The 261,452-nt window shown below is 44.7% G+C and overlaps 2 protein-coding genes across 7 annotated transcripts in view; both read right to left on the minus strand.

Annotated features, from left to right (window-relative positions):
* Positions 1-43,835: 43,835 nt before the first annotated feature.
* NFATC1 (nuclear factor of activated T cells 1) lies at positions 43,836-204,110 on the minus strand. 5 transcript variants are annotated; one of them, XM_075052426.1, is made up of 10 exons: positions 203,923-204,110; positions 193,858-194,956; positions 184,617-184,776; positions 158,556-158,758; positions 155,284-155,456; positions 152,726-152,866; positions 137,637-137,692; positions 136,223-136,355; positions 122,307-122,686; positions 43,836-43,913 (listed from the first exon to the last, which is right to left on the minus strand). In XM_075052426.1, exons 1-10 carry the CDS (start codon positions 204,056-204,058, stop codon positions 43,851-43,853), a joined length of 2,544 nt encoding a protein of 847 aa, XP_074908527.1. In that variant the 5' UTR covers positions 204,059-204,110; the 3' UTR covers positions 43,836-43,850. The 5 variants fall into 5 exon arrangements, with proteins under 5 accessions (XP_074908527.1, XP_074908525.1, XP_074908529.1 ...); XM_075052424.1 differs by lacking the exon at positions 43,836-43,913 and adding an exon at positions 89,312-91,870 and having other exon boundaries at positions 122,000-122,686; XM_075052428.1 differs by lacking the exon at positions 43,836-43,913 and adding an exon at positions 89,312-91,870 and having other exon boundaries at positions 203,923-204,109.
* A 17,647-nt stretch (positions 204,111-221,757) lies between these two features.
* ATP9B (ATPase phospholipid transporting 9B (putative)) overlaps positions 221,758-261,452 on the minus strand; it is a 170,714-nt gene continuing 131,019 nt past the window's right edge. Inside the window, exons 14-30 of one of the 2 annotated variants that reach the window (XM_075052402.1) lie at positions 258,559-258,671; positions 254,599-254,847; positions 244,458-244,619; positions 242,869-242,961; positions 241,627-241,710; positions 240,897-241,067; positions 237,989-238,087; positions 235,352-235,441; positions 234,733-234,877; positions 234,341-234,405; positions 233,726-233,881; positions 233,505-233,569; positions 232,189-232,297; positions 229,543-229,600; positions 228,653-228,856; positions 226,120-226,152; positions 221,758-225,304 (exon numbers count right to left, since the gene is read on the minus strand). In XM_075052402.1, the coding sequence (XP_074908503.1) occupies positions 225,168-225,304; positions 226,120-226,152; positions 228,653-228,856; positions 229,543-229,600; positions 232,189-232,297; positions 233,505-233,569; positions 233,726-233,881; positions 234,341-234,405; positions 234,733-234,877; positions 235,352-235,441; positions 237,989-238,087; positions 240,897-241,067; positions 241,627-241,710; positions 242,869-242,961; positions 244,458-244,619; positions 254,599-254,847; positions 258,559-258,671 (2,033 nt within the window). In that variant the 3' untranslated portion in view covers positions 221,758-225,167. The remainder of the gene's footprint in view (positions 225,305-226,119; positions 226,153-228,652; positions 228,857-229,542; positions 229,601-232,188; positions 232,298-233,504; positions 233,570-233,725; positions 233,882-234,340; positions 234,406-234,732; positions 234,878-235,351; positions 235,442-237,988; positions 238,088-240,896; positions 241,068-241,626; positions 241,711-242,868; positions 242,962-244,457; positions 244,620-254,598; positions 254,848-258,558; positions 258,672-261,452) is intronic. The other variant, XM_075052403.1, reaches the window with a different exon arrangement.

A 261,452-nucleotide genomic window follows, 5' to 3' on the forward strand; every position in this document is an offset into this window, starting at 1 on the left:
CCAGGGGCAGGACTTGGCATTTCCTTTTCTTGGACTTCATGAGGTTCCTCTCTGCCCATTTCTCCAGGCTGCCAAAGTCCCTCTGGACGGCAGCACAACCATTTAGCCTGTCACCCACTCCTCCCAGCTTTGTATCTCCTGCAAACTTGCTGAACGTGCCCTCTGCCCCATCGTCAAGGTCATTAATGAAGATGTTAAACAGTATCGGCCCCTGGGCAAACCACTAGTGAGTGGGTAACTAGTGACAGGACACTCCTAGCGTAACACAAAGCACCAGGGACCAGCTTCATATTCATGCAATGTGTTTCTTTTCCATTTCTGCCCTAGGGAGTAACCTCTTCAAGGAAACCAGAAAAGCCTGCAAATTTTCTCCAGAGTCCTGGAGTGTAATCTTGCCCTGTGTTTGAAGATGAGGTCAGTTAAGCAAACTGTATTTGTTGGTACTGAACGTCCCCTTATTGTATATGGAGACGATGGTCTTGGCAGCAGAGCGGAACCATGTCATAAAAACAATGAGGCTTTGTTTGCACTACAAATATCTCAAACCGATGGTTACTCTGTTTTCCTTTTTGTTGCTAATCCCCCTCACCCAAAGACATACGTTTAAGATCATGCCGCTTTCTGAACACCTGCCGTTTTCTTGATAGCTGGCCTACCACACAGCTTTAGTATATTTCAACATCATATCTGTCCTACCAGACCTCCTTGGATGGATCAGGATAGACAATATTTGATCCGTCACCAGCAGGTTTGATGCATGTAAGAATTGGGTAAGCAAAGTCTGACACTGCACGGCCACAGAGGGCTAGAATTGGTGATGTTACAAGTAAGGGGGATGAAGTAAGAAGAGCTCGCCTCACCTTACCAACCCCAATACCTTAACTCTTATCTCTGGAACAAACCGAGGGTGTGCTGCAGCTTCTACAGTACTGCTGATCTCAGAAAGCCTCTGCAGCCCCTCCTTCCACAGAAACTCTTTTGTGATTTTCTCTGCACCTGTAATTGTGCAGATGAAAAGCTCAGCCGGGAGGATAACAACAGAAATCTACATAATAATTATTATTGTTTCTGGTTACTTTGATTGCACTGAGACAAAGCTTTACAAAATAATTGCACCGATCAATCCTAGGTAGGTGCAAGGGAAAACCCCTGAGATGGTGTGTGATGAGAACATTAGGGGAAGAATCTGTAATTCTCTAAGTAAGTATAATTCTAAGGAACACACTGCGTTAAAATGCTTGACTTCATGTCTGGTTATACCAGATGGCTTCCATCAAGAGGCAGATGTTTTCCCCAGCCTTCCCCTCAAAAAGGACATCAGAATTTAACCACGCCTTTGTATTTGAATACGTAGCATGAACAAAAGCATATGCTGTAGATATCAGCTTCATATAACTGTCGAGTGAAAGCACTGGGGTGGTAGATACAGCCTTGTGGGGAAGCGTTTCTTGAAAGTGATAGATTTTTAAAAATACATATATTCAGTATGGCTGACTTCCAAGAAGATAAAGGAGATAATCTGCAGTTTATTTACTTAAGGTTGAAACATGCTTAGCTAAAACTTCTTTTAAAATAAAATACACGTTACCCTGCTTTGGGTGTTCTAGCTTTAATGAAAATTCAAAATGCATTATACAATGCCTCTTAAAGGTGACTTGGCTGAGTAATTTCCTATTCAGACTGATGACTGATGCTGTAAGCCTGTCGCAGCATACTTAATCCACACTAATACCTGTTCCGTAGTGATTTTCGGGAGGCTGTAGAGCACAAGGTGGCCAGCCTCCCCAGATCGACAAGCAGCTTACAGAAACCTGCAAATGGGCGACGTGACAGCAGCTCACCAGCGATGCACGGACCCCGCTCCAGCCCAAAGCCTGGGCGTGCAGCTGCGGTGCTGGGTGGCTGGGCAAAGTCACTCTCAGCTTTCCCCTGTGGCTGGGGATTTGAATGAACCAGCCGTCCTGGTGCTAGACAGCCCCGTTGCCAATTACATGATGTAATGTTGTTGTGAGAGCTGTATCTGCACTGCTCAGAAGTGATGCAAAAGTTGTTCAAGAGTCACAGATTGGCCAGTCCCTATGGCAGGGAGTTTATAGCTATTTACATATAACTCCTTGGTGCAAGAAGTCTGCAAGGCAGTATCACATTTAAATATTACAACAAAATATGGAGACATTCAAAATCTCTCAGAGCTCTTCCATGCCCAGACACCTCATTGGATCCCCTGGGATAACCAGTGACAGATTTCACTTGGGAAAGTGAAAGAACCTCATCCCATTTTTTGAGCATTTCCAGTAAGAAGGGACGCTTTACCCTCTCCTCAAAAGCCAGCAGGACTTACCTTCAGAAACCAGACCAGCTTTTGCTGTACATGAGGGCCCTGTGTAAAAGAGGTTTGGGTAGTTTCCATTGTGGCAATCCTTTCCTGTTTCTAGACTCTTGACTTCTCAGCCAAGTACCTTCTGCCAGGGTTTCTGCTGGCTTTTACAGAAGCAACTCAGGGAATGACTTTAACACACAGAATACAATAAAACACATATCTGGGGCTTGATGCCACTTGCACTGAACTATCACCAATGTTGTCCATTGCCTTCAAAAGGAGACAATGCAAATTCTTAGCTTCACAATAATCAATTAGCAGGCAGTTTCGATTGTGCTGTTACCAACTTTTACACCACCTGGCTCTTTGTGTTTGAAAATGCTCTGTTAGCAGTGGATCTTTTTTTTTTTTTTTCCCCCAGCAAATATCTTTGGCAAAGCTCTGTGCTCCTCAGTGGAAACATAGCAGAGACTAATTTAGCTTCTCAATTTTTGTTTTTCTTGGGCAACCTGAAAGAAAAGGATATAAAAAAGAAATCATTTGTGAAAGTTAGTTACTTTTTCCCCACAGCTCCTTCTCTATGAGTGGGGTTAGTTTTGCACTGATGGATCTGCACAGGTGTATTTTCAGCAGTGAAAATACTTTTGCATGGACTTTTTTCTGTATACCAGTGTACAAACTGGCTCATGCCAGGTCAGCTGCACAAGAGATTACCACATGGACACCTTCATGCGTGTGGCTGGCTACCCATACGTACCCCAGCACAGACACATCCTTTTGGTCCTGCCCTTGAAAACCCTACAGGTAGTTGTCCTTATGCATAAAGTAAACCATTATTTACTTTGTTGGGGCTACTCCCACGGTGCCTTCACAGTCATGCTTCACATCTTGAAGCCCACGTAGTTTTGAAATGCATGACTCGGAAGCATGAATCAACACTTCTCCCTTTCCTTAACAGGGATGCATATGACTTAACATCCCTTCCCTCCTCTGCATTCGGAGAACATGTCTAAATATTTTCATTTCAGGAGAGAAGCTGATGACAGAGATTCCTGTGCCATCACAACCGAAGTTCTTTCAAGCTCTAGACCGGGCCATCAACCAGACAGGATGGGTGATTTTGATAGCCGAAGCTGTTTGCAACTGCAATACTTTAGAGTGGTGATTTCCAGCCTGTGGTCTGCAGGCTTTTGGGGCTAGCGAGTCTATGGATGGTGATTAAGACACTTTGCTGTCTAGTAATCTACAGATGGGAAACTCTTTTCCCCTCACCTCCACTGGAAAACATATAGAGATGAAAACCAGCAAACGGCCAAGAAGTCCTGCCACAATGAAACACGTGCTCTTCTTATTGGACTTGTGTGAAAAATTTCTTCAGACCAAAACTTTTTACCCTGCCCTTCCCTTTATGAAAGGTCAAAACTCTTTTTTTTTTTAAGTTTTTATCAGACCAAAACTTTTTGCCCTTCCCTTCCCTTTTACCCTTCCCCTTCTCACTGCCATGAGTCTCCAGCCCAAGTTAAAAAAGGGGGCATTAGACCCCACTTTGGCGACAGGCCAGCCGGCCGGGCAGTGCTGCAAGCCGGACCGCTCCCCCAGCCTGGGGGGACTTCCTTTTTTCTATAGTCTCCTTCAAGCAGAGTGCTGCGGAGCAGTCCGTAAAGAGAAATGATGTTGAAAATACTAAGTATGGCAACTCTTATTTAAATGGGGGAAAAAATAAGCTATTTAGAGCAATGGGGAAAAACCCACTCAACTGGGAAAAGAAAAGTGTGTTGTTTCATCTGCACAGGCACAGGTAAAATGTGACAGGTAAGATTCAAAGTTCAGAAGAGAATTTAAGGTAATACTTTCCTGCTCATGGTGGATCAAGAAAAGTTCAAAAAACCAAGCAGGAATGTAGGGAGGGAAAGGAAAAAGCTGTCGGCAGTGATTTTTAATCAAAGAGAAATTTCATAGTAATGCGAAGAAGATAAGCAGAATCAAAAGTGATCAGGAACAGAGCTGCTGATAGAAGTGACAACAAAAAAATCATTTGGTGTGGTGCCTTGCTGAGGAAAGATGTGCCTGGAGACAGAAGTCATTAGCAGGTGAGAACAGGGTGAGGCAAGCACCTTTTTTTTTTTTTTTTTTTTCAAAGCAGGGATGAAAACAAGTACATCTGAAGCGGAAGGGGGAAGATGGTACAACCACACGAACGATCAAAGAAGACATACCATATACTGCGTTAGCATAAGAGACAAGCATGCTAGCTTCATAAGCTGATCTTACAAACCATAAATTATGGCAGTAGCGTTAGTCGTGAGCGTCTGAACTGGTGAAAGTGGCGTTCCATACGCATTACTAAGAAACCCATAATCATACATTGAGACACGCAGAAACAATGTGGGTGTCTGCACAAACTGAGAGCTAGATCCTTTTCCCCCTTTATCTGAAAACTTGCTGTATGGATGGTGCTGAGATTTTTCTTCTTTATTTCAGGAATATTTTTGGGGAGAGATACTTTTGTATTCTGGTCTCATGAAGGCAGACTTTGGACTCACCTTGATCCTGCTGATGGGCAGTTCTAAAGCAAAGGAGAGGAGCTCTTAACAATGATCCATGAAGGAGCCTCAGTCAGCTTCCTTTCTGCTCCAGGTGCCGGCTTCTTATAGCTTTTGATGCGTCACACAGGTGGAGGGAGAGGCAGCTCTCAATTAGCACAGTCCTAGCATATGGAATCATTTACAAGAATAGTCCCCTGAAGGAGATATCATAAGAACTAAGAAGCCACTGTATACTGGGATGCTCCATCACTGGTTTTTGGACAAACGTATGTATTGTATGCATCTCAGTTTGACAAAAATGTTTCTGTCTTAGAAATACAAGTAAATAGGTTATGTGTCCAGGGGGCAACGTTCAGTATACTAAATACAAATTGTTATAGTAGCAAAATCATAGTCTAGTAGAAAAACAAGCTTCAGGTGTGATAGCACAAGTCAGAACCGTCCTCCTGCAGAATTCAATTACAATTGAGACTTTCTGGTAAACATTTTACTTTTCAGCTGCATATTTTGCACACTATTTGCATGACGTCTCCTTTTCTCTCTTTCCCTTGTTGGCTGACTTTGTGCCCTTTTGGCTTGTCCCTTTTTTTCTTTTTAAGCCTAGTGGTGATTCACTGGAAAAAAATCCATTTAGCCAGTGAGGAGGAATTTATGACCTATTTAGAAGTGAACTTCACTATACTTTTCCTAGGCCAAAGTCAACCCCCGAAGTACCCCCCAGACTGCCTTTAGAAACCGTGCCAAGTTCCCGGTGATTCCCGAGGACTCCCCTCCAGCCCATCTGTGCTTACCTCACCTGGCCTGCCCTGCCCTAGATGCTAGTCACTATTTGCTCACCCAGAATATTTTCTCTTAAAAGAACCTATATCCTTGAGGATGGACTGTGTGTCTTCCGCAAGGTCTCTAGGAGATACTGCATTGCAGGAGGAATAATGAGAAATAATGGCACTTGAGCTTCTACTCTCTGCTGCCTGGGGGGTAACTCTTGCTCCTTGAGCTGTTGCAAACTCTGCTGCAAAGCCTCCGCACTTCAGAGAGGATAAAACCCCGTCTCTATGAGCCGGACAACCTCCTGTTTTCCTAACATTCACCACAGGATGGCAGTGCAAGATTTTCATTTACAGCCTCTGTTTCTATTGTATGGGTACGTGCCTTGTGCGTGTGACAGCGTAGTTAGACACAAAATTAAAACCAGTAGTGCTTTTTTCCGTTTTGAAAACAAAGATATACTAGTTTCCTTTCGAATAGAGCTGGATTATGAAAACACGAAACCAATAAGAAAACGATGCTGCTGCTGCGCGGGAGGTGTTGCCATAAATGCCACATTTCAGAAATACACCTCAGCTGACTATGCATTTAATTAATTTAGTCCCGTCCCCCGTCCCCCGTCCCCAACTTATATTGCAAAGATCATTTAGATGATGTATTCCAAGTGGCTTTTGAATTCAGGGAGCTAGTGTCCTAAAACTGCATCTTTGGCCTGTGTGCTAAGGCATACTCCCGGCCAGTGTGGTCCCAAAACCACGTTCTGCCGAGAAAGCTGCGAGCAGTTGCCAGAAGGTTAGTTCAGCCTTCCTCCTCTGTCTCCAGCTCCGCATTCCCATTTTCTTTTTGCGAGGCAAGTCAGGGCATTTGGTTCATCTGAAAATGTACCCGACAAAACAAAACAGTTGTTTTTTAATCCCATTAGTTCCCCCGTCTGGCTTGCAGCTTGGGTGCCGGCACTGGCAAGAGGAGGCAGCAGGGAGCCTGGGATCATCCCTCCAGCTGCACCTCACGCCCAAGCTGGTTAATGTGATGGCAGAGCTGAAGAAAGCTTTCAGGCCTGGGCTCCGCTGGTTGTTGATTCAACTGGTTCGCCATCGCGGGTGCTATTTTTTGGTTTGGCGTTCAAAGTGGAATGCTGATGGCGTAGCTTGCTCCGCGATGCTTTTGTCAGGATGCAATATGGTAAAGTATCATCAGGGCTGTATTATTGCCAAGGGCAATGCAGGATTTAAACAACGCGTCCTGCTTTGAACTGCTGCTGAAACACACCCGTACACTCAACTTCTTACTGATACATGTGTCCGTGCTAGTGAATTGCACTGACTGCACAGCTAAATCTCTACAAAGAGACTATGCAGGTGAGCTCCAGAAGACTGAATGCCATATTGACAACTGTCATAATGTCACAGCTACTATGCTTATATGAGAACCTTGTTTGTCACTAAAAAACTTCACAGTTCAACAGAAGAGTTGAAAATATGAACTCTCTGGCTCAAAAACATCAAGGCACATTTAATTTGTAAATCCATCCTCTTTAGGGTAATGCTTTGAATGCTGGGGACCTGCTTTATGATTTTTAATCCTTGGGACTGGCAGCCCTGTCGTTTCTTCCCTTCCTCATCCTCCCAGTGGCTGAACGAGGGGGCTGTTAGGGTCTTGGTTTGAATGCTGGGCACTCTTAGCTCTGACCTCTGCCGCTCCTCTTCTCATCAAGCGAAAGCTCCGAGAGGCACAACTGGGGTCATGGGTAATGTTCACCCATTTGCTCAGGCTGCTGCTGGAAACAGACAGTTTGATAAACAAAAGCTAAAGAGTTCTTCAAGTGGCAGCTATCTGTCAGTGTTGCTACTTTTTTAAAGCTTATGTACATGTGTTTAGTAGTCCCAGTAGTCCACGGACAGATAAACAAAACATACAGTTCAGCAGTGCTGCTCGTGGGGTAATAAAGGCTCCACAAAAGCGCAGCAGAGCAGCACTTACTTCTGCTTTCTCCCTTTCCCAATAAAGGGCAGTTTTATGTTCCAGAAGGTTTCTGGGATGACTGATAGGATCTGATACAGAACCAGCCTGTATGTAGTGGGAGTCTACACTGGAAGACTTAATGGGGGAAAAATGCATTTCCCATACCTAGTAGCGCCCATACTACCTGAAGTCTTAGACTTCAGCCTGTATCAGTAACATTTCTGAAATCTGGTATTTTTTTCTTTGCAGGGTAACTTCAGGTAAATCTCCTTTCTGTCTAAAAAGAAGAATATATTTCTTCTTTTTCAGGACATACCTTTCTCTCCATCTCTTCTAATGGTGTAGTGATAACTGAAAAGTGGACAGAAACACCTATTTAGTATGAGATGTGGCTACATTCTACATTGTCTAAATAGAACCCAGAAAAAACATTTACCTGTTCACTCTAAACTATACAAAAGCTTTTCCCTTCTTTTCCAGACACGATATAATTTGGGTTTTCTTCTTTCATACATAGAAAACAGTAACACTTAGTCATAAACAGTACACGTGTGTATGCAACTGCAGTAACCCTTCGAAAACAAACCTTCAGTGCTACAGGTAACGTTCTCCTATGTTTCAAGATGCAGTATCCCAAACCAGACACACTGCAAGTTCACAACCGCACAGACCCCGAGCATGTCACACAGCCTGTAAGGAATTAAGCTTCACAAAACCCCCCATGGCACAAGGAAGTATTTTGATTCCTGATGGTGAAGATATATATTTCCATAGCAGCCAGCGGCGGGGCCAGCTGCAACCACAGTACGAGTGGGTGACCCACGGCATGAACACCCACCACCGTGGGCTGGTGTGGGGTACTGCATGGGGGAGTAGGGGCAGAAGGGGAATGGAACAGCCTCCTTGTAAATCACCATTAGGATGGGGGTCCCACGAGGCTTATTGTCCTACAAGCCCATGTAGAAGTAGTTTTTCTTCTTCTGGGGAGTTTGCAGTAGGAAAGAGAGCAGACCAGTAGCGCTGGGGGGATGCCACAGGGTAGTTATCAGGAGTAGAGATGAGCCAAGGGCACCGGCCCCCCAGGTGAGAAGGGTGCAGACACTGAGCGGTGGTGATGGTGGCAGACCACAACCACGGGCAAGCGCTACCTGTTGCCTCTGATGCCTTTAATTACTCGAGCCTGGAGCCCAGCTGTCCCCCTTTGGAGGGTCCCACCACTTTGCACATGCGTTCATCCACTTCACGGTGCCTCTCTCCAAACACTTTCCTTTGGCAGGGGCAGTTTGGGGCTGAAGAGGGCAGGGGAATGGATGGTCAAAACCAGAACCAAAAATGTGCAAAGGGAAGAGGAATATGGGAAGGAGGAAGAAAGAGAAGGGAGGAAGGCAGGGAACACAGAGGGCGCGGAGACTGTAGGTACTGGCTGAGGTCCTGCTGTGGTGGGAGGGGGGTCTCGAAGCGCAGCAATAATCAAAGAGCAACAGACCAAGTGGTATCGCCTGTACGCAAGCACATGCTCACACACATGTCAGAACTGACAGAAAAAGGGTATTGGGAGGAGGGAGGCGATCTCACGTAGAAGGAGGCAGGGTTAAGCCATCCATGGCTGTCCTGATTACAAGGCTGCCCCAAACGCCTCCTGCTCTGCACGGAGCTGAGCTGCTGCGGCAGCCCTGGGGCTCTGGAGGTGCCCACGGCCTCCCCCCAGAGCATCCCTCAGCTGCAGCGAGGGCGCCGAGCAGCGGGGTGGGCGGCCGTCGGGGAGGGTCTCCGTGGCCGCTGGCGAGCAGGAGGGTCGAGCCGTGCATCTGCGGGAGTCGGGCAGAGCCGAGAATAAACGCCAGCTTTCCTGCGCCTCGGCTCTATCCGCGAGGCCGCCGCTTCCCCACGCACTAATCTGACATTACAGAACGTATGGCGATGCAAAGCCACAAAGAAACTAAATTAAGAGAGTAGTGGGCGTATGACTTGCATGCAATGTTTCCCTTTCACTGCAAATTTCTCATTTACTGTTATTTTTGCATAGGCCCGTGTGACTGAATTCCCATAAAGTGGTCTCCCACACCTCAGGCAGTTATTAGAGCAAGAGGCAGTCGCTGGGCCGACCTGTGCCTGGAAATTAGAGAGAGACAGACACAGACCAGGCATCTAAGAAAGAGTCTGCAGCGCGGGAAGGGATATATGAACCACTCTGGCACAATTCAGTTGTTAGGCAAATGATTAAAGCTAAAAAGGAGGAAAAATGAACTGCTTCCCTGGCTGTATATATAAGCTGGACATTTGTGGAGAGTGAGGAAGTGGTGTGGTTATCAACAATAAAGGAGTAATAAAAAGATAAGATCTTTGCATTCCAATTAAAAGAAAAATCATTGCAACAGGATCAGATGTTTTCCCTGGCAAAGAGGCAAAGAATTTCTCTCCAGGCGAGAGACAAATACCTACCTCTTCCCTTTTATCAAGTATTAACCCATAGGCCTGTGAGAGTAAAAGGCAGAGAACCAGCGAAGGAATTTCTATTGCAGATGGGAAAACACTGTGGGTTTTTTTTTTCCTTTGCTCAAACCTGAAGAAAGATTGGACCAATGAATCAATGGGGTGGAGGGAAACCAAGCTATTAGGAGATTAACATCAGGGGAAACTTTAGAGCAAGATGGCTTTTCTGATGGAACCATGTAAGAAATTAAAGAAACAAATATCAGCTTTGCTTCCCCTTCCTGCCACCCCCACATTAGCCACATCTTTGCAAAACATACCGTGCAGCTTGTACTGATTCAATGGCAAGGCTTACTTCTGTGATAAAGATTTTTCTCACTGAGACTTTCAAAGCTCCAAACAATGAAAAACAAGTACCAGATGAAATGAACCAATGACAAATTTGCAATATTCAATGTCGAGGTGACATATGTACAAATACTTGAGTCAATGGAACAAAAGTAGGTTTGCCTTTTCTGTTCTGTTTTTTCAAGGTTGTTCCAAAGTAACTAGAGTGATGCCTAAGGGTTAAGCACACAATTTACTGAAGACCTTCAGAGGCCACGTTCTGGCTTGTCTTCTCTCTGTCAGTGCCAGGCAGGTAGAAAGGTAATCAGAGAGAAAGTCGGTTTCACTGCCTAACCTTAAGGATCCATCATGGAGATTGCTGCTTTTTACAAAGTCAAGAAGTGTCATTGATTCAACTCCTCAGGAAGCCTGCTAACTGCTTAACCAAAATTTCAGAAATAATTTGGAAAATGGAAGTGCTTCATAATTTACTATCAAATATAGTTTTTAAATCTGATTGTTGCTTGAAAATTTTCAAATCTGTTTTCAGTGGAAGATTGAGTTTTTTATTTTATGCATGTGCAGTGTAGACCTGAGTATCTGCTTACCATGTAAAATGTTGACTGTAACTGAATGCCTGAAAATATAAGGAAACATGCCCGAAAACATAAGGAAATGCAACATTTCAGCCAGCATATTCAAGCCAAAATGATTTCATTTGAATGTGGCATGGTGGTACCTCTTAGAAAATGTAATGCAGTGACTTGGTTTCCCTGTTCTCTTCTGGGAACAAGTTGCCCATCCTGGCTTGAGGTCCCATCACGCTGGAGGGGCCATGCTCATGGTGGGGACAGCCGTACTGTGCCATGGGAGGTGCGGGCTGGTGGGGACCCTTGCTCAAGCAGGTGGGACTTCTGGCCTATAATGAGATACTGCAGTCGCATTTATAGATCACTGTTTTGAAGTCATCGCTCCTCTGCTGAAAGATGTCAATTTTCCAGTGGGAAATCCGTTCTCCAAATTTTCTGACCAGAACTTATGTTTATCAGTTTCCTAATTCCAAAACCTCTTCTCCAGCACTTCCTTTCCTTTGACAATCCACTAATGGCTTCATTCCCTTCCCTATCATTGGCTCATCTTTCTTCTTATGTGCAAGCTTAGATCAGCTGAAACATGTATACCTCTTGTCTCCTTCCAATGGCAATCTGATTCTTTACATTAACCTTAAATTTCGAACATATTGAGGAGAAAGGTAAGAGGTTTTTGTACCTGTCATTTGTTACAGTACTGGGATGCAAACAGAAATTCATTACATTCCCCACTTTTACATTTTACACACATAATAAAAAATGTTTTAACAGCATTTGGCAGAAAACAATTAGCCAGTGAACAAACCTTCCTGATAAATATTCACAGGTTCAAATCTGCAAACAGTAGGCTGAATTATTGTCTACATCTATTGCATATATTAAGTATGATGTCTTGGAAGTACTCAAGCCAATTTATAGTTCTTAGTGGATGCTTATTCTGTAATCACTGGGGAAAAAATACACACACACACACACACACATATATATATATTAAAAAAAAATAAATCCAGCTGTTGTTCCAGACAAAGATTCCTCATGTAGGTACCCAAGTGGTGTCTTACACTCATTCCTTGTGGTCAATGAGTATGATGAATACATCCTTAGTAGCAAGATGACAGTTACTTCCTCATGCCAGGGGAATACCCAGAACAGCATTGATAGATGTCAGTTGCAGGAAAATTGTCTGACCCATCGAACCTTTATTTTTTTGCAGAGTAGGTAGTAGCTATTTATTTAAACACTTTTAACATTGCATATATTTCATGAGGTATGTGTTTTAAAAAGTGGATTTCTGGCACTGCACAAAGTATTTGGCTACGTAACCTTTTCCTAGTTATTAAAAGTTCAGGAAAACACCAAGACCCATCTTAAAATAGGCCAACAGCTGAGCTTCTCAAGGATACCTGCTAACCTAGGTATTCCTAATTTAGCCCTAACTTAGAGCCCTTACAACCTAACATAGTCTCCTAGCCTAGGTACCTGAATGTGAACCCTCCCTCCCACACAGTTTCATATCTTTGGTCTCAAACAGTTGAACTTGGTCTCTTGTATTCTAGGTGACTGCCTGAGTGACCAGGCTACTGGCTAATATGTGATAAATCGCTCTCATCCTCTCCTGTGAGGGGTGCTCCACTTAATATCAATAATTAAGTACTTATTTGAGAAGGTATTTGAACTCTGAACTCTGCTGTATTTCCCAGCTAATGGGCTAGAGAGTCAGGGTGTCTTCTCTCTCCCTGCTCTCTTCCCTCTGCTTCAATTTCTAGACCAGTGGTAGTTAATAATTTATATGAAATGGAACATTTCCAACAGTAAAGATGGAAAGAAACCAACCCCTTGGTACCTATATCATCCCAAGTTATGCCACTAAAGAGAGATTTGGGAGAAAGTGTTTGGATGCAAGAACTATCTTTAGACAGACAAGAGTTTGGATCCAACAAAAATTTTTCATTGAGTTGAACTTAATACTTTATGGGTTTAATCTTTATCCGCCAGTGCCCTTATTCCACCCTGACTCTTCCCCATATGGTGAATTTTGAGGAAAATGAGAGAGACTGAGCCGTAAGTAAACCTATGAAAAAATATTACCACAAAAATGCAATACTGAGATACATACTGCAACTCTGTTGACTTTACACTGTCTTTGAAAGATATTACTAAATCTGCTTCCTTTAGTTCATTTTAAATGTTATATTCCCCTGGTTATTTTTGTTAACTCTGTTTCCCTAATTTTGCTTTTAAAATATTGCTGTTAAATATTAAAAGGTTAAGGTTTCCTTTTTCTGCTTCCCTCCCCCCACCTTTTCTGGTCTAGCATAAATGCCAGCAGGAGAAAATGCACTCTCAGACTTATCCACTAGATCTAAATATTCTGTACTAAAGTAAGTACAGAAACAGATACCTGGTACTCTGGAAACAGGGCTTTAACCAACACAGTTGTGATAGCTCAAGAAACTGTGCACTGACAATCAGCAAGAGCTCTGTCCTGATGAGTAACGGGGGAGATTTGTCATTGTCTTTTCCCACTGAAGTATTTACAGATGAAGTCTACTTTCAGAACCGATTAGGCATCATACCCTTTTGCACACAGGCGCATTTTCCTGAAGAATATGGGAAGGACAAACTTTTGAATTAAAAAAAAAGAGAAGTTCAGATCAATCACGCTTATTTTCATCTTGCTTTAAACGTGCTGTTTCCTTTTTTTCTTTAAATAGTTTTCTATGTGGTTGCTGAAATGTCTTTGTAAGAGAAGCTACAATACTCAGACAAGGAAAGTCCCTGGTGGTTTTTAAACACCACTTTTATTGAGATTTTTTAATTAAAAAAAGAAAGATCTAATAAGCATATCAGTCATAGAAACCCCTTATCATCATGACTACTGTTTAACTTTTATGAAGAGTAACCAGAATGACATCTATGTCATGGGTTAGTCTACAGCGGTGTCTAAAGTGGTTTGGGAAGGTACATTCTAAAGGAAATTTTTATGAGCAGAAGAGTTAGGTCTGAAACTCTATTCATCAGACAAGGAGATCAGCCATGCAGATGATTATTTAGGTGTGTAATTTTACACAGTTTAATGTGCACAATAATCACAGGAAATGAAGATACAAACATAAGCCAGCAAATGCATTGATTATCTGCAAGAAACACAGGCCTTTCTTCCAAATGGTTTCCCCTAGTACATTAGTTTTCTCTAAATAACATTCTGATGACTAAGGCTGACAGCTCTGAGGACTGACTTTTTGTCTATGGCCAGTAAGGTAGGTACAACATGGATAACACTATTTGACGATCTCTCTGTATCACCATCTAATTTTCTCAATAATTTCTGGCAGACCCTTGAAAAGAACTTTGGAAGCACCAGGAAAGAGATTTTTCATAGGAAATGCATTCACAGTATTGCACCAAATCCTCCATACTACTGGAAAGGACCTCAAGATGTTAGGCATGGTAGGCAAATGCCCTGACCGTGCAGACACACACATTAAAGATCACAGTTATGCACCTTTACGATGTCTCTAGTGTTCAGAGCGCATTTTGGAAATTTAAATACAGGTTGCAGTGGGTGGATGAATTCTCAAACCATGTTTCCTTCAGACAGAACAGAAGGTCAGATTATCTAAACTATGCTGGTTGTCACTTTTTACTGTACAAATCACGACCAGGTTTGCAGGAGGTAACTATGGATTACTTTTGCAATCAGGAGGCAGAAGGTAAGTAATTCCAGAAGCATCTGGACAAAAGACAGTCTGTCTTGTGAGCTTCTTTGTTTTCAGACCACAGTCTGGCACAGACAAGCTAATAACTGGGATAACTTTGAGACCCAACTTTCAGTAAAGGTAATACCATATCTATTAGGTAGCTGTTGGTGACTACGAGATATTGATGACCTGACTGCATCAGTTAGCCAGGCTGGACGGGATTGATTCCTCTCTGTAGCGTTCTGCCACCGGCCCGAGACCCAGCAGTGGGGCTCAAGCAGTTGAAGTCAACCAGATGAATCTGAGGAATGGCTTAAGGAGGAGCATGTCTAAAGGCTGTCATCTGTATGATGGCATCCCTCCTGTTGCAACTGGTTCCATGCAAGTGGGTTTCCAGGGTTCAAAACAGTTGCCTTTGCCTTGTTTCCCCTACCTACCAATTAAATATGGGAACAAATTTCAGGTGTGGTCAGAAACTGCTTCTTTCAACTTGAAAATGTTGGAAGATACGGCCTTCACATCTCATCCCAGGAGGTGACATCTAGGATTATTGTGAAGTAGACTGCTGTAACGCGCTGCGCGCGGGGCTGCCACTGCAGCCCGCGGCTGGTGCGGAGCGTGGCTGGATGACGGCGTGCAGCACGCTGGCCATGGATCAGCAATGCCGGCACTGCTGGGAAAGCTGCGCTGACTAGTTGCCGCTAGTAATGTTGCCAGCAAACACGGTCCAGAACCATTTTAGCATGCAAAACTGAAAATAATATCGGGAAATCTGTGGTGTTGCCTGTTGACCTACCTCTTACTGTGGTGATTAAGATCAGCTGAGTTGAAAGACGAGCCAGCGCTGGCACGGTGTCACCCTGAGAAGACGGGAGTCCGAAGCTGTGCGGTTGACTTCCAGTGATTTTTAAGTGTGCTTTTTCCATGTACATGTACAAGCAGCCCAGATTCCTTTCTCCTTCCCTATGAACTGCTTGGAGCTAGAGACCAAGGGTATTTAAGTTTTGTAGGGTTACTAGGGTTTATTTTAAGCATATTCAGATACTCTGGAAAGGTTTTATCTATCTAGACAGACAGAATAAATTTATGATCATTCTGCTTACTGGACCAGGCTGCTTTTTTCCTTTAAACTCTTGTTTTTAATTATATTTGACCTAAGCCCTCAGAGGCCTTAAGGCATGAATCCCTTCTTTACTAGCAGTCATAATTAGCCCTGATTGTTCCTTTTTGTGTCTGTTACGAGCAGGAAGCACAGAAGCTCAGAACATGTATTGCTACGTGATGATTATGCAGCGTCTTTCCAACACCAAGGGAAAAGCACAGGCTCCTCATAGGACAGCTGATTCAAATATACAGTGTTATGCCACCAGAAGAAGTACTCATTTATTATTAAAAGGCAGCAACCAGGCTGTCTAGGTATTAATTTCATATTCCCCATAATTACCCAGTGCTCGCCTCTGCTCGCAAACAAGGTAGTGAGTCACCTTTCAAACCTTCCCCTTCCTGTCACCCAGGCCCGGTGCTACATCGCCCTCAGTTCAGCAAGAAAAAATCCACCAGGCAAAGCTAACTTTCAACAGTGACTTCGTAGGCTTCTTCTACAATGAGGCTGTGAAATGAAATCATAGCGTTTTGTTTTCTCGAGTTTTTCCCTCAGTCCATTCTCGGTGGCCTCCTTCGGTGTGCAAATTAAGTCTGGCTCTTGTGGTTCAGTCTCTTTTCAGCGTGGCTGTAGTTAGCAGTTGGCTGAACACCCAGCACTGTCACTTTGTTTCACAGCTTTGCCATCAGCAAATGACAATTATAAACCAGTTTCTTTAGCTTGTTCCCCAGGTGCCTGCCTGAGACTGGAAACCCAGTGTTTGAATCAGTAAGATTTTTTTTTTTCCCCTAAATTAGCATCCCTAAAAAAAACAACCGAACAACAAAACCACCGCCACAAAACACATAATTTCTGAGCCTGGCTGTCCCAGCTTGCATGCTCTGGTAAAGGGGAGCGCTCCGTTAGGACACAGGCAATTCAATAGATTGAGCTAAGCAATCAACATAAGGCAACAACAGGAGGTGCGTGTTGCTTCATGTGCATTAGACAGAGTCTTCATGACGAATCAGTCCCCCAAAGCACTTCTAGGGACTGAAAAATTTTACAGTTAGTAGATTTTTGAAGGGCAAATGGAACAAGTATCATCATCTCATGGTGCCTCTAAGCCACAGATTTCACCTACGCTCTGTGTTGGGCCCTGTCACTGAAGCTGAACTTGAGTGTTTGTTTAGACTGCTAGGACTTTGCCCGGTGCACAGAGATCACCGAGCATCAGCGGAGGAGCAGGTTGTGCTCCACAGCTGCCTCTGCCAGCTGTCCCCACCTCAGCATTAAAGCACAGTCCCAGACCTATGGGACTATCTCCCATGTGTAAGTAGTCCTTGAACCGGGACAGTGATTTCAACTGAGTGTATGCTAACCGTATGCTAACCGCACTTCCCATGGCACAGACCCCTTTTTTCATGCAGTGTAAGTGTATGGGCATCACCAACTAAGCTGGTGCAGTTTCAGTTAATCTCTTCTCCATGCTTCACCGGTTTGTTACTGCTCCTTATCTGAGTATCCTCACTGGCAATATGAGGACTCTGTGTCTGCTTCAGTGCAAAAGAAAAAAACCACCAAGGCTGAACAAAATCATACCATTAATAATTTCCAGACAGTGCTTTCCAGTGATGATACGTACACGACTCATCTGCTGGACCATCAAAGTTACCTGAAGAATAACTGAAAGAACAAAACAAAAACATGAGCAAGGCAGCATCAGCATTAGGGGATTTGTTAAATTATGGTTACTGAATTAATGAAAGCATTAATTCCCTGAACTGATGAGAGAAGGGACACACAACAGACTGCCTGTCTCTTCTACTCTACATAATCTCTTCTGCACAAGGGGGTCTTCCTCACACCATCTGTGATACCTGTGGGGGCTGGGAAGGGGAAATGTTCAACTTGCTCTTCCTTTAAGCCCTCCTAGAGGTAGATATAAGATGTTTTAAAGAAAAAAAAACCAATGCAAAGCCCGCAGCACATTTAAGCACTCCAACAATACTAGGAAATTGAGATGCCTTTTCTGGAGTGTTAACAACTCATATTTTCTCACCCTCCAGCTTCCACACGAAGCACGGGCGCACACGCCGTGCTCCTCCTGCCTTCTCTCTCCTGGAGGGGCCCTGTCCTCCTCTGACACAGGGCAACTCCAGGGCTTTTCTCCTGGGCCTGTCTGCACGGACTGACCTGCTGCCTCGCTCCTCTTCTATTTCTCTCGCCTTCACAGACAAATTGCCCTCTCGACTTCTTCTTCTTCCTGGTGTTTTTCCAATATTCTTGGTTTCGCTATTCCAGACAAGACTTAATACCGTGAAATCTCAGAGTGGATGAGGATAGCAGTTCTTTAATATGTCTTTCTGAGTGTCCTTGCCCTGAAAAAGTGAATCTCATTTGTGAGTGTTGGTGTAAGAAACATGAATGCAATTTCCTGGAGTTTTGCATGAGACGTGTGGGAGCAACAACGTACCTTTCATACCCTGCCAACTTGATTTCGTAAGGTCTTGGAGAATGTCGACCCTAGGGACAGTTGATAGCCAACTGGTTATTTTGTATAGCTAATATTTGTTATGTGACCTTTACATGAGCGGGTCTTACTGTATATTGGGATATGTATGTGCCTGTGCCTCTGCCCATGGCCTGCGTGTTAGATCCTTCATAAAGGCAAACTCACTATAGCACATCCTTGCTTTGGAGACAGTTGGTTTTGTAGCAGTTGTTCAGCAGAGTAAAAAGGCTAATTCTTAAATGAATTACTTCTCATTTAGAGGGCCTAATAAGTTTAACCAGGGCTCTTCCCCTCCACCCAGTATCAGAAAACAAAAATTACTGGGTGCTGGGCAGGATATGCTGATGTTAGCATACTTACAAGCAACGCCAAAGTTAGATGAAAAGTAATAAATTCTATTTAATGTCTGTCCCATCCTTCTGTCCCCAAATCCTCAATGCTTTACCATTAATAGAGTATAAATTCTTACTGCACCCTTTTTAGGCAGGTGGGTAGACAAACATTATTATCCTTATATTACAGAATGAATGAAGTGAGGCAGACTGGTCTCTGAGGCTATGTCTATACTAATCATCCTATTAGTATAGGCACAGAATTACTAGTATACAATAATTCTATATTAATAGATTATGATAATAAAATGGACCATTGCCCATTTCCTGACACCAAAATGACTGGCACAACATACTTTGTGTCCGTACAGATGGTGAAAGACTTCAGCTAAAACAGGGTGGCCGCTTGCAAATTACCTACTGGGAATGATTCCTAGTCTGTGTTTATACCCCAAAACATGCCTATGAATTGTCTAGGAGAGTGTTAGTTGGCTGAGGTCAAAATGTGCCACAGATAATTTCACAGTACACCTTGTCCCATAGTTTGTGAGTACAGGCATAACCAGAGGATCTTACCTAATGCCACACAACAGCTGTATTGCCGTACTTAATTTTGGCATCATCTTTTGCTTTTGTGAAAACTGACTTTTGCTTCTTCTGCCTCTGTTCCTCCCCTTCTCTTCCAGCCTGGCTAGGGTGTGTTGCCACTGGGGGGCAGGTCTCCAGAGCAAACAACTGTGTTTCTTTCCAATCAGCTGCTTCTAACAAGGCAAAGAGCCTTAGAAACAATTTGGCATTTTGCAGATTTTTCTACAAACATTTAAGTTATGATTAACTGGAGTTCCTGTTTAAGGACTAGATTCTGTCACCTATACAGTCTTGAAGTGACACCAGTGTGTAATGCTCTGTTGAAAGCAATAAGGCAAGATACTGCTCATCATTAGAAAGGACAGAAGATTCTGGCCATAAAGTGTTATGTTATAGAGGAAAATAAAACCATAGACAAAATTCAATACAAAGCAAAAGTGACACACCATACCTCTGCAACCATCTCTGCAAAAGGCTCAATTTTGAGCAAATGGAAACTGGTGCAGCCTGGTATTGAATGTGTAGGAATCCTACAATACTGTATTATAAGGGAGCTTAATATCCTTCGTTACACAAAGTATGTGTAATGTGGGCCAAATTAATCTCTGGCTCAGTTCTACCCAATGCATTAAAATCCCTTGGTTTATTAATTAGTCCCAGAGCTAAATATTTTTCCACTATTCTGTCTACCACTGTTGAAGCAGCAAGATTTTCATTAATTTTCATGCAATACAGCAAATTGCTTTCTAGAATTTAAATCCCCATTTATCTTGTAAAAGTCAGGGGCCTTTGATGAATGTGGGAGTTGAGCCAACATTAGTGGGACATTATATTCCAAAAAAGCTGCATGTAACATAAGATGCACATTTTTATACACAACTCATCTACTGCTGTGGGCAACATGCAAGTCTATTAGAGTGGACTTAATATATTATTTTCTGAGTGTCTATTCTAACTGGCTGGAACAATAGCAGCAATCTGCTTTTGAGACCCAAACACAATCTCTGTGCATCCATCTTGCAGACAGGAAAGATGAAACAGAACATTCACTAGCTGTCCGGGGCGGGAATCAAAATCCCTTTGACAGCGGGTCAAAAAGGAAAGGAAGGAAACTGTAGGTACGTACAGGCAGTCACAGCAAACTCATAGCAGTTGTGGAAAAATGAAATGCTACTTGTTTCATCCCCAGAATTTCTAACATCAGATCACTTCAGTGCACTGAACAGCCGTCACTCACACGTGCTGCAGTTCAAAAGGTGCGTACACATTTTAATTTCCATCCCACAATTTGTGATCCACCTGGAATAAAAAAAAAAAATTCCTTCTAAATGGAACTGGCTATGCTGCTTCAGTCTTGTCACCTCAAGATTAGCCTCCTGTAACATGCTTTGCTTTAGGCTATCGCTTGAGATCCTTCAGAGTCTGAAGCAAGTCAGGAATGCAGCAGTCACATATTAATCAGATCTTAAGTTGGCAGCACGTAACACCGGTGCTCTCTGAGCTGCGTGGGCTGCCAGCAGGATTCAAGGTATTGGTGCTGACCTTCAAAACGCTGGATGCAGGCTCTCTCCTCAAAGCATGCTACCAGGCGGCCATCGGCGGAGGCATTTGGGTGGGAGCTCAGCTGATAGCAAAGACCGCCAGCGGGGCACGGTTTGCCAAAGCCACCTTGGCTCAGCAATTCACTGCACCGAACTGCCAGACGTGCTGCTTGAGCTCGTATTTTTTTCTGAAGAATTTGGAGAAATATGATCTGAGGGATGAACTGGCTTTTCTCTTTTATGAGCTGATTCCAGAGCTTAGTATAGGCATACCTTGTTTCACCACACTTTATAAATAAACCTGCAATATCTGAAATAGATTAGAATACGCTTGCAGTTAGCACCTGAGATGCAGGCTTACTGTATTTGCAGGCTTGACATATCCATCTAAGCGGAACCTCTGTTTTACCTTACAAAGTACTAAAGAGCAAATCTAATTACTGTGCTTCAATGAGAAATGTCTGTATCAAGTCAACGGGACACAAGAGACAAGTGCTGAGTGCTTGTTCCAAACCTGGCCTGTGGAAAAACAGGACCTAAGCTAGTTAACGTAAAGTCCACTTATAACGCAGTGTTTTCTCTCGGGTGCTAGAAATGGCTGAACATTCAAGCATCTGTATGTTGGCAGTAAATGAATTGTGTAAGTGACCCCGGCTATAATACTAGATTTTACCATCCACAGTGCTAATAGAAAATGCACTGATGCATATTACTGAAGGAGAGTCCTGAATATGAAGTAGCAATAGAGTTAAAAACAATTCTCAGGCCATTCTACAAGGCAGGAACTGATAGTAATAATGGAGATTTCTACTCCCTAAAAGGGGCTTCTTTTCAGTGGCAAGCGAAGTGCAGTGGCAGTTGCATGCTGAAGCATGCGTGGGAACCTAGTTATGGTGATGCAGCTCTAACAAAATCCTATTTGTAGTGAAGCAGAATTGAAGTGTGAAATTATTTCATAAGATCTTTGGATGGTTTGGAGGAGATGGTTCCCATCATCTCAGGCTGTGTGCTGAGAAGGCTCAAGAAGTATGCAGCCCTTCTTCTGCCCTAAGCGACCATCATGTCTGTGAAAAAATAATCCTGGATTCTCTCGAAATGGGAACCACCGCTGTTCTCTGCAGTGCTCTGAGACTTCGTGAAGGTGCTATAATTTGAATAACTTTTGTGCTTCTTACACATTCACAGAAGCGTACATCGCTATGTTAAAGACACACTTTAGAACACTAGAATGTGTTAATAATTTTTAAAATTCCGGCTTAACAAATAGTTATGTATTCACATGCGAGCATGCATTCATAAAGCTATATTTTTCAGAGAGAGTGGATAAGCATGATCTTTGAAAATAAAGCCACACACAGGTAGTTTTACCAACAACTACCTACTATTAGAAGTTAAGTCACTCAAAACAAATTGCTGGCAGTGATACCGGTGCCCGGCAGATTTCCTTCTGCTTTACTATATTGATCTACTTAATATTTTTCCCTCTTATGTATACCCAGCCTTAAAGACTGCTTAGTTTGTAAATAGTCTCTCCATTACAGAAAATAATAAGCAAGTGTCACTGACTGCATCCCCTGGTCCTTAGCGTTTACCCGAATGGCTTTCCTGTTTACTGTTATCACTATGTCAAAAGTAAAAGATCCATTATTGTTATCTGGTTGCCCTATGGGATTATTCAGGTAGGTAAGGACTGCAGAAGCAAGTCCAAAATCTAGCCCTTTCTGATACAAGCCAAAAGAATAAAAAAGTGAAAAAATGCAAAAAAATGAGGTTCTGTGTGACCTCTCCTCCTCTTAACACCACTGGGAACTGAGAGCAATCTGCACCTTGCAGGATTAGGTCCTGTGATAGAGCGTGCTTCTGCAGTAACTTGCGTGAAAACTGCCCACCTACACATCTCAAATCTGATCAAGAGGAAACTGTGCCTTTCAAACAGTACAGTGTTTTACTGCAAGCAGAACAAGGGTCTCTATTTGCAGATTGAATCACTGCTTAACTATGGGCAAAATTGTGAAATTTCTCAGTTTTAGACTGCAGCCTAATTTTTTACAGAGATATTTCCCTATTTTTGTAGCTATGGAAACAGCCTTTTGTTTCTTTAGAAATAAGCCAAGAATTAGGGGCCAGGCCACAAAATACTTTGTTTTATTACAAAACCACCAAAACGTGATTTCTCACCAGTTCAACTGGCAGTGAGAATATTTCACACAGCAGTACCATGTACTGATGCTCTCCTGGGGAAGCTCAGCAACAGTAACTTTGGCTGAGAGTTAGGACTATTTTTGGAAGCTTCAAAAGTATCTAGGGAAAGTACTTTTCACTTTTATTCATATAAACAGTATCTCTATTTATTAAAAAAAGTGAGAAATGGCTTCTCTTCAACTTCAAATGGCTTTGACAATAAAATGCTGCTTATATCAAGGTCTTGGGAGACACATGAAGCCTTGTGACAAATGGGGTGTTTGGATGATGAAGAGATGACTTGAAGACTCAGGAAGAGATGCTTCAGACTCCCGCCCCTGGAGCACAGTGAAATAAAGGTGAGTTCACTTAGATCCTAGCTCTGTGTCGCCTACCCGTTTAATCTCTCACATGCCTGCACAGGGATGGGCTATGATGAACTATACAGTCCTTTCCATCTTAAATTACTACAAGGCTAAGTAAGTCATTCCTGCTCTGAAAAGAAGGAAAAGCCCTATCTAAATGTTTAGGTTCCTAAGTACAGGCTTAAATCTTATTGAAGTCCATAGAATTTAAAGTACATGCTTAAATGTTTTGCTGAATAGGGATACGTTGCTGAATCACGGCCAAGACTTCTTAAGTTGATGTACTGTTACCCATGAAATTACTAATATGCTCGATATCAATCCTGTACTTAAATGCGTTGTTAAGGGGGAATAGACTTTTTCAGGGCTTCTGGTTCATTCTCTGCATGAGCATCTGGCTGGATCAGGAATTCAGAATAAAGATGATGAGTAAAAATGTTAGAAAATAAAAAGCCTAACCAGAGCAGGAAATTGTGGGATAAGCCAGGGCAAGATGTTTCCAGACAACTTTAAGGTTCAGTACACTCTGCTGTGGGGTTACCCCTCATTCTGAAATTTGCTTTCTGGTGAACAGAAAACAAGATCAGGAATTTTAGTGGAAATGTATCATCTTCATTAGTATAAACTGTCTGATTTCCATCTCTTTGTGTCCATCGCCTAAGGATATGCCCAAATGTTTATATCGGCAGCAGGCTTAAGCTCATGGTATGAACAGGAAACAAAGTAGTTTAATAGTCTATCACTGCATAATAATTTCCAGTACCCTTTTCTAACTTTCTTTTTCTGTCTTCCACCACTTCTGCAAGAAACCCTCTGATCCACCAATGTGTCAAACCTGCAGTGTACTTTGATGCTTTTGCTGCAAACTGTGGATCAGCGTATCTGTTTGCAGTTGAACATATATGGGCTGACAGGATTTACTGGTTATGGCTGGAGAGATCAGCAGTGATGAGATTAAACCAAAATTTTTGAACAAAACATCAATGAGGCTTTAGACATCAAAGATGGTCTTAAGCCAACTGCCTCTAAACTTCAAGGAAGATCAGGTTTGGGTTCAAACATTGCATCCTATGGCTGTTCAAAAGCTGATCAAATGAAAATCCACAATGAGGTTTTGTGTCTGTCGTTCCTTATCAGGAACACCAGTCGCAACTGTGTGGCAGTACATTTTCCCATCCTGTTGGGCGCTGCATTATCCTTTGCCCTCAGTTTCTCTCCTTTTTGGCGTCGATGACTTTCAGACCTCATGAAAAAATTGTCAGGAGTTGATTTCTGAATGCGAGCTGTTCTTACGTGTGCAAGTAAGCAGAGAGCAAACCCATGCATTAAAGCATTAACTAAACAACATGCATTAGGAGTGCTGGGGGGCTGTCACTGCCGCCGGCTGCCCCGCTTGCCCCGTGGCCCGGAGCGGCCGCCGCATCCGCGCCCGGCTCCTTGCCGAGATGTGCTTTTGAAAAAAAGCAACGGGAAAAATGCCATACTTCAAATGACTTCAAGCCATTGTCCGCTGAGTGTAAACAAGAGGCTCCGTCCAATCCCTCTTTTCATTGCACCCTTCTCTGTGGTAGAGCACTTTCTGTTGCTCTTTCAGTAGCTTTCCTTTGCCAACAAATAACAGGCATTAAGGATAGAAAAACAATAAAATTACATGAGGAGAGAACAACAATCAGTACACAAAGATAAACATCAGCAATAAACACTTTCAGCTGCCAGCCCTACAACATATATAAATGACAGAGGGGTGTGTGTGAGGGAAGGGAACAGAAGCGGTGAGGGCAGATCCAGGGAAGGGATGGTGTAAAGGCTCCTGGCAGGAGCTTGGGAAAGCCCACGCAGTTCAGGAATGCTGGAGCCATAAACAGTTTAGGCAGGAGAGCCCACTGCACCCAAATGCCACATCACCATGTGTCCCTTTGGCTTCCCGGAGCTGAAAATTGAGCTGTAGGGTTAACGTGGCGTGTCAAGCATCCAGGAAGCAAAGGTGGCACACATGCCATAAAACTGACCCTCTGAGAGTGAAAGAGGAAAAAAAAAATTTTTTTCTCTTCATGGTATTGAAGTCTAGTCTACAAATGGAATAAAATGCTTTATGTTTATGGGGAAAGAGGAGCTTTGCTAGGTACTTGCTAGAGATATTTTTCACTGTCTACTATTCATTTCTAGATGACACGTCTTGGCTTTGTCATTCTTCTCCCAGTTTCAGTGCTGCCCAGCCCAAATCCCAAGCCACTATTATTTTGAGAAGGAAAATTTTGAATCTGGTTAAAAGAATGATACTTCTTGCAACAGAGTGGTTGGGGGAAAGAAGAGCTTGCTCTTTGATGCTGGTTTTATGTCTGAGATGTTAGAGGTGGTCCAGCAGAAGAGGAACATGATGGGCTGAGTGCAGGTGAAGTGGTGAGGAGCCCGTGCTAAATTCAGTTTACCCAAGCTGCTCTGTGGCTGCTGGCAGCTCACATGGCCCCTTCAGCCAGAAGCGGAGTCTCTGGGCCAGTTCTCTATTTTCCTTTTCTTTTTTTTCCCTTTTACCTGCTGACACTAACACACAGTTTCACAACTGTGGGCAATTTCAGCTTAACTTTATACACATAGGAAGTGGTGGCTGGCAACAGATATTCTCTGGGGTACAAAACCCCTACAAAAACTGCTGTCTGAAGTAAAAGGTTTAAAACACTGGTGTTTTAATTGCTTCCCTGTTATTAAAACTGATGGGCACTCAGTTCTCAGTACCACTCTCCCCTCCTTTGCTCCAAAATTACAGCGCAGGCACCACACTACCATTTTGCAACCAGCAAAGACCATTTTGGACTGATCAATTTATGAAAGGGATTAAGAGAGGTAGCTACTACAATGAGAAGCGATTCAACTTGGTATCCAAGGAGCTCCTTTCTGGGCAGATACAGGCCCGATGTCAATGGAGAGGCACTATCGCCGCACGGGTCAGGTGTGTTCAACCCTGAGGATCACTGCAGATGGTGTGGGGCAGACATGGAGATCCTATTGCCCTCAAACATGCCAAATAGGTAAATCCTATTTTTCCAGCATCTGTGAAACTCAAGAGGAAAAACTGAACCATCGTTCATATGACAGGGGATTTGTCATGTGCAGACTGTGGCTTTAGGTACAACTTTCATGGAACAACTGGAGTATTTCATCTGATTCAGGGAATCACGTGCTATGGAAAAGCATTATAGGTTGCCCAAGTCAGAGCAGTGCTTCCCCGGCTCAGACTCTTGCTTTGATAAAGAGAGATGGATACAAACCATGGAACAAAACCCCCCTACCATTTACTTTAAAGCAATACTATTACAAAATGGAAAAAATAACTCTTAATTAAATTCAAGAATTGTCATAATGAGAAAACATTTTCACCTTTGATCAAATAGAAATGCTTTTCAGTGCTTGAGACAGACACAACTAAGCTTGCACAGCAGCAAACTGGATGACAGTTTTAAAGTACTTCAACGAAATGATCATTGTTGTCTATAGAGCTCCTTTAAATGTGTTTCTATATGTCTGAAATGAGGCTTTTATCAATTCTTTTTTCAAGCAGATAGCTCAGAGAAGCGACTTGTTTAGGGTCACACAAAAGATTAGTGGCAGAGATGTAGAAAAACGATCCCAGTCCACTGATCTCCAGGCCTAAACTACCTCTCCTGTTCACTCTCTGTGGTATTACAGCCTCCCAGCTAGTGCATTTTGCCCATTTTTCTCCAGCATTATACTAACATTATGCTAAGCACTGAGGGACAAAACCAGAAGTTACTTCACATATTGATTTGTCTTTTTAAACTGGAAATTGTTTTAGTCAACTCTTCAGTGTCTATTTCTCTTTCTTAGCGTATTGACAAGATTTTTCATCTAATCCAGTGTCCCAGTTTTAGCAGAAGCCAGTGGCAAAAGCAATACCGATGTTAAATGGATCATTATAGACTGCAGGATGCAGTTCTATTCCTGCATGAAAACCTGCCAGTCACTTAACCTCTCTGTGGATGTCTGGTGTAGCACAGCAACACCTGAGCTAGCTTTAAATTAGCTAGGTGTGACAGCATTAGCACTTGAACTGCAGCAGCATGGGGCTCAGCACCGGCTGGGAAGTTTACGTTGGGTATTGAATGGAGCCCTCAATACTTGCGGTGAAAGAAAGATAAAAGTAGTATCTCCATGTTATAAAACACTGTCTTTAATATCTCGTTATACTTAGTACTGCTAGACAAAACTGATAGATGCATATGTCACATGCATTTCCTTTTTGAATCTGGAAATGGAGAAGTTAGTACAGTGAAAAACTGGCCATGAAACTGATAGTCTGATGCTTCAGAAAGCCAGCATGCACCACCTTACCCTTTCTTTCAAGCCATAATTAGTACAAGACTCTAGGACAAGCCATTGGTGAGTAATGCACACATGAGGATGCTGGAAATACTCAGCTCTGCCTCATCCTTTGCTCTGCACCCATGTTGAGTGTCCCTCAGCTTAACCATATAGAGCCCAGCCTGGAGTACTTTATTGCCAGGCATCAAGAATGAGCCACGCACAAGGAATCTCATTAAACTTTTCAAACATCAGATTAACATTCAGTTTGACACTCCCTTGGCTGTATTTTGCAGTTTGCTCTCTTCTTTAGAGAGAGGCAAGACGTCCATAAGCAGGCTTAGTCCACCTTCAAGAATCATGAGAAACCAACAGAAGGTTTATCAACCACCTCAAGAAGAAAGACCAACAGTATCCCATGTTTGATAGTCTCCGTGCACACTCTACTATGTCATCTATGGCATGTTAGGATGATTCATGAAATTTAAGCATGGCCGGCTGTCAATAGACCATTTGTAAACAAGTTACAATAGCTTCAATTTTCCCAAGTGAACTTTTAAATAAATGATTCCTCCTCCCAGTGAAATAAGTAAATAAACAAAGACCGCTGACAATAGACATCTTTTTGAAACAGAGAAAGCAAAGGGGGATTACATTTTTGTCAGATACACTCTTTGCCACTGGGAGAAAAGGCAGAATCTCTCTCTTTCTCTCTCTCTCTGCAAAAATGCCCTGTTTAAATGCTGCTGCGATGCATGATTTAACAAAGTTGTTTTATCCCCATCAGGGAAAACTCTTATCTGTACTGGAGGTCATAACAACTCCTTGAAAAGAAAAGAGACACGATGTTTTCAAACTGTGAGAAAGCACATCTAATAATTTTTTACTGGCTCATCAGGATAGTTTAATACTGAAGTGATAATGAAATGACCTCATAACTCTTTGCTCTTGGGTTATGACAGGCCAGTCTAGTAAATTAAATAGTTCTGCTATCACATGGGAAACAATTCCTGCTTTATACTAACTGGAAAGAAACACTATTATTAGTGTTCAAAATAGCTGCAGTTCTACAGCAAGCAGCGTAGCTCCAGCCATAATGCTTTCCAGCAGAAGACGCAGCCTTGGTGAGTCCCTCCCTCAGCCTTCTAGGTGGTCTTTCCTACAGATCTAATGATAGGTCTGTCAGAGTGATTTATGGCGTTTGTCCATGCCTCTGTGTTTTTTGCTTCTCAGCTTTGGGTCAGCTCTAGTCTCCAGTGCTCTGTGGTTGTTCTTAACACACATTCAGTAATCGCACAGACCAAGACTTTGTTTTTCTACATTTGTGTTTTCTTTCATTCTGCCTGTCTTAGAGTTTTCAAGAACACTCATCGCCACAGGATTCTGCTTCTATATTTCATCCGTCAGTAAAGCTTGAGCTAATTTGCTGCCACTAACAATCCTCACTGCTGGCTCCTATTTACACGCAAGCACACAAACACGAACTAAAAATGTATGATCACATTACTGCTAGTTCTGGATCCTTCTGCCTCCCATGCTTGATCCTCATCCCATCAAAATCAGTAAGATGTTTACCATAAATGTTAAAGGAATTTTAATAAGCCCACTTTATCTAATGTGGGGATGGACTGAATTGTCCCATATGGTGCAGAGAAGGAAATAATACAGCACAGAAAGCGCACTCCCACGCTTCTCCTTGCAGGTAGTCACACTAACGTGAAGTGCTGGTTCCCAGTTTGTGAGAGAAGAACACTGAGCAGTGCTGTGGCAGGAAGAAACTCCCTGCTCCACATTTCTGGGCCACTTTGGTCACCTTGTCATAGTGCAAGCAGAATGCCTCCGGGAGTTGGGGTTGCACACCCCTCCAGGACGTGGGAGCAGCAGCAAGTAAAACGTGTGACAGAGCCCAGAGCCTGAGACTCCTTGGGCCGACGATCTCCTCTTGTACTTGTCTCACTAATAATAAATTACACATCACTTGCTGCATAGATGCCAAACCAGGCACCACCCATTCTTTTTTATTTAGCAGCTGTTTACAGTGCTTCTTTACCTGATTATAGCTCTAACAACAAAAACATCTTTGAGATAGATACTTTTTAAACAATCAGTAAAATATTGGAGGTCTACCTAGGGCGGTCTAAAGTATTTCCGTTGAAAAATGTATAAAAACATGAATTCCAGTGAAGGAAGAGGCAGATAAAAGGAACTCAGACCACTGTGTAATTTTTAATTAAATGAGAGGAAGAAAGGGCTGTTTGTACATGTTTTGCACACAGAATAAAACCCTACAGCTTTTCTGCAGGTAAAAATTCATCTCAGGCCAAGGTGAGTTTTGCCCTAATTGCAGAATCAAGCCCTTATTTACATTTCTTTGCACACCTGAGCCTCTATTTTGTGATTAAATAAAGTTCCACTGAATATGAAGAATGGGAGCTCTGTCCAAGTAGGAAGCTTCCAGGCCTCAGTGGTGACCCAAATTGTCATTTCTCCTCATCATTTTAGAAGAATAATCATTTTGGAAAGCAGTAGCCATGAAAACAAGCAAACAAAAAAAATCAGAATAGATGAGAATGTAACTTCCATGGTGTTTTATCCAAGATGTTTCACCACCACCTGAGAGTCATGGTCTACAAGAAATGACATTGAAATAGCCAGTGGAGAACAAAGTGCAGCTCAGAGCAAATTATGAGCTAAAATTTCCAGGAAGCATCTGTGATGTGTTTCATATTTTAACTCGGGTTGTAGGAGAGACAGCAGGAAGTTTAGTTAATTTGCAACAGGAGAAAAATATTTTTATCATTAAAAAACCTAGGAGATACCGTATTTTCTAAGATTTCTGAGATGTCATGAGACAAGGGACAAACCGAGGTAAGCCACCTTAGGCAGTGGAAGCATGATAGGAGTAAATGTGGCTGGCTGAGGTAGCCTGATGTGAATAGTTGATCTGGGACCACAAAGCTGACAGGATTATTTCTCCTAGTCTTCACTTGGCTGACAATGGGCACCAAACCTTTTCACTGAGTGATCCCACCTCAGTTAGTGTCTTTTCCTTATTTAGTCCCATTCTTGCCCTAGAGAAGGGAAATGTCAATCCTTCCCTCCTACAAGGTCTAGCTGTCTCAGTGGCCCTGGATAGTCTTCCTACAGATGTGAAACAGAGACCGTTCCTCATCCCATCACTCTCCACATCTCATAATAAACATATCCTGGCTGGACCCAGGAAGGAAGATGACCAGAGAAGTAAGGGATTCCTCTGTGCAGGACTAGCCAAGTCTGAGCCTGATTGCTAACAGCTGGAGGAACATTATAAGGGACACTAAATTTTGTCGTAGACCTGCCATACTAAGCCCTAAGGCCTAACTCCAGTTTTCTTCCATCAGGGCTAAATTAGGGAGTGCAGCTGCTTTCAGGTAGGGGTAGCAGGCTGAAATATCAAGGACATTTATCTCAGAATTTCCATACAGTTTTCTCTGCAGGAGAGGCAACAGCTTTGGACGCTCCAAAGGGGTGACCTCGCTGAAATAAAGTGCTTGAGCATTACTGTGAACCTGTATTTACTAACCTTTGCGAGCATTTCGGAGCTGAGACTGTCTCTTGGCACTGGTGGAATTAAAGACTTCTGCAGGATGGTGGGAAGAAGCACAACAAGGAGGTAGCATCCTCTCCCTAGGAGGGATCATCAGGAACAGCATCATTTTGGTTTACAGAATTCTTCTGGAATATATGGGGTTCTTTTGTACCTGATGATGCCAGTCATGCAGCTCAGATGCTGATGTTGAACATCAGGAATGACAGTTCACTGCCTTCATCCTGCAATTGGGGCTTTGGCTCAGCTCCTTCTAAAAACAGCCCCAGAGAGACACAAACTGAATAATGCTACTGGACTGAGTAGTATTTACTGTGCTACCTAGAAGCCCTAAACTCTAAACAGTGATGGACTGCAGAGTAACATTACTTGACTTTAGCCTTTATGTCCCTGCCTTTTGGAAATCTACTTCACTTAAATAATAATACTTTGGTTGGGGGAGCTCGTGCGATTTAAAAAACTACCTAAATACAAGTGACATCAAGCTGTCACAAAAAGTGACAGAGCACAGTGGCAGAGTGCAGGATTTCCTCTAGCAAAATGTTAAAATGGCTGAAGCACCTGAGTGCCATCTATTTTGCTGCCAGTGAACTGGTGTGGGAAGTATTTGGTGGTCCCACAGCCTTAGCAATACACATAGCCAAACCTGCCAGCTGGGAGGGAGCAAAAGGGGCGTCAATGAAGAGAGGGCAAGCAAGCTGTGCTGGTCCCTTCCAGCAGTCATCGCGGTGGAAAAAACTGGCTCCAGGAAAGGTTTGGGAAGGTTAAAGTAAGAGGTGAGAACGGGAATGAAAAGCAGCCTACAAGAAAGACTAAGAGGCTTGGAGGGTGCAAAAGATCAGAGAGTGGTTTGGGAGAGGGTAGACTGAAAATGTACATGGGTGGTCCAGCTATATTTGTCCACAGAGAGGGATTCAATCACATCTCCCTAGTGACATTACTAAAACGATGCGTCCTTTTCCGCGCACCTCATTTTCAGACATCACAGTCCAGACAGGCACTTGGTGCTGGTTATTTCCTTTTAGCTGGCTGCTGTTTTGAGGGGTTATGCCGCATCAGTGAGACCCATGGTACTGAGCTTGAGGCTCTGTGCCGCGCTAGTGTTCGCATGTGTGAATTACACCAGCGTCGGAGGTATTCCATCCCTGCAGGCTGGACCCAGACAGAGCGTTGTTCAGGTGACATACCACTTCCAAACCCCAGTAATGTTGCTGGGCAGAGTGAAAGCAGAACAGGGTTTGCAAATGTGGGACCTACTCACTTTCCCTGTACATCAATGGCAACACTGCCATTACCTTTTGTATTTGTAGTATCTGAACCGTAACAGCCTGCTGAACTCTATATAATCAGCTTGTGGCAATGGAAGTCTTGCTCAGCACATCTGGAAAACACTGCACTGGAACAGTTTGGTAGCACTCCATAATCTCGTTGAGCCCTATTCCCTGCCTTTGCTCCTGTGGTCTGTTGGAAAACATCGAATGTGGGGAAAAAGGTACTTTTTTCTTTTCTTCCATCTAATACGCCATTGCATTAAACTTATCACCTTATTTTAAGGAGAACTGTGCTCCAGATGAGATTGACTCTTGAGACTATAAGTCCCCATTTAGTGGCTGAGGAGCTTCTTATAACTACCACGGAGGCTAAATTACCTGCTGTTCTCAGAGAAGCAGGTGCCTGCAAGCACTTCTCTATGCACAAGAGGGAGAGGTTACTGAGAGGACAACTAATAATAATGGAGCTACTTGTGGATTGCATCTGGCATGTGTAGTCATATGAGGTTTTTGTTCTACGCCTTTCTGATTTCCACGCAGCAGTAGCATTTTCTCCTCTCCAAGCAAATAATAGAAAAAAAATAAAAATTGAAAGTTTTCTGTAGAACAGAGATGTTACTTTTCTGCTTTTACAACAGACAGACCTCTGAATATGTGGAGCGTAGCAGGTCATGAGTAAACAAGCTGCACGAGCACACAGAAGTGCTGTCTATCACGGCCTGAGAGAAGGCTGCCAAGTGTTTATCTTCCTTCAAGTGACACTTCTCTCCAAGAAAAGACTGAAAAAAATACAACACTTAAGAGTGGAATGAGGGAAGAAAATGCATTTGCTGTTTGATGAAAGTGGTTTAGACTGGCTGTGAAAGGTGTCCAAATGAAAGGGAGCTTCCATAGCTTGTAACGAGTTATCAGATTTTCATTGAACTCATATGCTCTGAAAAAATGTTTGAGGATGCACAGAGCTATGGCTATGCAAGACATCCGCTTTGCAAGAATTTTAGTCCTTCTGGAATACCAAAATCTCACTGGGAACTAAAAGTCCCAGGGTCTGAGTTCCTTGCTGTGATGTCTGCTTTGGGCTGGGTAGTAGAGGATAATTTACAGTCCATTCCAAAACTGCTGAGTCTAGACCATGACTTCAGGAGACTGCGTGGAAACACTAGTCAGCCCTGGCTGTGTTCCTATTCAGGATGGAAGAAAGGAAAGCTGCACAAATCCAAGAGGCTGAATAAAGGTTTCCCTCTAATGTGCATTTTTGCAGTGTGTCAGGGGTCTAAGTGACTCATAGCATTCAGCATTTGCCATACCAGCAGATAAGCTGGGCTGTTCACACCAAGACCTTAAACATGAACTGCAGGGGTCCGAAACACTGTCTGTGTATCTTGTGTGAGCATTTCCATAGGTCAGAAAACACTGAACTTAGCCTGATCTCATTGAATACTGAATTGCTGCAACTGTAGACATGAGCAAGTCTATCCATTCTCTGAAGTTTCCTGGAATAAGTGGTGGTTGAGAAAGCAACTGTACTTTTAGAATTACTTTAGAAATAAGTCTTCTTTGTTATGCATTGCTTTTTATGACTTTGTTAATGGTCAGACGATCAATTAAATAAGATCAGAAATGTAAGTTTAAATAAGGATGTGAAAAGAAGGAGGCTCCAACCGAGGTGGGGAAGTATTGATTTTTGTGGCTTGTTGCAACGTGAGGATGGGTCACAACGAGTCACATCACTGTCTATGGACAATAATGAGTGCAAGAGGAAAACAACCCTGGGAGAATACCCCGGGAGGCAGTAAGACAAAAGAAGAGACATTAAGATCAAAAGCAAAGATGATTCTGAAGTAGAGATGGAGGGAATGGATGTGGAAACATTAGAAGTAAAGAAGAAAGGGGAAAAAAGAAGTGCAGAAGCTGTAAATTAAGGACAGGATTTTCAAAAGTGCCTCACTGGCCTAAAAAGTTGTAATTACTTTCCCATTGATGCTGGCAACAAAAAGGAGTAGAGGTGGCTGAGTCAGGCAAGCAATGAGCACTTAAAAAAAAATCTCACCTTAGAATTACATTGCTTTCTTACAACTTCTGCAACAACGTTGTCAAGCAACACTCATGGCTAGTAAATTACAGCCAGTGTCCACTTAGATGTTCTGGAAAACCTCAGATGTCTGTGGCATTAAGACACCCCGTGGCTATTACAACACAGGAGCTTTCTGAGGCCCTCGGAGGCTGGTTAGAAAATTCACTTGTTTTAAATAATGTAATAATATACATTATTGTGGAGCTTAGAAAAATCTGCTTCTCAGAATAATTAAAATGAAATCACTAAAAGTCTAACTGCATTTACAAACAGCTTAAGCTTCTATGTGCTTTTTCATTATTCTGGTTTCCTAAGCGCAGCCCTCGGGAGAAGTGCCAAGTTTATGTCTCCGCGGACTGGGCTTCTCCCTGTTTATCAGGGGCCGATCAGAGAAGAGGGAGCGGCATCGCGCGCTTCCCGGTGCTGCCCTGCCAGCCAGCCCCAGCCCTGACCTGGAGGGACCATCGCTGCGCGTGAGAAGGCAGCTCAGGCTCCACACCTCCGAAACCTTTGGCATCTTTGCTGAACCTCGTAAGAAAGAAGCCAGTGCTGCCGGTGATGTTTGTGATGTGGCCTCTTATCCACAGGAGGCTATCGCTGTTCATTTCATTTCACATCTTGCATAAATGGTTGAATAACTTGCTAACGGCAACTGTTTTGGTCGCTGCTACCTCGGGCCGGGTTCATCCCAGTGGTTTAGTATCTCACGTTTAATCCGTGAACTCAAATGTGCAGCAAGGGGTTTAGGGTCCTAAATTCATTTGCATTTCCACATGGATCAAATTTTAAGTCTAACAAATGAAATATTTACCACTCGGACGTGTTGGAAAGCTCAGATCCTTATGTTTATGAGTTCAGAGTGCAATAATTATTAGCTAGAGAGAAGCACAACTGCAATCAAAAAGAAAACTAAATAAAACCCACCTACACAGATTTCTCACACTGGGCTCCGAGCATGACTCACTGGTTATGTATTAGGCGTTGTGGGTGGGTACTCTAATTTGTATGTGTTCCATTGTTTAGATGTGTTTTGTACGCGCTAATTCTGACTTTCTGTTTTGGCAAAATCTTACCAAAAAAAAAAACCCCAACCAAACCCCACCACCCTCTTGGGTCACAGTCATGAAACAGCTGCATTACCTCACCTGCCTATCTTGGGATCAGGGTGGGCTCTGCAGGGAAAAGGGATCAGCTCTTGCTCAGGCTGCCAGGAGGGAGCATGCTGCCAGCAGCCACAGACACTACCTGGCCACGGACGAGCTTTTGCAACATCTTACCCACTGCACGGAGAATCATTTTGCATGCTTTTCAGGCCAGATTTTCAAGACCAGAAAAATATTTTTTGTGCTTTAAAGGATTCACAGGAGAAATAACTCAGCCTGTAGTTCGCAATGCATTTCTGAGCTCAGTCTAGTGTGCCAGCAGACAAGAATATATTAAATGTTAAATGGAGAGGAGTTTTAAGACTGAAGAAAAAGGGCATCCTTCCAAAATATTGTAATGCCGGTACATGCCTAAGCACAGAAAGAAAATGATTAGAGAAAGTCACAAGAAAATGATTAGAACTGAAAGTATTTTCTTAGCTTGGGACCATCAATAACCATCTTCATTTGTGGAGCATAAATTACAAATAGGAATTGAAATGCTAATTGTATAAATTATATAATATATGCATTACAAATATATAAATAGAATATATTTTTTCTATTAGTGTAAGATTGTTTACATAGCACTTGTCAACATGAAGTGAGAGCATGAAGAATGAAGTGTGATGACTAGAAAAATATTGTGATGTATCTGGGAAGCTGACTAGAGCTGCTGACCACTTTGATCGCTCAGGAAAAATGTGAGGCTGTCTCCCGCTTTCACCTTAATACGTGTCTCGGTGATAGCCTAATGCATGTCTTCAAATGTATTCTCAGGAAAACTCTTCTGGCTATGCTGCCAAGTTTGGCAGGTGCCCTCAGCTGTGTAAACTGCTGTGACCATCACCGTTGAGGAGTAAGCCTACAGTGGGTAAAATAGAGACTGTGTCACTGGGGTAGCTATCACACCATCACTGGATGACAGAGGAAGGGTCTGCTTTCTTCCAAGAGTTCACACACTTTCTACAGCCGGGCGGCCTATCAAAACATAAGCAAAGAGACCAGAGGATCAAAAAAACCTCCTGCAGAACAGAAAGAGCTGGCAAAAACACCCAAGTGCGAAGCGACGCCCTCACAGAACGTCTGAAGGCCCCAGCGACTCCGACCCACGCGCCCTTCGGCCGCGTCTCCGAGCTTCCCACGCCTCTGTAACCCGGCATCCCCCTGGATGCCTCAAACTTTCGGGACACACCACAGCCGCAGCTGACCTCGCTGGCATCCCTGACAATACCAATGCCCTACTTTGCAGGAGGCTAAATCAAAATCTTAAGCCTTAATATTCCACGGTCAATAAAAGGAGATACTCAACACACCAACATTCCTGCCTTCCCCTGTTTACTTCACTTGCAAAATATGCAACTTTCTTGACCTTAAGTACACTCCTTAGGAGTGTTCAGGCTGAAAGGGGCTCCACATCAGCCAAAAATAAGCATGGCTGACCTTAATAACTACTTTCCTTCAATCACAAGGGAAACACCAATGCTACACCATTGTGTGCATCACTTTTCCTTAACGCCTACGTTTGCAGTGAAAGAACTGTGCAATTTAACCCTTTTGCTGCTGTTGCCAGCAGGGTCCTTAACGGCCTTTTGGGTTTGTTTTCAAGGGGATACTTGCGGGATAATGCAAGTCACTCAAATTTTCCACTACATCACAAAACGACACTCATGCCTGTTCCCACTATTTGCTTAAATATAACCCAGCGCTCAACTTCCCAGCAGCAGCTTCCTGTTTAACGAGTATTTAAATGAATGGCTCGGTAGGTTTTACCGAGCACACTTGGCATCACTAGAGGTGCGCAGCTCGGTGTCTAAACAGCAAACAGCGCTCGTGGGTGCTGATGAGGCGAACAGCGGGTAGACGGGGCAGGGTGACGCTGCCGTCCCATGCGTGCTGCGGACGGGGCGTGCTGGCAGGTCGTCTGCAATAAAACAGAGGAAAGTGCAGAAGCGTAAGGGCCAGGGAGACTAGATGGGCCAAAATGAATCTAGGAGGGGAACAGCAGACTTCCTCCTCACTCTTTTTGAAACACACAGCTAAAGAAAGAAGCTGCCTCATTGCTCAGACGCCCTGAAGTAGCTGAGTGGGAATAAAATGCTGCCCTTTATCTTGCTGCTCCCTATTAACTGGGGGCATTGGCTTCCAAACTGGCCCCTGAACTGCACTAAATAGGAAGAGGGAGGTGGACCTTAAGCCAAAAGGGACGATAAATTTTGGCATGTCAGGGTGAGAGTTTTCCATGTTTCTCACTTTTATATCCAGTGTGATTTCTGTGAAATCTACGAAATTATGCCAGATTTAAAGAGGTGCAACTCACAGCAGAATTTCATCTTTACTATTTAATACTGATTCTTCTTAATTAATTCATTATGCCAGGACCAAAAGCATGCTAGGTGCCTATAACATTCTCATTTACTTCTCTGTTTCTTATAATTTTATTTCATACTGCAAAAACATTTCCTGTAATTGGACCTCTGGATACCTATTGACTTTCCATAAAACTGGCTGAAAACTACCACTCTGTTCTTCTTGTATTTTCACTGATATTTATTCAACTGTAGGTTCCTTAATGTTTTAATTGGTTTCAGCAGCGCATATATATGAACCACTCTCAGGCAGAAAACATTCTTCCAATGATATTTCATATCAAGGAGGTTACTGCACTGGGATGAGATCAGCAGCCTTGTTAGAGGTATATGGAATTCAATTAAATGCAAAATATATAGCACTGTACTAATTGTCTGTATTGCGGGGAGAGAGCACAGCATCCACTTGATGTAAATAATAGGAGTAGTAAAGTGGTAAAAGAAGACCAGTCCAAATTAAGATAAAGTGCCAGAATTTCTGAAACCAAAATGAGATGCAGGACAATACTAACACTAAATGCGTATGGTCAATTATTGCATTCGTCACTATAGAGTCTGCACAACTCACCACCTAAACGATGTACCATTCACCATTCCAGAAGGCAGAGCGAGATTTTTATTCCACATCACTATGATGAACTTAAGCTGCTGAGAAATAAAGGGCTATATTTGGGAAAGCAGCCATTGATTCTGGTTGTCTCTGGGTTGGTCTGATGCTTTTTTGGTCAGATATTAGCAGGTTTGGGTGCTAAGAGTTCCTCTTTAAGTTGCTGGAAGCAAACCACATGAGATACTAAAAACCAAATGAGACTCCAGAACTCTTGACCACATGGTTTGAACTTAGAGGATAGCAGAAACTATAAGTGGACTTGCCTTTAGCTCATTTTGCCGTCAGAGGGGACTGGGGACTGTTTAAAATCAAGCTGCGGTAAGTTCCTTACCACTAGTTGCACAGAGCTAGAAATAAAATTCTGATTGCCTACAGCCTTACCATGCCATTCAAAACTTTGTTGGGCTAAAATATCTGTGTAGCTGTCTGATTAAAATATATTAGAACATTTTGTGCAAGGGGAAAAAGCCCTAATCTTTAAAGTTGTATTTTTAAAATCACTCTTGCCCTGTTTTGAGTTTCCACGGGCTGTGGCACTGTTGCTCCTGGCCCAGCTTATTCTGGGAAGCTTCCCATGACAACTTGTAGCCTTGATGGTTCAGAAGATGGAAACTCTATATAACAGGGCACCAGAATTCACAGAAGTTTTCACTGGGAGATTGATTGACATATATGACTTCACTGTCTCATGCCTCTCAATCAAGCCGGACTTGCTTCCAACCCATAAAACAGAAATAAAGTGCTTGGTTGCCAGTGAAATTGTTTCATCGATTCATACGTGACAGGTAACTTGGGTTAGATTGCTCATTATGATTTGAAGGATGTATTGTGGTAGTACCTTTAAGCTTGCTGAATGGTTGATAAACCTTGAGGTTAAGAAGATCACTATTATCTCATGTGCTACAAGGGGGGAGAAAGTGCACTGATGGAGACCTGCTGGGCTCGTTACGGTGCCGGGGGTGATCCTGCCATCCCTGCGGTGCTGTCGGAGCTCGCTGGCCTGCGTTTGCCTCGCGCAGAGGTTGCGGCACGGCCACGATCCCCGGTGCCATGCGCGCTGCTGCTGGGGACGTGGAGGGCTGGCCCTGCACTGGGCTACAAGCTACTTCATCTGTCCAGCTGCAAAAGCGATGCTGGGGAGAGGAGAAAGGGGGTCAGGCTGCTGGGGAAAGTGGTCCGAAAGATTTGCTGTCTGTGGTTAAAAAAATAGCGGTAATGTTTGCTTTTGGAGCTCTGGCAATGAGTGCCGAGTTATACTCTCTTTTAGGTATTAAGTCTTAACCAATAAATGATGACAGATACCTAAAAGAGAGAGATGGAAACCACACATGACAATTTTGATAATGAACCCTTCTCTCTCTTGCACGCAGATCAGCTCTTTTGGAAACTGTGTTATGGAGTTTTTGGCTACCCGTTCAAACCCACCGTTTTTAACAAAACCATTTCCTCACACGAGGCACCAGCAGCTCATACCAGAAGCCGTTCGGCTAGTAACTTGAGGCTATGATTAAGAAAGCCTTGGTCACAGCTCCTGGGCTAACTGCAGCTCTTATCATTCCTGCCTTCCAGCTGCATCTGCTCTGACCTTAACCTACATCTGCTCCGAACTTAACCTACATCTGCTCCCTCGAGGTGGCATCAGGCAAGGCTGCCGCTTGTGCTCCTTTCTCATTACGTGCGAGTGCCTCAGTGCCCTGACTTACCAGGGTCTGCGGTTTTAGGTGCCATGACAATGGCAGTCAGGAAACCAAACTGACTTTCTAAACCAGAGTTATTCAAAGACAAAAACATGAGAGAAAAAAGTGATACATAACAACATACCAGTACAGTCTACATGCACATCTGCCTTTTCCTGGAGCTTTATCATTCCCTAGAGAGGACCTCAAATGTCTCTGCAAGTTGTCCCTCTAAAACTCATCAGCAGCTGTCTCTGCCTCCACCTCATAAAAGAGGTCTTCTAAGTATTCAGCAATCTTTCAAAATCTAGGTTTTCAACTAAGCAATGCATGTCATGCATTTTTACTAGAGCCAAAAAAACATGATGTAGCTCTCCAGCTTTCCTTACTACCCTTTAAAGCATAAATCAGTGTTTGCATCTTTGGAGACGATATGCTGGATCCCCAACTGCTCTTCCAGCAGCCCCTGTTCCATTCAATGGCACATAGGCATAAAACAAGCGCCCTGATAACCTCTACGATTGACTGAATCCAGTTCATGGATAAATTGCATAAATTATTATAGCACATAAAGTTGATTATTACAATCTGCTTCATATTTGCTGGAATACCCCTTTCGACAATAGATATAGGAGACCCTAAAAAGATGCTAAGATTATTAGCTAAAGCATTAAAGACCACATAGCATTACAGAGAGTAAAAGAAAATCAAGCAGGCAAAAGTATGTGGGTTTAGAGAAAGAAAAAGGGAAGAGGGAGAACCAGTGTAACTGGGAAAGTTACTCACATAGGGAATTTGAAGTTTAACTCTATCACTTGCGATGATGCTACCAGTGAAAACGTGTGGGCTTGCATATATAGAGACAGCAATTTTTCTATTGGTACGTCAGACCAATAAAATATTAGATTGTTTCATTTTTTTCCTCAAATAAATCAGAAGCTTGTGATTCACAACCAACAAACTTAAGCTATTTGTTTTTGCCTGCCATATGAAAGAGATCATCAGTCTTAATGAACTAAAAGCAATCCATATAAAATCTTGAAAATACCAACGGCCATAGCAGCACTGCGTCCTTGCACGGTGCGAAATGAATGAAGAAATCATCTACTTGAGCAGACAGATTGCAAATAAGCACATCTGATAGCTGTACATACAAGCCTTGGCTATCCGTGCACACTGTTGCTCTGGCAGACTCTGGGGGCTTCAGCATGGGACCCTGCTAGATGACCCCCAGCTATTTAGAGATCCTACCCAACAGAAGGGAAACATGAGAAGCAGTTTCTGAAATGACGCCTATGCCAAGTGCCTCTGGCCTTTCCCGTTTCTCTGTGTAGTCTACAGATTCACAACATTACAGCTTTTTACATGCTTTTCTCTCCTTTGCTGCATCAGAAATCAAAGCAACAGGGGGAACCCGGAGACCTGGCTGCAATAAAAGGGCCGAGAAGGAAAGGAAGCCGAAGGAAAATACACAAGTCTTTCCCTGTATCATTCGGTTTGGTAACACCAGCACCACAAGTAAAGCACACTCAGAAAGTAATGCCATTTGTGAGCTGACCGCTTCCCTTTACAGTTTTCACCTGCCATATTTCTAGTCTGGGTCAGAAGGCTTTTGTGAAATGTTTCTGTTTGTACAAAGGCTATTGTGTTTTGCTGGCTGGGCATATCCAGTACCTTCTGGCTTGCCTCACTCCTGGTAAACCCGCGCGTTTCCTTTGTGCGTGACAAAGGTAGGAAGGAGCCTGCCCAGGGACCAGGCTGTCCCGCTGACCTGCCGCTGCCACCAGCCACACAACCCCTTTTCCCAGCCAGCCGGCTTCCAGAGATCAGCTCCCTGCCAAGCCGTTCGCTTTGGCCACACGCTGCCGCTGGAGTTTAATTATACCCTTCATCACACAAAAGCAGCTAATTCATGCTATAAATCATATCCCGACATGCAAACTTCTGGCGTCTCATTTTGTTCGCGTGAAATTATTTAGTGCAACTGACTTTGAGGTGAGGAACTCTTTTATGTTGTTGATGTTTAGAGAAAGATTAATAGATTATTTGTTACTGGTTTAATAAATGCGCTCCACAAACTGCAATCAACTGTCTCCTATTCATTTCACAGCTCCTAATTGGCTCAGGATACAGGTTCTATTTCCAGTTTGAAGCGCCAAGCTTATGTTTATTAAAACATAATTACCTTAATGTAATTGTTTTGAATTATTACATCTCCATTAAGTAGGACATAGTTAAAACAAATAAAAACATTCCTTGATCAGAGCTGATTTTCTAACCAATTATGGAAATGACCACAGGAAAAAAAAAAACAACAACAAACCCCACAATTCAAATTAGGTTACTTTCCTCATGTGAATTAATCGCAGTCTTTGTACCCACATTAGGGCTGTACTTAAAAATGACTTTTTCACCTACAGTTTCTGCACCACTCCACAAACTTCAAAATATACAAAATTTGCTATTTTAGGGGCAGGAGTTCAGGGTCTGCCCGTTGTTCACAAGACTTTAATGGCAAAGACTGAACAAAGCGAAGGTCTTATGCTTTTGTGTCACCAAACTGCAGGCTTAGACCAACATCAGAAACCTCAAAGTTGTGAAGAGTATTCAGCAAGGAGACTTTAAGTATTTCAGTACATCAGGGTTTCCAAAAGCCAAAACTGGTTCCAAATGTGCATTTTGCAGTTTTGTCCTATCTTTAATAATGTACTTGCAGAGGCCAAATTTTTAATGGATTGGCAGGAAGGGGGAAGAAAAGAAGATGATCAACTAGGCTAGAGTTTGAACTGTTTAAAAATTGGCTCGCAGTGGTGCAGTTTGGACTAATTTCTAATTTCCAGGAAACTTGTCTGACCAAATTCAGTTGCTTTACATAAATTCCACCTTCCAATTAAGCTGTATTTGAAGGCCTGGATGAATTTTCACTTGCGCAAAACCTCAGGAGCATGATTCACAAGCCAGCCTGTCTTACTGCCGTGATGGATCCAGATCACTGAGACTTCCAGTGCTCTCAGTTTCTCTGGATGGAGACATCCATCCAAAGAGAGGGGGGACCTTCATTTTAAAACATTATTTTTTTACTGTCATTTTACTACAACCCTTGCTCTTCTCCACCCCCCAAAGCAACAGAAGCAAATTAATTTTACTTTTCCTACACCCCATTTGGAACAAGCTCTCCCAGAATCACACCAGTGTTCATGGCATTTTAGATATTAGATGGGTTCTTCACATTGCAGAGGCAATGAGTACTGGGACAGAAATGTAGACTTGTCAGAAAGAAATCTTCTCTGAACAGCATCGCAGGTTCAGGGCATCTGGGAGTAGTGTGACGTGGCTTGCACTCTTCAACAGAGACATGAAACAGAGGTCCCAATTCCAGTCTAGCTTTCTTTTCTCAGGTCCTCTGCTCACACTGAAAATGGCACTAAGTAGCACTGCTGTAGAGCTGGGGTGTGTGAAGCAATGTAAATTGTGATTTCAAGGTTGCCAGTGCTCCTGATTTAACTACAGATCTCCCAGTATTCAATTTTTTAATTAAAACTCCAGGTCCCGAATTTACATCTGCTTGCAGCCCTCATGGGTATGGAGAAGAGCTTTGAACACTGATCTGGGAGCCACCTAAAAGTATAAAAGTGAAATAAGTTTAAAAAAGAAACTCATGTTTGTTTTTATTAAATCTCACAATCATTAAGTGAGTCCCATGATTTTTCAAGACCTGATTGATGTGTTTTGAACATAAGGGTGTAACCAAAGAACAACTATGAATTAGGTCTCCCAGGTTGTGCAGTCCGCTGAGCTGTGTAACACGCTCAGCTGCACAGCCCCTGTGCACATCTGGGAAGCCGAGGGCTGACTCAGTATAACTTAAGACTGAGGCGTAAGAGTTATCTAGAGACCAGGAAAGGAAGGTCAGCAAAGGAGGGGTGAGGGCTTAGACCAAGTTGCAAAAGCCGTCTCTTTGGCAAGGGTTACGGCAGCAGGGTGCTCCCTGGATGGAGTCCTCTCAGCACGGCGCAGTCTTGGAAGGAGGTTCTTTGTGAAGTGAGTTTGCAAGACCGAAAGGGTAAAGGGTAGTGCTCTGTGCTCACCACCGCCGCGGCAGCAGCAGGGGATTTCCAGGGTGCCTCCTCGCCACCCCCCCAGGCATCCCAGAGACAGCGTGGTCAGGAGCTGCAGCTGCCCCACCAGACCCATAGCTCTTCCAATGCAAGAACCGATTTCCACATTTGTGCACCTCTCTTGAGTTATTACCACTGAGAAAGCAGAAAGACTAAAGCCTGATCTGATTTGTGAATTACAGTTTTGTTTTTCTAATCAACTGGTTTTTGTTTCTCCATTCTCTAATCCTTGCCTAATTGTTTGTCTGGTTTGGTCTCCCATTTTACCTTCTCAGTTGCTGATGGTTTAAGCCTTGTAGCTGAGAAACCGTCTTTCTTACTCAGCATGCGTTTGAGGACATCCCTCGTGTGAAGCTACTCAGCACTACCATAATGCCAACAAATTGTGGTACTCTCTGTTCTGTAAACTGCAGTGCAATTTTGCAGCTGCGAGAACCAATGTCTTATTTAATATACACGGGATTTATCCCATTGCTGTCACTTCACAGGAAAAAGAGCTCTAGCCTTAGATACTCAAGGGCAAGCCATACACCAGTGATGTCCACATGTCCTCTTGTGGCAAGTGATGCCCCTTATGACTGCAGTGTGGAGCTCTTTTCTGCACTGAATAAGCACAGGTCAGAAGGAATGCCTGTATAATGAGTTACATCACCGCAGAGGGGCTACGGTACCCTGGCAAAGGTGGCAGCTGGCAGTGAAAGACTTCCAAAACACTTTGTTAAGACTCTTTCCACTCTAATTTTGAGTGGTTGTGGGGAAAGAGATTGGCTCAGAGAAAGACATGGGCTCGGTGACCTGCCCTGGGTGATCTATGGAGGCTTGCTGGCCTGAGGTTTGACATCCCCGCCGCCCATTTTAGCACTCATATTTTCAGGAAGCTCTTCAAAGCTTGTAAGGAAGATTTAATGCACTGCCAGAAGGGAGTTTCTAATGCCATTATCTGTCTACTCATTCACACCCTCTTATTTTCCCTTTCTCCTTTGCCCACGGAGGCGGACAGACGCAGAGAGCAGCGTGCGGCCGGCTGGAAGGAGCGGTGGAGTTGTCCCTCGTGGGGAGAGGTGAACATCAAAGAGGGGTTGACGGGTTCAGGAAAGACCTGTCGGCTTCTTGCCGGCTCCAGCGCGAGGGCTGGGGTAGGGAAGCGGGAGGCGATGCAGCAGTGAAAGTGGCACCGGGAGCGGGTGAGTCAGGGTTGCTGCCTGCTAAAGGCAGGTGGCTTTGACCATGCGGCCACTGCAAAAAGCTATGGAAAAAGCTTTTATCTCCTGGATAAAAACGCCACGGCGCTATATTCTTATCAGTTACTAAATGGGCTGTAAAGCCCTGGGCTCAGCTGGAGCTTTCTGTGCGGTCATGGGTGATATCTGGAGCAACAATGAACTTGCACAGGTGCTTCATGAGGTACACGGATAGCTGTGCTTCAAAGGGTTTAAATATTGTAACTGCAGGACCCTTAGTACTTGCTGGGAAAGTGCTTAGCTCTCACTGACTCTACCTGACCAAACCAATCAACTGAACTGAAAGCAGAAACTTTGGTCACTCTGGCTTCAGACCGTGTGGCATCTGAGTGACCTGCTGCCAGCGGGGTGGTGAGGACTGCTCTGGAGACCTGCGGCTGCTAAACGACAAAACTAGCAAAATCTGGTGTAAATTTCACTTAGAATAAAAAGGACAAAAAATGTGACCCCAGACAAATTCCTCTGTTAGCTGCAAGGCTGGGTGACTCTCGGAGGGGAATACGTAGAGACACTGGCAGAAGAGAGGCTTGAAATAACGCTTCCTTCTCCTTGTAGTGAGGGGAACAGCAACAAAACCCAGGGAGCTGAAACAGCAGATTTTTTTATGTCAACGTAAGTAAAACATAACATGATGAAATGCAGAGAATCTTCTAGAGGATTTAGATGAAAAATAAAAGTTTCAGCCTTGTGGAGATATGACGACAGATCAGCAGGCCCCAGGGCAGCAATAAGAAGTCCCCTCTAAATGAGGGCAAAACAGTTACAGTTAGCTATCACTTTTCAGCACCTTTTGATTAAAAAAATCAGAAAGTAGCCCTAAATCAAAGGATGAAAGTGTTCAAAGGAACAGGAATGGTCCATATCCTCACATGTGCTGCCCAGAAACTCCATAGTGAGACAAAAAACACCATTTGGACTATCCAAACAACCTATGCATTTGCTCACTTGCAGGAAACAGAAGAAAGAAGAAAAACATGGGATATGCCAGCTAATCATCACGATATTTTCTTTTAACTGGAACAGCTTTAATTTGGTTTTCTGTAAATAAAAACAGAATTTCAGAAGAGGGGCAACTGAGGTTGAAATTTGCTTAGAGGTTTACATTGCCATTTGGTTATGTTACAGGCAACCATTTCAATAGCAGAGGTGGGGTACTTGACGTCGGTTTTATTTATTCGTTCAGAGAGAGGGAGCTTTGACAGTTTTGGTTGCACAGCTGCCGAGCGAGTGATTTCCAACTGTTTGGGACTGAGCACTCAGGTAATGCTCTTCTGTACAACTATGGCTCTACCCACCAGCTCCCGAACGGCCGCCGGCCAGCGGACGCAGTGCAGGGAGGCGAGAGATGAGAGGAATTGCTGCAGGGCAGGCTGAGGCTTTGCAGCCCTCCTGGTGGGGCTCTAGCCAACCCCTCTCACATGGAACCCCATCTTAATTAGGGGAAATCTATCCAGATTAGGCTACTCTGCCAGTTAAAGAAACGGCTTATCCCCTGTGTGCACCTCGTAGACAGCTTTCCAAATTATTTCTTCTATCTGTCCTAAACGCAGCAACAATGACTATTTTTCCAAAGAAGCTGTAAAATCGTACACTTCATAAAGACCCGTATCGCTCTTGAATGGGGATGGTAAAATCTTCGCCAAGGTATATACAAATAGCCTAGCACCTTTTCTGTCATCCATTATCCACACTGACCAGTCAGGGTAACCCCTCCAGAGGCAGGCCAACAATAACATAAGGAGGTTATTAAATATTATTCATTACCTTCAGTGGAACAAAATAGAAGCCTAATTCGCAGTCTTGGTTCCAAGAAAACATTTGATAGGATCCCGAGGGATTTTTTTGTTCTTTACTTTAGAAGTTTTTAATTTTGGCTCTGAGTTTAGATCATGGATAAAAATGTTTTTCCAGCAAAATATGCCTTGGTGATAACAACTTGAAATCCCTCCCACCTTACCTTTTGATTTAAGAGGAATGAGGCAAGAATGCCTCCTCTCCTCCTGCTATGTGTGCCATCCTAGTCACGCTCACCAGGTCATAAGTGAATAACTAGGAGGCAGCAATACCAGAACTTGTTCTTTCAGATTGTCTTTGAAAACTAACTCAGCTCTTCCCAAAGCATTTCCCACTTACCCGTGTCACAGCTAGGACTCAAACCCAATCTACCATAAATCAGTGGCCATTTCTATTGGCCCATTTTATTAAAAGTATATATAACCAGTGAATTCTTAGATGAAATGGGCTTGAAATATTTTAGTGTAAACAGTGTAGTAGAACTATGTCCTATTTTTCAAGAAAATATACCAGCTCTGTTAAAAAAAAAATCACCAAATGCAGACATCTGGCAAAAACTTTCTAACAACATTTGGCCTTATATCCTTCTCAAACCCAAGCACTTTTTTTAACCCTTGCTCTTTCACTCATTCAAAACCACAGATAAAACCATGAAACAAAGCAGAGAATTTCTGTGGAAAGCCAACCATCAGGATAAAGTATACTCAAAGGAACAACCTTTCCTACTTTCTCATTAAGTTAAAAAAAAAAAAAAACAAGAAGAAGAAGAAAGAAGAAATCAGCCAAGGCCATTTCTGGTGCTAAAACCCTGTCCTCCAAGTAATTTTTTGCACTTTCCATTACCAGTATTTTCCTCTTCTAAAATAAAATACCCCTGCTCACTTGTGAAAACCCGAGCAAAATGACTGGGAGATTGGTGAAGAGCTTGATCCTGCAAATGCAAATTAACAGCAGCAGCTTACACGAATGAAGCTCCTTAGAGCTGGGATGTGTGGCAGCACAGCCCTCACTGCACCTTACGCCTGGAAGCCACAGATCCAGCTGCATGCTGAAATGACCCTTGGCTTATACATTCCTTTTAAACAACAGCAAACCAAAAAATGTTAAGGCATAAGTGCTAATAGAGCCCGTCAGCTACAATCAGAAGAAAACAGAGGCTTTTCTCAGGTGACATTGTTCACCTCAGTGCTATTTTTAAGAACAATAGAGGAATGAATGTCCTTGAGACATGTTGCCTGATGTCTTGAGGACCTTTGCAGCATTATTTTTGGAGTCCAAGTGCCTCACAAGCCGTGCAATGGAGGCCTGGAGCTGTCAGACTTGCCAGCACCCTGCAAAGCAGCAGAGTTACAGGAAAGGATTGAAGACAGAAAGCTGTCTTGGAGACTGTGTGCCAACTATAAGACTAGCTCCATCCCAGCTGACCATACGTTTCCATTACTGGAAACAGGTACTAAGTTGGCACTTGAAGAAACTAGAGCCATCTCGTGCTGCTGCTTAATAAATTTGTATCATTTATGGAAATTCCAAATATGGGTGAGGTGAACGATCCAGACCATGGCTTCAGGCCTGAGTGGTCATGATTGAGGCAACATTTCATTACCTGCTAACTTGATTTTGATGATCCTGGAAAGTATTTATACATGAAATTATTGATATAATTGATTCTTTCTAAGGTTCACTAGTTAATGTATGTCGACATATTCCAACAGTGACAGAATAAATATGTACATGGAGAGATTTCAGTGCATGAAGAGACAGCAGCACTATCTTGTTAGCTCTTGGCTTGGTAATAAATATGGCTGGATGTAACACTTCCAATACTACAACACGGTTTAGTCTCCTAAGCCCGTTAAGCAAGAAATGTTCAAAATTGGTGCAGAATTCAGATTGTTTATTTTAACTGACTAAATATTAGGCACCATGTTTTAATTCATCAGTGTAGGCTGTGTCCTCATCCAATTACAGAGACATTCTTAAAGAGGATAAACTGCCCAGTATGATTCACTTCAGTTCCCGTAAAGTGGGGAGCCTGGAAGGACTACCTCAGTGCCTGAGCTGGGGGATCCCTGTCCTCTGCGGTCTGCAAGGCCATCCTTGGAGTCAGCGCCATGCCCAGCTGGCTTGGATCTGCCTAGTCTGGAGTCCAGCAGCAGGGAATTGATGGCAACAGGCAGCTCCCCATCGTCCGACTGACCAAGAGCGTGTGGCTGACAGCCCACATCCTTACAGCTACTGGGATATCCACTACTGGGATATCCACTACTCCAAAGACAACTTGTCCATGCACTTGTTTTTTTCACTGCACTGTAGTTATCTGTGATTATCCATTACACAGCCAATTTCCTTCTACCTTCTGGATACTAATCTACAACTTTGGTGGTGTGATGACTAGGAAAGATATACCAGGGTTTTGTTGAGCCTAATTACGAATGGGATTAACTGTTAAGTAGAAACCTTAATTGGCAAGATTTCAGATATGAAAGCAAGCAAACTTCTGCTCTACTGAAAGCAATAGTTAACTGCTCAGGATTTTTTTAATTACTGAAAGTAACATGACTCTAAAAGGGGATATCCCATCACAGTGTAAGAGACAAATTACCTTTGACAATTTGTAACAACTAAATCCAGCAAACCTCTAGTGCTCTCTGTAACTCCACTGATGGAACCGCTTTATGGAGAGAAAACTGTATAAAACTATGTTTCTACTGCACTGAGGTTATCTGCAGAAGCAACCTTTGAGCACACTACAGATACCTCAGCTCTATGGAAGTGTATCAGCAGAAGCAGCAGTCCAGATGACCTACATCTTAGCAGGACATTAATAGGAAGCAGATACTAAATCTGTATATGTGTCGGGGGACGGATGTATTATTGGCTTGAACAAAGTTTCAAAGACCAAAGTTTCACCTCACCAATCAGATGAAGGGAACGGGCAATTTCCCTTTGGAAACCTTCTGTGAAGTGATCTGTTTAGTGACTCGGTGTAGACAGCAGGCAGGCCCATTCAAAAGAGTGTTAGAGAGGAGAATGGAAAAAGGCAAAGTAGAGAAGGGGGAGAAAAACAGTAAGCATTTTTATTAAAGAACAGAATGTAAAAAACTTGGGAAGGGGGTGGGTTGGAGGACAGCCCGTGCATCATAGTAACTCGGTTAGATGTCTCATTCCAGTGCCTGTGTTAGTGGGAGATAATTAGGAGCTGAAGTCTCCTCCAGCCAATCGGCTTGCAATTTATGGTATATTTAGCCATTCCTCAGTGATGAGGAGTCCTGGGCAGACACTCTCAGAGAGTTACTGCCTTCTCTGCAGCTCTTACATCACCATCCAAACTCTGCAGTCATCATCTAGAAATTTATACCTCACAGCTAACTACTGTTTCAGTAGAGCAAACACTACACTATTTTTTACCAAGAAGACAGCTTGTGATGATATGCAGCTTTTAAAAGTCTTGTGAGATCCTGCATATATGATAATGCACTGTTGGCAGCTTGTCAGGGAGACAACTGCAAAAGCAATCGTGTTGTTTTGAGGAAGAGACAACGATTACAGTTTGGTTTCTGTGGCTTGATGAAGAACTGACAGACAGAGAAGAGAAAAATTATGAGGCCAAGTACATAGCTGATATTAAATTACCAACACTTCGTTTACTTATCCTCCAAACAACCACTCGAGATCTCTTACTTACTGAAACAGTTAAAAATAAAACCTCTAAGAACATTTAAAGCTGGCCACAGGCATTTCACGGAAGTTGGTGTTTCCCAGCTCCCCGTAAGCCATTAGGGCTTCCCTCCTACACCTTGACATGCTTGAGTTAGAAACAGCTGAAGGCACTAAGCTTTTAAACAAGAGTCTATTTACATGAAGCTTTTTTGGTCTACAACTTTTCCACTGGCGGTAGCGATGATGGGAGTCAGGGCAGGCAGGGCCCCAGGCAATTTAAGCATCTGTCCCTGCTGAGAGCACATCTGCATGGGATGGTGCTTGAAAGGCCAGTGGCTCAAGAAGCACCATCTGCATCCCCATCCTTCCCGTGGTGACCGCTTCTGCAGGCAGAGGTGCCGGCTGGGCCAGGGGTGTGGGGGGGAAATGAGCCTGAAGGCTCAGGCCATCAGTCCTGGGGAGCAGGCAAATCATCTGGTCATACTAGCTCTGCCCGTAAAACAGGCACCATTTGAGGTGCTTATGTTCCTTGAATGCTGTTTCTAATGCTGGTATAATCATTCTCTTGTACAGCAGTCACAAGATACTGTGCTGGATGCACCCTTCTGCATGGACTGACAACTAGGCATGCAGGCAGGCAATTGTACACATTTTGTTCTTAATATTTTTGAATCAGAGTGGGCAATTAAAAACACAAAGGCCCTCTCTGTGATTAATATTTTTCATTAAATAATATTTTTGTGGTATTGACTGGGCAGGATCTCAAAGTACACAGAAAGCCATCACCAAAGCCATGTTTAAACACAGGCAATTTTGTATTAGTTTATCATCTGCTTCACTGTATTAAATAACATTGCTGACCTTGCTGTTCTTCTACTTTAGCCACAGAAGTGACCTGATTTGAGGGTTGTTGCAAATATTTAATGGGTTACCCTGCCCTAGCTCATGCCCAAAACCTTTTTCTAAACCTCTAAGGAAAGTGGAGGTGAGCTCCAGCAAACAGGGTGAAAAGGCACGGACACTCTAGTTTCTGGATAACTCACCTTTTCATCCCTTATGACTACAGTGCACCTCTCCAGCAGATGTGGCAGCTGTGCCTTCTTCCATATGCTCAGACTAAGCAGCACATCGATGAAATATGGCTGAAAAACCACTGAATGCAGATGCTTCGCTTGGCCTGGCCAACTGCTGCTCATGCACTTGCTCTGAAACTCCCCAAACCTCCCGACACGATTGATCTGTTTCTGGCTGAGGAGACTGGGGCAAACCAGATAGAAAAGGAGGAATGTGGGAAAGAGACACAGAAGAAGAAGGATGGAGGTCATGAACAGAAACAAAGTGTGGGAGAGGCAAAAAGGCAGAGGGAAATAGGAGGAAAAAGTATTAATACAGTACAATATTCAACAAGAAGGAAAATTATGTGGAGGGAAAACAGACATTGGAAAAGACCCAAGAAAGGAGAAGAGAAAGAGGTGAGGACTTGGCAAAGGAGATAAGCAACATCAACAAAAGCAGTAGATTTCTTATTTTATCTTCTAGAAAACTGCTGCCAAAATAAGGTAGTACGTAACTATAGTTAAGATTATTAATGCATTTATGTGGACAATGTGAAGGTGAAGAGGAGATTACCAAAGAACATGGCTTTGGCGGGATGCCAGGCACCAGTGAAGCTTGCAGGAGGACGATCCAGCAGTTTTCCTAAAGGGAATGGAAACTCTCTAGGGCAACCTGCATGGAAAGTTTGGAGCAGAGGCAAAGCCCTTTGCCTCTGCTCACCTGCAGAGGAGGAAGGGCTGACTAGGTCATCAAAAGAGCCTGTTGCCTTTACCAGTCTCATGGCAGGTTCGAGTAAGGATGTCACGGTCAGATGGAACAGACCGTTCTCATGGCATATTTTCGGTCAGAGAACACAATTTCTTTTGTAGTTTGCATGCCAGTATTGGTGGTAATTCAACAGTGCTTTTGCATGAATTTCAGCTGAATCAGCATTCGTAGTCAATACGATCTTGTGGATGCAGCACTGCAGCAGCAAGATATTGGTGCTATTCCTAGCTGGTATACTGGGCAGCCTTGAGCATGTGAAATTCCCTGTCTGTTCCTCAGTTTCCCCATCCATAAATCAGGTAGTGGTACTCACTGGTTCGCTAAGGTACTTTGAGATCCACAAGAGAAAAGCACTAAATAAGAGCTGGGTGTGGCTAAAATTACCTTTCCCCCCTGTGTACACAGAATTAATCCTGTTCTTAATTTTCAAGCCTTTCACATGTTCTGCATTGCTTTTCTGTTCTGCTTAGTACCTAGATCACATCAATAGATTTATCTCCTCACTTGCTTTTCTACTTCATAAAAATACTGATATTTCATAGCCTAGTTTTAAAGAGTGAAAAATATGGAGTCGTATAGCAAAGTGATAGTAACATCACCCAAGACCCCAGAAAAATAAAACAACCCTTTCCTCTTAATCTAGGCGTAATCTGCTAATTTCCTTTACCCCACTTTAGAAATATATACTGCATTGCACTGTTCATTAGGGAGTACAGAGAGATCAGAAGTCATTCACAATACACAGTGCACACCCACATCCAGCTATCTTTATGAGTAGTGGAAAGCATCGTGAGCTGTGTGTAACTTGCCTAAATTTTAAATTTAATGATATATTTTGCTACAGATTATATTGCCCCAGCATTTTGAAGGTATTAGCTTGACAGGAAGCCCATTTTTAAAAACTAATTTAAAATATCCTCCCCACTATGCACAAGCATCTATCAAAACCTCCTTTCCCTGTACCCTGAGGCTTCTACATACTATCACAGCTCTAAAATACCCCACCTACTTGCCCCTTATATTTGTAAGCATTAGTGAAATATGTCCCCTCAATTTATCCTTTTCAAGTAACAGACAACCTTCCAGTTATATTCACCTATAAAAATAGGAATGTAGTTCACCCCAATAGCTGCTAAATTTAGGCTAGCCATCCCTAGGAGGACAATCAGGCTCCTCTTACATTGTAGTGGAAGAAACGATAAATGTCTACCTACCAAATGAAGACCAGTCCTGAAAGGAGGAGATGGGACTAAGCAAGTCAAAGAATAAAATTTGATAATATGTTTGTAATTAAAAAGTTACGAGTGACTTCCAGATATCAAAGAAGGAAAAAAAAGTCATTATTTATATTTGGCATGATTTTCAAAGTTGTCATTGTACTCACAGGTTCTCATTGAAGTCACTGTAAACTGTGGGTATGCAACACCTTTGAAAACCTTGCCAAAATTGCCTTTAGACTGTAAGCTCCTTAGGGCAGAGACCTGTTACTCATTTGGCAAATTGTATTGCAACGCTCCTTTGCCTAAACAGGGCTGTTTGCGTAATAGTAATAATAATAATAATAGATAACAGATTTGTGCTGGAATTCAGAAATATCTGATGTGGTTCTATAGCCTTCTTATTAGCACAGTATTTCAAAACATTAAATAAAAGCTCATTTTATAGGCAAATCACCAAAGAAGTATGACCAAAGGAAGCTGGCTGAAAACAATTTAGAACAAGAGAGATGTTTGCTTGGTCAAACCTGGAACTTCCCTTCCACTGTGCGTTTCAGTTTCACATTATTTGACTCATAGGCAGTCAGCTGGGAGCCTTGGTGAACAGGTAGGCCATGAAATATGCATTTGCCTGTGGCTATTTTAGAGCGTAGAATCTGATACATGTAAGTACGTACATCGGCGCACACACCCTCAGCCCCGGGGGTGTTGCTACACTCCCCAAATCCATGTGCAATCCCTCCGCCTGTGCCAGAGACAGCTACGAATGCATGTTGACTCACTTCGCCTGGGAAGAGCCGGAGCATTAGGTTTCAAATTCAAAGGGTATCAGCACAGCAGCTATTATTCTTTGCTCTTCGGAAATCTTGCTCGGTTCAGCAACTCGGCCTACGCCAGCTGTAACTCAGTACTGTATTTTGCAGTTTAATTTACAAAGTAAACTAATTACACACCTTCTCAACATATGCATGAAAAGGCAGCGGTGACAGAAACAGCACTCTCACCCGAAGAGTGTCAGGGAAGCTGCAAATAGTCTACACCTTCTCAAAACTGTCTGCTTATTTCTCTAAGCCCTGCTTTCCTCCAGCTGTTCCTCATCTGCAGAGTGGGGATAATGATACCCACTATTCTGAAGGGCTTGGAGGCTGGCGAGGAAGAGCACTGCCCGAGGAAGGTGCACAATATTCTCCAAGGAACGTCTGCTGAATTAGCACCGCCGAGGCTCCAGGTGCTGGCTATGTCAGCAGACAGCAATGCAAAACCCTTTCACAGTACTATTTATCCAGAAGATAATTAGGAGGAAAAGGAAAGAAAAGTGACCAGTCCTAATAAATACCAGCCCTTTCAGGAATGAATTTGAAAGCCAGTTTTCTAGGTATCAGATGATAGGAATCATAAAGTTAAAGCATGCGCTTACTTTAATGAAACTGGTCAAAAGCGCTGTCTGGAGTGTTTATTTATTCATTAATTTTTACTTGAGTAGACAAAGTAAATCTGCCCTTGGTTTTCATAAAATCTTTCTTGCTACATTCTATTTAGTTTAAATTGGCATCTATTTGATTCAACCTGGAAAGCCCAGCCAAATCCAATTAGTGTCACTGAAACTCCTGGAGTTCGCTTTTTCTCTTTCTTCCCCCCTCCCCCCCAGTTTAAGAGCCGAGAGGAAGAATTCCACTAACTCTGAAATTGTTCCCACTTTTCACTCGCACAAGGGATGGGAGGGAGTAAATAACAATAACATCACAGAAGTCAAAAACCTGGCTATGGAGCTTGACGTTGCCCAGCTAGCTGGTTTTGCTCTCTCGCTACCGTGCTTTGCTTTTTTTTTGCATTTTTTTTTGTTGAAACCTCTGAGAAGCCCAGCTCAATCCCTGCTGGACTCGCTCGCAGGTGGCAAGCCACGGTGCTGCTCCTTCCATCCCCGTCCCTCAGCGTGCCGCTTGCGAGCGGAGAACCTGAGGTACTACCTCCTTCTCCTGGGAACCCCCCCATCCCTCCCTGCTGGAAAAGGGCCGGCGAAGGGCGATGGATGGTGGTCTGGCAGCCGTAGGGAAGCGTGTGGTCCCTGTCTGCCGGCTCCTTCACCGACAGCGGCCCTCACGGCCCTCCCCGGGTCGGCGGCTGCCCGCCATGGCCCGGCCTTGGCCTTCCCTCCGGCCGGCCGAGGTGGCTCCCCTTCGCCTCCTCAAAGGGTGTAGCTGGGCAGGCGCCGGTAGAGAAACAAGTTAATTTTGCTCACAAAAGTTTCGGTAGCTAGTTACAGAAAAAGGAGCCTTCGAAAATGTTGCTAAAATATGAATGTTTTGCAGGGGTTGCCACAGAAACATGTAGAGCATATAATCCAAAATAGGATGTCTAGACAAACTCCTACTGTCTGACCTTTTATGTATTTCCTAATCCAGCCAATCTTGCCAAGCAAATTGGTGACTAAGCAGCAATTCACTTTACACGGTGTCGTAAAGGCCTGACAAGGCCCAGGTCACGGTTATAAATTTCAGTCTGGCTACTTCAGCAACTCTCAGCTTCCTTTACCAGCACAGCTCCCGTGTGGTTTCTGGGCTGTGATGTGTGCTCTGGATCATCGTGAAGTAATTTTGGGGCTGTAAAAATCCCAAAGCCACAGCTCCGCCGCGGAACAGAGAGCACTTTCATCCGGCAGAACCCCAGAGTTTAAATAAAGCCGTAAAAAAAAGGGAGGCTGGAGAGAGTCTCGGGTGAAAGCGAAATGAAAGGCGGTGGGCCTGCGGCACCCTCCTCCTTCTGGGGGCCGGGGGCCGGCGTCCCTCCTTCCCCTCACGTACGGGGTGCCGACCGCCCGGAGCTACTGGCACGGGCCAGTGCGAGCCATGGAGGTCTTTCTGCTCCGGGTTCCCCTTTCCTCCTCCCCGCAGGAGCCTCTTTTGTTTTCCAGAAGTAGCCCTGCACAGAAAAGTAGCCGGCTCCCATCCTCCCGTCACGGCAGAAAATTCACCAATTGCCCTTCAGCCATGTGTCATTTGTCAGCGTGGTCAGATTCCTAATGAATCTGAAAAATGGCTTTGGGAAGGAGGAAGGGGGCATTCACTCGGTACTCAGTAACCTTTAAAAAGCTCTGAGTATCTAGGCATATGCATCTATGTATGTATATATGCGTATACACATGTATGCATGCACACAGTCATATACATACAGACATAGCGATGCACAAGCTCATAAAGGTGAATAGATTTTACAGCAAAAAGAAACTGAAGTGGTAACTTTTTTTTTTTTTAAATACTTTTTTCCACATTACCCATTCCTCTCTCCCCCACAGAGTGAGATTTGGGGCCATGCTTAGGGTGAAGGTCGGCGGGCTGCCCTGGGCAGGGGTCTGAGGCAGAAAAATAGTATCGGTGCTTCGAAGTTGGCCCCAGGTACATGTTCTGGTAAGCTTAAGGAAATCTTGTATACACTGTAGGGACAGGGCTGTGTAACACGTCTGTTACTGCACAGAAAGCAAGCGAGAGAGAGAAAAGAGAGCTATTGTCAGAAAGAAATGGGAGAGAGGACCCAGAACAGGTAAGGAAAAAAAAGTGAAATTAATTACAGTTTGATCAGCACATTAAAGGGATCGTGTGCTGTACAGTATTATGTAGTGGTAATTACACAGTGTGTATTAAACAGTGGTAAGAATTAACGACTTAATATCTGGCCACTCTGTATAGCTTGTTATAGAGAGGTGTTGGATTTTATATATATTTTCTGTGAAGTTTAATTTTCCATGTGGTGTTTGGTCAGGAAATGGAGAGCCCCTCAGGTGGAGTGCCAGGAGAAACCCTTCCGAGGAGGACGTGTGCTGCAACGTGCAGGGGGAAGATCCCAGGGGCGAACATTTCATCTTCTCAGCCGCTGGCTTTGTTTTATGCCACAGAGGTTTCATTCTTAAAAAAGATTCCACACAAAAGGTGAAAAAAAAAAGATTTCCGCAATGCACGGACATCAATCCATACAAGTGCAAAAGAAATTAACGGCTTGTGATTAATTAGAGATTAATAGGAGGCATGTGAGGAAAAGCACTGCACTGAATCCACGTCCTGCGTTGCTGGTAGACAGCTGCTCCTTTCATCTGGAGGTTCAGAAGTTTCTTCTTCAAAAGGCCACGGCCCGCCGGGTAGAGCCCTGGCATCAGGAGAGCAGCTCTTAATCTTCGCACTGTGCTGGGGCGATGTGCCTGCGGGACGATTTCTTTACTGCTCTGTGTCATTTCTTCCTGCGCCGGGCCTGTCTCTGCCTGATTTCCTCGGCTTTTTGGGACGGGCACCTCATCTTACTCTGCGTTTGTGCAGTGCCTAGCACAGCGAGGCCCTAATGCAGAGGCTGTGAGGTGCTACCGCAAACAAATGACTAAGCCACCACAGCAGTTAAAATCTGACAAATTTCCCGGATCCTGAAAAATTTGTCTCCTGATGGGAAGAATTAGGCGCCACATGCTTTGTATGTAGAGCAGGCAGCTCTTCTTCGGGTATAAATGTAAAAGAACAAAACAGCACTCATGCTGCCTGGGCCGCATGGTCCAGGTTAAAAATAGAGGGGGCAATAACAGGGATGACGAGGAGATCGCAGAGGTCTAGAAGGGAGAAATAAATTAGCATTTAAAGAATTCCAGTAGTGCAAAAATACATAAGATAGTGCAGAAACATTACCGGTCCTATGTGAAAGCAAATGTTGGAGTCTCTAACCCCAACCTTAACAATCATGACCATAACACTAACCCCAACTCTAACAATAAACATAACCCCAACCTTAATAACTATAACCCTAACCCTAACTGCTAACCCTAACACTGACCCCTAACTGTAACCCAAACCTTAATGACTATAACACTAAGCTCTAACCTGGACCCTAACCCTAAAGCTAACCCTAATCCAAAACCCTAAACCTAACCCTAAGCCTAACACCAACACTAACCCTAACCTTAAACCTAACACTAAGCACTAAATCTAATTATCCATAGCCTAAACCCTAAAGCTAATCCTAAACCTTAAACCCAGACCCTAACCCTAACCAAAATGAAAGCAAACCTAGATGGATCTAATCCCAACCCAAACCCTAAACCTAACCTTAAAACTAACACTAAGCACTAAATCTAATTATCCATAGCCTAAACTCTAAACCCAAGCCCTAACCCTACCCAAAATGAAAGCAAACCTAGAAGTCTCTAATCCTAACCCAAACTCTAAGCCTAAAACCTGTCCCTAATGCTAATCCTAACCATAAACCTAATAGCCCTAACCCTAACCTTAATGACTAAAACCCTGAACCTAACCCTAAACCCTAACATGAACCATAACTCTAACCTTAAATCCTGAAACTAACCCGAATCCTAACCCTACTAATGCTAACCCTAACCCCTAAATGTAACCTTAATGACTATAACACTAAGCCTAACCCTAACTCCTAAACCTAATGACCTTAACTCTAATAATCCTAACCCTAACACTAAACCCTAACCTTAACCTTAACTCTAACCCTAAACACTGACCCTCAGCCTAACCCAAACCTCTAACCCTAACTCCTAACCCTAAGCCTAATGTCCCTAACTCTAACCCTAATCCTAAGGGTAACACTAACCCTAAGCCCTAACCTTAACCCTAATTACCCTAACCCCTAACCTTAATCCTATGTGAAAGCAAATCTAGAAGTGTTTAACCCTAATCCCAACCCTAACTGCTGTAAGACCGGATCAAACTTCTCACATTGGAAATCATACTTTTCAGCTTTTTTCATAGCAATTCCCTGAGGCTATTTTGCTGGCCAGATTGTGTTATGGTTCCTCCTTTTTGCTTGAGTGAAAAAGATGAGCGTGTGGCGTGGTCCTCTGCTTCAGAGACACTCTAGCCTGGGGGAAAAGAGAGTTGTGCTCTTCGAGCTACACGTACCTGGGTTCGTCCTCGCTGTTGGTGGAGCTGGCAGTCCCTGCGATGTACCCAGGGAAGGGATTTTAGCTGTTGGCTGCACAGAGCTGCCTGCCTGGGGCACAGTGCTGCTGGCCTTCCTCAGAAGCTCCTGTCTCATCCCATCCCTCTTGCCCACTCCCTGCTCTCATTAGAATCAGGACCTACTTTTTTTTTTTTTTTTAAAAAAAAGACTTCTGTTTGCTGCAAATGTAAGGAAAACTATATTCTGACGTATGGTTAGATTTCACTGAGAAAATGGCAGTCTGATCTCTTTCTCTGCCTCACTCCCCTCACACACACACAAAATTATATTATATGTACTTGTGTATATGTTCTGCCATTTTCTGTCATGCAACTGTTGGCTGCACCACTATCCCACCCTTGAAAAATGGATTATTTAGTCTGATGTTTGCTTTAAAGTCTGAGCAGGGGTGTTGTGTGTTGCTGTACTACTGGTTCTGGCAGGCTTTCGTCCAAGCACAGCGCTCCTCACTGTTTTCTCTGTTCCTTATTAATGGTCACAAGATGGTCCAGTCAAGAGATAGCACTCCTCTGGAAAATATTTATAAGGGAAAGGCAAGGCAATGTGCTAGACATTTGTTAAGCACAAAATTAGCAGGCTTATAGTGCTCAAGGATCTATGACTTCTCCATTTTCTCAGATTCATTTTCTTGTAACTAAACAGAAAATGCACTTGTGTAAAATACCATGGTATGCTTTGTTACAGAAAGCATAAAATGTACCCTGATGTATAAAAGGAATGCACCTTCATCTTTTCAACATAACAGTGAAGCAGGTGGCCAGCAGGAACTACTGACACCATCAATCTTTTTCCTCTTTTTATATCTTAGAGAAACAAACCTAACACGTACTGCAAAGTTACAAATTTTACACACGGTCTATATAGCTCTGTTTCCTGTCACTGCTAGCCTCATCATTTCTCTTCCACTCCCTCTACTCATTTATCACACCGACTTGTTGCATCATGTAATAATTTTGATTTTCAGCTCCAGAGGAGATAGCTGTCGCTTGGTATATATTCATAGGATGGTGCCTTGCTATAATGAGAACGCCAGATGCACAAGTATTAGAGAACAGCAAAAGACAGCACGAACACCAAGCAGACCCAAACAGAAACATCCTGGCTTCATTTTTTTTTTTTTTTATGGGGCAAGTAACGTTTTTGTCTTGTTTGAAAAATTAATTTTCCCAATGCAGGCAAAGGCAGCTCATAGCTCAGATTTTGTGGGCTACACAATGGTCAGCAGAGCAGTAGGATTAAGTAATATTAATGTTGCTTTGGGCTAACATTTAATTCTACAATGAAATTGTCCAACCAACCAATGCTGACTCCATCCCAAACATAAATGCAAACTCCAGGCTGACTGGAACTTGGAAATCTTACGAAGACACTAGCGTTAACTGCTCCCCCGGAACGCCTCAACGCTGCCTGCACACTCAGCTGGTCTCACTTTATGCGTTCCCCCTGTCTGAGCAACAGCTAGCTGAAGGCAATCGAGTCGGCAAAAGGGAAGCAAGCGCTGAAGCGAAAGCACACAGACGCAGCCCAGCACTTGCCGTTAGTTTGTTCAATGGTTATAGTCACTGCCACCTTCCTAACGCTGTCAGAAGTTAAGTTTCTTTTGTCTGAAAGTAGCTCTTACCCTGCGAGGCAGGGCAGAGCCTCATTTAGATTGTATGTCACCCAGCTGAATTGTTCCACTGCTTTCTGGCTGGTACCAAGTATTTATTTCACACACCTTTCACCCCATTAGCATGAGAAGGACTAAACCCCGGGGCCACAGTGACAAGGCAACAACCTTCTTGTCTTTGAAAGGCTCACCATCTTACATGTGTCTTTCAAAATCTCTCAATGCAGTCCATGTCATCGTTGCCTGCAGTCCGTAACTCCTGTGTTACCATACAAACAACAGGATCATTGTGTTTTACGGGACAATTCCCTGGTGAGGAAATCTATTTGCTCTTTGACCTTTTTCTGTGTACAATTTCAGGATGTTTATCATCACTTCACAAGGTACGGCAATGACACTATTTCTTAAGCAAATATCGCTGTCCATAACCATGGCTGATGTTGCCAAGGGTCTGCTAGCTGAATCTTTTAAATAAAAATAAGAAAATGAAAGTTAAAAACTGGGACACTGTGGCTCAGAGATTTTCAGAACAGCTTTGATCTGAAAAAAGAAAATGGAAACAGCAACTCTTCATTTATGAACAAATTAGTCCTTTTGATCTTTGATAACCATACGTAACTCATCAAAAGGGTGATTGGCATTGTTTTTCTTATGCGGCAACTAACTACCGTTAGCACTGTTTCTTGCAGAGGAGCATCAGGAGGTCTCAAGCTGGCACCCCACTACATGAAGCACTGTCCAGACGTAAGCAAGGATTGGCCAAGCTGTCTTGACGGTTGTGAATTATTTCTTCAAAGCAACTTATCACTAAAACACATTTACTATCAAACCCCATTTTTTAACAATTAACTTTTAGAAACCCAAGCAAATGGGAGAGCATTATTTCAAATACATTCAAGTCTTTGCCATACAGTTTTTGCTATATTGTTTTCCAAGGCACGAAGAAAGTTTTTATGAAGGGAATTCAGATGTCCTCCATACCAATGTAGGTACTTGTAAGAAAAGCTTATCAATAAGAGCTTGCTGCATTAGTCAAGGACAGAAAACTATTCCATACAGCAAAAATGGGAAAAGCAATGGTGCTAACAAACACATAAAAAAAGAATATCCACTGGGACTCACAACCTTGCTTTTGGTCAAAATGTCCCAGTCCTTATCCAAGCGGGTTTCCTCTGGCACATGTTCAGCACAGAAAATGGCCACGGGGCTGCTTGCCAAGCTCTGTGTGAAGGGAAAGAGCCAGGAGTAAGGGTAAATAAAGAAGTGGCACATTGTAGGAAACACCTCAGCAGGTAGGACTGCAGAGAGCCCAGACGCCATGGTTAGCTGGACGACTGCCACCGCTTACAGAGGGTATCCGAGTGCTTGCCTACGCGGCAAAAAGAAGGCGCGATCGCAGCGTGGGTAGACATATCTGTGACAGTTTTAGTCTGGCAGTCGTACATAACAGCAGCAGTTAAGACATGCTGGCAAAGGCTTGAGCACCTTCCTCCGGCACAGCACCTTCCTCAGGACCATGAGGCCCCAGACCTTGATTTTTTGATTGCTGGGTTGTGGGGTAGTCTTCATCGCTCGTACTGCCCAGGCTAACTAGATTCAGTCTCGGACAGATGTCAGGCCTTCTGCACCCTGTCCCCAGGCAATCAGAAAGCACAAGACTGGAAAAAACACCCATAGCCACATACATCTTATTCTGGGTTTTCATTTTAATCTAGGAGAGAGAATCTAGAAAGAGCTGCTTGCATTTAAATGATAAGCGCCAAAAATCAGTGCCCACCTTTGTATTTTGGGTAATACTGAGCACACTGCCAGTGCCACGCAAAAGGCTTTGTGAGATGTGAACATGTGTGAGAACTATATAGGTCTTATTCTGATCCTGCCACTTTTACACTGTGATTGCGCTGAATTTCTCAGGGTAACAGAGCAAAGTCAGGCACTGCACTCAAATCACAGTATTGTGCTGAGCAAAGCAAAGTCATTCAATTTTCCCTTTCCACTTCCTTATTTCTAATTTTGAATAAGGAAGCTGCCCTGGAGCATCTTCATCCCCTGTTTCTTAGTGTCATAATACATGTTCCTCTTTGATGGATGAGTAGTTTTCTCAGACTGATGATTTTTCTGGTATCTCCCCAAAATGTTATTTCAGAGCTGTCCAAAAAAGCCACATCCAAACAAACTAGAACAATGTGGAACTTGCTTAATTTCAGGATGCTACAAATTCAACATGCAGATCCTAACCATTTAAAAATTTTATGACTTCAAGTTTATTCAAATCTGGAACTCAAGTCAATGCAAAGGAATGCAGAAAGAGGGGGGAGGCCAATCATACAGAGACACCCCCCCTCCCATATTTGCATGAATCGCCTTATGCTAAAATAATAGAGTTCTGTGTAGACCCAGCTGTTTCTTCTATTAAGTTCTCTAAAAAAATACGGCTTTATAACATGCAATTTTGCATAGAATTGTGGCTCTATTCCACTATAAAAGTTCATTACCTTATTTACTAACCTGTAAAAACAGGCCTTTCAAGGTTATTCTTTTTCTCTCTGATCTCCCTGAATCCAGCCTACAGGACAGTTCCACCAGCCCATAGCATCCATAGGGGAGGAAAGCGCAGGACTGGAGGCATGCCAGGGGCTTAGAGACAAGGAGCTGCCATTACTTCTTCCCAGCCCAAGAAGAGATACCAAACTGGTTTTGGATGTGCTCTGCTAATGCAGTTGAAATAGCCTGATCTGCTTGAAACAGTATTTTTCCTCAGTTAGTCTCATCTGCTTTTTCACGTCCTTTCAACTTCGCTAAGGCTGGGACAGTTGTTTCTGTCCCCCTCTATGTGAACATCACCCAAACACAACTCTACCAGCTCCAGCAGCCCTCCCTGCCAGAACCCCAAAGCAGAGTACGGAGCACAGGGTATGACCTATACAGAGTATAGGCAAGAGAGGATTTAGACCCGAGGCTGCAAAGAAGTGCTCAAAAGACTCCAGAAACACTACATGCATTTTGCAAGCCAGGTGAGAGAAGGCATAAAGCAGCAGGGCGATCACCCAAGATAAGCCAGAGTTCAAGAGGGGCTGGCTAGTCTTTGCTGGGGCAAGGTGCCACTGCCGGCTGTTTGCTGGTACTTTTACAGCACTTCCCCTGTACTTCTTTGTTCTGTCCTTTCTGTTTGCAGAAAGACATCAGAAAAATTTCCCCTAAATAACCACTGTATTATTTTATAGATTTAACCTTGTAACTCTTTCCTCTTATTTCCCTCTAAGTCACACGTTATCTCTTTCGCTGCTAAATATTTCCTGTCTGTTCATTCATCGGCTTATTTTAGCTTCTTCCTTCCTCTTTGTTGGCTGCCTGCCCCCTATACGTCTGCCCTACATGTTTATACTCTTACCCATTGTTGCCTGTTTTCTTGGCCAGTATATTGGTTCCCATTCTTTGCCATTGTGAAACTCCCAAAGAATAACCGACTTACTTCACATTCTCTTTGTGTGAATCATGACCCTCGCAGCCTCCACCACAGCAGCCGTCTTGACCTGTGGCAGCTCCTTGGAGACCAGTTCCATAGTGGGAGTAGGCTCAGTCTGGTCCGTAGCCCTTAATACTTCACTTGCATTTAACAGGTAGCTTCAAGTCTCACCTAGGTTTTCTTTAAAGTCTCTGATTTCCTTTCTCTCTTGAAAGCAAACAGAAACTAACCTTCCCTCTGTTTATAAAATTCATACTGGGTCCCCAAGGGGACAAAGTTAACTTAAACTTTGGAAAGCTTTACTCCTGCTACTTCCTAGCAACCCGTTGAAAGGAAGCAAGAATTCCCAGATAGCCTCAACCACTCTCCCTGTGTCCATTAAAGACACAAATAAATAGATAATGTGTGACATTTTTTTAACCCCATGAAGTTCTGTGCAATAGCATACAACTTTATGATGCCAAGAGCCTCTTCTCTTGATTCATGCTGATCTAAGAGACACAAGGATCACATCCCAAACTAGGGTTTTTCAGAAAAAGGCATTTTCTTTTTCTATGCCTGTTCCAGTGCAATGTTCTCTCCCAGCACTTACCCCCTGCCATTACTTAGGTGCTCCTTTGTTGTTGTTTACATTAGAGATGCTAGAAAGAAAAAGCAGCAAAAGAATGAGTGGGAGCTCTTATGACTCAGATTTGTTTGATTAGCAAAAAGCACCCACTCAGCTCCTGAGAGCACAACTCAGGAACGGGTGGGATAATCCAGGATTAGGTTTCTCTACTACTTTTTGCCCCCCCCCCCCTTTTTTTTTAAATGAAGATCGTTGCTGTGAGTCAAAAGTTCATTAAAATATTGAAACTGGAAAGAAAAAATATGTTGAATATGGCTGATACACAGATCACTAAGAGGGAGGTCCATCTCGCAGCCTTGCATATATAACCCACACTGTTAGAGACAAGGAACGTGCACCCTAGATGACCTGTGCTGTGCACCTGCAGGGGCCACAGCATTCAGCCCCATTACAAAGTAATTCTGATTGTGAATGCAGACTTTGCTGGATTTTACTGTGCAGTAACAATAAAAAACGGCAACTCAAAGTGTCATGTATATTTACTTTAAAAGAAAATCAGTCTGATGGGTTTTGATTAGTATTTCATCTTGTATCAGCTTTGTATTAAAGCTGCAGACTGGCTTTGTATTTGCCTGAGTACAAAATAGTTATAAAAAGGGGAGGAAAACATTCTTCTTACTCCACAGCACCCTTATGCAGACTATTAAAATAAGTAACTGTAGGGGACAATCATCCTTAGATGCATATACAATTTCTGTCAATTTTTAACAGCTGCATTTCTCCCTTTTTCCAGGTATACTCCCCAGAAGAAAAAAATTGATATTTGATGGTTTCCAAGGCAGACCTTCCATATACAAAAAGATTTGTTGCCAAGGTATAGACACACATACACACACATATATATGTTCATATATACACCTTGTCAAACAAGTGTGTAAGTACTGCTGGTTTTGGAGAGCTTTCTATTTCCTTCTCTTTCTCTGTCTCAGCATGGCTTCAGCATTTACTTGTGGCTTTTCTCCCAGTCACTGGATTTCAGTGGTGAAGTTTTTCAGTTTCTCACACGTATGGTGTTCTTAAATCAGATCACCAGAGCCAAGTACTCCATGATTAGTTAGTGAATCTAAAATCTCAGGTTCACTAACCACTTCATGAGAGATCCTGAGAAGCCAACACAAGGCTACATATTTGGTAAGTACCTGCCCATCTCAAAAAATACATTCAGTGGGAATCTCAGCTATAAACCAGCTTGTCATATGGTGTACACGCGCTGGAAAGCTTGCATCTTTAGCATTTGCAAACTGGAGAGAAAGTTCCTCCTTAAAAGAGATACTATCATGACTGAGCAGCAGTCTCTCCTTCCATGCCGATCAGTTTTCATTACAGGAGTGCTCTATATCACTCTGTAAGTAAATAGTTATTAATAGATACAACGTCAGGAGAGAGACACCAGCAATTGGTCTCTATCCTAGACAGCTCCGCAGTTTTGCAGAATTAATAAAACACATTACTGTGCACTGCAATCGGCTTTCCTCTGGCTACCCTTTTTATCAGTTCTTGGGCTCTCATAGTAGCCCATACTTGCTGAATTCCCACATTCTTATGGTGCTTATGGCACTGCTAGGGCAGACCTCAGCTCCAGCTCATGGCAATTCCCCACCGCGCCACCCCACCCACCCGCGTGGATTCTTGCGTTAGTCCCTGCACGCAGCTCAGCAATCCCCTAAGTGCACAGAGATGAAGGGTTAGCTCAGCATCATGCTATTCAAACTGCTTTTGAACAAGTTGTGTTCCAAGTATTGTGGGTTTCCCTGTGCATTACCTCTACTTGATTATTGTGGCCTTCCCTGATTGCTTAGATAAAGGCTTCCTGAAGTTAATGGGGAACATTGCAACTCACAAAAGGGGAACCTACCTCATTGACACTGGTATAGCTCTCAAAGGGAAGCTAATTCACTGTACTGGTAGCATTGACTCTCCTGCTCCGGGTAAGCTTGTAACTCATCATCTTTCACCGCTAGCCCATAGCGAAAGCCAGGTTTAGTTACTGGAGGAGGGCTGGTCCAAGAGGCCTGCCTTCACCTAAGAGGTACCATAGTTTATTGGTATTATTATCTGTACAAGTCTATTTCTATGACTCCAGTACTAGCCTAGACCTACCGCTTCCACAACACTCAAGCTTATAACATCACCGATTTCTATTTTACTGAGACTTCCTGGCACAATCAGGTTATCTGCCCTAGGTATCCACCTCAGAGGTGGGGATGCCACATTCAGATGTCTACTGCCCTCTCTTCAACATCTTGTGCTGAGAAGTTAGACAACAACCTTCAGAATCACAGCCTTTAACATATTTCATGCAATTGCCTTCTGATGGGCAGAAACAGTGCAGAGAGAGTAATCAAACTGCCAGAGATTCCCCAGAGCAGGAAACCAACTTGAAGTCTTCTAGGTGTTGGGCTAGCATCAAATGTAATGCCCATACTCCTTCTGACCATGTCAATACGCGGATGGGCTGGTATATAAAGATGGTCATACCTCCAAATGAAAGCAAGATTGGACACCTTTCCCAGAAAAATGCTACCAAAAAACCCTCTTAGAGACTGAAAGTTTAATTCAGACTCTGCTTACTGATCCTCACGCTCTAAAGACTCATACGGTCTCCCTAAGCACATCTGTTGTACACTCCAGCCATGATGAACAGACCCATTCAGCACATCATTTACCACTTTCATTAAAACCAAACATGTTCTGAGGAAGAAAACACCCCCCTTCAAAAATGCTATGTATTTAATATCTATGAAACGTGGATAGAGTATTAAAGAAAGAGGAAAGATGAGCAGCTATTACCCATTACAGACAAGATGCTGTGCTATACAGTCATACGTAGAGTCACACATTCAGACTACTACTCCTACCATTTCCTCCACACATCTAATTTGGGTGCCATGCAGAACCACGGTTAGAAGCCCAGGTTTACGGTGAAGGGAAAAAGAAAGACGTTTTCGGACAACAGCTCAGAGCATAGATGCATACCTAAAAGGACACTTGGTCTATAGTCAAACTGCAGTATTCATCTCAGCTTGGATCTGTCTTGATTTTCACAGTCTATATATGGGATCTGATAATTTACAACTCAGGTGGATCTGTTCAATCCAGTCCTCAACACAGGCAGTTAGACAGAGAGCTGCCTTGAATCCAAGCTGCTGCTTGTACAAAATATGCAAGTCTCCCATGATTGAGAAAGTTAATTTATCCAGGTTTCTAAGTGTGCCAAGACTAACTTGGTATTTGACTTTTACAGATTCGTAACAAAATTCTTGTTTGGTTGCAAAAACATGTAAGTAATAACAATCCAACACACTTAATGTTACCATTGCAAAGGCTGAGCACAGGCACAAGAGCTAAAGCAGATCTTCCAATGGCACCTACAGTGCTGAAAATATTGCTTTGTAGGGTAACAAAAGACATCCCTTTGCTCTGGAGCTTTGTTCTCCCATGCTCAGTGGGAAAAATTCCTGAAATTGATGCTGAACTAATTGCTGTCCCCAAAGGCTTAAACACACACCTCCTTTTCTCCAAAGGCAATGAACCAACAACCCCTCTAGATAGCCAGCGTGGAGGATCACAAGACCCTCCTCAGGTACTTAGACTGCCAAAGTTGTGAGTGACTTCTATAAGCAATGGTCTCACCCAGCTGGCAATCACCTGGACAGTGAAAAACATAAAAATGATCTTCAGTCATCATGTCAGCTTTTTTCCATCTGACGCCTGGTTTCAAACAACTCACAGCTCTGACCACGTGGAGCAACTCCTGTAACTGAGAGCTATTCAACCCTGGAAGCTTAAAAATACCAGCTACAATTGCTTGAATTCATGGAGAGAAAAATTAGAATCAGCTGTTTAGCATAGCCTAAGAGTCTTCATGTTATGGGAGCTTACTGCACCTAAACTGAGAGAAATAAATGTGGGGATTCCACAAGCCAAGAAGGAATATATTTTGTCATGGCTCTTCACAACAGCAGTGGTAAAAGTCACTTTGCATCCATGACTTACTGTTGCTTTAAAAGAACCTCACTTGCTGTCTAGGTATTGTACAGGTGGAAATGGGCGTGATTCGGGAAAGCAGATTGTCCATTCACTTTCTAAGTTATGTTTTCCTATCTGAACCGGACATTTCCATGGGCTGTTGCCACTTCTTACTAAAAGCACCGTTTCCGAAATACCTATGGCAGCAACACTGAATAGCTACTTTTCTGCCAAGTGACTTAGAAAACAAGTTGCACAGGGCAAGTATAACTTCAGAGCGAACGAAGCGTCCTGCATGACCCTTGCCAACCCCTCCCTGCTATTCTGGTAGGCAGGGACGTGAAGCGGCTTCACGGCCGAGCAGCTTTCCCTCCTTAGACTCTGTGGCACTTATCATTGGGGTGAAATCAATGTTTGTTTACTTTCTCTGAGTAAACTAGGGGCGTGGAAAGAGGAGGAGTCCCAAACCTCAGAAACCAAAATGAAAAATTCAAGGGAATTTGAAAATTGTACCAGCCCATTTCCGACAGATGAGAGAAGAGAGGAATTTTAACTTGGAGAGAAGGTGGGGTGACTCTCCTGTCACTGCTTCCACCTTTGCCCTTGACTTCTGCAGCGCTGTTCCCAGCTGCCAGCGTGGAGGAGGGCAGTCCGCTCCTTTGTGCACACTTACAATAGTGAGTGCTGTGTCCTGGGATCGCTTAAATCCTCTGCATTCTTAAAAAAAATGTCTTTTCAATCTTTGACATTTTAAGTAAGTCAGAAATAAAAGCAGCCAAGCACATTATTAAATTCGGCCTCGGTTTCAAGAAAGGGATGGGTGTGGGTGTGTCTGACCATGACTACACTGAGGAGATAACTGTTTCTAGAAGAGTGTCAACTTTTATTTTTGGGACAGCAGAGTTGGCAGATGCTCTTGGCTTCCACCACACAATTCATGTGAAATGAAAAAAAGAAGAAAAAAAAAAAAAAAAGGAAAAGAAATTTAACTGGCGCTGCCCAAGAAAACCAGACAGACACACATGAAAAAGGAATGATGTACCATATAAAGCATTAAGTACACACACACGCACACAGAGGCAGGACTCTGCTTTATAGGATTTGAACCATATGCGCATATACACATACACACGCACTAACTCACACCCGTAAATCATTTAGCCAGACTATCTGTCTGGTGTGTGGAACAGAAACACACTTATGAAATCTATTTTCTTATTTTAGCAGCAGGCTAATAATTGATAAAGAGCCAGACTGGGGGCTCTGAGTTTTATATGACAGCTATACAAGGCTGCAGTTCTCCTCGCGTGCGCTTTGCCCGTTTTCTCAACTGCAGCAACTCCAGCCCGAGAGCAAGCAGAACCCCTCGCCGGCTGGCACGGACCAGGCTCCTCAGCAGCTGCCAAGCAGCCCTGCGAGGGCAGGGCAGATCGCCCGATTTAGCTAAAGCAACACGCAAAAAGTGGCCAGCGGGGTGACTCAACAGGCGGCAGGAGCCAGCTGTGCGTACGGACCCGCTCGGGCGGCTGCGGCCGCCGGCCCAGAATTTCGGATAAGGTCTGGACACAGGGATGCTCTGGCAGCACGGTCCCCATCCTGCCTCAGCAGCATCCCGGCAGACGGCGGCGTCGCGGGGGTGGTTGCGCGGTCTTGCCATAATGAGACAGTGGGCAAAGCGGCAGAAGCAAAAAAATGCCCTCGTGGCCCTTCCAAAGGCACCGCGGTGATGCCCGGAGGCGGGGGAGCACGGGCAGTACCGGTGAAAATAATGGGCTACTCCGAGGGCCAGGGCTTTCCTCCCTCCTCCGCGTGTCGCCTGAATTACGGTGCCAGCCCCAGACGCTGTATCAATGAGATATTGTCTGCAGTTTATTTTTCTAGGGTTTTTTTTGCCTCTGTCTCTTTTCTGCGTGGCTGTTTCCCACCCTTCCCAAGCAGACTCTAAGGCAAAGCTCAGCGTGTCAATGCGATAACCCGTTTGGGGGTGCGGCAGCGCTGGGGTGACTGCTCCGGTCCGATGGCTTTGGGCAGCTGCTGGCAAAGGGGCAAGTGGGGCAGAGGAGAGCCAGTCTGGATCCGGGCCAGCTGGAGGAGAGATGCAATGCTGTGGGACCACCCATCCCAGCCCGTGGTCTGTCCCCGGAATAACTTCCACGGCTGTCCCAGTCTCCGTGACGTTCTTTGCAGGGATGTGCTCCCAGTAGAACGGCTTAATGGTGTGAAGACAGGACAAAGAGCCGGCAGCTGCCGGGTGTGGGCCCTGCGTTCCCACTGGGATGGACCATCTCAAGCAAGACACCTGGGTTTTAAGTGCTTCTGTTTACTCATGCATTAAAAGGGAGAGGAGGCAGCAACAAGTAGAAGGTAAAATGGTACGTGCGTGGTGCTAACATTTACCATCAGCTGGGTTTAGCACAAAAAGAAGACCTGGTTACCAGAAGCCAGCCAAGGATGTTGCTGGCTGCAAAAGCCTTCCATGCTCTTACTTCTGCTTGAAGGAAGGGCACCGATGGGAGCTTCCATCGCCACCTCAGCCGCGGCCATGGCCATGGCCATGAGTGAGGGGAGAGGGAGCACAGCTCGCCGCTGGCTGGTCTCGGTGCGGGTGAGCAACTCCCCTTCCCTTGCGGTACCCAAAACCTGGTAGGCTAAACCAAATCCTCTTAACACACAGTGTGCCAGCCCCTGGAAAAGCCAGGAAGGAAAGAGTAGGTCCCCATGGCACGCTGGTGGGTTGATCTTGTATTGCCGTGGGTTATCCCCCCATGAAGCAGCTTTGTGACAGGTAGCCTGCCTCTGCTCTGGGCTCAGGGTAGCCTAAAAAAGTGGCGTAAGCTCCATCTCGGCTGACCCATGTGAGAGCAGGAGGTTGGGCTAGAGACCTCCCGAGGTCCCTTCCAGGCCGAAAGATCCTGTGATCCCTCTGGGTACCACTGAGCGGCCAGCTCGACCTGGCTGCTTCTCCCAGGCTTTTTGCATCCTGCCTTCTGCTCCCCACTCTCCCTCTTTACGCCGTACTGACTCTCCGCTCTTTTATCGTACAGGGAGATTGTGAAAAAAATTAAATGTAAAACAAACCCCAGACTTAAAATATAGTGAGATTATTAAAAAAAAAAAAAAAGTGAAACACAACCCACTCTGAAATTACTTCCATATTGCTTGGCATAACCAAGGGGCAACTCTTTTTCAGGCAGTTCCATTTTTTTGGCCACTTCATTCCCTCACATTAAAGGGCCACAACCGGCTCCTCAGACTCTCTTGAGAGGCATGACAGGGATAAGCCCCACTTCGGTGAATCTCACAAAACAGAGAGCGCGTTTGCTTCAGTGCCTGGAGCCTGCCAAGTAAGCCTGCCAACAGGAGGTGTTGCTGGCACAGAAAGAGCATTTACCAGGCTTCCTGCTAACAGAAATACCTGGTGCTTGTAGTGATCTTCCTTCTGTTAGGCTGTAAGGAGTCCAAGGCTCAGGGGAGGCTGCTTTGTTTGTGCTGAGCCCTGCACGAACACAGCCACAGAGAGAAGCCGCACTGCAGTTTCTGATTTTCACTAATTGCATCTGCCTTGATTTTTCTCCCCCGCATCATTCCTGTGTAAAAGGACCGGAGCTGCCTCAAGGATATGCCTCTTTTTTCGACTCTACAACAGCTGGAGCGCAGTGTTCAACTTCAGGAACGCAGGCGTGCCATGCACACCCTGTTGAGTAAAGGGAAACAAGGTCTCCGAGTGTCTTCAGAAAACCGGCTTCTGCCCTTCCCTCTGAGGCACAAAACCCACCAGCGAAGCAAAAAGCAATGAAACTTCACCTTTGGGATCTACAAGCTGGTTTAGCTCTCCCGTTCTCAGAGAAACCATTGGGATTTAAAATATAAAAGACATTTAGGATAACAATCACTTCAGATGCTGCTTCCTTACAATGGCATCGAAGTGCTTGCCCGAATCCCGGTAGCATTTGTATGGATGTCACTGAAAGCAAGTCTGAATCGCATTTGCTCTGGGCGACTTTGCTTCCAGGGCCAGCCCCACACAACCAAACTCCCCGCGGAGTTACACGTGCAGCTACCAATTCTGCTAGGTCTGCTCAGACAGTTCTGTTTCAGGTTAGCTTAGCTTTTAAACCACATCGCTGGTGAAAAGATGACTATGCAGCACACTTGCACCAAACAGGGCTCTCCAATATACCAGAAAACAGTTTAGTTTGTAATATCGTAGCATGTTTGCACTCATTTGGTATGAGAGGCTTATACCATGCCGGGGCTGTGGGAAGATGCCAGCAGTGTATAGCTACCACACACTGGGACTGGGGAGAAAGAGAATTCCTTGCACCTCGGTGCTGACATTTTAATATTAAATCATTGCAAATTACGATGATTGCTATTCTGCGGAGTACAGACCTCGGCATCTGCTTATAGCCAGAGAGGAAAGGGTAGAGGAGCAAAGCTCTGCCTTTAACTGCTGTCCTCTGGGCTGGAGTTTTTCTACTCAGTTCTTGACTGCCATCAGCAGAGACGTTGCGCTGAATTCCCATAGTCGGTGCAACGCATACCGCTTTCAGCTGACTTCAAATCAAGTAACCCTGTTTACATCTTCAAACAGTTTGATCCAGGAATTTCACGGGAGCTTTACCTTCTAACTCCAAGCTACGTTTGGTTGAGTTTGGCCCTGCATGTGGGAAAAACCCATTGGAGAAGCACAGTAGTTACTGTACAGACACAGCTGCTGTTTTTCCAAATGAAACACAGTATTTCATCTGTTTCAATGCTGTTTTAAGTCAAATCAATTTGGCCCATGACTCGCTCTGTATTTCTTTTGCCAGATTTTATTTTTGTGTTTGGAGTTTGGGCTGGTAAGTAATAATGACAACAACGTGTCTAAAACAAGAAAATATTAACTCTATTTATACCGGCGCAAGCAGAATTGTGAAAGGCTCTCAGTGCCAAATTTCAAGCAGGCTTTGGTATGCATGGAATACATTCACGAGATGGGATTTTGGCGACAGAGAAATACCAGGGAGCTGGGACGAAGGTCGGTTGGAAAGAAGAGCCAGGTTCTTGCTGTGGTGGGGAGATTCGATGAAACAAGCCATGTCATAGAGGACTAGGTTCGGTCTAGGTGCCTGGACCAGTGACGAACGCCTGCTTGGTGCAAACCCCGCTGTGTAGCACACCTTCTGTGACACACAGGCTAGACTGCGACTACTTACTCCAAAAAATGAAACGGTTAAGACAGCTACGGAGCTGCCATGTACAGATCAGTGAAGTATGTGACATCTTACCAGCTGAAATATTTGAGGCCAAACATTAAGTTGTTACTCATTGGGAGCTCTGCCATTAAGCTCCCTCTCCCCCGATATTTATGATTAACACTTTAAAACATCTGCATTGCCTTTTTGACTCAGAAGAATTCCAGTTAAAGGCAACCACTTCTCTGTAGCAAAGTTTCTGACTATTACAAAAGAGGAGACTTCTAGTTCAGCTATCTCTGTCCTTCACCCTCCCCAAAGCAGAAAATCGCCTTTGGGAAGGAGATGTCCCCCGGTGCCCCAGCTGACGGTTCCCTCCCCAGAGAGCTCCCCCAGGCATTCAGGCTGCAGCGCCCATGAGCCCCTCCGCACCTCGCCAAGCGCTAACGAGCCCCAGCCCCTCTCCGGCTCCCAGGCTACTGGAGACAGATGTGAAGGAGCATTGGCCCTATGCGTATGACCCCCCCAGCCCTTTGTAGCACTAGAATTAGGATGCCTGGCCAGGCTGATGGGCTCTCCCTCAGATAAGCTAGGATGGAGGCACCTCCCGAACTGAGGTTTTGGTCACAGCTCCCAAGAAAGGCAAAGCAAAGTTTGTATGAAGGTGAAATAGAGACACACGGGTGCAGAAGCGCATAAAACATAAAGAGTGAATGGGTTTTCTTTCTACAAACTCTTCCCAATTAAAACAGGGAGAAAGCAGAAAGTACTTGAAAATAGGTCCTATGGTTGCAGAACCAGATTTCTGAAATACAGATCTCAAGTAGCAACCTACATTGCAGAATGACTAATTGTGGGGTGACTAATCCCTGTCTCCCCTCTAAAACTATTACTTCACAGTGGCCAAGAAAACATACCATAAAGATGTTGTTATTGCATCACTCACATTTACTTGCATTGAGAAAGGCTGAGACTTTTACGGTACTTGTCTGATTACCAAGAGATATGCTTCTTCCATGTAAGAAAAGAAAGGACTACTTAGTCTTCATAGTTCATCCTGGACAGTTGTGAAGGTGTTTGGTTAAATGCCTAGGGACTGGGGAGCTGGCTTTCAAGCAAAGAAAAAAAAATTATTTTGGTGGGGAGGGGGCAGGGGGATGGCAGAAGCAGATGGATATTCAGGTTGACAGAAAATGAAAACCTGCCTTCGTCTTGCTTTCATTAGTCTTCATTATATGACCACGACAGCTTTAATTGCTGCCCTGCATACATAAGTAATAAAAATGTAAAATGTTTAAATGAACTGTGGCTCCCAAAAGCCATTATAAAAGATTAATGATGAGTACTCTTTGCTAACTTAAACGTCTTCAAGAAACACATCTGAGCAGCCCTTGTGGTTAAGATGATATTAGAACAATATTTGCCGGACCACTTGTCTCAAACCATTATGCACCAAGCCTTGATGGTTTTGATTACTCTGTCTTTAGCTAGTCTGAATTCTAGACATATTTGATTCCAATTTACTCATTCCTGACAAGTTATCCCACTCCTGCAATCCAAAGAGAGAGTCTTCAGGTACTCATAGTTATATTCTGTCTTCAAGAATTGCTGATGCTTGCTTCGATGGATTTTACTGCCAAAGTCATTGAACGCATAGTTTATTAGTAGCACTCCAGAAGTTATTGTGTTAATTAATACAATATCCAGCTGAAGGCGAAAATACACAATCTTTTCTATTTAAATTGGAAGCAGTACCGAGACCCATCTTTGAACTGCCACTTTCCCTTGAGGGGCACAGATTTGACTCCGTTTGAATTCAGATGTGAGAACTGAGTTTTATTTCTAAAAGGGCATCAAAGCAAAGCCAAGCTTTGGCATAGTTTCGACCACCCATCTGTCATTTAACTTAGAAACCCATCTTTAAGGTAAAGCAAATGCTTAAGCAGAGGTGAAGGTACCAACTCTTGCCTTCTCACTGCTACCACTCAGTCTTTCTTTTGTGTTTTATCAACATATTTACCACTCCGTCTACTTGGCACAATGGAGTGCCATGCAAAGAACTGTAAGTTAGCATCAGCCCATTGGCTCATGCATCCGCGCCCTGCACACGCAGCACCACAGGTTTCAAAAGCAATATAGCCCTGGTCCACTATGCCCACCGGAATAAGTCACACCTCTTGGCAAAACTCAGCTTTGGGATGAGCCCAGTTAGTGGCTTTTCACTGTGCTCCGTCTCTGGATGGAGCAAAGGGTCAGACCGTGCCTGAACCTTGCACACATGGCCAACAGAGCAGGGGCAGGATGACAGAGCTAAGGCGACCTTCTGTTCTCCTCTCCCTGTTGCCTACAGGCAACAACCAAACCTCTTAAATGGGCACTAACAGCTTTTCCGTGGATAAGAACCTCCCTTGCAAAGCCAGCTAGATTCTCTTGACAGCTACACATCTATGGGAATGAAGAGATCTGCACAGGCAAGCCGAACTTTTTCTGTGTGGTGTACTCTGATGTTTGGCTTTCAATCCAATTTTCAGTTAATACTAACAGATTTGAGAAGACTTATAAAACTTGATATTCTGCGGCATAAACCACTTTCTTGCTGTTTAGGATTGAACCAGGATTTTCACAAATGGCAGGAATTTGCTGGCTGCAAAGCTTCTGTATGCCATCCTTTCCAGTGTCAGTTGTGGAGGCCAAAAACTAGACTGGGGGACCACCAAATGATATATTTCTATGTTCCTTTCTGCTTTAGTGCTCCTCTTGCTATATTCCACTCAATGTTGACTTTCATAATACAGTCTCCTCTGCCAGGAGTGGATTATATTGGCTACTTAAGGTCTTCCAGGCCTTCACCAGGTCTCCCGCACAATGATGTCCAAATTTTCCCATTTCCCGTTCCACCCTCATTAGCTCTCTGGGCTCATTTCTGTACATACGGTCCCGTTTCTATTTCCTGACCACCGTTTGGAAGCTGCCTCCCTCTGGCTCCTGGGCTCTCTCGTCTCTTCCTGCACAGTCTTCTGGGCTGGTCCCATTCCAACCTGTAGACCAGAAACTTTTCCAAGACAACTATCCTCTTCGGCGCTGCAAAAAAATCCCCCAACAACCAGCAAAACCATTCTGCGTTCGGCGTCGCAGAATAGACTGATACAATTAGGACCACAGGGTTAATTATATTAGGGACGGCAGGGTAAGATTGCTGTTCCCGAGGAGAAAAGCAAGTTGCTGGAGAAAGAGGAGAATGGCTTAGTGTTGCTATTTCACAGCTGGCTGAATGAGAACTTGGCTCTACTCTTCCCAGCCTAAGAAGTAGGGGCAGGAGCCCCAAGGCACAGGGACTGGCTTGCCAGGTCTTTTAAATCAGTGTCAGGAGGAGCAGGAGGAGCTCCTTCCCCTCTCTGCCTCCTTCTACTGTCGGGGAAACTCCTCGGGGTGGTGCTCGGTCTCCTGCAACTCTTCTTCTGCTGCTGCAGCTGCCCTGGAAGCCCCCAGACATTCCCAGCAGAGTCTGGACGGCTGCTTTGGTGACAACCTGGGCTCAATTTAATGAGAATGTTCACGTTCACTTGCTATGCTGGCGGGCCGCCAGCATATTTTCTTGAGGCACATAAGAGAGAGAAGGGAAATGGTGATTTTTAACAGTTTTTTTTTTTTCTTTTTTTTTTTTTCATCCAGCCAAACCTGACTGGAATTTCATGGATGAAAGAAAAGGCACTTCTCTAGCCCAGGGGCTTTGTCCCTGCCAAATTATAAGGGCCTGCTGCAAACAATGGAGGTGTTAGAGCTTCTAAAAAAATAAAAATGTTGAAAGAATCTTTTATAACGGAAAATATTAGGCAACCTAAATCTCGGGCCAGCTGGTAGCGGGCAGTATAATATAAGCTTTTTGGAGGAGAGCTGTGCAAATAATGGATTTTCAGAATTTCTCTTCTCCCACTCCCCCCTCCAAGTTTGAACTATTTTAGCTATTTTCTCCAGCTGAAATTATTTGCCAAATTCAGCCAGTTGCTAAATTCTCCTCAAATTTTTCTTTTCTCCGTCAACAGGTTTCTTGTAAAAACAAACCCATTCTCCCACCTCCGGCTTGGAATTACGGCGTTCACCGGTGACACAGTTAGGAAGAAATCTGCCTGTGGTCAGCTCTTTCTTTTTTCGCTCCGTTCTTGTCGGAGCTCACACGTTACAGTCACCAAGCTGGCCTGATAGCTGCTCCTGGCAGCGGGCAGGGGAGGTTTTCCATTAGTCTCCACCATCCCCGGATCAGCCGGCGCTGGGCTGGGAGCCTTTGCACAGCGTGGGGCTGGAGGTTCATTAGGTTGCGGTTTTCAGGCTGAGTCTTCGCTGGACCGGTTCGTCACGAGGATGTTTCTGGTGTCAACTGCAGACCAGATGTTGCACCTCGGTGCCGTGCCGCCGGAGGGGAGAGCTTTGAGGCGACGCGGGAGGCTCGAAGTCATCGATCCCGCAGCGTTCCTTGTATCCCTGCAGGTGTTAGCCGTGGTGTCCTGGCCAAATCCCATTCTGGCACATCACCAGCTCTGGCAGTTTACCTACTTAAAAGCACCCCTGTGCTTCTAATGGCGGGAGTTGTTCCTCGCTTCCCTTCTTGAGCAACAGATTGGCGCGTTAACGGCCGGCGGATGCCTGCTGCATCCCTACCCTGCTGCTCCGGGGGAGGGCGAAGCCATCCTTGCGCGTACGGTCTCCGGCATCCCTTGGGATAAGCAGCAGCCCCATGCACGGGGCTGGAAGGGAGCTGCCCCGCAGGGCCAGACAGAAATGACAGAGACCCAAGGTGAGGCTGCAGCAGGCTTGCCTGTGGCAGTGGGGCACTATGAACATATTTAAACAAGCTGCCTGAGCCCTAAAACGTGGTTCCAAAGTAATGAAATGCGGTTGTTTGGCAGTGGCAGACACTGCCTTGCTTTCAGAGGCTGCTTTATGACTGTTAGTGTAACATAGCCCTTCCAAAGCCTCCCCTGCCTCTTTCTTTTCTTTTCTTTTTTTTTTTTTTTTAATTATTAAATCTATCCTTAGAGAGGCTGAGCCAAATTTTCAAACAGAATATTCAGGTCTTCTGTTTAGGGCTTTAAGTGAACAGTGAAGTGTGAGTGCATTATTATAGAGCCCATAAACTGCAGGACCAGACAGATAATGTAGCTAACCACATTTGAAAACAGAATACTGAAAATTTTGCCAAGAAAGACCTATTAAAAGAAATGAATCTCTGGTGAGGATTTAAAGCGAAGCAAAACTCCTAGCGTGAATGTAATCTCTTTTTGTTGGTGGTGGCATCGCGTCTTGGTCGGAGGCTGCTGCTCCGAGGCGAGCCGCAGCCAGCGAGGCTTTTGTTCATCTCTGGTGCAGCATAAACTGAGCTGGGCAAACTCTGGCTTCGGTTATGGCCCCGCAGCCGCCGGGATTTCCATCAGGGCAGGCTTGGATCCACCGCGCTTAATCGTGTCGGCAGAGCAAGGAGGACTCGAGACCACCGGGAACAAAGTCGCTGCTTGGAGCTTCAGAAATGTCTGTAAAGTTCAGCCAGCAAAGGAGGGTGAAACCAAAACCTCACTTTATTTGATTTGGCAGTAAACTTTGTACACAACGAAGGCTGAAATACTAGTTTTTCCATTGTCCTCACTACGTAGCCACTTGAAACATTGCCCCCATTTTCTTTTAAATCTGGGAACCAGGGTGTATGCCCTCTCCGAAGCTCTGGACAGAAAACTCCTTCTGAAGCTTCCTTTTGCCATTCAAAATCACAATGGAAACTATACAGAGGCAGGATTGTGCTGTAGCTATGGGCCTTCTAAAATAATTGCTTCATGCATAAATATTGATAGCGCTGACTTCTATTTTTACACAGCATAACTAAAAAATATACATATAAAAATTAACAAAGAATATCTTCCTAAAATAAAGAGCAAAACCAACCTCAAGTATAAACAGCAATGACAAGAAAAAAAACCCAAAACAATAATTACTTTGGGGCATGTTCCTTTCTATTTTTTCAATCTTTTCTCTTTATTCTATCTGTGAGTAAAGCCTGGACAAGGCTTACTTTGGGAATCTTTGAGGCTCTGTAAATACAAATCGTTGCTAGGTTGTGAAGCATCCCAGCTCCACGCAACACAAGCCACACACGTTAGCAGAGTAGGAATAAAGCTGGGGAAGGCCACAGGATCAGTCTGCGTGGAGGCTGTCTCTCCATCGCAGCGATCTTGATGGCTGGAGAAGGCAGCAGCCAGTGATGTCCCAGTTCCTCCTGGCAGGAGATGCACCCCCGAGGAGGTGCACCCCTCTGTGTGCAGGAGCAAGCGGCAGGGACCCCTGCTTTGGGTGGTATCTGATCTAGGAACTTGCAATACTGTAAGACTAGAGACAGAAGCATTTATAATAAATACCTTTGCTCAAATCTTTCTTTCCAAACATGATCGTTGCCCCTGCACTGAGGCTTCCTCTTCACCCCATTCAGTCCCCTCCAAGGTTGCAGTCTGGGATACCGCAACCACACAAGGACAGGATTTGGCCTCATCAGTTTGGTCCATTTGGGCAGCAGAGAGCCTTCTTGAGTCTAGCGAGCTTCACTGGCTGGAGAAAGTCCCCCACAGCCTGGTGACAGTCTGTACAGTAAGGTCTCCCTGACCCCGTGCCTGCCGAGTGACTCACTGGTCATCAGCTGTTGCCCATCTGGCAGCGCCTGTTGGAGCCTTTCACCGGGTCCTTCTGGTTTCCCCACTTGCATACATCCCTCGGCGCTTTGCACCACCCGAAACGAGACCCCTCCGAGAGCCGGCGCGCAGACAGCCTGTTTCTCTCTCCAGATTTGTCTCTCCAGGATTCAAACCAGCAGAAAGAATTATGGGCTTGCCACGGGAACGTATTGGGAGGCCAGCAGGACCAGGCATCACCTCAGACCCACAACTCCAGCCAAACGTCCCAGGTCAGGACGGGTGGCTGATGGCCCTTGCAACGCCAATAATCGGCAGCTACGGGCCCAAGTACGCGGCCAGACGGAGCCTGGAAATCAGCTGGGATGAGAGTGATGCAACTTCACCATCTCTAAAGAGCCAGGATGGGGCGGGGGGGGGTGTGAGCTTTTTTTCCTTCTGCAAGGCAGCCAAAGTGCAGTGCGTGTAGCGCAGCTACTGCACTAACCCTTTTTTTGACTGCAATAAGCTGGTTGTCCTCTATTCCCTTGACCCCCTCAGTGTTTCTTGCACAACGTAACTTCGATCATAAAGCTCTGGAGAAGCAGGATTTCGAGCCCAATTCCGATCTCACTTATTCTGGCATAATTCGGGACTAACTACAGCTATACAAGTAGAAGATCAAAATCAGTCCAGTTCTTTTTAACTGGGCAAAATTTGTGCTATGCAGAAAGAAGAAAATAATCAAAGATGTGAATAAGGCCAGCTGAAGAAGGAGATATTTTTTTTTGTTCTCCTCCAAACTTCAATACTTTTTTGGCTAGCTCTTTAACTAATTGAAAAAATAGTTTTGTGGGGGGAAAAGAATCCCAAGGTACCTAAACATTTGGCATTATGATGCAAAATTTTGTAGAAGAAAACAAAAATTGGAAAATCCCCATCAGCTGAAAATAGTACTGAAACTGTCTCCAATGGCAACTTGTATTATAAGACAGAATATGGCAATGCTGGGATGTGTGGTTTCACTTACTAAAGAGCACTGACTGAACTCCATTGAGTAATGTCGAGCGGATACTCAGAAAACAGAGCTGAAAAACACTGCTCTTTCCCCATCCTGATGTGGAAGGTCAGTGCTGAGGAACGGCATCCAACAGGCAAGATTTCTGTACGCAAGCCTGCACCTCTAACGCTCCCGTGCTCAGCAAGCTCCAAAGCAACCGGGAGCTCAAAAAACCCTCCAAGGGTCCGCGTCGCGCTGTGACTGCCATCCTTGCGGGTCCGATTCCAATGCCCGCGGCACCTAGGACCCCCTGAAGTACGAACATTCCTCTGCTTTTCGTGGTTGCCCGTGGGGTGGCTGGACCCTCAGCAGCTCGCCGGGATGCAGGCAAAGCCCGCGGCGTGCTGACAGCACGGCCAGTGAACTGGGGAAGCTGTCGACGCGGTGCTTTGCCAACGCGCGTCGGCGTGCCAAGCTACAGGCAGCCGCGGCGGGAGAAGACGGAGGAGAGAGGAACCCCAGGCACTGACTGGGTTTATCTTCCAGCCGAGTATCAGTCCAGATTAACTGCATGTGTGACCACAGAGGCTTAAAGTCGTTCCTCGTCTTGGTTACGAAGCATGGCTGTGAAGCACGAAAAATCCTAGAAACAAAGATATTTAGAGCCTTCACATAGTACAGCCCAGCGCTCTGTCGCGTGACTCGCTGGGTTTGGTAAACGAGCGGCTTTACGTGCAGTCGGCCCGTCCAAGCACATTAAGGAAAGGCCCAAAGACACTAAAATCTTGATTTCTTGGATCAAAAAATCCCAAGGGGTTTTGACCGAGTACCGTGCCAGCTGTCGGGACCACGCCGGTTCTGCAGCAGCCCTCGGCGTCGCGTCCGTGGGATCCAGCGGCCGGAGAGCTGCCCTGCCCTGGGAGGCAAACGCGGGTACCCTCCTGCTCTACTGGGAAGTGCCCTCAAACTGGGGACGCCCGACCGAGGTAGCCACAAGAGTCCGGGTAAAGCACTAGCGTGTAAAACCACAAACCCCAGGGCCAGGCTGCCTCAGCGCCTTTCCTTTCAACCCCAGCGGTTCAGACACATTAAGCTGATAAAGATCTGCCTAGAAAGAAAAGGCCTTTCTGTGTTTTCCATCACCCAGCTGAGCCGGCGGGAGCGATGCTCGTGAAGACCGTGCTGTAATCTGCATCGGGACTGAAGTGCGTCAGCAGACGGCATATGGTGTGTTTGTTATCCTGCACTTCACAACCCTGGCTGTGGGGAAAGGAAATGTTGGGGTTTTTAGGTCAACCGCTGGACCGGTATGTAGCAGTGATAAGCGATGCGCCGTCGCTGCGCTTGACCACTGCTTTAGAGCTCAGATAGAGTACTTGAGTCACCAGAAATGTGCATATTTCAGCCACAAAAATGTTTTAGGGACACATTGTGTTACATAAGAAGTTATTTAATGTTATTAGTCAAACACTCTGTCTAACTCTTTAGGCCTAAAAAGCTCATACAGGCCATGCACACGTGAACCACAAATGTTAACAATCATTTTCCATTATTATTTTTAGCAACGAGTTTTACTTCTCTACTTATCTTTCGGTACACCCACGTATTTTAGAAGGGGTTGGATAGACCAAATTTTTTTCTACTGCATCTAAGCTCTTACGATGCTCTTTAGTACGTGGTGACCTGCCCCACCGATACACCCAGCTAACGCAGTCGTTCTGGCCCTCTTGGTCGCTGGCAGCAATACGGAGGGGTTAATCTGCTAAAGGCAGCATCCCTCCCGGCAAGCTGGGATGACGGCCAGAGTTGCCCTGGCACCCCGTGAGCATTGCCAGAGGGTCTCCGGTGCCTGCTATGTTACATCAAAGCAAGTCGATCGTTGCTATTGAATGACCACATGGATGTTCAAGTGATCATCCGCAAGGAAGGTGGCCCTGGGTACTTCACCGCTGTGGTTCAGCGGCCACGTAGCGCTGCGAGAACGGCTCCCGTCCCGTCCCGTCTCGCACCCGCGCGCTCACTCACGCTCTACGGGTTAAACCTTGAAACTACTGACTTTCTAAATTGTGAGCGAGAGTTTTCTGATCTTGTTCGCCACTCTCGAAATCGACTTTCTAAAGCGTAGACGGCAACGTGCGCTGCAGGGAAAACCGAACCAGAACTCCTACGCCAGCCTACATCTTCATGTAGACGCTCGGGTTGTCATTTGCATGGCTGAGGTCAGTGGGAATCATGTGAGCGGCTGCACCAGAGCACCCCGAAAACAGCCGGTGCCTCCTGCTCCCAGGGGCCCTTCCCTGCTGAAAAGGCAATTTTGCTCCCGAAAACGAGGAGGGACAGGGAACTGGTGCTTGGGTTCCCCCCCCCACGGCTTCTCCGCCCAGACCACGCTGCTCGGTTGGAAAGTTAAAGAGAAAAGAAGATGAGATTTCATACACCCACCTGCACAGACTCATCCCAGGAGTCAGGCAGAGTTTGCTCCCTCCCACGCACCACCGCTGCTGCGAAGCCTTGGCCCTGGAACCCCTTCACCCCTGCCCTCCCTGTGCTGCTGGATGGAGAAATCACCATAAATCCAGTTTAATTGCTCTGACCGGCACCAGCCAGAAGGAGGGTGACGGGCGGTCTGCCAGGGGCACGTCCCAGGGGCACGCTGGCACTGAGTTTGTTTCCACAGGTGCACTGAAGTGTGGCTGTTCTTAGCCCACGCCCGGCCCGGCCCACACTTGCCCCTGGCTGGGGCAGCGTGGCCGGGGCCCCGTGGGCTGTGCTGCGGTGGGTCTCCCCTCCCTGCCCGGCCCGTGATATCTCCGGGAGGGAAAGGCTCACGGCTCCTGCTGCCTTGCCAGCGAGCCGGTTAGTGCCATGCGGTGCTTCGCCTCCTCCCTCCGCCTCTCCTGCTCTTCACCCCCAAACACGGTACCGCCACTAAATTATGGAGCTACCAAGGATTTGTCACGAGGCATGGCAGGGGACAGAGCCTTGTGGAGGGCAGAATGGTCAGAGCAAAAGGCTCAGCACCCCTTCCCCAGCACTGCCCGTCCGGCAGCGGGAGCAGGGAGCGCTTTTGGCTGGCGAGGTCCTTCCTGAGGTCCCTTGTGATAAAGCCCCTGTATCCCCAGCGATGAACTCCGTCCCCTCTGCGTGCTCAGCCAGCGTCTCAGCCTCTTGCCGTGGGGAATTTTGCAAGGAGCTCGCCGCAGTGACGGGAATCATCCCGGTGTTCCGGGCTTAAAACCCAAAGGAGTGGCTGCCTGCGCATGGGGTAGGTGGAAAACAGGGGAGTAACTCATTCAATACGCCAAAAGGTGCGTGCTCAATTTAGTGTCATCATCTGACTAGGGCCAATCTGTTTTATAGGATAAAATATACAAGAAGCTTACCATAAAAAAAAAAAAAAAAAAAAAATAAGAGATTGCCAGGGGGATGAGAGCAGTGGGCTGGATCAGCTCGGCCCAGGCAGGAGCCCTGGAAGGGGGCCAGGGAGGCTGGAAAGATCCATGAGGAGTTTCCTGCAAAGAAACCATTCAAGAAATTGGGCAGAGGCAGTGTGCATGTGACGCCTCTGCAGCTCTGCTTGGGTGGAGGGGGAGCCATCCTCTGGGAAAGCAGCCCAGCCCAGAGATTTGGAGGGGGTAAGGGGGAAAGAAGGTGCAGTTTGCATCAACCTGACCCAAAATAATATGTGGCTTGTATTTTTTAAGCAGAAAAAAAAAAAAAGTAGAGCAAAAGATTTCATGTTGGAGGAAACATCATTTTTCCTCTTAAAAAACAAAACAAACCAGACCAGAAAAACCCCAAACCTTGCAGTTAACAAATTCCTGCCAAACACTGAAATATTTTCCGGTGAGGCCCAGAGGTCTCTGCCCCCCCCAGTACCATGAAACCGGTGTCACTGGACTGTCCCCCAGCTGGATGGGAACAACACCGCATTGAATTTTGCCTCCCCCCCCAGGTGTTTTTGGGAGATTTCGCACCCCAGAATTGGGTTTGTAAATATCACCAGTGCAGGGCCTAAAAATGCATCTGAAAATGCAGAGTCTGTTCTGGGACCCTCTGGCCCGGCAGAGAAACAACCTCCCACGGGAGCAGCTACAGACTGGTGAAGTCAAGTCCGTGAACTGGCCATTGGGCTAGAGTAAGCCCTGGGCTAGGGCAGCTCTGCCACAGACACCCGGTGTTTGCTCTGTGTTATTTTCGACCCCAAAACCCTCCATCAGCAGCGCTGGAAACAGGCTGGGTACAGGAGCTGCAGGTGCGAAACTAATTCAGAAGAGGTGCTGGAAACTGATGCTGACGGCATTTTTGGAAACTCTTTCCCCAAGCTGAAAAAAAAAAAAAAAAAAGGGATTTCCTAAAATGACTGAAAATGAATTTGCCACATCTGCAAAGAGTGGCTTGTGGGTTGCCTGTCCCTGAAAGCAGCTAAGGAAGTGCTACGGTCAGCAACTTTACAGTTTAAATGACAAAAGCTAATGTGCCCATGGGTGACAGCAAGTGCTAGGTATACTACCAGTCGCTTTAAATCCTGAAAACGCAACCATTTGAATTGTTAAAGCTCCACGAGTTTGCACAGTCCAAAAATACAGTCTCTTCAGCCAAAAAAAAGCTGGTTTTGGAATCAAGAATGGCTTGTAATTAAAGCCAACAGTATGAGAATCTGTAACTGATCTGCTCTGAACAAATTATTTGGCTACCTGAAAAGAAGAGAATCAAAACCTTTTTATTTTTTTGGAAAGACGCTCAAAGAAGAAAAACATTAACTTGCTGAGAAAGAGGAAACAATAAGGGCAAAATAAAACAGGCAAATGCGTGACCTCCATATTGGGCAAGCATGTGCAAAGGTGGAGAAGATGGGACTCGCTTTAGTTTGATGAGCAGTCCAATCACTGCTTCTGACATAAAATTAGATCAGTTGTTTAAAAAAGAGCTACGGAAACCAAAAAGATCTTATGCCATTGACCTTAACACTCCTCTGTAATATACTTGATGAGAGGGATTTTTGTTTTATTTTTACTGAGACAAATTCAATAGATTTACAGTGATGAATGCAATAAAATTACACACATGCTGAAGAAAAGCTTAGCTTCAAGGCAGTACAGCTCTGTCCAAGAAACTTAACTCCTTGAAATTTGCCATTTTCAGCTGGAAAGGAAAAATCTCAAAGGCATGACTCCAGCAAGGCTATTTAGTCAAACAGTACCAGATGGATGTGTGGGATTCACCTTCGGCTTTGGTTATGAATGAAAGTAGTCAGCTAGGAGTTTGCTAAAGGCTATTTTTGCCTAAAGAAGTCTGGTCAAGATGTAGTTAATGTAGCTGTGCTCGGGTCTGCTGTGCTTTGAGGAGGGGATGTGTGGAAATGAGCGGAAAAGAAGCTTGGAGGAGGCCAGGCAGCACAATGACCGAAGGATGTTGCTTGGATGAATTCAGTTTGTGACCAGGCATTTTGATTTGGTACAAAATGATGCCACAGTCTCCAGGAGACATAGGGAATATCTGACTGAGTTTTCAGTATTTTTCTTTTTCCAGGAACCTTACCAACAATACGGCTCATGCTGTCCACACGAGGAGTAACCATCACTATTTCCACCCTCCAGACAGGGAAGCAGAGAAAGAGCGTTTGGACTGACCTCTAAAGAGCTGGGCTGCATCTGGGTTTTAATGGGCTTGGAGCATCTGCCTCTCCTTAAATTGCGAGGGATTCCGTAGCAGCCCCAGGGAAACCAGGTGTGACAGAGCGAGCAGGGTATCTCACCCCGTACTCACAGAAAGACAAACCCAAGGCAGAGAAAGATCTTCATTCAACAAAGGCTTAAATGCGTATTTGTGTCTTCTTCTTCTCGAGGAATTTTTGAAATGCTTACCCAAATTTGGACGGCTGTGGTAGGCACACTGTTGTGCTTACATACTTCGTAAGTTGCCTTTGGTCTAGAAAAATCAAAGCAGCTCAGGTTTTTCCAGCATTTCTGTACGATTTGGCCCATCCATCAGCTGCCACATGTTGGTACGTACAAATGCACCACCTGATGAGGTGAATAGAAACCCCGACCTGCGTTCAGCCCAGCATGGACTAAGCTGACACCCCTCCTCCTCCGGGGCAGAGCCGCGGGGCGATTCAGGGAGTAGGACCCGTCCTACAGATCAGATCCATCCTACAGATCAGATCTGTCCTACAGATCAGATCCATCCTACAGATGATCAGATCCGTCCTGCAGCTCCATCGCACACAGGCAGCTGACGGCAAGCCATCCCCTTCTGCCAGCCGGTGGGCAGCCTCCCCCTCGCAGGGCTCCGAAAGCCTCCAGCCTAACAAAAACATCTCTTGTACCTACCGCACCGAAGGCCACAGATCCAAAGCCTACCCTTCCCAGCCCACGCGTTTCAGAAATAGTTCCAGGGAGAGCAAAAGAAACCGTTGTCCGAGCAATATATACAGATGCAAGTGCTTTGTGGCATGGTTAGTAAGGTAGTTTGTTTCACCACTTAAAATTCATCCGGAGGGCTCTTTTCTTAATAGTCAGAATCATCCCTGACAAAAGACTTTTTGAACATACCTATAAGGACTACGCTCGAAGTTCAGAGCGTTGTGGCTTTTTGGTTTTACTTTGTTTTCCAAAAGGGTTGATGAAAACCATGTTCATAAACTGACAGCAACAATCACAACACACGTACAAAAACAAGATAGCAGTCTCATACGGGAAATATTTCTGCTTTCATTTTTATTTTATGAATACATATACAAGAGATGCATAATCTTCCATTATCCAGGCTTAAAAGTAACAGGTTGGGTTCTTTTTTTTTTCCCAAAATAGCTTAAAGAGGAAAACAAGGATGAAGGAGGTGCAACATATCCAAACCATACAGTTGAAAACCTTGCTAAAATTACTGCTGAAATGTGAACATGTGGAGGGTGTGTCTGTGTGTGTGTATTGTCCTGTATCATAAAAGCCTCACCCAAGGTATTTATGTATATGTAAAAAAATGCTTTGGCATAACCAGAGATTCCTCCATGCAGACTTTGTTGACATTTCTGAAATACTGAGAGAATAAAAGCTGAGAATTATATCATATATCATTTTCTCTCCTTGGCAGCAACGTCTTTAAATGCAGGGGGGAAATGAAGAAGAGTCTGTTGACAAGAGACTTTACTTCCATACTAAGATGGTTATATTAGCAGGATGCAGCAGGATGCAAACAGCTTCAAATAGAAGAGATGGAGATATATATTTTTATATATGTATATAATGTAAAAATGCTTATTTTATATAAGAAAGGAAGATTTGTCAAGATAACATAAAATGAACCACTCTAAGACTAGCTTCCAGCAAAACATTTTGCTTTATTGGATCTATTTTCTAGCTACAAGTCAAGCTGACATCTGTCAAGCTTTTTAACTTTTCATATGGCAGTCTATAAGAAATGTTTCATGCAATGTCTACAATGCTAAATACAGGGTAAATAACTGGGATTAAACAGGTGTGGAATAACAGACTATTATAAGGACCAATAACAGCATATTATGTACATATAGCCATATTATATTCTCATGTCTTCACAGTAATGTGCAAATGTGACAAATATGGCTTTCATTTTTTTCTAAAGAAAGTAAGACATAATTATACAGAATAATGTTTTAAAACGCTTAGGAGGATTTCACCTTTTTGTGAAACCTGTTTCAATCTTCATTGCATTAGGGTTAAGGGGCCACCCCAGCACGGAGGTGTAGTTCAGGTGTATTTCCAGAAGGGGGCACAGATTCCTAAGGCACAATATTAATGTTAAACATTTTTAATTTAAGTCATGCTAGTTTATTTTAGTTGTTTTTTTTTTTTTTTGGTTATATGAAATAATAGGTTGTTGCTAGTTATATAATAAGCGTTTGATTGTAAAAAATACAATGTTAAAGGCTACACTACATGCCTACCTGTAGCTCCAGAAACATTAGCTAATCTGAAAACACACTATACAGCGCTGCATATTAAACCTTTGTGGTTTTTTGGTAATATTCTTTTTCATACATGTAGCAGAGAGTTATAAGGCTTCTGCGGAATAATAACATTATAACTGAACAAATATTTTACACTCTTCCATAATGGTATTTACAGTTACTATAACTCATATTTTGTCATTTGGTAAATAACATGTATCTTGTATGCATCCTTCTTGCCTATCTAAAGTGCTTGCTTAACTGCATGAGGAAAGAAAATGCATACCTGCTTTAGGTGCAACAAACCCTCAAAAGAAGTAGCTGAAATATTTGTTGTGGATCTGAAATGCATTCTCAGAAATTGAAATTATTGCTAAATTCAGTGCCCTCACTAGGCAATCATCTATATTATTTGTCATATATAAATATATGCATATAGACTAGTATGTATGTACATGCATACACATTCATCTATCATGTAAAAGATAGATTTCAATTTTTTGTCCATCAACCTTTTTTATTTTGTGCTATTCAACTCACTTGTGCTATGACTGAAGCCAGATTAAAATCAAAATCTTAACATGCTACTACTAACAATCCTATGATTCATTAGCACATAATAAAGACAATACGCAAAAGAAAGCTGAGATGATGACAAATCAGGAGGCTTTTGAAATGCACTGAGAATAAGGCAATAGGCTGTACATTACAGCAGAGGAAAAGCTGAAGAAATTCTGGAATTCATAAACACTTCTTACTGGAGTAGGGATTGCTCTCCCTACTTTGCTGCAGAGTCCTATGCTTTTTTCCAATAACACTCTCCAGAATGCAAGCTCTATAGTTTCTGCACCTACCAACTCTTTTAATGGTAGCAAATTCAAAGCTTATTAAAAATGCCCTGATGCCACAACCTGGTAAAATAAGGCACTTCCAGGGCTGTATGCCAGCGGTGCCATGCCAAAAAGATCAGCACTGGGAAGAAGCACTCAGATTTTGCTGAGTTTCCTAGTTTTGTCCCGTGAAATGCGCCGTCTCGGAGCGTACTCCCTCCTCTTTCTTTTGAGATGATTTTCTTTAAAGAAGCTGTTTCATTCATCAGTTGAAGTTGAGGAGCTACTTCTTTGTAAGCAAGAGGTAAATCTTCAGTTCCTGACATTCAGTAAGGTGGAAGATCAGAGTGGTACCAGGCAACGTCTTCAGTTTATTCGGTATCTCTCTACTTGAGCTGACACGCCAGCTAAGTCAAAAGTGTGTGTGGATTTCATACTAGGCCCGTATTGCAAGCTACGAATGGACATTGGTACTGGAAAGGTCATTCCTTATAATTTCATTTACTGCAAAGAAAGAAGACAAGAGAAAAGGAATCCATTAGCATCCCACTGCTGCAGGAGGGTCTCTTCAGTACACAGCCCCCCCGAACTTGCATCCATTCCTTGACAGCTTCAGTACAGCTCTGAACCGTAAGCGTAACATCACGAGATAGCTTGTACAGGCTGATCACAAATCAGCAGGATTAACCAAGGTTATTAACATGCTAAATACCATGTAAAACCAGGCATCACAAGAACAGCAGCATCCTGGATCCTTGATTGCATCAAACATATTTAACATTTCAAATCAGTTACAGATAAAACATTTCATTTGCTCTAGAACTGGCTCGGACATGTAAAGCAAAGAGAACCACAGGAAATCTTGGAATAATCTACACCTTCCACAGAAAGAGCCGTTTGGAAAGTATGTTAGCCATGGTAGGTACTGGGGGCAGAAAGCTGCCAGCCACTGAACCTGGGTATGTGCAGCTGCAATGCCTAGATAGAATACGACTTCATGTGCTGATTTTTTCCACTGTGGGACAGTATTAGGAAACAATAAAAGAAGAGAAGAAACTGTTGTGTGCTTGCCCATTCCCTGGGGCTGGTAACACAAGTAAATATATACCCTCCTTTCGTGGTGACCAACACACGTGGACATGCAGTCTTCGCTCTGTCTGCACAGACAGATGGGAGGGATGAGCAAGTTAAAACCCTTGGCAAGAGTCAGAGGAAAGAATAAACAAGGTCTGCTATCTCAGCATCGGCCAGTCAGACTGCATCTCCACTGATAAAGTGTTGTTTTCTTTATTCACGAGTCGTCTTTCATTCTTTTCCCCCTCCCCTGCAGATCATCAAGCAATACAGTTTCCCACACTCCACTTATGTCCATTTATCAGCTTGTGATTTTTGGCAGATGGACGGGAAATGACTGAACCTGGCAAAGGCCATCTACAGTGGACTACACAACATCCCTTTTATTTCCACCCCACCCCCCTGCAGCGACTGCCACCACCTGATTTACATGAAGATAGACAAAATGCCATCAGTAGGGCTATCACCGCTTCTGAGTTTCCCTAACATTGCTGGGAGTGGGAAACACATGCCCACGTCATGGAAGCACCACGGAAAAGCCTGCATTTTCCTTTCCTCGTGGGCTGTTGTTCACCACCATCCAGATAACTTCATGTGTTTACTGAAGAAGACCAAGCCTGTCTAAAACCAACTTCCTGAAGCAATTAGTTGGGGGTTGTTTTTTTGGGTTTTTTCTTTTTTTTTTTTTTTCCTGCAGACTTATTGCCCATTTAGTAACTGCAGCACATGAATCAGTCAGGATTTGTGTCACAGGTCCTGGCCACCGAAACCACTTCTACCAATGGATACGCACACCATGCTTCAGAAAGGAAATATCGGTTGTATTTGTAACTACCTATTTATGGCAGCAAACTGAGAGCGGTATGGAAATGAGATGTGAAGACAAAGCAGTTCTTTCTCTCAAGAGTGCTGTGGGGTTCATCTTTAATTATTACCCAACAGTGGAAACAAATTTGAGCAGCAAGCCCTGCTCTGTGGCAAAGACTGCCCCGCATGCATCCGAACACAGCAAGAAGTGCTACCCCATTTACATGCTGCAAGAGTCCGGACAGCTTTTGGGACCGAGTCTCTGCCTTGAATGCAAACAGCACACTTCTGTGGGATGATTTTTCCATGATGCTTTTGTAAAGACAGTTTCTTTAATAAACTTCTCAAAGCGACATTGGGTGTGCAGCAAAAACACACTGTGGTATCTTGGTGTTGAGTGTGACAATGAAAAAAATCCTCATATGGGCCAGACAGTGTCACAGTTTTGCTAACTTTCCCTCAAAGTTTCTGTTACAGCAAATAAAATTAAGATACTACTCAAGGCAATCCTTGGTCTTTGTACAGTTACTTAGTGCTTAGAAACATTAAATAATGAATCTTCACAGCGCTTCTGTACAGTGTGAAAACATAAATATCACCAGTATTTCACAGATGGGGACAGGGAGGTGGAAGAGCGAAGGAGCTCCCCGTCCCAGTCAGGATTAGCCCTCGGGTATCTTGAATCTCAAACTAATGCTATAGCACACGCTGAGATACTCTTGCTTGATTCATTCAGTAAGACTTTCAAAAGTAACATGCCCCAGCCTGCCAGCCTACGCTTTCCCCTATTAAAGCATTTAGTAAAAGTATTTCGGAAGCAACTTGATGACATGCCAGTCTAAGAGCCAAAGGTCCATCTCCAAAATCGGCTTAGGCACTCAGAGGCTGCCCTTTCCAGCCACGCTCGGTACCCTCAGCTGAATCCTCTGTCACTCAAGCGCTGTAGGACACATGGCTTACCCTAGAGATGACGTGACTTTTCCTTTCAGCTGGGAGCCCGCTTGCCTCGGCTCAGCCCATGAAACCACCACGGTCCTTCGGTCACGCTCTCTCCAGCCAAACCAATCTGTCCCCAGCTGCAATCACTCGTCATTCTGTTATCAGCTCCAACAGGATACAGATTAGACCTTTGGCTTTATTGCTGACTTTTGTTGGATGTTATTTTCTTAACAGAGGTAGACTTCTGCTACCTTGATGAGCAGCGGTCGAGGCTGGTGTCCTCGGGTAACAACATCGGACAGTTCAACAGCAGTCACTAGGCAATGGCAGCGTGGACTCGGGAGACAACTGAACCTCAACCAAAGCACACCCGTTGCCACTGGATCTCACAACCAAACGGGGCCAAAACCACCAAGAGGACGTTCAACATCCCTCTCATCCATGGCGGCCCATGGACAGCGTGGCTCAGACACCGGCCTCTTTATTTCACTGTCGCTTGTTCCCCTTTACCCACCGCAGTGTCGGAAATGCAAAAATTCCCAATAACACAGTGGAAAAAACCTACAGAGGGACACCGGTGCATGCAGAAGGCCCAGGTGGGGCAATTCGTGATCTGGCAAAGCAGGCGATCGATCTGGTAGAGGCAGGCGGCTAGCAGGGAGCACTAAACACGAGAGCTGAAAGGGGAAGTGTGCTGAGAGCGGGCTTTCCCGTGCTGCCCGCCGAGGCACCTGAGGCTGGAAGGAAAACCCTCTGGCGGGTGGGAACGGGGGGAATCCAGGTGGCAAGAGCACACGAAACGCTCTGGGTGACGCTTGCTGGGTTTGGCTAGAAGGCTGCTCCCCGCCATCTCCAGCTGCAGGGTCTAGCACTGCCATGAAGACACTCCTCTCTCCCTCCAGGTCCGAGAAACGGACGTAGAGGGAAAACTTGTTGGGGGCGGGAAATGCAGTTTTGGGTCAGTCAAAATGACATGAAAACACGGATTACATTTCTCAAATAGTTTCAAATGTCTTTCTTTAGCATCAACATTTTTTATTGCAAATTTCTGGAGAGTTTGCTTCTTTTAATACTCCATATTAACACTTCTGGTGCATGTTAGGAAATGTTTTATTTTTGATCAAATGGAGTGTTTTGGAGTGTTTTGCTTGACCCAAAACTGATTTTTGTTTCTCTTGGCAAGAAAACATCAAATATTCTTGTTGTAGGCTGACCCAAGATTGCCCTTCCCAACAACAAATCAAAAATTCTGTTACTGAAGTATGGCTCTGCTGAAGTGTCCTGTACATCCGTCTGTACCAGTGTCGCATCTACCACAACAGCCAGTAGCCAATTCTTTGGGAAAGAGCATAGGAACCAGGCACACCTCCAGCAATGCTTTCTCTAGCACACCTTTATGCTGCCGGAGGGCTTCATGAGCAAGAGGAGGTCTGCATCTTTCTTTCTAGTGAACTTTGTTGAACCTTCTTCCATTAAGTTTTCTAATAACCTTCTGAACTTGTTTTGGCCTTCACGGTTTCCTGCAGCAACGGGTTCCACAGTTTAAGGATGTGCTGGGGGAAGAAGTACTTTTTTTTGTTTGTTTTAAATTTGTTTCTTGAGAATTTCATTCATGTGTTGTGTGAACGAGCTGATTGTTCCATGTTCACCATCTCCTTTGCCATCCTTCACACTCCTTCCCCTTGGTATCCTCAGGGCTCCAGTCAGTCCTGTAGGACCACTGCAGAACTCCCCAGAGAGGTAAGATATACTGCTTGTGCAGAGAAAATAATTGGTATTTTTCTCTTAGTTCCCACCTTTCTAACAAAATATTTATTATATACTTGAGGAGAGTCAGCTGGTTGCTGTCTTGAATGCTCAAGTTTTGGCTTACAAGCCTGTTACTACAAGAGGATTGTGTGTGCTCCACAGAACAGCAGTATTCAGTGCAAGCAGTATTTTGGCCTGGGTTTGAGTTTCATTCCAAAAGCAAATGCCAGTCTTTGATTCTGCTGCTGCTTGGATACGCATCCATTCACGTCTGTAGTACCATTCCAGGAGCAGTTGTGTTTTGCATGAGCGCAACATTTTTCAAAGAAAGGTTGCAAAGGCTTCGCTCTCATTTTTAAAACAACATAACCCGAGTACTCGAAAGGACCCATTTTACAGACAGGACAGATGAGACCTAAAGAATTACCTGGCTTGCTGGAGGCCCTACATACAGTTTAGCAGCAGATCTGGAATAGCATGCAAGATGTTTAATTTTCAATGCCCAGATTAGCACAACACTTCCCTTAAAGCAACAGGTTGATCCCTATCAGGACAAACAGCTGAGTACAATGATTTACAGCACCTTTGTCATCAGATTTTTTTCACTGTTTTTCTGCTGGCTTTGGGGAGGGGGGTCACCATCGCTTTTATAGCTAACACCTACAGTTCCCCACAATGCCTCCCCTCAACTGCTATTTTCCATTGTCACGTTCAGCTTTTCCACTGACAGAAAGTCAAAAAAATAATAGTGCTGAGAAATGCAGGTAACACGTGACCTCTCTACCTGTCAAGGCGTCTGAAAGAGGAACCTTTCCTTTGCTAAACAGCAGATGCCACAGTAGCAGGATGTGGTGAGCTGTTACACCACATTTTAGTTTAATAAGGAGTTTTTTCTTGTATTTAATTTTGCTTTAAAATGCCCTTGCAATGGAAATTTTTGCTTTACTAATTAGCAAAATCAGTGTCTTACTGATGCAACAGTTTGGGTTCCTGCACGGAACAGGACAACCAGACATATCTGAACAAATGTGGGTTCCATATATAGATGTGAACTTCATAGGAAATGGAGTATTTTTAACATTTGGTGGCTGTACATGGATTCCATCAACTGGCAAAACTTTAAATTTCTGCAGATTTCTGTTTTCCTTGTATCTGACTACTAATATAGATAACATTGGGGCCTTTTGTTTTAATAAAATACCTGTTCTTCTGAGACAAAGTTCTGCCTCCCAGCTCAGATACTGATCCCACTCAGATCACAGAAGTTGAGAGGTCAGCGGTGCAGGGAGTGGGGAGAAGGCACATGCAGGGGGTTTCCACAACTGGGGAGCTCTCTGGGGCTACAAATAGGAGAGCTTGGAAGACTCCATACTCCTAAAGGCCAATGCTCCCAAGAGTCCAAAAAAATGGAAGGTAAACGGAGAGCCATGGTCAAACCCACAATTAGGAAGAGCTGAGTCTACAGTTTTGGCAGGGAACGATGGCACTTTGAAAACATATCCCACCTCCGTTCACTTCGCTAGGAGTAACGTTAAGGCTCCAGTTTCTGGCTGGGTTAAGCCGCTGCCTTTTCACACATTGCACCCCGAAGGCTGTGGAAGTCAACGACTGTCTTTCCATCAACTTCAGTTCACTTCAGCAGCGGCCCAGAACGGCTCGAACAAGGAGACTGAGCAGCAGAGCTGCGGGTTGCATTCACTGTTGCACCCCTTTCCGACTGCACACTTCTCTTTCACAAGCAAGTTTTTGCGGCTTTCCGCTCCACTCTTTTTTAAGGGGTGTGATAGAGTTGAAGTAAAAGGGCACGGAGAGGTTGTGTACGCGTCCCTGTTTCTGCATAAATAGCGACGGCATCAGCTCTGTTCCTTCAGGATGGTTTTTGGTTTCCTTATCAATAGGAAGAGCCACACAGCATGTCCCAAGACATCTAGGCCTTCAGGGTCACATCAAGCTTTTTTCCACAGCTGACTAACCAACCTTTGCTTGTTACTTCATGTCCACCTGTGACCGCTGGGGACCATCGTCTCTACCACGGAGCAGAACTGAAGCAGGAGGTTCAGATGCCGTAATGCTCTCTCGCCGAAAAGGAACAAAAGCAACCTGCTCTGACTGGTGCACGTGTCATGGAAAATACAAGTAACACCAGCTGCATCTTTCAAGCCACACGTGTGAAAAGCCTGTGTGAAATTACGCCCGGATTCTGCCGTGTCCAGACAATAACGCTTCGTCTTTCAGATGGGTGTAACCACCCAAGCAACGCGATGCCATGTTTGGATACCACGCTTGGACCGTGTTTGACGCTGGTCATACTGCACAGCTAGGTGTCACATTTGAGCAATCTCCAGAAAAGTGTAGCAGTCCTGAAAGCAAAACTGCCTCACTTTGGCTCATCGTTTTTGCCTTCCAGCAGAATTCACTAGCTCAGGTCGAGCCCTGCGCCGGTACAACTACAGCAACACCCAGGTCAGGGATCTCTCCACATGCCTCATTACACAGTGCAAACGTACCCCTAAGTGCTCTGAATTTCTGCTGTTGGCAACAGCTCGCTGCTCACGAGCATTGTGGAGTGGGGACTGTGTTTTCCTCCCCACTGGGTACAGCTCTGAGCACGCTGTCGCCATTCAGCATATGAATAAGGACAGGGCAACATAACTCTGGAGTGAGTCTACAAGTTTGACGCTGACACGACACTACCTGTAGTAATGTTTCATAGTATGACGTTCACTTTACTGTCTGTAATTACTGCCCTTGGATTTTCCACCAGCGATGCCACATCATGCTCCATCAGGCTCCTGTGCTCTCATATGCCCTTCATTTCAGATCAAATGCCACATTATTAGCATCACTGAAGAGGAATTCAAAGTCGCAAATGAATGCAGAGGAAGCAGAAATACAGGAGGAAAAAATGTTTTCCCTTATTGCCATGCACTGATTTTATTAAAGAGAAAAATGGCTAAATATAGACACATACACAGTGAGTAAAGAAATGAAGCTCCTGGTATAAACTCCATCACATGAGTAAAATTCTACAGTTTTTATCACGGTACCTACTTCCTCACTAATAAGAAGCAATCCTTTCTGACATACGAAAGCTGCAACAAACAACATAGAATTATTACTTAAATCACTAAGAAAAATAGGGCTGTCAGAGAAATTCTTTTTTCAAAGCTAGTAAGTATTGTCCTGTGAATAAGAAAAAAAATCAGAAAACAGTGATACAAATTCCTGAGGTGCCAGCCTGTAATGCGAAACTATAGATCACATTAAAGCTTACTGAATTAAAAACCAAACAAAACAAGTCTTGTGAAGCAATGGAAAATATAACTTCACACGTTCCATAAAGAAGCCAGATCTTGTATTACCTCAGGTGTCCTGGATGTGTTTAAACCTTAAACTTATTTTTATCTGTTTAATCATAATAAGCCACCACCACAGGGCATGCTATTTTTGGAGACAGCGAATAGGACAGTGGAGCAAGTGAGTGACAACAAGTAGCAGGTTTTAATAAAACATGATCCTCCCATACGAACGTCGGCTTGGCACGGTGGATGGTATTGTTGTGCACGACAGACATTAACAAGGAATCATTTTCCTACCTGCTCTACCCTCTGCCTTACTTAGCTCAACAGCTCCAAATAATGCAAAATCTCCCACAGTGGCTGCGCTGCGGAGGGCTAATGGGAAAGGTTCCTCGCTGGAGCGCGATGACAGCACCGTGTGGCAGTAATTTAACTGGGGCTCTTGACTAGGTGCCCAGACTAAATGAGTCCCATCCTATCACACCAAAACTCCTGGGTTTGGATTTTTTTCATCCCTCCCATATGCAACCCTGGGAACGCCCTGCGTCTCTTGCTCTGCAAACACTTAGGGATGAATTCCCCGGCTGCTGGGAATTAGCGCAGGAATCAGCACAGCCGCAGTGATTCCCAGCACACGGGGGTCTAAACTTTAGCTCGTTTTTACTCTCAGTCTGAGGGTGGCTGCGCTCAACCTGGCTTAGCTTTTATACCAAAGAATCAGAGAGCCAACAGGAATTTTCAGTAGCCCTCACTGAGGCCAACCTTGCCTGGAGCGGCTGGGGTTTGGGCTGCGCAGAGGCTTCAGGTTCTGCCCTGGTATGATGCAAGCCACGTTTGACACACACATACACACATGTGTGAGGGTAGGGCTGGGCAACAGACAAATAAACCACATTTTAACCAAAATTATGTGTTTACGTTCCTAAGAGCATCTGTAAGGGAAACAAAACAGACATATTTTACGTTTTACACAAAATTTCCACATGACAGAAGAACTACGCAAATGCTACCTAAGGCAGCCAAAACCCAAGGTCGGTACTGCTGGAAGCTTTGTGGGTACCAGTCAGGAAGGAGTAAGGAAGAGCATGCACCGCTTTGCTAGAGACAACAGAAATTTGCCCCTGCCATAAGAAATACAGTAATACAAACTGATTCTGGTGATCAGTTTTACTTTCCAGTTTAGCACCCAGCAGTGAAATAGTGCTGTCAGACCCCAGCGTTCAAAACTCATGAATCATGCCCTGAAGCATGACAAGAGTGGATTCGAAATCAAAACAAATTTAAAGCAATTCTGCATTTGCCTGTTTTTTAGCCTCCAGATGTCTCCGGCAGTGTTTATTAAACCCCGAACGTAACAGAAATGAAACTTCCTTTTTTCCTTTTCCCTTTCCTATTTCCGAACCCATCCCACAAGGTTTGCTGTCCGTCACAACTTGCAGTCAACCGCGGCACGGGCAACACTCGAGACACGAGGCTCTCAAAGAAGAGCAAGGTTGAAGCCCACCTGACGGCCCCAAGGGCTGGCAGCTCCCCAAGCCCACAGGCAGTGAATGGGAGAGGGGGAGGGGGTCTGGACCATGCTGCAAAGCTCTGAGCCCAACGCTGGACGCTGCTACTCGGGGACCTCCTGCCCCGCCAAAGGAGCATCCCATGAGTACGCATCCAGCCCAGCACCGGCGATTTCTGCCGGCAGCTGGCACCAGCCTTTTGGACCTCACACGGCAATCCGTATCAGGCCAGACCGCTTCACATTACTCGAGAAGGGGTTTCTTCACATGCTGGAAAAGTGACAGATTACCTTTAGGAAAAGAAAAAAAATATCTGGGGGTACAGGAGGGAAAAGGGGAGGAAGAGAGGATCCATAATCTCCATGACTTAACTGACTTCAGAGTTTAAAAAAAAACAAGACTGAATTTCTCTATCGATTATACAATTATTAATCTTTTTAGAAGCTTTTCCAACATTGCACATAATGAGCAATTCATCAAAGCATATTAGGTGCCACGGAAGTTGCATTCAATATAAAGGGGTCATTAAGTTTCTTGTAATTGCACATTACTGAAGCTTTTGTTAGTTCTAAATCAAATCAATGGGATGTGCACGTATGCTCTTTAATTGACTTTATGTAATAATAATGTGGCCCCTAGTGATCATCTTGGAATCCTCCAAAATGAGCCACCTTGCGCTGCTGTTCGTAAAAAACCAGCTCATGTGCAGCTGGGCATATCAAATGAAGCAAAGAAATAATGAATGGAAGAAAGAAAGAAGCACCTTGGGTCACGCAGGAGTATTTGCTGAGTGCCCTTTGCTTTTCGCGGCAGAGAACAGCCAAGAAACTCAGCTCTTCCTCCACTCAACCAGCCTCAAAGCCTGATGGACTTCAGCAGGAGTAACGTTGGGCCTCAACACTAGAAGTGTCCTGGAGATAGGCTCAAACAGGGTCTGTCTGATCTTTTTCTGAGCAAAGAGGGTTTTTTGGTTTTTTTTAAATGCACCCTACTTGCCCCGTTATCATCACCATCACCCACACCTCTTGCCTTTATAGCCCTTTTTATCGGCAAACCTCAAAGCGTGCGCTAAACCGAAAAGATGAATGCATTATTCACGTTATCTAGCACAGAGGGCACCGAGGCAGGGGCAACACTAGGATGCTGCTGCGTACACAATACACGATATTTGTGCTGCTTGGGGGGGCGACCACTGTTGGGCCACATTCCCACCCAGGCTGTGGTGAAGGCTGAACTTTGTTTGCGAACCCCTAACTCACAGGAGTTTTGCTCAGGCAGATAAAACGATGGCCATGAGATGACCCAGTCAGTGGCTGGCCACACGCTGCTCAAGGGAAGAGAAATGCTGGGTGGGGCTAATAAAATTTTTAATGTGTTTGATAAGGGAAAAGAAATCCACCTGTGAGCCTGCTGGGGGCTAGGCTGGGAAAGGTCGCGCTGGCTGGGGGAAATCCTTAGGTGATGGAACATGGCTGCTAATCTTCAGCAGTTGGCACAGAAGTAGGGCTAGCTCTGGGAATCTGCACTGGTGGCTGCAAACAGCCTGCAGAAAAAATGATGCAGGCAAATCGTCAGGTGATAGATTCGCTTGTGGCATGATGACCTGGCCACCACCGTAACGCGAGCTGTACGTAATGCCACAGGACTTTATTTTAACCACGGCAGCGTCTGTTGCTGAAGAACGCTGCAGTTCAAAGAGGAATGCACGTCCTCTCCGCCGTGGCTCCCTGGAGAAGAGCGCTGGTGGTGGTTAATGATACTCTTGCGTTGGTTTTGCACTACACTAACTACACTAGCTAAAGACCTTTTCATGACACAACTCCCATCCAGTTTGGGTGGGAAGGTTCGATACAAAGCAGGTTGATTTCGTGGAGAGACACTGAAGACATATCAATGCAAGCTGGGCCATGATGGGGAAAGCACCAGCTGGGCGTTATTAGGTTATTAGAAGACGTAGCTGTGAAAACCACCGTGTCCAGACAGTTGCTGGACTCCAGTACCCCTTGGATGCTAAAACTGCCTATAGCAAGCGTCTCAAATTAGAGCAGCTGGAAGAATACTCTTATTTGTATATGGTCCCAGTGCGACAGAGCTGCAAACATGGCAAAATGTCTTTTCCTCTTTTCCCCTCTCCCCCATGCTGTGTTAAGCTGCAGAATGGCTCCTTAGGCTGGACTGACAGAGCAATGTCAACAGAAAAAACACCAGATATGGCTGCAAAAATTCAGTAAGAATCACAGCCGGGCTCCCAGGGAAGAAGAAACCTTCCCCCTTGCAGCTCAATGCTTGACACAGGAACTGTGCTGAAGCTCAGCACTCTCCACTAGAGAGGAAATTTATTCTGCCCCAAGAATGAAGCACGGCAAACCTGTGGCCAGCACTAGAGAACTAGGAAAAAGGCACTCGACAAACACAGGCGTACAACACTCATCTCTGAAGCACACTTAAGGACCTGAAATTTTATTCAGAACATTTGCGTTACACTTCCCAAACAACCATTCGCAATGTGCGACAGACTTATTTTCTGCCTCTTTTTGAGTACTTGGACTCCAAAACCCCTCGCTTCTCGATAGCTGAGAAATGACAGGGTGCTTCCACGGCCCAGGCTGTGATCTGGCAACGCATCCAAACTCCAGCAGGAATTTGGCCTGCACTTTGAGAGGTGCTCCAGGCAACCAAATGAGTGGAAGAACTTTAACAGCAATTCAAGAGTAGCTTTAAAAAACTTATTAATGCTACAATGAAGAAAACCGGCTGCTTACGTGAGAGTCAGTCAGGTAAGTCAGCCAATTCAGATCAAGAGGTGAACGCACAGAGCCTAACGCAGCCGTTTCGGAAAATCCACACAACTACACATTGCTCAGAGGGACCAGCGCTCCCCGGGGAGGTTCAGCCAGAACATGCAGACCCCGGGACCTAGCTGTGGGCATGCAGATGTGCAACATCTGGCTCAATCTTCAGCAGCATCCTTGTGAGAGGAGCAACCCAGCAAGAGTCAGCTCCTGCTGAAGACCTGAAGACCCTGGGCACGCAAGGGGCCTTAGGGACATAAAGGACATTTTTCTGATGTGATGAAAGAAAACAAGTTAGGTCCCACAAAGGTTTTGGTGAAAGGCTGCGCAAGCCGACTGCTGTTTGCTCCACGCAACAGCCCTTCTTGTGCACCACACCTTTTGTAAAACAGAGTGACATGAAACAAATTATTATCTCCAGTAGCTTCCGTCTACACACATTTCTGAAATACTTTCATTCCAAACTGTTTTGAGAGGAAACATTATAAAGAATGGAAACCTGGCAATTAATCGGATGGAAACCACTGTTTCCATTTTACAGAATAGGCAAAAAAAAAAAGAGAATTATAAAAAGAATACCCAACATTAACTGCTAAGTAGGGAGATGAAAGATAAGCAGAGGCCAGTGACTGGGAGCACTCGTGCGCTGCATGCATTTACCTGCATTTGGATGTGGTTCTGAAGGGTGGGTCAGACCCGTAACCCGTATTTGCTGTTCTCGTTCAAAACCACATAAACACCTAGTTAGGAACTGGGTTTTAACAGATGAAAATTCTCTTTTCTTAAAAACTCACAAAATTAATACCTTGACATTTTTTTTCAAAGTATGGACGAACGGCTCTTCTGGTCAAGACACAGAGCAAATATTTACAGGTGCTGGGGAGACACCATTTCCTCCCTTTAGGCTTCAACCTAGTGTCTGCCACATAATTTTATCCATTCAATGAATTTTTTTTTTCCAGACATCTGCCAAGAGGAAATAACTTTGCTGTATTGGGAGTCTGGGAATCCTAGAAAACAATCTTAAATCCATAAAATAATTGAAGTGCAGTTTTACTGAGCTGTTCAGTTCGATTCTGATTTTTATTACAATGTCAACAAGAGTTTAATTTGTTTTAAAGTTTAGGTTCTTAAATCTGAGTGATATACGGTAGTTTACAGCTTGCTGGCAACAGCTACTGTGGAAAAAAAAATGGAAAGTGCATATAAAGGCGGTTCTAAGTTTGACATTGTGAAAGCAGGGAGCAGTGCCAAGAGCAGCAAACAGCATGGCTTTCCCAATCCTGGCTGGCTTTAGGGACTGCTTGCTATTGACATCAGTCGCTATGGGATACATTTCCCTGCTCTAACAAATCTCATCTGGAGCCTGTAATTAAAAAATAAATGTCTCAAAGTATAATTTCTTTCCCTAAAACATTTACAGATGTTAACTAGATCGCTAATGGTGTGAGATGTCTGTGGGCGGACATCTTCCTCCTTATCTGCTGTGTCAAAGAGGAAGACTTCTTTATTAAAACCAGTTCTAAAGGTAGTATCTTTTCCGTGTATGTCTTTGTGTATGGGGGTGGTGGTGTCTTTTTTTCTAAACCGCTTGCTGAACTGAAAGGTTTGGAGGTGTTTTTCTTTATCGTTTCTTCTTTTTTTCTTTTTTTTTTAGAAGTCATCTCCAGAGTCAGCCTGATTTAAAAGGTATTCAAAGCGGCTAAAAAGGTCTTTGCTTAGCAGATTAAGAAGTATCCCGTCTGAGCTGTAAAATTATAATAATAATAGCGGTAGTAATAATAATAATAGTAGTAGTGATGTAAGTTTCTTGCTCTAGTGACTTTCCACCAGTGCCTTTGGCTGGTGCCCTTTGCCAAGTGCTGCTAAAAGCATTTATGGGAGCCTGCCGGACGACCGGGTAAGCTGATCCGCTTTAGGCGCACACCGGACACGAGAGGGGAGAGCGTAAAAAAACGGGATGAGCTTTTAGAAACGCACGTCCCTGGGGAGGTGAGAAGGGGTTTTCTCGGCCGGCGAGGGAGGGTGCCGGCGGCAGCGCCTGGAACGTCGCTCCAGCCGAGCGCTCCTCGGCTCGCAGGGCTGTGTCGAGCATCTCCCCGGTACCCCGGGGAGGTGACGGCTGAAGCTCTCCTTCCCGACACGCGCAGCCCAGACACCGTTGTCTGCTTGGGTCTTTCCCCCTGCCAACAGCCCCCCTTCTCCCTCTCCCTTTTCTTTTTTTTTTTTTTTTTGCAACCGGCTTTGATTGGAGCCAGAGCCTGGGGTAAATCAGAGGAATTTCTAGATTTTTCTGAGCGCTGCGAGCTCTCGCTGTTTTCCGGTACCTACTTCCTGCCATATCTAAAATAACACCAGCTGCAGGGGCCTGATAGAGAAGAGCTCCAGGGGACAAATTCTCACAAATGGGGTGGGAAAGAAGAAAAAAAAAAAAAAAAAAAAAAGACAGTTATTAGGGAGCCGATAACACACAGAGCCAGCATCAGATTCATTGTTGGAGTCGATAGCACCGTAGGCTGTGGATGTTGTTGTCAGAAGAAAACAAATCCTGTAAAATGGCCATGGGAATGATAAGTCTCCACGCTCACTGGGATAACAGAGGTAGCTTTACAGCACTTGTCCTATTGTATGGAGTATCGTGCCTCGATTAGCTAATGTCTCCGAGGGCCAGATAAGCGAGGATGAATGTTCTGCCCTAGAAGCTTTCATGCTTTCTCTTTGTCATGGCTATCTATGGAGAGCTGCAACAGAAAGCTTTGCACACATAAAGCAAGCCTCCTGCTTCAGAGAAAAACATTACAGAAAATGGAAAATTGTTGAAATTACCCCGTTTTCCATGGAGGACGCATGGTGCAGTGTTGTCATTGTCTTGTTACAGACCACACGAAAGAGTACAGCAACTCAAGAGACCTCCACAATGGCACAAAGGGACCTTACATACCTGTACGACAGCTATGCCAGGAGAGAAATTTCTCTTTTCTACTGACATAAAGGGGGACAGAAATAGGCACGGTGTGTTTACCCAATATATACTTATCCACTAGGCAATGTGTAAGAATGTAGGGCTCCTTGAGATCCCTTTGGCCTAGGCCTTGTAACCAACACAAACATTGCTTTAAATATCAGCACACCCAAACAACCAAAGTGAGGGTCCTTAAAACCCTGCAAGTCAGTCACACTACATATACAATAGGGACAGTATTTCAGATTACTGTATGTGCCATTAACCTTTACATATTAATGTAATATAATCTTTTACTGTGACTTTGGGAACTGTAACTTGTGTCTGCATCAACTTTTGGGCCCTTAAATTTTCACCCAGTACTAGAGGTTTTCATGCATTACTTTTTTAAAGAGCATTAAGTGATAGGTTCTCGTGATTGTAAGTTGAACCCTGATCCAAAGAGCAAAGAAGACAACAGAAGGACTCCTATTCACTTCAATGGGCTTTGCATCAAGTCCTTATTAAACACAGGCAGGTATGTAAAGGTGGTCTATAAATGCACAAGGTACAGGTCTGATGGATCGGCAGGAAAGAATCGGTCACTGCATTGTAAACACCCTGTTTTGCTCGTTATTCCCTAAAGATTATTTGAAATGTTTTAATGTTGACATGCAAAAAAGGCAAGTAGATCTCTTATTTTGCCTGAACTTTGAAGCATACACAACTTCTCTGATGTCAGCAGACTTACTTCTGATTCCTACCACTCAAAGAGGACAACCACATCACTGTGTTTACTTCAGTGTGTGGGCTTTCACGCATATGCGTGCGGGTACAGCGTGGTCCTAGAGCCCTACCTGCTTTCTAAGGAATACTGGAAAACCCATACAAAGGGTTTTAGTAGCATGTGGTTTTTCTTTTCTAGATTCTACCATTTCTCTAGACCTAAAAATCCTTGCTTTACTTCAGTACACAGCTCAGCTGCCAATTTTTAATTGTTAAAACCAGATTATGTTAAGCTACTTGATTCTTCCCCTCCCCAAAAGAGGCTCCTTTAAACAAGAATCATCTTTGGTTCATGTTCAGGTAACAACAACTAGAATTATGACAAGTTTAGACAGACTAGACAATATTCTAGCCTAAACTTATAAGACCTAAACCAGTTAAAATAATTTTTTTACAAAAAAATCACCCTTGACAATATAAATAAAGTGAATTTGTATTTCTGCAAAAGTAGAAGTAGTTAGAAAATGAGGTATTGCCTAATCCTGTTTAAGCACTGTTATGGCTGTGCTTTATTACATATGCTTATAGGATAGTACATTTATGTAAACTGGTTAAGGAATTCAGGAGTAGGATTAACGAACTTTCCTTTCACACTAGACTAGATCAGATCACAGAAGGAGATCAATCTGTCGCAATTCCCAACTTTTGCTCAAGAAAGGCAAGCATAGCGAAGGTCAGAGACAGACTAAAGAGCAGCACTGCAATTATTTACTGACATGAGACTGGAAAGAATATCACATAGCTACATGGAGCACAACTTGGACTTTAGACACATAGGAAAGAATGGTTCATTTTATGCCACTAATCGTAGCCAAGGATTAAGATATTTTGGAAAAGCCCTATTATTTCTCATTCTGCAAACCAGGATTTCATTACGGGTAAATCATTAAATTTATGAAGTCCATTCATACAAATTAATTTCCTTTCCTGATTTCCATTGGCATGTGAGATACAGATACATAATATAAATAAAGGTCTGTAAAGGAAAAGAAGAAGATACACAGAAATGTCTGTTTGTACTTAAAAGTGGGGTAATCTCAAGTAAGAGTGTAGCTAGAAGAACTTTTCCCTGCAACTAGTGCATTCATTCTTAAATAAATGGGGTTAGGGTCTGAACAGGTAGAAATCAGTGCAGCTGCACTACATCTAGATGGATCTATGCTGACTTACTCTAGCTGTCTCTATCAAGAATAACCAAAGCTAAGTTCTCCCACTCTAAGATTTTAATTTTGTAGCAGCAGTGTAAAATCTAGATGACTTTTCCATGTTAGGAGAAATGTTCCTCCTCAGACATCTCAAAGAAGAATTCTTGCAATCATTTCAGTGTGTCAAGGTGTGGGGTTTTCCCCCTGCAGTGGTGCTTCCCCTCAATGAAATGAATTCATATCAAATTTAAATCTGTCTTCAGACAGTTTTCTGAACACCAACATTTTTCAGAAAATAGGCACAGGGAGGTAGTGGCCCGCATTGCTCAGGGGACCATGCACCACAGAAAGCATGATACAGCCTCGTTTGGCATCACAAGCATCTGCCAGCTCCTCCCCGAAACAAGGTCTTAACCGACAGCAGAGAAATTACGTTCGTCGTTGCAGAAATCTAGATTTCATCATCAGAGGAACCATAAATATAGGCACTGAAACATCAGGTATATGGCTGGCTGATCTCTAGCTGGCTGACCAAACGTTTCACAACTCACACGATCAGACATAGGCAGTCCTGTCTCCTAGTACCTTCCTGACTAAAGTGAAAAAAGACAGTAAGTTTGCTTTAAATTTCAAAAGCAGATTTTTTTTCTCTGAATATTCACCTAACAACCAAAGAAATGGTCCATCCACTTGTAGGTTTCTTGGCATCTCTACCAAAAGTCAGCTCACTTTTCATACTCTCCTCTGTGCTGAGTGCTTGAATCTGAAATATTCTTCATAATAATAATAATAAAGTCTATCCCACTGTTAGCTAATTGCACTGTTATACAAGGGCAGGCCCTGTTCCAGCAAACTAGTTTCTTGGGGCAGAAGGTGCAGCTTGAGTGCAGCAGCCAGCAGGGCAGAGACTCTGGTACTAGATCGTAACGATCAACAAAAAAACCTGGACCATACAAAACATTTGCATTTTGTTGCTTCTCTGCTTTAAGACGGTGATATTCCCCATAACAAAATTCCTCAGTAGGGAAGGGTTTAGAGAGGAGTTTTCTCTTTTAGTTGAGCAGATGATTTTTTTTTTAAAAGTATCCAAGTGATTTTGGTCTGGAAACACTTACAAATTTTTGATGAGACACCATTCAGTCCAGGTGCTTTTCCCAAGTTAATATTAAATATAGCTTTGGAAACTTCAGCAGATGTTCTGATTTTTTCTAGTTCAAAATTTTTTTTGCTACTGCTCTGCCTTTATTTAAATAGCTGACTCTAATTGATTCTTTAATACAGTGATTCATAACGTGTTGTGAATCTTCTGTTAATTTACTTGCGAGACTGTTATTATTTCCCCTGATTTAACACATCCTGTTTTAGAACATCCATCGAAGTTGATGGAAAAATTTTTCATGGCATTTGGATCATATCCTAAATGTAATTTGAATGCCATCTTTCAAAAAATTGCAAAGTAAGGGGATTTCCTGTTTTATTCTTCAATCGTATAACCTTGAAAATGAACTTTTACAAATCCCCCTCTGCCTTGTCAAAGGCTGATCACTTCTACTCCTTCTAGCGGTGTTTTTTCTGGGTAATTTCTAATTGGGGAAGAGGCAATGGATAATATTTTCTGATTTTTCTCATTTTTACTGAACGTCCTGTTACACTGCAAGAGAAGTGTTGAAACTGAGATGAAAATTTCTCACTAAGTTCAGGTGATGTGACTGTATTTACTCAAAGACACACACACACACACACACACATACACACCCTTCTTTTCTACCATATTTCTGAGGTTTTTGGGGGCTCCTTACAGGAGCTCTCTCCACCCAGCGGTAACACCGAAGCCCTTTCCTCGCTCCTTAGAGAACTTGGCAATAGAGCATGGAACTAACTCCCAAGGTGATTTGAGGGTCCTGCCCCGATGGAGCTGGGCCCCCAAAACCTCCGACCTCCACACAGCGCAGCCATTTCCCTGCAGATCAACACAGACAAACGGACTGACTTGAGCTTACTGGTCAGATACACTCTCCTCAAGTTTAATGAGCACATTGCTCATTTCATCATCTCCTCCCATTTTTCTCTGTACTTTAATTATTTTGGGGCAAAGTGAGGTATTCTTTAGATACACTCTTCTATGGCGGTCAAATCCTGGGCTATTAGTACTCATTTGTACCATTTCGGTTTTAAACAAACTCCTCTCTCTCACACCCACACTCACCCTTTCCCCTCTTCTTCCAAAATTCATCTTTGCTCATCTTTTTTTTATGCGGATGTTATATTTAACCTTCCTCTCATTTCTCTTTTTCTCAAGCCTTCTTTCACTCTAATTACGCCACCAGCTTAGTTTCACAGCCATACTCTAAGTCTGAAACTTTAAAATGCTTGCTAACCCTGCTACAGCATCATGAGAAAGCTTCTTTTTTTTTATTCTTTTTTTTTCAGTATGTTTCCCAAATAGAATAAATGCATATACACACAGGCACTTGCTTGTACTTGTCACGAAGGGCCCTGATCGCCCAACTGCGCTGAATCCTTGCCGGGGAGCAGCCCCACGCAGATCCTGGGGGTCCGGAGTCCTGTCACACCGATCTGACCCTGCCACCAAGTACGCACCAACTCAGCTGAGGGTAGCAGCTATCTCTGGACTTGTAAACTAGCTACTAAAATAGCGCAAGAAGATGCTTTCACATTAGCACGTCCTTCCGGCAAACCTTTCCTTGACTTCAGCACTGCTGGCTCCTCTTTACGACTTTAGTTTACCATTGAAATAGTGTGAAATATCTGGGATATTGGATTGCAAAAAGGTAAGTCTAAACCCTCTGCAAAGGAGATGGTCACCTTTATCTTGACAATGCTGGCTGTATGCCCAATAGGGCAGAAACCAGCAGTTTGTCTGGCAAAAATGGAGGTTTGCAGGTTCCTACCGAGAGGTGATCCAACACAGTATGTCCAATTGTGAGTCTTTGGTTTGAACAGACGATAGTGGTGCTTGTCTGGCCTGTAAAGGTCCAGCCCGGGTTTCTGGAAACAGTGGGAAAATTCCTGGAAAGTTCTCTGAAGCAGCCACGGCTGCCGTGTTTGTCCGCTGATGCAAAAAAGCGTAGTCTCCCTGTGGTTGATGGCACTTTCTGCCCTGGAACCAGTTTTGCTTCTTTTTCTTTTGCAATGAGGTGTTTCCTCATCCCAACCTACTCTCTATGTGGAAGAAAAAATAAACAAAAATCCCTGAGAACTCTTTCAAAGTGGACCGGAGTAGAGCAGCCATCTCCATCGCTCCCTTTCAAAGAGACCTCGTGCAGTGCCTGGGTGAGGTCCGTCTAGCCAGAGCTTGGACTCATTATAACTTTCTGCAAAACCTGAATTTGCATTGCATCAATTCTAGCAGTTTCAGGAAGTTCTAGCCTTTGACTGCTGCGGCCCAAGGGACAGCTCTGTATCATTTTGCACAACGGTTAACAGTTGATGAATTGGGGAAAATTCTCAGAAAAAAGAAAACAAACAAGAGTGTGCATAATTGAAAAAATCAGAACCAGTTCTCTGCTAACCTCTTTCTGTATGACAGTTTCACACATAAGCATTTTAGATCGAGAAGAACATTTGAACCTCCCAGTACTACTGACCCAGAGACATATTACTATAAGGAGAAGATGCCTGGAGAAGTTGTTAATGGCTCATGCAGATGCTCCGAGGTGAAAGCCCTCAAGTGAATAGCTGAGTCCAAGCGCAGCCTGGAACTTGGTGGAAGGCAGAGTTATCACAGGGGAAAAAAAGCCAACTAACAGTGAAGGGATCATCTTTACCAGTTGCTTCAGTCTTCCAAAAGAATAGCTGGATAGCAAAAGCTCAGATGGCTGAGAAACATTCAGCAGCAGCGACAACTGCAGCTCAGAGGCATGCAGCAGTGTGGAGACAGATTTCAGAGCTGCAACGGGGATTTCAGTTCAGAAACGAACTGTGCACAACAGAAGGTCCACAGGATGGACTTCTCCACCTGACCTCACTTTTCTAAAAGGTTTTACTCAACAGGCACTTGCAGGATTTTCAGAGAAGTCAGTCATGAGTAGAAGAGACTTACATCACTCTTGCCCACCACAACTTCAAAGAAGCAAAAGAATTAGTATACCAAGTCTTACAGCTCATTACACTTAAGTCTGTGTATTTGCCCACACATATATATGCACGCACATACTTTATGTGTGTATGGGTTTGCATATACCGGATAGAAATAAAAGTTAAATATTCTTCAGTTTTGCATTTTTGGAGGCTTGTGAGCCAAAATAGCATTTTTTTCTACTTCTTAAGTAATTTGCAGAAGATTTTGCTTATGAGCTGGCAATGAAACACGTATTTTCCCTGAAGCACTAGAAAAAGAACTGACTGCTGCTCCCAGGGAATCAAAATTGATTCGCAGTATCTACTGCAATACGTATTCTGTAACCCCAAAGATATCACAGGAGTTATGAAATGGAACAAATCTTCAGCCCTAGCTCCCGCAGAAATCTAACATCAAGAGCAATCTGGACAGCACAGACATGAAGAGTCAAATCTTGTCTTCTGCACTCTCATATGGCTGCAGAAGGGCCAAAATTAAGTAGAAAAATCATGCTTTAGTTGTGCAAAGACAAGGCAAGTGAGGAATGTTCTGCACACATGATGCTTGGATAACATAAGCTATAACTATCTAAGGACCGAAGAATTTAATCCACTAATTATGGACTTTGATAGCACGTAGCATTGCTTTTCAAGACTGTTCAAGTGCTCATATTGCAATTCATGTGCTCAGGGACTGTACAGCTCGGGAATTTTGACACCCTTGCAGCACCACCTCACTTCGCTTTCTGGTGTTTGTCTTGCAGCAGGCTTCAAAGTGTGCAAAATGTAGAAGACCCACTGACAAAGCGAAGCCTATAAAGCAGGCAGAGGGCTGGTCCAGCTCCCTGGATCGCAGACAAACCCAGCCAGGCTGGCCAACGAGGAACAGGACCACGGTTTTCCTACTGCGTTTCTTACTCGCCGATCGTTTCCAGGTATTTTCAACGCCCAGAATTTGCAGGCTTCCTCAGTGACAGAGGAGGAGGGGAACATTTTGAGGGTCTGCTTTTTTTCACAGGCTTCCTCCCAGCCCGGAGATAAGCCTGTTGCGGAAAGCCTGTGCCCCCTTTGGTTGCAATCAGCGTTAGCTCCTCGGAGAGGAGGAAAGACCAGGAGCCAGGTTATCAGGCAGCCCGCTCTCGACGGCGATGGTCAAGCTGCTATCAGACCCATGACCGAGCCCCACGGTTGTCCGGCAGACGCAGACGAAACGATCAACTAAAGCTGCGCCGAAATCTGCTAGAAACGACTCCTTCTCTCTCCCTGTCTATCAGCGACCAGATTTCAATGAATGCAGCTATTATGCGTTTTAACTACCAGCCATACGCTTGGTCCCGTTCCCAACGAACCCAAAGGGAACGGTGTTATTGACTTAAGTGGGAGCAGAGGCAGGCCCTTCGCCGCTCTGTGATCTCGCAACACTACAGCTCGCTAGCGCTTGGCCGAGAGCACCGTACGTGAAGCCGTGGAGTTTACTCATGAGAGCTCTTCCTCTGACACGTATGTGTTTGCTGGGCTGAGCCGGCGGCTTGCTTCAGCCCAGCTCTGCCGAGACGCAGCAGGGGTCTGCGTGCGATACTCCGCTCCCGGGAGAAGAGGGGTTTTCTACAACTTCCCCGGTAGCGTTTTGCCAGAACGGGTTCAGGACACGAGAGCGCAGAGGCCGTACACGAGCCACGAGGCCACACCTGACCAGCTAACGCCGCGCGGCTCGGCAGAAACGTCTCAAATAAACAGCGTATTCCTAAAGTGAATTGCATCGGAACAAAGCTTTCTCATGAAGCTTGTGCTTCTGCAAGCCACATATTTTCCTTGGCGCTCCTCCAGGCTTAAAAGCAGATGTAAATGTTACCAAGGCTCAGATACAGCAACTTCTTCTCCCCCGATCGCCAAGGAAAACTTAAGAGAAAATAACCCACAAAACCTTTACCATTTGAAACAGCAATGCCATTACTATGGAAATAGGAGAGCAAATCAGGCATGGGAGCGAGAAGCAACTTCTTCCCCAGCTAATGGCACAGCCGCTGAGCAGGGCTGCAGCGCGAAGCTGGCTCTTAGCTGAAACGAGGGGGAGCAGCGCGGCTTCAGCTGAACGCTTAACGACTCAAAATATTTAACGCCAAGGTGCGTGCACAGATGCACATTAAGCAAACGCTGGGTTTTCAACGCTAAAAATACTCTTGAGTATCAAAACATTGCAAAGCACTGCCTGCTGCTTTCTGCAAGCTTTCCCATCGCTTGGCCGGCCTCCTGCTCCCTCCTGCCATCACCCAACGAGGGTGGAGGCACTCAGGACTTCTCTGAAGGGACCGGACTCTGCCGTGAAAGCCCGAGAGTCGAGGAGCTCCCTGGAAATCTAAGTGCTGGAGTGAGAAGAAAGCACAGTTCGCTGCTAGGTTTCACAGCTAAGAGGTAGGCAGGTCTGCTCCGTGGGCGACCGCATGGCCGGGACCGGAGAAAACCAGGAGGGACACCTAGTCTGGTCAGCTGCTCTCCTGGGGGCTTTCCTCTGGTGGGCCTCCAGGGAGACCCGATTCAGCAAACCCACTAGAAACAGCAAAACCCGATCCCGTGGGTGTGCGGTTTCGTGTAACAGGATCTCCCTCAAACCCAGACGTGCGAGTCCACCGAAGGTCTGACTCGAACGCATTACTTCAGCCCTCCCTTACTCATCGCGTACGACCCGAGCCCCAAATGTTAACGACTCAGCATGTTTTATCACAGTAGCGTGTACACTTTCAATCATCATTAGAGACGAGGAGGGTCTAGGCTCAGGCACCTCGCCAGATTAAGTAAAACTTTCCATGAGGAAAGCTATTTGTTTTCTCCCCGAGCTGCGAGGCTTGGCCAAGAGGGAGGGAGAGAAAAGCTCGCCCAAGCCAGACCGAAGTGTAGACAGTGTTACTGGACTTTGCAGACTACCTGCGTGTTGTTCTAATGACATCTGGACTACTGGAAATCACCGAGTGCACTCAGGAGTTTTCAAAGGCATAATTGTGGCAGCAGCAGACTAAACTTAATGCCTCGAGAGCCAATCGCTTTAATCATGAAGCTGAGATGTATGAAAAAGGATACATTTCAGCAAAAGAATAATTCTGTCTGCTATGGTTCCTGTTCAAATAAACTATATCACCAAACCACGTGCACTTGAAGAATATGGAGGAGTGAAAAAAAGAACATATGGTTTAGAGGCAAAAAACTTTCATATATACTGTATAGGAGATATATGGACTTGTCAGACATCTAACAGTTCAACACTGTAAGCAATTCATGGGAATGACATTAGCAATAGCTCATATTACATCCAGGAGTTACAGCTTTTACTGCAAAAGTTATTTTTAAAAGAGCCATGTTTAAAATGAAATGGCTGGCAGGGCTGCAGCTTTCAGTAACACTTTACCTGTGGTTTTGCCACTTTTACATACTTATTGGGGGCTTAATGCTCCCAATTTACCTTTTCAGAGTAAAATAAAAGTTGCAATGAGTGCATTCATTGGCACGGTGCTATAAAACTCACAGCTGTGCAAAGACAATCACAAGAACAAAAGCCTCCTTGTTTTAAAAAAGATGATGATGTGGTTCTGATACTTTCTGTTAGCCACATATCTAAACATCAGATACCTTCATTTATGGCCAATGTATTTTCATCTTACTACACAAAGATTTATAGACCCGATCAAGTCAAGATCAGGATAGAGACCTTTATGAAAGCGTCCGTGTGGAGAGGAGGAGGCTGAATTAATATACAAAACTTCAGACAAGAGATCTGCCTTTCAGATACTGTTATTTCAGTTCTGGCTCCTACAGAGGACTCGGGGTGTTCTGGAAAACAGTTTTTTCAACAGCGGGTGGAACCCTGGCCCCGCTGCCAGCAATGGGTGCATGCCGCCGATTTTAATGTGGCTGGGACTGCATCTCAAAAGTTGAGATTAGAACCCAGGCAAAGCTCAAAGAAGCCAAGATCTTCTTCAGCGTCAGTACTCAAGCCTTAAAGAATCCTCCAGGATGCTGCTTTGCTTTCAATTAAAACCTGCTTTTGTAAAGGTCTGTGCATTAATATAACAAATGGGATCACAGCGTGTACAATCCACCTTGAAATCTGCCGAGACCATGTCATACATTTTTTCCTGTTGGTACCAATGTGTTTCCCCCTTGCTTTTTCGAAATAGCTTCATTTTCTTCTGTAATGAAAACTACTTTCTTTGATGTTTCTAACAGCAGGAAATAATTTCACAACTGAGTGTCATTCTCCTGCAGGTAAAAAATGTAATAGCTTGTGGGAGTGCCAGTTACAACCTGAAAAATGTTTCTTGGCATTAGCATGCCTAATTGAACTCTCTCCAGCCTGGCGAAATAAAAGATTTGGAGCTCAGTTCTGTGTTCCACCCAGGCTACACTAGGTCCAGGAAAGGGAAATGGGGATAAGGAAGGTGATTTCAAGTCACCTTTAGCATCTCCTGTTGTGAGCCTGGCCAGTTCCCAGCTGCCTCAACATCCTGAAAGCTGTGTGAACTTACACTCCTCTGGCTTGGGGTTTCTTCTACCACTAAGAAAAGCAGTTACAATTTGGCAAAATTACCTGAGCTGCCCTGGTCAACAGAAAAGAAGCAGGATTAGCAGCTTTTGACCCAAGTCCTAGTTAGAGGGCTGGAGAGAGGAGCACATTCAAAAGTGAGATACTAATTAGGTACATTTTCACATCCCCTTGAGAGAACGACTGGTTCAAGGGACCAGGAAAAGTTCTCATCAGCTTGTAGCCTCCCCAAACCAGCCATTTCTTCAGGCAATGCTAATTCCACTTCACGCCTCAAAGGGCTGTACAGCCCATTAGACTCATCTATCCCAGAATAAAATGTTTTCTCTTAAAATCAATTACTGCATGGACTCGTACTGAAGAGGTCCCTCAAGCCTGCCTGTCTAAGGACGTTCCATGAGCTCCAGCACCCCAGCACCCCAAACTGCTCCCACGTTAGATGTGGAAGGGGAATGACACGTCACCTTGGCTGCCCCGGGCAGACACAGGCGGGTGGAAGCAGCGTTAGCCCTGGTGTGGTCTGCCAGGGTGCCCCAGCACCCTCCAGGTTGCTGCAAGAGCTTCTGGTGGGGAGGACAGGAGACAACGCTTCTCCCGCTGCCAAGGACCACGGGCTCCCGCAGAGGACCAAAACCAGCTATAAGTGTCACAGTTCAACTGCTTTTCATCAAATCTTGCTGTGAAAGCAGCAAAGGGAGTCAGCCATAATCTTTGTTAGGAGGCTAAACTCAGAATTACTTGAAACGAGTGCTGGTATACAAGCCAGATACCTTTCAATATCAAGAGCATAGCCATAATGTATCAGGTATCACTTTACGGGGCGAGTTTTAAATACGTTCTACATGTTGAATCATATATTCACATACTGAAATGGACAGCATGTTTAATGAGTAGCCCAGGTGGCTACTGTAGATTTTGATTTAAAACAAGATTGCCAAGACCAAAACTTATTTGCCAAAATGGAAGTCTCTTCGGGTGCTCCCTTTATACCACTTCAGCTGCCCACCATTACCGAAGCAGAAAAATGTCATATACAGGATATATATTTATATAAACTCACTGACTGTTTTTTTCCATCTATATTCTGCAGTATAGATGGTCTATATTTGGAGATACTCCAGACCAAAAGGAATGAATATTGCTTTGATCCCTTAAGCTGAAACCAAAAAATTTCTGTTTATAGCTGGTCCAAGATTGCTATACGTATATTAGATACATAAATCAAACCTCCCCAAAGTGGTAAACAAGCAACCAAAATTTTATGAAATATAACCTGGCATAACCAGTTAGATACTTTATTTGTCTGGTAGCCCCATAAGTATGTTAGATGTCTACACCTCACACTTCATAAGTACTTTCAGGTAAAACTGGAGGTATTAAATAGCTACAAGACACTGTGAAGATACACTTTTTTAATGGAGTGATGCTTTGAGACTTTAATTTTTAATGTCATTAAAATATTTCATTACTTCTAAATTACTTCAGGGATGAGGGAAAGAGTTGGTATACTGAAGAGTAGCAGGCAAGGAAAGCAGTCAAGTACATCTGACCTCTCTGGCTTTCATATTGTTCACAGGCGCAAAGATTGAAAAAATACTGAAAAAAGTATAAATCATGCTGCATGAAGGGATCTGAACTGAATTAGTGACACAACAAATTATAAAGAGGTAGAGCAGCAATCTATTTAAAAAAAAGAGTAACTGTCCTTACTCACAGGTGCGATTTGATATTCTGGTTTTCAGAATATGGTCATAAAGCACAGCTCTCCCACCCACAACAAGGAAAACACTTAAAGATGGATATGATACTATCAAGAAACAACGGCGATGGCTTAAAAGCTCCTATTCCACAAAAAAATTCAAGCACGTGAAAAATGAGTTGCTCCTGTTCGGCAGGAGCCACTCTGCAAACCCCATTCTCCCTTATTCCACAGTTATGGCCAGAGGTCTGAATGAATCGGCACCAGGCACAAAGGCATTGCCTACGTGGAGCGCTTTGCCTTTTCGGTGCCGGCCTAGGTGAAGAGCACCTAGTGGGACACCAGGAGCAATTGCTGGTGATTTCCAGGCAGTCACCGCAGTGGCCAAACTGCCCTTTGAGACTGCAAGGCAGCCCAGATGTCATCCTTCCGTAACTAATAGGTGAGCGCAAGCAGGGGATTTTTTTTACTGAGACAGGACGAGTTGATTAGATAGTTGCTGGGGAGGATAAGATGACATCAGATGTGGCTTCAAGTCCCACTTACTCTGTCCTATGGGTGGGCTGCTGCCACCCAGAGCGATCCCGCTGCACTCCCTGACCCACAGCAACAGGATTCCTGCCCCTCGCGTGGGCTGGACTCGGCTACTGGACCTGGGGAATGTGGTTCTGTGAGCTGTCCCAGTGGAAAACTACGTGGGTTTTGCTATTTTTGGCAGGTTATTTTTCCATTGGCCTGCTCTGCCGCTCCATAATCAATCGATATGACTCAAAGGAAGCAGCAAGAGCATGTGGCTAAGGGCAAGACGGATCAAGGCCACCCTTTCCATGGGAGCCTGCAGCTACATCAGATTAAATGTCATGTGAAACCAGTCTCTGCGCCGGTGGTGGTAAGGTTGCCTCCACAAAATGCATATAGCAGAGACCTAAAGAGGCTTCCAGCCTGACTCACAGCTTCGTGCTCCTGTGCTGTGTGTTTTGAGGCACGCCGGTTGAACGGTTTGAACAGAGGGTCTTGGCCAGCACCCGTCCCACAAGACGTGCTTTCTTGAGCCCTTCTGCTGCATACTCTCTCGACTGCCCAAATACTGAGACATATACGAAGACAGTAGTAGTCCACTCCTGATTTCTACAAGGGCTTCATTTTGTCAGCACAGAACATAGAGCAGATGACCTTTTCTTCAGGCAGTGAGCTAAGGCAGAGATAGGAAAGGGCAGCTCACGCGGGCTACGCTCCATCAGCGTGACCCCTCAGACAAACCTAAGTATCGGTGTAGACACAGAAAAGGGACTTCTTCTGGTTACCATTTCTGATTACCACCCTTAGAGGGAACTGGTGGTGGTTAATTTTTTGGAACTGCGTAAGGTAATTTTTTTACTATTATATATTGTTACCATGACTGTTACGTCTATGAATTCTTTCTTGGTCTATAGTTCTTGTGGTCAGCCACAGAAGGATTCTGATAGCCTGCTGGATGCCAAAGGGAAGTATATCTGGGTCTGGCTGGCTGAGGAGATCTTCAAAGTCAACTTTAAGTATCAGCGCAGATGTACATGGTGGCTTCTACAATTACTTCTGATTATCTGTCAGAGGACTGGTGTGTGTCTGTGTCCAGAACAGGGGACGGAAGAGAGACAGGGGTAAAGACTAAACCACTAATGCTTTGTCAGGGAGAATGAGCATTGCTGAAAAACCTAAAATCTCTCTCTCAGACCACATGGTTCCTCTGTTCCTCCAGGAGAAACCTGAAGTAGATAAGGCTGAGGAGCTTCACCCTTCACCCCTGAGCCACAGTCCCATCTCTCCAGCAGAGACCAGCCAAAGGCAGGTTTCAAAGTGCTGTCAGAGAAGTCGTTGCTGGATTTTGGAGAGGTAAGGCAGAGAGGTAAGCCAGAAAGATTGCCTGTCTCTTATGCTTTTCTAGTAAGACAGCTATAGACTAGGTTTAGATTTTATCTGTATTCTCCTCCTTCCGTAGATAACTACTGGCTTCTCTCAAAACCCAAATTTGGGCATGGCTTTTTGTTTTGGTTTGTGTATGCTTCTGGGTTGGTTTGTTGAAATTTTGCTCCTTACAGCATAGATATGTGGTAAAAATGCACGCTATATGAAGAAAACCTTGTCACAAAAGATGTGTTGTGCACAACTTTAGTGAACTGAACTAATTAGGAAAAATTCCTTAGACCTGTCTATCATGTAACCAATAATAACTTCTGTTAAGAAAAATCATTTTCCTGGGGTTGAAAAGCAAAAGGCTGCTACTCAAGCTCCAAAACATTCATTTGTAAGCCTAATTCAGTGAGTATCATGCTGTTTAAAATAGAATGACTAAATGTCCTTTTTTTAAAAACAGTGCAGTGAATTGTCTTTAAATTCTCCCTGAAAGACAATCACATTCAGATGTTCCTTGGCACCAATTAGTTTCAATGCAGCCATTTCAAAGGCATTTTTTCTTCAAATAGCATGGTATGTTATATAAAGTTATGTGGCTATTGGAAAGGAACTCACGTACTGCATTAAGGTGAGGGTCCAGAATACTACTGGGATACTTAGCAGCCAGTGCTAAATCACAGTTCAGTGAGGTCACATAATCAAATTCCAGATTATCCCTTTTATTACATTCAACTAATAAATCTTTGGAAACTAGAGTCTGACAAGTTCATCACAGCATTTTAACTTTTCAGTGGTGCGTGTAGAATACATATACATATAGAATCTTACAAAAGCAAAAAAAAAAAAAACCAAACCCAAACCGGCAGCAAGTCCGCAATAAGAAAGGAAGAAAAATTAGTTTTAATGTCAGATGCCACCAGACTGAAAAGTTATGCTGAAAGATGTGCCTCCATTTTTAATTTGAACCTTCTCAACTGAAGTAGAGCAGTTTATCATTTAGTTCCAGCAAAGAGATTTGCACATCAGACGCTTCACTGCATTATGGATGGGGCAATGTTAAATATGTTTTCACTGCAGTTCCACAGGTCACTGGCATGGGCATAAGCCAAGACCATACGGTTAAGATTATTGCAACATAGCTATCGGTCATGCAGCTAGCTCTACGGTAACTATCAGCATTTAACGCTTAGGTAATACGGTTTCATTATTGCAAACGAAATTAAAGAGCCCTTTCCTGTATAGAGACAATCCAAGCAACAGTCCGCACCATTCCACCAGGCTGTTAATTGAACTTCTTTCCACCAGGATTCAAAAGGAGGAGAGGGTTAAGGGAACTCACTGATATAGCAACATGGTTGAACGCAAACCTACGCTGCGGAAGACTTACCATCATCCAGGTACATCTGGTCCAATTCCTCAGGTTCTCGCTTGATCGTTACAGGAATAGGGGCCAAATTATGATTACTTTCCTCATGCAACTCTGGCAATGACAGTGGTTGGGTTGTTGGAGACTCATTTCTGTGAACCTTCGGCAGTTGCTGCTGCTGTTGACCCATTATGGATGAGTGAGTTGGACTGCAGGACTGCAAATAGGTTGGCTCTTGGGTAACAGATGGAACTGGAGAAGAGGGACTGTTGGGATAGAGTGTTTGTTGATAACCAAGGGGACAGCTACTGCTCAGATGTTGACTCACCTGCGGCTGCAGCATGATGTGAGATGATTGCTCGGGGGAGCTTGGGTGCACAACTATAGACCTTGGCACTTCTTGTATGGTGGGGACACCTCCAGCGGGCTGCTGAAGTCCGAGGTGACTGTGGCCCGGGTTGGGGATGCACTTGTAAGGAGAGGACGAAAGGTCGTGCAGCTTGGGGCTTGCATTGGGAGAGGGTGACATCACGGCGTTTCTCTGCTGACAGGAGGCAAAGCCAGCCACGAGGCACGAACCAGGATCAGGGGGCATCATGATCTGCTGGCTGTAGTACGGTTTAGAGAGAGGGCTTAAGCCTTGGTTCATTGGTCCACAGGTTTGAGCAGGCTCATAGTCATCTGTGGGTTCTGTTTTTATAATTGGAACTGTTAAAAGAAAAAAGTTTTAAATAAACATGAGTTGCGTATTGGTATGATCAAGTTGGCTTGTGGCTAGGATACCCTTTGCAAAACAAACAACGGCTTGAATAAGACTCTGTGTGTCTTTTGCCTAGTTCTCCCACCCTATAAAAAAAAAATGAATGAGTCATCAGCACAAGAAAGTCACAGCTGGTTCTAATATTGAAAAGGACTATTTTCTTTGGACTCTCCTCCAGCACTAATGTGCTATAAAAATCTATTTGCAAATAGCTGTGTTTCAGTGGAAGCTTTGGACCCAAGGGCTCCATGGATTTGTAGTAATCAAAGCAAGAATTTTAACTTGGATATACTACTGCATTTCTACGGCTACCGATGGCCCATTTGATAAATGTCTGCACATTCGGTAAACTGGAGCATAATAAGGTGGAGATGGGGCTCTCAGAGTTCAGTGAAAGTAAAATTGCGAAGATACATGACAAACTACTATGTACAAGAAGTTTTCAATTACGAGGGTATTTTTGAAAGAGTAGGATTTGATTTATTTAGTTTTTACATTATTGCGTTTAATCTTACTAACCAGCCAATGGGTGTAAAATATTCAATAAGCTGCATCCAACTCTCGGTGATTCCAAGTTGGATCCAAACTGCTAAAGCCAGCTCCGAACAAATGTTAACTCAGCCTCTGGCTACCAAGAAAAACTGACTCCCATTCTAGACCTCTGCTTGCCCTACCCATTGTCCCGAAAGAAGGTCTAATTGAGCTGTCAAGCCATGTCTCCAAATCCCACCAGCACGTGGACAGAATGACTGTCTATGAGCATCAACTCAGTCATGACAAATGTAGAGCTGCTTTCTCAAATCAGAGAAGAAATCCTTCCTCAAATCACAGCGTCTTCTTCACATCGGCTTTCCCTCTCAAATCAGAGAGAGGTGCCTTTGCTGCTTCTCCTACAACATATGCAGTGCATAGGTAAAAGACACCCACTTTCTCTTTCAGGAAAATTATAAATAATAGGGCCAAGCTAGTCTGCAGATGTATTTTTTCTAGCCAGATGCAACTCTAATGCATACAACAATTGAGTATGGATGCAGAGTGGCATTTATCTTCTTTCCCAAAAAGAAATCCACAGGAGCAGCCATTGCTTAAAGGTGCTGTTGGAAATTTACAGTGACACCAGAGAGTATCTTTCAGAATATTAGAATAACTGACCCATTGTGGCACTAAGTTATTAATGAAACATCTTTGCACAACTCAGCTCAGAGCACATGCATGTTGTGTGAGTGTCTCTGACTGTATTTTTATTTGCATGTGTTTTACAAACACCCTTACACATTCTCCAGCCATTTACTATGTTCGTGTATGAGTCTTTTGAACCCCTAAAAATGCACGTGTGTGCATGTGTACATATAAAATCTCTTTTAACACTCACAAATTTCGCTGCTGGTGAATGCACTTCACTACCCTTGTTTTACAGTCCCCTAGCCTCTTGTTAACTTTGCTCCTTTTATGTTCTTTTACATATAGATGCTTGCAACACTTGTTTCAAGATTTCTAGCACCCCTAGTAAAAACATGCCTATATATGTAACAGATGCACAGGTGCTGCTCAAGATGAATGTGCTAAGGATAATGGACTGTCATTGGATTCCTCATAATCTTATTTTCACCTGCTCGTGTGCTGCACACTGGCTAGCAGGGCTACTAATGCACTTGGTTGCAGAGAAGCAGATTCCAGGTTCAGTGACAGCTTTATAAAACCAATATCACACCCTTTATGAAAATGCAAGACCAAAGAAATGCACCTAGATAAACATAGCAGCTCAGATATTGTAAGAAAATACCTTTAACAAGTTCCTGAGCTAGCAAATATTCTCACATGTTTTATATTAGGTTCACTGTACTAGCACTAACCACAGCACAGCTGGAAATATGATGGTTGTTGAACACTGAATTTTCCCAATATATCACTGTTATAGAAACACCTGTGCTAAATAATTCCAACCTCAACCACTTGCAATTCAACTCCAATAAACCTTGGAGTTGTCTGACTTGTTACAACCTAGGGAAAGGTTATAGCCCTGGTGGCAGGCAGGCTGGAGACTTTAAAGGCGGCAGGTTCCTGAAGTCAGGCTGGTTTTAAATTGTAGCTCTTCTATGGCACATCTTTGCTACTTGGTTTACCAGGCACATTTTTGTTACTTCACTTTGAATTTTTTCTTTATAAAAGCAATGCTGGGGGTCTATTTGCAGGTCTGATTAGGAGCTATGAACATTGGGAATCTGGTTTCTCACATGTTGCTACACTGAGATACACCTGCCGCAACCAACAGAGGATAACCCGTAAAGTCGTACTCTGCACTGGGCGAAGGACTGATGGGTGGAAGGGACTCTATTCCAGACCTGTTAGTCCAAAAACTCTCTTGGAGATGGTGACAGTCACCAAGGACACTCCTGGCTGCCCAGAAATTCAGAGTTCAGAGGGAAAATAGAGACTGGTGTTAATTACATGACCAGCCAGGGTAAGTCAAGGTAGCTTGTTTGCTGATGGCAGGTTGGTAGCCAGACAGGGAAACAAGAAGGATGGATATGAAATTAAGTGGGACCTCCGTTTTATTTGACATCTGTTTACATTGTCCCCTTGTGCTGATTTGAACCGATACTCCTGAGCATCTGTTATTTCATGTAATGGGAAACAAATTGTCTTTAAATGCACAGGTACTACCTGCGCCTAGGCTTAGGGGTGTCAGAACTTGTTCAAGTGAATTGTCCTCATGACCTTTTTTAATGTGTTCTTTCAACACAGTAAAAAAGTCTCCCCTTGCTAAGTATCGTATATTTTGTTTGTATGCTAATCTCATCACTAGAATAGATATCACACTGAAAGACAGAAAAAGTACTAATGCTGAAATGATGAAGGGATTTGTATCTGACTTTTCAGTGCTTTGCCATTTGTATAGACATTTAACACTGTGCAGAGTGAACGTAAGGATCTTACCAAGCTGGGATGGCAGCCACTCTCTCCCCTTTAAAAAAGTGTAAATGTCTTTACAGGGTACCACTTTGGACAAGGAAGCTCTGTAGGATTTTTTTTTAATTTTTTTTTTTTCCTGGAGAAACCATTACTAATGACCCAGATGATCTGGAATCAGACCTGCAAAGCTAAGCATGTCAGCAGAAACTTAAGACATTAACACTTCCCTTTCTGGCTAGACCTCAACTTTTGTATTTTGCATGAAAAACAATATTACTTGACTTGTGGACTATAGATATACCACAAATTGCTACATTACATCAGTTAACAGTTTGTTTATGACACTCTATCCTGTATCCGCTTCTCCCCAGACTACATAACTTCACCAAATGGAGTAACAAAGGCCAAAAATCTTTGCTGATGTTTGTATTTCCAAACTGAACTGAAACGAGCTATGGGTCTGACCTGATCGTTCTGAAAATACTTTGATTGTGTCAAAAGTTGGTGTAAATCCCCTTATATTCCTTCTTTAAAAGGGCAACCATTTACTTCCACTTTGCAAAAGGCCGCAGAGGGCCCAAGGCAGGAGCTGGGGGTCTTTCAAGGCACACCTTCCAAAACCAATTACCTGTCCTCACTGGCTACCCACTTACCATCACGGTGCCTACGGCGTTACTCGAATGAGTTAAAATACCTGCACGCAATAAGGCTACCAGTTCCTAACACACGCTTCCCACTGCCTTACTGGCTTTTGGGGAGCTGAGACCCTCAGCTGGGGCGAGCAGCTCCAGGTGACTTCTTAGAGCAGCCGAGGACACAAACCTTCTGTGCCCACCTTCACCATCTTCTCCCAGGCAGGACCCCAGTGGGTTCCTCCAGAGCAGCCAGGGCTGATCACCGGCCAGCCGGGGACTAGAGTTACCGCTTACCTAGTGACTCATGCTTGATTAACTGCAAATCTTTACAGACCCGAGCTAGAAAAAAGGGTTTCATTCTCAAATACATCCCTGTGGAGGCACGGTAAGCTAGCTGTCATGACACATAGGCATTTCCACCATCACTCACTTGCACAAGTGACTAGTTCACACAGGAAGATGAGACGTGATTCAGAGAGTACAGTTAATTTTCACAGGATTAATATTTAACAGAGAACAGTATTAGCTTGACTAACTTGTAGCTCAAATATTTCAAATCTTAAATGACTTGGTAAAAACCTGCCAGCTGAAAGAGACGCTCCTAGCCACACAGCAGTTAACTGGAAAGCCCTACAGCTGTTCAGAATTTTAGCAGAAACCCGACTATTTCTTAAATTCAGCAGAGCCATATCAAATGGCAACAAGCATTCTGTCTCAAAGCTGCTCCGTGGTGCTGAGATAACACCCAGTCTTGCAGACTCTTAGCTGGCTAGAATGAAAAATTGTGACTGAATTTGCCATACACTGAGATTTGCCAGTAATAAATTGCAGCAACGAAGCCAGAATTTGTGAAATTGTAAACAGAAAAGATGATGCAGTTTTACACGCGCTCAGACTCAAAAGTAATGCTACGTGTTTAAGAGACCCTACCCTGCTGAAGGATCAGGCCCGTGCCATAAAAAGGAAAAAATAAATGCAAGTTTAGTTCGTATGGTGAATTTTTAAATGCTTGTTACTTCACAATGCATTAGGTTGGCCAACAGACACTTTTAAATAGTCCTCTATTTTTAATATTAAAATTTGACAGAGCTCACAGTTCTAAATTAGTCTGATAAGCAACTTAATCTGTGCTAATTGGTTTTCAATGGTTTGGTGAGGCCTTCTTAGACTCTGGACTCACGTCATTATGTCATCTAATTTAATACGAAGTTCTGAGAACTGTGCGTTGGCAGCAGCCCTGGCTATAAATCAAAGCTTCCTACTCAGAGAGAGCAGGGTTATGACATCATACCGAGGCACTGGGCGAAAGACAATGGTCCTTCTGTGTGGGTCTGAATCTGGGAGAAATATTTCAGCCAGTTCTGCAAGCCCACGTTTAAATGAAAGGCCTTTCTAGCAGGTAAAAAGTTAATATATCAAACCTTGAAGAAAAATAATAAATCATGCGCATTCAGTAAAGGGAGTCAGAAAGTGCTTAAATATAAATTACATGTATTTTTTGACAATTCTAACAAGTCTGTTTGCTTTTACACTTTAGCAATCCAGATGGGTTTTTAAACTTTTTTTGGGGGGTGCTATTAAAATATGTGAACTGAGAAAATATAATCATATAAATTAAACAGATGTTTATCCTGATTAACATTAAACTAACAAATTCCCATTTCCACGTAGTATTATCAATGCAGACATTTATGGCACTATAATATATTTATTTTACCCTTAAGTTTGATTGAACCTATCAAACAAAATAGCCACCTTTCATGGTGCAGACTATGATGTAGTTCCCTGGCACCGGCACGCAGGTTTTGGTAAGCATATGAAAATCAAAACACTACTTTTTTTTCATCATGTGCACACACACATTTCTTCAACTTCTGGACTAAACATCTCCTAATTGGTAAGACTTCGGGATGAGACTTTCAAAGAGGGTTGAGGACTTAGGTGGCTAAATCCCCATTACTGAGCTGAGCTCTGAAATGCCGTTTGTGCCTTCGAAATCCTCGCCTGTCAGTCAGTTTTGAGCCAGGCAGCACACCCTCCGCACCACAAAGCAGACCTTCTTTCAGAGGACGCTGGCGCAGGTCATCCCAACTGCTGCCGCCGCTCTGCCGCTGGCTGACCGGAGACACGGTTAGGGATGTGGACGCATCTCCACGTACAGCTTAGCCACTCCGGATTCACGCAAAGACAAAATCCTGGCCGCCGCGGCAGCATCGTCTGCATCCAGCAGGCTTGAGCGGAGCGAGGAGCTCATGGAGTCAGTCTGGTGTTGGGGAGAGGCAACGGGCTGGCTGCCCTCAGGAATTATAATCCCCCTGTTTTGTAACACCAGGGCAGCAGTGGCTGAGCAAAACTTTCTCAAACGTCCTGCCAACGTATCTGCAGCAGTGGCAATCCCAGTGACAAGGGACAGGCACTCAAACCCAGGGATCTTGTGAGACAGTCACGACAGGGGTCTTTGCAGATGCCGTCTGCGAACTGGGTATTTTTCCCTAGGCACCAACTCAAGCAAAACATTTTGTAAAGGTCAAGCTACTATCAAGCCTTTGCTTTTTAGTTAATAAAACCAGAGCACGGTGACTCAGAAACAAAGGGAGCCTCACGCGATCAAGAAGCTGTAGGCAGCACACGTGTGACTGGAGCTTTTATCTACGCAAGTATCTGAACTCACTCACGCACTCTTGCTAGTACGCTCCTACTGGTACTGCTCATCCGAAGGGCTACCTCTAACACATGCCTGCCTGCTCTCTTTGGGTTTATGTGTATATATTTTTATGGGATCAGATGCATATGTACAGTTTTATACAAGAATAGCCTCCAGGTAGATGGAAGCCTTGCGCATACATCTCAGCCTGTAATCTCGGACAGTGCCATTATCTGATTAGAAAGTGCTTTCCAGCTAACTAATTTACTAAATGCTTTTCAACAGCTGTTAAACTATTAGGTTATTCAATGCATATTTATGAGACAGAAGATTATATATGGTAGCTTGGTGCATACGCTGTTAAACCAGGTGGGGAGGAGTGCAAGGTAGGTGGAGGGCATTTGGGTTGTGTTAGTACAGCAGATAAGCATTAGCTTTCTTTCAAAAGAAAAGGGGAAGATTCTTAGAAGGCACAATTCATTTTCCATCGTAACACCTTATTAAATCCTACAAAGTTGAAAAGGACAAATCAAGACCTGTGGTATGCCCGCTCGGGCTGCTCTACTGCTGCTCCCACGGCGCGACACCCAGCTCCACCGCTGCCTTGAGCTGGAGGTTAATAACTGCGCCCAACGCCCGGGCTGCACCGGCCAAGGCTTTCTACGTCATTTCTGTCAGACACGGTAAAATTCACTGGGGTGAGGGTCTTTTCTGACGATGCGGCATAACATGACACCGCCAGCACCGACCTTACTCCTGCTCTCTCGACGAGCGGAGAATAGGAAAGCGGGGGCTGCGGGCAGAGGTCCCGCAAGGCAGCAGCGTGGGGGGCAGCCCCACGCTCCTCATCCCCGGCAGTCCTGTGGGCACGGGCTGGCAGGAGGGCATCCTCACCGCCCGGATCTGCCATCTCCAGAGAGGGCTTTGGAGCCAGCCGACCTCGGCCATCTCGGCTCTGACGTGTTTTTTCGTCTTTAGAGATGGATGCCGTCCCTCCCCCAGCCAGCAAAACACATCCTCACCCGTGCGTTCCACCTCCAGCAGCCACCGCCGCATCCCCTTTAGGATCAATCACTGGGCTAGGTTAATTATGGTGATCAGCCACTTGAGGAGAACAAAAATAAGCATCTCCTGTAATCCAGCCCATGTAATTCTAAACCCCGTTCTCTCTCATGCAAGTTCTACCTTTTGGCTTTTAAGCTAATTGGAAGATCCTGAAGCCCCACGCTTGCTAACATATGCATGTGAAATCACTGGCGAGTAAGGAAAGGAGTCCTCAAAATGCTCATGCAGAGGGGTTCAGTGACCGAAACCACAGGCTGGGTTTTGTCATCCGAAGGGGAATATTTGAAAAGGGAGGTACGGCCAAAAGACAACTTTACGTGCTGGAAGTTAACGATTATGGGTGATTATTGCTGCTGCGACGGAGCCTGCTGGTCAGACACAGTCAGGGGCTTCTATATAGCGCTTGTCCACTCCTGCCTGTCGCAGGGACATCCCACAGGTGATGTTCCTTCTTGGCCTTCCAGATGAAGATGGAGCACCGCACAGTGAGGCAGTTTTGCCTCTAAAGATCAAAACGACTGCATCTGCAGGTCCGATGCGGCTGGCCAGGTTTCGGCCGACAGCCGAAACGGGATGTCACCTGGACGAAGCGTGGGCAGCTCCAGTGGGGACCCAGCAACTGGGAGCAAAAGCACCCGAGGGTGTAACACTGATGAGTGTAATGTGTGGCTCCTCTGCAGACCTCACGTGGCTGCTGGAAGGGAGCGGAGGGGCTGATGCGCCCGGCGATGATGAATTTTGTGATCCTCTTAAATGGAAACAGGGCTCCAACAAAATCTCGCCTGCTTTTTGTTACTCCGTTAAATGTCGAAAGTTAACAACCAGCCACCTAGCAGCCAAAATTATATAAAATGTGACAGCGCATAGTGTAAAAATGAGCAATCACGATCCGTATTTTCACCTAAAATAAAAAAAAATACCTTGGGGCCAACCTTCCCCCCATCCCCGTCCCTCCTGTTGCCCTGCCCTGATCTGCGCAGGCTTTTTGGCAGCCCGGCTGCTCCCTGGGCTGGATGGAAACACTTCCAGCAGGTCCGAGGCTTCAGGCTTGGCTCGGCCAGGCTCGGTCCCCTCGCACACGGCCCCGGGAACGTGGCACTGACCTAAGGCTGGCCTGGGCGTTAAGGCATTCCTACTGACCTCCATGACCCTTCCTCCGGCTCCCCAGGCTGGCCGCAAGGCTCTGCCATGGCACTGCCGCGGTCACGTTGCACGGTTAGGATCCTTTCACAACCCAGGCACTGAATTTGGCCCCGCTTCCCCCAACCGCCCCCAAATTACCACTGTTTTGCAGGCATGGCTAGGCTAATAGTTTTTGCCAGCCTCGAGCGTGAAAATTCAACAAATGCTCGAGAGGTGATCGGCAAAAGCCGTGCTCTGTGTCACATCGGAGCGGCAACGCTTTGCATCCTCATTTTACTGCTTTCTGCTAAGGCGGCCGGTGTCATCTTTTAACTTAGAAAGTGAGCTGTGGGCGGAGGAGCCGAGGTGAAAGAGAGGCACGGCTGCTCAACGCAATCACTAGAAAACTGCTGATTGTACTCATCTGTAGGAGATAATTTTAGAGCAGAGGCAGGAAGTTAGGAGGACGCTGAAAGCGATGCGCAGTGGGCACCGCTCGCCCTTTTCAGCAGCACACCAAGAGCTTCACTTTCACGCCGCTGGGCTGAAAACAACAATACTGAGGCACGTCTAGTCACCGCAGGCACGCTCTCAGCGCAGCTCCGTACCCGCAGATTCAAAGGGCCTCCGTCCCCGGCAAGTCACTTGCCTACGTGGCCGGGTTTTCAGAGGAGCTCAGCACCCCGGGGGCTTGTGCAGGTGCCTGGAGGGAGGCAAAGAGACTGCAGAAAAGCTGGCTCTGCGAGCGAAGGCTGTGCACTTGGAAATCCGGCCCTACGGGTGGTGAAACGCGTCTCAAAAGAAAAGCTGCCCGGCGTATCGACACCATTTTAATAAATACTAGAAGTAGTGAAACGATTTTTTAATAATGCTTTGACAATTAAGAAGCCTGACAGAAACAGAAACCGGAAATACTTCATCATCAACTCTTTGCAAAAGCGTATTTTTCATTCCAGTAAAAGAAACAACTCAACTTTCCTTTTTCCATCTTATTAAATATTTCCTAGACAAACTAGCCTGCTTTTGCTTAGTCAAATATCACTACTTGTCTAAATAAAGTTCAAAGAAAAACTTTTCTGTTCACCATTCTTGATATCAATATTCATTAGATAACAGAAATCATAGAGAGCGTTCGCTCCTATCTGCGAAAAATAAGTTCTTGAACACGTTTCCTCTATTTTGATGTACCTACATAAAAGAAATCTGAATAAACAGAGATCTAACCCTTATCATTCAGTGAGTTGTTTAAAGTCTTCTGAGCTGGAGAACTCCTTCAGCTTTCTTAGCAGATGAAAGCACAGGATTTGGAACCACAGCATACATGTCTGGTTGCTTGTGTGCTTCTTCAGCCTCTCCAGATTAGTTTACACCTCAAATGCTACCGCTTACACCTAGTGATTTCAGAAGACTATTCATCCTGTTTGAAATGCATATTTGGGCCAATGGTATAATAAATTCATCGAAGCAAAATGATACGCGGTCATAAACAGAAATGAAAACCAAGCGTTTTTCTAGAGGGTAGGGTTCACAAATGCGGGGTCCACCAACGTTTTCCGAAATGTTCTGCTGCACATAACGGAGCCGCAGAGCATGCCTGCACAGAGCTACGGCAGTGGAGGGACTTTAAAAGCCAAATATCCAAGCACCTGCTGACTGTGCTGCGCTCAGACTCCTGACCGCAGCGTCCGGTCCTGCGCCTTCCTCCTCACATTCTGATGGGATGTGGCAATGCAAAATGTATTAGTACTTACCACATGAGCTGCGGGAATTCACCTGTGCCAGAATGGTATGGAAACTACTTATATTTCTGCGCCAGGCATGTCTGGGGAGGAGTCTCAAGAGCCTACAGACTGCAGGCTCCGGGAAAAAACTGATATGCAATTGCTCAGCGATGCGTAATATTGAAGCAATACTAAAAAAAAATGACATTACAGTCATTTCTTTACAATATAGGCTAACACAGGATTCGGGGATTGCTCAAATTCAGCAGAACAGTAAATCAAAATTTCAATTAAAAGTGGATTATGAGTACTTAGGTTTATGGTCTGTCCCAAGCCAAAGACTTAAGCAAGCCCATTTTCCAGACCTTGGCTCTCATTTGTGAAGCCTCTACTTTCTGTTTTGTTTTGTTATTTAAACTTTTCATTTACAGAGCAGTAAGATTTTAATTTTTACAGCATTTTTTTTCTTGCTGAGGCAGGAACTCATCTTCACCAAGTAAGTCCCTGCTCTGCAAAACACTTGAGCTAACACAGAGGAAAAGTACAATCCTGCCATATCTCCGCAGCATGGGAGAAGCCTTACGGCGGTGAAACCGTAACACTCTGCTGGAGAGGGCAGCTTGTGCTGGCTGCATGTCACAGAGCTGTACTCCATGGAGACGCTATAGGACCATCCACGGGAGATGGGATGAGTGAGGCCACGTGTCCCTGGATCCACTGGCTGTTTTCCCCTAGGGAATGAGGAGAAATAGGAGCTACAGGAAAAAAAACCCCTATTGCTCTGTGGTCAGGGTGGGAACCGCAGAGCAAGCCCATGGCTCTCCCACTGGTTGCACTGTCTGCACGTGCCCACACCCACCCCATGAGCACGGCCAGTGGGATCACACAATATTTAGGCTTTAATCCATATACGGTATTTTGCTTTGGCACAGTCCACTTGGGCTGTAAAATATATGTCTAATGTGCGTTATGCAGCTTTTAAAAGATCCCGCATGCAGAAATACCTGCAAAATTATGGTAGGCACTGAAATGTTAGCATTTTGACTAGTCCTAAAGCACAGCAGGAGAAGAAGCTTACAGGATACCATCTGATTTGTGTAAAACCACATCTTACACTCTGACATTTGCTTGTCAAAAACCTACACCTTCTATGTTCAGGAGATTTGTTTAAACAAGAGACAAAGTGCTACCTGGACCAAAATAGTGCTTATCTCCTTTACATTTTTTTACACTGATCACACAGTGCTTGTTGACTCAAATTTTTTTTCTTCATAAGCCATACTTTGGTTTTCTGCCATGTCTTGAAACATTAAAAGAATGTTGTGACTGAAATCAAATAAAGTAGAACATCCTAAAATGACTCCTAGAAATACAGCAGCATAAACGACTGATTCAGTCTTTGTGCATGGTTTCTGAATACGTAGTCAAGGTGATCGTATATCTTTGAAAGGCACGATGGAAACAGCCACCAGCAACGTAAGGGCAAAACCTTACAGCTAAAACACAGGCATAATAAAAACATACTATCCTATTAATTCTGATGATTGCAGAAGCACATTCACTCTTACCACTGTTATGAGAGTTTGCAAAGAAGGTAAGATGTTTTTCAATTACCTATATGCACATACACATACATATATTAAGAGAATGTGAGTGGAGAACCAAACAGGAATGGGGGGAAGGCATATTTACTATGAATACCTGCTTCCCTTTACCCTACTCTGGTATTACATTTTTTCTTTCAGGTTTCCCTACATTGAAACGAAAAGATTTCACATGAATTTAAATCAGTACAGCAGACTAAACAAGATTCCCAATGTTTTCAACAATTACCATAATTAAAGATGTCTTTGCAGAATAAAGCCTAGGCTGGTTCTCTGTTGCCTGTCACTAGGTGAATATTCCCATCTCTTCACATCAAATGAAACATCAAATGTTTCAACCTCAGAACGGTGGTAGCATAAACCTACTTTGCAGCAGTGAATACTATTCCCATGGTTTAGAATAAAATGGTAAAAAATGGCCTATGTAAAGGCTGGAGAGAAAAGATGCTGCTTAATAAACAGCAGTTAACAACAGGCATGTATTTGAAATACTTATGAGGGTAACTTGGGTGGCGAGGCAATACTTGTTGGCCTCTACAACAGAGTTTTGTTGCTGAAAAGTGTTGTGCAAGACAATAACAACTCTTTTTCTTTCCAATTAAAGAGATGAACAGTCTTTAAATATACATAGACATACCCACTACGGATGAAGTTTGCATAAGTAGGCTGATTCAGTGAAGCATAGCTACACAGCACATACGCAATAAGCGTTCAGTTGCCCATGTCAGGTTTCCTGTACTTTTACTTTAAATTAAAGTCCTGATAGAAGTCTGGAGTGCATGCAAGCTAACTGGGTGAAATTCCAAATGTGTATTTTATGGGATTTCACCTGCAAAAAGTTGGCAGGTCTCTTCAAGTCATGTGACATGACTCAAGTATTGCTTTGTGGGAATTTCCCTCAGAAGGACTATATTCACTTGGAAAGTCTATGCAAAAGCATTAACCTCATCATTTTTCTAATCCCTCTTCCTTCCAAAACAACAACAAGAAAACAACCACCCTTTTTTCCTACTTTCCCCAAAAAAGTGTTCTCCGAAAAAGAGACATTTCAAATAATAATAATAAAAAAATAATCTAAATTTACCTGCTATTAAAATCTTCAAACAAGCCTGCTTGGAATTCATCTAGCATGAGTGACTTTATTGTCACTTCACAGCCACCAATATAAGCTTCCAAAAAAGCTGGAACACGTGTTTGTGAACATTTCCTATACATGAAGCATTTTTTACGGAGCACTCTGATCTCCGTCCACATTGTGCTTTTCATCGCTACCCAAGAGCAGCATCACCCTGGAGCGCTATTTTCACCCCGTGTGAGACGGCAAGGTGCACGATGACTGGAAGGAGAATCCCCACACCACCTCCAGCTCAGAGCCCAGCACGCTTGCAATGCTGCGGTGCGAATTCAGAAGTATTACTCAAATGCAATGTACCCTCTGGGGCTGCAAAATCAGACCGAGGGTTGACAGCAACTTAGCAGAGAGCTCAGAGCGTTCACAATTTGTGGCTACACGTGAGTTTGTGCTCCCAAAGGCAGAAAAAATCCTTGTTCCAACAAGTCTCTGCCACCAGTATAAAAGAAAATAACCTGCAAAGAAAATCTCTTGTGTGGGCAGCAGAAAGGCAGCTCTTATGGTTTGATTCTCACTCTCATTTTATAGTGCCAGGTATACCTCCAAATTAGTCAGGTTACTAAAGAATTATCAGAGCCATGTATCCTTCTAAGTAATCATCATTATCTCTCATTTTTACTAGCAGAGATAAGGAATATATTTTGTTACCATTAGCAGGAAGATAGGTGAAAAGCTGGTACTGGCTTCTCTTTCTCTTTCCGTTGCAGACATAGAAGTTGACCTGAACAGGGCTGGTAATTCTCTGATTGCGGAAAGGTGGTATCTCAACCACCAACGAATTCTGCAAAAGCAACAAATCAGAAAGTCAAGGCATGACAAAGGCAGTTGATTTGTACAATGGCATTCACATGTTAACCCCGAGGAGGAGGCACCTGGGCTCACAAGGAGGGACATGTTCTCTGCAGGGGAACTGGTGGGCTTCATGAGCAGGCATGGCCTCTGGCCACCCCCAGTGTCCGTGCCAAGGACTCCAGAAGTAGGGAAATAAGATTTTAGCACGGCTCAGGTCTTTACACAATCACTAGCCTTCACCTCTTCCCTTTGGACAGCAAATACGATACCACAAGGCTCTATCCCTCCTGCCTCTGACAAGAATCTTGGGACCACAATCAAATCGTAGTCTCTAACTCAGCAGGAGAAAGCACAACCGCCTGGCTGGCAGGTCATCCCCGGTATACCTCACCCTAACACAACTTCCTTTGAAAGGAGAATTAGGACAGGCATATGATTATTCAAATACGTCAGTTTTCCAGAGTGAAATGTTTTTCACTCAGGAGGGTTTAAGCATGCTAATTTCTGTGGATGGGAGATGTTGCAAGAACATCTAGTGCTACAGGAAGAAGGGCTGGAGAGCATGTAGATGATCTTCCACTGTCAGAAACCAAATGCTCCAGCACGGGGCTACGGAACGACTTAGCTGCTAGGGCATCAGCTTACACAAACGCACAGTGCAATCTGCTATGACCATCAAAACCTCCCTTGGCACTTTTTGAAAGAATAAAAGGGAATGCTCGTCTTAGCATTTGGCCTGCATTCAGCTGAGGTCTTTAAATTGTTTGCCTGCATGTCTCCAGCAGGTTTGCAGCTAACAAACTGTTGCATATTCCTGCAGAGGTGGAATAGTGGCCATATTTGCTGCTTATAGTCATGGCTGAGGGAGCCACGCTTCTCCGACCCTGGGGCTGATCTCCTGTGAGGGGACTCACATTTCTTCTGCTGAAGGTAGACGAAAGCCAAGGAAAATGATCAGAAATTGCTTTGGGAGCAGAGGGAAGAACTGACCCAGCAAGACAGAAGATGAGCAGACAGGGCTGGCCCATCCTGGACAATGAAAAAATATTTTCCAAATGGTCTCTCCTACTTTCGGGATAGCTTCCAACGAAGGCTTTTTACCCCATGCTCCCATTAAAGGAAGATTTCCAGGAGGGGAGGCCTAAGTACTTGTTCTGTTTCAGTGGGGAGACACGGTGCCAAAGCCTTGGAAATCCCTCTTTAGTAACAGTGCTGGAGAAGGCAATATATATTTTTCATCTTGATGTTAAAATATTTAAGGCAGACTTACTGGCTTGCACATTTCTTTGTCGGTTTTGGCTTCCATTTCCCACACATGGTGACCATCTAAAAGACAAAAGAAAAAGACATCTAGTTCCGTCCTTTTTTCCTCTCCCAAGCCTACAAAAGAATGACTTTTGCAAAAAAATCTCTTTGAAGGGGCACTGCATATATGAAAACCAGCTCTCAAAACGCGTTGCCCAAGCGTTGCCCAACCAGGAGGCCACGCGGGTAACCCGTGGCGGGGGTCCACTTAGCTTTTTTGAAGGGTGAACCACAATCCAGAGCGCATGATACTGCGATGGGGGAAAGCCACCGGGAGTTTATTCCGCCACTAGCTTGGACAAAATATGCAACTGTTCTACACCTTAGCTTCCCAAACTTTCAGACAAAAATACTGCTACCTGTGAGGCCTTTTGATCACTACCTATGCAGTTAAGTCATATTCAACATTAATATTAAACAAAACAAACCAAGCAGTATTAAGGAAGCTTTTCAGCCATGCAGTATTTCATTTTAGTATACTCCTAGTCTGGCTTGTCATAATTCTGCTGCTTGGATCAAAAGGCAAGGCCATAGGCTGGGAAACACAGCTTTTGACTCCATTTTAAAGTTGGTTTAGCTCAGCTACAGTGGTCCTACCTACAGTTTTGTGGAGCTGCTTCTAGTGGTGTGTTGGGTCCTCCTAATTTACTGTATTTCTGTTTTCAAGCAAACATAGATTTAAGCCACTGCTATCACTTTTTCTGGGGACCTGTCTTTTGGAAGAAATTGGTTTTGTCAGGTCATTTTTCCTGCGCCTCACTGATACAGAAGTCACTGGTCAATAACAGGGTTTTTTTTTTTCTTCCTTGTGGCTTCAAAACTCAACAGCAAAGATATTAGAAAAATAATACAAAACGTAAGGTTTCCATTCTGCAGGCCTAGAAAAACACAAATGTGTACGGAAGGCCACAAGCAGACTGCTGTCTAAGCTGGGCAGCGGGGACGCATGCAGCTTCATGAGTCCCACCATTGTCAGATGTCACTGGAGTGAAAGGGAAAATGAGACTTTATGTCATCTCTTTTGTATATTTATTGCAGCATCGGGACATGCAAATGCAAATATTAGTTATTTTGAACTTCATCACATAGACGTGGGCCTGCCTTAGAAAAACAGCTCTCGGCAAGGTAAAAGAGTGAATGCACTTTTTCTTCTCTCTTCGCTTTCATGGCCAGGATGGAGGTGACGCATTTAGAACGGCCTGATTTATTACAAATGTCTGTAAATAATATTTTTGTGTACAGCTGTCCTACTGTGAAAGGAATGCTGCTGAGGGACTAGCCCTGGCGATTGTTTTAACGTCCAAAACCCCTTTCTTTTTAACGTATGGGAAGAAGTGCAACCTGAAAGCTGCAGCATAAATAGCAGAGTGGATTTGGCACGTCTTTCTGTAGGAAACAATTAGCAGATCTACCCTCAGTTTCTTCCTACATTTTAAATTGTGATGCTGGAAAAGGAATCCCTTTAATTGGTACTGCCACGTTTGGCTGGGGGGAGAGAAGGAGCAGCCAGACCGTGCTCAAGTCTCCTTAACGATGCCTTTTGAGAGTGCCAGAATTGAAGCAGACTTCTCTGGAGGACTGGCGATCACTTCACAATTTATCCAACAGATGCTTCCCCTGAGCTGTCAGTAGAAAAAACCTGACCAAAATTCAGCAAGCCAGGACACATCCCTCGTCTGGGATCAGCCTCCTTTATCTCCCACCCCCTCCCCATAGAGCCCCCGTAGCCTTTCGTGTCCCCCCCAATTAACTCAATCAGTTGTTAAAGTAATACAACACCGACACTATCACACATTTTGCAAAGTCTAGGAACTTCTGCTTTGTAAGGGGTTTGTTGGCGTTTGTTTTTTTTTTTAAAATCTACAGACATCCAGACTAGTAGTTAACATGTGTTCAATTTGCCTTTGTAAATGGATTACCAGAAGTTCAGGTTTTTTGCTATGTTTAATTTCTGCTTTGCAAGACGAATGATCTGATTCAGGTTTCTGTTTTTTATTTCCTGCCGATACTTCAGTAAAATTCAAAACGACTCCATCTCTAGCTAATCTTTCAATTACTTCACGCGGCACTGCCTTTATGCGCTTTTGAAATTTTTATGATGACAAAGAGAGTTTGTTCAGAAATATTTTAAATGCTGTAATCTAAACTATTAGGAAAATAAAAATCCAGAGCCGTGGCTCGTCTTTGGAAGCTAATAAGAACAATACGGGTTTCGCTCCAAGAAATTCCCTTGAGACTGTCCAGACCATTGCTGCTCAGCGACTGAGGGGAAAGGGAAGAGAGGGAAAAAGTAGGGAATAGACAACTCATTAACAGCTAGTGACATTTCGTTTAACAAAAACACAGGGAGGAAAAGTTGTTATGAAGCAAGAGACTGAAAAAAAAAAAAAAAAAAGACAATTCCTCATATTACGTCTGGTGAACCAAGAGGGAAATCTCAACGCCCACGGACTGGGACCAGCTCCAGGAGGGAAACCTTAGACCACTACGTCAACCTCTTACAGTAAACATGTTTTGCAGGTTTATACAGTTCAGCTGAAACTAAAAAAAAGAAAAGAGAGAGAGAAAGAGAGAGAGAGAAAGGAATAATGTCTGCGGAACAGTTTGTGGGAGCCCGAAGCATCAAGACAATCTGCCTACGCCGGAGAAAACGGTTTTGCCCCCAGTGCCCGTACGCCGGGGACCTTGGCGAGCAGGCGGGATGCCGCCTCCCGTCAGCGTGTGCTGGAGGAGCGAGGGCTGCTCGACCACAAAAGTTTCCATTGTACGCCTGCCACATCTGCAGCAGCCCGCCTGGTTCGGGGCCCGAGGCAACTCCCTCCTGGCCGCCGGCCAACCAAAGTACACCAGAGCAATTTATACCTTTCCAAAATGCAAATAATTCAAATTACAGACATAACACAAAGCTGAAGCAGACACATTTCAGGCATTCCCGTTAAAGTTTACTCTCTGGAATTACCGTACCCAAATGGGCAGTTGTTATACGGGGACGGGGGGAGACAGAGGCAGAAGAGGAAGGAGAGGAGGAGGCAGGGAGGAAAAGGGAGAAAAAGGCTTTTCCAAAGGTCTTATTTCATTCCCTTTCATTTCGCTATTTACTTTTACCAAGTAATAAGAAGTGTCTTCTCCAAACCAAATGCCTGGCTTTGTTTTGGCGTTTTTAAGATTTATAGCGCAATATTTCGAACAGAAAGACATCTCTTTATATAGCTAAAAAGTTGTGTCAAGGTATTATATTGGGTTTGTTTTATTTTGCGTTTGGTTGGTTTGGGTTTTTTTTAACAAAAGGGAAATAAAAACAAAACATCCGCACACGGAACCGCAGGCAAAAGCCCTGCGGAGTCCCTGGCGGAGCGCCCCGCTCCCCCGGTGCCAGCAGCAGCAGTTGACCCGTCAAAGCCAAGGCTTCACCTGGGGACCCATGCCAAGGGCTGGAAGAAGGACCCTCGAATCCCTCCTCCTCCTCCTCCTCCAAAGAGGCAACGCGGGAGCCCGGCAGTGCCGGGGGAGCGAGAAACCCCCCGTTTGGCGCAGGCTCCCTGGGCTCGGCGCTTGCACTGACAGGTGGCCATCAGCGCCGTCGCCAGCTGAAGACACCGGGTTTTGTCAGGAAGCCTGACATTTACAGACCGGTCGCTGTTATTTATAACCACCCCTGCTTCGGGTGGACTTCGCCACCAGCCGCTTCAGCCTTTTTTTTTGTTTTTGTTTTTGTTTTGTTTTGTTTCGGCGCTGTGACACTTGGAGCACCTGGGATTGCTAATGATGAAAATACTGCGAACCTACCAGGGTGATGCGGGGTGGATTTTCAGCTTTGCAAAGCATAAACACCCCGTTTTAACAGGCAGCGGCTGAAGGGTGAATGGGCCTTTGTAGTCTGCTCTTATCAGCCGCTCGCTGCAGCGTTAAAGGAAACTGCGCACAAGTCCAGAAGTAAAAATACTCTAATTCATCAGGGAATTCCCTGCAGTATGAGTCACTGAACGGCTTCCCCACCACACCCAGCTACAAGATTTCCACATAAAAAGGCACTGTAGAGGCCTGTTTTAACACAGAAGCAGCGCTAAAAAGTAGCTGTGTAAATCTAGCAGCATTACTTATTCACACATAAAGCCGAGCAGACCACGACATATGGATTTTCTTCGTGGAAGAGTAACACAAAGAGCTGTGAAGACTTTCCAAAGAAATTTTTCTACCGTCTTCCCCACCTTGCTGCCCGTCAGGACAGATCTCCCAGGGTTTCCAGGGCTGGGTTTACCTTCGTACCCCAGGGAACTGCAAGTGTAGTGCCAGGGATTTGGAAGCTCACAACAGTCAAACCACCAGCGCAACTTTCATTACAGACCAATGGATGGCAGAAAGGGGAAAGAATATACAGTACCAAAAAAACCCCAAGCCTGGAAACTCAGGAGGGTATAACATCTGGCAACCACTTAAACCTTGCCTCTATGAAACGGGCATAATGGGAGCGTTCAGATATATTTAAGTGATTTCACTTTACTACAGGAGGTTAAAACAGTCTATATTCTTTAGTAGTCCTGTGTTCACTTGAGATACGAGAAGAATAGACGTTATCTAGGATTTCACTGCCTGTACACCGTGTACATTTTACACTCTTCCAGCCTGCGGCTCAACAGAGTTTGACTCCACTGGCTGGGCTGTAAATCTCTATTTACATTCATATATTGCGAGTAAGATGGTGAGACTAGCTCTACCCTCTCAAAGGAATCCACTACTTGATTAATGTATTGTGGGATTACCCTAAACAATAATGCCTATATTACATCCCAGATTACTTTAACATGTCGACAACAGGCAGTGCACAGATGCAACGCAGAATGATTATACAGCGTAATTTTGAGGTGCTCTGCAAAGGTCGTCTACCTTCCTATTCAGTCCTGTTTATGCATATTCAAATCCCTTAGGAGTGAAGGATTTGCAAGTTTTCAATTTGCACCCCAACCCCTTTTCCCCGGGACGTACACTCATGGTGCTGAGAAGACTGATCTGTGAACACATCCGGAACGAAAGGATGGGTTTCCAGCCAGAGAAGAGGATGAAGACTGAGGCAAAGTCTTGTCATTCAGACTTCAAGAGTCACCCAGTTTTGTGCAGAGATGCTATCAGCTTCCAGGCAAAGGGCAGGCTGGGCCACGTCTGTGCCTGGGCTGGCAACGAGGCGGCTCTGTGGCTTGGAGAACACTCACCACGCCAGTCCTGGGCACGACCCACTGGCACTGTCTCACCTGCCACTGGATGTGCATTGGCATGGGTGTACCAGTGCCAGATTTTGCTCCAGAGGCAGCAGCCTTGCAGATCTGGGGATGCCACAAGGAGCCGGGGCACTTTTCTAGGCTGGTCTTGCAGGTGTCTTGCTGTCAACAGCATCTCCCCAGCTGGACACCAGCAAGCTCAGTAACCTGTGGGTGGGTGGGAGTCTATCCTTCTGTTTGCACACCGGTGTACGTTTTAAAGACATTTACAAGAGACAGGCTCTAAGGATGAACCAACACCAGCCAAGCAGGCTGCCATGGGATGGACACGGAAGATGGGGCAGGAGGACAGCAAGAAACCATTCAGAAATACAGAGGGAGCAGAGAATAACTATCCACAACGTAAGTGGCCAGGACCTTTCTTTCGACCGCCCCGTCTGCCTCTCCAGCCACCTTGATCTCCCCTTTGCTCTTCCACTACTTTTGCTATGAGACCACACCGCTGGTCTGATTTTCACCTACTTCATTTCCCTCTTCCTTGCCAGGAAGACCCCCAGCTGTTCTTCTGCCCCCCTCGCAGCCTACCGTCCCACTACAGAGACTTCCCCCATAGCTTTGTTCCCCGTCCCTGGCATGTCTTCTGGCATGCATCAGTCCATGCGCAGCAGGGTTCACGCATAACTGACCTACTTGTATTTCCACATCAAAGCTGCTATATTTGTTTGTGTGTCCTCATAAGCATTTTTGCAGCATAGGGATTTTGTCCATTCCTTCAGCTATACATTTTTGCAGTATTGAGCTGAATATTACATAGACTAAGGTGTGTCTGTCATGCATACGATGCTCTCAAGTTACTTTTCCCCTCTTTTTTACCTTAAATTAACAATATAAAAGCCAGGCAGCCACCAGGTGATAAAATCCAGTACAAACTGTATCTTACAGTACTTTGGCATCTGTGCCAGACATGCGCTTCCTCTCTGGTTGCTCAGCTGGGCAAGCCAAAAGCTGAGGGACTCACTTTGCGTAAACGGTGAGCCGTTTTAGCTGCTTTTACCACAGTATGTCTAAGAGACTTAATTATTCTGAGTTCAAGTGTTTGCAAATGAACTGTAATTTTAGTCCAGGTAATTAAAAGGAGGCACTGTGCTGACAACTGACTGATCAGGGTTCATTTTTAGCCAAAACCATTGGAATGACCTGCTAGATCCTATTTTCGGCAGAATGGAAGCTGGTTATGCAATTTGTGCTCTCTGGCACCTCCCCCTATGCAAATTACTGTTGGTCTGAGGGTTTTATTTAATAACTCAGTAATTCTAGGTCTAAGACACTCAACTTCCAAGTAAAGCTGGAGCTTGACATCCCTGCAAAATCTCTCTAGAGCAGGCGGGTCAAACCAAGCACACCCAGCACAGCCACCCACCAACAGTCATGACAATACTTCACTCTGTCTTTGGTTACATTCGTGTCATCTCCTTGTCTTCACAATTTTACTCTCCTCTGGGAAACTCTAGTAGGCTAAACCTGTGACTTCGCAGCTGAAACTGAGTAAAATATTCCTGGTCCATCTTCTTCAGTCTAATCTGTCTCATATTTTCTCAGAGACTATTGGAGTAACAAACCTCACAGTCTGTTTAAACCAAGTTCCAAATTTTCCTTCCATGAATAATTCTTTTCCTCTACTTCTGTGCTTGATGCCAACACCACCACCTGTACTAGAGCTACTCCTGCTTCTTTCTCATCTTAAGATGTAAGTTGGATTCAAATGCTTTCAATTCTTCCTTCTTGATTATTTTTTTAGACACAAACTTTTCATTCTATCTATATGGCCACAACTTCTCATCTTCCAGAGACATCCCATTATGGTAACTCCTCATGACTTTTTAGCAGAGTATAAACAGTAAGCTTTTGAATGGCATTTTTATTTTTTCCATCTCATTGTCCCTCGCCATGTCCCTTTTCTTGTTTCTCTTGTCCAAGAAGGTCGGGCTCAATCTTAGAGGTCTGTCTTCCTCGCCTCTGATTATCTGCCTTGACATCAGCTTCCCTGCAACAAGGTACACCTTGAAAATGTCTTCTCTCTCTGTTCCTCTCTTAAATGTCATTGTACTCTCTTCCATATTGCTCTGGAAGGTGTCATCTTCCTCCCTCAACAGACCTGAAAGGAACATGCTCCTCTTCCCTCAGGTCTCCCCACTTTTCCTGTGATGCCCACCTGAGACATGAACCAACTCTTCATGATGTCAGGGAAGTAACAGATGACGATGAGTTGTGCTTTTGCAAAAGATGTAGATGATCCCACCAAAACCCAAGTACTTTGGAGGTATCCCCTTGTATTGGTTTATGTGGCAAGGTTTTGGTAGTGATGGGGCAGTTATGGACTGACTGCAGCCCCCATTCCCCATCCCCCTGTGCCACTCGGGGGGAGGAGGCAGAAGTCAGGAATGAAGGACTGAAGTTGAGCTTGGGAAGGGATGAGGGGGTAAACGTGGTTTTTAGTTTTGCCTTTGTTTCTCACTACCCTACTCTATTTTTAACTGGTAATAAATTATTTTGCCCAAGCAGAATCTGTTTTGCCTCTGATGGTAACTGGTAAGCAGTCTCCCTGTCTTCATCTTGACCCATGAGCTTTTTCTTCTTATTTTCTCCTCGCTGTCCTGTTGAGGAGGAGGAGTGAGAGAGCGGCTTGGTGGGTACCTGGCAGCCAGCCCAGGTCAGCCCACCACACTTCTTCCCTCTACTGTCTTTAGGCACTGATTGCTTCAATAGACTCTCAGCTTTCTGGTAAGGGCTGTGAATTTCTGTGTGTTTGGACAGAGGGTCCTACTGGAACAGCAACAGTAAAAACTATCTGAAATCTTGTGCTAGTTACAAAAGTTCAGAGACAAAGCCTTGATTGCACAGATACAGCTGCTTGAAGCCACTTAGTCTGGCAAAGACATGAAAGAATAAACTTCAAGCATGCAGTCACAGTTTCTATAATTAAAAATTTACAGGATTACTCAGGCAAGTGACTTTTAACTAGACACCATATGGTTATTCCTTATTTCTCTGTTGTCCACAGTAAGTATCTGTGATTGATTGAACTCGTTCTTCACTGTGAGAGCAACACCCTGGATGAGGCTTCTTGCTGCTGACACCATCTCATGTGTATGGCTGCTGTCCCACTCCGTCTTTGCCATTCCCTAGACTAAACAGCCAGGAAAAACTGAAACGTGCTGACATTTCCTACAAGCTACATCACTGCTCCTGCGTGCATGTGAAAGGGTTCCACCATCAAATGACTCCGCCATTTGATGACACTATTTGCCCAAGGATATTTATTTCTGGGCAGCGGCCAGAAACCCCTTCAGCTATCAATACATCTCTAGGAAATAGGTTCAAGTGACCTTCACATGAACTCTGTGCTCCCAACTTGTATGCCTTTGAAGTTTCCAGTTTATCTAGTTTCCAGAATTTTTAACCTCACTGCGCATGAGTCAGCGTGCAACCACTCACTGCCAATTGGAACGTGTGTCCTGAACTTGGATAAACAGACAGATAAAGACAAAATTATGTAGTATCTGTCCGTCTGACTAGAGGGGGAAAGGGAGTTTTGTCACTTGCTTATTTATTATGTGAGCTACAGTATGATTACCGGTGTGAAACTTGACCCCTTTTTGGCTAGTTGCCCCCCAAACTGTGACTGCTACTGGCAATGGAAAGAGCAATGGAAAGATCTCTGAGAATGTAAGATCTCTTACCAAATGGAGCTCTGCCAAGACTCAGGTCACCCGTCTCCCCATCACATCATATCACATCATCACATCACATCACGTCAAAACAGACTCCAAACCCTGAGCTCCAAAGTGGAGCTGAGTCAAATCAAAAAGCCCACGTGCTTCCCCAATGCATCCGTTCCATCCACATGCCACTCAAATGTTTCCCCAACATATCATCTTCCAGAACTTTTAGTAAGTCCTCCTGAAGCTAAAATACTGCACTTGAGTTACCTGCCATACAACAAGGTAACTTTTGCTTACACAACATAAGGGAAACAGAACTGAATTTCTTAGACTGACATACCTTAAAGCAGCAACTGATTTGATTCTAATCTTGGCCAGAGATAGTGAAATCTGAGACAAAAAAAAACCCTGTGAAATGCTTGAGTGGACACTTAAATTCATCCAGCTTCTTTCTTTTCCATATTGCATTTACTTTATGCAGACACTCGGCTGACCAACCTTGACCACATGTCTAACAGGAGGCATACTGTAAGTTTTCCCATCTGAAGTACTTACAGTAAAGTGTGATTTCCTTTGGCATATACACCAAACATAAATTTGGTGATTTCACCCAGCTATCTTTCATCTGCTCTAGTACAACTATTACCATGCCATGTCAGCATCTTCATGTTCTAAGGGCAAAACCTGTTCCAGCAGGGAAGAGGAAGAGTTTTGACAGAAAAATCCATTTCATAAAATAAAAACAACAGCAGAATGAACAGTTTGAAGCAGTAACTAAATCTGAAATTGTTTGAAAATATTCAAAAAGAGAAAAATCCCTGCAGGAAATGTTGCTTAGGTGCTGTTTATTTCTCCGTCTTTCAGGAACTTGAGTTTCAAAGGCTTTGGATACAATAGCTGAGGATATTATGCAATTAGGTTACAGAGTGTGTAGGTGCTAGGATCACTGTTGATGTGAAGGCTGAGTAATTAACAACATGTTCAAAACCACTGAAGTCAGTAAGCCTGCAGTTACTCAGAGATACAGCGTTACAAATTGTGAAGTCTATTAACATCCATCAAAGAGAGTGATGCATCTTCAGGGAGGGGCATTTGTCACCAGGAAGCTCAAACACGGGCCTTTGACCAGGACAAAATGGCCCTCAACATTAACAGCCCAGAATCAGAATTTCAAAGTCAGTGTTATTTGAGAAACTAATCCTGTAGTGAAGTTGGGTGTTACATTTCTGCCTTTTTGCTCTTTAAAACTCTTCCCTTGAGCTCTGGTCACTAAGCACAAAACCAAAGAAATGGGTTTGGAGCTCTAACTTAACTAGTGGAAACTCAACTGAATGATAATTAATAATAATACACCAAATATGCATTTCTTCCCATAGATCACAACTTGCTAATAATGAAGATTTCAGTCAGTTTAACCTGATCTCTTAGGTATGTCTAGACTTGGCCAAATCCATGAAGTCCAGAAATACTTGAGCTAGTTCCAGTGCCAAAACGATTCTATCTACAGGAGCAAGGAGCAACTTTTGAGCAAGGAGTGATTTTTGGGGTAGATTAACTCTTTCAGATCTCAGTGCGAGACTCCTTCTAAATCCTGAAATATCCCGGGCAACTCTACAATGTCCTAAAGCCTACCAGGAAGACATACCCACAACTCTCCTGTGCTTTGGTGCCTGGAATATCAGCTTTGTGTCTCATCTGTGAGCTTTCACTCATCGGTTACAGGAAACATTTTGTGAGCTGAGTGAAGAGAAACTTGGATTTTTCCACTGCACTCAGTTTTATAGATCACTAATCATAATCTGATACACTAGGAGCCAGTAGTCTGGTCATTTCTGTGAGGCTTTTGTGCTGCTTTGTGTTCAGTAACTCACGTTACCTTCAAAAAACTAGCTTTCAAAACAAATACACAGTGTTTGCAGAAGCCGTTAGCAAAAAAAGGTAGCTGACAGATATATAGTCCTCAAAACATACTCTCCAAACACATCTGCATTTTCTGAACTTCCTTCAAGATTTTTGTTGCCTGCTACCTTTATAATCTAGAAATGAAATAAAAAGTTTTAAAAAGATAAGTAAATAAATCAGTGCCTTTTATTATAATTCCAGATCACAATCCCTGCTCTTGCAGATGTGTGTGTTAGGAAACATTTTGACCCTTCTAGCCAAACACCAACTCCCACAGCTAACAGACACCAACTTCATTTAATCTACTTTTGTAACTAAAACACACACCTTGCCTCCACAGCAAATACCAGCATACAGACATCAAGAGCCCTTGCCAGTAAGAAGCTGCCGATTTTTTAATATTTTAGAAAGTACTAATTCTTCTGATGAAAAACAGACTGTTATCGGACATCCTAAACGTAGCACCCAACAACCATGACACGCAGACTCACAAGACCCTTTTGAAACTCAGGAAGAGAAAAGCATGACTACAAAGAAAGACAGAAAGTGAAAGAAGATAAGAAAAACAATTATTAGTGTAATTTGTAACAGACAAAGTCATTGTGGGACTCCCCAGTCTAAGGAAATTCTGAATTTAAAAGAGTGAACCTCTCAAAGCACATTCAACATTCACATTTTTACTACCGCTAGCTTTCTTGGACGGTCGTTTTATACCATCGTTCATCACTGGAAAATATGGTCTGATGTGCAAGCAATAAAACATTGACCAAAATCCTGTAAAATAAGGACTCATTTCAACACATGAGAACTTTTTTATGGTACTGTAAAAGGCTTGAGCAACTTTTAGTCCACTTCTGAACAGACTTATTATTTAGCCAAAGGAGTGCCTTCTGCCTAAGTGCTGGACCACACCGTGAGGGGGTCTCCTTTCAGAGGAGGTCCTCCCAGTGCTCCTCCCACGCTCCTTCAGCCCTCAGCTACCTCATTCCTCCTCTGTGACATGCAGAGTCGCAGGGCTGCAAAGTATGTTTTGCTCTGTTTCGTCTGCTCTCCGGCTGAAAAGCAGCCAGTAAGGGGTTAAGCTCAAAGCACCAAGCGGCTGCCTCCCCAGCTGAAGGATTGATTTGATCATTCTTCAGGGATTCCCTCTTGTATGAGTCACTGCTCAGACAGACTCCCCACGCAAGGAGGCCAGGATAATGCCATTCCTCCAGAGACTACAACAGCTGAGGGCTAGCCCTGAAGACGGAGAGCTTGGGACTCATGCTTGGAAAAACATTCAGTGGACCACAATGCACTCGGCAGACTTAAAGAAATTATTCAGACAGAAGGGGGAAAAAAAAAAAAGGGCAAACAAAAAGTGTTCTCAAACTCCTTGCATTAACCAATTAAGTATGCAGACTAGCATGAATTAGATGAGCTCCTGGAGACTGCCTCCCGGCTTGGGGACTCTGCCCAAGTGAGGACTGAAGACATGAACTCATGTAGTATAGTATTTAAATTTTATATAAAAGATACGTTCTCTTTATAAGTGCAATGATTCCTGTGATCTATTGCTTTGTAATAGCTGTGTTTGGCTGCTACCCACTAGGAACGTGATTAACATTTCGAATTCAAAAACAAAAGCGGTAACAGCAGCAAAACTAATGAATGTCTCCAGCTAATCACAAAAGTTCATAACCAGCTTGCTAAGAGAAAGAGAAACTATGCTGGTGTTCCCTCTCTTGACCTACTTTCACAGACGTGCAAGAGCTGAAAGGGAAAGAAACACCGCGTGCTGATTTACAAAAGTGAAGGCTGGTAACGCTTGTTCATTTGACATTAAATACAGCGACTGCTCAAAAATTGAGCCGGAGCAGTCTGCCGCTAAGACAACGATGCATCGCGCTTGTTTGTTTCCAACGCATCGAGCTGTGTTAGGCAACGTAGCGCACGACTTGTGACAGAAGCCCGAGAAATTGCTCAGCCCAGATCAGCCGGCAACTTTGCTTTTTGGGCGCCTTTCGTAGTGACACGACTGCAGCTCCCGGAGGTGCCGAACCCTCTCGACCTTAAAGGCTCGGCCCCTGCAGTGTACCTCCACCAGGCAGTACTGCCCTGCAGGCACGACAAATCTACCGTGAGACTACTAAAACCAGGCAGGACAGTTTCAGATCAGGTCCTTCAATACTGACTTAATGATCTTGATTACTCTTCAACGCTAGCAGCTCACTGACTGGCTCCTGCAGCGTTGCCCTGACTCCATGCCCGGGGGAAGAGTGCAGGGGGATCTCCGGGGGTGCTTTCACGTAGAAGAGACACCCCTGCACTGCTCCATCCTGCCAACCCATGCGCCCAAGGAGGTCACCCCAAGAGCTTTTCAGGGTGACAGGCAAGGCCTTTGGATCATTTTCCTCCTCATCAGCACATCCAGTGTGCAGCAGTACACTCCTTCATCTCCCACAATGGTTGAAAAAATGTTGCTCATATAAATTATTTTCTATTATATGCTGTCTTTGTGCAGCCTCAAATTCCTTTTGCTCGAGGGAGGTATCTGTCTGGTTAAGAAATACAAGGCTGGCCCCAGTTTACATTTCTGCAATTTAAGGCTATACAATGAACATCTTGCTTTTGGTGTACTTTATGATAAGGGAGACAGTGTCCAAATCCACACTGTGGTACCTGCTGGTTGGTGAGTAGCGTCACCATCATAATCCCTTGGGATGTGATACTTCAAAATTTGTCCAACTCAGTGAAGGAAGAGTAGAGAAAATAAGTATGAAGGAAAGCACCCTTTAACATGGTTTCCTTGCTGTAATGAGACAGATCGAGGACTTTGCTCCTGACATGTCACACTAACCCACTTCTGTGCAGCAAAGGAAGTTTAAAGTAGACAGTCATGTTCTTCCCTCCCCTCATGCTACACAAAGAGCAGAGTTCAGGTTTTTTTAATTGCAATACCACTTTCTTAGGAAACAGAAAGGGTGTTCTGCTCATCTCACAGCCACAGCCCGACAGCAACGTGGGGGGTCACAGGAACGGCACAGAGCGGCTCTCGCCGAGGAGCTGGGGCGTTACCTCCACCCCACGCACGCTTTTGGTGACTTAAACCTCACCAACCCACAACTCTGCCAGGGAACTTCAGGGAACTCTTCTGCTCTTTCCCTGGGTCAGCTGAGCTCAAAGACTCAGCTCTTTCCCTCCAGAGCCTCCCCTGCTCGCCTCACCATCCCCTCCCGTGGCCTGGCTTCCCACGCCGCCCGCATGGGCCACGGGCAGGAGAATGGCGCGGGAACTCCGTGGACATGGAGGGTTAAACGTGTGCAGTGTCAAAACCGGCGCTGGCAGCCTGAGGAGCGCCCAAGACTGTTTAAAGTTCAGGGAGGGGGGTTTTCAGCCGGCAGCTGAGGAATCCAAGGCTTGTGCCAGCGCCACGGAAACCCTTTCCAAAACAAGGCTCAAAACTAGCCTTCACGATCTCGTTTCAGAGCCTGACTTTGACTCACAGCTCCGCTCCCTCCGCCTTTTCCCGCGGGGGCATTCACGCATGTTGTGCGTTGTCACCCTGTGACCCACCGCTCCCGCAGACACCTCCTGCTCCGGCCTCGGCTCCCACCCCACGCTGCTTGCCCTGCTTCAGCCTGGCTCAGGACCCTTCCCCAGGAGGACCAGTCCCACCACTAATGCACTGCAGAAGCAGCACCAGGTGAGGGGGCCAGTCGTGTTCAGTTCTCCCCCAGCCCTCAAGGTAAACCAGAAACACGTCCTTCAAATGAACGCTGCAAGTCCTCCTCAGCCAGCAGCTTGTAAGTGCCACCGGTCTCGACTGCCCCAGAAGGAGACACAGGTGCACACACATACCACCAGCAGCACTGCTCCCTCTTCCACAAACTACAGAAAGGTTTTAACGAGATGCACCGTCTTGCAGGTTTTACAGGGACATGCCATTGGAGGCTTCGAACACCTTTCACAGGTCCGACCCGGTACAGCCATGGTTTGCTACAAATGCCAAACGCTGACCTTCAATATCTATTGTCTACCTGTAACGACACCTGCCACAGTGCGAAACCTCAGCATTAGGCATGGCTCAGATCACTTTCACAGCTTTGCGCAGTGACACGGAAAACATATTACGTGCAGAAGAAAATGTCATTACCGTATTTATGCTTTCATCATTTGGCAGAGATTTTGAAACAGGGGAAAAAAGGCAGACCGGAGTCTAGATTGAAAAGACATACCTGGTGCTTTCTCCACAAAGATGACTTTGGAGTCTTGCAGAAAGTTATGGCCAGTCAGTATCATTTTTTTCCCTCCAATAACAGGAAAGCTGTCAGTACTTTGCTTCTCCACCAGAGGCAGTTCTTGGGCAGATCTCTGAGCTGGAGAGTTATAAAGATAAAAAAAAAAAAAAAGCAACCACAAACACACACATACACACAAAAATAAGTAAATACCACATTAGTAAGTAACTTAATGCTTACCCTCGTAAGATAAGCTGAGTTTGATACAGAAACAAAGAAAGGTCAGAAGGTTTGCAGGAAACACGGCTGGTTTTCAAGCGCCTTGATCGTAAACAATAGGGTTATCAAACATTGCAGAACAGATTCAAAAGGTTCACAGAGAACAAGCTGTTTTAAAAGTCAGCTTGATCTGTACTGTATCACAAAGTATATTTTTATTGAAATTTCGTTTATGTTAAATAATTCTCTCTCATGCTATCTATAACATATATGCCGTGTGTTTAGAAGGCACACATGACGACACGACCATCCATGCCCAAAATGTGTTTCAGTCACTATACACTGTACTGCCAATTCTGCAAACTGTCCTGCAGCAGCAGCCACAGGCCTCACAATCCAGCAGAAGCTCACAGTTTAGAGAGCGTATTTCACCAGCACCTGAGTGCCAAAGCACACGTGGATCCATGCAAATGGAATCCGGTACTCTCGTGGCACATATTTTATTCCCCCCAACTGGGACACGGAGCAAGCATGGCTGTGCTTCAAGGGATGACGTGACATTCTATCCAGGTTACACGGTTCCTCCTGGTGTCACATGCACTAAGAGATGCAGGAAGCTTCTGGCACCAGCTTATTCCACATTCTGCACTGGAAATAACACTAGCACTTATTTTTTCTCCTGTTTTCCGCTCCTTTCAGGAGGCACATACCATGCTTTTGCTCATTACACAACTCTCAAAACTGCAGTTCACTGATACAAATCCAATTGGCTTCATATTTAGTGCCTTCCTGAGCCTGGCATTTTTGCTCAGACCAGTTCAGGATGTATTCAAATTGTGCCTTATCCTGCTATATAGCAACTGAAAAGCTCTCATCAGCTTCAAGAGAAGCAGGATGAAACCACGACTCCTCACATTTTTTGCTTTGCGCGTTAGCCTAGAACTTGCCCTTGAATAAGAAACAAAGGCAAAATTATTCATCTCATACATATCCTGGACAGAAGACAGGGCTTTATGCCAGTCTATCTGCTATAGGTAAGAAGGCTCTGCTATTCTTCATAAATAACATAGGCTTATCTTAATGTAACTCCCTTCCCACTGCCAACGCTCATTTGTTTATTTAAATGAATGACAGTGGAGGAGAGAAGCTATGACTGTCGGTCTAACAGCACTACCCTTTCCTACAACTTCTGCCTCTCCTGCAGGCTCGGACTACCAGAGCGGCAGTGGTACTACCCTAGGCGAAAGGATGGAGTGCTGGCACTGGTCTGAAAGTCTGTCACCAACGCCACTGCTTTTGCAAAAGGAATGCAGGGATGCTCTTTGCTGCAGCCTCTCTGTTAACGGTCCCTGAAAAAGCACCATGCTTCCAAGAGATCAAATGCTGACAGGCTCCAGGACCTGCCAGACATGTTGTGTGGGATTCCAGCCCGGCAAAGATGCAGGCACAAGCACAAACAAGACCCTCCAGCATGCGTGGAGCTAGGAATGGTCAAGCCATCCTCCCCATCCCCTCTGCTCCCCACCCCCAGAGCTCACCCCCCACATCCCCGCCAGATGTTAAGTTACTCCCTACCCTGTCTGCATCAGAAAGATCCACTTTGTGGAATCCACCAAAACCTTAAAAAACTGTTTCACTCCATCCAGACGACCAAATTAGCATTGGGAGTTAGACTGAAATTCAATTTCCACCACTTACGCTGCGGTCTTAAAGCTACGCAAAGCAAGCAGGTTTTGTTTTGTGTGTGGGAGGATGACAAGGCTTACAGAGCAAGGATGATATAGATGTCTTTGGAGGGTGTCCCAGTGTATCTGATAAAAAGCAGTCTCTTCAATCAAAGAGACCCCAGTGCGGAAACCTGGTTTCTGGAGGTTTTCTGAAGCCGCAGGCAGCTTGTGCCAGTGTGTCAGTTCTAGTATACTGCTAGCTCCTCATCAAAGGGGTTGGGGTTTTGTTTGCTGGTTTTTGCTTTATGATGGGGAGGCAGAGAGTGAACAGGACATGGTAGCTGTTTTCCAAAACTCCTACAGCAGTTACCTGTATGATAGGGAGTCACCAAAAAAAGAAGTCTTGTCCCTTCCAGGTCAGCTGTTAGTTTAAGTGCACTCTTGTTTTAAGTGTGTTCTTTCCTATTGAAATCAATGCACAAAGCTACACATTTTTTTCTAAGATGCGGGTATTTTGTCTTCAATATAAACCACGTGCTTTTAGAAAGCAGATTAAGGTTCACCAAGCGGACAGGTAAAGCAAAACCAACGTACAGCACGACGGTGGACAAAGACTGCGTGTGGGGCGGCACAATACCCCGCAAGAGAAGGATGTTTGCTCCTACTTACAGCACTCGATGGGGTTGGAGGCTACTTGCAAGGAGAGGGTCCTGCCATTGGCCTGTGGGATATGAACCCTGAACACCAGCCGCACACGCGTGTTCTTCCGACCGATGTCCGTCTCCCCCTTGCGCAGCTCGATGTCAGAGTTTCGGAGCTTTAATATCCCAGCACAGTCGATGCTATCCAAAAGAGAACACAGAGCAATGCAATTCATTTCAAGCAGACTTCAGGAAGACAGGAGCATGCGATATCTCTCCTCTTTCCTGTACATCCTTCTTAAAAATCTGAGTCAGGCATGACCCAATGACCAGGCTGAACACAGCAGACTTTGTTAAGCCTAGTACTGGCATCCACAAGTAGCTAAGTTGGGGCTATCTGTAGTAACAGACAGTAGCTGCTGTTGAGCATACAAGTATAGGATGTTACTTCAGTTCCCAGAGGAAGAAAGTCTAAAAGACTTTCTAAAAGGATGGTGGTTACAGATTAACCAAAGCCCCCCCAAAATAGCGAGACCAGGAAAGTCAATGGGATGAGATGGTAATGCACAAAGTGTTACTAACCTAGAATGCAGCGTTACTTACAATTTCACTTGTTACAGCTAATTTGGAGAAAAATCTGACATGATTTTTATTCTAGGGCAAAGTCCTGAAAATGCTTATTAATGACTACAGCTCTCCCTGGGGTCAGTTCTACTGTCAAGGTGTTTGTATTTGAATGAGTTGGAAATACTCCCAAACTGAGTGTCGAGCTGAAGCTCTGCATGAAAAAAACTAAACTCAGAGTCCTCCCTCCACATTAGGGAAAAACATGCTTTTCATCAGATAGAACTATTACTGTTTCTGACCTCTCTCTCCTTTTTTTAACTTTGCTTTTCTCCTGGATGAGTTTACAAGTCAGAATTTTTGTCAAAGCAAATTTCAACAGAGGAAGTTCCCAGAACAAAAGATATATAAACATATGCACTCAGAAACCCACTGCAAAAATACCTCCGCTTTGGCCACAACTACAAAGCCTACATGGCAATTTCTTCTGGGTACTGGTCTCTGGCACGCATTTTATTACACTGAATATGCATAGTTTAATTTTATTTTGCATTCAAAGAGTTTAATTCCCCCTCCAGACCTTTGAAGCTCTGTTCTGAAGCAAACTGCAAACAAGAACTATGGCAGCACAGTTTTGATCTGCATTTTTTCTAAAGTATGGATTTCAGAATAACAAAAAGGCCCTTGCTGGTATGATCAAAGAAACTAATGAAAGTATTAAAGCTTCTCAACAACACGCATTAGCAGGTGAAGCCATAAGAATTATGAAATATTTGTCCCCACATCAACATTCTACGCAAAGATCCGTAACATACGGAAGAAACAGCGTGCTTCTCAATATTGTCTCTCCTATAGCAACACTTGTAAAATAAATAAAAATTATTTAATGACAATTAGTTCAGAGCCAGTAAAGTTCAGAGGAGACAAAGCATTGAAATTCAGGCTTGTAAAGTCTGGGACATTAAAATCTGAAGTCAATAGGAGTAGCTAAATGTGCAAAAGTTTAAATGCGCAGATGAGCTTCAGTGTTTCACTGAATTAAGGCCTGAATACACAAAGTATGTGTGAGAAAAGTCCTTGGCTCCAAATTTCAATTCATTGTTAGCGCTACATGAGGTTTTAGACTACTGACGTGTAAGGCTTATATATGCCAAAGCATTGTTTGTGGTTCTTGAGAGAGCTCTACTACGATCTGGCATGAATGTCACAAAAATATTCAGCTTGGCTCCCAAACTCTGTAACCACCTTTATTCTAGGGAGAAAGATGATTGAAATGGTAATCATGTTCCTAGATGGCCAAAAATGTGATTCCAACTGGATAAATAAAGGGCCAAATAAATATGGCGTGGGTACAAATTGGTGAAATTTCAATAACCTCAGTGGAGTTGTGCCAGCTTACAACGACAGCAAAAGGGGCCAATAATTTTGCAGGCTTGTCGTGACTTTTAACACAATGCACTGACAGAAGTCCTCAGGTCTTGAGTGATCACCCTAAGCCCAGCTGGCAATGCAGCTAAACACATTCTAGCTCTTCTATTTACATGAGGCACCCCGGGGCATGTTGTACATGACACTGCAAACCAGCTTCTAATAACCACTACATGTGGAAGGACTTCAGGTGCCTGATACCATTTTTCACTTTATTAAGGCACGGCAAACTGTCTGAATGACAAGGAGTGAAACTGTGATTTTAGTGAGCTCCCTGAGATTTTCCCATGGTATTTGGTTTGGTGGGGCCACGATTTCTTCCTTGCTTTCTGTCTATCTACTTACTTATCTTTCTGTCTCCCCATACATACACACGAAGGTGCACGCATCTATATATAAACATGAATACATTCACATTTATACACACACCAAGAGCTGTACATGCACACAAGCACACACAAATTCCTCCCAAGGCAGATGCCTCCTGCAAGGGCTAGGATCATTTGAACGAGGTGGGCAGAGCGGATGGGATTAAATAATGTGGAGGGTCTCATGTATGTCACATACACAGAGGGATATTTGAACCTTTATATACAATCCTATAATGAAATTTAACTGTGTGTAATGGACCTATGGGGCACTTAATTATCACTCAGACTCCTATTAATTCAAAGATCCTAAGACATCCATGCCTGCTTTTCTGTGTAGGACTAAACTTACCCCAGTTTAATAACTCCAATCTGTAAGCTATCACCTTTACTTCTTAGTTCTACAAGCTTTGCTTCTAAACAAATGCCATGAAAAATGCTGATTTTTATTACGTAAGAAATAAGAGTGGTTTTATTCATCTCAGAAAACTACTAGGGTACTTGGAAATGCTCTCTACGAGTTTCCTTTGACATCCAAAGATAAATTTTAATAGGCCCTGTTCCTTGTGCTAGTGCGTATAGGAGCAAGAGGTGTCATATTTAGAAACTAAATGCAGGAGCTGAGGTAGGAGATATTTACAGCTTGGTAACCGAGATACTTATTTTAAATGGCAAATAAGCACATTGGCTGAAACTCTAGAATGAAAGCAATCGGTTGTCATAAATATTTGTGAAGTTCATTTTGTTGTTAAGCTGATTAGGGGCAATTTGTCCTGGCAAAGTTGTGAAAACCTACTATTACAGAGAATACTTAAAAACCCCAAAAGATAGGAGAAGGAAAAGTGTGTACAAAAATAAAACCAAAACCCAATGCAGAAGAAACGAAATGAGGCAACCAAGAGGAAACTGCTAGGAGTCAGATACGGTGCCTGGGTCTTACATTGCTCTCATGTTGTTCTCTGGAAGAAGTGGAATTTCCAGGACTTTGGTGTTGGAAAGTATTGTTTCGTGGCTGGTGGTGGAAACGGTCTTCCCGGTGATTCGATGAACCTGGTAGAAAGCATGGGGTCGCAGCAGGCGGTCGTCTGCAGTCCCAATGAACAGCTGTAGCGTGAGCGGCTCGCTTTCTAAGTAACCATGTAGCTGGCAAGAGAACAGAAAACGCCCACTGAGCACCATGCACATAAACTGCTAGGAATCAATTAAATTTTTATAAGCAGGAGAGCCTAATTCAAGGAGAGAACTTGTGACAGGTGCTATGTGTTAAGTTCCCCCCTTCCATTTTTCCTGTAATGTAATATTGGTACAATAAAAAGGTGCACTCAGAAAATGTCTCATTATCCTAAAGGACCCGAGGCACTTTAGACGGGGCGAGCTTTTGAGGGCTCCTGCTACGTCCACAGAAAACTTTGCATAAATTCTGCCGTGGTGTTTGGCAAAAACCACAATGAAGTCAACGTTCCCTCCCAGTACTGAGCGTGGCAAAACCGACGGGGTTTGTGAGTGGAAAGGACACAGCTCATCCATCCCCCAGCTTCCTGGGTCATCCCTCGTGCAGCAGCAGGCTGCTGCTCGTGACACATCCCCTCATTAACTGATTTTTATGCTGGTAAATACCTCCTGGGCCAGCGTGGAGACAGATCACATATACACAACTAGGAGCTCACCATGTGTGTCAAATTCTTGTTATAATCGCACAAAAATCTCATTGAAGCTACTGGGCCTGACTTGAACCTCATCCATGTTACAGTGACCGCTCTGATGACAACACAAGTTATTTCTGCCACTGGCTGGGGACGGAGCAGGAGCAGAGCCTGACCTCATCCCCACCATCTCCTGAAGAAGCTCCTCTGGGTACATGCTGGTGTGAAGGAGACCACGGGTGCTGGCCCCAGAGGAGCTCCAATCTCCGCTTTACGCTGCCATCCAACCCTGGGAAATGGGTCTCACAGAAGTAGTTCTTTTGCAGTAGTCAGCTGTGAAGCCTCGTCCCACGGGAAGGGAGGATGCAGCAACTATAAGAGAGAGGAGCGTGGGCAAAGTGGGCTGTCCCACGAGATGCACTGTCACAGAGCAAACCTGCTCACTTTGTTGTAGGTTTGGTTTCCTCTGCGAATGGTTCAGGTGGGTTTGGGCACGAGTTATCCATCGTCACTAAATGCGATAGATCAAAATTAGACCACTGATTGTGATTTTGAGAGGAGCAAGAATTTAATTTATGGCGCTTGCGAGCTCGAAGCTAAATAAAGCTGAAAGCAAGCGGTGAAACCTGTATCAAATGTTGTCGATATTTGTGTTTCGCTTGCTTGCTTTCACTCTCCTTAAATCTTAAAAAGTAATTTGTGGCTTCATAATAATATAAGACCTATCTCTCCAGGGTATTTTACCTTCTGACAGCAGGAATGCTATTAAGAACAAAGATCTTGAGTCACTTTTGCTCCCTGAGCACTGCAAAATTCTGGTGAGTGCAAACACAGGCACGAAGCCTTCCCACTGCTATCAAACACGCTGATGGCAACAGGAATGCAAAACGGCAACGTTTCAGGTACCACGGTGACCAATGCATGAGCAAGGAAGGACCTTGTGCCTAGACACATCTTCCATCACTAATTGGGTGTACTACAGATTTTTCACCCCACACTCTGGTCAGAAGAGCCAAGAGGAAAACAGAAGCGCTTTAATTTGTTTGATGGAGCATAGTGATTTTTACATCCTTACCTAAAGTGCATGGATACTGGGAGGATGCAGGGACAGGACGAGGAGGCTCATTCCCAGTGCTACGGTATTTTATCAGCTCCACATGGCTGAGACACCACGCGAAGGCAGCTCAGAGCCAAGGGGGTTGTGATATGATATGGGGGGGGGGGGGTTCGCTATCCGCGTTGTCAATTTGAAAACACATTAGCGGCAGTTTGAAAACCTGCGGTATCGGCGAAACGACAGAGAGAGGAAAGCAGAGCCAAGCCTGCACGTTGCCTTCAGCAGGGTGCCGCGGGCCGCGCGTCTCGGTTCAGCCCCACGCAGAACACCCGCAACCCGTGACACCGACGTTAGTGCTATGCTGCAAAAAGAGGGCTTTCTGGCTTTAACCCCCTCAGGTGGACGCGTAGCCCGAGCTGCCTGGCTCCCTGGCACAGCCGGCAGCCACGGGGAAGCCACCGTCCTCCTCGTCACCACCCCGTCCCCCCCCGCCTCGCAGCCCGGGACGGTCACTACCGGCACCGGCACGCACGAGCGGGGCTGGTGGAGTGACCTGGATTCGGCCCGGGCTGATCTCACCCTGCTTCGGCATCTCCAGAGCCTCAGCGGCAAAGCCGAGGTGACAGAGGAGACGCAAGGTATCGCGGGGTATTTTTGATGGAGAGCGGCACGCAAGTTTGCAGGGGGGGGAAAGTAAGACAGTGTGACACACCGGCCGATTAAATTTCTAAGCGTTACCAGCGGTCACTTCTCCAACTCGTCATGGACGGTGCTTTTTATGGGGAGTGTAAAATTAAAACAAACACATATAGAATTACAAGGCTGCTTAAAACGTAAAAATAGACTAGCGAGTAACTCAAACCTCAATTCAGCAAAAGCAAAATCGCACACCGAGGTACCCATATGTTTTACTGAATCCGGGCAAAAGGGTGAAAAAACGTTGGTCTTGCATTGGGTTCTGCTATTTCAGACTTTATCTTTAAATCTGAACTCGGCTGCTGCCATATCTCGTAACCTACTCCTGAGTCTCAGCTTGTGCTTTTCCCACAGGCTTCCTACTAGGAGGCAATCAAACACCCAAAGTTCTCAGCTTTGCGCACCTGCCCTTCCCCAAAAAGCATTCACGTGCTGGAAAATAAATAAGATCTCAGATGCACGTTCTGCATTGTTTTTTAAGGTCTGTGACCTTTAAACTAGATTTATGTTTGTTTTTTTTAAAGGCCCTGTTGTACAGCCATGCTGGGCTTTGCTTTGGATCCATTACCCACAGTTACTTACTCCCTGACTGCTGCACCTGAAGACAAGTAGTGGTTACAGCACTGAACGAACACGAGTTTTCAACAGCTGGGAAGTGTCAAAAACATCCAGAAAGACTAATGTAATCACTACACAGTTGATTTTGCCGCCCTCAAAACAGGCAAAATCCGCACTCACGTCACTGTAAGTTTTATGTCATATTCTGCGGTAGAAGGCATCTGATCTCCAATACGTATTTCCCTTTCAGTTTTACCCATTGCATCACATTATTTACTTTTATATTATGTCACATAATTGTGTATGCCAACAGAAGCAATAAAAGAACGATGCAAGGATTAACATTTAAAGGGGCACATACTGTGGATGACTCATTTTAGATTATGCACCCAGCACACGATTTCTGTGACGGACAGCGTTGAGCTTTGGGAGTTTTCACCACGCTGCAGATGTCTGGAGAACGGGCAAGATTTTGCTTACTCTCAGCTGGGCGCAGCGAGACTATTCTGTGGCTTCCTCAAGATATAGAAGAGTGGTATTACCGTCCCATCGTTCAGCAAGGCGATGAAGGGAGTAGTGGCAGCGAAGGCAGAGCTGCGGTACTCTAGGGTGTTAGATTTGTCAACAGGTAAAGGGAATATCAAACAAGACAGATCTAAAATGGGACGGGGGAAAAGGGGGAATGAGTATTTTTCTTGGTGAAGAAAGATCTCGCGTGTTCACATCCATGCATATTTTCCACGCATGCTCTGGAATACTGTACTCGGTGGTATAATGATTCTGTTTCCTGGCGTGCGACATGGGATGCATGCGTCAGACACCCTATTTTTATCTTTTTCTCTGTGTAACACAGTCCGAAGCTCTTCTCTTAATAACTCAGCGGCTGAGTATGGGTGACAAAGGCTGCTCTCGGCTATGGCATTCATAATAAAGGACGTGCCTTTCCTACCGAGCATGCTTTACTTGGCAATACGTAGATCCAAGTGGAAAGAGCTGTACTTTCCCCTGCTGTGAAAGTGTAAAAGGACTTAGCTGCAAATAAGGATCAGGTGCACAATGTTTTTCAATGAGTTTTCCTTCCCAAATAAAGGTGACGATACAGCAGTCTCCTGGTTTAGTACAAAGGCAAGATGCAGGCAAAACTTAAGTAGGCAGATAAGACCTCTGTGGTCAGTGGTTTTGGTTTTGAAAGGAAAGTGGGTCATGTTCTCTTGTTCTGACAGACCACTGACTACTCTGCTCTTTTTTTTTTTTTGAGCAACACTGTTAAAAATATTTGAACTGGTCTCAAATGATATTTGCATTTATATTGTCTGAAGTTGCTAAGATCAGAATCAGACTTAATTGTGGGCCTGTTTCACACTCCTCTAATTCTATCAAAAGCGATGCAGTCACTGGTAATTAACACCAGAACAGGACCGATCACAGTTAAGCTCTTTGTCACCTTACATCATCTTACGCAAGAGCGAGGGAAAGGCTGCACCGGTTGGGCGACTGCTCCACCGCACCAAGCTTTCCCTTGGGATTCCTACACCTCTCCGTCATCGCTTTCGCAATGCCCTCTTCCCACCAACACGTCTTGATTCTCACCAGTGGATTGCTGCTCATCTCGGTGCAGGGTGCCAAAGCAAATCCCAGCCTTTCCCTGGGGAGACGTGCTCTGCACCGTGCATCAGGGCTGAATGTTTTCCACGCGTCCAGGCACTGCAGTGCTGAACACCAGGCGTCTTCCTCCGGCGGCCAGAAAAGCAGGAGGGAAACAGTTCTCTTTCACCCCTTGCAGCCAACATCTGACTGCAAGGTACTAGCTGATTCAGTCCTACAGCAATGATAACCTCAGGTTTATCACAGACGTGAGCATATCCAGCCTGCCTGGATTCCAACCGCACGCCTGGTGCCTATCTATGAAATCTGGTGATCAGAATTAAACAGACTTGAAAAACAATGAGCAGGAGGAGGTGAGGTGCTTTTAATAGGAGCATTAGAAAAAAAAAGCAAAATCTCCCCGAACCTCGCTATAGTTACTGGATTTTGAGGAATTTTTGCAAACATCACGTCCAACAACTCAAACGCTATTTCAGCATCGGTGGTTATTCTAGAGTCTGTGAGGAAAACTTCTATTACTTAAGCCACGACATTTATTTTAAGAAACGCGGTTGAAATATTCTGCGTGCTCCCTTCCAAGTGCTTTATGCTTTTGGCATGCCAAAGCATCTGTTGAAATGCTCAGAAAGCTACCTGTCATAACAAAGAGTCCTCTGTGCCTGGAGAGGCTCCTGGAGGCCACCAAAAGAAGGTCCCGTTCCGAGGGGACACACCAGCCAGGTACACCCTCTGCACCCACCCACGCTGCCAGGAAAAAAGGGAGCTACACTACACAATAGCTTTTAAGTGTACTTATTGGAAGTTCTGGGAAAAGACTGCAAAAACCCTACAGCGGTGCATTCCTCCAGACTCTGACTCTGTAAATATGTTAAATGACCATAGTGGCAGATTTAGGGCTTAGCCAGCCCCAATGCATTCAGGGCAGAGCTCCCACTCTAATAACAAAGTGGGGCACAACCAGGGACTTAGTATTCACTCTCCAAACTAGTCAGCAGCTTCTGCCTGAGACTCTCCAGGCTAATAGGGGCTGCATCCTTAATTATAATGATGTGCCAAAGCAATCCATAGGTAACGCCCATATCAATGATGGGTCTACAGATGTGTGTGCCTGTCCTTTGTACGTTTGGTACATAACAAAGACAACAAGTAAATACACCCATTTGTGCCTGTAAAAATAGTAAGAACAATATCTACATTTTCTTATCTGACCATGTAACCGATGGCCACGCTGCTTGCAGCAGGAACTGCAGAGCTTACCAGCAATGTCTTACACGTCCATCTGTCCCACTTCCATTCCCAGAACTGTTCAAGGAATACCCTGAGTCAGTCTGTAGAGAATCATTAGTGAGACTAAACAGCCAGTCTGGGGAAAGGGGGCATCTTCCCCTTTTTTTCTAATCAATGTTTTGGAACATCATTCCAATGCTTTCAAAAAGGTCAAACAGGATAAAATCTATAAAATAGTGACATTTTTAGAGTAATTGCTGCTTGTCTCTTTAAGCCAGAGCTTTGGGAGCTGCACACCAAATAGTTTTATTACTAACTTTCTCAAGCAGTAGGCCTTTTTTTTGTTACAGTAACTGCACATGATGAATGAAAAAATGAAACAAATTGCCATGTTTTAAAAGTGTACCTAATATACAGCCTCAAAAAAATAACATCAGGGAGCCCCCAGTGTCCCGATTTTTTAAAACCAAATTGAAGGTCAGACTGTTTAAACGACAAAGAAAGTGCGCAAATATTTTGGGTATTGATTTTAGCTGTGAGCACCAAGCATGCATAAAAAGAGGGTCATCAATTTGATTTTTAAGAAAAAGAATTTACTTTTAGCTACCCTGTAGAAGCACTGGAAGACGTAAGCTGTTGCATCATGGGTTTCAACAGGAAGAGGGAAATGTTGGTCTTGCAGGCAATGACTGTCATGTGAAGCAAAGGCACTGAGGGCAAGGTCAGGAGACCGGGGCATCTATTCTTGTGTGCACTGCAGAGATCCTGCCCGACCTTTGCCTGGGCAGCCGCCGAACCGCCCTGCCTCCGTGCCCCTGGGCTGAAAATGCCTGCGGACCTGCTGCTGAAGGCTCAGGGAGCCAGCAACCTACGGCTCTGGGGAAAAAAAAAAAGACCTGAAAAGACTGCCCTCCTCATCACAAAATACCCCCCACCTATTTCGCCCCGTTTTGGCTCCGAATTCCTTTGCTAGGGGAGGCTTGAAGAAAAAACACACCTCAGGTGCCCTGAGGCAGGGGACTGTAGAGACTCTCCACTCGGCCTTGTCTCCAAAACCAAAGGGCTTAACACCAAGTGCCAAAGAATCATAGAATGGTTTGGGTTGGAAGGGACCTGAAAGATCACCTAGTTCCAACCCCCCTGCCATGAGCAGGGACACCTTCCACTAGACCAGGTTGCTCCAAGCCCCATCCAACCTGGCCTTGAACACTGCCAGGGATGGGGCAGCCACAACCTCTCTGGGCAACCTGCTCCAGCACCTCACCACCCTCACAGGGAAGGACTTCTTCCTTCCATCTAATCTAAACCCACCCATGGGAGATGGCTTATTGACTAAGCAGGACTCAAACCACCCCAGACTTCTCTGCTCAAGAAGGAAGCCAGGCATCCCTCCTGTAGATCAGGGGGTGCACCGGGCACCCCAAGGCAGCGGCAGGGAACCAGCAGGCAGCTGTACTCTGTGCTCGAAAGCGGGCTCTGGGCAAGGGCTGGCAGCCCCCAGCTGCGAGACGCAGGACCCCGCGGGGTGAGGACCAGCCCTGGCAGTGCCGATTCGGCACCAATAAACCACCGCGGCGCTCGACTCACTGCGGGCTCTCGCGGCATCCCTGCCTCTTTCCGGCTGTTTCTCTCCGCCTTCAGCATCACGCTCTGCAGGCGTACGTGTTTCAGGCACTGCCGTACCACCCGTGTGCCCTTCGTGTTTTTTAGGTCTCTGGCCCAGAAGGACGTGGGCTGCTGCAGCCCACAGCGTGCCTAGGACGCAGACAGGCACATCATGCTGACCAGGTACCTCTTCCCTTTGCCAGCAACCAGGCACTCAATAGCGGGTGCCAGTTTTTGGATGAGGTGCAAAGCTCAGCTCCAGACCACTTGTCAGTGTGGATTCAAAATAGAGGTGCTAAACTTGGGCCACTCGGATGCTCCTGTATACTCTGTTCTCTGGCGAGAGCACGAGCCAAAAAAAGAGGAACGTCTCATTCAAAACAGCAGAGCAGACAGACTTCAGAATAAAGAAAAAAAAGAAAATAAAACACCTCCTTAGGAGCTGAGGTGACCCTCTGGCTGTGATAGCTTCTGCTGAATTTTATCTGACACAGTTAACCAAACAAAGTGTATCATTTATGCCCTGTGTGACTTAACATACATGCCACTACCCCTTAGCCCCTCACTTCAAATAAAAATGTAACAGGAATTCCTACAGTTTTTTCTGCTACTTTCAAGATTTATTTTTCCTTTCTAAAACTAATTTTCCTTCGATTCACTCAGACTCTGTTTTAAGATCCAAATACAGTCAGAGCTGGTCCACAAATAAAAATAAGATGGCTTGCTCCCGCAAAGGGCTAAGCCTGGGCAGCGGGTGAGAGCTGGACAGGAGAAGGAGTGAATGGAAAACAGCAGGAGTGTGTTTTATGTGGCACTTTCTAGCGCTGCCACTTGGACTTTAATTCAACAGTGCAGCAAAAGAGCAGCTGTTCACATCATGATGAATAAAGATCTATATAAAACTTCCAGCTGCAAATACGCTGTGAGGAATTATTAATCTTAATGCAATAGAGATGCTGCACACTCAGTCACTGGCTCACAAGTAATTTCGGTCTCTATCCAGGGAAAAACAGCCTTCGTGGCTGCTGGCTCTCAGCACAGCCATGAAACCTCCTTGTCTAAACAGCCGCAAGACGCTGCTCCCTATTTCTAGGAAGGATTTTACTCCTCAAAAATACACGTACCTAGAAACCAACCCAAGTCACACGCCTCCTACAACTGTTAGACTCACAAGAGGGATGCCCATCAGGAATGGAGTTACTAACAGAACAAAATTTGTAGGTCCTGGGCACCTTATTCACTGGGACACCGGGCAATCGTTACTGCTGTCACGCCATCTTCTACCAGGAGACCACAGAGATGTCCTCCCCCAAATCCTTGTCCCCTCATCACACTCCCCAGCCCCGCTTCCAGGCGACCGGAGGCAGCCAGCCCTCTCCGCGCCCCGGCCCGTCTCTACGAGGGCGCCCACGGGAGCTTCCAAAACCTCCTCGTAGGACTGGGCCGGGGAGAGTCGTTCCCCCCGTGGAGGGACGGAGGTGGCCCCCACGCCAGGCAGTCCGCTTCGAGGAGGAAATTTCCTCTTCGTAAACAGCCCCGTGCTTCCCCGAGGGGCTCTGCCGCCGGCCCTCAGGCGGGAGGACAACCTTCCCCTCAGCCAGCTTGTCCTGCAGCATGGCCGCCACGTGCGGCCTTCGGGGGCTCGCCGCCCTCGCGGCCTGCGGGAGGTTGCGTCTGAGTGGGATCCTCAGCACCACGAAGCCGAAGCGCGGGCCGCTTTCCAATCGCAATTAAGCAAATGCACGCTGACAACAAGAGCGAAGGGCTCTGGAAACCGCGGATTAAAAATCCAGGTCTGGGGCGGGGAAGTCCAAGGCAGCAGTGCCCTCCCTGAACCTCCCCAACCGCTCAGTCTGCGCGGTTCCCACTCAAACATTGGCCCCCGGCTTCCTTCACGGCTCTCCATTTGGACAGTCGCACCCGTGGCCATGTAAGAGTTAAAAAATAAAACAAAAAAAACCCAAAATCACCGTGACAGGAATTTATTACATATTCTTAGGCAGATACCCCGGGCAAGCTCATACTCGCCAAGCTGCCTTTTGTCATGCCGCTGAAGCATCGCTCGCATCCAGCGAGCTCCCGTTCGCGGGCGAGAGCGCAGGCTGGCCCGGCGTCCCGCGGTGCGCGTCAGGTGCCGTCGGCACAAGCGGGACGGGCACGATGCCCATCCCAGCCACGGCACCGTGCCACTGCCGATATCCATCGGCGACTTCTCCCAACCTGGGACAACCGCCCCCCCCGCGCTCCGAATGCCGCGTTATCGCTCGGTGGCTCGCTGGCAGTAACTGCGTGCCTTTGAATAGGACAAGAGGAAACGGCCTCAAGTTGAGGCAAGGGAGATTTAGGTTAGATATTTGGAAAAATTTTTTTACTGAGAGGGTTGTCAAACATTGGAATGGGCTGCCCAGGGAAGTGGTTGAGTCACCATCCCTGGAGGTATTCAAAAAGCGAGTGGACGGGGTACTTCAGGACATGGTTCAGTGGGCATGGTTGATGGTTGGACTCGATGATCTCGAAGGTCTTTTCCAACCTAAATGACTCTATGATTCTGTTCTATGAATTCCCACCCCTGCAAATTCATGGGGGGCCCAGCTACCCCCAGGGGTTCTCTGCTTAAGGGTCCATGCTTCTGAGGTGCTTTTCCTGCACATCAAGATGAACACTGGCTCCCACGGGACAGGGGCAACACAGTTCCAGGCAAAATAGCTCTAGGGTTCACAGACACCAGTGAGACAGTATTAGACCAGAAATGGTTGCTTTCCCCCTAAATTTTAACTCCTATCCAAATGACATTTATTTAAACTGCTGCTGAAGACAGAAAGCTGGGGCTATGTTTAAAGGCTTTATCTCTGTAAATATTTGGAGAGCTATAAATACTGAGCCATATTCATAATATGAATACTGGACTTACTGTTCTGTTGCCATGAAAATTACTATAAATACGCTTCCAATTCTTAATTTCTCTGATTTGCCAAGAACTCCTTTAAAAAGACAAAAAAATTCTTATGTAAGACATCTTTCTATTTAATTAGCCATCGGAGTCAAAGGCCACAGCGCAGAGCAGGAACTGAAAACTCAATGATAGAGGCAGACAAAGCACGTAGTGCACTAGCACGCTATATAGCTGTATGTCCCAAGTGGGACTTATTATAATCAGACAGTCCATGAGTCAAGCCCTGACTGCTTTCTGTGTTTGGGGAAAGGAGGGAGTGGGAAGGGAGCCTGTCTGAAGGTCTGAAATAAACCTCCTCGCTTCTTCTGCAAGTCACATGAATACCGATAGCTTCCAAATTTCCCAGTACCTCTGTCCATTTTTTTTTTTTTTAATGTAGAAGTGAATTAAAAGAAGGAAAGCATTTCAAGGCATTTTATAAAAGCACAGAGCAAGGATGGCTTTGTGGCTGAAGGAGCAGCGAGCTGGGCATAGGGTGATCGAGTTCCTGTCTCTAGCTCTGCCAGATAGTTTTTGCTTCATCACAGATACATGACTCGATTAGAGCAGAGAAAATTTCATAACAAGTTTTTACATATTTCCAGCCTGCTCTATGTTTAATCAATTTGTGCTTCAGCCTTCTTATAAAATAAAAGCCAGTAACTCTGCCATGTGGCCGGGTAACCCCTTCTTCACTACAGAAAATGCAGCGCTTCCCAGCCCTCTGTTTCAAATCCTCGTGCGATTTACACCCACATTCCTCAGGGAATAAAGCAGATTAATGCAACCCCCTTGCTTTTCGGAGTCAGAAAAGTGCTGTCTGCACGTGTACGTTCCTCAAGACAGGTTCCGCTTCCGTTGTTTCAACCCCCAAAAAGTGCTGTCATCACTTGCACGAGATTCATAAGCATGCTATTTGTGACTCCTGTCTCAGAGCAGAAAAGGGCAGTGTGTTTTGCCAGGTCACTACACACTTCTGGTCCTACTCTCCTTCCACAAGCCACCTTTGATCCACCTGGTCCTACAGCTCCGATTACGCTGCAGTTTTATCTGAGAGCATGCCTTCCACGGAAAGCATCTTAATGCAGGAATAAAAATAGGTCAGGTCTATCTTATAGCTCGGCTTCAAGGTTTTGACCTCCAAGACAGTCTGATTAAACTGTGAAAAATCCAGAGAGACTGGATTCCACACTGTGAGTTGTTTGAGAGCAACGATGATGCCGTTGGTTGCTATCACTTGTTTTACCAAAAAAAAATAACGGATGCAACAGACCAGACTCTGACCAACAAGCATAACATGAGCAGCTCTGCCCAACAGGCCACAAAGGCTAAAATGAACTGAAAGGCCTGTGATCTCCAACAGCAAGTATATAAAATCAGCATGAAAGACTCTTAAATAAGCTTTCTCAACATATATGGACTATTTTCAATCGATGGTTCTAAATATTGTCATGTTGAGTAACATTATTTAGCAACAGCTGTTGCACTAGAATTTCATCCAAATACCGACAAGCTAATACCACAACCCCGTTTAAAGCTAGTAAGACAGCCAAATGAGATGTTGCAAATATTAATGGCAGAACTTGCCAATAAAAGCTTTACAGAGTTGCTTATCTGCTGCTGCAAATGGACGACACCTTGCTGCAGTCGGTGTAGCAGGGTGTCAGTGCACGACTGGGATGTGAGGAGGACACTGAGGGTAACGCTTTCTCCTTTGAAGGGAGGTACGATGTGTACTGGTGACCAGGATCTGTGTTTTTTACACCCAAAGCAAGACAGCATCTATACCGACCTGTTGATTTCAAACACCAGGCTCTGGCATGGGCCAAGACCCAAGCCAGAGATAGGAACGCCGAAATCTTAAAAGGCACGCTCAAGCCTTACTTGGGTATCCAACCCAAGAAACAAACCACGGTCCTGGCGAACTGGTAAGAGCTTAAAGCCTGCTGGGCCCGGTTACATATAATTATACACGACGCATCAAGTCAAAAAGAAACAGGGAAAAGCCGGGTGATTCACGTCACCTACCTTTAACACACACGGGCTGGAAAACAACAGGGTCTAGTCACCTTGGCCGCCTTCACAGCCAGCAAAACGAGACACGCACTCTGAAGGTGTGACTTACCTGAGCTGCTTCAGACGTTCACACCAGAGTAAAATTAATAGCTCCCTAAGCTCTACACCGACAAGCCTTCCCCTGATTACAGAGGGAAACTAAGGCAATTAGCTCAGCTGCAGACATCTACGGTTAGCCAAATAAACCCAAAGCGTAGAGTCGCCCCTGCAACCCGCCCGGGACGTGCTTCAAAGCACGCGTGTCCCGCGAACCCAGGGCAGCGCCGCAAGTAAGGCGCACCGCGCTTCGCCCCACGAGACGTGGAGCAGGGCTGCCATGAGAAGACCCCCGCAGCAGCGGCGGGGCCCACTGCGGGCACGAGGCTTCGCCCCTCACCGTCCCGCGTTTCGGGCGGTCGCCCGCAGCTTTTCACGGCAGGGGTACGAGCCCATCGACCCGAACGGTGGGACTGTGCAGCCCTTTGCAATCCCAGAAGGAAAGGTCAAAGTCAGCTCCACCACAGCTTAACTTCGGCTTCTCCACCCTGATTTTTGGGGGGGTGATGTACCCCAGACCTAAGAGTCAGCCGTAACGCAGGGCGGGCAGCGGGTGGTCGCGGACTAATAAGCCCTCCCTCCCTCAGCGGAGAGACGCAGCGAGGAGCAACACATTCGCCTGCAAAGACCGCAGCAACCCTCCACTCCCCGGTCCCAGCAGTGCTCCCGACCTCAGCTCTGGGGCACACGGGAAATTCTGGAGCAGCATCAGGTACATTTTGGGTGGCCTTGCTGTTGCTGTTGTTTCAAAACTGGAGTGCGTGTTAAAATCGTAATAAAACAGTCCCGAGCGCTATTCCCGGTGATGTTCATTTATATCTTGAATTCAAACATGTATTACATACCTTTCTAATACAAAAAGGGAAAAGAGAATTCACTAATAATCGGAGATACAGGAGGCTAAAGGCCAAATTTCATCATATTTTTCTTTATTTACGTTATTTTCCTCTAGACTGGAGCAACAGAACTTTTACTCATCAGACAATTTTCCTAAAAACATCTGCTATTACGGCCAGGCTTCTAGGTTAACGCTGGCCTGCGATTAGAGCAACTACTTGTGCAAAATCTATTTGGGCTGAGAGTTTCAGGGGCTTCGTTTACACTAGGAAAACTGCAGAGCCATAGCCCAGCGCTAGCATTGCCCCTGCATCGTCTTGCTCTTTGCAAAACCTCTCCGACCTGCCTCCATTTCAACTAGGGCTCTTGCAGCCAGCAGTGGGGCTATGTCAGTTCACATATTTTAAGGTTTTCCTCACAACCGGGAGGGATTAGAAAATGAGGCTTTGATGTGTTCAGGACATGTGCTTGAGATTACTTGTGTACCTAGATGCTAGCACATGTGTCTGCAAGTTGCGGTCTAAATTTGTTTGTCCCTGGCAGCTCATGTTTGCAGCTATGGGTGGAGTTCATGTAAATTCTGTAACTGTCTGCCATTTTGTAGTCAATAATACTCTATAACCTATATTCAGTAACAATATTTGAGTCTATATTGAGGAATATTGTATTACTGCAGAATAAGAGCTACGACACATAAGGCCCACATAATGAAAACAACATCATTGCAAGAGAAGTCGTTGAAAATTAATTTGAAAGCCATTTGGAAAATCATTGCAGGATTATTAAGGATTATTGATGAATAAATGCCACCTCTATTTTTTTTTAAAAGCTGCACATGCCAAGCCATTTTATGAATTCCTGCATATATGGGGAGAGGTTTACATATTTTATGTAGCTTTTTTTTATTCTGAGATGACAAGCACTAAATACGTCTGCTGCATTGTGTTTCCACCAGACCAAATACTCTCCGTAGCACAGGAGGTGTTAAAAAAACCTTAATGCAGAGTTCTGCAAAGTGCAGCAGGATTTTTTTTATTTTCCCCTTTTTTTCAAGAAGTGTTACCTTCTGTGGACTTCTCCAAGACGAAAAACCAAACTGACCCATACCAGTTACACTTCTTCAGCACTTCCCAACTTTCAGACGTGCTATTCCTCTTCAAGTCAATGAGAGTTTTATGGCTAAATCTAACCCTGCATGCTTTGCCAATTTTCTCTGGTGTTTTTCTCCTAGAAATGCAGGCACTTAGTACACATATAGCAGTGAGACCGTATTAAAAGCCACAGCAGGTGGAAAATAATACAGCCCAGGGAAGTTTTTGGTTTTGACTCTCCTCACAATCAAAGCTATGCACAAAGCACAATGAGGCACAGTAAATAAAGACATTTCACACAGACAAGCACGAAAATCTTCCAAAACAAAGAAAATTAAATTATCTTTCAACTACAGAACACACTGCAGTGAAAGACTAAATGAGCGATTCTAATTAAAACCATGCTGCGAATCTCCTACTTTCCACCCCGAAAAAAATCAGCCAGTGTTTATGCATGTACAGCCACCCTCTAAAACCAGTCAAGCAGCTTTCCGGCCAAACAACGCAAGACGCAGCATCTCAGAACTACAAAACACATTGAAATTATTTCCATAGCGATCATAACAACAACGCGCCGGGCCAAGATCTGCAGGGAACGAAGGGGAGGGATGGCAGCAGGAGCTCGGCCCCCCGCCGCCGGCCCCGGTGCTGCCCGCCGTGCCAGGGGCGCCGCCGGCAGCACCCACGCAGCGCCCGTTCCCCTCGCCCCGCGGTCGCATCCAGCGCCCCGCCGGCGCGCGCCAACCCGCTCGCCGGCGCTGGCTTTCGGCAACGGTCGGTCTCTCCTCTGAAACGGGCTCTTCGCGTTCCCTCCTCCGCCCCGCTCGAGCTTCTTGATCCCGACACGTCGCGACCGTCTCGGGGGTCTCTCTCCTTGCGGCGCTAAACCAAGCGCCGGCCTCGGGTGAAGAAGACCGAAGAGGGGGATGAAAACTCGGGGCTGACCCTTTGCGCCGGAGCTGCGCCCGGGCTTCACGCATGGCTCGGCTCCGAGCAGCTCTCCAGCGACGAAACGTGATCTCCCGTCCGACCCGCTCCCTTCACGCTATTTATCTATTTGCACAGCCACGATACGCTGCGGGCTTCCCGAACGCTAGCCGCTGTCCTTTCACGGGCAGAGAGCCGAGGGGATGGGAACGCGCGGCTTACTACGTACGGCGAGTATGGGCATCCGTGTCCTGCGCGGAACACGCATGGTACGCCGATACTGCTATTTTGATGCAGGCACAGGAATCAGCTAAATATAGCAGACTTCGGTGACCGGTCTAAATTACAGACTGAAATGACATGAAGAAAGGTGCAGTTTGCCCAAAGACAAAGGAAAGTAATGAGAAGATTTTGGACGGTGATGGGAAGCTTGGCTCTAGCATCATTATGCCTGACTTGCTGCCAAGACACCCAGTAAAAGCTTCAGAAACACAGGGACTTCACCCCCATTAGATGTGGGCAGGCATAACGGTGGCAGAACAAGAAGAAGATGCAATCATCCTAAAGGATCCCAAAACCAAAGCGACTGAAGGCAGAGGAAAAGGAGGTTCCAGTTAATAGCATTCACTTGAAGACCATCAGAAGGAAGCAGCAACACAGGGGGAACCTGCAACCGATGCCCAAAGTGCACCAGATTTTTAAGAGAGAAAACTTAATGGATCTCCTGAGAAGCAGCAAAGAGGTCTGCAAGAACTGAGCAGAGATGCTGCAACTTGCTCCCCTTTCTCATGCTATTTTCGGGCAGTTGGCAGCCCCACATGCTCACACGTGACACCCAATCTCTTGTAACACCCACCCGTGCAAGGCAGTGAAAGTGTCTTAATCCAGATTTTGCAGCTGAGTAACCTGAGCGGCAATAAGTGACACAATTAATTACCAGTTGATCAATGTATCCTTGCTTAAGAAGACTTAAGCACTTGTTCAACATTTACACCCACTTTATGAAAATTTAAGGATGTACTTAAGTGCTCTGTTGCGCTGTAATAGAAAGATCACTTTGCTCGATCTCTTTTACATTTTTTCCCTTACGTTGCACAGAACTGGACCAGCAATGTTTTTACAGGAATAGGATTGCGAGTGGCAAGGGAGGAGCTCCCTTCCTGGTGAGGACGATGGGTTTTCGCCAGGATTCACGTTTGGTAGTAACACCGTGTCATCAGTGCCCCGAAGAGCCAAACTCATCGAGGGGGACTTCAGCGTCTGTAACTGAAGTGCCGAGGAACTCCCCAAAACGTACCCACCCTGTGCCTGCAAGTGTTGTTTACTGCTCTGAACAGGGCTGCATCTGAAACCTAGGCAGTAGACTTTTCAATCCTAATGTACATAATGTCTGCATGCAAACCAAAAGCAGGAGTTCCTCCGCTTTATTGGGTACTGAAACATTAAAAACAGGTGTTTAAAAACTGTATTACAAATCTGTCTGCAACCTGTATTATTTTTACCATGTGCAAGTAAATTGATCACTAGCGTGTTTCAACTGTTTCAGTGAAAATATGCAACTCCTGCTAAATTATTTCTTAAACATGTGGAGGGAGGAGAAAGTTTATTTGATTTCCCTGCACTGACAGCATGCAACGTATTTTACTTATGTGTATGTATATAGCAGATGCTGAAATGGATCATCTCCCTTTCACGGCACGCATCAAAGAAGATCTCGAGCTATTCTACACAAGGAAAGAAATGATAAACCCCTGCTCATAATGAAAGCTGCAACGTACTTCGAGAGAGCAACTGAGTAATTTGACACCATATTTTCCACTGATTCAGCCTGTTAGTTGGAACGATGACTGATTAAAATGGAAAATCTATATTATAACCACATATACTGACATTCCAGATTACAAGGTATGTTACGGATGTGATTTTTTTACTCTTCTTACACATAAAAATTAGAAAGTATAAAACCAGAAATTATTCCAATGGAGTTACACTGGTGTGAAAGTGATCTGAAATACTGGCCCCCAGTGTATCTTCATACAGAATGCACACAATATAATTTTCATGATATGTATGTTTTATGTAATTTGGAGTACCAAGAGAAAAAAAAATTCGTTTGCCCTGAGATATTACTTTTAGGAATAGAGGACAGATGTCTAGTTGCCAAAGCAGACTTGTAAAAAATTAATCACCTGCCTCATGCAGGTTAGCAGTATTTGGCAGGTAGGTTAGCTCAGCTCATAATGAAGCATCTGGCTTTTGGTAAAGCTGCATTTTAATTTCAACCGTGTTTCATTTCAGCTTTTGGGCACATGTCAATGTGCAATAATCTGACAAGTCTGGAGCAGATTTGCTGATTGGTAACTTTGGTGTAGGTCTTCTCAACTGCAACCAAAACTAAGTCAAGTAACAACTGTGGTTCACGCCCAGACCACAGCCTCACATATCATCTGAACCTCCCTGTAAAGCCATTTTAAGCCCAGTCCTCAGCATCTTACCTCTTATTTTCTCAAAAACAGCTAAACTAAGGGTCAGCAAACTCCTAACCACGCGCTTGAATTAAACAGACTAAGCTGATTGACTTCAGGAGCTGCTTTGAATGTGGTCTGGTAATTTGAGGCAAGCAAAAGGTCTACCCATGTTGTATTTTTCTTTAGAAAAGCAGATACCCATTTGTAGCAACACTGGTAGCCTCTTTTGGCTAACCAAAAGCATCTGCAGCTCCTTCTCGGATGCTGGAAGGGCAGAAGAAGAGCTGCTGAAGCTCAGAGAGGTCTGCAAAACTGCAGCCTTCTGATTCTGTGCCTCTCCTCACTTCTAGGAGTTCCCCACAAATTTACTGGGAAAAAACCCCACTGCCACCGCCACCAATTGTCCTTGTGAGAGAGCAACCACTATGCAGATGCAGGGGCCATTTTTTAACATGAATAGTTCAGGCATTCGAATAATGTTCCCAAAAGACAAAGATCTATTAGAGCATGAATTAAGCAATTGCCAATTTTTGTTTTTACATTATGACCATTTTTTAAGCTTTCAAATGTGCCAAAACCCTCAGGAATCTCACTGGCTGTTGTTTTTCGCTTCTTGTATCACTTAAGCTGAACCATTTCTTTCTAATACTTTTTAAAAAAAGAAATACAAGAGCAAACAGATCACACTACGGGCTCCTGAGCTCTAGCAGATCTTTACAGAGAGTAAAAAGGAAGGAACTGGGAACATTTAGCTTTGTAAGCACATTTGCAGCAGCCTCACTAGCAGCACCACAAACGTCTTTGCGGGGTTGCTGCAGCTCGTGCAGGTATTTTCCTAACACACCGCTGCAAAGAAATCACCTATTTCAACTCCTGATTATATTAATTTTTTTGTTTCCATCTTCACTGAACACCACCCACTGACAGATACTCCCCAGACCCACAGACACACTTGCACTTTATTTAGTTATGTAGAAAAAACAAAGCAAGGGGGATTTTTCTTATCTTGCTTGAGACTTGACCGCTTGCAGTAAAGGGGAATGACAACTTCTAGAAAGAAAATTTGGAGACAGAGCAAGAGACGTGGCGTCTGCGACTTTTAGCAGGAGTGATGCAGTATTAAGCAGGGGGCAAAAGGGGTGGAAAGGACAAAAAAAAGCATAGCACTCAAACAGTCAAGGATGAGTCCTGATTCCTCCCTGGAGAGCCGTAATACACGTTTTTGAGGTACGCTTCCAAAATAATGATGAATCGCCCTTTCAGGCGATGTGCAGAGAAAACTCTGTCCACACTGCAAACAATTCACTGACTGAAAGGATGCAGCGCGAGACCTGAGGACAAAGTAAATAAAGAGTAAAAGAAAGCCTACTACATTTATGTTCTGTCTTTCTCGGTCTTGCAGAGACTTCGGTCCCGTTGCTTCTAGACACTCGGGGTGCGCGCGCTGCTGGTCAGCAAAACCAGCCCAACAAGGGACGCAGAAAGGACGGCTCCGTGAGCAGCGGTGGAGATAACGATGATTCCTCTGCTTCCTTCCCAGGTCTAATCTAGAAGGTCTTTGCCTTATCAGTCACCACCAGCAGACAGCTAGAAGATACCCAATGCAGTGAGAGCAATGCCACCAACTCCCTTGTCACAAAGGACGAGGCAGAAGAGAAACAGGGAAAGGCCAAGGAAGAGGAAAGCCGGGAGCTGATATCATCATCCCGTTTCCCGAGGGAATGGAGACAGCAACGGCGGAGGAGCGGGAACACTTTCCATCCCCTCCTCCCTCAAGGCCACCACTAACTTCTGCTCTGCCGGCAGCCAGCGAGTCCAAACTGACAACAAACCTAGGATGTTGGGCTAAATCCTCCGGGCTGGAAAGCCAGATTGAATATCTCGGCATCCTAACAGCCGGGATGTGTACAGCGGCGTCCGTCAGGCCGAGCGTGGGCGAGGTATCATTTTTAAAGGAGAGCAGAGCGCATCCCCCGAGCGCTGGCTGGTGGAAATTTCGTTTTTCTTTTGGAAAGTGCTGTTGCACCGAACAGCAGAGGCCTGTCCCCAGGACTGCTCGTAAATCAGAGCTGAAGTTACATTCTCAGGGTCATGAAATCTTCACCGGCTGACAGCAGCACACTTTCCAGAACGGCTCCCTTCTGGACTTGGCCCTTCTCAGGGAGGCCGTAAGCTACTTATACGGCTGCGGTTGTGGACCTACCCTGTGGGACCAACTTCATCTGAAATACCAAAAAAAGAGAAACTCCCCCATTCCCAAAATATGATCTTCTAATGATGAAAAACTGCGATAAAAAGCTTTCAATGGGCTTTCTTCCATTTGTTGGATTTATAGAAGCAATAGCAGCCTTAAAACACCTGCCAAATCATTCTACTTTTCAGTTTTGATTATCTGTCTGCTAGTTTGAGGTTAGCTTTAACTATACAGATGCAAGAAGTGAGAAAGCCATTCAGCTTAGATTTATTCTTAAGAAGTACCGGCTGTCTAAAACAAGGCTATAAAGTGTAGGCTCCCTGTCTGGTTTGTTGTATGGTTGCGTGGCTTCGTGCTATTAATTGCAACCTGGCTAACAGGTGCTTGCCAATGTCTTTATATCTTCACCATAAGAAAGGATTATATTTCCATCTGGATAAAAGGGTGACGCTGTCTTCTAAAAAGAATTTAAGAGCAGCACAGAGAGGAAGTCCACCGTCGCATGACAAGTTGAATCACTGCTTGCTAACGAGAATATGCCCTCTTCTCTTCCCTGACAGACCCAGAGAGGGAAGGGGAAAGCAGCTAACACCATTTTTTCCACATCCACTCCTCTTGGTCAGGTGTCAGATGGCCATGAGCTGGACCCACCAGGGACTGTTTTCCTTCCAATTCCCTTGACTCACCCAGCAATGGTGGCAGCCGTGTTGTTTAAAACAAACTCGCAGCACTGGGGGACCCCCACCAAGAAAAGCACTTACGTACGCGCTGCAGGTGTGTGTGTGAGAAGTCCCATACTATGTGCTTAAAAATTAACCGTGGGCTCACGCTTGCCGTGCAGCATCAGAGCGTTGCTGCGAAGGACCTGCCCCGTTCTGTCTGGAAGAGCCCTCCTCTCAGCTTCCTTATCCCTTCATCTCCCTCCTGTCACCAATGGTGAACACCTCTTTCCAGTCTTTTCCTTTAGCTCTTCATGCCTCTTTTCTTCCCATCTCGCCTTCTGTGTAACTGCACAACCCTATCACCTCACGCCATTAACTATTTGTGAAGCCGGGTGCATGAGAAGTGCTGTCCAAGACTGTGATGTTAAAACACCAAGCCCCAACCTGAAATGCATTTGCAGCTCCCTGGACTGCCTGCTGCCCCCTGAAGTTACAGCGGTTTGATCGACAAGGCTTCCTCTTCCCCGAGGGGGTTGCAAAAGGTATTCATAGCTCTTGGATGGGGAAGATGAAAGGACTCCGACAGATACCTGTGGTGGCCAGCACCTGGACCCGGACTACTTGAGCTCGTTATCCAAAAGCAACAAAACCAACTGATCCATGCGAAGCAAACGCTAACATGCTCCGTGTGTTACTAGGGTGCACAAATAGCTCAGAGGTGTCTTGGTGCCTAATTATGGTGACGTACAAAAATACCGAGGCAGCAACTGCTTTAGAGAAGAGTTTGACACTTGTTAGTCATAAGGGGATTTAAAAATCCCAACATATGCCTCAAGGCCTTTGAAAATCAGACCCAAAGTGCCTACTTGAGATCTTGTTGGGAAGCGACACAGCCAGCTCCTGTGAGCAAGTCTCCTGGCACAGACAACATTGTGACTATGTAAATCAGCAGACAAATCATTGTGTTTTGCCTGTAAAATGAGGGAGTTCAGACTATTCATCTGTTCACAGGCTCAGGTGAAATTCTGTATTGGAGCGCCCAAGCCATACACAACCTCCATCATCTCACTGCAAAGCGATACAGTGAAAAGCAAGGCAGCATTCACTGTATTGTCAATATTAACTTAATTTTCCAAGTGGAAAACAAATTCTGGCTAGTACCGGTTACCTAGATAAAAAAGGAAAACCCCTCCAACTCCTTTTCTTCCCTTTTCCTAACCGATTTATCTACCTCACGTCAAGAGTGATGTTGAAGAAAATTCCTGGCATATTTTGTGTCAAAAAACTGAATAATAGTCATGACTTTTGAAAGTGCTTACTAGGCTATTCTGTGCATGTGAATATTTTCTTTCACCATTTGGTCCAGTCTTCTATGGGAGTACATCACACACTTTAATTAAACATTCTTGAGTATTTGGATTTTATCTCACAGATACACCGCACCCTGCTTGTAAAAATTCCATCGCAGGCAGCCAAAGTGCTTGACTTATTCCAAAGATGAGTTATTAATTAGAATATCTATAGACCCTATATATATATAATCTGGTGCCATCCCTCCCCAGGGCGCCCAAACTTTTATCTGCCAGATTACTTACCTGCAGCTGAAACAGAGCCATCGCTGGCTGGAATGTAACCCCCATCTTGTGCAACTCCTCACCACCACTCTCAAAATGAAGAAAGGGAGACAGGTCCAAATGGAGGACATTTTTAAGATGTTCTGGATGTAAACCCCTTGAATTAAGTTCACCTCACTTAAAATATGGCTGCAGCTAGCTAACTCTGTGGGTTTCCTAAAGTCCCCATTCACTTCATCTTGCTTCATTCAGAGAAATCCTCACCCGAGTCGTGAACTCCTGCAAAAGCGGAGGTGCCAGCAGGATGCTCACGGGCGTGATTTCGCTCCCCAAAGTGGTCCCAGGTTTCACCCTCACCTGGCACGGCGTGCGGCTCCCTAACACACGATGCCAGCTGCGGCACCGGCCCCGTTCTGACTCAGAGGGGGGAGTACCCCGCTCTGAAATCACCGAAGGCGACGACAACTTGCAAAATACTTCCCTGAGCCAAGGGGGAAAAGCCGGTGCCAGCCGTGAGCTCACCGGCACCACTCCCCGGCACCCCTCGCTTGCCAATCTTCTGCAGCATTTTTAGCTTGCTTAGGTGCGCCGGCTCATCCCACTCTCAAAACGTTTAGCAATTGAGAACAGCGATAGCTCGGGGCTGCCACGGCAGCCAAACACCCGAACAGGCAAAGGCGAAATGTGAGAGAGAGGAATATTGCGTTACCGGGCTCGTTAGCCTGGTGCAACTTGAAGCACTCAAAACCGTATTGTTCCTAAGTGCAGAAGGGAGGGTGCAGCCATCCCACAGAAGGAAATCCATAGGAAATCCTGCTGGCACGAAATACGCCTGGGAGACAGCCCGCAGGAGCCTCCAGTGAGCAAGCCCCACGCAGGTGATGGAGACATGATAAGGAGCGAGTGGCACCTTCCAGCACCGGGTCGGGGCAAGACCCTGCCGCTGCGGGCAGCCGCCAGCACCCACCAGGGTCGCCCCTTCCACAGGTCAGCATAAACCCTGCCGGCAGCCTGCCACGCTCAGCACTGCCTGCCTTTTCCCAGGCTCAGGTTTGGGAGAGGAGAGGAATCTCATACGCCGGCAGGCACTCAGCACGCTGGCCGGTCCCCGCGCAAAGCTCTTCAGCTTTACATGTGGTCCTCTCCAGTTGCGGAGAAAAGTCACCAGCCTGGAGGAGCCACTAGAGCTGAGGAAAAATTTGGTTTCCAACCCTGGACTTCATATCACACCCACGAGAGACTCCTGCCCTCCTACACCACCGCCCTCCTCATCCAGCACGCTCGTCTCAGAAACCTTTGATTCTCAGACCTTCCACCTCCTACAAGAAGAGATGGAGCATCAGCGAGGAAGCTAATGTTGCCTGGAAAAAAAAGATAAACACGCTCCGGCTGCAGAGAAAGCAACCTCTCGGCAATTTTGCTGAGGAACCGTGCCATGAGCAGCGGATGCTTTTTGGATTTACTTCTCCTCTGCCTTAGTGTGCCCTGCAGATATGTGGAGGTATTAGCATGAGAAAATCTCCTGGATTGGGAAGCAGGATGCCCACAAAAGGGTAGTGCAAGAGGTCAGAGCAGTTTTATGAGGAGTTTCCCTGAGTCAACACAACTGAAAACTCTGGGAAATATTAGAGGGAAAAGTTTGATTCAAAATCTCTCACCTGAAGACACTCAGATACTGTTTGAGCTTACACCTGGGTGTGAACTTTGAAGCTTGGGCTCCTTTCTGTATAACACAGTGGACTGAATCAAACCTAACTCAAAACACCTGCAGTATCTGGAAATATGCTGATTCAGAGATGCGTTTTACAGCTTTTGTCAGTCACTGAATTATCAGAAGTTACTTCATAGATTTCCTCCTCCTCCTTTCATTTATTTATAAGTACTTTTGTTTTTTAAATACTTCTTTATTTGTAAGTACTTACTATTTCTCTTATAAAATGTATTTATAAGTACTTTCTTTCTTTTTGGAAGTACTTTTCATCCATCCATCCAACCCTGGTCTAAGTCAGAAGACTTTAAGTCTTTCCTCCAACAGGTAACTCTGGCCGGGATGGCAATGTCAGCATGGAGAAGCTTTCTCTGGCCCTCTTTATGTTTCTGTTCTTTTTGGAGAAAAGATGTTCGGGTTGTAATAAAAGGACTGAAAAATACATTAATCCTTATTAAACCGGTAGAGCCAATTGACAGGGTTAGGACTGGCTGCTTCCTCCCCTCTCCCTTCATGCCCTTCCGCAGTTTCCTCTCCTCTCCTCTTTTCTGACACTTGTTTGTGTTTGGAAGCAGCACGCTCACTCCCAACAGACCGGGACAGGGGATGAGAGGGGAAATGTCTGGACGCATTTAGTCCAATTAAATGTTGGCATCACATTCAGTCTTTCCAAAAAGCACGTAGGAAACTTTAAACGCCAGGCTGGCCGCTGCGAATCAGTGCCTCGCCATTTACATTTCCTTGCACCGGGCCACAAACAGAGTAGGTATTAATTGTCATCAAGCGTGTCTGCCACAAAGCCCTCTTTAGTATCACTCACAAACATTCTGCTAAAACCTTTCGTCTTTCAGCAGATGACTTCCATAATCCCATGTCACTGATGAGTTTTGGCAGAGCTAAAGAGCGAACTGTGTTTGCTGCTGACAACTCCCCTCACTTTCCTTTTTCAGCTGCCACAGCAGCATGCTAATTCCGCAGCGGCATTCCCTGCCCAGCGTCGTCTCGGGCTTGCGTCGTTCCTTCGAACGACGTGTTTGCTAACAGGGCTTTATGGCAAATAAACAAAACGCGCGCGAGCCCTGCACGTGTGGTCCGTACATCATCTTGAGCCGCCCCGTCTCTCGACAAGCCGCTGCTCCTACACAAAAAGCTGTGGCGTAAACCCAAACCGCGCGAGCGCGGCAGCGGTGCCTGCCTGCCTCCCTCCCGCAGCCGGTGCCCTGACACCCGTGGGTCCCACGGCACCCCGGTGGTGATAAAACCTGGGCTCTGCCGCACAGGGGGTCACAACCCCAATAGAAGGCGCTGGAAGTTTAACTTCTGGGTGAGAAAGAAGCAGCTGAGGAGGGACAGGCACAGCTGGCTCTCTCCCGCTACTTTTTCTTTTTTTCGTTTTAAACTGCTAAATCTGGTTCTTCCCACTCCTGAGAAAAGTCCTTTAAAAATGAATGAGGCTAGTCATATAAATGAATTAAGGGTCAGTTTACAGTGTTATTGAATTAAATGCTTTATGTACAGTAACTGAAGAGTTTGGTAGAATTCATTAAACTAGATTCAGACCTCAGATGCTTTCCAGAGCGGCTGGAAGGGTTTAAGGAACTAAACAGAAGAAACTCAAAAAAGCCTCGCTTTGCTCAGCATTCACTGCAGCATCCAAACCAGCAACATACTTCCACATTACTGCTACAGCTCTGCCCTCCAACATGTGTTCACAGCTCTGATTAGATCCAACCGCAAGTTAAGGACTAAATGTACTGAGGCACGTCCCCAGCTGATTTCAGTATAAACTGCATGTCTGGAATCTGACTGCACAGATAGGTCCACGGTCACCGCCTGCCAGCTGAACACTTGCTAAGTCGGACACGGACAGAGTAGCAACCACTTGTGCCATATTCACGTTGCTAAGAGCAAGTGGATGCTCTTGCCTTGTTTTTAACAAAGGCTCGGTCCGTCCGGTTTAAAATACGCTCAAAGGCGCGCTGACCCACAGTAATCCTTGAGGACAGGGAGAATCTCCCGTCACTTTTTGGTTTTGGAGAGGAAAGGGTGCTCACCACAGAGCGCCCAGATAAACAACCTGTGCTGCTCGTTACACGTTTTGGTACCTGCACAATAGGGTGGCCCCCCGCAGATGCCTTCACAGCCCCTCGACTGCCTTCCGTCTCGTAATGAGCTCGGTGGTGGGATTTCGGCTGCACTTCAATACGCAGTTCATAAGGTCCTGAGTGAGATGGCAGCTGCCAATCAAGGGCTGGCAGGGATGGGCTATAATGGAAAGGAAAACGTATTAAAAATTAACATCAAGTACACTATCACAAACCACAAGCATCCAGCACTGTTACTTTAGAGACCATGTTTCGCAGTTCATCCTTCACCATCTTACATTTAAAATTTCATCAATATGGATAATGCTGTGACATAAGTAATTCAAAAGGTAATGGTTATTTTATGAAGATTTATGGGTCGAGCATATCTGATGGCCCAGATGCTATCCGATTTGTAAACAAAATGGAAAAATGTTAAGACACAGCTTACAAATATCTTAATATATTGATTCTTGAACCAAAAGGGGAAAGGTAGGCAGAAAGACGCAGAGGAATTGAAGGAAAAGGATTTCTGCTGTGAAAGTGAATGCCAAACCAGCTCCGGAGGAGTTCTGCATTTAATGGATCTAATGGATTTCAACAAATCTACTCAGTTTACAGGGAGTGGGAAGAAGAAAAAAAGCCCTTTCCCGGCTTCCTTCCCAACACAAAACACGTCAGAGAGCCTCAAAGTGAAGCCGATCCCTTTCTGGTTCATGCACTGCAAGGGAGCAAGCTCTGAAGTCAGAACTCGCTTACAAATCCTACTAACGATGACGCGCAAGCCCAAAGAAAATCCAGCTCATTCTTCCGGCCCTGTATTGACTCTGCAATTAACTAAAATATTAAGGACTCATTACCATCACGCAAGCAAACAGGCCCGACAGCATGCGATGGTGGGGAAACGTCATTCTTAGAAACCCACTTCCAGTGTAAAACCACACTGAAAATAGTCAAGAGAGCTTGGCTGTAAGAAATGCCAAGTTGATGCTTTGGGTTGAAAAGAATGAAAAAGAAACAAACAAGCACTGTAGAAACAGTAGGCCTGAGACAAACGTATGGATCTTAAAATCGAAGCAAAAAGCTTCACGATGAAAACACTAATTTTATGTCTAGCGTATATTCCTTCCTTGGGTGAATTCTCCTCGCCGGGTGTCCTTCCCTTTACAAGCAGTTAAATGGCACAACCGCAACACGCTACCCTGCCCTCATACATCAAACTTTATTATCTCTCCCATCACCCTCGACAAGACGACCAGCAAGAAGAAAATCACGGTCCTCGACTCTTTGTTGTCACCACGGACCGGGGCTACCTGCCACGGTGAGAGGGCTCGTCCCGCCGTGGCACGCAGGCGAGGAAGCTGAAGGGCTAGTGAGCCCTCGTCCCGGCCGGCGAGGAGGTGGCCGCTTTGGATTTACTGGTTGCCCACCTCGCTGCTAGAGCCCTGGTGCAAGGAAGAGTCTGAGCAGCCTGAACCACGGCTGAGATGAGCTGGCTTGGGGGGGGAAAGGATACAGAAGAGCTTCCACACGGGATATTACAAGCACGTATCCAGCCGGAGACTGAATACTCCGTTTTACCGTCCCAGCGATCCACACACTAACCCAGCGCGCTTGTGGCTCCTCAGGCATTGCAGCTCTCACATCCCCCAAAGCATCCCTGCTGTCTCCCACTGCAGGACAGAGACCTTAACCACTTGCACCGGCTTTTTTTGGTTTGTTTTGCCTTTTCTTTTTTTAATTTAAAGAGCTTATCCAGCCCTTCATCGCCAGCATATTTAACTCTTATCTGCTAGTGCACGTGTGCATATACACCGATGGGACTTCAGATGGTGCCAAGTTTCCCCTGCGTTATCTTTCTTCACTGCTTATGAATTTGAGCCGCGTGATTGGAATGCCTACAGACACGCGTTACAGGGGTCAGCTGGAGCCACCAAGTCCCAGCCCTGGGTGAGGACCAGGACCATCCTGACCGCCCCGGGCACCCCCTGCTACCCCAGCACGGCTTGCTGGCGAGTCGCAGGCTCCAAACTTCCAGCTGCTCCGCTCTCCAGCCCTCGGGACGTGGAGCATCCTCAAAACTAACAGAGGGGGAAGAGAAGAAAGTAGCCACACAGCTCCCAGCTGAGCCCAAATGGGAGCTCAGCCAAAATAAAGATGTTGCCTCTGTGAGTGAGGGCTCCCAGCTCCCGAGAACATCTGGATCCAGCAGAAGCCAGCGGGGCACTCTCCGCAGAGGCAAGACAGGGACAAATCCTGAATTTGGCTACCTCCCCCCCAAGCACGGGAGCCCCAGCCTTGGCTAGAGGCAGGATGCTACGTCTTCTGAGCTCCCGTGCAAGCCTTTCCCCCAAAATGGCCAGGGCCCACCTTGGGGGCGAGAAGAAGCTCTTCTGCTACTAGACACTCGTACAAAGAGCGAAGAGATGGCAAAAAATTACAGGCCATTGTATATAGCCACTATTCTTGGCCTAGCATGTTAGGTACACATCCTTCAGTGTGAAAAAGTCTCAAAAAAAAAAAAAAATCTGGATGAACCATATTTGACTAATGATAGATGACAAAGAGCAGAGCAAAACAGCTGTCTCTCTCCTGGTGATGATCAGCACACATTTTTAAACAGATGTTTCTGGTTTTAAGTAAATTCTCACTTGATCCATCTTTTTTTTTTCTGAGGACACAACATCTATCAGATTAGAAATTTTTAACAATTAAAAAGGACAACTCTGACCAGCAGCACGTAGCCCTCAAGTGAAGAGGGATTTATTTTTTTTTTAAGATACGTGGAAGTAAGTAATAGTTCCATAGCTAATTACATCTCTTTAAAAAACAGAGAAAAAACCCACCAAACCCCCTTTCAAATCAGCACCTGAAAATGTCAGTATAATTAAGTTGTAAAATTCATGTTCTTAAATAAAGCCTGAAAATAAAAATACAGTTTGCTGTTAGCCCACAATCTATCATCAAAATTCCAAAATACCACCTGCCCAATTATAAATTGACAATTAATGGCAGTTTTCCTGATAAAGGAAGCAGAGTGATGCATTTAACAGTGTCACAGGCTGGGGCTGTCAGAGCTATTTCCTATGTTAGGTTATCTTCATCATGCACTTAATTTCCTCTGGCTAAACGTGGTTAAAGGAAAAAGTCACCAGGCAAATGGTCTAGTGGTAAAATCAAATCTGGTTGCTGCAAAGAAACCTTATCAATTTGAAAAGGCCCAAACTACCTCATCTAGCCAGCATCACGCGGAGGGGAGAACAGCCCCTCCACGGGGGTCAAGAAGAGAAATAAAAGATCTTCACGCAGTCTTCCTTCTACATCAGTGTATTTCCCTCAAGATTGAATTTTCCACCCACTGAAAACCTGTCCCATTCCTTTCTACGCCATAATAAATCTAACTGTAGTCGTCCTAAATGCTGTAATGAGGGATGGTTGTCTCAAGGCGGGTTCACAAAACCTGGTGTTAGGCTGTAGAAAACTCGATCAATGTAACTCCGTCCTACATAAATCAGATTACAAAACAGATGAATAGTGATTTATTTTGCATACACCAGATACACAATATGATTAAATCAAAAACAGATTATCCAGCCTGGCTGACTTCTGCCTTTAGCAGAAAGATTTATCAAGTTACCAAAAAAAAAAAAAGATACTAAGCAGCACACTGGAATATAGACGGGGGGGAAACAAAGCCAAAAACTTCGACTCAACTTCGCAAAGGTGTTTAAGCCTGATCTTCACAACGGCTACGCATTTGGGAATTAAACTACCATTACACTTTCTGAGCTACTAGATGCCCAAGGCCCCTCAAAAAAGAGATTTGCAAACCTTTTTGTCCTTAACTAGGCTGCTGTGCAAAAGGTGTCAGAATAACTGTCAGTCTCACAGGGGGACTAACCCTGCGCGTTGGTCAAATACCACAGGATGGAGTCATCTGCCCCAGAGAGCTGCCCAAGCAACTCACTTAGAAGGAGCGTGGCTGAGACGGGGTGCCCTGCACTACACTGATTTTTTCCTAACAGCGAGTGCTCCTTTAGAAACAAAACCATAAACTAGAGAAACCACAGGGCTGCTGAAACTTTTACCAGGCTGCTAGCTTGCCCCTGCTCCAACTGTGCACCAAATGCAAATATGGTTACAATTTATTATTTATTACCCATGTCGCACATCGAAGCGGATGCCTGTTAAAGATTCTTGTGTTATTTTTTGGAGGACTAAGAAAACAACGGTGATGCCTGTATGTCCACCAACTGGACTGTGGTCAGAAAAATATACCTGCTGTATATTTCACCTGAGTTAACGTGGGTAGATTTTGCTTTCTTTTTTCTTTTCTTTTTTTTTTTTTTTAATTTCCTGTCTGACAATTGAGCAATCTGGCTGTGAGCTGTTAAAATAGATGCTGCGTCCCACCCCAGACTTGGCTGTGTTTTGCTGGCACGCGGAGCAAGGAGCTCCTCCGTGGAGTGCATGCAGCGCGCTGGAATTCCTCACGCTGAAGTCTGAAAACGCGAGTCGTCGTCATCCTCCCAGATAACGCTTAATGCTACTGTCCTCAAACTTCACATTCAGAGATTGATTTGCATGGGAAATGTTGCATTTGGTGGCTTAGAGAAAGAACAAGAAACTATTGCTGTGGGAAGGGAGATAATGAGTGGCTGGCATCGCATCTCTGCTCGTTCTGAATTTAGAATCACGCCGTGCTAAAATGAGCTGGTGAGGGAAGGCCGTGAATAAGACGCTCACAGGGGCGTTTGAATGAACTGAAAAACAGTCAGGAGAAAGCGTGGGGAGGATTAAATCAAACATACAAACAACAAAAAAAAATCAGTTTACTGAGACAGGCTTGCAAGCGGTCTTCGGCTTTATGGTACAGCGACCTAACGTAGTCAAAAGCCGCTGCTATGCGGTGGCAAACCGAACTTGTTGAAGCATCTGAACATCCCCATCCAGCATGAATACAGCAGGAAAGAGAGAAAGGTTAGAGACATTGCGGGCTCTTCCCTGTCCGCTCCCCCCGCCCCTCAATTAACACTAACGAGTCCCAGGAGATGGTCACGGCCACAAGTCCCCATTTCCCTGGGTCTTGCCCAGACAGCCCTGCCTTTGCTTTGTCTGAGGAACTTCCTCTCGTTTGCCATAAAAGCACAAGTTTGCCATAAACACACAAGTTTGCCATAAAAGCACAAGTTTGCCATGAACGCACAAGTTTGCCACGAACGTGCCGGTGAGCAAATCCGGAGCTGCTGCGCCAGTGACTAGCTCATCTTAAGATAGCTCGTGCCCTTTTCCACCTTCAGAAAACCCCAGTTTCTTGAGAAACTCAACTTCTGCCAAGTAAGGTTGCCCTCTACCTCACGATCTGGACCAAAAGATATATTTAAAAAAACACACAAAAAAACAAACAAAAAAAGCCCATCAAGAGCATCTGAAAGGTCCACAAATCAAAAGAAGGGAGGAAAAAATACGCAACATTTTAAAATCATGATTTTTAAGGAAATCATATGGTTTGGGGCCTCAATGAATGATTTTTGCGTGCTTGAGTTTAATACTGCCACAGTCACAAAAGTCAAATCCAAGAAATCCACAAAAAATAAACAAGCCCACTGATGGAGATAAAAGCCAAATTTGCTTTTGCAACTGGTAGACAGGTACCCAGCCATACATTCTCTGGGTGCAAACTACAGCCTCCACATGTACAACTACATGACCCCGTGTCTGTGAGGTCAAGAACGTACATGGATATTTTTGAGGCTGAAAAAAGAGACTGCAGCTGAAGAAAAATGTGGCTTTCAACGGTTAAAAAAAATAAACTGTGCAAGAAAATACAGTAGGGAGCTTTTATAAGCCACCTGGAAATGGGTGTCTATTCCTGGAAGCTCCTTTTGGTGTGGTAGACCTCATACGCGCCATACGCCCAACCAACAAACCCAACCATTTCTCTTCCCCCTTCCCCCAAAAAACACTACATTTAATGAAAACTCAAGTGTTACAGGCCAACACACTTCTTGGATTAAACTGATGACGCTTGAAATAACTACAATGCATTACTTCTTGATGAGTAAGAAACTGTCTCTAGGAAATTTCAGGTTGTGTTTAGTCAAATACAGCAGCTGAAGAGGAAGTCATTAAAAATGTGTAAGATACTCAGAAATCCGGCACTTTCATGAGCGCCTGTACTTTTTGTTGTAACGCAGGATGATTTGGGACATGTCAATGAGCGGGTAAAAAATACAAATGGGATTTTAGTTTTGGAAATGGTCACTAACATTGCCCCAATACCCGAGGGCAGAAGTCCAGTCCTGTATTTCCATTTTGGCTTTGACATTTTTCCCCGTGGGAGGTTCTGCACTACACAGCACTGAGGAGCGATGGAGAAATGTCCCAGAAAGGAACACAACTGCAACAGCAAGGGCTTGAGAAACACAGAGCATCACCTGCTCATACAGCAACTGCCTGGTAGAGTGCTTCTCTTTAAGCTATTTGCTATATTAACTGTAGAAGAGGGACTACAGACAGAAACTTCTTGCATTTGAGCGAGACAGCGCAATGCATAAATACTGACATAAAAAAAGACCTCAGAGCTAAAGCCTGAAGCAGAATTTCACAAAGACCATCTCTTGACTCTCCACGAAACGATTTACCTCCAGTGGGTTTTGAGGCAGGTCGGTACATTCAGGTTACCCATTTTGGTCTGCAAAAGGTAACGACTCCCATCGCTACCTTAGGGTTTGTGCCAAAGCTTCCCCTGGAAAAAACCCTCTGCTCGGTCTCTAAATATTTCCTACGTCCAAAGGAACGTTCACAGCCCTTGAGCGGGACACGTCAGCCCAAACCCATTCCAAAGAGCCCACAGCCCGGGGACCGGGCTGAGCCTCCGAGCTCACGGTCCTCATCAGCACGGGGTGCAGAAAGACCGTGCTTCTGCTAAGGCAGGCATTGTTATTACTCTTATAATATACTCTCATTATTCCCTTGCTCCAGGACTCAGAAAGCGTAAAGCAGATTGAGCTTTAGTGACAACGAATGAAAACCATCATCAATTTTGGAAAGGACACAAAAAAGCAGCTTCCCTTTTAGGCTGATGCCCGCTATAAAACCCCGGGAAAGCAGACAGCACCCGGCCGATGGTCTGCCGGAGCCCGCTCCCTCCTGCCCCCAAAAGCGACGGGAATGCAGGAGAGGGAGGGAAAGGCGTCAGTGATTTTCCAAGGCTTTTGATGAAAACTGTACCGCGTATTCAGGAAGAGACAGAGGAGGTAATCAAATCTGGTTATCTCGAAATCATTATGACCGGGTAGATTTTGGAGCCCGAGTTGTTTGTTGGAACCCACCCCTCCAGCCCTCGCGTTTGAAATAGAACAGATGTGTAACATAACAGGAAAAAAATCCAGCTCTGTTGTGACAAATTCTTAACCAATTTTTTTGGAAAGATTTAAAATAACATAGTTTCTGTTGCGTAGGCTGTGATCCTGTTGACGTCCGTGCTCAGTTGCCCAGCGCTTTCATATACATAAAACGAGAGGTATTTTTGGTGGAAGGAAGCACGGTCAGTGTATCTGATTGGTAAAATAACTTAAAATCACATTTCGACAGTAACTTCCAACTGCCCTAGAGCACGAGTTAATGAGATCACATGGAAACATATTGCGAACCAGGAAACATATTTTACCGAAGACCAAAACAGTGGAAAAAAATGTTAAATACACAACATAGCGGGGCTCCGTTTTGTACGCTTCACCTTTCTTGTTTGCGTTAGCGCACAGGCATGCCGGGTGCCTCCTGACGGGCTGCAGCAAAGCAGCAAAACAGAAAGATAAAAGCCTGTTTGGTCAAACTGTCCCATTATTGCCCTTGAAGCCTTCGGCAAGAAGCAGCCCCCCGACACAGAAGCCAACAGCCGGGCTCTCTGACGACCGCGGGCTACTTGGCACGTCAGTGGGAGAACGTAAAATGCTTTTTTTAAGAGCGCGGGAAGGTTCTGAAGGCTTTGCTTGGTGTTAAAAAGTCTCTATCCCGGCTCCAAAAGGCAGCGAGTCCCTACCTCTGGATGGCTCGGCCAGACCCAAAGGGGTTGCTGCATTTCCCAGCACTGAATTGAGGCAGGGTCCTGAAAGGAGCCCGGGCAACGCAGAGAGGAGGAGAAGGAGGAGGAGGAGAACGATGTGGAAGGGGACCACGGCACTACATGCTGTTACACAAAGGGCCACGGACCGCTCAGTCTCAGTTTTGGGAGACAGCGCGTGGCAGAGAGGTGCTGGCTGGAGAAAAGCGAGACCGGCAAGGTTGAGAGCCGGGGAAAGTATCGCTAATTAAAACGTTTCAGCTACGTGCCTGCTTCTTTCCTTTTTGAGAAAGACGGCTTTGCTGTCAAAAGCAAGAAGCCAGGTGCGCTTGGGGAGGAAGAGGAGGGGGGTTGGCCGTCGCAGCCAGGGACTGGGAACAGCCTGCAAACTTTTGGAAAGCCAAACTCTTTGCCCGCACCACGTGCTTCTGTGTATACAGCCTTCAGAAGCAAAACGAAGACCGTAACAGACCGAAAGAGAAAGCAATGGATGTAACTCAAATTCTGGCTATTCTGTGGTGCTTCCTACCCGGAATCCCCTTGTGATAAATAAACATGACCAGTATATTATCAGCTGACAAATAAGGTTTTCTTCCTGAAACCTAAAAATGGTGAGGAAGGGGGAAATAATCACTGTCCAACACAGACAGAAAAAGAAGATCGTTAAGCAGCTTTCAGATGAAGTGAAGTAAAAGCTGAAATGATGCGCAAAAGAACGCTATTCCTATTCTGTTTGTATTCACTGTCTATGAAGCGTAAATGTAAAAGGCCCTGTAACAGCCACAATAATGAGACCATCTCATTGTCCTGCAATAAAAACATACTGAGACATGATGAACCATTTAAGTAAAGCCACAGGTCTGATGGCACCAAATTGTCCTGCTGCTTGACGAGCTTCTGAATACCCCACTTCCAGACAGCCCGGGCTGGGGCTCGTCCCGCAGGAACCAGATAACCAGTTACAACCCACCCATGGCCAGCTCCTCCAACAGCCTCTTTAACCCTTCAAGGCTTTGCTCGCGGTCACGCCACGCCAACAACAGAGGCAGTGCATCAAGAGATACAGCTAAGTGGAATGAGTGGATGGGCAGATTCAGCAGGAAGCAGAGACAGGAAGGGGAAGGAGGAAAAAAAAAAAAACAAAAACCACGCAGTAAAGATATTATGGGGATGGCCCTCTAAGTCAGGGTCCCTTACCTCATGTAGGATGTCGGAGACAGAGACTTTGGTTTGGCCCACTGGTAGGGATGCTGTGGCACGGACAGGTACTGCTCGCAGAAGTTTCCTTTCCTGATGTGCTGAAAGCTGGAGAAGTCTTCTGGTGACAAATCGGCAGTGGGCGATATGGTCCCGTGATCCTCGCCAGCCGGTTCCGTTTTGAGAGTCATGGACGGGGTGTGGTCGATGGCGGTCTTCCTCGACTTGATGGGAATCCCGTCGTTCATATCTATGGTGCTGTCGGTGGTGAGGGCGTTGATGGCGGCGACGATGGCGGAGCTGGTGTACTGGTTGGTGTTCCCCAGCCACGTCTCATCCGTGACGCTCACCCGCGGCGAGTTTTGCGGAGAAGGCGTGGGGGAGTGGTGCGGGGAGTAGGAGGTCTGCCGGCCGTTGAGGCTGTACTTTCTCTTGTTGCAGGGAGACGGAGGCCTGGAGTTGCGAGCCCCCAGCCAGTTCTCCTCCGTGATGCTCGTCCGGGGAGACGTCGACGGAGAGTGCCTCGGGGAACTGAGCAAGGTGCAGGCCACCATGCTGCGCTGGTAGCCCTCCTCAGTGTCGGTGGTCTTCGGAGAGACGCACGGGGACTGCCACGGAGAGGTCTGGGGGGAAGTGTACGGATACGAGTAGTTGGACTCGTAGGAAGACGCTTCCGAGTTGCAGCTTCTGGAAGACAAGCTACTCGCTGGGCTCAGGCAGGACGGGTCTCTGTACGCCTCGATGTTCGGTAAGTTCAAAGTGGCAGTGGAAGGCGAGCGCTTGGCGTTTGGGATGGCCTCCTCAACCTCATCGTGGAAAAACTGGTTGTTGTTATGATGAAGTCCCATGTAAGAGGTGATCTCAATTCTAGGGCTCTCCAGCGCTGGAGCTCCATTAGGTCTGATGTTTGGCGGCAGGTAATACTCGGAGGCCCCACCATCGATGTGTCCTCCGTATCCAGAAGGATGGTTTGTCGATGGGACAACTGAAATGACGGGATTTGATGTCTGAAGGCCATGACATGGAGTTGACAATGAGGAATGCGCCACATTTAGAGGCAAGCCAGCATTTACGTTTGAAGATGTGTAATTATAGTGTTCTGGAAAAAACAAACAAACAAACAAGAATGATATGAGGTGCCGCACAGATATACTCACTTCGTAACATACCCAGCCGGAGTGGAGGGACATGGCACAACACACAAAAGCACAGCTCTCCTTAACAACCCAGCCCACAGGCGTGCCACGCCAGGGAAGAAGCTGCGGACTGGCATCCTTGAAAATGCCGCTAATTGAACAGCACAAGACAAGCTGTCTTGGGAGGGGGATGTACACGGACTGAGTTTGTCTCGAGGACACTCTTCTTATGTGAACCTTCAGAGCAAAAAACCCAGTCTTCAAACAACGTTGCTTCAGCATTCAGAGATTGCAGTGCTGCTCAAGAGATGTGCTTTTATGTAAGCAAGCCTGATTCCCTCCCTGGAAAGTCAGAACACACAAAAAACACAGGACAAAAAACACAAGTGGAGGCAGACTAAAGGGAAGAACACGATCAACTGCATTCTGTTAAAAAAATTATACACAACTGAAATTTCCATTACAGCAAGTTTCCAACTGGTTCCAGTTAACTAGGATTTTGGAACAAGAGGGATCTATTGACCTGCTCTGGTTTCTGGGACCACTTATCCTCCAGCCCAACTGGCAGAGGCCAGGTGAAGGATAAACATGGATGTCTCACTACTCTGCGACAGCTGAAATTCCACTGAAATTGCTGGTTATTGTGCACGCCACGTCGAGCGCTGCCAGCAGCGCGCTCTTGGCCGACGGTCTAACCGTTCAACAGCTCCGGGTGTACAAAAGCAAGAGCGGAGTCGCGCAGTCGGCGTGGAAAACCTGGAAGGTGATGGATCGCATCACAGACTTACACCGACCGGGTCCCTCACCCAGCGCAGGGGAACAACCCGCCCTTCGTGTGCCTCCATCCCTGCTACGCTACGGGGACCAGCATCCCGCAGCTGGTCCGCAGGAGACCATCCCTGCCTGCTGAAGGGACTCCTTCAGCTCTGCTCCCCCATCCCGGGGCTGCATACATGTCTCTCTTAGCACCCCCAAGACACCGGTGGGGAGACGGGCAGCCCTCAGCCGAGGGCAACGTGCCCCTGGTGCTCTGAGCAGCGGTGGGATGGGGAATCATCCACCCCGTGCTGTCTGATACAGGGAGCTCCGCATCACCAGCACACATGGACCAGAGCCCCTAATACCAGTACCTCTTGCCTCACTGGGAAAAGACAGCAAAACCGTTCTATCAGGGACAACGGCCGCTCAACTTTGAGTCTGGTAACGCCGTTCCGCAGGTTCCTCTCAGCAGGCTGGGAATGCACCCAGCTCCAGCTCCAGCCCAAGCTGCGCTTGCAGCGCATCAGCCTTCCCTGAGGTTTATTACGGCAGCGGCACTTTCCCGCAGGACGGAGGGAAACTCTGCGTTCCCCCACCCCCAGCCGCAGCCGGTCCACACCAGGACCTTGTCCCCTGCCCTCCCAGGAGGCCAGCACCCTTGGCGGTCACCCTTGCCTACTTTCCCTAGGGAGATACGGAAAAGCTGCGTTAATTACTGCAGCTGTTATTCCCAACGCCGCCTGGGAGTGCTGCAGATGCAAAGGAGCCTCCGAGCCGTAACGCCAGCCAGCGCGGCCGGGTCTCCTCTTTCTTTTGTTTATCAGCTCAGCCCTCTCTGGTGTCGTCCTCCGGCGATCCCGCGCTCGCCTTTCTCGCTGGCAATGGCTCCAAGGCGAACGGTACTTAGGAAAAATTAATGTGCTGTGGCAGTTTCACAGCAACTCTGCGATGTTCCAACTGATGGATGTCACGTCAGGTAACAGTCGGGAACGATGAGCAGCAACACCTTTTGAACTCGCTCTCTAGTCTGCCTTCAGAGACCGGCCATTTACTGAGTAAGGGTCATTAAATTACACCGGAGCGTGACACAAATAAAACTGGATTATTCAAAACACGCTGCAGCTTCACACTCTCTTCAAACAACAAGGCAGGCAGGAATTACGGAGAAAGAGGTGATACTTTGACAAGGATAATCCGACTGCAGTGGTCCTGGCGAGGCACAGATCTGCCTGGGGGATCAGAGTCCCCTCCTTCCAAAATTAGTCCCCTTGTGTTGCTGCCCGGCCACACGGCCGGGCTGCTCAGTGTCACCACAACTGCCACCGCTTCCCTCTCATTCTTCCCGGAAAAAAACAAAAAAACAACGCAGAGTGGTCCAACAGTGGTAAGACCTTCTCTGTTTCAGATATTAGCTCGGAGAAGGGGTCTCAGCAGCGCCTTCGAGGCAGCTCCAACCCCGTCACCGCCTCCTCCAGCTCCAGAGGAAGGTGATGTCCCCACCGCCGGGACACCGGCTGGGCTCGTCTTCCACGTACGCCCCACGGACCCTTCCACTGCCTCCTGGCCTGGCGTGTCGGCGGTCGGCACTGGTGACACGGCACAGCCGGGCGCCGTCTCCAGCCGGTCCCCACCGCGCAGCCGGACGCGCCGGGCAGGGGACCGCTGGCTGCCCCGGCTCTGCACCCACCGGGTGGGCTTTACAGACGGGGTGCAACACCAGCATCCGCTGACTGCGGAGTCAGCACCCTTAGGTCTTTTATTAAAAATAAACAGCTAAACGAACAAAACGGCAGGGATAATTATTACCTGCGTGAAAAGTACTGTGAACCCAGCAGTTCTCTTAAAATCTAATGCGTGACTAGGGTGAAATTCAAACGCTGAAGTCTGCTGGAGAGCTGCAGCCCTGGACGAACAGGCAATATAAAGGCTCAGACCAGCCTTTGGAAGCCGAAGGTTTTTTTAAAAAAAACCAAAACGTTAAAAGACAGCCTCACGTGCTCCAAGCAACAAGTTCCCCTAATGCACGTGGAAAGGAATAGCCTCTTTTAGAGCTACTATGCATATTTTTAAAAAGTCAACTTTTAAAGGGCCAAGGAAAACAACATGTCATACAACTTCTCACACAATAGTACTCAAAACTGAAAGAAGCAAGATCCAAAGCCTTCCAAATATATCTAGGTATCTTAAATTTTCAGGCAGCGTGTAGAAAGTGTGCCCATCAAATATAAAAGCCCCAAAGCCACAACTAGGAACAGGACCGAGTCCTTGGTTTGTGAGCTAAAAACCACCAGCTACAATTTCTGAAAAAGCCCATTCTTCTCCACAACTTCCGTATTTACAAAATTCATCAAATGCACATACGGAGTCAGCACTCGTCACATGCTGATGTATTCCTCACCAGGGTGAATTAGGCATGTAGAAATAAAATGCCAGCCTTGAGGGATGGACGATGGAGGTGGCTACAAAGGCATGAAACCGCATCCTGCAACGCAGCTCTGCAGGGTATTTTGCCCGCGCTAGTAGGGACGAAAGGAAGGTAACGCTTTAAACTGGAGCCGGTGTCTCGACCGTCATCCATGAAGGCCCCCAGGACCAGTGCCCTTACTACCAAGACACATTCAATAGCGTATTTTAGTATCTTGAGCCAAAGCCCAGTATCAGATAGACCACTGCCGGTCTGCAACAGTTCTGTTCCAACAAATCCAGACTTACATTAAGCGTAACTAGGACAAGAAACTGGACCCCTTGGTTTATGAGCACATCTCCACATCTTACACTGCGCTTTGTGACAACGTAAAAAAAATTCAGATTTTTTTTTTTCTCTAGTTAATTTCACAGAGCAAAGGTTTTATTCCTTTCTATCGTTAATGGGCTGATCCTGCAAGGCACTGGGCACCATCAGTTTTTATTTACATTCTTTAAATAGGAATGCTGAACACCTGCAGCTCAGAGGGGCTTCAGAGAAGGCAAGGGCTGTTTTACATTTCTAAAGATGAAGCCGCGTCTAGGTCTGTGCTTAAATTTGCGCTTTCAAAATTGCCTAATGGAGCTGGGTACTTTTCTCACTGGGACTTTGACACTTAATTTGCTTAGGCCCCTCCACCTTCCAGGTGTCTGATGACTAGGACACTCATCTGAAAAGCGTGGTGTGAAACTCTTAAAACCACATTTTCGTAAAAACTGAGAAGGTCCTAATAACTATTTGGAGACCGACAATGTGCCGGAGAGCTGGGCAATTGAGGAGCATTAGGAAAGGGAGCGCTACGCCATCACCTGCATCCTGGCAGGCTGCGATACGCAGGCAAGGACGTGGGAACCCGCTTCAATTTAAAGGCAAAAGATAAAGCACAGACCCAGAGGCAGCCTTACGCCGAGGCTGCGTTAAATCACTTACTTGTACGAGAGCTTTTTACGGTGACCAGCTACCACCGACGCCGTAGCAGTCAACCTCATACCAGGAAACGACAACTTTCTCTCTGTGTCAATTCCAGACTCGCGCGCCTCATTTCCACCTCCAAGTATTGTTAAAAGTCATAAAAAAAGACGGCCAGACCGAGACACCAGAGTCGGGAACGGCGTGACCCGTGGGAAATTCAGGCCCGTTATTTTTATTTATGGATGACCTTCAACGCTAAACCCTGAGTCTAACTTGCTCCAGCTCACGGAGGGGGAAGGAGAGGGGGCCAGAAGCGGTTTTGGAACCGGCCCATCTCTGCAATGGGCGAGACCCACATCCCCATTTCCAACCCCACCAGGGGCTTGGGGGGGGGTCGCCCCCCCCCCTCCCAGCACCGGGCAAGCCTGCGAGGCCGGTCACTGCTGGCAGACGGGGAAGGGGGGCTGATAAAGAGCTCAAACGAGCCCCAAATTTCACAAAGGAGGCACCGGCCGCCTCCCGAGCCGTCTGTTTCCCCCCAGCCCCCCCTTTTCCCCCGTCTGCGCAAGGGAGGGCTCCCCTCAGCATCTCCCCTCCGCCAGCCCCCCCGGAGGTGCCCTGGTCCCCCCCCGCCGCCCCACACCACCACCCACCTCCTCCTCCCTCATCGCTGTGCTTGAACTCGAAGAGGAAATCGAAGTCAAACTCCTGCTCGGCCTCCACGCCCGTCATGGCTCCCCGCCGCCGCCGCCGCCACCACCACAGCGGCGGCGCAGCCCCCCCCGGCCCGCCCCGTCGGGCCCGCCCCGTCGTAAGAGCGGCCACCTGCCGCCTCCGAGCCGAGCCGAGCCGGGCTCCCCCCCTTTCCCTGAGCTCAAAACCCCGGCTAAAGGAGCAGGACGGGCGGTAACGTGAGCCCCGGCCCCGACGGGCGGCCTATCTCCCCGCCGCCGCCTCCGATCCGCCCTCCCCGCCGCTTTGCTGGATGTTTCCGGGTCGATGCAAACAACCGCGGGGCCCGGCCTCTTCCCCCCCCCCCCCCCAACCCCGGCCCAGGCTCTACCCCCGCAGCCCCTCCGAGCCTGCAGGCTGGTACCCCCCCCCTAGACCCCCACGGTTCCGCGGGGGAACTTCAGCCTGCTCCCGCCCCGGGGGGGGGGGAACGAACTGCCGTGGGTGCCGGCCGCCCGCTAAACGGAGCGCTTTCGGCCGGGGGTGGGGGGACGACACACGGACACGGGCGGTGTCTGCCCGGGCCACCGGCGTGTCGTGTCCCCCCCCCCCATTTTCGGTGAAAAGCTGCTTCAGGTTTCCCACGAAGGTCCCCCCCACCGTGCCGCGCCTGCGAGGCAGGAGGCTTCGCTTTCGTTTATTTATTATTTATTTCACTTAGTTGCAGCACCCACTAGTGCCAACTGCTATAAAAAGCGCACGAAAGCCGCCTTCGGAACGTTACCGGCCGCCTCCGTGCACCGGGGAGGGAAAAGTTCCCCGGGGACGGGGCGGGCAGGGCCCCCCCCCCGGGCTGCCGCTTTTCCCGCTTGTAGGGGTTAAAAACCAGTTAGGGAAAAGTAAAGAAAAACTCTTTTTCTGTTCAGAAAAGCGGTTCGGTCAGGATGCCAGCGTCCCGTTTCAAAGTCTCCGCCGGGCAAAGGAGCTCCCGGCTCGGCTCGGCTCGGGAGCTCCCCGAGCTTCAGGCCGGATTTCACAAGGAATCCTGTTTTGTTTTGGTTTTTTTTTAAAGCGGTTATGGAAACGGTATTCCCTTAGAAACTCAGGGAATACCATTTTCCAGGCTAATGGCTGAAATCTCCGTTAGAAAGCGCCAGGAAAACACGTTTTTTTTTCCATCAGAGCTCGTTACGCTCCCCCCCCCCCCCCCGTCCCCTCCTCGCCGGGACGTGCCGCACCGCCGCCCCGTCCCGTCCCTCGCACGAACCGGCGGGGGGCAGCCCCGGACACGCAGGACCGACCCCCCTCAGCCCCGGGGTGCTGCCAGCCTCGGGGCTGGGCTTTACCCCGGAGGGGGCCGGGGGCCGTTTTGGGGCGGAGGTGAAGCAGAGCCGCATCGGGGCTGCCCCTGGTGTGTCCCCCCCCGTTCCCCGCTCGCTTCCCCCGAAGTGCCGGGGCTGAGTCCCCCCAGTGTGCCAAAGGCCCTTTGGCAGCAGCGGACCCCCCCTCCGCCTTGGGACCGAGCCCGGTCCCGGGGATGCCGGAGCAGGCCGGGGGGGGGCTGCCCGACCCAGCCCGGGAGAGGAACCGGGACGAGGGGTCCCGTTTTAACCCCCGCACCGTCCCGCAACCTCTGCCCCGACGGCGCGGACTGCCGCTCCTCCAGCCCGGGGCCTACAGGCGGGACAGCCCCGGCCCCCAGCATCTCCCCCCCCCCCCCGGTTTACGCCGGGCTCACCTCCCTGCCGCCCCTCCCCGCCCGGCCGTTGTCTGCTCCCCATCTCCTGCCGGGGGACCCCGCTGCTCCCGCTCCTTTGCCTCTCCCGCATCTGGTACCTGCGGGATGGGGGCAGTCGGCCCCAAACGATTTACGGACGGCCTGATTTGCCAGTGCCGTAAATATCAGCGCCGGCAAGGAAATATTTCGATTGGCACCCTCGGAGAAAGAGGAAAGATGTACTACGGAACGGCAACACCGAAGCGATGCCACATGTGGGGACGGAATAACGGCGTCGCGCCAGTTAGGAATCCAGTTTAAAACAGTGCCATTAAACTGGGGAGACCGAAACGAGCCGGGAGGGGGGAACAACACACACGATGTGCCCCGGCGAGGCCATCCCCGTGTCGCCAGGCTACCCACCGACCGACGACCGACCCTCTCCCTGCAGTTAACCCGAGTTGTCCCCCAGGGTCGCAGCCCCGCTCCGACGAGGGACCCCGCAGCCGGGCTGCTCTGGCTGCAGCCCCGCAGCTTGAAGGAGAATTTAACTTGTAAATTCTCCTAGGACCCAAAGAAAAAAGCGAGGGCCCCCCCCTCACCGGGCCACTTTGCGAGAGTTTCTTCCCAGGCTAAGCAAGAGCTAGGGGGATTTTCTTTGATCGCCATCGTTTGGCAATCAAGGGGCACCTGAAACTGCAGGCAGCAATCCTGCCGTGCAGGGCTCCCCGACGTGTTTCCTGGATTGGGTCACACTTTCTGGCTGGCCTCATTTTCTTAGTCCCTTACCAAATGCATCAACAGGGAAGAGAACTATGGACGAAGGCTGGCGACATTTTAACACAGGCATCAGAAATGCCAAAGAGGGGGGGATTTTTTTTTTTTTTTTTTTTTGACCAGAGGCTCCACTATGCTTTTTGTGTCAGCTGCCTCCGGGTGTAATTTTTACAAGTTAGTGCATTCAGTGCCCTCGAAGCCCCAGAGCGCTGGAAACGCCGTGCGTGCAGCCCTCGGAGGTCCGAGCGTGCGAAAGGCACGCAAGCCAACGCTATTAAATAAAACGTAATTAACTTTCATCCAAAAAAGCGCTCGCACGCTTCAAAAGCGGAGCCGCAGTCACAGCCGCGCCTGCAGCTTTTGGATTGGCAGGATCCTGTCAACTGAAATGAATCCCTGGAGTGAAAACAGCTGTGTTAAAAAAAAAAAAAAAAAAGGAAAACAAAAGATGGGTCCTGAGCTCCCGTCCAGCTTTTCGGGGATGTGGAGACCCCCCCCACCCCCCCAACTTTCTCTTCCCGCGATGTGCGGGCTGGCTGTGCCCCGTCCCAGCCCCGCAGACCAGTTTAGCCCCAGCAAAACGGCGGCACCAGCAGATCGGAAGGAAACTTGGGAGCCCGGGAGCAGCCCGGGGGGGGGGGGGAACGACACACACGGGACACACGGCAGGCGACTGTCCCCGGACCCCCAGCGGGGAACCGGGAGCTGCCCCGCACCTGCTGCGGTGCGGAGGGGATGCCCGGCTCCCGGCTAGCGGGGTCCCGTTCCCGGGGCGAGGTGCGAGCGGCGGTGGGCAGAGCGGTGCCCGGTAACGATGCTCCGGGTCGGCATCGGGGGGGGGGGGGGGGGGGGGAGAAATGTCCCGACTGGGACAGGAGAGGGTGAAGCCGGTCCCGGCTCCAGCCAAACGCTGCCCCTGGCAGGACCGAGCTCAGCCCGGCCCAAAAGCTACCGGCCCGGCATTTCCCGAGCCCCGAGCCCACGATTTTTCTCTCGAGAAACTTTTACCGCTGGGTTTTCGGCGCACTTTTCGCAGCAAGGTTATTACCGGGCATGGAGAAAAGTCGCGACAGAGAGCCGGGATCGCGACGCAAGGGCTCCCCCGCAGCCGAGCCGGCGGTAACAGCGGGCTACCCGCACCCCCCCCACCACCCCGGGGCCGCGGGGGGGAACCGGGACGGCGGAGCCCGGTTGCGCCGGGGAGGGCCGGCCGCTGGCACTGCCCGGGACCCGCTTTTCTTTTTTTTCTCCCTCTTTCCCCCCAACACCCCAAGAGCGAGGAACGGCTGCAATCACAGCGTGTATTGTACCCCCCCCACCACCAACCCAACCCCGCGTCCGCGGAGGGAATCCCCCGGCCGCTTCCCCCCCCCCCCCACCCCCGCCTCGACCGGAGCCCGGGCACTCTCGCAGCCCCCACCGGCACCGGGAGCGGCACCGGGCCCGGCCGGGAGCCGGCCGTGCGAGAGCCGAAGGAGACACCTATTGGCAAGCGGCCGCCGGCAAAACCTCCGGGCCGCCGCGGGGAAACACCGGGGAGGGGGGGACACGGGGAGGGGGGGGGGACGGGGACACACCGCCGCCCTCCCCTCCCCTCCCGCCCGTTCCATCCCCTCCCCTGCCGTTACCTTCCTCCGCCGCCTTCATGGTGCTGCCGAACGGGCGGGCGCCGCGCTGCGGGGCCGCCGCCGGCTTCTCTCTCCCTCCGGTTGGGTCCCGCGACGGCGGAGCGGCGGCGGCGGCCGGCGGGGCAGCGCTTGGCATTCACCCGGCGGGGGCGGCGGAACCCCGGCCCTTCGCCCGCCTGCCCCCCCCCCCCACACCCACACCCACCCACCCACCCCCTCGCCCCGGGGGCCGGAGCCGCGCCGCCCCCCCCCGGCGGGGTTAGCCGCGCCCGCGGAGGTACGGGAGCTCGCCGCCGCCGCCCGTGCCCCCCCGGGGCCGGGGCATGGAGGGGAGGGCGGGTGTGCGTGGGGACTTCGGAGGCACTACCCGGGACGGGGCGGCGGGCGCTGGCCGCCCGCCGGCGTGCCGCAGGCGAGGCGCGGGGGGGGGGAGAAGAAGAACGGGGGCGACTGAATGTGCGGAGCGGGGAAGTCTCGCTCTGACGCAGGGCTGCGCGCCCGGCGCCGCCTTTTTAAAGCTGGAAAACACCCCCCCTCCACCCCCAACCCCCCCCCAAACCACCTCCCTTTCCCCTCCCGGCCCCTCTCCCCGCCCCGGCCCCGTGATGTCAGCCGGGCCCCGGCGAGCGGCCAGCGGGAGGCGGGTACCGGCGGGCACCGACGGGCCCCGGCCGCCCCTCCGCGGGGCACGACGGCTTGACCGGCCCCCCCCGCAACCCCGGTCCCGGCAGGCTGCGGGAACCGGGTGCCCTCGAAGGGACGAGGGAAGGGAGAGGAGACGGGGGGGAGAGAGGGAGGCAGGCGGCGGCGGGGGTGGGGGGGGAGCGAGGCGGCCTCGCATGCTGGAATCATTATGTACAAAATCGCAGGCTTCCCCCGCTGTGGAAATTTGGAAAAGAGCATCCACTGGCAGGCGAGAGAAAGGAAAATCCCATTCTGCTAAATTACTAACAGACCCGGTGGACTCGGTTTCAGGCGCTCCAGATTTATTATTATTATTTTATTTATTATTATTCTGTAAATATCTCAGCAACACAGTTGTATCTCGGCGCTTCGTAGCGGGGGGAAGCAGAGGTTTCCAACCCGCAGCCGCTCCTCCTCCCACCTCCGGGATGCCCCGTCCCGGCCCCCGACGGGGCCGTGACACCCCGGCAGAGGCAGGAGCCCCCCCCGCGGCTTCGTCCTCCCTCTGCCCCCGCAGCTGGCAAGAGGGGACCATACTTTCCTGTTGGAATTGGACGGCGGAGAGTTGGGGTGGTTTTGAGCAGATCTGGTGTATGAAGAAAGAAAGAAAAAAAAATAAAAATAAAAAAAAATCGTAAATCTAATGCCTGACACCCGTACGCGGTTGAAAAGAAACCCAACAGAAACGAAATCCTGTCTGCTCCTGGGGAACTGGAGGCCGCGGCTGATCCTTGGGGGCGAGCTCCTCCACTAAATCACGGGGGAAGAGGGTCCCCACCAAAGAGCGCGCCCGGAGAGTAGCACAGCGCGTCCCCCCCGGACCCGGCCGTCCCCACGGGCGGGGGGAACCCAAACCCAAAAGGGCGACGCTTTTCTTTCAAGGAAAAAAAAATGGGAACAAGGAAAGAAAACCCCTCAGACACCCCCCCACTCCCCTCCCGCGGCATCGCCCCCGAACTTCAGCCCTCCCCTCCGGCACCCGGCGTGGGTCGCCGGGCCGGGACACCCGCGGAACTCCCCGCCCGCCACCCGCGCAGAGGGCGCGGAGCGGGATGGGCCGGGCCGGGTCCTGGCGCGCCCGCTAGGGGGCGCTGCGGAGGCGGGGCGGTGCTATGGCGCCCCCTACCGACGGCGCGGCGCAGCTACCGGGGAGCGGAGCTGGAGGCGAGGGGTGAGGGGGTGAGGGGGGGGCGCCGTTTCCCGCCTCCCCCCCCCCCCCCCCCCCGGGTCCCGCCTGCGCTTGGGCGGCTGCCGGAGCTGCCCGACGGGGGTGGGGGGCCGGGAGCTGGGAGAGATCCCGGCGCCTTTCCCGGGAGGCCGGAGCGGGGGTGAAGTGCGGGGGGGGGGGGGGGGCGGGAGCCGCGTTCCCCTCGGCGGGACTCTCTTTTCCTGCCCGGTTCCCCGCCCCGCTCCCCGCTGAAATGACGGAATCCCCCGTCTGTTTCCTCCTGTTTAATGCCGTTGCCCGGACCACCGTGGCTCCGCTCCAAGGCCCGGCGCAGGCAGGCCGGCGGCTCAACGCGGAGCCCGCCGCTCCCCCCCCCAAATCCCCCCCCCCCGCCCCCGGCTCCCCGGTCCCCGCCGCTCCGCTCCCCGGCTCCGCCGCTCCGGTTCCCGGTCCCGGGGCCGCCCCGCCTCCGCTGCTCTTTCCCTTTTCCCCTCCCCGAGTTTGTTTACAGCCGCTACTAGGAGAGACTGTTACACGGGGCTTATTTTGGGAAGCTGGCGATGACTAACGGAGTTAAAAGGAGCTTAGTACAGAAAACAACCTTATTTTTAGACGGCTGGCGTTGCGGCGGATTATTGTAGCAAATGCGCCCCGGCCGTTTTTTAAAAGCCGCTTTCCCAGATGCCAAGTGCTTTTCTTCCGCGCTGCCGCCGAGGCACGCACGCCCGGCCGGCCTCTGCGGTGTTTGCTTCGCTTGCCCACATCTGCTGGCTAAACCCTACCCGTAATTGCTATGGCTACGACAGGTCTTAATTAATTCGGACTTTCCGACGCACAAACCTACAACTCTTTCCGCAGAAACAACGACAAAAAAAGGCTTGGGAGTATTCGGAGGAATTGGCGGTGACCTCCGGCGCTGGGTCGGCAGCGACCTGCAAGGGGATCCCCCCTGCCCCGTCCTCTTCTCTAGGACTTCTTCGCCTCCCAGGTGCGAGATGCAGGAGGTCTCTGCGTTGAGCGTCCTCTCCAGCGGTCCCCTGGGCCGTGGGGAGATGCGGCTGCTCCCGCTGCCTCGCTCCCCATCACCCTGCTTCTCCCCACGTGGGAATCGCCAGACACGAGGCTCCCCGTGTCCTCCGAGGCCGGTCCCCTCACCGACCAGCCCTCGTCCCTTGTGGGGAAATCACAGCAGAGCTGGCAGGACCTCGGCAAGCTCAGCTCCGCTGGACGCACGGGGCCGAGCAGACGCGTACCCCGGCAAGAAACCCTCCCTTGTCACCGGTGCCGTGCCAGGCCGTGTCTCAGCCCCCTTCACCAGCCTTCTCCAGCTTGTCTCCGCTGGCCCCTCTTTTATCACGGTCCATCTCTGCCGCAGAGAGTGGTACGGGCTCCCCGGGCAGTCCCCCGCCGTCCACGCGTCCCACAGCAAGGAGAAGTGGGCGAGCTGGTGTTCACCTTCCCTCGTGCCGCAGCAGAGGCAGCTGCGCTTGAAAACAAAGCGCTTTGCTGCTTTTAGCCAGTAATTAGGTTAATTGGAGGGAGAGTTCGGCTGCCCCGCTCTACCTTTCAGCCCTGGCTGGGACTGAGCACGTGGTGGTTCGCGTGGCCCAGGTCAGGCCGAGAAACTTGTCCGTGCGGCTGCGTGCCGAGGAGACGCGGCATGGCTTTCCTTCGGGGGAAGCGGCCGGACTGGGGCAAGAGTTTGGGAAGAAGGGGATGTAGCACAGCGGGGAACGGAGCAGGCCGCAGAGCCTCTGTCTTAGGGCATGGCCGTTTTGGGTTCCCACTGATTTTCCACTGCCCTGACGGCAATCAATTTGTACTGGAGAAATCACAAGAAGAAAAATAATCTATCATAGAAGGAAGGAGGGCAGGAGTAGGAAAGGAGCCTTCCGTCCTTCTTCCCACCCAGCCGCGGGGTGGGTGAGGAACGCTGCCACGGCACCGCAGTATTTCCCACCGCTCGGCATCGCGGGTGATTCCCAGCCCGTACCCCTCCAACGCTGGAGCCCGTGTTGGCTTTCCCCGCGCATCTCGGCCGTCCGACACGAGCTCCCTCCGAACCACCCACACCGCTCCTCTGCTCGGGAAGCAGCCGAATGCCGCAGGCTCGAACGGGCGTTTTCTGATCACTTTTTACACCTTCCGTTCATCTTTGCAAGCAAAGCTATAAATCTGCCCTCTGTCCTCAGCTCTTGCATGTAAATGTAGTGCTGTCCTTTAAAAAACCACCCCCAAACCTGCAGAGTACTTATACAGGATGTTTTAATCACCAAAGAGTCTGATTCATGCTCACTAGACTAGTTCCACGTTACATTAAGTCGTATGAGTGTGTGTATTCCCTCCTGCATTTTCCTTTTCTCTCCTTTTCTTTGGGCCTCAGCAGACGGGGAGGGATGGTTTGCATGGAGCTTTGTACACAGTACCTACAGTATTTCTCAGGGAACCTCTAATTCAACCAAAATGCCTTCGTTATCGCCTGGCCAGAGGACATCGTTTAGTAGCACGGCACAACAGACAGGCAGGGCTGCTGTTCCTGACTTGCACCCTGACCTGCTTGCAAGACTTGGGACAAATTGTTTCTCCGCGCCGTGTCCTGTAAAAGGAGACTCTTTCAGCTTCGTCTGCACAAAAGCAGGGCGGGGGGGACACCTCTCTCTCCAAGGTTTACCAATATCAAATATTTTCCTACGATGAACGCACAGAATCCCATAATCCAAGGTACAGATCAGAAAAAGCCACCCGTGCTCTGCACAGAAATTTTGTTCTGTTTTGGGCTTGTTGGCCTTATATCCTTGTAACCTTTTATAACCAACACATACAATAAGGGCCATCTCCTTAGGGTCTGGGCTCCCATCTTTTGGGTCTTGGCAGCTTCAAAAGCATCAGCATCTGTTCAGAATTTCGCTCATTGTAACAAAAGATTTATAAGTCTCAAGCCTCCCCAATCGAGCTCCTAATTAGAGTCTTTCTAATCCCCTGCTTTGAAAATTCTAACAAGATTTGCTGGAAAGTGAGAGAGCACATGGCCAGTGTTTGTGGCCGCTACCACACTGTTTTGAAAACTCGTCCACGAACCTTTCAAGCAAGGCACAGAGCCTGCCCCAAGTCCCCCAAAGGTAGAAGTGGGTGCAAAGGCAGGGGCTGGGCTCAGCCTCCCACCCCCCGACACAGCCTCTTTCACGGGCTGCCAGAAATCATTTCACCACTTTTAAGGTGCATTGCATTCAGCAGGACAAATGCCAGAGGAGGAATTTAGTGTGCTTGAATAATGTTGTAATTTACCTTCTAAGCGGTCTCATTACGACGTTGAGCGCTCTGTTGATTTACCTGGCTTTTGATTTAGTGGACTCTTTTTAAACGACTATTTAGGAACGCAGCCAGGGACTGCAGGCGAAGGACCTTAAACCTCTTTGGAGCTCCAGTCACCCGTTCAGACACCGACTCTTGAAAATCAAGACAGACATCAGACAGCCACACCAGACCCATATACAGAAAGCTGCGACTGAATTAAACCGAGACGTTAGTTCAGAGAAATAATTTCATAATGATGCACGCTGCGTCGCTGCAGCTTTGTTTTGTCGGGGTTTTGCCCCTTCTACAAACCCAAATCCTGGGCAGGTCCGTGCCTTCTGCTCCGGGCAGCCCCCTCGCCGCTGCCTGGGGTCAATGTGCAGCATCTCCTCCTCGCGGCTGCTCCGGGCTGCGGTGGGTGCCGGCAGTGGGCCCGATCCCGGCTCTGTTGCGTGACCCCGGGGTCCCCCCACCTCAATTCAGGTACTCCCTTCCCACGCCAAAAGAACTGTCAAGAGTGAAAATATACCGATACTCTGCTTTTCTTGTGGACACTACCGACAAAATGTGCAATACGGCGGGTGGTTAAAAAAAAGAGTGCGTCTAATGCTCTGTTTGTAAAATAGTTCTAAACGATTGGCAAATTTTTATACTTGTGCAGCGTGGACAGACTTGCAAAGGAGCAGTGACAAAGTTTTCTACCAGACAATGTATTTTAGCTCCGGAAATATTTCACGAGTTTCAGACTTCCCCAGTTGCTGGTACAGAGGGTGGTAACAAGTTTTTTGCCTCACTCACAAGTTCTTAATGAAGGAAAGGCTGCTTGGGTACACAGGGACTCAAGCTGGCAGCGGAGCGGACCCTTCTCCGGGGGAAGGAGAAGGGAAACATCAGATTTACGATGTCTGTGGGAGACTGGGACCCGTGGTGGGTATCGGTTCCTATGCACCGCGGGGATGGCGGCTTTCACCTCATCCATCCTCCGAGGCACAGGATCACACCTTTGTTTTCAGGCGGTGCAAAGCAGTTTTTTTTCCAGATGTCTGCGTTTCATCTGTAGGAGCGGGGTTGCTGCGGGAGGCTTTGTGGAAGCGGTGACCCAGGAGGACGGATGCGAGACTGGGGAGGCAGCGGCTGAGCCTGTGATGGGCAGGAGCTAGGAAAGGCCACGTGTGGCTTTTCCATGGCAAAAGGGGCTCCTTTGCCTCTCGACGAGCCCCCATAAGCCCTAAATCCCCTGGAAAGTCTGCTTTTAGCGACAGGTCCCTGTAACTCCTTCTCGTCCTCTCCCCTCTGCTGGTAGCTGGTCCCCGAGCGCGTCTCCTACCACCAGAGGAGACCTAGACCGATCTGATTTACACCAAAGGCATCATGTGTTGTTGAGCTGTGGTCACAGCCAAATGCCCTGGGGGCCCAAACATGCCCTAAGTCGTCTCCACCAAAGATGTGTGCTACAGTAGCATCTCCTTCGGGATCTGAGGCTCCACATCCCGATGCACAGCTCAGCTCTGGCAGTGGTTAAATACGCTTTGTAACCTTCCTTCCCTGTAATCAAGCGCTGGCCTGTTTTGGACTCCGAGTTCAATGCTGAGAGCATCCTGGTTGCCACATGAAATGAGCGACCCGACATGGAGTCCTGGGCTCCTCAGCTGCAGCATGAGCCCTCTTTTCCAAAATCTCAGCTGCGCTGTTAGTTACTTGTCAGGCTGCTGCTATCCCTACCGGTCTTCAGCACCAGCCCAAGTCTGTTTCTTCATTAGTTTCCTCCTGCTCTAGTTCATTAAACTTGCATTTAACTGTGCTATTGGTTCTCCCTAAACGAATAACCTTCCATTGTGTAATATTGAATTCCTTTGTATTAGCCTGTTCCCTCAGCGCCTCCAAATCCTCCTGTAGTCTGGTGCATTCCTGAAATTTATCAGCAGCCTCCCCTCCTATCATGATGTCATCCGCATCTGGACACCCAGCAGCTCGCGCCAACCTCGGGCTCATTTGTACAAAACCCTTAAACAGAACGAGTCCCGGCACCGAGCCCCGGGAGATCCGGCCTGCTAGCTCCCTTCATGTGCACCATCTTATTTATTGCACTTCTCTCTTCTCTAACCCAAGTTTATCCTTCTAATATCGATACTCCAATACTTGTGTACTTTTTACTGACCTCATTTTCTGATGCGGAGTCAGTAACCATGTTAAACTGCAGAAAACACAGAATTACTGCTTTAAACGTTTCTGGGCTCACCTTCACAAACTTTATGAACAGGATTTGGACTACTCCAGCAGCAATTTCGACTATGGCCCCTCGTGCCAGATGCTTGCAAACACCAGTCCTCGCTCCCCCTTTCCCCAGTACTGTCAGGCTGATAGGGCAACCCAGGAGATGAGAGGTATTGAGGGAGAAAGGAAATATTTTCCAGGTGATGAAAGGAGGTGCCAAGGTTTTCTTCACTCACTTGGAGCTAAGCACTATTCAGGAGCATCCTTTAGATTTCATGTAAAGTAGGTAATGAACTACGGCTCAACGGTGTAAAGCAATATACTCTCCTCCCCTCTTGTTTTCACCGAACGTTGAGCTGCCCAGTCTTTCCAAAGAGAGTGGCCTTGGACAGGGATGAAACTTGGAGCTTTGCAGCCTAAAAGATGAAATGGTAGGAAACTGCATGCTAATGGAAAGGAAGGGTTACGATGGAGATGCTGAGCGCGGACGTCTCCAGCTGCCTGCGGTGCACTACTTCAACAGCAATGGCAGGGCTCAGAGTATTCAGAGGTACCTCGGCCGCGGCTGAACGGCACCAGCTGCAGAGCCGGGGCCACCTCCGAGGCGGGCTGGCTTTCGTCCTGACTCCCAGTCCAACTTCGTGCGACCCTGCCTGCTCCGGCTGTCCAGGGATGCCACGGACCTCGGCGAAATCCTGTTTCTCACAGGAATGCCCCATGGATGAGGGGTTTCTGAGAAAGCCTTCCATCAGCTCGGCAGAGCCTGAAGCAGTTCTTGAAAGGCTGGCAAGAGACTGGACTTTTAACACCTTAGATTTTATCTCCCTCGTTCTTTTCCCACCATGTTTCATGTACAATGGGTGTTTTCTTTATAGCGATGATTTGGCTGAGGGGACCAGCATCCTGAAACGGATTGCCAGACTCCTATAGTTTGGTCAAGATGTGAGTGTTTGGTTCTTCAGGTAGCAAAATGACGTGTGAGCCCAATGCCTTTGTTCCATTAGCTAATGGCAGCATTCCTGCTTTGTGACATCCCGGCATGCTGAAATAGCTATCTTGAAGAACAAATGCTGAAAATTAAAATCTTCTTGAGTCAAGCTTCCTCATTAGCAGCCTGCCTGGCTAGACGCTACCTTATTATTTTTTGCTGGTGTGTAGCTGTAAAGAGAAAACCAAGGAGAAAAATAGGCAATTAAAATGCATTAAATTGATTTCCAAACGAGTATGCAGAACCAGAAAGTCTCAGGAAGAACCCCATCTCTTCTCTTGCATCTGTTGCTGTATGTGAGAGTGCAAATTCACTGGCAACTAGAACAAGGCACGCTGCAAACATTAGCAGGGTCAAACCTCTATCTAGGATCCCTCAGTCAAGTCTCTGAAAACCAAACGCGTTAAATCATTGCAGTTGCTTGGCACGCGTTGCAGAGCAGGACCTTTCAAAGGTCATACAAAAGGGTTTCAGGATGAACTCCTCAGCCCCAGCAGTTCAAACACAAGGCTCTCAGCTCTGCAAAGCCAGAGAATCGTTTTCCTCATCATCAAGAAAAATACCAGAAAGCACCTCACGATTCCTCTGCTCTAAACCGTGTTCCAGCGCAACAGCAAAGGTACCAGCGTTACGAAACCACAGAACCTCCTGACGCCAGGCACGGGATCTGCTCTGGGGCTGAGGGTTTTGTCAGCAGCCTATTCCACCTCAGGTTAATGCAGGTGGATCAAATGCAAGCCTGGAAGAGTTAAATAAAAGCCATAAAGATGATACAAATGAAACTCTTCCTCTTCTTTGCTTCCAGGACTTTCCCCTCCCTACTCCCTTCCTCCCAAGAGTCCAATTAAATTTATTTTCAGGTTGCTTTTTAAGCACACTAAGTAAATTACAGAATTGACGAAACCTCTCAACTGTGGCATGTGAGAAGGAGGCTCCCGGCAGATGGGTGTGTGGCGCGAGGGAAAACAAACTGCGAAGTAATGCCTCTGTGAAGCGAAGAGGTAGAACAACGGCAGAACAACCTCCCTGACCTACCGATGCAGATCTATCCACCGAGCTTATTCTGGGGAAGGCAGGAGTGAAAAGACAGACCAAAGACTAGAGCTGAAAATTGGTTCACAGGACACTTTCGGACTTCTGCTGAAGAGTCCATCGCTAGACGTGAGTCTTTGAGATTAAAGCCACTTACATTTACTGCTGAAGGGCTGCTGCCTGCTTGCTGCCCAGCACTGATGCATCGAGCAGCTCTTGCAGAGCTGTGCCACAATGAAATACTTTTCTCCGTGTTTCTCAAGTTACACCAGTCAAAGCTGTCAAGTCCGGGATTTGGCTCCAAGTTTTGCTGGCTGCACTCCAACATGCAGACCGATTTTACAGAGTGGCTAGCAACCTCCAGCAGGACAAAGAAAGGTCATTCCCACCTACACATCGCTTCTGCTCCCACCCCTGGGAAGCGCCTCTGCTTCTCTCTGGGCTGCAGAGGTCCAGGGCTGCATGGAGCTCTGGAGCACCTTGTCTGGAGGCTCCTCTCTCCGGTCACTGCTCTCTGAATGCCAACAGGTATAGAGCAACCCAATGGATTAGACAGAAAGGGAGCCCAGAAATTGTGCGTGCAGGGGCACAGAAACACACATAACTATCATCTCCTCCATTTGGAGTTCACGGTTGGCTAGACTTGGTGACCTCAGGGTAAAAATTTGTCTTGAGGAGGGATCTGAAGGTGGTTCAGGGTGACTGCTGCCTGGGTACGAAGCCCAGTAAAAGACACCTCTCGTATCCCGGGATTGGCTTGGATGAACAGCCAAATTCGGGTCTAAGGCTGGTGTCAGCGATAGATCAGGGGAGGATAAAGGCAGGGTAGTAAGAGATCAGCTTGGGATAAGTATGGTGTGGGACAAAGCGTGAGCTCCCAGTTCAGTGATGAGGGTCTTTTGGGAGCATCAGTGTGAGGGTCCGGAGTGGGGCAGGAGCAGGCAGGGGAAGGGCTGCCGGGAGGTTGGTTCATGGACCCAACCACCACGCTGGGTCTGGCACAGCAGTCCTGTGGACTTTGATGATTAGAAGTGGCGAGGAGGGAAACATCTTGCCAAAATGAAACATCCTGCCCTGGTAGGAGCATGGGAACATGCTGCTTCTGATGGTGGCCACTACTGGCCAGCAAATCTGGCAAAAAGTGGTTAATGTGGGCCTTGACATGAAGCCTGTCCTGACCCGGCTGTCTCCATGGCTACTGAAATGCCATCCATAGGTTATGGTAGTCAATGCTGCCTGGGGTATTTTTCTTTTAAGGGCTTTTTCTCCTCCCTTCACCCAAAGTTCGGTAGAACCACAAACTGGCTTCAGAGGGTGAAGGTTCTGAATGCCCAAGACTGTTGTGTGAAGCCAGCCCAGACGGACTGCTGTCAGAAACCCCTCCACCTTCCAACACCCACGCCGATAAATTAGCCTGTCGGGTGCAGACTGCATCCCCAGCAGCAGACGGTGGGATGATGGTGTTTGACGATGACTGCGCTGGAAATAAATCCTTTCCATGACAGTGATTTCTGTCTCGTCTGGAAGATTTAAGACTAAGCCGTTAAGGAAACTTTTCTTTTCTGTACTACTGAAACGCAATGTTAGACAACGGGCACTGCGTACCTTGAAAGAAGGGGATTTTTTTTTGCTGGTGGTTATGACAGGGGATGTGGGATTTCACTTATTTATTGGCTTCCACCGCCCCCTTCTGGCTTGTATAAAAATACCAGCGTGCACAAAAACCTCCCTGCAAATTCCCTTAGAAATAAAATAGTAAAGCAACCCCCCCATATTTATTGGCGCTGACTCTGACCTACTTAGACGCATCAGTCATTCAAAGAGAACCCGAGTCCACTTTTGGAAAGCGCGGATGCTGAACCAGAGGGGCAAGGATGTGGGTGCTGCTTCTGGCTGGGTTAAAAGGGCAGGTGGCCTGCGGAAACCACGTTGGCGTGGAGAGTTGTACAGTCGTTCTCTCCGCCTTTGACTCCCTAGCACTAGTTTAGAGCTATTTCGCTCATAATGCTGTGCTAGGAAACTTCAGTTCTATCGATTAAGTTCCACGCTAATCGCCTCCAACAGTGTGACAGTGGTTTCCACCGACAGGATTAACACGCGGCGTTCAAGCAGTTTGTGCGCTGGAAGACAGGCAAAGCAAAAAAACAGATAGGAAAGCTCCGGCAGGGCAACTCGCGGGGCAATGTAAGGGGCCAGAGCAGGAGGTGGGACCCATCCAAAGCAGTACCAAGCCAGAGTACCCAGTCAGAGCTCCGAGCAGGACAGAAGCCCTTGTAGATATATTTCCTATACTCGCAAGCTCACATATTTGCGTAAGATTGCAGCGATCAGGAGGATGAGAAGAAAATTGAGTGACAGGTATGGAATTGCACTGAAGTTAACCAGCTAACTTCTAGAGCGACCACTCCTGAATATAAACAAAAATCACGCTGTATTTTCATGAAAAAAATTAAAACATAAGTGAAGCAATCCTTAAGGTGAAGTGCCGCTCAAACAAAAGTGGGATGATCAAGTCTCAGGTTGAAAGGGAAGTCCTTCCTTCACGCTTTGTGTAAATGACACCATCGAGCCCTCACACCCCCAAGATTTTAAGTCAGCAGGTTTACCACACTGATGAAACGTCTACCTCCATGTACGAAAAAGGTACCGAGTCACTTAGGCGAGGTCCTAGGACCTTTCTCCTCATACACTGTCTCCACCCCCACCTCACTACTCTTGACATCTTTCCTCACTTCCATCCGTTCTCGGCGATGGCAAACCCTACTCCTTTGTCATCTCTTAATTAATGGGTAAAGGGGCTCTTTCCCTCTCTCTGAATAATCTGTATCATCTTCTCTAGCACCCTGCTCAGGGCCTGTAATACAATACCAACAACCATTATCACTTTGTTGCTCCCATACTCTTCTTTTTATTCCTTTCTGACTGATCATTTTGGCTGACCAGCTTGAGATCTGTCAAGAGACTGAAGGTTTGAACAGCGAGTACTTAGCATTTTTTGGAAATCAGGCTCCTACTCACAAAGCAAACATCTTAAAAATAGTAGCATTTAAAATCATTGGTCACTTCTGCTGGAGACCCCCTCCAGCTGGGAAGAGAAACTGGTTTATGGGTGAAAACATGGAAATTATTAGTCTTCTCCCTTCATCTGCCTAAGTCTCTTAAGTTCCTAGTTTCTGCCTCGAGTTTTGATATTCTGATTGAAATTTGTGTACTATGAAGCTGCTTAACTCTGCTGTATTCCAGACTCGCAAGCAGCTCCCGTTTTTGTTTTTTCTTAAGAAGAAATGCAGTTCCCACATTTTTCATGCCTTGGAAAAGTACCAAATCAGAAAAAGAGGGATGCAAAGTAGAAGAGCTGGGAGATGCCTGGGACTCAAACAGGACTGGCAGGTAACAAGAAAGACTATAGAGAGGCCTTTGTTTTTCATGTTTTCCTTGAGTTGCTGGAGGGCTCTTTATCTGGTGTCTTCTCTCCAAAACTTCTCCCTTAGCTGAACTGGCGGCGCATGTGCTGAATTCAGCTCGCCCCAAACCAGCTCAGCCATGAGCAGCTCCTTGGTCACCCTCTTCACATGATCCCCGGATGAGTCTGTCCCTCTCTCTCTCATGGAATTTGTGTCCCATCTTTAAAAATAAATACAACACGAACAAACGAAGTCTTGACTATAGTCACCACCCCCGCACCGATGCGACTACGCTTGAGTCAACAACTACAAAGATCAGCAGGTTTCAGAGAGGCCCTAGACACCCAGGTTACTCCGAGGAGGAGAACACAAGCAGGAATGGTTGGGAGGCGCTGAGGACAACGAAATCATCTACAAGATGGCTTGCGGGAAGACCAGCTCATGCGGGAGACCTCCTGATGACCCTGGGGTGGCTCCAAGCGGCTCGCTACGAGCGCAGGGTCTGCCTCCGACCTGCGTCGAAGCAGCACGTAGGGGATGTCCGTCCGTGCCAAGCGCTGGGTAGCGCAGGACCACGCGGACGATCCCCCCCAGACTCGCCTTAGGGCTCCTTTGGGATAACCACAAGCAGCCTCCTGATTTCTCCCCAACGGACTGGGAGTAACCCTCAGCAGGTGGCAAAGGAGCTGGGTAGAGAGGGTGAAACCAAAAGAGCCGGAATTTAAGACCTCCTAACTGTACACCCTTTCCTGCCACGCTGGCGAGCCGCAGGCGGAAGCCGCGGAGAGCTGCCCTCGTCCCACAGCACGGCCCAGCCGGGGTGTTCCACCAGGGTGGGCAACGCGGCATGGGGAGCGGGGGATGCGAGGGTAGAGGGGATGCTTCTCTTGGGTCTCAGGCAAAATTAAGTTTCCCCACATGTTTTCATTTTCTCCCCCAGCCTTCTGCCTCCGAAGGCGTTTCCCGCGGCTGACCAGAATGCGTGAAATTTGGCAGTTTTGGACATCCCCGTTCCCGGAGGTAGCTGCCTCTAGGGCAGGGTTTGCTTTAAGCAGCCTTTCCCCGATTCTCCAGCAGCGAACCCCATCACTCACCGCGCTGGTACGTCTGAACTGGCAGAGTGAGTTACCTGCACGTCAAGAAGAGAGACTTTTGCACCACCGAGTACCAGATCAGTGACTCCGGCTGGCTCTGCATTACAGCTGAGCTATAACCTCCTTCTCCCACCTCACCTGCCATTCCCAAGTAATTGCTTTTGGACAGATGGTAAGCTAGTAGCGTGGTTATGTGACTAGCAGCTTGGCTTCCTTCCCTCTCCCCCCAAAAGAAATCTGCTTCAGGTTACACAGAGATAGCTTATTTTTCTCTGCCCTGCTTCCCTTCCAGCACTACAAACCAGTTTACGCAGAAGCCGATCGCTTCAACAACGGGGACGGCTTACAACCACGTCTCTTGACGTTCAAGGCTGGACCAAAGCACGGAGGCACCTTCGTACGGTTGCTGTTCTTGGGGAAACGCGACAGCGCGCGTGCAACGTGACAACGGGGAAACACGCAGGGATCGTCCTGCTCGATGTTACTGGCAGAGCCCATCCCGGTCATTCCTGGTCAGGAAAAATCCCTTCTAACGCAAGCAGGGCCAGACTTGTGAGCAAAAATGCGTGGCATTTTGACTCCGTTTCTTTCAGGCTTGTGTCCCTGAGATGGGTTGTTAAAAATGAGGTTTTCCACAGTAGTCCCAGGCGTTGAGGTGTGAGTTGTCTTAGAAGGCTTACTTTCTGAAATTGTTATTGAGCAGGTTGTTTTTGTTTGTTTCCCCCCCCCCCCCCCCTCAAGACTGCCATGTTGGGTTTTTTGCTCTGAAGTCTGCACAAGTTAAGGGCATCACAAACCTAAGTTACTGTGAGGAGCAGATTTCTTCCCCCCCTTATTTCTAAGCTCTTACAATATACGTAAGCTTAAAACACTTCAAGATACTTATTTCTTGACATCCTTCCCTGTAACATCCAATTCCTAACAAATGCACAGATGTCCTCATACGTCGCTTTCAACTCTCAACCCTCCATCTATTCTCATACCAAAAATAAGGTAAAAGGACCTAGTGTAATTTTAACTAGCCACACACAGGTAGAAAGGTAATATGAAGGCCTCCAGCTAGGATATTTTTAAAAATCAGGGTTTTTTTTAAATAATTTGAGATATTTTACTGTTTTCTCACATGAAGATGTTTATGCCAAAAATTGAACAGCACCTATAAGCAAGGCAAAACCACTACAGCCACAGGGTAAAAGCCTCAAAGCCATTAAATCTTGTTTCCCTTCAGCTCCTTTCTAGAATTTGATAGAATGGTACATGTTTGCCTGGTTAGTTGTTGTTTTTTTTTTTTTTAATCACAAATTGCCTACAATTGCTTTAGTTGCATTTGGATGGGGATAAATATGTACTAGACTACCTCTGTGACATCTATCTTGCTCATGATACTCAGACGGAAAAATTACCTCCTACAGCTAGGATAAACTCTGTTCAGCAGGGATCAAGATAAGCAACAGATTTACATTCAAAGGACTGTCATGGAAGAGTCAGTGTTCTGATAAAGGGAGAAGGTACTCTGGGAACTAGAAGCTGTGGGAGGAAGCGGATACGTAGCTGTGTTCCTGCAGACGAATTTGGAATTCAACGGCAAGAGAAGGCAGCAACAGCGATTACATGCAGGGGAGACAACAGCTCATCTTCCTCTGCTGAGCACATGCAGCATAGAGGTTTTCCCCAAGGGAGCATCTTGACTGAGAATTCCCAGCTCTCTCCTTCGAGCAGGCAATAGATGATTGCAATAAATACAAAACACCTGTACATGCACTTACCTCTTACAGGTCTGCTCATCCATTAACATCCCCAGCCTTCCAGCCCGAATGGCCAGGAATTCATTTTCAACAGGCTTCTGAAGTAGTTACCTATAATTTGCTTCCACACAACGCACATTTACTTTGCAAGATCAAATTCATGCTTAGAACTCGGAGCAAAACACAGCGGGCCCACGGAAAAAACTAGATGTGTACGTTATAGAGAAACAAGGGAAAGCAGTTCTGCAAGTAAGAATGACAACGGTCGATTTTGTGTACTGCTTGCTTAAAGCTACATGAACATTATAAGCAAAGCTCTTTTTATTCTTACTACTTTTGTCAAGAGGAAATAAACATAGTTTACTGCTAGAAGAATAAAGGCAGGGCCATAAATGCTCATCACGCAGCATAGTTATAGAAAACAGTATCGCTTCTTCTTAAAGCAGATGATGATCTTTCTACCAGCTCAGTAATGCAAAAAGGCTGAGCATTCCTCAAACCTGCTTTTTTTCTGAGCAATTTAGAGGTTTACCGTTGCCGATTACGACCTCAAGTTGATGGCATGCTGGAGGACAGGAGGAGACTACAATAAGGAGAAACCTTGGCTGCAGTTTTGCTAATGCCCGGTCAGGAATGGGAGAATAAAGTAGAATTTGTCAACTCAACTGTGGAGCACGCTCTCATTATTTTGTTCAAGGCATCCGGTTTTCACAACCTCTGCTGTAAAACATTTTGATCGAAACTATGGTTTTGGTCGATGCAGTAGGGAATAGGTCTTTCAGTGCAATTCCCTATTTGAGAAGGATTTTGTTAGCAATTGGCTGAGCAAATTCCCACTCACAATAACAGCTGTGAACCCTGCTGAGGGCATCTGTTGGGTAGTTAATACTTGTTGGGAAGTATCTCGCTTTGAGTGTGTTTTGTTTACAAAAGGAATTCCTACGCTTTTTAACACAGTGTTAAAGATATTGTGCCTCCTGTTTGTTTACATATAATGTTCGATCCGTGTTGTCTTTGTTCACTCGTACTGATTTTCCTCCCTACAGGGGGCTAACGTATCGAAGGGCTTTTTTGATTGCCTTCAAGTTTCAATTGAGTTATAATAATAACAGCCTAGATACAGAAAGGTTATTAAATGAAGTGCTATGAGAGACTGCTGGCCCCATTCTTTCCTTTCCAACCGGCAAAAATAAGGAGAAACTCCACGGAAGCTAAAATTCAAAGGGATGTCAGAGTAAGCAGGACCTACAAGAACAGCTTCGGCAGCAGCAGGAGAGCAGAACAGCCCCTGTCCTCCTGTGGCTGTCGCTTTTTGGGGAACACTGTCCAGCCAGACTCCACGTACTCCGCACTAAATTCCTTTGCCCTACAGAGGCTCTTGGAGCCACGCTAATACCTCCAGACACGTGAAGGGATGCAAGCCTCTTTCAAGTTATCTTCCCAATATAAAACCCAGGAATACAAAGCTCTGCAAAAGTAGGAAAAGAGGTCACATCAGAGGATCTTTGTTAACAGTGCATCTCCAAAGCCTCTAAGGAAGTCTATACTGTCATTTATACGGGAAGCCCTTCCCCAGGCCTGACTCGACATCCTTCACGTGGTAAATATGCAAACGAAGATGGATCAGGCACGAGCAGCCCCAACCTCCAGCGATGAAGGAACCCCGCAGCGTACCCTGTGTGAGCAAGGCAGAGGTACACATCAGCGTAGGGATGGAGGATGATCCCAGGAACGTGCTGCCTGGCTCACTGGCAGAAGATCTGAGGCTGGTTCTTGCCCAAAGTAATGCTAATGCCTGGAGACAGCAAGAAGGTTGCAGAGGAGTATGGAGACTATACTGCTTAGGCCTACTCTAACATGCACAAACGGGCGTAAGAAAGAGCAATATATAGGGAAATCATCTCCTCTTCGTCTGCAGAAGCTGACCCCCATGAGTAACAGCTGTTTAACTACATACGTGAATAGTAAAATTCTTGCTTAAATACCTGCAGAACTGGTGTCCAGTCTGAAAAGGTTCCCGACCACAGAGTTCCCTCTTGCAGACGGGTTTTAAAAGGAGATTGAAAAATGTTTAGGCTGGCACCCTCTTGTGGATGCTGGGTAGGAGGACATTTATAATACAGGTTGGCTCAAGTGGATGCTGCTCATCAAGATAATACACACTTCCTACGTACGTACAAAAGCAACGGCATGTTTTTGGACAACCACTCAGAAATTTTAGGAAGAAAACAGGAGATACCATACAGATGGATTCTGATGGTATGTGTCAGCAAGCTCGGTTTGAACATAAAAACACTGTTGTAAACACTAACATTCATGGAAGAGTGCTACAGATTTAATGTTAAGTATGCAAGGATTTAATTTTAGCTTCCATTTGCAAACTAATACCTTGTGTAGTAAAATGTTTTCCAGCAGTTACATGAACACATAAGTTTAGAATAGCATCAGAAGAAACCAATAGAATAATTACCAGTACTTCTTTTTGCAGGACCTCTCCTTTTCCCTGTGTTCTTCCATCAAACCACATAGGAAATCTAGCAGATGTTTCACTCATGTGCTTATTAAACATGGTCCAAATAGGTCAGTATTGCTACGTATGTTACTTTGGTGAAGACATATTTCCTGTTCACATCTTGCTCCTCCATCCTATTCCAATTCTGAACTTGTTTTCCAAATATGTTTTCAAAGAGACATGATTACCTTTTCAGAAATACGTATCTGGCATCTCACAAAAGTAAACATTTAATAGCAAATAAAACTTAAGGTCCTTCTGGGTATAACTTGTAGATCCAAGGCCTAAATATGTGTTTATGTAAGTTGATCTGGTGCTCCAGACTTATTCCTGACATATACTGATGTGAAAGGACAACGGAATGAGATTCTTATGAAATAATTTATTCACCTGCACACCAGACACGTTACCATTTTAATCTGTTTCAAGAGCCAGGGATTGTGATGGTACTTAGCTTACTTTGTACTGAAATCCACAATACATTAAAGATTTCTACTGAAAGGTGTCACGATACTTAAATTCTGTATTGATATCGTTCCCTGTAAACCACTGTGATATGGTAGCACTGCCCCTTTACAGGGCTGTAGTGACATGAATGAATAGAAAGCAGACTTTCCTGCTATACACAGTTTTGCAGTGACTGAACCTCAAAAGCAAAGAAAGTCACCTGAATCGGACTTCTGGAGTCTTCAAAATAAAGTGCTAGCGGAAACTAGACCTTTGCTATATATTGAAAATACTCTAAGGAAGCAGGCACTCTAGAGAACTGACTCCACTTTTGAAAGGCTTTTATCTGCGTGTAGGATTTATACATCTGCTACCACGCTAACCTCACAGTTGTAATGCTGACGATTAATATAACGTACACTATAAATTCTGTACACATGGATACGATTGTATTACGGTAACACTATCACTTTCCTACTGCTAGTTTAATTTCTGATTTTTTCTCATTTTCTGCCTAATGTCAAAGATGTGATGTATAGATGAAGGATGACCAACTCTAAGCTTTTGCTTATCCGCTGAATCTTATGCATGTGGTTGCAAGCTCACAACGTATAAGACAAGAAAGTCTGAAGAAAACATCATCAACATCTCAGAACAACTGCACGCTGGTGACTTTTCTTAATTGCTTCAAAGTGATTACCACTTATTGGGGAAAAACAGAAAATTAAAGCAAATCAGCAACAAAAATATCACAGGACTAAACCAAAAATATAAGCCAAGAGCATCTTGCCAAAACCACATAAAATGAAGAAAAGGCTTCTGCAAGTGTGCAGGAACAGTGACATCTTGTGGGGGTTGTACAGAAGTGAGTTTACAGAGGGACAGAGCAAACTAGTCTGCAATGTTGTGTAATTAAAAGAAACGCTACTTCAGTAGTTTATTTAATACATATACCATTAATAATATTTGGTAGAAATTAGGCTTTATTGCTTTCATAATGAGGAATGAAAATAAAAATAAAAAAAAGCGCAGATAAATAGCTAGTAAGAAAAACTTTCAAAACAAAAATTAATGGAGTGGAGTCCAAATAGCTCTGCAGCAGTTTCCTCTGCTCTCCCAGGAAGTAGTTATATTTATCACTTAAATATTACTCATCCAATATAATAATGGCATAAGGACAAACTTATAAGAGACTAAACAAGGAGTTATGTTGTAAAGGCATACAGTCAAACATAAAAATGACATCCATATTAAGTGTTTTTTAAAAACACACACATAAATATTTAATAAATAAAGCATGGATAATTATGCTTATCTTTCCACTGAGTAACAGACTATGCCAAATTCGTTATATGTACTTCTTGAGAAAGCAAAGTTATATCATAATGGAAAACTAAACCAATATATCCTACTTTCCAGTACAGTATGCAAGATTTGGACCCTTCAGATTGTATCAGAGTATGAGAGTTTCTGGAACAAATCTTCCACCGCTGTGAAGTGTCATAACTCGGCCAAGATACCCAACTCTGACAGTTTACAACAAACAAAAATGTTTTGATTTTTTTTTTTTTTTAAACAAGTTTGCACCCAAACTAAGTTATAAAAACATAACATTTACAACTTGGAAGATGATAGATTTTCCTACCATAATGTTCATGTGTTCGTCTTATTTTCTTTTACCTGAGTAACCTAAGTAAACAGATTACAAGGCAATTTAAACATATTAGCTAATACAAGGTTTACTGGACTTCTCATATATAGAAATGTACTTTGACACTATTTGCAGTTTTACAAATACAAAATGAATAAGAATTTTAAAACATATTTACTGAGCAGCCATGTCTTTGCTATCTGTACAGATCAATAGGTGCAGTGGAATTATGTACAGAATTTATCATTTAATTTTTAAACAGCTTTTGTGCAACCTGGCTATAATGTGCATTTAAAGAACTGCTGTCGACATCACAGATCTGTAATTTACTGGTGCCAGAAATGGAGAGTACAGAATAGGACAACAGCTCCTAAAAATAATACTGTGCTATGCAGACATCTGTACATAATTCAAATAGTGCATATCACTCAATGTCTGATGAGGAATAATAGTTAGCTGCTAATACAGACACGGGCATTTACAGGTATTAGGTTTGTTATAGCAAGTATGGATGAATGAACTTTTCCATATATAAACATTAAAGGAAAGGACTTCAATTAGGAAGTTATGTAACAATTAAAGAAGTGAAGTTATGTAATAAATAACAAAACTTTCAATTCAACTTGCAGAAGATTAGTACAGTAGGAAAAAATCCTTTACAGTAGCAAAAAATCCTTTACAGTAGCAATGAAGCCATTCAGAAGCATTGTCAAATCAAAGGTAATTCGGTTTAATTTTATAATCATAGCAACTGAAAGTAAAAAAAAAAAAAAATCAACGTGAAGAAAATTTAGTTTATCTCTGATAGTCTTGTTAGTGTACTTCTGTGTTATTGTACCTGTCAGGTGTTTCCTCCTCTTTTTGTGCTCTATTCACTCTATCACTTTTGATTTCGATTCTTTTTTTTTTTTTACATTTCTTTAGTCCAGCATAAATCCATAGACACTAAAGCACAGTGAGTGTGCAATTTGCAGACTGGTGTGAGTGAAAAACCACAGGAATATAATTACTTTTACGAGGTAAGCTTGGAGTAACTTGGAGGAGAAAATTTGCGCTTCAAGTACTTGATAATGTAAAGTGGAAGACAGCTTACAACAGTGATTGCTGACACTTTCCACAGGAAGGTCACAGTTGTGATAAAGGCAACATCTGCAGAAACAAAAAGGGAAAATAAGTAATGGGAGCTGGTAACATGGAAACTGGAACTTCCATAGTACAAAGTCAATAAAACTCTCTTAATTGTTTGCTTATGCTATTGTTCAAGAGCATGCAAAAAAAAAAAAAAAAAAAGAGCGCCACAAAACAACAGAAGGATAAAGTTAAAGTTAACCTCAACGTTTTGTTTTTGCCAACTATTTTCTTTAGACAGGAACTTCACAGTTCCTTTATGGTCCTTATACTGTTTTGCAGCACAAAATAATTCTAGGGGAAACAGACTCTCAGTTTAAAAGCAAAACTTTCTCATAATAAGAATAAACCAGCTTATTTTTCTGCTAGTAAGAATGGTTTTTACCCACTACAGTACAAGTTCCCAGAAAACCAGAAATTCTGCTACCATTTTGGATCCTTTGTTCCATATTCAGATTACTTTTCTCTGAAACAGTCACAACAACTAGACTGAATGATTCTTAAAACCTTAGAGATTAAATTAGAGCCTGAAAATTTAAAGGGAAAACCATGTAGTGATATTACTACAAGCCACACTGAAAAGCTATTTTTTTGTGACAAACATTAACAAGAATGGTGACACTCTACACTTGCTACTGAAAATTTTTTACCATATTTGTGATGGTCAGGTCATACTTAATTATCATGGAAAGATCTCAGAACCCAGGTAATCTGAAGAACTGGGTTTTTTTGCTTTTTTCCATTATTTACAAATGAGTATATTAAATAATCTACTACTCTTTCATGAATTTTTACAGACTTAAAAAAAGCTTCAAGAAAAGTTAAACTTCACCTACCTAAGAAAGCTCCAAAAGACACTCTGCCTATACCTGTTTCACAAAGAGGGAGAGTGAAAATGAAAGGATAGATTTACAGAAAATATGAAAGTTATAGGAAAAAAGAAAAAAAAACCAAACAGGTTAGCTACACAAAAAGGAAATGAAAAAGATGTTAGTAGCATTAACTGGAATATTATTGCCTTTCACATGACATTCAGAATATTTTAAACAGCAATTAAACCAAAACATTTTGAAAATATAGAGATTTCATATTTGGTCATGTTTTAAGGTTGTAAATAGGTAGGCAGTTTTCTTACATTTGACTTCAAGGTATAATTTACTGTATAAACAACTTGGTCAGAACTGTTTTAATGTGAATGAAAATTCACTTCAGAAAATGCAGTAAAGAAATGCTTTGCTGCTCCAACTTCACTCATTAAATATACTTCGTATATTAGATCTCAACATATAAATTTGTTATACAGTTTTAGCCTAAGCCTGCTCAGACATACTAAAAGCCTGTGTAACATATCATAGAGACATGCCTAATAAGGCCATTGTGTGCAATTAACTCAGAAACCTAAAAACTTATTTACCTCCATGAGTCAGAGCCGTAGAGCAGTGTCAAATATTTTTGTCTTTCTAATTTGAGTGCCCTGTCATAGTTAGGATACCATTTCTTTGGGAGGAGATTATGCTTGTAAGTAAATATCATGGAAAGAAACAGTTTATTTGCCGATGAAATCAAGCGCTATTGGACTTGATTGTTTTCCCTGTTACATGGAAGTGGTTCTATACCTTCAACTGTAAACCGTCCCTTAGGTTTATACTACGTTCCATGCACATAAAAAGGCTCCCTCCCCCCAGTTATAATGTGACAGATTAAGTAAGAGTAAAGCATTAAGCAGAAGAGAGACTAACTGAAATGCATTTTCGCAGATTAACTGATGAATAACACACAGTAAAATACATCTCTACAAAAGCCTGTGAAATTGTAGCCTTTTCAGTACCCTTAATGATGAAAAATACAGAAGTCAAGTCCCCAGGCTGCAAGAAGCCATGCAACCATTTATGTACTCAGTTGCTTGGACTTGTCCAGCAAATACAGGCGGATAGTAAAGCACTCCCCTCTACGGAAAGGTTTGCAAGAAACAAAGTCCCTGTAGCTTTTACACATCTGTGAACACCACCTAAAGGTGCTTCTCCCTGAACAACACCTAGAAATGATGGAAGGACTGGCTGTCACCAATGCTAAAGACTTAGAAAGGTGAAGCAGCAAGTTCTGCTTTATGAAATTCCTGGAAGTTTGGACTAAAGAGCCAGTACCTGTATCTGTTCTTGCTTGTTCCTTTCATTTGTAATATGGCTGTGGAGATTCAGGAATCAAGCCAATAATGTCTATCAGAGAGTCTGTGCATCAGCGTCAGAGAAAAGAAAAAGGTACTCTGGCAAACCTGAAATAATGTACAATACAAGTACCAAGCCCAGCAGGGTTTGTTCTTCATTAAAATTTGAGTCCTGAGAAATCTGGGAAGTAACAGAACACCTGGGACAGGCAGTGAAGCATTTACTGATTAAAAAAATAATTATATAATGTAAATACACTAGCCTAGTGTTGAATACTTGGGACATGAGAGAGCAAAAGCAGAACTATGAGACTCCTAGAAACCACCATGTAACATTTAATTCTGCTATGAGAAATGACAGTTGAAGAAGGGCAACTCCTTACTCATCAGCTCCTGGAAAACAGAGAGGGAAGGAGCTGGATTCTGTTCCTTGTGAGGTATAATCAAAATTGTTATATATATTTCTGTAAAAGTTACATTTGTAAAATCACACCGAGATAGCTCTTTTTATTCAAGAATAATTTGATATAAAAAGAAATATGTATTATTTTGATGCTCAGATCCTTGACTGTTAAGAATTGCAGTTAAAATGTGTTCTTTCATCTTGTGAACTACAAACAAGCAGAACCTTAAGACACAGTATGGCATACTGCAATTTAAAGCAAAGCAAGCTTAATATAAGCTTAATATACTTATGAAACAATGACTCTCATATAAAGTATCTATCCTAATAGCCTTCTGCCTCACTCTGCAGCAATACTTCAGCGCTTTTAAGCTTGTGGGTTAGATCTAATGAGGTCCGCTTGGTCTGGCATACAAAACAATTCACCAACGCAGTGAAAGATCCTGATTTTTTAAAAATCATATCCATTTCAATAGTGCAAATCTCAAAGCCAATTTAAGGTATGCAGTTTGGACTGTCAAGATCAGATCAAGGATGTAAACAGCATGCATGGTTTGAGTAAAGTTTATCATCTAGATAAATCATACTAACAGGAATAAAGATTGTCAGACTCTAGGAGACAAGGATAAGAGAAGATTTTAATCCAACATTAATTAAGCCTAATTTCAACTCACTCATATTTCTTATGGAGAGAGCTGTATTTCACAAAGCATAACATCACCTATTCTTAACAAAAAAAAAAAGTAGACAAAAAATATTAAAAAGCATAGTTCTTTGCTAAAATACTTTTACTATTACTCACCAAAGTATTCATTTAGAAATGCAAGAGAGGCCACATAGCAGCCAAGACTGAGGAATTCAGCCACCACCATTAACCAGTGCCATGTTCGTATGGTCAGTGCAACCATCAAGAGCTCAGTCAAGATTAGGGCAGTGAAGGAAATGGCAACGACATGTACAAATTCAGATTCAAAAAGCAGCAGGGCTCCATACATCAGAATACCACCTAGGAAAGGCACACAAAGTTAACAAATACACTGTGTGATGAAATTTCAGCGTACCAGTTTTTACCACTGCACACTGAACATTTGATTGCTTATTATGAAAACTTGCCCAGTAATTTTTTTTATAACATAACAACATTGATCTTTCTAAAAGAACAGAAGTGATATTTACTGTACTTTGTGCATGTGAAATAAAACAACCAAAGCTGTAAAGAAATAAAACTATTAGAAAATTAAACACCTTTTAGTGCAATATATGATGAACCGTTAATTAACCTCATTTTGTCAAGTGCCTCAAATAAATGAGACATTGTTGAAAGTGTAATTACTTTTAACTGATTATATAATTCAGATTTCTTCAACAGTGCTTCTGTCATTCCATGAAAGAAAACTACTGTGTAAATATAAGCAATGTGATAAGCACTCATTAAAATTTTTCTGGATTAGCATTCAATTAAAAACACGTCCTTTTTTAGGTGATATGCATCAATAAAAATACCAATCCAAGCCGTGTTTTGAAGAGGCCTGGCACACACTACAGGAATATCGATTTACGAGATAAACAGAATGCAATATATGTAACTGCTGATGAAATGTTAAGCTTTGGGAATTCAACCTGCAGCTGAAAAACAATATTGCTAATAGCAGACAAAAAATTCTCAGTTCAGTAAAATTAGGACTCTCCTACCTTGGTAAATACTGATTAAAACCCAGATGAGGAAGGTCTTAAATGACAAAGATCTTCCCTAGGGGAAACAAGTAAGAGGACAGTTAAACACAAGTTTTAAAAAAAAAAATCTACTCAGTTCATGTATTTTTAATAGTTAATCACTAGACAGATATTTGTCTGTTTTGTAAATTGTAGTCTTCAAGAAAAATAGCATTGTGTACCTACTGACCTAAACCTCAAGCAAAACTGTAGTTACTAGTCACTTCTAAATGTTGGATAAACTGTCTATTTGCATTCACAGAATAAACATATGACTACTGTAAGTTTTCTGTAAGTAACTATTACCAAATACATTTGAAATCTTCTTGTGATTGTGAACGTTATAGATTGAAACATATGCATAAATCAACGGATAAATCCTGTACATCTGCATATCACTTCTGCATTCTGTGAGGGCACTGATGAAATATGTTAGAACTGCAAAGGATAAAATGGCAAACAAAGCAGCCATTTTGCCACAAAAGAAGTGATCGCTCTAAACAGGCAAGAATCAGCACTTTGTGAAGAAATGTGCTTCATTGCTGTAGAAAGTGATGAGTTAACTCTTTCTATTACTTCAGTAAAGGCTAAAACATATTTTTGGATAGAGAGAGTTCACGGCAAGGTGCTAAAGACATTTTCGTAATTCTGTATACAGTCTAGAATGTTGGTGACAGACTTGAACATATGGGGAAAAAAATCTTGTACAAGCACCAAGAAACATTAAATTTTTTTTTTTTTCTCCTATAAGTGCCTACTCATTTTCATTTGAGTACTGCACAATGCTTCCACCTTCGACCATAGCTCCCCAATTAGCAAGATTTGGGAAATAAGAATGAACTTGAGTTTTAGTTCACCTTTATGGAACAAGAAGGGGTAAGTCACTCCTGAGCCTCTAGGGAATGCTGCACAACAGGCTGTGAATCATTTCCAGATGAAAGCTGGGAGCCCTCCTGCTTGTACTTCCTTTCAAATTTTCCTCAGCTTTTCTAGCTGTAACTCCGTAGGAACCACGGTAACAGTAATACTGAATCAGTGTGTCCTCCGGGGCACGTGGCCACACCTGTCTCTCTGAACCTTGCTAATTTTCTCTTCTTGCACTGGAGCAAGAGCCTGTCGATGACTTGTGCAATATATCTTATTCTTTTAAAAATCTAAAAAGCATTTTCGTCACTAGCGTATCCCGGAAAAGAAACCAATTCCTAGGAATACAATTATAGTCCACGTCAACATGTGTCTGAATAACACTAGCTGAATAGCATTGGTGAAGATTTGCATTTAGAGTCCATAATTTGAAAAATGATGTGCAGAAAAACGTAGGCCTCATAGTGTCATGACTAAGGCATCATGATCATAAATTGTGGTAATAGACACTCACAATAAGATTGCCTTGTAATAGTGAAGTCAAATGTAGCACATAAATAACTTTTTGTACTACTCATCCATAATCATTCACTGATCGTCATCTGCCCTACACAATGCACTGAACTGTACTCTCCAGTTTTTCCACATTCTCTTTGTTTTTAATTCTGAAGAGAATTATTTGGGTTCTACTTATTTAATATTCATAGAGGTGCAACATAAACTGGGAAAGCCAATGATTCAGCACGTCCAAGAACTGTCATTTAAGCCTAAACGAAAAACTTAGCCTGTATTCATCTACCCATTCTGGGCAGTTTCTAAGTACAGGTTAACTTCTAGCTTGGGAAATAAGATGCTTCCAAGTTCCCTCAACAGGTTTCCACTTGCAAGCTTACAGCTGCCTTTACCAGGTATAAGGCCACGCTTTTTTAAGATTAATCATAGGCTGAAATCTCACAAAGAAACTTTAAAGATTCTGAAGAGTAGAAAGAGAGAATCAAGATCTCCAGGAGATGAGAAAAAATTCTCCCAGACTAACATAGCTAATAGCTAATTTAGTACAATTAAAAAGTCAAAGGCTCTGAAAAGTTTGGATCTTCTTTGACTACAGTCTGCTTTTGAACTTTTAGACACAACTTCAAAGTATCTGCTATCCCTAAAAAGAGTATCTGCTTCTGCCTTGGATCCTAACTTTTCTAGCTGACGGTTTAAGAAGGAGCAGAAGTTCTTGAGATTTGTTTCACTTTTGCAGGTAAAGAAATTACATACTTTCATTGTTTGCAGGTATGTGCAAACACACAGAAAGCAGTATGATTCGGTTAAGATGTATCAGTTATCAGTATCTGTTATTTAAAGAAAGTCAGCTTTTGGAGAGGTCAGTAGTAATATCTGGGGGTTGGGGGGGGAAAAAAAAATCTATACATTAATCTACCAGTTAAAAAGGAAAAAGGAGCTGTGAAAAAGTAAGCATAAATAACTCCAGATCAGAGATCCTGGGACCAGACTAAAAGCAAGTTTTATGTTAACATACCTTCATGTTTGAATTATTTCAGTCCAACCATTGGTGACTTAACAAATGTATTAATAAAACTCAATAGAAGATTTGGTACTGTGGATTATTTTCATAGTACAAAAGTCTGCATTACATTAGTTGTGCATCTGTCTTGCATGGAATACCTTAAGAAAATGATTGTAAGAATTCCCAGTTTTGTACACCGGTGATTTCAGCATTTGTTCATATCTGAGCACTGAGGACATTCCTACCTTTGTGAGATCTTTATAAAGTTCTGGATATAGCAGTGCCATTTCTGGCTTCACATCCTGATCCAATACTAGAGAGAAGACTGGAAACATAGTATATATAGTTGCATACCTATGTGAAAGGAAAGCACATAAATTGACACTTTTGTATGATAGGATTTTAAACTATCTACTGAGTTCAAGTCTTTTTATGTAAGTGGAATTAAACTGGTTCTTCTACCCAGCACTGAGGCAGCTTACTAATACAGCTTTATGCATGCAACCTGGTCTTCTGCTTCTGAGAGCTGCCAGTCATGAGAAGTTACAGAGCTTTTATACGTTCAAAACCAGTAAATGCATTTCTTTCTTCTATATATATCACCCAAGCTTATCGCCTGTTACCATACTCCCTGTGCACTTGCACTTTGGACAACCAGTTCAAAGACCTGACATTTAAATTCATCCACAGACAATGGCATGAAAACTGAAGAAAAAAAAAAGGACTATATTCTGGACATCATGGTATAGGTAGGCGGATGAACAAGAGTCCTAACAGCTCTGTAAGGGGCTTTGGAATTTAGTATGCACATGCCAGATGTATACTTTAGCATGTACTTTACTAGAACTTGGCACAACTATTTACAGACATTTTGGAGAGGTCTACTGCTTGCCTCTGTAGAGTCTGGTGGAAGCAGACTTTCATTTGACTATGATTTAAGTTACTATTGATTTAAGTTGTTATTGTTTACAAGGAGTATAAAAAGAAGCTCTTAGGACAGAAGGAGCAGAGAGCAGGGACGAACACAAATATATTCACACCCCTCAGCTGTATGACTTGGGCAACCACGTTACTAAAGCAGCTTCTGCAACAAGACCAGGGTGCTCCTAATCCTGCATATGTTGACCTGAACGGAGATCTGTGTGGCAGACTTGGGTAGTGCACTCTCAGAGGATATTTCGTAGTCAGTAGCTTCATCTATTTTTAACAGAAAAATCTGTGATTCTCACTGAGGCTTGTATGGCAATCTGTGTAACAGCTGAAACTGGCCTGGGAGACTTCCTCTATTGTTTCCACCCCATATGTGAAAAAGGTTATACGCTATCATCTTCTAAGGCTATGCAGATCCCTCTCTTCAGAGAGCTGATAATGAGGCTTCGCCCCTCATACAGTACGTATTCAACCTAGTTTGACTTTTCGTCGTAGACTCATTCCAGGTTTTGGTAGTGTACCAATGATAAATGTATCAAAAAATGTGGCAGACACCAACTACATGATGCTAATTAACAAGTTAGTTTGCTATATTTATTACCAGGTATCTTAAGTGTTGGTTTTGACTTACCCTACCATTAGGAATCCTTGGTACAAGGGAACAGATGCAAAATAGAAGACTGATGAAAATACAGCCTACAAAAAGCAGATAATTACATATATTTAATATAATTCTATTTACAAAACATTACAATAAAGAAAAAAGTAACAACACTGGTTGATTAATATTTTGTGACATCTCAAAGACAGACATAGTGTTTTTAACTATTCAGAAAACAAAGTTTTAAATACCTGCATAGTTGAAATAATAAGGCCCCGGTGCATGACAAATTGACCTAGTGCTGCTGATCTTTTGTAACTGTTTCGACCATGTACCATCAGCAGCCTACCTATGTGTTTAAACTGGGTGATAGAAAAGTCAGCTGCTAGGGAAGCTTGTTTTCCCTCCTAGGACAAAACAAAAATATTCCAAATATGAAACCCAGTGTAAAAGATGTGTTTCAACTTTCAAAATTCTAAGTGATAATTAATTTTAAAAGTCAAGTTTGTTCCTGCTTCAGACATCAACCCTGCAACGAGACACAAAGGACTCTTTTTTTTTTTGTGCATATTCTAAGATGCAGTGGCTGTAACAAGTAAGTTTAATCGCCTATCCTGCTTCTTTCCAGTAAATGCTACGCAGCAATAACTATAGTTTTTTCTGCTTTTCTTGCTTTTTGTATTTAAAAAGATAAAGCAGAGGACATAGAAGCAAAGAAAATATTAGTTCAAAGACTAAGCATTTTTATCATTTTACAGCATACTTTAGAAATGATCAATTCACTACTGTTTAAGAATAAAGCTTCTAATCCCATGTTACTATACTACTATGTGGCACATCTTTGACAATGAAACTGTTAACATTACCTTGCCTTCAATTCCAATTCCACAGTCTGCTGCTTGGATCATGCTGACATCATTTCCTCCATCACCTGGAAAATGTCACTGCAATATTCAGCTCTTCAGAGGTTTTACTCTCCTGGCCTTACAGTATTTTAGAAACCTCTTATATACCTTTAAATTCCTACAATTAATCTATGGATTATGATTAATTACTTCAGCAGTCAAGACTTCTTTTCTGTGGAATAAAGAAGATAACCGCACCTTTCTCATGCAATGGCATTTTCTGCTACAGCTACATAATACCTGGCAGTTGATAAAGAAGTGTCTGGTTTTAACTGTTTCTCAATGGTGCCACCTACTGCTTAAATTTATTACAGATTTTAGCTACTGCAAATGAAGACCATGCCAACAGTTACCTATTGCACACGTGCGTTTTCCAGTGTGGTGCTGTAACAGTTTCACAATATGAGCTTTTTGGGTGGGAGAACATCGGCAGCACACTACAGCAGGACACTGACAAGCCAGCTCTACAAATTCATGCTCATAATACTTCAGACAAACCTAAGGAAAAAAATACACTTGCATTCATTTACTTACGATTTAATACTACTACAGGTAGTATAACACAAACACAGTATAAAGAATTCTTTTATGAAGTTTTGCTTGCACGACACCCATGTGGGAGGAAAAAAAAGCCACATTCTCCTGACTGTGGTTTTATTATTTTAAACTGACATTCTTTTTCCTTTAGAGAGCCAACACACTTTCGGGTTAAGAGAAGAGACAATACTAAAGCATGCTGCATACAAATTCCATTCTGCTACCATACAGGAGACCACAGAACCAGTTACATTTGCCCATCTAGAACATACACCCTCTAACTAGCACTCAGTGAAAAACAAAAGTATCTCTACGGACAACTTAAAGTACGGGCAAACATTGGAAAAAAGTTTAAGAGCATAAAGACACCGATACTTTACTTTTTGAACACAAGCATATAGATAAATGTAATTTGACAAAAACCCATGTTCTTACCTCAAGTGAGTCCCCAGATATCACCAAGGCACAATCATGCTTCCTCCTAAAGGCATTTAGTTCTAGGTGAGCCTCTCCTCGAGTTGTAACCTTCAATAAAAACCACTCACTTAAAAGATTTTGTTATATACTTAAAAAAACCAATCCTGCCTAAATAAATCAGGTTTTGAGAACTCATACCCATACTTGTTGGTTCTTCAACAAGTGTTTTATCCCAGTGCAAGCCCAATACCCATGGGATGTGACTACAAGCCTCAAATCTTATGGAGTGAAAAAGTAATCCTCAAACAAGGAAAATCTACGTAGTCAGCTTAACTGGTTCCTCACCAAGTAGACCAGGGCTAAAAAATTAATGAATTAATGACATTAAAACATCTTAAGTTCAAGCTGACTTGAGTCTTTCCATCTTGGCAGGCCTAGAGGGAGGAAAAAAAAAAAAAAAAGGACAAAAACTCAAGCAAACCCCAAAACTTTTATTTATTAACTAGTAAAATATGTTCTTAGAATAATGCAAGATGTTCATATTAATAGTTCCTTCAGTTTGGGTAAGTAGACACAGATCTCAAAAGGCACATAAAAATGCTCACTAGTGCTAATCCTTTTGGATCTTGCATGAGTATGCAAGGAGGATCAAGTGGCATAACAAAAGAATGACATGATAGATTTTTTAATTTACATAATTATTGTTTCAGAAAGGCCCAGCTGTGAAATGCAAAAATGGTCAAAGGTTACCAAATGGATTTTGGAACATTTGGAGCTAGAACACAGAACACGAAAAAATTAAATTATAACCACATTTGGAAGAGATTGGCAGTTTTGGGGTTTTTTTTTCCAATAAAGGATCAATGTATTTTAAAGCTATCATGCAAGACAAAGTTCCAAGGACAGATAAAACACAAACTCTGATTACACTTCTAATTTTGGCTCTGTCAGCACTTTGATTAAATAACTTTTAAAATATATGAGCCTTAATTACACTGAACATGAAGTTTTGTCTTTGGCCCACTACTATGCAGAATCAGATGCAGTCCCAAAGACCTTTGTCCCTCCAGATGGGCTCTACTACACATAAAATTTGAGTTATATTAAAAAGCACCTGTAAACAGAAAAACTCATACACATGACCCAATACAGAATTTTTTTTCCTCCTTTCCCTTAATTACATAAAGAGAAAGCTCCTTGTCTGCCAACTCTTAGGAACCCTGGATTGCACTGGCCCACTACAATCTTTCTGCATTACGGAGATTAAGAGATGTCAGCGCTTGGTGCACGCTGATGAGCAGTAATTGCCCTCTCTGTTCTACCTTTCACCTAATAGAGGTTTTTTTTTCTTTAATTTGTAAATACCTCTAGAACAATCTATCAGTTAATTTCATTACAAAACGAAGAAGCTGAGACTTCTAAGAATAAAAAAAAGGAGTGTCAAAAACAAAATGATATTTTTGGGAAGCCAAAGTAGTAAATAATTTTTTATTTACTAATTTATAACTAAAATAGAAGTGTTAGAGTGCTTGGTATTTTCTTACATTAATCCAGTAGTTATTTCTTTGCAACAAATACAGCCACAGAAATAATTCTGTATAAATCTATTTTCTAACTAATTTAAAACTTTGTGTACTTTAAGTTAACACACTTTTATGCTGATGTCTTATTACCAGTCGAGGTAATGAAAATAAAAATCTGACTCAACTAAATAGATTTTGTTCAGGAAGACTTAATTTGTGGTGTTACAACATGGAAAGGTCAACAAAAATTGATCTGAAGTTTTATCAGAAGCATTAATAATTTAATTGCAAATAGTAGTCTGCAGGGCCTAATTTGCCATTCTGATGTTTCAGAAGAAACTACATTTACATGTAAATTATATTCATATAATTATTTCTGTAGGTGCAAGCGGTTCATTTAGAACAAACACAGACATATTATGTCTGATCACACAGCATCAATCAACGGCTGGAAAATCTATTTTTGTTTGGCTTCAGCAGAGTTGATGCTATGCAAATATAATCAAAACGTATAGAAAAATATACTCAGTTTACCTTTCTAACAATTATCTTAAACAGTCTGTTAATAAAATGCAAATATATATCATGATAGAAAAAAAAATTCAAATTTTCTCATACTGATTTGAACTATGTCAATACAGAGGACATTGGCATCACAGTTTAATTCAGGATTAATTCTGCTTGAGTCTAAAAGGTTCTATTAATGAAAATGCTAGAAGCAGCAAGAACCACATTCAGATAGCCTAAATTCCTGGATACTCTTTCCTCCTGGCTCAGCACCTCACAGAGACCCCTCTCCATCATCACTCAGAGGTACCTTACTATGTCCATTGTGTAAGTGAAGAGTGTAAAATGCATGTTGAACCTGGGTCACCCAGTCTACAACCCATGGCTACAAACATTTCTGTAGCATATCAACAAATCTAGAAACAAGCACCTTTAAACAGAAGCAGTGCTTTGTAATTCTACATCCTTGAGTAACAACCTAAGTACTCCTCTCTTGACCATTATTATGACACTCAGTACAATAACCCATCAATTTTCAACAAGCAGCCAACTACTAATCAAATAAAGCAACACTGTTATTAGCTGTCCTTTGATGAACCACCAAAAAAGTTGGAACTATACTTACAGGTCTGAAAATGTGAATATCTTGAGTCCTAGACACTAAGTGAGAACTTTTCGCAATGCAAGTTGCTGTCTCCAGTTTATCTCCTGTTAACATCCATATCTGCAAAATAACGGAAAAGTTTACTCCATTGGACAGTTATGTGTCTGTTCTCCAAATCTAAATGGCATCCCTCTCCAACCTTTTTCTCATACCTTTTGGGATTAGATTACCAGAGAAATATACTGATATGTACATTTTAAACTAAAATTAATGAGCAGTTTTTACTGCAATAACACACAAAGCAGAAAAGAACTGTCTTTACTTCAGGCAGCTCCACTCCCCTTCCCTTCTCACAAGGGCCAATGTCTCAATTTACACGAAGACAACGGGAAACTCTGGGGAAACCCACTGGCATAACTGAACAGCAGGGAAAACATAAAAGCCTTTCCCTATGGCCCTGACACTACCTTGATCAAAAGAGCGAGGATGCAGACAACTAGGAGAGAGATAACATTTGTCAGCAAAACGATGTGACACAGGTCACAAGTCTGTGACCCTGGTGAGACTCTCTCAGAAAGCAGCAGGGCAGCATATCCTGGAGGAAGAGCTACAGCCCCAATGCTCCACAGAGATCCTGCCCACTGACCACGCAGAACTGGGACGAAGGCATTAAAGTTTAGGGAATAAGGTTGAGGATCCATCTGTTCTTAAAGTGAGACAGCTCGCTCTCCCTCAGCCCCTTAACACGAAGAAAGTTGAAGGACATCTGGATGAAATACCATTAGCCCCAGACCAAACAGAACAGCCAACACAGGAAGAATGACTTAAGCTGCAGGAGTGACTACCGGGTAGTTCCGAAGTTAACAGTTGCAACTTTATTAAACTGTAAGCCTCTATCTCCCTCTTTTCCTGTATATCTCGGGTAAGATCCTTTTCATTAGTGTCCCTGAGGGTCAATGAATAGAAAAAAAGACTCCTTCTCATCAGTAACCAAATAATCTATAATCTTATGACCTATCTACCGCTATTCTTGTGTTTCCAGCCTACTATAAGTAAGGTAGTAACTAAAGCCAGAACAATTTTAATGCTCTGAAATCCTAGCACTAATCATTTAAAAAAACACCCCAACCCTAAAAACTGTCACACTCTTCTATACCTATTTATAGCAGGATATACCTAAGGCAGAATTGACCACATATAGAAGAAATATCAACAGCAAATGAGAAAATACTGTACCTGAAGTAGTAATAGATAAGTACTTTGCACTACTCACACTGTACTAAAAAGAAATTTGATGTAATCATAAGGCTTTAGTCCATACATACATTTTTCTAATTGTGCACACCACTGCATTACCAGCTAATTCACCTGAAAGCCTTTGCAGAACAGGGATTCATTAAAAACAGAGTAACAAAACAGCAGACATGGGAAGGGGCCTCTGGAGATTATCTAGTCCAACTCTGCTGCTCAAAGCAGGGTCAACTACAGCAGGCTGCTCAGGACCACAGTTTTGAGCATCTCCAAGGATGGAGACTCCACTAACTCTCTGGGAGACCTGCTCCAGTGTTTGAACACACTCACAGTGAAACATTTTCTTCTTCTATTCAAGTGAAACTTCCTTTATTTCAGTTTGCATCCACTGTCTCGCACTTTGTGCACCACCGAAAAGAGCCCGGCTCTGTCCTCTTTGCACCCTCCCCTAAGGTATTTGTAGACATTAACAAGATCCTCCTGAGCCGGCTGAACTTCACCCTCTCGTAACTACTGTGGGTAGCCAAGGCCATGCCCTCAACCAGCTTTCACAGCCCTGACCAATTCCTCCTTGTCTGTTAGTATGAGGGCTAGTAGAGCTTCTCTCTTCATTCACTTCTCAATCACCTGTGTCAGGAAATTGCACTCCCAAAATTCTCCTGGTTTGCTTGTACCCTCCTGTATTGCCCTTCCAGCAGATCTTGGGGTGGTTAAAGTCCAGCACAAGGACCAGCACGTGCAAATGTGAGGCTTCTTCCAGTTGTCTGAAGGAGACCTCTCCTACTACCTCTTGATCAGGCGGTCTGTAGCAGACAGTCACCATAATGTTGTCCACGTTGGTCTGCTCGCTAATTCTAACCCATAAATTCTCAACTGGCTCATCATTTGTCCCAAGGCAGAGCTCCATGCATTCCCGCTCCTCTCTCATGTAATGGGAGATTTCCCATGCTTGCTGCAAAGCAAAATTACTTACCTGCCTTCTCAGGCTAAAAAACCCCATTATACCTGATTCAGTTTAACCAGTGCAAAGTCACCTTTTCTGTGCAGTTTGACACTGCTTCAAGCAAAATGATCTCGCCCACTCCCCTCAGATACTGCTCATATCTTTACTTCAAACCCTTTCTCAGACAAATGTGCAATTACTTCTAAATGTGCAATTACTTCTAAATGTGCAACTGACAGCTGTGTAGCATTGCCTACCTATGAACAAAACACAGCACATGCCTGTGTGTGAAGCTTTTGACACTCTCTTTACCATGACTTGAACAAACTCCAATGGCAGTTCTGAATTCTAGTTCAAACTATTCACCTTTTGATCTTTGTGGAGACTTTTCCTGAGTGCCAGGCCTGAAAACTTTGTTATCATATAAATCTTGCACCAAAATTTAGTGTCAGCTAGGACAGTTTACTGTAGACAGTGACTGGGAGTCATACACATTTATCCATTGGTAGTTTTCCTACAGAAGTAAGCTTAAGATCAATGAAACCTGTGGTGGAGAAGGGAACTTTGCACACAATGTCTTGTTCGTTTCTGCTAGCTCATGCCCAGAACATGCTTAGGACTTGGCATATTTCTTACTTTGAATGAACCTGAATATAGACAAATATAATCCATGTCTTGTTAAAAAAACCAGTTGGTAAATGATAACCTGTTATGTCAGCAGTATGCATTTAGTACCTTTATTCCAGCATTTCTTAGCATCTCTAGAGTTGGTCTAACATCTGCTTGCAGCTGATCTTCTACTCCGGTGAGACACAGCAATTCCATTTCTCGTTCCAAACTCTCTACAACAGCAGCAACCTTCAGGTTTCTATCATGTATGCTTAACTTTGCTTGGTTATATCGATTCTGCACAAACACAAAACCGCTTAGAATTCGTTACAACTCATAAAGTATACATTCAGTCTACTGATCAGTTATAACATGGATTCATTAGGTTAAGTGTTTGTCTTTAAATATCTTTAATGAAGAACAGGATTAAAAGAGAAAATTTTACTTTACGCTCACTGTTGTATATACATTTTTTTCCTGACAAACCACCTCAAGAGAATGCCTTCTGAAGAACTATTAAGAATTGGGCATCGCAGCATCTAAGCAGGAACTGCCCTTACCTTTCAGAACAAGTAGATTTTTCAGGTCACGCTGAAGCTGCACAATTAACATTGCACTAGCTTCTGGGAAAACACTGTCCAGTCACATAATAAATCAAAACTGTATCCTCTGTATGACTGCAGAACAACCACTAACAAATGACAAAATCTCTAACAGATTGTGTGCCATACCTCAACTATCGATACTCTTAAATATGAATCATCTTTTTTGCCACCTTAACAGAATAAAAAAGAGGAATGTTCCCCTTGAAGTAACTAAATATGGTGAAGTACAAGATCACTCTGTCCCTTCATACCTCAAAATCTTGATACTGTTCTTCAGTCAGTGATTTTTTCGCAACCACCAGCGTACGCAGTCCTTCTCGTGCCATATTACCACACTGAATGGACCAAACCACAGAATAGTTATGCAAATATTCAACCATATGTACACGTTTTATATTATATGCTAACTGGGGATATGTGTACTTTTGGTGTTTCTTTAGACTTAGATTATTTTGGAGAAGCCACAAACAGAATAAAAAGCAATTATACTTCAAGCCCCCCAAATGAAGTGGTATGCTATTAGTGAGCCAATTAGATTTCCTCTCCTAGCTTAAAGGAAATCTCTCTTAGGTTGAAGCTTTAAAATAAATTAAAACTATTTTTGAGGCATGTAACAGAGCTACATTTTCTTTTTCCACTGAACGTACTTCTTATCAGAAAAATATCTACACATTAAAAATAGCCATGGAACAGCATGTCTTAATGAAAAACAAGGCTGGCCAGTGCAGAACACTTATTGATTTGACCTGATAAAGCTAAATAAATTAAACAAGTATTTTACAATTAATTGTGCATCATTATCGCCAAAAGTAATTTTTATGACATTTTCCTAGGTCTTGAGGGAGTTTAATTTATTCATGTCCCCAAATAAATCAAACTGCCCTGCAGCAGATATTGATTCATATTGCCAATACCATTATGAACATACATGGTGTAATCATTGTATTAACATATTGTCTGTATGTAGGGTCAAAATAAGATGATTGCTGGTACCTACTAGAGCCACACAGTGAAAAATATTAATCAGTTTTGAAATTCAGTCACTAGCTGTTTTATATTAAGTTTAATAAATGTGGCAAAAAACTATTTCAATTTGGCTACAACCCTTATTAAACTTCGTAACTCATACCTCACTGTAGAATTTGATAAAATAAGGGCATTTTGGGATAAATAGGTTTATAGCAGAGTACTTCTCAGAAGTAATTAGGTTTTATGTGAAAGGTCAGTCAATGAAAAACAAATTTCCTTGTTTTAAGTAGGAACGTGTTCTGCTATGACTACTAGCTTTGCTTTCCCTGTGTGTTATTCAAGAATTGAAAATAATTCTAATCCCTTCAAACGCATTCAGGATATATGTAACTGGGCTTCAAAACCCATTCCTGCATTGGCTCAGGTTCTCCTTTAAGTCTATTCAATAATACCTGATATTTTGATTTAAAATTTTTAGTTTTTACAAAATTTTAATTTTTATAAATTTTGATTTTGTTTCTTACCTCTTCTTCCAACCAATCATTGTACTGTACAATAGTGGACATTGCAACATCCGCACCCTTCATGTAAAATGTAATTTCTCCCGAAGATTCATCCTAAAATTTTACAAAAGAAATGTGTGTGTGTGTGGGGAATTAATTTATACAGTCGAAACAATTACCTAGCAATAACCTAACTGTATTTTGAAGTAGTCAATGGATTATCATTTATAAAAGATGAACTACCTTGCCAAGAGGTGGGTAAGTTTTATTACCTGATGTTACTACTACCACCAATGACATCTCTGATTCCATTGAGATACGTATTCCCTACTTTCTCATATAAGAGGATCAGTTCTAACTGAAGTCAACATGAGTAACAGATTCTCAGCATCCCTAGACTGCCTGTCTAAATGTTAAAATACCACTGTTACGGCCCCTCTAACTACTGTTTTGTTTCTTTGGTGGCATATACAGTCTAGCCCACAACAGAAAGTTTGCCCTGTGTCTTTGAAATACCTAAGAAATTAAAAATTTACAAATAACAGTGTAAATGCTTTTACAGATGTTCTAATGATGAAACATTAATTGCACATTCAGAGAATTCACATGCAGGCAAATATAGTCCAAATCAGGAGTTTCTGAGGCATGGCCTGTCGCAGAAGGAATGGATTAGTCTGACTTGCAGGCTTCCTGGAATATCTCTGAATGTGTCACTGTTAAACAGGCTTTTAGTGCCAACCTCACCTAATGAAATACAGACTGCCAAGGTCTCTCCAGACCTGAGCATGCACATATTCTGCCTGAAGTACCCTTGCCTAAGGCTGATGGCATGCCTGCCTTGTCATCACGGGCCAATAAAAAATGGGATGAGTTTGGCACCTATTTAAGTGGGACTTGGCACTGATCTAGCCATCTAATAATGTTGTCTGAAGCTGTTCTGCTACAGTGTCTGATTTTAGGTAGGGAGAAGGTAGAAGCACGTAGCGTGGATGGCTTAACATTCGCAGAGGTTTAAATGTTCCTTTTAGCGTGGTGTTGTGGCTTCCTTTCACCGGAGGTTTTAATGATCATTACTGTGCTCCCAGCTGGGTGTCTAGGAGACAACTAAGCACGTATCTCGTAAATCTGTGGGTTGTGCTGTGTATGCGCACCAGTTCACATATCAATACTGGGTCTGGAAAAGCAGCGGCACTAGTAGTAGAGAAAGATGCCAACTACTATTGTAAGACGTTTCAGCCATTAATTTATCCCTTGAAGAGGCAACATATTTTGTAGGAAAGAAACAAATGGAAAATTAAAACCAAAGGCTTACAGGCAACCTGCAGCATCAGAGGCTAAGCATGAAGTAGTGAAAATAACACGTTCCCAGTAAGAGAACAGTATGTCTTTTACATGGCTCTCTGCAACATCAGGTTAGCCTGATTTTTCTACAATTGCTTGCCCGGTATTTCACGTGTACCTGTGTCAAAGGTATACTTTCCATTTGAAAATCTTGTGAAATGCATTCCCTGAAGGATCAAGTTTCTATTAAATTTTATAAAAATAAACAGTCAGCAAAAACATTTTTTGAGAAATAAAAACCCAAACACCCAGAACACCCCCAAAACTACCCTAACTATGATCCCCATGCGCTTGCTCTCAGAAGTGAAGGGAAAGATCTGCAGAATGTAGTAGGTCAGAATGTGTCCATCAGGGGTCTTCAGCTGCATTGAGGTCAAATCCCTGTTAACCAGAGTGAGACCGACACTCTCTGTCCACTGCACCAGAGCTACCTAAAGAAAGAAAAAAAGGGAAAAAAGAGACATATTTAAGTGTGAAAGGTCTATTATTCTGTTATATAAATTAGGCTAAAGCCAAACAACTGTTGCTAGGGTAAAAGTCTAAACTCTTCCAAGAATCTAGGAATAGAAATGTGAATAGCAGTAGACTGAGTACAAAATCTTGATACATCAAACGAGTATTTTCCTTCAGAAAGCCTATAAAAATTCTAATGAATAATAAGAAAACTTATTTGAAAGTATCCCTGCAAATAAGGTATTTAGAATATATTGTTCAGAAATAACAGTTCTAATAAAAAACCCCAGATACATAGTCAACATTACTTAAAGGACATCCAGTAGAAATTATGCAAATACAGAATACAATTTCTGTACCAACAACATCGTTTCAAGTAAAAGATTTTGGGAGTATTTCTATATAAAACATTTTATTAGATCTACAATTACATGCAAGTTGAGACACTGTAATATGTAGTAAATAGATAAGCAAAGGATCAGGATCTTATTTTAGCTTACTTTCTTCATTTGCATCATTTTATTACTTTGTTTCAACATTAATATAATTGAGTCCTTACCACATCAAATGAGATGAAAACCAAGCTTATGATACTGCATCCCACAAACACACTCGTGAAAGTCCCTTTTACAAACCCAGAAATGCTGCATTATACAAGAATCACTGTCAGCTACCACTACATGGCATCTTAAACGCATGCATTAGAGATTTCGCTTTTTTTTTTTTTTTAATTTTGCTGCTTCAAAGTGCATGACATCTAGCTTCTACTTTCTTCTATGTTATGCTTTAAATAATACGCTAGGTATTCTTCTATCACCACTGTGTGGTTTATTCCTTTAAAAAATTAATACTTTAGGAAAACTGCTTTAATGTTAGTTTATATAAGTCATATTTTATATCTGAATGGGAAGTTTCTGATAAAAAAAAAATTCTCCTCCATTCTGTTTTTAGTTTTCCAAATGCTAATCATTACTGGAAACCAGATTTTTAAATTACTAGAAAGGTAATTATAATGAAGTTCACGTGATTTTTATGGAACCTGCCTCTGCCATTAATCTCAGGTAAGATGAAAAAAATAAAAATCAAGCAGTGTGATAAAAGACTTGCAAGTAGTAAAATCCCTAGGTAAGTTCAACAGACATGACTAATGCTCACTAAGAATTTCACGCAAAGCAAGTAAACCACCGTAGCTTCTTTGAAAATTTAAAATTTGAAAAAAAAATTTGCGTGAACCCCTAAGCAACCCTAGTAGTGCCATCTGTGTAGGCATCACCAAATGAAAACACAGCAAGATGCAGTTACAGAAGAGAAGAGAACACACTTTGAAAAGCACCATTTTAAAATCTCGAAAATCACAGGAAGTCTTTTCAGGGGTTTTTCTTCTTGAATAAAAGTACCATATAAGCTGTAAAGGATCCAATACTCCCAAGGTTAATTTTCAATTTTCACAGTGAAAGGTTACTATTACATTCTGACCTGTAAATTGCATCTTTCTACTAATACCCTATCATCTCATTTGTGTCCCTTTGCAGCTAGGACTTAAGTGTTCTATATTTGGTGACTCACATCTGTTTATTATTTCCTTTATGCTTGGCTTCACCTACCATTTGAATTAGCATTTTGCAGCAGTCATTTTGGATTCTTATACCTGGCCTACACACAACTGCATGTATTTTTTTTTTCTTTTAAATTGATCAGCACAAATACCATAGCAAAAATAGTCAATAAAGCTCAAGAGTCAAATAGATGCCTAAAAGGCAACTGAACAAACTTGAAAGCAAGACATTAAGTTTGACTCTCGTCATTCAGAATGAATCAGAGCAGCTAGACCCAGCTCTGCACCCAGAACAACATAGCCAGACCTTACCATTAAATATTGGAAGCTTTTAGAATATACAATTAAAAAAAAAAAAAAAAAAGTATTTCACAAATGGCATGAAAATCCACATTAGAAATCTTAACAAATAAGTATGTACTGAACGGCTGGCTATACAGAGTTCAGAAAAAGGATTCTTAGGTAAGACTCTCTTCTTGAGGTTTCCCCTCTACGAGTATATTCTTTTCTCTTCAATATGTTTCTGAAACCTCACAGTAAAATGGTCTTGCAATCTAGTGTGCATACAACAAGAACCCCTAGAATGCCAGGTAAACACACCAGCTATGGCTTCTACAGAACTTGACATATTGGATGGAGTCAGATAAAGCAATCAAAGTTTGGACAAGCACAAAAGTCTTTGCTGGTGACACTACCATTTTGCTTTAAAAAAGTCCATTCTGATTAGAGTATTTATTTGCCGATAACCATTAATTTCCTAACATGCACAGATGAAGCGTGTCAAGTTTCCCGAATCCAGGTTGGGGACTTATTTGAGTATTTTGTGGATCTCGTCTGGCTTACCACCAAGCTTCCCTTCTATGGAAACTGGCTGCCTGGGGGCCAGAAGCACATTGGTAGATGTGGGGTCCTCCCACTACTGAGACACAGGCGTGCACCTGAACCCACTAACTGGCTTTACCCATTCCCCAAGACAGGTAATGTAGGTGGACCAAAGAGAGCTGCTGTGGTTTCTAACTCGCTAGTTGCCTTCCTCCTCAGCAGCAATCCAAAGGCTATAGACAACTACCCACCTCTCTCGTGACAAGGTCAAAGTAGGGACTTCCAAATTAGGAATGAAGGCAGCAAATACTTGCATTATGACATGGAAATGCAACAGATCTGACAAAAGGTACTGCGGAACACCTTGTTTGGTGTTTCTTACCCCAAATCTTTCAGATGTTTCTATGCACCACATGCCCATTGTTGGGCTCTGGTTGCCTCTCTCAGCAGCGTCTCTCCACGAGAGGCCACGTGACACTCCGAGCTTCCGCAGTTCACAGCCCCAAATATCAAACTCTTCAACGACCGCAGCACAGATTTCCATTCAAAGTCAAATTCAGAGTTTTCACAAGGAAACTCTCTCAACTCAAGCAGCAACGGTGTGACCCACAACGTAACCTCCAGCAGTACCAGCTCAGGAGGTGGAAGTAGCTTCTCCAAGCAGGACGGTGTGTCCAGCTCAGTTGCCCGAGGAACACACGTGTCTCAACAGTGGCATGAAGAGGCGAAACCTCAGAATCATTGTTGTTACAGAGCACGGCAGCCCTGTATACTAATTCCATGTTTTGGGGACACAATTATCCCATTTGTTTAGAAATGTTCATTTACAGAACTAAATGAAAACAAGCAGCTTATAAATATCTTAGGTAGTTTCTGGAAAGTTCCATGAAGTACACAAGGTCGTTAAGTGACAATGATGCAGCTACCTATTTTATCAGTCACAGAACCTAAGCCTACTAGAGTCAGGAAAATACTTAAGGACTTCATAAACCCATATCAAGCACAGAAAAAGCCAATCCCAAACCCCTTATTCCTGCTGTGGATTCAGAACTGCATATTTAATTAGAACATTAGACTGATTTTAACCTAAAATAAATACTAATCAACAATTTTAAAAAACTTTAGAAAACATGTAAACTGATAGGCCACAAAAACCTTGGTATATTTAATTTTATTGTAAACCAGTTACCTTCTAAGTGATTTTTTTTTTTAAACTATGGTGCCAACTTTTTTTTTTTAAGGAAAAAAATCTCTTCTACAATAAGTTCTATTAGACTATGACTCCCATTTAATAACCCCAATGAAAATAATTATGTGGCAGAAAATGTTACAAATACCTAAGCACACAAGTCAATAGTCACAATTAATGCTGACATGTAAGATGAAATAGATTGTCCATAAAAAGCATTTAAAGGAACAGCCATATCTTTATTTACTTTCAACTCTGAGGATGAAAGAGTTAAGCACCTCCCTGCCCTATCATATAACACGAGTTTGCTTCTCTCGAGTGGTGTTAGATGGCTTTAGGCCATTCAAACAGTATGTACAGGACAGTTCCTTACACAGCCCAACTCAAAGCCCATCTCTGAATTCTCCTGACCTTTCCCTGTGAGGGTGAATAACTTCCCCAAGGAAGGACACTCTCCTTCCCTCTCAGAGTAACATCTTCCTTAGCTTCCTCTGGATCAACAGGAAATATCACTTATCACCCAGCTGTCTTACCAATGTTCAGTTTGGGGAATTGTGACATTAAGTCCCTTTGCTCTGTGGAAAATGTAACTACCTCTAGTTACTTGTCATATTGGGAGCATGATGGGATGAAGTCCCAGTTAAAGATAACCCGATACAGTCACTTGAAAAAATGAAACTTGCCTTGCCTTTGGGCACATAGGGTTATAAATCCACAGAGTGAGGTATTCGAAGCACCCTGCTGAATCCTGAAGACCTTCAGTTCCTGGATCAATCCTGAAAGGCTGTTACTGCTTGGCAGAAGACCAAAAAAATGCCCTAAGGCTGTTCTTGTTTGCTTTAGATACTACATCAATCAGGACTGGAACATACAAACCATCACACTATTCCTGCTCCCTTTGAATTCTGGACTGTTTGGAACTTAGCTGGTCTTAGGAACCTAACCCATTAATTTTCTTTTTTACAATAGAATATTTTAAGAGAGAAAGCAGAAGTGGAAAAAACCCAAACCCAAACCAACAACCTACCCCACTCTTCGCTTGGGTAAATTGAAACAGAAATTGGATACTCACTTGACTCAAACAAAACCTTTTATCAACCAAGATGGAACAGCAATGTATTTCTGTGAAAACAATATTTAAACCCTTATTTAGACTGAAACAGTCAAAGGCCCTGACTGTACACTCTCCTTCCTAGGCGTTTAACCAGCTGTGTTCAAGGCCAGCTCACTGTCGAGAGCGTGATGAAGAAAGAGCTCGAAGAAGCCTCCACGGAGGCTGCCCTCCCCTTCTGCTTGGCTCTCACGCTCGGTCCCGTGAGAGCTACATTGCACTCACGTTGCGGCTATGCCCACGTACCCCGCTGACCTGGCTCTGACAGGCAGACATGGCTCCCGCCGTTGGACCTGCCTCGCTGCCATGAACTCTCCTTGCAATCACCAGACTGTGGCTGATGCTGGTTACCGTCTCGGGACCTGGTCCTGACTTAATGATGTGGCTTCTTGGCTTGAATTCAGACGTGCCCCATCACCACAGACCTGTACAACGACCTATACTCTTGACTGTCTCTGGTTTCCGTCATGGGACATGGTCTTTTCGCCTTGCTTGGCTATTGTAGGCCTTGTACACCTCAACACGGAGGCCACTGCCTCTAGCAGCCTGGCTATCACGCTCAGCTCCTGGCCTCCCTTTCCTTGTGGGCCAGCCTGCCGTTGCCGCTCCCTAGCGGAAATATCTAACTGCTCAATATTTACAAAGTGTTGCTCAAAACAGTTTATGACCAACCAATTGTCACTTTCGACATTCAATATTCCCTCCTGAGCTAACATCAGTTTAAGAAGAAGATCCACCACCTCGTGGCTGGTGTTGGAAGTTCTTCTCCACCCTATCGAGCAGTTTGGGAGTTCCCCCCCTAGTCGTGCCGACAGCTTTTCTGGAGTCATGCTATGAACCTGACCACTTAAACTGAAAGATGACCCATATAAATAAAGGCTTCAAAGCTTTTGGCATATATGAGGGAGCAATTTGTAGGGTGAGAAAGAAGGACTAGGGATGGAAATTCCATAAGCTAGTTTTGCTGCTTAGAAGAATTCTCATGTAACCAACCTTCATTTATTTCTCAGTATTTAAGAGCACCTGCGCTTCAGACAATATGATCTACTTCTAAAATCAAGTTGCCATGTACAGTATACAGAGGTTATATATGTGGTATTTTGAAGTTAAGGCTATTGGTTTGGAGATGGGGAAGAGGCAGTGAGATGGGGTTTTTTCCCCCACTGCCTGAGTGTTCCCAACAGTTTCTGTTTGGATTGTTCAACAACTACTCACACATGTTTCCAATCAGCACTGGTTTGTTTATGTTTATAAACAATGATTTGATAACTAACATTTGCAGTCCATCACTTTTCATGGAGAAACTTCGTAATTAAAATAAAATTATTAACTTAAAAATACAGCTTGATCATGTGAAAAAAACGCCGATCAATATTCAAGACAAGCTATGGAGTAGTTATTCTTTGTGGGTCTCGAAGGTCATGAAAGTGATGGTTTTATGCTACTGAGTGATTTGCTTTTCACAATACATTGACAAAACAACACAATTAGTCTTGCTTCAATAAGCACACACAATAAAATGAATTAAACAATACAACATGTCTCATACATTACAGCTTCACTTTTGTAAACACAAAAGCTGCTTCACTAAGGGCATATCATTTCCCTGTCTGTTTTTAAATGATTGGCTTTGTATCCTTGTAATTAATTTTAGCAACTCTGTTGTCTCTGGACAGAAACGTTGGAATTAAATAACTGACCACACTTTAAGGTAGTATTTAAATATTCAAAATCCTGGAATTAGAAATGCTTAGGAATATAACAGTGCAGGACAAAGCATAACCAATAAATAGCTGGTTTATGAGAGTAAGCAGTCATTAAAAATCACGACTGATCAATCTTTTCTGACCAAGGGGAGCAAAGGTCTTCAAAGGCTTCTGTTCATAGCATGCCCCTGAATTGCTTGGGTCTGTGACCTTTGAACTCCATTGCTTTACCTACTTAGCTTATATCCTTTTATGATTGTTCATTACATTAAGGTAGCTGCCTTTCTACAGATGAGCTGAACCCACACCTATAAGAGCCAAGTAGGAGCCATTTTCATTTTTTTCAGTGAGTTCTCAGTGAATGTTTATTGTTTGCTATGCTACAGCTGTAGAGGACAAGTGACAGACAAATGAAACTTTCCACTCTTTCAGAGAAAATGAAATATTGATCACTTATCATAAGAAACAAAGAGCCTGGCATAAGCAGGGTTCACATTATGAATACAAAATCAGTTACTTATCTCAGGTTACTCTAACAATAGATAAATACATCTTTTATGATGAATGTACCCACTTCTAAATGTGCATACTTTGTTACGGTTATATTTTATCTGTATATGGATGCACACATACACGCACAGATGTGAAGAATTTCAAATGAATTCCTCAAGTCAATTCATTAAGTGTATAGTGTGTCAACATATTACTAAACTGCTTCTTATACTTTCCTATGTGGAAGAATAGCTTATACTTACACATTGTCCTCTGCTCTTTATACGCTATGGTGATATCATGCAATATTATATAATGCAACAGACAACTGTGCAAATAACATCCTCTTTCAAAAGACTCCAATCAAGCCAGATCCATAAACAAAATCTAAGAGAACAGAGTTGTAATGTTGAGAAAGTACAATGCATAAAACTGGTTAAGTCTATTAAATGATAATGTTGCTTATTAACCAAATATGTTGTGATAGGTCAGTGCTGAGGTTAAACAGAAAACATCAATTGAACCATTTCCCTAAATAAAGCTCCAGGGTGCAATATTCAAAGCACTTTATTCAATAAAAAATGCTTTTAAAATGGTACTTTGGTGATTGGGAAACATTGGCATCATCCGTCAACCTAACTGCAGGAAAGTTCAATAAGCTAAATAATGAACCATTTACATTATTTTCCTTAGGCTCCAGTGATTTGCAAACATTGCATCAATAGAACTCTTTAAAAAATTATGATAAAGACCTGCTAGTCTTTCAACTCTTAGGCTTTTTGCTGTCATGCTGCAATTTTTATGCTGTTTAAATGTTTTTTGTAGCTTCATCTTTTTATAAGACTCCATTTAGCATCTATTTCTCATTATATTAAAGCATATTTGTTCAATATGATAATTTTGCTAGTGTTTCAAGCATTATCTTTGAGAAACAAAAAGGAAATTTAATGCTGTCTGTTCTAAAATGTAAGTTTTTCACTTCACTGTCATATAGTTTGAACGTATGAGTCGAGACGATAAAAAAAAAATAATCATTATTAGAAGGATACCTGTGCTTTCTCTTCCTTGAAGCACTAAGTTTCTTTGTTGCTGATTTCCCTCTTCCACTTCCCTTTCCACCCCAAGTCCCAGATCTGTCATATTAGCACTTTATCAACTTTCCTCTTTCCAAGGTCAAATTCCCTACTGTCTTCCCAGGGCACCACTTGCATAATTCTCAAGTCTTACAGCTGTTTCCTTTAGCAAATACGGGAGGAGAACTGCTCTTTATGGTAATGTTTTCAGGTTCCAAACAACTGAATGAATATACAAAAGCCCACAGGAAGAGAAGAGCAAGTGGGTAAAAAACCTTACAGTCTCTCTCAATTGCCCATCTCTTCACCTCATTTAGTAATACCTTTGGCTGTTAAAGCAGAATGTTTACTTAATTCATAGTTGTCATCATACCTTCACAGGTAGATACTTGCCCATGCAGTCTTTCATTATATTAATACCACATCATTATACTGATTGATTTAGTGAATATGAATTTATGTGCATATGAAAATTGTACACGTGCATAATACGAGTCAAACATTGTACAACTACACTAACAAAGTATGTTTACAGTGTATCTCTGGCATAAACAAATGCACTTGCAGCATTCTCAATTCATAATGCAGATCAACCCGCACTATATAACACCACATATAGTATTATGGATTATTGATTTTAGCCGAAGAGCAGCATCTCAAGTCCTGCCTAGAGTTTATTTTTAAAAATGTTCTGACCGCCACTTTTTAATCACTGAGAACCAGCCACTTCTTTATATTCTACAATCCTTTGACACTGTGAACTGTGTTTATAGCACCTGAAATGCATGTAATGCCTGCTAGTTCTGTACGACATGAAGACAGACTTAAATACTTGTTAAAGACTTGTTACTTTTAGCAATTACAGCTTGCAGTTTGAATTGCTGAAGTTTTGTTAGTATTACATATGGTGATATATTAGACAGGTAAACCAAATGTATACCAAGAATAACAGGCTATGCTGTGGCAAGATGAGGTTTGCAGAAGAAATACTATCTTGTACTTGGTCAACTTGTATAGCTAGAAAAATATACAGGCTTTCAGATACACGCTCCCTTCTTCACATCTTAGAACAACATTGTTTTGGTTATGACTAAGCTACCATGGCTACACCACCAACGGTACGTCCAAGCTTCAGACACTGCTAGAATTTCTTCAAAACAAACATACCCCTCAACCTGCTCGCTTTCAGAGGCAAACTGACCTAGAAATACTCTGTTTCTCTATTTTACTGTATCAAGTACATACATCTTTTTATAAAGTGAAGGGGCTATAATTTATTTTTTTATGCTTACTTTGCAGTATCTTGAAACTTAAACTTTGCCTCTCTCTTCTAACGTATTTTTAGATTGAATTTTAGGCAATCAATTTAGGCACCAAAACAGGATTATTTGGAACAGTTGCTCAAATCCACTGAAAGCAGTGGGATTTATTTACAATTTGGATTTCAATGTTTCAAGTCAAATGCATGTTTTTATTGAATGAGGTTTTAAATTTGTGCTACAATTGATGCAATTTTGACTGAACCCTGAAGATTATGAAGCTGCCTAGGGTTTGAAGCTCAAAAGCTTTTCTACAGGTGTATTTGAGGTTTGGGGTTTTTTTTTCCTGTGAAGAATCTCTACATTCCACTAACTGGTAGTGTCTCTAGCTAATGTACCCAGTTGTTCATCACTCAAAGCAGTTTCATATTCCCTTTTGCATGTATATGCCATGATTCATACATGGATTCATGTTTTGAGAATACACCTAATAACTTTAATTGCAATACTCAACAAAGTATTGATCCCAAAGCACTGACTTCACAGACGTTTTAGTCAAATAATTGAAAACACTTATGTAACAAAGAAACACCAGAACTTTCCTACAGCTGCAGAGGAAATAAAAACCGATTACTGCTAATTTTAAAGAAACCCCAGCCCAAAACACTCTTCTTTCACAGTTCTGCTCTTTTTAGCTTAGCTTATCTTGTTCTTTATGAGATACTAATTTTTTCACCCTTACATACTAACCTCATCAGGGCTGGAAGCCTGGTAAGTTCGATTTTCATCGCTGAAGTCCTGATCCACCTCTGCATATTCTGTTTCTCCAGACACACCAGCTCGGGATTCGTATACCGGGGTCACGTTGTGGCACAGCGCAATGGCCTTCACTGCTTCGTGTATCCGACTGCTGACGCTCTTGCGGACTTTGGGCGCAGACGGCTGAGGTTTCCTAGATGGTGTTGAACTCGTGCTGTTTCCACTATTCTGAGAGTGCACCTTTAAGACCCAACACAATGAATAGTAAACCAACGTTCAATAACGGAAACAAAACATGAATAGTAATATATATATATGATTGTTCCCTTTACAAAGGTTGATAAATTATAAGGATAGTAACCGTTTATTTTATATAACCTACTTTTAACTCATTCAGTTTGTGATTCATAAAACCCCTCATTTACTTTTCTGCAGAACTGATACATAACTGTGGTTTCAACACCTTGTATTTGTAGTCAGATTTCAGTAACAGAGCCTGCAGACAATTGAAAAATGTGAAATGAAAACAAATATGCAGTAAAAGGGGTGAATAGGCTCACTGGATTCTGCAGAAAACCCTCCTTCCTCACTTCAGAATTCACAGTAGTCCTTTAATGTTCCTTACATTCTATGAATTATTTTTTAACAAGTATTTAAGCCATCAACCAGTTGTATGAGTTCAGAAACACCGAAACAAAACTGCAAGGGTGGTGAGTTTATTGTTGTTCTTTAGTCTCTTTGTCACCTGTGTACATTCAGAGGTTGGAAACTCCAATGACATTAAATCAAAAAACCTCTTTTCTTTTAAATCTTCACCTAAATCTCTGTATTTTAAAGATCACCACACATTGGTACAGAACAAAAGAATAAAAACAAGTATCATTGTTAAGTATAACTATTAGGAGTCATTAAAATATCAATATTGCTGATTTAATTTAAAACCTACACAATTTCTGTATTATTTGTGAACTAATGCAGTTGTATACTTTTGCTGCAGGCTGAAATTTGATTGTCCTTACAAGAATGCAATAATCTAATAAAATAATCATGCAAAATAATAGTTTGACACATATTTGAAGATCACATTACTGTTGCATAACCACTAAACTAGCACTATTTTAAGTTATCCTTCAGAAATGCTTGAGCACATTACTGAATTCATCTTTTAAGAGAAAATACTATCATCTTTTAAGAGAAAATACTATATGTTTATAATTAGTTGAAAATAAGTGGGTTTGGGTTTTTTGGTTTGGGTTTTATTGTTTTTTGTTTGGGTTTGGTTTTGTTTTCTGTGGGGTTTTTGTTTTTTTTTTTTGTTTGTTTGTTTTTTTTGTGGTTGTTGTTGTTGGTTTTTTTGTTTGTTTTTTTTTCTTTTTCTTTTTAAGTCAGCACATTAAATATATCAGCAGTATTACCAAAGGCTCTTCTGTTCACTCCAGGGTAACTCAGAAAACCTCTTCAGAAACCACGCTTTTTTCCTCCTGACTGCAATCTGCTGAACCGTGAACATTCTGCCCATCAAATTACAGTGTTGTCTAATAAAGGGTTTAACTTTCTGCTCATCTGGCACTGCTTTTCAGCTACTGCTTTAAACCTCTGCATTTGCATTCTGCTAACGCTGATGCCATTACAGCCGCAAATAAATTAAGCTGATTTACTCCTTCTGAATTATGTTATGTTTATTGATGCTTGTATAATTTAATTTCACACAAATTCCATTAAAGATTATGCCCTCTATCACAAAATGCTTCCAGTGGGGAAATATAATCAGGTTATAATAGATTTGTGTGTTACATTAAGATGACAATAGTCTAGTAGGTCCACTGTAATAATAAAACAGAACACAAACAAGGGATAAAATCAATGTCACACAAGAACCACTGCCTAACTAACTGGCAGCTTCTATTATCATAGATTAAATAAAAACCTCACCATACTTTTTCAGATTGAAACAATTGTTTAATAGATGCTTGTTTTGTTACCAAGACTCCTTCATTTTTCTGTTTTAAAGAGTTGCTACCAACACATGCATAATTAAAGCATTATTTAAACATCAAGTAGTATTATATAAAGCTGAAAAAAAATGAAGTTCCAAGAAAGATCTTTTCATCATCTACTAACAGCAAACCTAGGTTTGGGAAATCTTTTCCCACAATTGAGAAAAAAAGCGTCCCTCACATTTCTCACTTCTTCTAAAAATTTCAGTGCCAAAAATGTCAGAGTTATTAAAAACTTAATTAACCATGGTTACCACTTATTAAATTTTACAGCAAAATAGTAAAAGCTTTAAGCAAGTAAGAATTCCAGGAATCATGCAAATCTTTTCAGATAGCATATTTAACCGCAAACACAAACCCAGTGTTAATGAATATGCCTTCTCTAGAAGACTCGTGCTTAGTCGTCAAACTCAGCCAGAGCTAGGTGTGCCAGCTCAAGACTGTCAGTTAACATTAGTTATTGGTACAGTTGTTACTGCGGATACCCAAACAACCCATTATAACAAAACTGTGTTTGGGTGATTTTTATAAACATAGTCAGGTAGCAATTACTTTCAGTAACCCATTCTGAACCAAATTTGGACTGTTGATCTTTAGGTAAAAGATCTCCATATCTCATTTCCAAGGCATATTATTGCATCTCAGTTACTATTCATGGCTATACTCACTAAGAATTAAGCTGAAATAGATTTATCCAAGGAAAAGGAATGCAAGAAGTGGATTTGTTGATCTGTTTAGATAGGAAATAATAGAGAAACATAAGTTTTTACGCTGCAACCTCAAACATACGTTGCTTATTCACTGCCTTCCCTTCTGCCTCTCTTCCTAAAAGCTACATAATATTAACTGAGTTCAGCGTGGTGTCAAACAGCTACTTTTTAATTTTTATTTTAAGCAAATGAGTAGGTAGCCATAGTTCAAAACACAGCACAACTAAAGATTCAAATTAATTGTTGATCCTACAATCCTTTTACAAGAGAAAACAAGGACACAGACAAGGAGGTCAGCCTACAAACTTAACTGGGTCAGCCAGTCAATGTTTGTGTATCCAAGTTAACTGTGGAAAAGAACTTTTACATAGTTTTACTATCATAATGTATGCAACATATGGAAACATTAGTTAACCTATCACTTATTCCCTCATTTTTTCTTATTTGTTTCAAAGAATAGAAATAAATAAAAAAATCCTTCCTAATCTCAGAGTGGAATAAGGTGCTTAGAAAGCTTTGCAGAAAGCACCCAAACAGTTCACATACATGGGAGATGCAAGTGATGCTTGCAGAATTCCATCTTCCTCCTTCATCCCACAACTGACCCACAGACAGACAGGGAGCCACAATCCTGTCGCATCCTTTTCAGACCAAGCACTTTTCTCTATCACAGGAACACTTTGCTCTCAAGCAACATGGAGTTTTTCATTTTCTCCCCCCTACAGTTCTTTGCTGTTTGCAATCATCTTAATTTTTTTAAAAACACTTTTTAGGTAGGCCTTTATAAATTTTATTTTGACAACTATTTTTTTACTTTTTGGTTATACCAATTAACATGGCTTTCGATGTCTATTCTTGATGAATATCTTCAAAGATATAATTACTGTTCGTCTTTTTTCTGGACACTTACTCGTAATTTGTAGTCTCAGTAATTAATAGCTTACTCTTAGATGATTTGGCAGGAGGAAGACTACACTGCACAGACAGGTTAACACAGATTTCTGCTAGTAGGGAACAGAAAAGTAAACTCCTTTAAGTGGGTATTATGAGGAACTTCAGAGTCAGGAGAGAACTATGTACTGTCTCACATTTTTCCCTTTCATCATAAATGTTAAGAGATACCTACAAATGAAAGAACTTTCATAGCATCTTAAATTTCTAAGCATAATCAGTAACAACAATGCTTCAATGCTGTTAAAAAAAAATCTCAATATTAAAGGTAAATAATTTATGAAATGAGATACCTGTGAATAAGAGTTTATAATATGACTCTGAATTTCATCCATTGTGTCTGTTCCATAGGACACAGTACCTAGGTGGAGGCGCTTAAATATCATCTCATTCTGTGTAAGTGTTCCTGTAATAAAGAAGAAGTATATCACAAAGCAGCAAAAAATACTGTGAGAAGCCCCCCCCGCTCCCCCCCAATCTTTCTTTTGGAAAGAAGGAATGAATCATGAGTTAGCATCAGTTTAGTTAATTAAAGGAATGTTTGTGGAGAAAGGTTAGGGTTAGTCATACTGGAAGAAATCACTGGTTCCACCTTCAAGCTAACTCTGCCAACACAACTAAATATACAAGCTCAAAAAAAGACAAAAAATTTTCTCTTCATATGAAAGGGAGAAAATGCAGTATCTGGATGGAACTAACTCTCAAAAGCCACGTAGCAGAAAATCTAAAGAAAAAAACCCAAACCCCTAAAATTCATACAGATATCCCACACTTCAAGTACAAAGGCAGACGTTCTGGCAAACGGGCACATTCAGTGTTATCCAGAGCAAGTCATTAAGACCTAACATCACTTCCAAATCTGACAGATTTAGCCTCCAACCGGAATAAGCCAGAAGGAAGGAAATCAGTGTTTTCAGAGCTCACTTCACATTTGTAAGAAACTACAGGGTGTCAGTCACAGACCGACACTTTGCGTCCACCTCTGCCAACTAGTCACATCCTCCAGTTTGGAAAAGCTCTAACTGAGGAGTGGGGGCTTCAGCCTTCCATGACGGGGCATGTCACGCAAAAAAAGGTCACTACTGCCTAGCTTCCCATGGTCAGCTCACAAAAGATTATTTTGATAATGGCCCTTCCTAAAACTTTTTTCTATGGTTACTCAGCCAAGGTGAAGTTAATAGCATAAATCTATTCTTGTATTTAACCACATAGTTTTGGGTCATTAAAATACATAAATCTGATGATAAAGATAGACACAACATGGTGCCAAAAGTGACATTCTTGAAGCTTCTACAACATTTTTAATATGGAGGGTATGATAATTCTCTATAAATAAAAATTGCCAAATAAAATATTTCATAGTAATTTTATTTACCTCGACTATTTTTATATCATGTCTTTGTCCCAGTATGCCAGAATACACAGTAAGCCACAGGAAGAGAGAAGACTAAAAGCATGACATATGCTATAATTACTATCTGGAAAACAGAACTGTTTGGACAGTTAGCATCCAATTTATGCATCTAATAGGGCTAGAATCATTAGTGATCTTCACAGGTTCGGTAGGGCTGTAAAAGTCTCGCATCTTTCTCAGTAACACTTGAGAAGTCTACCACTCCTACTCCCTGGCAATATCTGTACAGTGACACGTCATCTCAACTGTTGTACCATCACACTGCACTATCAAACCACGTCTTCCTGTATTACCAGCATTGGATGATCATTCCAAATTCCCCCTCTACCTTTAAAAAGGACACTTCCCATTCACTTTTCCTTACATGTTGTTGAGGATTTTTTTTTCCTAAAGTCACATGATTTGAATTTAAAAAAATATTAAAAATAAGGTTTATGTGAAATGCATAAAGTCTCCACAAAATATGCATAACATTATCAAAAATTCACATGAGAAGTAGAATATTCCCAAGTGTTGGAAACCAGCCCAAGAAGACAAAGTTCCTGATCTCTAGAATTAGCAAGTCAGAAATTTTTGGTTACTTTTATACAGGGGATAAGAAGATTATTTTGTTGTTACACTAATCATATAAACCCATGAGAAATTACTTCTTCTGCCTTTAGAAGCTGTACTTTTATTGAGACCTTTTGTTAAATTTGTTGATTAAATAGTTTAATTATAGACTAGAAAAATCCAATCTCCAGTTTGCACGAGAAACACGAAAGTTTCCACTAACAAACATGAGAGACTAAAATCTCCATTTCTAAAAAAATCCAAACCAAAAACAACCCCCACCCAAATTGTTCAATAATGTTTATTGCAAGAAATTTCCAAGTAAATCTGCATCACCTTCCTTACTTTCCAGGCACGCTAATATCATCTCACTGCCCTTAGCTCTGCCAAGACTTTGAATTAAAATAAACACTCCCTAGGAGTTGTGAAACTAAATGCTGCTCAAAACTTGAGACAGCAGGCAACTGTCAAACCCACTTCCCACTAGTTCTGTAATTGCTGCTTGGGAAAACTGAGCAGGAAACAAAATTAGCCCTATGATTATTATATGGAAAGATTATTTCTTCTGACACCATTAAATCAGTCCAACTCCAAATCATGCTTGGTGAGGGAAAGATAGATGGGTGGAAAAATTTGTGTGTTCCCCCCCTTAATCCTTCTCAGCAAGCAGAGAAGAAAAGATTCTCAGCAGAAAAGCATGGATTTTCCTATCTTGCAACAATCAGGAACCAGAGGAGGAGGTTTAGGAAAAATGGGCGAGGAAAAAGAATCAACTTGTAAAGACATGGAAATAAACATTCCGGCAATCCTGATTCAATACTTGCATCTTACACATTATTTATACAATCCTTTTTATCAGCTACAGTAATAGGAAACATCTATGACATATGAAAAGAATCTGCAAAAACAACTGTACCTGATACACAAAATTGTAATACAACCCCCTCCCCCCCAAAAAAAAACAAAAGAAAGAAAAGAAACAATTACAGTTTGCTCATGCTTCTTAAGACTAGTGTAAGGCTTTCAACAATAGTCACAATAACCCTGACATGTTATTAGACAAACATGGGTAGCTGCATTTATGAAAGTGCTCCCAAAAATTTCAACAAAAAGTAAAACAAAATACACCTTTTTCAGTCATCCACATGGAAGTTAAGTTTCACCACATGTGCAAATTAAGACTTTACTTCTAAATACTCCTAGTGAATGAAACACCAAAAC

The sequence above is a fragment of the Buteo buteo genome, chromosome 20 (genome assembly GCF_964188355.1).
Source record: "Buteo buteo chromosome 20, bButBut1.hap1.1, whole genome shotgun sequence".
Lineage (NCBI taxonomy): Eukaryota > Metazoa > Chordata > Aves > Accipitriformes > Accipitridae > Buteo > Buteo buteo.

What these genes read in the sequence shown, in the direction of transcription:
- NFATC1 (XM_075052424.1), bottom strand. Translation starts at nt 204,058, where the DNA reads ATGCCAAGCGCTGCCCCGCCGGCCGCCGCCGCCGCTCCGCCGTCGCGG. An exon ending in ACAAAGAAATGTGCAAGCCA is followed by an intron (nt 136,356 to 137,636) that starts GTAAGTCTGCCT and finishes TTGCTTTTGCAG; the next exon opens with AATTCGTTGGTGGTTGAGAT. An exon ending in CCAGATGTACCTGGATGATG is followed by an intron (nt 91,871 to 121,999) that starts GTAAGTCTTCCG and finishes CTTTCTTTGCAG; the next exon opens with TAAATGAAATTATAAGGAAT.